The sequence below is a fragment of the Aphelocoma coerulescens genome, chromosome 24 (assembly GCF_041296385.1).
Source record: "Aphelocoma coerulescens isolate FSJ_1873_10779 chromosome 24, UR_Acoe_1.0, whole genome shotgun sequence".
In the NCBI taxonomy this organism is placed as follows: Eukaryota; Metazoa; Chordata; class Aves; order Passeriformes; family Corvidae; genus Aphelocoma; species Aphelocoma coerulescens.
Genome location: NC_091037.1, coordinates 2,323,433 through 2,581,422, shown reverse-complemented (window position 1 = coordinate 2,581,422; position 257,990 = coordinate 2,323,433). Strand labels below are relative to the sequence as shown.

General features: G+C 51.3%; 5 protein-coding genes and 1 long non-coding RNA gene across 9 annotated transcripts; 1 reads left to right on the top strand and 5 right to left on the bottom strand.

The window, feature by feature from the left end:
- Window positions 1–4,617: 4,617 nt before the first annotated feature.
- LOC138098273 (TLC domain-containing protein 5-like) lies at window positions 4,618–9,349 on the bottom strand. Its single transcript, XM_068994719.1, is given in 4 exon segments — window positions 4,618–6,472; window positions 6,847–7,051; window positions 9,159–9,277; window positions 9,280–9,349. Coding segments are annotated over 4 exon segments (933 nt in total). The 3' UTR covers window positions 4,618–5,933.
- Window positions 9,350–12,329: 2,980 nt separating this feature from the next.
- TLCD5 (TLC domain containing 5) lies at window positions 12,330–15,503 on the bottom strand. Of its 2 annotated transcripts, none has more exons than XM_068994720.1 (3): window positions 15,431–15,503; window positions 14,872–15,068; window positions 12,330–14,288 (listed from the first exon to the last, which is right to left on the bottom strand). In XM_068994720.1, exons 2-3 carry the CDS (start codon window positions 15,065–15,067, stop codon window positions 13,786–13,788), a joined length of 699 nt encoding a protein of 232 aa, XP_068850821.1. In that variant the 5' UTR covers window position 15,068; window positions 15,431–15,503; the 3' UTR covers window positions 12,330–13,785. The 2 variants fall into 2 exon arrangements, with proteins under 2 accessions (XP_068850821.1, XP_068850823.1); XM_068994722.1 differs by having other exon boundaries at window positions 14,872–15,071; window positions 15,431–15,500.
- A 2,417-nt stretch (window positions 15,504–17,920) lies between these two features.
- On the bottom strand, window positions 17,921–54,312 carry POU2F3 (POU class 2 homeobox 3). The gene is made up of 14 exons (XM_068994875.1): window positions 54,235–54,312; window positions 53,289–53,342; window positions 52,594–52,662; window positions 42,094–42,128; window positions 29,332–29,436; window positions 28,248–28,350; window positions 25,337–25,419; window positions 25,029–25,211; window positions 24,334–24,475; window positions 23,205–23,341; window positions 21,702–21,863; window positions 20,568–20,634; window positions 19,990–20,122; window positions 17,921–18,587 (listed from the first exon to the last, which is right to left on the bottom strand). Exons 1-14 carry the CDS (start codon window positions 54,248–54,250, stop codon window positions 18,548–18,550), a joined length of 1,329 nt encoding a protein of 442 aa, XP_068850976.1. The 5' UTR covers window positions 54,251–54,312; the 3' UTR covers window positions 17,921–18,547.
- Window positions 54,313–60,611: 6,299 nt separating this feature from the next.
- Window positions 60,612–70,166, bottom strand: OAF (out at first homolog). Its single transcript, XM_068994658.1, is given in 6 exon segments — window positions 60,612–62,124; window positions 62,746–62,926; window positions 63,406–63,540; window positions 69,771–70,011; window positions 70,013–70,077; window positions 70,079–70,166. Coding segments are annotated over 6 exon segments (960 nt in total). The 5' UTR covers window positions 70,142–70,166; the 3' UTR covers window positions 60,612–61,849.
- A 29,984-nt stretch (window positions 70,167–100,150) lies between these two features.
- On the top strand, window positions 100,151–121,258 carry TRIM29 (tripartite motif containing 29). The gene is made up of 10 exons (XM_068994828.1): window positions 100,151–100,630; window positions 100,667–101,005; window positions 108,074–108,169; window positions 109,323–109,556; window positions 109,883–110,081; window positions 113,088–113,090; window positions 113,146–113,229; window positions 116,484–116,574; window positions 118,616–118,694; window positions 121,136–121,258. The coding sequence occupies exons 1-10, from the start codon at window positions 100,151–100,153 to the stop codon at window positions 121,196–121,198; spliced, it is 1,668 nt and encodes a 555-aa protein (XP_068850929.1). The 3' UTR covers window positions 121,199–121,258.
- LOC138098336 (uncharacterized) lies at window positions 112,125–234,249 on the bottom strand. 3 transcript variants are annotated; one of them, XR_011146593.1, is made up of 4 exons: window positions 234,089–234,249; window positions 149,615–149,712; window positions 122,974–123,142; window positions 112,125–112,205 (listed from the first exon to the last, which is right to left on the bottom strand). It is a non-coding gene; the product is annotated as an uncharacterized lncRNA (long non-coding RNA). The 3 variants fall into 3 exon arrangements; XR_011146592.1 differs by lacking the exon at window positions 112,125–112,205 and adding an exon at window positions 119,344–119,519; XR_011146591.1 differs by lacking the exons at window positions 112,125–112,205; window positions 122,974–123,142 and adding an exon at window positions 134,168–137,387.
- Between the last annotated feature and the right edge of the window lie 23,741 nt (window positions 234,250–257,990).

Genomic DNA, 257,990 nt, shown 5'->3' with positions numbered 1-257,990 from the left:
AGAGGGGAAGCGTGGGATGAAATCATTTTCTACATGATACTTCACATATATACGCGGGACACTTATACTTCCTTTTTTGGTTTCCTTTTGGGGAAAATAGAGGCTTGGGAGGAAAAAAAAAAAGTGTGGGAGTGCAAGACAAGCAGCCACGTCTGCCTTTCCTTCTGCAGCTGTGTGCAATACAGTCATCAGTGGTGATGAAGTGACTGGATGCCTCCATATAGCTATATTTATTTATTATATATCTCTTTATTGCATCTTCTGTGCAATAAATCCCTCCCTGCTTTTAACTTTGGGAACATCGAGTACTGTGCCTGGAGAGGGGAAAGCTCCTGGGAGATCTGATTCATGGCAGGCCCAGCATTTGCATATTAGGCCTCAATGCTTTTTTATTACTTTAATTATATTTTATTGTGCATGACAACATAACGAGAACAATTAGCTGGAGGAAATCCTAAGACATAGATTCTGAAACTGTGACTGCTTCTCTTTTCTGCAAATGCTGATTTTTTTTATTTTTTTTTTGTGGGAGCTGCATACTTAGATTAAGACAGATGCCTGTTTATGATAATTCTGGTTTACAACCTGAAATATGGGGTGGGGAAATCAATACACAATTATACTGTTCCAATTAAAATAGATTTTTTTTTTTTTTTGGTAGCTCTGAAGTTGTTACTTGACCTGAATTTACACACAGAACCCTCCCATGGCGTGGGGGGTTGGAGCAAGATGACCTTTAAGGTCTTTTCCAACCCAAACCTAATTTCTCTAATTAACCTCATCAATCTGTTTTTCAGTCCAGAGCACAGCTAAGCAGGACCCTAAAGTGGAGAAGGTTAATTCCTGTAAAACTTATTATTTTGCCTTAAAATAAAGGTCAAATCCTTGGCGGTGCCTTATAGGGGCTCCTGTAAAATCAAATTCATAGAGGAAGTGTTTATCGAGGATCCTTTGGCCAAATCCCCCTTTCCCAGCCTCGCACCGAGGAGCTGTTGCCATCTGCTGGGAAAGCCTCGAATGGCTCTTCTAACCTGAGCTCCCGGCCAGGTAAAAGGTGAGGAATTTGGAAAAAGGAGCATTTCCAAGCGCTTTAGGATCGTGGAGCTCTGGAATGCTCCGAGGGGGTTTGCACCGCTGTGGGCTCAGCATAAACAGAGATAAAAATCAGCAAAAGGTGATGCTTCAAGATTTTAAGCGTGGATAAATTTCAGAAAAATTTCAGTTTGTGTTTGAGATGGGATAATCAGCTGAGTTTTACTGAGCTCCACCACAAAAAATCAAATACAGAATCTTTTGCTCCTTAAAAGTGATCAATTTAAAGCCAGCGATAAAATGCCCCGGTATTTTGAACTGTTGTTTACACTCACCATAAAATGCTCAGCCAGCTCCTGGTTTTCTGCTGCTTTTGGAAGCCAACAGCCAAACCTTTACACCTTGCACAGCTGGAGGGGAAAAGCAAAGGGGAAACGATTCCAAGTTCATTTCCCAAATGCGCCTAGAAATTTGTGACTCCTGAAAAACAGAGAGGACCTAATCCCAGAAAACACAAACAAATTTGTGCTGTGCTCCACATTTCTGTGCAATTTCACAGCCTTTTTGCACCTCACACCTTAAAATGGGCACCAGATTCTCTCTCTACCCTTGTCCTGCACCCTGGAAATGCACCCAGGGTTGGGCTGTGCTTTTAGGCCACTTGTGACACAATGCTTTGCTGATTTTGAGACACAGAGAGCCTAATCTATCAGAGCTTCTACACTGACAGCTTATTACAGTCCCTAAACCTGGATAATCCACGAGGCAGTCAGCATTTTTATAGCACTAAGCTTTCTTTCCATATCAGCAGAATTAAAGCAGCAACCTTTGTAAGGACAGATGAAGCTGCTGGACATTGTGCTCTGAGTTTCCTTCTATTTCTCCATCCTCTGATTAAAAAGAAAGAGGTACTTGTCACCAGAGTAAAATCTGAAGAAATGGAGAACAGAATTTCTCTCGACATTTGAGGATTGTGGCACTGAACACATCTTGCTTAACCTTCTGACACAACGCACAGCTCAAACAACACAACACGAGCACTGCTGAAAAGCTGCTGTTACTGCTTTACAAAAGCTTTCTCCTTGTACCTCAAGCTGTTCTATTCCTCCTTAAAATAATTTTCTAAAGATCCCTTATTTTGCCAACCTACCCGCTGCCAAACTGCCCCTGGAACTTGAGGCAGACAGGGCATTGATTTCTTTGGACATGGAGACCCTGTGGTATCGATGTAATAGCATTTCAAAGACTTAAAATGCTGCTTTCACATCAGTGCCTGGACTATTGCTGCAAGGGAATAAAGCCTTGACTATTAAAAAATTGCAATTTTTTCAAGTACAAATAAGGAGTTCAGCTACAAAGAGAGGGCAGACGACTGAAAGAGGAGGTTAATTTTACAAAGCTCGACTGCAGGGCCAGCAGGAGAAGCAAAAGACAGGCAGCAAGGTTGCCTGTAAAGAAATAATAGGATGATAAAAAATGAAATTAATTGGGTGTAGAGGGGGAGATGTCACTTTTTTACAGACAAAACACATCTGACCACTGACAATGCCAGATTTTGTCATTCCTGAAGAAACCTGGGAGACACTTGCAGCTCTAAAGCAAAGCTTCAGAACTCTGCTGTACTTTCTTCCCTGCTTCTGGAACTACCTCAGAGGTTCAACAAAGTCCCAGCACAAATTCTTGCAGGCCCTGAGACCCCTCCACCCCCAGGCTGGGCTCTGTAAACAGAACAACATCTCCAGAGGGCTCAGTGCTGCTCAGCAGCTGCTCCCCAGCCCCCTGGAGGATTTTAAGATGGATTTAAGGGTTACGTGCAAACAACTAAATTGGCTTAACTATTTATAGAAGCCAAGACTTTTAGCATGCTGGATCTCTGGCCATCAGCAAGCAGAGTGGCTGTTTACCAACACACCACCACAGGGCTTTCCTAGGCAATAATATTAATTTATGATTGAGACGAGCTCACAGTGTGGAAAAACACAGGAGAACTTTCTCCCTTGGCATCCAGGGCATGGAAAACAAAGGGAACATTTTTGCTCCATCCTACTGAATCACTGAATCTTTTAGGTTGGAAAAAGCCCTCCAAAACCATCAAGTGCAACCTTTGACTTAAGAGCAGCACCCAAAGAGAGAAAACCCATTCCTCATATAATTAAATAATCTTTATTTTTATAAAACATAATACAAAGCATCTACACCATTCACTGGTGGAACATTAGTTGCTATTACACAGTAATCCAGACACAAGTTATTATTTCACACTAGTTCTGCAGTTTCCTCTCACAGTTTGCCCTAGCCACTATGGACTAGCCTGAGGACAGGTCCCACCCTGTGCTCCACAGCTTGGAATTTGTACTTCTGGGCCTGTGATTCTATGCTGGAGCCCACTCACTGGGCTATGAGGCCTTGCTCTACCTCATAAAGCCATTCCAAATTGCCCTTTTGTTTTCTTGTTTACTTTCTAAAGCCTCAGAACTGAGCAGTGCTCTCCTTCTTCCAACCAAGTTTCCCCTCAGTTCAGAAAAGGGGACCACTCAACCACTCTATTTCAAAATACCTTCAAACAGGTGTTTCACAGATACTGCAGTCACTGCCATCCTCATCCACCTGGGCAGGGAAGGGCTGTAACCCCCTAAAGCTGCACCCAGCCCTCAGCAAAGGTCAGACCCCAAAACCACCAGGGCTGCTTTGGAAACTCTTCATGGTGGGCAGGTCAGCAGCTCACCAGAAATGACCAGCCTGTTTTCACCTCCATTTCTCCAGGACTTGCCGCTGAAAGCCCTCACTCCCTGCTCAGGCTGGTGGTTGAGACTCTTTTGGCTCCAGATTCCTTGCAATCCTGACCAGGGAGAACCCACCAGACACCTTTTCCTCATCTTGGGGGTCCTTGTGAAGAAGCAGCAGCACAGCTGATCTCTACCTGCATGTCCCGCTCACTCCCTTTGACCCTGCCCTTAAGCACCTTTGCAAAACACCTCCACTGCTGCTTTTGGGATGCTGGGAAGTGCCACATTCAGGTGACAAAGCACTGCTGATGGCTCATAGCGGGAAGTGCTTCACTCAAAGCAACTTTTGTACAGCACAGCGTGACACAAACCACCGAGAATTCCTCAAAGGTGGCTTGGTGCTAAATGGAAACACCCCACGAGGTAGGTTAGACTGCACCCACTTCCCAAAGTGGGTTAAGTTGAGGCAAAAAGGCTCCTGGATGTGCTCAACAGAGCAGCAGAGCTGGGAGAAAGACCCAGCAAGCCCCAACCAGCCCTTCTTGTCTCCTTTCAAGGCTTGGTCGTGCTGATTGAGTCAAGTTTCCTTTCCAGGACTAACTCATCAGCTGGCTCTGCTCATCTGAAGGGGTTTTTTGGGGGTTCTTCAGGTCTTTGGCTGCAGCAGGCAAGGCTCTAGCAGAAGGGGTACCTGAGCTGCACTGGAGGCTCAAAGGAGATGCTCAAAATCACAGCAACAACAAAGGAACAGCTTAAGAACATGCAGTGAAATAAACTCCAGAAGCTGCCAGCTGGGCATGGTTTTTCCCTGCAAATGGGAATAAAGAGAAGTAATGCTTATTTTTTTCTCCCAGTCAGGTTTGTTTTTTTTTTTTTGCTTAAAAACGACCAGATTCTGGGCCTCTCATTTCTTTAATTACTAAGCTGTGAAATAAATCTCTCTGACCCTCTAAATGTTCACTTTTAAAAAGTGACTCAGACCCAGTCAGAGGGAAATCAGAGCCCAGGGGTCAAAGCATCAATTCAGATGAAGGAGAGCCAAGGTCAGTCTGTGGCTTCCACTGGGCAGATCTGGAGCTGGGCAACCAGAAATCCCAATTTGGATTTGGGGCACAGCTGAGGGAATTTTGGGGTTCTGCAGGCAAAATCAGGGCTTGGCTGATCAGCAAGAAAACCCCTGACTGGCAAGCCCTGATGGGGCTTCTCAAAATGGAGCATGCTGGTCACCCAAGGATCTAAAAGCAGTGTTTGTAGGGGAGTTTTAACAGTCAAGGATGAAGAGGGAAAAATCAGGAAAAACTTTCCCTTCTGGGGCTGTGTCTTTGGGTGTGTTCACAGAGCACCTAGTCCTGTACGGCGCCAGTGCTGATTAGAGCTTCTGGACACTACAGAAAAATAAGTTATCAATATATGTTAATAAATAAGTTATTAAAAGGAGTTAGAAAGGGTAGGAAACAACAACCTACCTAAAATACTGATTTTTCTAGAGTCTCACTCTAGCTCAACCACCAAAGTCGTTTCTCCCAAGGGAAACACAGGGATAATGAACCAAGTGCAGATAACAACCATCACTTTGCATTATATAGCACCTCTCAAGTAAAAATCTGAAAGTGCATAACAGATGGATCGGCTCCATCACCCCCAAGTCACAGAGGGGGAATTAGGCACAGAGTCAGAGTTGTGTGACTTGCCCAAGGTCACACAACGAGATGGTGGAAGAGACAGGAATCCCAGCTTGGATGCAACCCTAGAACATGCTTCTTCCTACCAGCATAAAGAGTCACTCTAGCTGCCTAGACTGCACAGGACACTGGACATGGAGACCTAGTGTACCTCCTCCTCTCTTCCAAGATCCTGAAGGAGTTGGCTACAGACATCACTATTTACACCTGCACTGCTGGACTAGTCATGTTTAGTCTATAAAATTAGCCCTTCTTTCACTCATCGTTCAGGCTGTGCTTACGTACGCCCCGAGCCAGCCTCTGCCAGGCCAAACACTGCAGATCCAGTGAATCCGTGGCATAGCTCCATGAATTTCAGTGGAGTTACGCCAGGGATAAATTTGGCTCCAGAATTGCTAACGTGCGTTGGCTCCTCTCCCGACAGTGGCATTTCAGGCACGATCCCCCTCCTTGCCAGCCCGTGAACTCGAGGAAGTCTTTGCTCAGCGTCCACTCAGTGGCTTTTGAGGTGCCCGTTGGTTTTCAAGCCCAGCTCGCGGCTCCTGCGGCTCCTCCAGGCCTGGTACTTCCTCATGCTCTTCCTCCGGGCGAAGCGGCAGATGCTCACCATGAACGCCCAGGACACCACGTACATGATGACCCCGCCCAGCTTGATGTACCAGCGGGGCCTGGGCGAGGCCAGCTCGCAGTACATCAGCCAGGCGCCCACCCCGATGCGCACGCCGGTGAAGAGCACCACGAAGAGGAAATCCACCACGTCCCCCGTGAAGGTGTGGTAGCGGCCCAGCTCCTTGAGGAACCAGCGGGCCTGCAGCAGCGGGTTGGTGATCTCGCTGCCAAAGATGACGGCGTTGACGTCCGCGGCCGACTCGCCCAGGGCCAAGGAGGCGGCGATGCCCACGATGCTCACCAGGTGGTGGGCCAGCATCAGGGCACCCTCCGTCTGGAAGTACACGCACCAACACAGGTCGAAGATGAAGTAGCCCAAGCTAAGGCACAGCCCATGCACCTGAAGGGTTGTGTTGGGTGTCCCTGAAACAGAAAAAGAGCTTTAAAGCGTGGGGGGCACCGAGCGGGATGTGAGACAGGGAAGGGTTATTCACCTGCAGTGTTGGCTCGCGCTGGTGACAGCTCAGCCACAGAAGTCCCCCAAGTCACAATACCACAGTTGTTAGCCCAGCAGCTGCACACACGTAATGGCTGCACAAAGGGTCACACGCTCTGCCAAAGTGCAGCTGGGGAGGGGCATTACACCAGCAAATGCAGTGCCAGGCTCTCCATTCCTCTGGGGCTTTCCACCACAAAGCGGCTCAGATATCACTGCAACCATCATCCCTCAAGCGAGCTGGGGACTGAGGCGTAGGAGAACCCCTGGGGGAGGTGGGATCACCGATTTCCTCACTCACCTGGGTGACTCAGGGGCCAGGGGCCATCGATGAAGCCAATGTATGCAGACAGACAGGTGGCAAGGATGCCGTGGGTCAGCGTGACCAGCCTGCAGCTCCACTCGATGTTGCGGTGCCTGTAGCGGTGGCAGAACCACTTGTAGAGGCAGAACCAGGCCAGAAGGCTGCAGGCTGCACGAAGGGGCAGCGGGAACAGCATCCTGTCCTGGGAACAGCAGGACAGAAGGGATCAGAAAGACAAAGTGAGCAGGAGGTCGAGCCTGTGGCGGTGTCAGCACAACCCAGCACGGCTTTGCTCCGTAACCATCCCAGCCCTGAGTGGACAGAGCTGCTTCCTGATGGGGCTGCTTGCTCCTGACAGATTTTTCTCTGCAGAGGAACTGTGTGAAAAGCACTTTGCTCTCCTTTCTGCCGACTTCATTTCATCCTTACTGGCACCAAAACCTCCAAATCTTTTGGATGCAAAAGAGTAAGAATCTATGACCATAAAGATTTTTTTTCAGCAGTATTTCTTTCATGCATCTTCCCTCACACACTCTGCAATAATCTCTCAAACAAGCAAAAGATAAACTGCCAGAACAAAACTGAAGCACATAAACACTTGTGGGTGTTGCTCAAACCCTCCAAATACACATTACTCTATTCTACCCCTCGTTCATATAATGCCTTCCCATGAAATGTGTGTCTGACTCCTCCTGAGCTGTCAGGGAAGTGCAGCAAAGAAGTTGAGTCAGGCTTTGGGATACAGGAGTTTCCAGTTGTGCAAGAGCCAAAGCACCACTGGTACCTGCTGCCCAACGCTGGCCCCACTCCCAGGGCTGGGGAGCACCAGAGGGACCTCACGGGATGAGGAGTCACAGCTGCAAAGCCCAACCTTCCTGTTTGGCCTGTTGGAGCATTCCCAGGAATGACTGGAGGCTGGGTAAACAAAACCATTATGTTTTAATGGGCCTTGGGAACATGGGGAGATGAAATAGGGATGGGATTAACTGCTCTGAGCGGGAATTTCCATTCACATCCCTGGTGCTCGAGGTCCACGCTCAGGGCAAATAAGGGAAGGAGAATTCTGATGTGGCAGAAGGGATTGACCAGCTGGGGAAGGCTGATGGAAAGAAGAGGAATGAGTTTTAAAAGTATTGACGTGTTTTCCACACTTGCTCATGAAAAAGATGTTTCTCCATACCCTGGAAAAAAATCACAGACTATCCTGAGCTGGGACCCACAGGGATCACCCAGTGCAGCCCCTGGCCCTGCACAGACACCCCAACAATCCTCCCCTGTGCCTCAGAGCGCTGTCCAAACGCTCCTGGAGCTCTGGCAGCCTCGGGCCATGCCCATTCCCTGGGGAGCCTGGGCAGTGCCCAGCACCCTCTGGGGGAAGAACCTTTCCCTGAAATCCAGCCTAAACCTCCCTGACCCAGCTCCAGCCGTTCCCTCAGGAAGAAAGCAGGGAGCTTTCTTCCAATTGCACATCAAAAATCAACATTTAATGGCTTTAACTCAAAGAGGGTAAGTATATATTAGATACTGGGAAGGAATCCTTCCCTGTGAGGGTGGGGAGGCCCTGGCACAGGTTGCCCAGAGCAGCTGTGGCTGCCCCTGGATCCCTGGAAGTGTCCAAGGCCAGGCTGGAGCAACCTGGGATAGTGGAAGGTGTCCCTGCCCATGGCAGGGAGTGGAACAAGATAATCTTTAAGGTTCCTTCCAGCCCAAACCATCCTGTGATTTGTCTTCAGCATACACAATATATGCACACTAGAAAGGCCAGTATCATTTAAAGACCAGCAATAATTATAGAACAATAAATAACAATTCTATATAATATACATATAAAAACTAAAAAATAAATAAAATATAATCATATATGAAAGTATGTATTTCCCGATATATTATTTTATATTATTGCATATAATATATGCAATATATCTGTTATACATAAAAGATATTATAATTTGTATCACCCGTAGCAATGAGGCCCTGAATGAAAGCAGCCTCTACAATAAACACACGTGCCTAAAAACCCGGCGCAGAACAGCCCGAAAGCGATTAAAAACCAGAGAGGCACCTCCAGCCAAGCACCGGTATCCCGTTATCCACATTTTTTTTTAGTCCAAACGGGAAAATGGAGGAGCTCACGGACCGCCCCAACAGCGCGAACCGCAGCCCCGGGGCACCGCCTGCGCCGCGCCCGCCCCATCCTCCGCATCCCGCGGGATGCAGCGGCCCCCGTGCCCACCCCACTGTCCCTCCCGCATCCCCCGGGGACGGGGACAGGGACGGGGACGGGGACAGGACCCTTCCCCAGCACCCACCTGCCGGGCTGCGCTGCCGGGGCCGCCCCGGAACACGGAGCGAGCGGCGGCCGAGGGGCACCTGGCGGCCGGGAGGAGGGACGGCAGCGATGGGGATGAGGAGGAGGAGGAGGAGGAGGAGATGGAGGAGGGAATAGGGCGGCAGGATGGTGGGAAGGGCGACCCGCAGCCGCCGCGGCCTCGCAGCGCATCCCTGGGAAGCCGCCCCGCTCCAGAGCATCCCTGCCCTCCTTGTTGCGTCATGGAACGCCCGGAATTCCAAAGGATGCGCAAGGATCGTGAGCCAGCTCCTGGCCCTGCACAGACCCCCCCAACAATCCCGCCCTGTGCCTGAGAGCGTTGTCCAAACGTTCCTGGAGCTCTGGCAGCCTTGGGGCCGTGACCATTCCCTGGGGAGCCTGGGCAGTGCCCCACCACCCTCTTTTCCTAATATCCAACCTAAATCTCTCCTGGCACAGCTCCAGCCATTCCTTCAGGTCCTGTCCCTGGTCATCAAACAGCAGAGATTGGTGCTGCCCCTGTGAGGAAGCTCCAGACCCCAAATAGCCTCCTCCAGGTGGAACCAACCAAGTGCCCTCAGCCACTCCTCGTATGGCCCCCCAGACCCTTCAGCCCGACTCCCAGACCCGGTCGTGTCCCCACAGGGCACACAGAGCATCGCTGTAGCCCGGGGACACAGAAATCAGTCCCACACCCACCCCCGCTCCAATCAGCCCGCGCGTGCCGCAGAGATAACAGGCACAAAGCACACCCGGGGTTTGCTCTCCTCACGGCCAGGCAGTGCCTGATGAGTACAGACCCTTCTGCAGAGCTTCAGAGCTGTGCCAGTGCAGCAGCAGGTCCAAGGTGACATCCCCCGAGGAGCTTTGTCAGCTGCAGCAGGCTGGGAGAGCTCACACCCTGTCCTGGACATCCCCTCCATCCCCGCTTAGGCACCAGTTACGAAGCCCAGCAATTTCTTCTCTCTGCAGGCATTCAGCGCTGCCCATTCTCTCCGCATCCCAAATTCAGGGTTTAAGCAGGACACCTAAAGCAGATACAAAAGTTCCTCCACCTTTCATAAGTTACAGTCAAAACAACCTCTCACACCCAAAATCGTGGGTTTGGTTTTTTTCCTTCATCCCGTCAAGTTTTACCTTTTGAAATGCAGGCGTTGGGAGTGGCTTGACTTGCTTCTTACAGCGCTTCTAATTAGTGCTTTCAGCTGGGTATTCAACAAGATACAGATCTTACTTTTCCAGTTCAGGCCAGGTACAGGTTCCTGCTGCTACAAAACGCTCATCCTCCTGCTATTTCAGCACGTCCTCATGAGCATTAACAGTGCATTTGCTCCTCTGACAAATCTGAGGTCTCATCCTGCTTCCCTCCACCTTTTCTGGCCCTCCAGTAGCATCAGTAACACCTGAGAGGGAGCTGGTTTAATATCTAGCTTAGGTCAAAGAAAAGCATGGACAGACAGAGCATTATAGGGCTGATGTTTCCACAGTAGGAGCACGTTTAGATGCAACATGAGGAAAAAAGTCTTGGCTGTGAGGGTGGTGAGGGGCTGGGATGCAATTCCCAGAGAAGCTGTGGCTGCCCTGGGAGCGTCCAAGAGCAGGTTGTGGAGCAACCTGGGATAGTGGCAGGGGGTTTGGAATAAGATGAGGTCATCTTTAAGGTCCCTTCCAACCCAAGCCACTCAGGGATTCTATGAGCAGCCAGGAAGAAAAACAGAGATGTTCACAAAAGAGCCCTGAAAGCCCTAACAAGGCACAGACCATTTAATGCAGGAGGTGCAACACAGAGAAGTTGTAGGTTGGCTTTTTCTCTAGCACAGACTTTGCACGGTGAGGTGCAAGGTGGCAAGTGAAATCATCTCCCTGTGGATTGTACCAGAAGTGAGGTGCAGTTTATACACCAATTTTCCTGTTTGCTTTGTGCAGAGTCAGTCATTTCAATGGGCTCTGCTGCACCGGCTCGTTGGGCCTGCAGATGAACAGAGTTCAGCAAAACAGCTCAGGGCAGGAACCTCTGCAAACAGTTGTTTGCACACTGCTGCCTCATTTAGTACAGCCACAGCCTCCCCCAGCTGCACATCCTTTCCTCTGATCTCCTGGACCTGTTCTAACCAGAGCTCACAGCACTGAAAAGCATCACAGAATGTATTTATTATCTTACCCACACTGGGAAACTCCTTGTCCACAGTTAAACTGGGAATAAACACAAACTGGAAACCTGGGAGTTCAACAGGCCGATGCTAAAACCCAGTTTTTGTGACTGTAAAAGCCCTCAAGGATATTTGACAGATGAAAAGCAGGCACCTGCACTAAAAATCACATTCTTTGAAATAAGAAATACAGTGGGATAGTGGAGCTGGATGATTTTCTAGGATCAGATTAGAGGGTTTAGCACTAAAGCTCTGCTTGGGTGAGATGTGGCACATGAGCACCCGAGGGCACTTATTTTGCATCAAACCTCCCCAGGTAACTCTGGTTGCACAGAAGCCACCTGGCTGTGCTGGGATATTGTCCCAATACTGTCCCTCAGCTGAAGGAAGAGCTTTTCCTTGCTGGAAGCCAACCCAGGCTCTCCTCCACTCCAGACAGCAGAGTCCTGGCCCATTAGGAGCAGGTTCCCAGCCAGAAACAGCCACTCAGCAGTGACTTCAGGACATCTTATAACCCCCAAGATGTTCTCATGCTTTTGATCACTTCTCCAAAAAGAACATAGCCAAGTCACCCTGCAACCCTTCTGAACTGGTCATTGCCCCAGTGAAACCCAACACCAGAGAGGCAGAGAAAAAATAAAAGCCCCTTGGGATGTAGGAGACCATGGCCAGAATTTAAGTTATTCTTGTGCCCACCGAGAGCAAACCAAACCACCAAACTCAGTTTGGTGGCTCTTAAGCTCCCTGCAGCACTGGCTCATTGGCAAGGCAGGTTGTGGGTGCATTGCTCACAAACCTGAGCTTCAGCTGACCCTCACCTGCCCTTCACAGCTCCAGCCTGACCTCCAGAGCTCCTGGCTCAGCCTGGGCTCTTTTCCTCATCCCCTCTCTCCTTCCTGAACTGCACAAAGGGAAAGAGCCAGTGACTCGGCATCCTCAGCCTTCCCTCAAGCCCCTTTGCCTCAGCCCTCGTTCCAGCTGCCTCCTCAAGACCCAGAACAAAAGAACATCACAGCCATCGGTTCTTTTTCAAAAGAGAACATGACTTTATTAGAAGTCCCTTCACTCAGAGGAGTTTTTGGAAGAGCACAGTGACCCGGGCAGGTGCCCACACCTCAGGAGGCCACTCTGGCTCCTGCTTTCCTAAAAATACTGGCCCAGGAACTTGCCTGGGTTCACAGCTGCAATGTTTTCAGTGGATGTGTCAAAAGTGAGGTTACTTCAGGTCATTTTCTAATCTCTGCAGACACCTTGAGGAGCCCCAGCCAAAGGCTGATATCTGCTCTGAACAGAGCCAAAGTCAGTGAGATAAGGGGAGTGGAGGAGCTGCATCCACACTGCTCCCCCTCCCTCACCCCTGCATTTGCTTCTCAGCTCTCAGTGAGGCTTTTAGAGGAAACTAAATCTGAACTGTGGCCTTAAACAGAGGGAAATTCACATTAAAACCCCAGGGAAAATGTCAGAACACGATTCTGAGAGGTAAAGAAAATGAGAGAACTGTTCCATGCTCCGAGGCCTGCTGGCGTGGAGCAGATGTCACACCGAGATCTGCCTAAACATTACTGGCACCCCTGGAAATTGTCACATATTTGACTCAGTAGCCAAGAATTCAGCTTAAGTGGCTTGTAAATGAGCCAACCCCAGGACAGGAAGAGCATCCAGAGGGGCTCTTTGCTATCCTCCCTCTCCCACAAAAAGCCTGATTACTCATCTTAAGCAATCCAAGTCTAGGCCAACACCTGCTCGTGGAGTTTATTGGCACAAGTCTGATTCCTGACTCTTGTTTGTGAGGACCTGAGTCAGTCCCAGAGAAATCATTCTGCTCTGAGATCAGCACCTGCCCCAATGCCAGTATTAAAAAAAAGAAAAGGAAATGTATCATTAAAAACCACGAGGTAAAACACTGCCTCCCCTTGAGTACCATCACTTCACACTCAAGGACAGCTCCACTACACTCCTGCAAGCACTTCAGTCGTGTTCAGAGGATTTCACTCGAGTACTTAGCCAAGCACATTGTCCAAATCCAGGATTAAGGAGAGCGAGGCTCAGGAAACCTTTGCCAGGTCACTCCCCTTACCCAGCCCCACTGCAGGAAAATGGCGTTTTTCATATTTGATTTTCTCTACACTGTCAAATAACTGTACCTTGAAAATGAGGACAGAACACACAGACTGGGCAATTATTGGTTGCAGACTGATCAGGTCTGGCATTGCCACCCTCCTCGAGGCTGTACCATTGCTGGAGAAGTCAGGGAATCAGCGTCAGCTTCCTCAGGTTTCCGCTCAAATCCCTCTTCTCTCAGCTTTTCCATGTTCCTAGCGCTGATCCATCTCCTTCAGGGGCAGCAGAAAGTCAATTCCTTGTCATTTTCAGGAGTTCTTTTCACAGGAACAAGCTCCAGCAGCCAGGCCCCAAACCCAGGGGATTGTCCTCCACAACCCATTAACGAACAGCCAGGAAGTTTCCACAGGTGCATTCCTACTCCTGGAAAGATTGCGTGTCCAGGGAAGGAGGTTTTTTCCACACTTTCCTCCTTACAAAGCGACAAATCTCAACCATGAACCCCAAGGACACCACGTACATGGCCAGGCCCCCAGCCTTGAGGAGCCAGATTGGCTTAGGGGATGTCACCATCCCATACATGATCCATGCTCCTGCCCCGATCCGCAGCACCAGGAAGAGGAGCACGAAGAGGAAATCCACCACTTTTCCCAGGGCGGTGTGGTAAGAGCCCATTTCCCGCAGGAACCAGCGGGTCTGGAGCAGGGGGTTGGTGATTTCACTGACAAACACCACAGCGTTCACTTCCGTGGCAGATTTGCCCAGCCCCAGCACCAGGATCATGCCACAGATGCTCAGGGTGTGGTGCAGCAGCATCAGGTCCCCCTCTGTCTGGAAGTACAGGCACCAGCCCAGGTCAAAGATGAAGTAGCCCAAGGTCAGGGACAGCACGTGGATCTGGAGAGGGGTGTTTGGTGAACCTGGAATGGAAGGTGTGCATAAGCCTGGGGTCGTATTAAAGATATTTTTCTACTTTATAGACCAGTACAGGTCCAATATGCTTCTCTCCTCCTAAACTTCCAGCCTTATCCTATAGGCCAAGTGCCAGGAATTAAGGATATTTGGTTCTGCTTCCCCTTCACACCCCAGCCTGCCCCGCTGCTGCTTCTGGCCTTTTAGAAAAGCCAGGCCTCCATCAGCAGCACTATCTGAGATTTAACAATAGAAACCAGCCACCAAAACCCTGTAGCCAAATGTCAGGAGTTACTACACCCTTCACGATGTGAAAGCACTTTGTTCTCCGTGCATTGCTACGCCTGATGCTGCAATAAACTCAAGCTGCCAACCTGAAAGCTTCCAATTTGTACACGGATAAACAAACAAACAAAAAAAAAAAAAAAAAAAAAAAGAACAAAAGGATGAACAGTGAGAAGCGATGGAAAAAGAAGCAGCAGAATTAAACAAAATTTTGCCCCCAACACACACCTGGAAGAGGAGAGGAAATCAGCCCCTCCCTCCACCTGTGACAGCCACAGGTGAGCACAGGTGAGACTCTGCACATACCTGCGTGGGTCAGAGGCCAGGGGCCATCCAGGAACACGACGTAGCCAGAGAGGCAGGTGACAATGAGCCCGTGCAGGAGGGTGACCAGGCGGCAGCTCCACTTGTAGGAACGCTGCCTGTTCCAGTGGCAGAAGCAGCCGTACAGACACAGCCAGGTGACAAAGCTGCAGGTCACCTCCAGGACGATGGGAACCATCCTGCTGGACACGGAGGGACAGCGTGAGGAGGGCAGCAGCCCCCTCAGCAAGCCATGTTCATCCACACCATCCTCCGTGTCCACCCCAGCACATCCATGGAAAACCCCGGCAGCGGGGAAAGCCCCACAAACCGAAACGAGCAAAACAAGCCTCGTCCCGCCGCCCGTGAGCACCGCGCCCTCCCGAGCCCCCTCAGCACCATGTCCAGATACCCAAATCCCGAAGGGAAAACCACAATCCCAACCCTCCCGCTGCCAAAGCCTCTCTGCCCCCGGGAACCAGGACTCGTGGAGGGACCGGCCCCCAGCTCGGCACGGGGGTTGGGGGTGTCCCCGATACCCTGAGCGCCCCCAAATCCTCACCCCGCTCCGGCACCGACCCCGCTCCGGCTCTGCGTGCCCAGGACGGGACCTGCGCCCGGCTGGGGCTGCCCGGGCGGGGAGGCGGTGCCGCCGCTCCCGGAGCTTTTTTATCGTCCCTGCCCTGCCCCGCCCCGCCCGGCCCGGCCCGGCCCCCGCGGGATCCCCCGGGGATGCTCCGCTGCTCGCTCAGCCCCGCTTTACCTGCCCCGGAGGCGGCCAGGGATGCGCGGAGCGGAGCTGCGAGCCCCGGGGCAGGGCCGGAGCCGGGGCAGGGAACAGGGAACAGGGAACGGGGAACGGGGCGGGGGAGCGGGGACGGGCGGGTGGTGCCTCCGCCCAGCCTCGGCTCACCCGGCTGGAGCCGCCCCGGAGAGCGCCCAGACTCTGTTTTGGCGGAGTGTTTTCCATTCTGGTGATGGAGAATAAAGTTGCATCAGGCAAGAGTGGAGGTGCTGTTGTCCTTTTTTTTTTTCTTTTATTCTTTTTTCCATTTATTTTTTTTTTCCCCCCGAGTGTCCTGGAGTTCTCTTTCGATCTTTCAACCAGGTGCGGGCACAGGGACCACCTTTGTGCTGTCCTGTGCTGGTGGCAGGGAGGGGAGGCTGAGACAGGAGTCAGAGAGCTCGGGATAGGCTGGGTCCGGGGCTGGGAGTGGTGCTGGACACTCGGGGCTCAGGGAGATGTGACACAGAACGTGCAGAACAGGATGAGTGAGCCAGGAGCTGAGCTGGGGCCAAGTTCAGGGCTAGGAGTGAGTAACCAGGACAGGGCTGTGCTTCCTCCAAGCCCTGGCAGCCACCTCGGTGTCAGCACTGTGTCACTCCTGACTCAATTTACTTCAAAATCTGAGATTGTGGCCCCCAAACAACGCAGATTTTCCCTACAGACGGAGCTCTGCACTGGGAGTGAAACCACCGAGAGCATGAGAGCCCTTCTCAGTGGTGCCCAGGTCTGCCTTGTGTGTGCTGCACTCCACAGGAGGCTCCTCTGAGTTAGACATTCAAATATCCTTTTAATTGGATCATAGATTATAGGTTGCTCTTATATTTGAGCTAAAACTTGCTGGGTTTTGTCTCCTTTCCTGCTCTGAGAAAGGGCATCCCACTACAGTTTGAGCACTAATCCCTGCTGGCATCTGCAAATCTGAGCCTGAATTGAAGCTAGGATATTAAATTGGACTGTTAGGATCCATGTAATTCTACCAGAGCTGTAAATCCCAAGGCTGTGAGCATCAGGAATGATGAAGGAACTTGGTGGCATCATTTGGATGATGATGCCACTGAGAAATGTTCAAAATCTCCCTTCAGGCCACAGGGAAACCTGGGAAGGAGAAGGAATATTCTCCCAGCTTGCACTCACTCTCCTCACAGGGGGAAATCAGAGGAGGAAACAAATGAATGAACAATAAAAGAAATTAAATAATAACAGCAAATTGTTAGTTTTGAAGCTCTCCCCAGCCTTGCTTCAACTTGGGCACTGCTAAATACCAATTTATGGGGTATCCCTGCTGGTCTGCAGCTGGAATTGCCACAGCAGCTCTCCTTGGAGAAGAGCAGGGACAGAGAGCACAGAGTGGTTCAGGCACAGGAGCTGCTCTGGTGACAGCTCAGCTTGTTCAGGAGGTCACCGAGTTCTCACACGGAGCAATTGCTCCCTGCATTGTTTCTCTGTGGCTGTGGGAGGTGACTCTTGGTCCTGGAAAGCTGGGATTTCCTGCTCTGTTTACTTTTAATCCCTTAGATGCTCTCCTGCGATGCTGGAAGCGTTCCTGGACGGCAGGGGAATGGAGCTCTTTCCCTTCCAACTGGAGCTTTTTGTGGAGCAAACAAACTGCTGGTGTTTGTTTTCCCACTCAGGGCCGGTTTATCAATAAATCCCAGGGATTTGTCGTTGTGTTTATAAACTTTGTGGAGAAGATGAACCCTCAGGACGTGTTTGCACAACACCAGGCACAGCTCGGCCATGATCTCAGCAGAAATATCAATGTGCAGGTGCCATTATTCAGCTTTTAAGTCATTGGTGATTTCCCTCCCAGCTTCCAGAAACACTATTCCAAAGTTTCTGCAGGTGGATTCCTGAGACCCCAGAAGTTCTTGTCAGTTAACAGCCAGATTTGGATTTAATGTATATTCTCAAGGCTCTAAGAGTATATGGAGGTACAGTAAATTGTAAATAGATTATTGGAAATAACTTGATTTAATGTTATTTGTGGTGTCTTTTGAGCAAGAGGCTCACAAACCTCTGCAAGTCTGGACCAAGTCACCTGACTCTGAAGGAAAAATCCAAATTACTGCTCAGCTCCCAAGAGCAGGAATTACTGGGTAAAATGTGCAGGCAACGGTTATGAAGACAATCAGTGCTCACTCATCCTCATCCCACCAAATCAGCACAAATCTCATTTGTGTTCATGGAGTCAGAATTTCCCCCAAGGTTTAGAGCAATAACAAGACCTGGACACAAGTTTTGCAAAAGACAGGTTTTTTTGGTTGGTTGGTTGGTTGGTTGGTTGGTATTTTTTAAAGGAAAAAATAAGAAGGCTCTAAAATACTTAATTAAAAAAAAAAAAAAAAAAGGAAGGGGAAAAAAAACAAAAAGCACCTTTAGAAAGGGAGCAGGAGGCGCAAAGCAAGTGGATCGGGAGCCTGGGGAAAACCAAGGCTCCCACCCAGCCACGGGGCTGCGGTGAAATGAACTCAAACCTCGGCTCAGTTTGGGGGCTGTGCGTGACAGGAAGAGCAGGAGGGACCCTCCTTCCTTTTGGGAAGCTCTGGAACGGGACGGGGACAGAGAGAGAGGAGAGTCCTGACACGAGAATCCCGCCCGGGAGGATGCGGAGCTGCAAGCAGAGGAGCCATGCGAGGACAGCAAAGCAGGGGCTCGCCCCGGAGCCGGGCACGGGGGGACAGTGGCACTGTGGGGGCTGAGGGGAAGGGGGACAATGTCACTGTGGGGCTGGGGGGCCTCGGGGAAGGGCTGGGCTGCAGTTTGAGTCCCTGCACAGCCCCGCTGCTGGGGGGCCCTGGCGCGAGGCTGCGGTGGAAGGCACTGGAAGGCCCCGAGCATCGTTGGTCCACGGCCCGGTGGCAGAGCTGCTCTCGCCCTGGCGGAGGAGGCGTCTCAGTGGAGGTAGGTGGGTTGGTTCCATCGGTACCAGGATCTGTTTGCAACACGGAAAAAAACCAGCAGTTTCACCTCGGAGGAAAAGTCAGCCCCGATTCCTTCGCAGCCCTGCTGGGGCTCAGCCCGTGCTGCAGGTTGATGGCAGGCAGTGAGCGCTGGGCACTGCGAGTGGATAAATCACATCCTTCTGCTCCTTTCACAGCCCCTGTGCAGTGTGCTGCCTCCCGGGGACACTGATCACCCACATCTGGGCCTCTCATGGATATTCCCATTCATGTTCCAGTGTGGAAGCACCATTCCCATACCCAGGGCCATGGAAAGAAATCAGAATTTGTATTGCATCATAGCAACCCCCCCTTGTTTCTAAACAAGATCTTCCTCATTTCAGCTGCTACCTGGCCTTTTTCTTTTTAAATAACAGGAGATTTTGTTGGGAAAAAAGTTTTGTTTCATGTTAATGTTTCCATTAAAACCAGAGATGATAAAAGTGTTTCAGTTCGAGGTAAATGAGGAGTGGGGGAAGCCAGAAAGCAGAAATAGTTTCTCTCTTTTTTTTGTGTGTCAGAACATTTTGAAAAAAAACTTATTTTAGTATTAAAACAAAAAAAAAGAAATATTTTTCAAGAAATGTTCCCTGATCTTTTCCAGTCCCTGCTTCTATAACAAAACCTCACTCCAAGCAACAAATTCTGTGTTGCAGGGACAGCATAGAGGGAGGGGGATTCATGGCACAGAGTGACCCAAGAGCTGTGGGTAAACCCCTCTGCTCTGGTGCCTCCCTAACTCAGCATCCTCGAGGTGATCCAGCAGAAATCACAAGTGCAGAGAGCCCCCAGGGAAACAGCCAGCAGGGCTTGGAGCCCTCTTGTCTGGTTTAATGCTTTTGCTGCCTCTAAAGGCAGGGTGGAGGGGAAAAAATAATCCTTGTTGTGCCACTGTGGAAGAGTTGCTCACAGCAGAGCTCTCTGGGTGGCACTGCAGGAGAGAAAACTGGCTGTGGGTGGGTTATCCAAGCAGGAACAGCAGAATAAACCTGCCCCTGCTTCCTTCACACAGGAGTCAGGTGAGGACAGTGTTTCTAATCACTTTGGGGCTGGTTTTTTCAATTTTTTTTTTAACCCAGCACAGTTTTTCAGGCAAAACTTGATTGACTATTCATTTTCAAGCAGAAAAACAGCCACATCCCAAGAATCATGGAATACCCTGAGCTGGAAGGGACCCACCAGGATCATCAAATCCAACTTCTGTCCCTGCACAGGACACCCCAGCAATCCCCACCCTGTCCCTGAGACGTTACACTTGAAGCTTCCCACAAGAACACCCCACATTGCTGGGATCTCGAAAAGCTTTCCCGTTCTTCCTGAAGATCCCACTGCTTTCCCCACAACCCCCCGATGCCCTGGGTTGGTTTTGTGAGCTGTGGGGCCCCCCTGCCTTACCCTGAAGAGTTGAAGCCAGAGGAATTCATGGCAGCTTTGGAGTTGCTCTGGGCTGTGCCAGGGCTGCTGGCATGGAGGGCGCTGCCAGGGGACGAGGGCCTGCTGGAGTTCCCTGGGGAGCACGAGGATGTCACTGCGTGGGAGAGAGCAGAGTGCGCCTGGGCTCTCCTCTTCCTGCCCAAACATTCCCACCCCATCCCTGTGCCCATCCCGTGGCTCCTCTGATTCACTGGGGAAGGTGGGGGACCCCAGGAATGTTCCCTGTTCCTATATCTGGGAATCTCACGTCTCCACGGAGATCCGACCCTGACCCACCCTTTGTTTGGCTCCCAGTTACGCCTGGCTCCCAAACCTAAACACCCCAGGCCAGGGTTATCCTGGAAATGCTCTTTTGCCCAGTGTTTTCCATGTTTTTATGCCACCCAACAGAAAGACTCGGCTGTTCTTAGCCCAGCTGTGTGGGGGCTCTTTCCCTGGCCAAAGCCAGGGGTCTGATGAAGATTATCCTGACCCAGAAATGGAGGAGTCAGGGATAACCGGGCAGAGGAAGGAGGGAAGGGAGGTTTCCCAAGGCTCACCAGTCCCAGGCATGGTGCTGTGCACTGGATTGACGGAGAGGGGCCCCAAGGACCCTGAGGTAGAGACCTAGGCAGGAACAGAGGCAGGCAGTGAGCACTTGGCACTGTGAGCAGATAAATCACATCCTTCTGCTCCTTTCACAGCCCCTGTGCAGTGTGCTGCCTCCCAGGGACACTGATCACCCACATCGGGGCCTCTCATGGATATTCCCATTCATGTTCCAGTGTGGAAGCACCATTCCCATATCCAGGGCCACGGAAAGAAATCAGAATTTGTATTGCACGTGCCTGGCACTCTCCACATCCATCTAAACTTATGGATCAGCTATGGAAAAGCCTGAAATGATCAAATTTTCTGGAAGCCCCAAGATCCACTCAGATGTCTCAGAGCGGGTGTCCTCAGCCTGGAATTTCCCAGCTGCCTCTGCTTTAGGGCACAAATAATCCCAATCTCCTTTAGGGCAGTTTAATTCTCAGGTGACAATTGGCAGTTTGGGAGCTGCAACCCAAATTAGCCTGGGGCACTGATTCCTGAAGGCAGTGCTTTGTTCAGGGGAGGGCACAGCAGTCACAGGGGGATTCCTCACCCAGGCTCCTGCTGTGGCAACCCAAGCCTTTGTTTTGGTGCCCAAACGGATTGGGCAACCAGCAACCAAACTTTACGTGATGTTTTCCTGCCTTCTGATGGATAATTCCAAAAGCCAGGAGATTTCAAGATAAAATCTTGCTGGTGAACACAGACCCTGCCTCCCACTCCTGTGCTGCAGCACTGAGGAGGTTCCTGCCACTTTTAAATGGCAAAGGCACCGGGCAACTCGTAAATGAACCAGCAGAAATGCAGCTAAATTGATAAGAGTGTGTGTAATCCTCATCCTCCATTAACTTTGGAGAGATTTTCTTTATCAATCTCTGGAGGAAAAGCTTTGGGATAGCATCCTGATTTGAATACATTATCCTACAATTAAACTAATCAATTCCTCCTAGGAAATTTGTATTTTCTTTCTACTGTGTTCAATAGATAGAATTATCACTTAATTAACTGTTATAATTGAGTTGATTGTTTTCAGTCGATAAAATAATAATGAATGTTCTGGAGGAGATTCCATTCAGGGGGCTGAATCCCAAGTGCCTCACCAGTCTGGAGTTGTAGATGGGGGATTTGATGGGGGATGGCATCGGGCAGCTGATCCGCTTTTCCTTCTGGCGCCGGTTGCAGAACCAGACCCGAACCACCTCCTTTTCCATGGAGAGCTGCTCTGCTATCAAGGAGATCTCCTCTGAGCTGGGCTTGGGGTTCTGCTGAGAGAGGCAGGAGGTTAAAAAAGCCCCAAAGAGCACAAGGAGAGCTCTGAGCTGGGCTTGGGGCTCTGCTGAGAGAGGCAGGAGGTTAAAAAAGCCCCAAAGAGCACAAGGAGAGCTCTGAGCTGGGCTTGGGGCTCTGCTGAGAGAGGCAGGAGGTTAAAAAAGCCCCAAAGAGCACAAGGAGAGCTCTGAGCTGGGCTTGGGGTTCTGCTGAGAGAGGCAGGAGGTTAAAAAAGCCCCAAAGAGCACGAGGAGAGCTCTGAGCTGGGCTTGGGGTTCTGCTGAGAGAGGCAGGAGGTTAAAAAAGCCCCAAAGAGCTTCAGTGGCTGCTGGGAGGACAAGGGTGGGGTTGGCTGCGAGCTGGGGAGGGGACAGAGGGTAAATATTTGGGTGAGAGATTATGTTCTGTGAACCAGAAAGTGCCTCTGGTTCCACATCAGCTCTCCCGGAGTCGGGGCGGGGCTGAGTCACAGCCTCTGACCCTGTCATTGCACAAATCACCGCCCTCTTCGAGCTGAACAGCCCCAAAATCAGTGCTGGGGTCACCTAAACCTGGTGGCCTTGGCACTGTCCAAGCCACTGCCTCTCTCTGCCCCCAGCCCTCATTTAGAGAGGGAAATAACAGAACCCACTCTGCCTCCCGAGTCATTTATTTTCATTCCTTTTAGCTCTGTGGGGTTTGCTCGGAGCTGAAGCTCAAAAATATCAAAGATATCTGGCACAGAGGTGCCAAGATAATGTTCCCATTACAGAGAATGGCTTCTATCAGCTAAAAAGGAGCTGCCAAAATGAGCTGATGAGGGCTGGGCAAGTTTTGATATGAGGGAGAAACCAAGAGAAAACAAGCTCAGAAACAACTTTGATTTGAGAAATTTCCAAAGCTCAGTTTAGCCCTGCTGATTAAAGATCTGCTTGGGTTCTGTAGTGAATTTTCTTGAAATTCTTGGAGCTTAAAAAGTAGAAGGGCTCCACTTCTGAATGGGCTCAGCAAAAATACTTGGAGCAACAAGTTCTGGGGTCTCACAAGAGCTGCTGTCATCAGAGCTCCTGTGACACATCTGCAACTCAAAAAGAAAAGAGCTGGGTGCAGAGATCAGCTTTGGCCCAAATGTGGTGCTAAAATTGTAATTCCCTTAAAACAACATTCAACAAGGAAATAACTGGGAATTTTGTTGGGTTTAACTCTTTACCTGTTGCCCCTTCAAGCATTTTCTAACCTGCTATCAAATTAAAGCCCCAAAGCAACCTCTTTTCTGGAGGGGATTCAGTGCTCCAGCCTTGCAAATGCCAAGCTCAGGGAGAGTTCCCAACAGATGGAAAGATTTTCCCCCTCACATCTTGAAATCTCTTCTCCAGCGTGGAGCGGATGTTGGTCTCGATGCTGGTCCTCTTCTTCCTTTTCCGTCCAAACATCTCATTCACGGAGGGGTAGGAATTGGGGGTGCTCATGGAAGAATCCAAAGGAGCAGATTCTGGGGGAAGAGGGAGGGAAAAAGAGATTTGCAAGAAGGTAATGAGTTATTTTCATTCCCAGTTGCATTTTGTGGGACAAAGGTGCCTCCTAAAATAGATAAATTGTTCCCACATTGCGGATCCTCCCTCTGATGAGGATTAAAATTGCTCCAAATCCATCGATGAGCTTGTCCAAATCAGGGAAGGAATAGGAGTGCTGATATTTTAACCCACACACCATCTTTCCTTTGTGAGCCTGATTTCCAGCCTGCTCTGGTAGGGCCCAGGGCTGTTCCAAGGAGTTCATTGCACCCAGATGAAGATGTTGACCAAACCCTTTGGCTCAGGGTGGCCGAGATGTGATAAATGGCTCAGACATCCTGAAGGGCTGGGTGAAGCACGAGGCTGGTGTGAGGTCAGCACAGGACACCACCCCAAATCCTGCTGCCCCTGGGAATTCCCCTCTCAGTGATATCTTCCTTTTCCAGTTACCCCTCCTGGGCTGATCCCTGAGTGTGGATACAAAAATGCTGCTAGCGAGGATTTTCTTGCTGTTTTCTAAGTCCATGAGAGACTTTTCTCTCTCACAGAAGAGGTAGCACAGTTCTGTAAACAACCAAGCCATCTGCAACCTTGAAAAGTCTTGTTTATGGTACAGTAGGAAAATATTTTGACAATGGATGTTTTAGGATTTTAGCCAATCACCCCCAAGGGGTGGCTGGCCCTTTGTCCAATTAGACTATGAAGAAAAAAGTCTATAAAAGAGTTTGTAAAATAATTAAATAAATCAATCTTGCTGCACAATTCCTGCCTGCTGGATCTTCTCTCCTCCTCCTCCCTATGGCTGTGGGACACGGTGATGTACCCTAGGAACCAGGCCTGTGGTAATACCTGAGCACCTCAGCAGCTCCTTCCCTCCTTTTGCACCTCACACAGGGAGGGGCTGAACAGATTTGAGGTTCCTGGATGGATCCTCTCCTGCTGGTGGCACTTCTGCCTTGATGTCACCTACCTGCATCACTGAGCCACTTCTCCAGCAGTGGCTTGAGCTTGCACATGTTCTTGAAGCTCAGGTTGAGAGCCTCGAAGCGGGAGATCGTGGTCTGGCTGAAGTCGTTGCCGTAGAGCTTCCCCATGGCCAGGCCAACGTCACCCTGCCAGGGGACACCCAAATCCCAGTGTGAGCACAGGGAAACCCCTCACAGCTGCCACAGCCCCGCTCCCAAGCACAGAATGGACCGGGCTGGGAAAGCCTTTGAGGTCATCGAGTCCAACCTACGACCTAACACCCCCTCATCAACTAAACCACGGCACTGAGTGCCACGTCCAGGCTTTTTTAAAACACATATAGGGCACAGGAACTCCACCACCTCCCTGGGCAGGTCATTCCAGTGCCTAATCACTCTTCCAGTGAAGAATTTCTTCCGGATGTCCAGCCTCAACTTCCCCCCAGGCTGCTTCCAGGATAGCTTCAGCCTTGTTCCCATGACCTGCCTGCCAGGGAGACGGGATTTTTTCCCCACAGCAATCTGCCCCACACCCCTTAATATTGGAGAAGGTGCAGGTATTGAGGTGATGAGGTGTTAGGAATGGTTTTTCTCTTTGTGTATTTGGAAAGGGATGCCGCAAAAAACCCCAAATTTACCTAATCCAGCCTTTCTGGAGGAAAGGCTCTGCCCTAAACTCCTCCCAAGCCCTCCCTCTCACCTGTGTGAACCCCAGCTTGATCCTCCTTTGTTTGAAAGTCTTGGCGAACTTCTCCAGCTCCTCCAGGTCGCTGGGCTCCTCAGAAGCCCCTGCTGGGGTCAGGTGCTTTGCCACTTGCAAGTGCTGGGGGACGTCCAGGTGGGGTTCGACCGAGGAGCCGGGGAGGCCAGAGCGCCCCACAGCCTGCCCAGACACCCCAAAAGAGATGCTCAGAGTCACGAAAATAGAAAACCACCCCGTTTTCTGTGCCACTTGCCCTCCCTAAAGCAGCAGCAGGGAGTTCACCACGCTCTCAGGTGTGCTGTTACCTGGGAGGCCAGGCTGGGTCCGGGCTGGGAGAGGAGGAGGCTGCCCTGCTGCTGAGGGAACGAGAGGAGGTTTGGCTGCAAAGCTGAGGAGAAAAAAGAGACACACGGCTGCTCAGTGAACATCCCCAGGAAAGCTCGGAGGGGGAAGCTCCCTAAGTTATTTCTTGCCCAAAATACAAGAATTTCAGCCATTAGGGAAGTGTCGGGCTCTGAGCTGGATTATGAGGAAGAAAAGGTTCTTCCCGTGGCTTTTTAGCCTGCAAGGGATTATTACAATAATGATGGAAGTGAAGTATCTCATTTGCTGATCCCTGAGTGTCACTCATCGTGCTCAGGCATTTTAGAGATCTCTAACCTTGATTTTAGGTGCCAAGCAGCAGAGAATTCCCTACACCCTCCATGGGGATCCTTCCCAGTGCTTAATCATCGTAGCTCTTAGAAAAATGGACATCTTATTTCCAATATAAGCTCTTCTGACTCCGACTTTCAGCCACTTGATCTTGTTAAAAAACCCCTGACCCTCCAGTTAATCTCGTGAGCCCTCCCACTCTGCTCTCTGTTCTACATTTCATTTTCAAGTGTCATTTGGAAGCCATCTGACCCTTCTCTTCCTACCCCACTGTATTTCAAACAAATTGAATTTCTTTCAGAACGTAGGAGCTGACACGAAATGATGAAAGGGAAAAAGAAGGGAAATCCATAAACCCAACAAAAACTGGGATTTATGGAGACTGTGTAATTGTTTAGTTGACAAACTGCCAAGTGCAAGCCTATATCTCGTAGAGGGAATGTCCTACAGGATCAGGTTGTGTAGTTCCCTAGAAATTTAGTTGGTATCAAGTCCATTGTGAGTGAAACCTAAAGAATTTAGTGAGGATTTATAACCTTGCCCAGAGCACTCAATATATTTAATTGATTATAACTGCCAATTACAGGGAAGTCCATAGAAATTTATGGACTTCTGCTAATAAAAGGGAAAACAGATAATCTCCAGAATCAATCACTCACTCTCTCTCTCTTTCTGCCTTTTCTTATTTAATTTAGATCTGATGTGCACTGTCCCATTTATTTACTTAGGCTGGGGTTGGAATAAGCCTTCCCTAACGCTGGAACAACTCAGAATTTCAAATCCAGGCTGGTAATGAGGTGCACATTTTTACCAGTGCAGGTAATTAATCACTGCAGTGGCTTTGCCTTGGGACATGGCAGCTGCTCTGTCATTTGGAGTCTTTAAAATCATGATGGAACACCTTTGTGAGAGCTCAGCTCTGGCTCTGAGGGAAATGAAGGGCTGGATTCAGGAATCGCCGGTCTGGCAGCTGAGATGAAGATTTCAGCAGCGATATTTTGACTGACAGGATTCCCAAAATCTCTGTGGCTGCTCATTGCCACCTTTACAGAGCTCCCCCACCCCGACTCAGGTGTGCCAGGATTAGGGCTGCACAGGGAACGGGGGAATCAGAGCTGGGAATTTATCTGAGAGCTTCAAAACACAACCCCAACCAAAATTCACATCCCTCTTGGAAAGGGGCAGCCCCCAGCCAAGCCCCTTTGGCCACAAAATCCATGTATGGAGCCACGGTCTGAAATCAGGAGACACCCAGGGCATTCCCTGATGGCCCCAGGGGCAATTCTGGAATATTTTCTGCCTTTCTGCAGGAGGGAGAAAACTCCACTCGTACAAAACAACAAATTCCACAGAGCCAACCTGAGCCTTCCCTTTCACTCCCCACTGGCTCTGTGTGCACGTGGCAAAGGATCACTAAAACCTGGCAATCACCCATGCAAATGGAAGTGTTCCTGCACAAAAATCCAGCTCCTGGCCAGAATATCCAGTCCTGGTCAAGCCTGGAACTGGAAGGGGTGACAACCAAACATAGCTGCCAAAAAAAGTCAGTGAACAGAGAAATTCTCATCTAAAAAAGGCAGCGAGTTCTGCTTTGCAGTAAAAGATGCTTATTATTCATGAGTAAAAGCAGGCAGTGAGGAATAGATTGTCCTGACCCTATTTCAAACAAACTAATTCAAAATTATTTGTAAATAGACATCAAGTACCTTTATCCATCACTCAGCAGCATCTGGCAGAGAGCAGATTTATATATTTGTCAGGAAGAAATAAATTCCCCACTTGCTTTTGGAGTGTGCGAAGCAGTGGGTTCAAGCTGCAGAGATTTAAGGTTATAATCCTGAATTCCAGTTCATGTGGAGGGAGCTCTGGGCTGGGATAAATCCAGAACACAAGCAAAGCATGCAAGTCCCCTTGGATCTGCCAGGCTATGGATTAAAGCAGCAGAAAACATTCTCCATCCTCATCCCTGGGGCGGGAGAAATGCTGTAAAAATACTGGAGGTGAAACCAGAAATACAGGGACTTTCTCAAGCACTGAGCGAGCCCTCAGCGCTTTCCTGGAGCTGATTTCTCCGTGTTTCAGGAGCAGTGAGACCTTTCCTGCCCTATGGAACATCCAAACCTCTCGCTCTCCTCCCACAGCTGCTCCTGGCTAAGTTGGACCTGTTCTGCTGCCAGCGCTGTCCTCCAGCTCCTTCCCTGGATTTACCCTCCCTCCAAGCGATCAGCCCGGCCTCTGATCAGCTTTCTGGAATTAATGAGGAGCGGGAGGGAGCCCGGGTGGGCTGGCCCTGCTCCCCAAGGAGCAGCTCCTTCTCTGTTTCGCTGGAAAAGCGGGCGCTGTCCCGAATTCCAGGCTGGGATCCGTGCCTGGCTGCCCGGGCTGGCCCCAAGGTGGCACTCGTGGAGCGCACAAGGCGCCGGTGCCAGCAGCATCTCCAGCCCGGGATGCTTCCACGTGGGTCTGGGATCATCCCCGGTCTGGGAACAGGCAGCATCACGCTGGGAAAACCCGACATCCACGAGAAATGAGGTGTTCCCTGAATATTTATCTATTTCTTACCTTGTTGTCCTGCCTGAGACTGGGACAGAAGGAACTGGGGGACTGACTGCATGTGCCCAGGGAGCAACACCAGCTGCTGCAGGGTGTGGAGGGAGCTCATGTCCTACAGAAAACAGCAAAGGGAACAAGAAAACTCAAGGATTTCTGCTCCTCACAAATCCACGCTGCATGGGGGTAATCTGGGGGGCTGGAGAGCTGCAGGTCCAAAAGTTTCAGGGGTAGGAGAAGAATTCGGTGCATACAGAGACAACCCCGTGGAGAACTGTCTGCTTTGCCCTGGAAAAGGTAACTCTTGATGAAGACATTTTTGAGGCAATCAAACTCTGGTTGTTGGAACAGTGAAACCTCTTGGATTTCAATTTCTTCCAAAGTATTTCCAGAGTGAACTGCCTAAAATCACCCAGCAAATTGCAGCAGGCTGTCGACACCAGCTCACCAACACTGTTTCCCACAGGACTGTTCTGAAGACTGGGGGAAATTGAAGAATCCCTAAATTGTATAGTGCATCTGAATACCCCAGGAAAGAACGAGGGAAGGGCTTACTGAGCATCTGTGTGGCCGCCTGGCATCCAGCTCCCACTAGAATTTAACAAGAGTTCAGTGCTAAACTCCAATTTTTTTTACCTTAGGGAAAAACCAATTCCCTCAAGGAATGAATTTCTTCCCTGGTGTAAATCAATTTGAGGCAACAACAGGCTCAGATTAGGAGTTAATCTGGTCTAGAATCCTATCTCCAACAACGGCATTAACCAGACATTCCTGAAGGAGGAAGAGCAGGGCAAACATTCTCAAACACTTCCCCACGATGTTGTCTCAGCCTCCAGTTATTTCCAGTCCGAGGGATTTCCTGACCAGGAGTGGTTTCCCTGCTTAGCAAACCCTCAGAGGAAATCCAGCACATGTCCACGAGGAAATCCACGAGGAAAAGCCGAGGAGGAAGATGAGGATTCACTTTTCCAATTCAGTGTTCCTCACCCCCTAGGGCTCCTTTTGCCCCTGGCCAAAGGAACTCGGGGAGGGGGTGAGGAGCAGCCTCTTTTCCTGATGTGCAGATCCCGGCTCCCTGGGCAGCCAGGGCACTCACCCCTGCGATTTGGCTCCCTGGCATCATGGATGATCCCTGCACGAGGTGACCCGACCGAGGGGGGATGGCAGATTGCAGGGAGTCGCTGAGGTCCTCGGTTTTAATCTGCAAAAGAGCAAAGGAATTGTAGGATTAGAGAGCAGAGAGGAGGGATGAGCAGGAGGAGTGGGCAGCTGGGATCCAAGGGGCTGCAAGAGGCTCCTCTCAGGGAATTTTCACCGTTTCCATCGCTGCAAATCATGGTCATCCACACTCCTGCTCTCCACTGGATCCCAGGGACAGCTCTCCTGCTCTGCCAAGCCCAGGGCAGGCTGGCACTTTGCTCCATTGAAACACTTCAGGAAAAAAACCAATTTCAAGCAGCTTTTCAAGGTTTAAAGCCTTTTGTGGAGTTTTAATGAAGACACAGAGCAGTTCCCCTTTCCAGATCACCACTCAGGCCCCGATGGCAGGGCTGGCCATGGAAAACCTCTTATTTTTCCCTGCAGGAAAGAGAGAATGGTCCAAGGGGATGGGAAAGGAAAGGTCCTGGAGTAAAAGACCTCAAAAAGGCAGAGCAATCTCCCAGACGTGAAAATGCAGCACTCCAGGCACCAAATGCTTTTGTGCCATTTCTACCAAAAAGCAACAAGAAATTGTGAGCAAAATCTCCCTCCTCAGTTACAAGCTGTGGAAAAAGAACTGGAAAACTTCCCAGGTGTCCAGTGGTCTTTTGGAGCTACTTTAATGTCCAAGCAAAGTTCTTGTCCACCAGAAAATAATGATTTTTAAATCCACATTCGTAGAGAAAAACGCACCCCAGGAGCAGAACTGAATCCTTGTTTCTGGTTTATTCCACAGTCTCCATGTCCATTTCTAACACTGCTGCTACATTTTTAAAAATTAATTTATTTTTAAAAAATTAATAATAATCTCTTCCAATTATTGTGGTAGCTGAAATCGTTTGGTAGTGCTGACTGGGACAGGAGGAAGGGGAGGATTTTTGGAAGTTTTTAGGTTAATTCCTGAAAGTTGGGTGAGGAGTGCCCATGCACGGGGACAGGTAAATCAGACAGAGCTCTCCTCCAAGAGAAGACTGAAGCAAACATTTCCTCAGCATGAGAACACCCTGAACAAGGATTATTCCTCATCACAGCAAGAAGAGCCTCTAATTCCCAAAAACTGGAAAAACCAGGAGGACTCTACAAAGGACAGGGCTTGAAACCCCTGAAGATTCACCCTGACTCCTGGACTGAGCATCCCCAGGTCCCATCAGACCCCACAAAACCCCCCCACCCCCTTCCAAACCCCACATCCCCCCAAAGACGAAGAGGGTCTTTGTCCCACTGATGGGGCCTTGAGGCCCTGCAACCTCCTGCCAGCAGAGGGGGACAAGAAATCCGCTCTAAAAACAACATCCCAAGTGGATATTTTGGGGCTGAAGGAGCTTTTCTGCCCATTTGAGCAACGCGAAGAAATACGTGGAACAATTCCGGTTGGAAGAGACCTCTACAATCATCGAGTCCGAGCTCTGAAGGATCTCCACGAGAGGAGAAAAGGGGGAAACGGGATCACAAGAGGCTCAACAGCTCCAGAACAGGGAGCTGCAACATTCCCCTGTGCATTTTGGAAGGTGCTGCACGGAGGGAAGGTGATTACAACACCCCCTCTCATTACAGCTCCAGCTCTGGACACCGCCGAAACTCGTTTTGCAATAATCCCAGCTCCTTGCAACAAGAGGTAGACATGCTATGAATTCCAGCTCTTTCCTACCTTTCAGGTTGGCATGATCATCCCTCTTAGCCTGGCAGGGAAGGAAAAAAAAAAAAAAAAAAACAACAAAAAAAATCAGGTGGAAAGATCTTCTTGATCGCTATCGACAGCGATAAGTCACTAGATGTCAGGCAAAAAGGGTCAGGAGGACACCCCGTTACCCCTGAGCCATCCAGTCCTTGCAGGCACGTGGATTTAGGGACGTTCTTTGCATTAAAAAGAATCCGTCGGCGCCAAAAAAGAAAAAGATTCAATTATTGAAAAAAAAAAAAAAAAAAGAAAAGAAATTAACGTTTGTCTGCTTCATCCAAGGCGGAGCAGTCCCAAAAAACATCGAGTTTTCCACGTCTCAGAGAGCCGGGCTCTGGGTGCTGCCTGAGCCGTGATCCCGATGGGAGTGGGGTGTTGAAGAGGCACGAGCCATTTCCAAACTGAAATCAATTTTTGCAGCTGCCAAGCGGGACGAGCTGGCGGCGCTCCAGGGAGAAAGGGGTGTGTAGCCGCATCCCGGCATGGCTCGATGTGAGAACGGGAGGTGGGTTTGGCAGAGGACCGGTTCCCGATTTAAAAACAACAACATCTCCCACTGCTCCTTCCCCCGGCCCTGGAATTCTCTGGCTCCCTCCTGCGCAGTGGGCGGGAACCTGGGGTTGTTCTTGACAAATCCTTCTCCCTCCGCACCTATTTCCATTGGGTTTAGGCTCAAATTTACCTCGCCCTCCTCTTCCTCTCCCCGACAGGCCTGCAGCTGGCTAATTGTTCATTAGCAGGAGTTCGGGCTCTATCCAAAACTTTGGGGATGGTTTATGCAAATCCCGCTGCTTCTTTTTTTTTTTTTCCCTGGCTAAACCGGCAATATTGCCAAGTGTACATTAAAAAACCAAACCCGAAAAACCCCAAAAAACCACACACATTGTGGGCGAGGCCACTCAATATCATGAGACTCCCTTAAAATAATGTAAATTTCGAATTAATAAAACGAGGGGAGGAGTTGCCTCCTCCTTTCCCAGTGCATCTGCCTAAGATTTGCAGAAAATCCCTGCAAATATGGGAAGACTTTTCCTTGAGGAACCAAACCAAAAAAAAAAGGATTGAAATGATGAAATCCTCACAGAATCAGCTCGTGTGGGTATTTGATGGGAGCTCTGCTGAAACGTTGCAAGTGAGCAACAGTAATTTGGGTAAAAATTACAGGAGCAGGTCCCACTGGGATTGCTCAGGATCTTGGTTTGATAGGATCATCATGGATGGGGAAAAGGGAACGAGAAGCCACGGAGAGACTTTGTTCCCATGGAATTTTGCTTGGAAAAATAGCATTGTTTAAGGAAAGCAACCTGGTCTGGTGGAAGCTTCATTGCCCATGGCAAGGGGTTGGAACGGGATGATCCTTCAGCAACCTTCCAACCCAAACCATTCCATGGAAAAACGAGCAGGGAAGAGAGCAGAAGCTGCAAATCCCCACGGCTGAGGTGAGGCGTGGGGGCTCTTGGCTGTGAATCTCCAGCACCTTCCTCCCCTGGGGCCCAAGGGGGGGGCCCGGGGCAGGGCTGGGAGCAGGTAACGGCAGCTGGAGGCCCGGGAGCTGCTCTGGGCCAGGGCAGCAATCACACTTGCAAATCTCAAGTGGATGTTTGGATGTTTTCACAGCCTTGAAACAGGGTCAGCCCCCGAGCAAGCCGAGTGAAAAACACAGGAAGGGGTGACTGGGTGGAAAAGAGAGAGTCCCTTCCGCAGTTGGCTTGAACATCTGCAAGGATGGATGGGTTCTTACCTATCTCTGGCCTAAACACGACAACAAAAAGCAAAACAAACGAAGAAACACACTGAGGGTGATGGAAAATGATCAAAGCTCTGGAGCCTGCTTGCGTAACTGATTTGTGGAAGGTGTTTCATAAACATTTCATAAGAAGGAGAATTATGAAGAAAACATCTCCCAACCTGCCTGCAATTACTGCACAAACTCTTCCTTACCAGTAGGAAGAAGGGGAGAGGAAAAAAAAAAAAAAAAAAGAAAAAAAAAGGTACAACTGTTTTGTAACTGATCTGTGAACTTCTGGCAAACGCTCGGCTCGTGAAAACATCCTGCAGACATCTTGCAGAGCCCTGGAAAGGCGGGAAGCTGGGAAGATTCACCTGAGCAGCTCTGCTTGCTGCTGTTCCCTTCAGATGCACCAGTGCTGGGCTCCACGCACTGATGGTTGGATCCCACTGGCTGGGCTGGAGCACTCTGTGGGTAATCCCAGTTTAGGGATAAACTCAATGTTTTCCCCATCTATCAGACCCCAAAGCAGCCCCAAAGTCCTCCTTGGCACGTGACACACGCAGTGCTCCATCATCCTCCTCGTTCAGCCACCAATTCAGAGCCTCCAATCCTCTCCCCAAATCCAAGTCTGGATCTCTCCTGTCCAAGCCCTGCCAATCCTTGCAGCCCTGCCAGCCCTCTCCAGCACCAGTTATCGGGCACGAACCGTGTTAGTGGGAGATGGAAGACAGCCCTATTTGTTGGGAAGCTCCTCTTTAGACAGTGACCTCTTTGAAACACGTTTATCTGCCTCCACATCGGGCTTATCTCACGGTCAGAACCGAGTTTAAGAGTTTGACTCACTCCCAGCCCTCCAGAGCAGAGGGAAGAGGAGGATCAGGTGCACACAGAGGGTCTGGAGCACCTGGCCCTCGCTGAAAAGGAACAGCACAACTCTGAGTCACCCCAAAACGCTCTCCAGCACAGCAGGGCTGCCTCAAGCTGCCCCAAATACCTTTGCCTCAAGCCCAGGGAGGAAGCTTTAAGATGGAAATGGGTATTAAGCCAGATCCAAGGCTCTTGCAGCTCCCTGAGCCTTCCCACCTTCCCATGGCGTAAGTGCTCCGCCGTGAGTTACCCGTGCACGTGGGCCCCATAAAATAAAAAAACACTAATAATAAATTATGGCAATAATAATAATAATAATAATAATAATGGGGTTGCAATTACTATTTCCACATGTACCGTCCTGCACGTACAGCAGGGCTTAGCAGACACCTGGAAAGAAGGCAAAAAACCTTAATGTCAATGCCACGATGTTCACCCCGTAACATTTATATCCCACCGAAGGCTGGGAAGTTTTGGAAGCTGTCAGCGTGACAGGAAGGAATTCAGCGTGGGATTAAGTCCCTAACAGGCTGTGTCCTAAAACTCAGCCATGGAAAATTCAAATGCAGTCCCTAACCTCAGCACACCTGCATCACCCTACAGGAGGCCTTTGAGGTTATTAATTGAGGTCTGATCCGATAGGGTTTATCCTCAGCTTCGGCTTGGGGTGTTAATGGTAGTGCTGGAGTCAAAGTAGAGGTGGGAAGTCAAAACTTTAGGAGCAACCAAGCTGCGTGCCTGACAGGAGAAAACAAACAGAACCACACACAGCTTTTGTGGGCTCTCTGATACAGCTCTTCCCCGGAATTTTTTGCTTCCAAACAAACAGGGAAGAGAGAGACGTCCCCCCTCGCTGTGCTGAACCTCAAATGATCCCCTGTGGCACAGCAGGCTTCCAAAGCAGGGGCTGGGCAAGGGAGAGGAGACCCAAACCAGAGGTGGGGAGAGCACCTGCCCTGCCTGGCCACGCTCACAGCGACACCTGCTCAGGTGGGAGCGTCCTGGCCAGGGCTGCTCCCACAGCCTGGGGGGCAGAGAGGCTGGGGAGCGCTCTCGGGAGGGGACCTGTGCTCAGGGGGCACAGAGCTGCTGGAAAGATACTGGAAAAGCAACTTGCAGCACCTTCCCTCTTGCTGGTGGCACTGAGGCACGCGGTGCCTTCCCTGCCAAGGCCTGTGGGCATCCCAAACTGGGAGCATTTCAACAGCGGCCGGGGGAAGATGCCATTTTCTTGGTCAGAGCGGCCAGAACCTCCAATCAAAGCATGGAAAATGCTTTTACCCCCATCAAAGCTGGGATTTCTCCTCTGTCTCCCTCTCAGGGCTCTCCCTGCCCCTTCCTCAGCCCCTGCCCCAACCTTCCCATGGGTTGCAGCTCTGCTTCCTGCACCTCTTTCTCTCTCTCCATTTCACTTGCCCAACTCCCAAACTTCTCCAGAACTCCACCTCTGCCTACACCTCCGTGCTTATCTGCTCTGCTCTCACCCTGGGCTGCATCCCTGCCCCTTTCCTTATCACCCTGATTTCACACACACCACTCCATGGCTTCTCCCCTGCCCTCCTGCAAGCTCACACAGGTCCCCTGGAGCCCAAGCATGTTCCTGTTCCACTCCAAAGTTGCCTTATAGGGATTTTCTGGGCCTGCATGAAAAATGTCCTTTTTTTTTGTTTTGTTTTCCATGGATCCCTTGCCCATGGGGAGGAATCTCTGTTTGTTCAGGACTCTCTGTGCCTTCTGGCAGTGACAAATCCAAACACCTGGCACTGCATGGATATCCCTGGATTAGTCATCCGTGGGGAGAGTGTCCACACAGCCCAGGTAGCCCTGGAGAGGTAACTTCCCACCACATCCCACGTTTAGGAGGAATTAACTCAGAATCAGACAGCTCCCGTGGCTGGGGCTGGCTCCATCCCAGCTCCACGGGCCTCTCCCGTTGGTCCCTGGCACTTTTGGCAGCGGCTGCCACGCCCCAGGGAACTGGGACAGGACAAGAGCAGCTGGAGGGATTGCATTAAACACAGCGAGCAGCGTGATTAAAGAGAAAGGGAGAGCGCAGCAGATGGGAGAGCATCACAGGGGGGTCATTTTGGGTGAGGGGATGAAGCCCACGGGTGGGGGGAGCTCCGAGCCAGCTCTCTGCTCCCAACCTGTGCGAATTCCACGGGCTGGGGAAGCAGGCAGGAGGGTTCCCTGCTGGATAAACCCACTGATCCCACACGGAGCGGATCAGCACCTCTGGGGAGGGAGAAAGTGCCCTCTGATGTCCAAAATTAGAGGCCTTGCTTGGAACCCATCGCCTTCCCCTCCGTGTGCTGGGACTTGCCCTCGTGCAGGACGGGTGCAGGGCCCCACCCTGGCTGGGTGGTGCAGGGTTTGGGGTGAATCCTTGGAGCTCGGCACATGAAAGGCCTTCAAGGACTCGGAGTCCTCTCCTCATTAGTGGTGACTCTGGGAGAGTCACATCCAGGCACAGCACTCTGTGCCACTCAGCCCTCAAAGAGGTGCTGGGCCACCTGGATTGTGGCTGGCCAGTGACAGCTGTGCCTTGGGCTGAGTTTCTGTTGTGGAAAACGAGTTCTGTGACCCTTCAGACAGATCTGTGAAACTGGGGCTTGTCCCTTGTGAGCACAGAAAGCGTTTCCCAAAGGATGAGCAGGGAATTTGCACAAAGATCTCTGTCTCTCGCTCTCAGACAGGTTTGAAACAGCTGTACAAGGTATTTTGCCAAGGCAACAGGTGTAGGAATCACCTTATAAATGAAGTTTGCTCCTTAAAAGCTGGAGAGCAGGAGTTTGGGAACGGACTGCAGCTGGATGCTAAGGAACAGATAAAATCCAGCCAACTCTGGGTTGTCGTCAACAAATTAATTCAGTGGTTTCAGGTCCACCTCTCGAGAAAACCAATTAAAAAGGCCAAATCCTTGCTCCTAATTGCATCCCCCTTTCCCTCACAAGTTCCCCTGGCCTGTTTTGGAGCTCATTCCCAGCAAGCTCATCCAAGGTGCCAGAACAAACCCAGCCTGAAGAAGGAGTTCCTCTGCATATCTGTCCTAAGCAAAGCAGGGCCACATTTAGGCACAGAGGACTTTCCCTGGAGCCAGGGCTTTCTCTGATGCTTTCCCAAAGGGCTGCATTTCAATGAGGAACCTGCACACAAACAAATTTATGCAATCAGCCTGTCCCTAGGACAGAGCAGGGAGACTTCAAAAGGGAAAGGCCAAGGCAGAGCTGAGCTTAGATCCAGTGTCAGGTGAGGCAGATACAAGGCCAGCCCTGATTTCCAGCCAGGGGAGGCTCAAGAGATGAAAAGCAGATGCAAGAGTTAGGCTGATCCCCTGGGGCAACGGGGAGAAGAGAGAGTGAAATCTGAATTGATCCCCAGAGGGGAGAAGGAAGCAGGATGTGAACCTCCCCTTGAGAGGAGGGCAGAAGAGGACTGGGATGGAAATCTGGAGGGCAGACTGAAACCTGAGCTACCCACGGGGAAAAGCCAAGCAGGAACAGAAATGACATCCAGGGAGCACATGAGATCAGGGGAGGTGGGAACACGGAGTGCAATGAAAAGCGATGAGAGAGATCCCCGGGGGGAGGGAAGCCCTGGTGGAGCGAAATTAAAAGTGCAGGGAGTTTTGCATCCCAGATATTAATAACAAACTACCCAGCGAGTTAGGCCCTTCTCTCCACCTTCAAAAGGATGGAGGGGAGGAAGAACTGGTCTGTGGTTGAGCACAAGACTATGAATCAGAGGATGGGAGTCCGTAACCCAGCTCTGCCAGGGAGCAGGCCCCTGGATTCCAATCCACCCCAATGTCCAGGGGCAACCGTCCCACGAAGCATCCCCTGATCCCAGCTGCAATCACAGAGCTCAGCATCTTTGGGAAAAGCCAGGGAGGCAGGCTGGGTCTGCAAGACAGGGCTGAACACCTCCCCGCCTTCCAGAGGCACCAAGGGATGCTAAATCCATTAGCAGAGCGCCTTCAGACGCGTGGGTGGAACCAAACAAGGTCAGGGTGTTTGTTGGTGGCACCCAAAAGGAGCCACCAGGGATTTCACATCTCAGGGGCAGTTTGTCCGCTTTGAATTTCTCACATCATGTGCCTACAGGACATCAGCTGTGGAGCCCTGAGATAACTCGCCCTGCTACCTCAAAGCAACTGCTGGAAATCCCACATCAACCTCAGAAATTAAAGTTTCTTTGGGCAAGGATGGTCAGATATGAACAGAGCAGGGAAAGGACTTGGACAAGGAGGTCCTGAGGGAAGGGAACCCCTCCAGCACCTCTTGCAGGGCACAGGATCCTTCACTTGGGTTTAGAAAGGAGGAATTTTCCAAGAGATCCAGCTGAAAAGGCTTTCTAGGAAGTCTGTTGGAAATCTATGTCCTTGCTACATCCCCTGGCTGGTGTAAACCAAAGAAAGCAAAGAATAGGAATAAAGAACCAGCAGTAAAACTGAAGCTGGGCCCAGCTCAGGCACCTCCGTGCCTGCTTGTCTTAAACACTGTCGGATCTCCCAGCCAGATCCCCTTCGGATTGATGTGATTAATGATAATGACAGGTTTGATAAACAAATGACAGCCTGTCTTGCAAGGGTCAGCCTTTTGCTGGAATGAAGAGTGCCTGGCACATTTGGATAGGGAGCAGAGGCAGATCCTGCCCAGCCTTTCCACAAAAACCTGTCAGCTTCTTTTCAAGAGGGGCGTTTTTTCCCCTCCCAGCTCTGGAGAGCAGGGAGGGCTTGGAGAGGAGCTCTCATTCCCCTCTCTGGAGGAAGAGCTGATCCTGCATTCCTCCCTGGCACTCAGGACCAGCAGATGACAGAGTCCTGCCATCACATCCCTGCTGGAAAAGCACTCCTGGCTTCAGCAGCTGTGTGTTCTCCTCCTCCTCCAGCTGTGGATGGATGCACATCACCGTGAGCTGGGCCACAACCCTCACACCACTCACACAAGCCCTGGCACCTCCCAGAACCATCAGCCCTCCATCCAAGTGTGTCTTCCAGCAGGCAGCACTATCCCAGGGCTTAGCTCCAGACACCTGGCTCTCCACAAACAAACAATCTGGTATTTCCTAAAGGCTGAGAGGGGAATTAAACCACCCCAGACCCGGCGAGACCGCAGCACCTGGGCAGCATCACCGCATGGCAGCCAGGAAAAGCTGTTCCAGCACTCTCAGCCCTTGGCCTGGTCCCATTTGAGGCAAACTGGCCTTGAATTTTGCCAGGCAAGGAAAGAGTCACTCAGATCTGTCCCTGCCATGCTCTGGCCACAATCCCAACCCATCAGAGGCAGATGTCCCTGTGCAGGCTGCCAGCACCGAAGGTGAAAGTTTATTACTGTGCCTTTGCATTTCCCTCGCCATAAACAGGAAACAACCAGCATCAGACTCACTAAATAAAAAAGCCAAACCAGATAGGCAAGGCTGAAGATGCTGCTTTTTCCATCCCCACCCTTTTCCCTCTTATTCACATACAAATTACTGTTGCATCCAGGTGGGAGGAGAGTTTGAAGAGGGGAGGGAAAGGTGGGGGGGGAGAAGAAATGTTTGCCAAATAGGCTGAGGGATCAGAAGGAGCTTTCTCATAAAGCACAGGGCTGACCCACAAACTGCTAGAAAACCTCAAACTCCGCAAGAGTTTCCCTCCTCCCCGTTTGCAGGGTGCGAGCAGCCCCGGCAGGGAATTGGGAGGCAGGGAAGGGGTCTAACCAGGTCACTCCACCCTTCCCATCCCGCCTGGAGCGCAGCAGGGGAGGGAGGGAAGCAGACCTGAAATGTAGGCCATCTACAAAGGCTGGGGGAGAGGCTTCAACGATGTGAGATTTATGATCTTGAAAGTGATTAGAGCCCAGCACTCCAAATAAAGGCAAAGAGAGCTCCTGCAGTCAGTTTGGAGTTGGGTTTCAAACCATCCTGCCCTGGCTTCGGTTTGAAAACTTGAATTGCAGGCTAACGAAAAAGAAGAAGAAGAAAAAAATAAGCCACCCAAAACCAACCTCAAACCCCAAACCAAATTAAAAAACCCACCAACCTCCACCCCTAATGAAAGAGCTCAGCACCTGATTTTACATGAAAACTCTTTGATATTTCCAGCTCTCCTCTCTTCCTTTTTTCTCGTCATTTGAAATCTATTTGCAGAATTGAGGATGAATTCACCAACAGCTGAGGTCAACCCTAAACGTGAGTGTGGAGCCTGTGTGTGCTCGGGCTCCTGCTCATTTAAGAGAATAATTTAAAATAATAATTGTTCTTTTAAATAACAATACTTTCGAATAGTAATTATTATTTTAAATAATAATGATTTAAAATCACTCTACCCATGGCCTTGGGAGGGCCAAGAGAGGGAGACAAAGAGCCATTTGCACAGGGCTGTGTCCACTCAGGGACTGTTCCATCCCATCTCTGACATCCCTGCAAACCCCTTTGGTGGACTCTGGGGAATCAGAGCAGAGTAGAAATAAAATAAAACAATAAAATGAGCTCGTTCACAGCCTTTGGCTTTTTAAACCCTGCTAAATGCCCAGCTAAGTTGGCTATTCAGCTACACAGACGAGCTGGAATAAATGAGTTGGATTTTGTGGTGGAAGGAGGAAAATAAAAGTGGAAATGCTGCAAAAAAAAAAAAAAATTCATAAAACCACAATTTCTTTTTAGGAGGAGGATATTTCTACTGCCTGCAAGCCTGGCTGCCCCCACAGCTTGCCCAGCATCACTCAGAGGGATACAGAGGACAGTGGGTCAGATCAGCAGTGGGTGTAGATCAGCATTGCTCCATCACCTCTCCTCGATTAACCCCAGCCCCAACGCCTTTGTGGTGTTGCCATAGGAGAAGTCTGCAGCGTGGAACGACCTCGTGCTCATTTCTATCTGCAGGGAATTTCCTTTTATCACCCCTGGTGAGAAGATTGGATTCTTCTCCGGGCGTGTGGAGAGCGAGCCCGTGCTCTGGGCTCTGCAGTGCTCAGAGCTGGAGACACAGGGCTTTTTGTTTGCAGCTGGGATTCCAAAACCCTGGAAGATGGCTGAGCGTGTTAAGACACCTTGGATAGGAAGGGGAGACCCACCCAGAGCCGGAGCAGCCAAAGCAAACAAACAAACAGCAGCCTGGCTGACATTTGTCAAGGCGAGAGCCACCAAGGGGAGCTTGAAGGACAAAAACAGCCATGTGGAGAAGGTGCAGCTGCCCTGTGCTGCTGGGAGGGAGCCTTTGGAAGGGGTTGGAGCACTTGAGTTTGGGGAATGCACACTGGAAGTGTTGGCTGCTGTGCCAACATCTGCCTCAAGCCTGTCCATGATGGAGCCCCAGCCCCTTCTGCATTCCTGGCTGCAGCTCCCATCCCTGGAATCCTGCAGCAGGGCAGTGTTTGGCTCTCCAGGCTTCTCTTCTCCTTTCCGGGGCTCAGCCCAGCTCTGCTGGCCACAAGAGGCCTCAGCTCTGGGCTCAGAGAGCATTTTCCTACAATCCCAGAATGGTTTGGGCTGGAAGGAACCTTAAAGCCCATCCCATTCCACCCCCTGCCATGAGCAGGGACACCTTCCACCATCCCAGAGTGCTCCAAGTCTCGTCCAACCTGGCCCTGGACACTTCCAGGGATCCAGGGGCAGCCACAGCTGCTCTGGGCAACCTGTGCCTCACCACCCTGCCAGCAGAACTCCTGTGTCTGCAGAGATCCAGGACCTCCAGAGGGCTGTCACCTCCTGATACGGCCCTCAGGGATTTTTAGAGCCACACAGGAAGATCTGCAGGCACTGAGAGAGCCAGGGAATGCTTTTATCTGGACAAAGCTGGGGGAGAAGCGCACACCCAGCAGGGACAACGGCCCTTCAGCTGCTCTTTTGCAACTGGGGTTTGCTTCCCCATATTTTTATCTGCTGTCCCTTTCTCTGCTTCCTTGCAAACAGGAACTCGACCTGGGCACCCCAAGACCTCAAACCACCTCCCCTTTAGTGCTGGCTGAACACTCCTGTGAGTCAGCCCCGTGCCTTTGTCCCTGCACACCCCGGTGCTGTCAGTGCCAGTGTCACAGCACTGCGGCTTTGGGGCAGATTCGCACCCTTGCCACCATAACCGAGGTGCTTCTTTGTTCTTAAATAATGATAGAAAAAAATTCAAAAGCCAGAAAACCCCTCAAGCAAATGGTCATTCAAAGAAACTCTGTAATTAGCTGAACTTCTATGAATTAGGAAGAGGGAAAGCAGAGGTGTAATCTGTCATTTATCCCACAAAGGGAACTGGGAAGGAGTTCTGTGGTCAGTTTAATGGCAGCTTCTGACCTAACAGTTTTTATCTCTTAGCAGGAGCTGCCTGGGCCTCAGAATGATGAGCAATTAAAAAACAGCCATTCCAGAAAGGAGGAGAATACCTGGGAACCCAGGGAGCCTCTTACCTGCCTGTTAAAGTCCAGCCCATTCTGTTCATTCCCTACAACAAAACAAAGAGAAAAACATCTCAGTATTAACGACAATCAGCACTGGTGGGAGCTTTCCAGAACTTGGAACACACATAACCAAAAGCCTGGCCCTGGGAGAGCAAGGAGAGGAGGAGGAAGGCGCAGCAGTGGAAGGATGAAGGCAGCTTCTGCAGCGTTTAGGTGGTGCCAGCCTTTGCCGAGCGATAAGAAGTGTTCCTGCCTGGGAGATACCTGGCCAAGGGTGGGGGAAATCTCGCTGAGTGCAAGGGAGATTCCAGCAGAGGTGAGCTGGAGGACATCACAAATCTCCAGGGAAATCCAGGGCTCCCTGTGGGAAAGGCCAGCAAACAGGTGGCCAGGGCTGCTCACCCGGGATCTTCAGGAACCCGCGTGGCACCGGGTAATTACGGGATATCTGAGGGAACACAGGGTGCCGTGGGGTTGTGCTCAAGAGGCGTCTCCTTGATTCCAAAAGAGATTGGCAGGCACAGGGGGAAAAATCAGACAGGTTTCAGCCTGAAGGTACCGCACAGGCCCTCACTCATTCCCCTTTGATGATAAACATCCCCCCCCCTCCATCACACCTGCCAAATTCATCAAGAACATCACAGAGCAAAGGTTGTGCTCTCCACACATCTGAATGCTTTAAGGGATTCCACGAAGCTCTTGAGCTGCAGAGGCAACCCCAAGACACCCCTTCCCCCTTTGCAACACATTCCCCAAGCCATTCCCTGCCAGTCCAGCCGAGTTGGTGATGAACCGCCTGGAATTGTTCACATCCCACCGGCACAAGCCCCTAGGCCTCCTCCTCCTCCTGCTGGTTTTTCCAGGATACCTTTCCCCACGAAGCAGAGCCCGTGGCCTGTGATCAGATCAAGCTCCAACACATCGTGTTTTCCAGCAGTTCAGGGCTCCTGCAAGGAGCTGGGAAGAGCTTGGGAGAGGCTGTGCAGGCAGGAGGGCAAATCCAGCCCTCCCGTGGACCTTCCTCAACTGAACAAGCCTTTACCCTATCCCAGCACACATTTTTCCATGCACAGAGTATTCCCAGGTGAATCAGCCTGGATCCTGAGGGGGAGTGTGCTTGGTACAATTATCCACGGATGGCAAAACATTGGAGAGTCAGGGATAACAGAGCTTCGTGGCTGCTCTCTGCTGTCTAGAAACAGCCCTGGAGATTTAATCTGTGACATTTGAAAAGCACTGACTGTGGAGATGGAGCTGTGGGACTGTGCTGTGGAGCAGTGCCACAGCAGAACGAGCTGCTGCCCCCTCAGTTTGAGATCTCCTCGCTATCTGCACCCCAGCCAGCTCTGAGCCATCCCCCAGTTCTGAAATCTCCTCTGTGTCCTCACTACCTGCAACCCCAGCCAGCTCTGAGATGTCCCCCCAGTTCTGAAATCTCCTCTGTGTCCTCACTACCTGCAACCCCAGCCAGCTCTGAGATGTCCCCCCAGTTCTGAAATCTCCTCTGTGTCCTCACTATCTGCACCCCAGCCAGCTCTGAGCCCTCTCCCCCAGCCTGGCTGCAATCCTGCCCTGCTCCTGCCTTGCTCCCGACCTGCTTCTCCCACCTCTCAGCCCTTTATCTCCTTTCCCCGTGTAATTCCCTACTCTGCTCCAACCCCCTCTGCTCCCTGTCCAGCTCTCTCCAGCTGCTCCCACCCCGGGATTTGGGCTCATTCATTGCGTTCCAGCCCCGTTCCAAAAGCCAAGGAGAGCAGATCCAGCGATGGGAATGCTGATAGCATTAATGGATGATCACAATCAGCATCCACACACCTGAGCAGGACCGCGTGCGCATCTCCAAGGCCTGCAGTTTCTACCTTTGAAACCCCCACGGGGTGTGGGGGGGTGTTTGATGCGATCTGGAGGCAGCAGCTGAAGGGAAGCACAGCCAGGAGGGAAGGAGGAAATAAAAGTTCCCAGCTGCTAAAATAGAACAGGAAGGAAAAGGTAATCTCCTGGTTTCTTGGAAACAGGAGTTTCACTCACGTTCGGGCGCAGCGTGGTGATGAGGCAAGATTCAAAGAGCTGGAGGGGAATCCCTGGGTCCCAGAGACAATGGCTGAGTCACCACCATTCACCCCAAAACTTGGAACCCGAGAGGCGCAGCTGGAACGGAGCTTCCCTGCACAGGCCCTCATCCTCCAGCACAGCCTTCTCCCTCCTCTTCCCAGCTCTTGCTTTTCCCTCCCTCCACAAGCACGTGCAGCTGACACTCTTTGACCTTTTCTCGTCCCTTCCTCTCCTACAAAGTCAGACACAGCATCCCCCATCCAGCAGAGCAGCAGGGGGGACTTGGGAGCACGAAGGGCAGGAATCCTGTGCCAGCTGAGCACACTGCAGATATTCCTGGAGCCTGGCACTGGCTGGGGTGCCTAAGTCTGAGGGAACTGCCCCGGGCTGTCTGGGCAGACAGAAGGAGCAATAGGCACCTCCAGAGGCCATTCCTGCACCTATCTGAGCCGCCCATCTCCGCTGGGATGAATGGCCCTCTGGAGATGACTATTCCTCCTGACTGACTCCAAAGGGACCCAGGGGCAACCAGTTCAGCCTTAGATGTCCAAGAGGGAGAGATTTAAAACTGGGAGGGGTGATTTCTGCTCCCAGTGGTTATGTAAATGGGAGCTGGATACACAAATCTCTGCAGGACCAACGAGTGTTTGGGCACAGATTTATTTGCAAAAAGATCTGGCCCTTTTTTTTTGTCTGTTTCAGTGAATGTAAAATTCAAGTGATTGCAGCTGTGGGCCAAGGATTGGGTGTGATAGGGATAACAACTCTCCTCTTCCAGTTGAATCTGTAACTTTCCTACAAATGCTTTATAAAAATAGCCTCAGTTTCCTCCCAGTTTCTGTCAACATCAGGGTTCGCACTGCAGCAGTCATTTCTCTCCTTAAAGGAATGAGCTGTTCAAACAATCTGCACTTAAGATTTAATCTTTTCTAGCTCCAGGAGATAAAAAGAAAGAAAAGTGTAAGTGGCAGCAGATTCTCTCTCCTGCTGCAAACTGCCAGAACTCCACTCATTTTAATGGCGCTTCAGCCCAGCCAACAACTTGATTTCTGCTGCACGAGCCAGACACAATGGGATCCAGAACCTCCGGAATCTGCTAGATCAGTCCTCCCCTTCCTTAAATTCCACGAGGCTGGGGAAGCCCTGAGATTTCAATGGGGAAAGGCTGCTGGGAGCCCCTACAATTCCCAGCAGCTTGCCCATAACCAAGGCTTCGCCCTGCTGTTCCTGGGTCTTGGGGCTGGGGGAAGAGGCAGTGATAAGCTCAGCTGGCTCCCCGAGCCCGGCAGCCCAGGGTTGTGCTGCTCTCCTTGGTTCACCTGGCAGCTGTTTTGCATAGCCCTGGCATCAGATCTGGTGCGAGTTTGCCTGGGGAGGTTTCTCTGGGGATGGGAGCAGCACAGCAGTTCCGGGCAGCTTCCCCCCACCCGCGGCCGTTCCCCCCCTGGAAAACCCAAGGCGAGGGATCCATCAGGACCAGAGCTGCAGAGCCAGTCCGGCCCCGGAGGATAAAAGCACCCTAATGGTGAGAAAAGGAAAATCAGGGTGGCCTTCATCTTCACACAGGCAGCCAGGGGCAGGTGTCACCTCCAGGGAGTGACACTTCTCACCCGGCCACACCAACAGGGCCGTGCCAGCCTTGTCCCCACTCCCAGCCAGCTCCACGCTCTGAGGGGACAGGGGGATGAGGAGGTGATTCCAGCCTTCAGCAGGTGTTGGGGAATTCCCACAGGGAATCAGTTTGCTGCTGCACATTTGGGAGGGAAATGGGGAACAGCTGAAGGGCGCTGGGGGAACGATGCCAGGCAGACACCAGGCAGGGGGTTCGGCTGCCGGGGCTGAGATGTCTGAAATTTTGAGGTGCCTAACCAGAAGCCAATTGCTCCAGGCTCCCTTTGCAGCCATGCAGAGGAAGCAGGCGCTTCCAGAGGGCAATTCCTCTCGCCCCCGAGATAGATGGCACAGGGATGAATCACCCTCTGGAGATCCCTGTTTCCATCAGGGTCTGCCTGGGGTGAGCAGGTCAGGCTCCAGCCTCAGAGGATCAAATATCTAAAATTCAGATTAATCTCACCTATCCTGGAGATTTTAGCACTCCAGCTGACGGAGCACAATGCCACGGGAGGCTGGCAGAGCAGACTGGGTGCAGGGTGCCTTTCAAGGGGCATTTCTGATAAATTCCCTCGTTCAAATCCCTCACCTCAAAGAAGGTGTGAAATGAAGAGATTGCCCAAGTGCTGGTAGAGAAAAGAGTGGCAATTACTGTAACTATAACCAGTACTTGTCCCTCGAGCTGGAAATGAAGCCAAATGCTCACCTCCACTGAAGGAATAAGCAAACCAAGATATCCAGCACCAAACACTCCTCAGGATTTCCACTGACTTTGGAAATTCAGGCAGAAACCAAGGCACAGCCCTCGTGCTGCTGTTCCCAGCAGCCACACCAGCAACTTCTCCAGAGCCAACAGGAAACCCTGGCTGCTGGGAGCTCACTTAAATCACCTTTTCCTCACGGAGTGGCCACCCCTGATTCCCTCCAGCTGCTCCCACCAGCACTGGGGAGCAGGAGCTGCAGCTGAGCAGGCACCAGTCAATTCCCTGGATTCCCACATGCCCTGCTGGGATGCTTGATGCTCCCAAGGCACCTAAAAAGTGCTTTTTTAAAGTGTGAGCAGGAGAGGGGTTTGAGGCAGCCAGGTAGGGTTGCAGTTTGAATCTCAACTCTTTGCTCCAAAGACACAAAACCCCCAAACCACCGGAGCATCTCCATGGGAAAGCCAAGGCTGGCGAGCAAAAGTGAATCCTGTGCTGACTCAGACAAGCTCCAGACTCCAGGGGAAGCTTTCACTGAACACTCAAGTGCTTCACTGGGCTGGAAACCCCCGGGTTATAAAAATGCCTTCCCTGTGTCAGCAGTGCCTCAGAGAAATCCCATCCCCGGGTCCCTCTGCAGCCCCTTCATGTGGGGCAGGGAGAGGGGGAGAGCAGGACAGCGAGTGTGGGAGACTCAGGCACCTTCCAGAAGGAAACCCGAGGGCAGCAGTTGTTCCCACGGAAAACATTTCACCTGCAGGTGCTGGGAGAGGGCAAGTCTCTTCTCCGAGACCAGAGGCAAGAGGCAGATCAGACCAGCTCTTCCTTTGCCCCTCTAATTCAAGTCAAACCAGCCTTTTGTTCCCCTTTCCCCTCCCCATCCTTTTTTATCCTCTTCCATAATGGGATGTTTAAGAAAAAAAAATAAAATAACCCAACCTCAAACCCTAATCACCTTCATTTGAATTTCAAATATCCCCCTCCTGGCCTCCCCCACGCCCCAACTGACTCGGAGCTGGGAATATGGAAATTTCTCCTGCTTGCCTTAAATGTGGCTGTGCTATGAAAATCATCAGCCTTATGCAAATCCCGAGCAGCCCCAATTGCCATGGCAACCAGCTGTTTCCAGCCCAACTGCTGCAGCTTTCATTTACCCGGGACTTGTCCTGGGGCTGTGCATGGCTGCAGGGGGAAGAGACGAGAGAAATCCTGGAGGCTTTGAGGAAAGTTTCACGAGGGAGAGCCAGCCTTGGGGAGCAAAGGCGTAGCCCAGCGCTGAGCTCAGCGTGGGGCCGGGAGAGGCCAAGTTTCCTCAAAAGACTTTGGCCTGGCAAGCTGCTTCCAGCCCGAGCTGAGGAGGGAACAACAAAAGGCAGAAGGGGAAAAAAAGCTCCCAGAAAAAAAAACCAAGCTGGGAGGCAGCACGGGCTGAGCACCCCCCAGGCCACTCTGCCATCCCTTACCTGTGCTGGGTCCTTCCACCTGAGGTAGGAGCTGACACAGAGGCTGGAACCTCCAAACCTTATCCCAACGGGATCCATCACCTTCCAAAGAGACCCTACCCCACGGGAATACCACAAGCAGCCGCCTTCCCAGAGCCCGGCAGAGGTCAGGGCTCCGTCCTGCCCATCCCTGGGCAGAGCAGCAGCTGCAGACAGCTCACACCCTGCAAAAAGGTGCCAGAAGAGAGCAGGACTCTCACCTGCGAGCTGGGGAATGAAGAGAGGCTTAATTCAGTTTGTGGCGGAGGCAGACTGGGGCAAAGTCTCTGATTTTCCATCTGCCCTGACCCGGATTTCATGCAAAATGCGCTGGCACTGGGAGGGGATTTGGCTGCGGTGGAAGTTTTGGTGTCCAGTTTCAGAGCTGCCCTCGCTCTCTGCTGCACTGCCAGGGGACCTGAGGGGTGCAGGATCCATCCACAGGGATGGATGTCACAGCAGGGTCTCCTCAGAAGGGACACTCAGGAGCAGATGCATCACAGCCCCTCGGTGCTTGATTTTCTGCAGGTTTAAGGGAAAGGGTCCTTCTTACTGCCAGAGAGAAGATTCCTGCTTCAGTGCTCTCTCCAGGGGAGACTGAGGGCAGAGCTCATCACTGCCTGCAGCTCCAACCTCTGCTCCGTGACCCAGGGAACGGCTGGAGCTGGGTCAGGGGAGGTTTGGGCTGGAGAGCAGGGAAAAGTTCTTTCCCCAGAGGGTGCTGGGCACTGCCCAGGCTCCCCAGGGAATGGGCACGGCCCCGAGGCTGCCAGAGCTCCAGGAGTGTTTGGGCAGCGCTGCCAGGGATGCCCAGGGTGGGGTTGTTGGGGTGTCTGTGCAGGGCCAGGGGTTGGACTAGATGATCCTGTGGGTCCCTCCCAGCTCGGGAATATTCTGCGATCCTGAAGCACTCCGACAAGTCACCCAAGCTACGAGGGCGAGGTAACCCTGCTCCCATGGCCACCAAGAGCCCAGAGCTCCACCACGCTCCTGTCCCCATCGCTGCCCCTCCAGCTCCCAGGCTCAGCCGATCCCCCAGCCCAGCAGCCACCCCAGCCCTGCCCATAGGGCCGCGGGGCCGTCCCATATGGCACCCCACATCCCCCCCAGAGCCGGGGTGCCCGGCACACCCCACCCCGGGCTGCTGGCAGGCCGGGCAGCTCCCTGGGTTCCAGGGTGGGGAGCGAAGATGCTCGGGGCGCCTGCAGCTATCCAGTTCCCCGTGGTTGTGTTTGAAGCGCTTCCCTATCGCCCTTTGTGTAAAAGCTTTGGCTTCCCCCCCATCGCCTCAACAGATGGAATCAAAGGGAAGTAGCTCTGCTTGGTGTAACCTGTTTTGATGGGGGAGATAAGCGGGGAACAAGTGTCTGACACAAACAAACAGACAGACAGGGGCAAGTCCCACCTCAGCGTTCTGTTGCATCAGATACCGAGGGCTTAGATAAACCACAAGAAGGGGGAGATCTCTGCCCCGCGGCTGCAGGACCAGGGGCGACACTCGGCAGTGCCAAGCCCCCACAGTTCCCATCAAAAAAATCAACGCGGAGCTTGCTGGCATGGCTTTCATCAGTTTGAAAAAGATGAAAAGAGCTCCGAGCCAAGCAGAAAACTCGCTGCTCGTCATTACCCCCCATGGAGGCTCGCCTGGGAGCCCAGCCCCGATGCCAAGGCTTGGGATCACGCAGGAAAAGGGGAGAAGGGCCCGAAAAGCAGAGGGATAACCTCTGATCGGGCTGCCCCACATCCCCGGGGTGATGGGGAAGGCAAAGCAACCCTGGTGGGAGCAACTGGTGCCTGCTCCCCCTCACGCACGTGATAAAATAATGCAGGGTTAAAGGAAGGATTAAGATTCGCAGGGCTGGGCAGTGATATCCCTTAGAAATTATATATATATATTTTAACAACAGTTTGAAAAATGGCATAATTTCACTGTAACCGGTAGGTTTGGGCTCAAGAACCCACGGGTTTCTGGAGAATATGTATTTTTAAAAGCCCTGAAATATTTTCTATGAAATTGATGTGGATGAAAGGAAATGAAAAAAAAAAACAACACTGAACTTTCCCAACCTCCTACGAAAGGCAAACGATTTTAACAATTTTCTCGAAGAAGAAAACCCCCCACAATTATTTCAAACGCTTTCAAAGTAAAACAATGCCCCAAATTACCCCTTTTTTTTCCCCCCTTCTAAGCCTGGAATTGGCGGGGATATGAAAGGATGAGATTATGCTTCTGCTCCTGACACTTCCCATCAGATCTTTAAGCATCAGTTTTAGATCAAGGGCTTGGTTTACAAAAGCATTTTGGCACTTAATTCCCTTCTTTTTTTTTTTTTTTTTTTAATTCTTCTTGGAACCAGCCCGCATCTTTTGGTGATGAAAACCCTTTGGATACCTGCACCTAGAAGGATTTCTCGGTCTACTATCGTTAATTTCTCGGTCTAATATCGTTAATTTAGGGGGACGAGGTTCCTGGGGAGCCGTGCGGGTTGGCCTAATCCCGTAGGAAATGGGAAATTCAATTAATGACTCATCACAAAAGTGCCTTTTCCCACATGAAGCGGGTAACCAAAACACGCCGCTATTAGGAGCTGCAGTAAATATTCCTCTAACAATGCTTGCAAAGCAGCACAAAAACTTCCCGGGAAGCTCGGCACAAAGAGAGCTTTGTTGTTTATAAACAGAATGGGCTGAAAGAGGGGAGAAAACAACGCGGGGAAGGCGCGGAGAGGGTTTGGGTGAAGTACCCGGAGCTGCACCTTGGACAGGTGAGGGAGGGGCTGATCCCACCCTCCGAGGCTCCCACAAGGTGTCCCCAAAGGGTGACACCCCTCGGGAGGGGCTGTGGCTGCTGCTGGAGATCCCCCCCGAGAAGCTCCCGACCCTCTGCAGTTCTGCCCTGCCTGAAGAACCCGAACAGACCCCAAAAAAATCACCGGGACAGCCTCAGGAAAAAAAAAGCGATTTAAACAGGTTCTTTGTGGCACTCTTTGCAGGTGAAGGCGATTTACTCGTCCTGATTTCCCTGCTTGATTTGAAGGCTCCGAGGGCGCAGCCACCGCTGCCGAGAACAATTTTGTTATTTTCAAACAAATTGACTTCGCTGCTCTGCTTTCTTTTCTCAATTACCACTAAAAAGAGGTGCTGCAGCTCGCGCTAATGGCTGTCTGGGATGCTTAAGTTGAGGGAAAAAACCCGTATTTATCCAACCAAATGTGCTGCCAGCTTCTGGTTTAGCACTTCTGACTCCAACAGCAGAGCCTCCCACTACCTTTAATAGCAGCCAATACCAGGATGAAATCCCAGTTTCCCTAATCTTGATTAATCCTGCCACCCATCAATGAGTGCCAAATATTCCAGGGGGCTCCAGTTCCCATTTTAAGGCCCTGTAACAGCTACCAGGGTTTTTGTGAAGAGCTTGGGGAGTTGGGGATGCGATTGTTGCTCGTTTATCCCAAACCCCAGCTTGGGGTGATTTGAGAGCCCCGAGCAGGAGCTGAGCTGGCCAAAGTCAATCAGAGTTCATGGATGTGAATAGAACCAGATTTTATCTCTATTTTAGATCATGTCAAATAACCCATCTTAACAGCCAAGAGCACAGAGAATTTCTAAATCAAGGGGTGGGGTTAGTCCCTTTAAAACCTGGAGTTCTCTTGCTTACCCAAAATCTCATTTTTTTTCTAAGTTATCTCAAGTATTATGAGAGAAAGAGGAAAATCATTCCATGCAGTTTTCACCTGCTCTTACACACCCCCCTGGCCCAGGCTTAGGGCTCTTCATTACTCAGAGAATATTCAATTCTTCTACATTTTCTCCACCAGTTTTTGTTTGGAAAAGTGTTGATTTCTAAGCCTGTAGCACAGCTTTTAATCATCTTAATTTGCTGTACCTAGTGGGTGCTAAAATGATTCCTCATTGTTGCCCATTTGCCTAAAAAGGGATGTGACCATGGCCCTTTGGGAAATTACAGGCTCAGGCCTTGTATTCAAATCTCACTTCAGGCAGCCCGAAAACACAAACCTGATTTCTCTGGTGCCTGTCACACCTCGAGGTGGGTGAAGCTGGCAGAAATCCCTGCTCACACCAGCACTGTCGCCTTCAAAGGATCACCCTGTGCCTCAGCTTTCCCAACCCAAGGAATATTGGGGCTCCCCGGAGGAGCTGGAGCCTGCACGGTGTCAGGTGTGAGGGGAGAAACCCAATCATGCCTCGCAATCCCAACTGGATTTGATTATTCCCAAAGTCCCTCCCATTTCTCTCACACACAGAGCCCAAAAAAGGCTCTTTTCCCTAAGGAACAGCTCCTGGCAGAGCCCCACAGAGCTGCCTGTGCTCAGCTCAGCGCTCCAGCGCTGCTCCAAAGCCATTCCTGCCCTGGCAAAGGCGCGAGCGAATGAATTTCCACCTCAAACCCACTGAGGACATCTCAGGGAGGCACTCAGGGATTCGCTGCTCTCACAGAGAAGGGATCTTGCATTGCTGATCAAGATACCAACGCAATCCTAGCCCAGAGCACATTCCTGATCAACTCCCAGGCTGGAAGAGCAGCAACAGGAGCCGAGTGAAGCGCGGGGAGAAACTTCCAGCACCCACATTCCCCTTTTCGTCTTTCTTTTTCTTTTCTTTGCCCTCCCTCTCGTGCCCCTGCCACCCCAGGCCCTCCTTACCTGGCTCCACCTGGTCAGGTTCGTGCCGGGTGTCTGTGGAATCTGCCGCATCCCCGCTCATCTTGATCTCTGCAAAAGGAGGCACAACTGATTTTAATAACAGGTCACAGTCCCAGGCAACAGGCACATGTGGCTTCCACTAAACAGCACAAATGAATGTGTGTAATTATAATAAACCATCAGACTTTCAAATTTCTGATTCCTCAACATACAGGCACTAGAATATTCATCAGCTCTGAGGATGCACTTTCCCTCCTGTTGCTCTTTGCAGCCCCCCCCTCACTCCTGTCCCCCCTCCCCACTTTGCTGCGGGGTTTTCACCCTTCACAGCCCTCCTCACCCACAGGAGGAGGGGTGGATTCAGCACTGGGAGCCCCCCAGCCCTGGTCAGGCTTCCCAAAGCTGCTGTGGTGGTCTGGCTGTGACACCATCCTCCCACACCTGGATTGATGGGGATCCCTCCAGCTTTCTCCCAGATCCTTTCCTTGTCCTTCAAGATGGCTCAAACTCGAGTTTGAGTTTCTCCCACTGCCCCAATTTGCCCATTATTTATCCTCTTTTCTGTCACGTGCAGGTGCTCACACCCCTCACAAGCCACCCAGAAGCTGCCTTGGCCCCGAAGTGTTGTCCCCAACCCATCCAGCTCCTGCATATTCCCTCCCATTCTCACCCACGCCAACAAATTTGTCATTTACCCTTGAAGTGATGACTGCCACCACACCCGGGGCCACTTTCTCCTTCGGGGACAGCTGCAAGAAGAGGTGGGAATGGTCAACTTCACACCGGGCTGCTCATCCCCTCCTCAACAGAGGCCAAGGACACAGCAGTGGGAGGAGGGGGGGACATCGATTCAAATTCAGATGGACACCCCCTCAGCTTTTCCACCCTTTCCCTGGGAATTTTAACTGTTTCCAGACTAGTTGAAGCGGGGGGGGGGGGGGGGGGGGGGGATAAAAAGAAAAATTAAAAGATATTTCTTTTTTCTAAAGACCCGAGTGATTTGCATGTGCTTCCTGCAGCCAATCCCGGCCACAGACTCTTCCCATTTGCATCAGGGAATAACAACAGCGGCGAAGCTGGGCCAGTGTTTGCTGTGGTTTTGCCGGGGTAGGGAAGGCAGGTGGAAGCCACCTAAAAGCATCATGCAAACCCTTTTCCTCTTCCCCATATCCACCTTTTGTTATTCCCAAACGGATGAGAGCAGCCCCGCTGGATTTTTCTCCCCGTTTCCCTCTGCTGCTCACACCAGAACAGGCAGGGCTTTGTGTGTGTGTGTGTGTGTGTGCAGGTTTCCTTCTCCCGCATTCAAAGTTCCCGTGTGCAAACGGCAGATAATCTGCTTTTTTGGCCAAGATTTCATAGCTTTGATCAAGTTAAAAGTCTGAAACTTTCTCCAGCAAATGAATAAAGGTGGAAAAAAAAAAAAAAAATCAGGATTTTATACCAGAGCGCAGAAACTTTCACATACTTCAGAAACTTCCTTCCCTTAAAGTATATTAAGGAGTGGGGGTGGGGGGGGGGGGGGAAGGAGGGAGAAAAGAGTTGTGGGATTTTTTTTTCCCTTCAAATAAACCCTCTGCAATTAAGACATGAACGTTTAGTGGGGCTTCTAAGCATTTCTACTGCAGGAAGAGTAATTACCATCAGCTATAAACATCTTCTTGTCTTGTACCACTGCCAAGGGACCCTAACTTAGGCAATCTACAAAGCACAAAGTTTTGCTGGCTGCCAAAAAGTATTAAAAAAAAAAAAAGGCAAGTTCTCATAAAATAGAGGGAGAGAAAAAAAAATCTAAAAGCCTGCAGAAGTTTGGTGCTTGCCTTGGTGAGAAAGGCTGAAAGCTTGTAAAAAATATAAAATTAAGGAAAGAAAAGATCTAATTCCCAAGAGAGCAAGAGCTGGAACAGTTCAGAGAGAGCTGAGGAAGGGAAGACACAGCAGCAGAGCATGAAAAGCTCTGTCCCTCCTGCAGGAGTGACCCCCACACCCCTTTGCCATTAAAAACTGGGGTGGGTGGGGAGGGAAGGAGGAATTGCTGCTGCAACTCGATTGCATATCACATGTCATCCATCAGGTAAACCCCCTCCTCCTGGAGCCAGGAGATAAGGAAATGCCCTGGGATTCCCATGCACAGGAATTTTATTTTCAGCGAGATTCAAATCCCCCCTGTAAACGTGCCCAGGTTATTACAGTTTGAATATCTTGTGGGGGAAAATAAAAGAAAAAGTAAACAGGAAGAAAAGGAAAACTCTGCCTGCTCATCTGGGAGGTTTGAGGCAGCTTTTGTATCCCTGTGGACAAGAGCACAGCACCAGCACCCTCCAAGGGATCCTTGGGAACAAGGAGCAGACACACAGAGCAATTCCTTTCTAACCTAAGTGCAGCCAACACCTCTTTATGGACACTCAAGACCCTTCCACTAAAACCAGAGCGATGCAAATCCAGATGTGGCCCCTGCTCCATCCTCAAAACCACCTTCAGACAGGGCAGGCTGTGAGTCCAGCTCCCTTCCCCAGCTTTGCCAGCTTAGCAATACACACAGGATAATCAGGCTTGGAAAAATAAAACCTCTCTGGGAAAAATAACCTGGCTTAGGACTGCCTAACTCCTAACCACAGCCCTATTAGGAGCCGCCACTGCGGCCTGGGCCATATTAAAAATGTGCTGCTCTGCCCCAGCTCCCAAACAGAGCTGGGGTAGGGGCAGGCTGGGTGGTTCAGCCAGACCAAAGGAGCTCTGCCAGTGCAGACACTTCTCTGGGGATATATCTGCATCTCTATTTTAGCCGAAACAAATGGTGTCAGCAAATAAAGCGTTTCCCAAGCCCTCGTTCCCGGTAGCTGTTCGGGCACGGGCGAAGGGTGAACCAGCCTGGTGGCTTTAAAAGTGGAATCCGAATGTGGAGGAGGGGGAGCTCGGCTTGGCCGGGAGCATCACCTGGAGTTTTCTGGACTTGAGGTGCCTGAGTCCCTCTGGAGGCTGCAGGGAGGTGAAATATCCAAAATGCCTGGGGAGGGGGTGGTGGCACCCACCGGGGAAGTGTCTCGGCAGGGAGGAGGTGTGTGGAGCCTGGGCAGCCCCCCGGGGGCTGTGTCTTCTCCTAAAATCATTAAAGTTGGAAAAGACCTCCAAGATAAAAACTGGGGTTAAAACTGAGCAGCACAGCTCTGCAAGCAGCTTGTTACAGGGGGGCCTCAAAACTGTGAAGAGACCCCAAAATGGAACTGCTTTTGTACAGGGGGGAAAAACCCCTCCCACCTGTGCTGGGCTCCTTTCCCTGCAAAAAGACTCCTTGAAGCTCCGGCCTTTCTGACAGCACGGGGGATGCTTTGGGGGAGTGGAAGCTCCACATGCGCCCACAGCTCCAAATCCAGCCTGGGAGCGATGCCACCAGCTCTGACAGAGGGCACGGTATCGATCTGGGGAATCTTCTCATGAAGAAAGAGTCGCCCACAAGCCCGGCAGATGGGTGGATGGGTGGATTGGAGCCTGCGGGGGACGCGTCCCCAAGAGACACCAACACAAGCACACCCAGCGCAGGTGCTCCGACCAGTCGGGCTCACACCCCGAGCCAAGACCACGAGCCTCCCTCCTTGGCAGCCTCTCTTCGTGGCCAGGGCTCCCCAGCCCACTCAGGCTGGCCACAGAGGCATCCCAGAGCCGTGGAGAGGTTGGGACACGGCCGTGGAGCAAAGGTTTTGGCCACCTCTGCCATGGCACTGACACGGGGTTAGGTGGTGGCATTGTTGCACCTTGCCCTGCAGGCCTGTCTGCGAGCCCAGGGGCAGGCAGGGCTTGTGGTGGGGCTACCAGCCCTGGGCACAGACCCCCAGGTGTCCCCTGAACAGCAGGACTCCCACAGGGATATCCCAGGGAATGAGCCCGGCGTAGACTGAAGGATGCATCCTCCCCTCCCCTCCAACCCGGGGCCAGCAGAGCGTTCTGTGCCGCACAAAGCCCAGGACAAAAGTCACTAACGGGGCACGTGGCTCCTGTATCCCAAAATCCCGCTGCCTGCCCCTGCCAGGATGGGGCTATCGGGGTCTGGCTGCCACCACGCTGCTCCCACTCCAGCGTCACCCTCAGCTCCGTGTGCCCAGGGATGTGTCCTGCCCCTGGGACTGAGCTGGGGCAGCTCTGTCAGGGTGAGCCGGGGCTCAGCACAGCTCCAGGGGGTTGACAGGGATTGCTCTGGTTCCCAGCTCACTGCAGGGTGGGGGGCTGCTCAGAGGGGATGTGAGAGCTGAGCTGCACCCTGGGTCAGACCCCCTGGAAGGAGTTCTCGAGTATCCCTGTTCATTCATTCCTGGCTCAACCCAGCCTCCCTCAGCTCCCTCCTCATTCATTTCTCCCTCCTTTTCCCTCTTTGCCGTGAACTTTTCTCCTTTCAGCCCGTGTCCCATCTCTCTCACACACACCCCTCCCTCCACCCTTCCCGCATCCCTCCGTGGATTTCTCCCTTCTCCCTCCTCCCAGCTTCACCCCAATGACAGGACGCACAGGGCAGCCACTAAATTCTCATTTTCCAGGCACCCAAGAGCCCTCTGTGCTGCTCCCTGACCCCGCCGGGCTGGCAGCGGGAGCGCTGCTCCCACACTGTGGGCATGGCTTGGCAGCCCCCTAAACAGATCAGGGCAGCATCCATCCCCTGCAGGAATGCGGGCACTTCACCAGGCGCCCCAGCGGGAGAAAAGAGGAGGCAAAGCAGCGAGGAAAGGTCACGGGAATCACAGCAACCCCATTTCCTGCCCGAGCCCACGGTCCCGGCTCCGCTGTGCGCTCCGGTGCCCTTTACCTGCGTGCACGGACTCCAGGTTCACCATCCTGCCGGCGGGGGGAAATCCGCGGTGTGCCCAGCCTCCTGCCGTCAGCCCCAGGTTGCCAGGGGCTGCCAGTTTGCCCTCCCTCCTCTGCCACCCGCTGCCTCTCGAAGCGGCCGTGGGTCCGCTGCCGAAGGGACCTAGAGCTCCATTGCCTGTTGCCATGCAGGGCCAGGTGAGCATGCGGAGCGGTGCCACGCCTCGCCCCACCTCCGGCTCCCTCGGGTGCCCTGACACCCAGCAGCTTGGCGTCAGGCCCATGCAAACGCTGCCATTTGCATATTAGTAACTCGGGAATGGATGAGTCCCTGCAGCGCTGCCAGGCTGCGGGGTGGGGTGGGAAGGAGGGCAGGAAGGAAGGCGCTCGCTGCGCTCCGCCCGCCCCCTCGGCCGCGCACGGGCACCGGCAGCACCTGCCCCAAAGCCCCGCTGTCCCCCCTTTCGGCCCTGCGCACCTCAGAGAGGCCGAGGCACCCAGCCGGGCCGGGCAGCACCCTGAGGGAAGGTGTTGGAGTGAAGGGACAGCCCTTTTGGGCCACTCTGATAACGCCGGCGAGCCACGGGAGCAGCCTGTGGCGTTGGGACTGTGTCCTCGCAGTCTGGGCTGAACCTCGATGCTGCGTGAAACAGCACGAGAAGGGAAGTTAAAAGCAGAAAAGAAGCCAGTTTTGGCTGGAGAGAAAGAGCAGGGTTAGGACTGGCACATGGAGACCCCGCTCTCCCGACATGTGCGCTGTAGGGTCCATCTGTGTCCCCTGAGGAGAGAAGTGGCAGCCAGCCTCTTCCTCCTCCTCCTCCCTGCTGTTTCAAGGATTTACCAACTTCCAGGGAGCCCAGGCAAGAAAAAAAATCCCCTAACGCTGGCTTCTTCTGCAGAAAGCAGCCAGAGGCCAGAGCCTCAGCCCATGCTCCGTGCTGTGACAGGGACCGAGCCACCCCGACAGCTGCTCCCTGTCCCTGCCATGTGCCACCCTGGTGACCCCGGCACCCCTCGGGACACCCGTGTGACAGGGCCGAGCTCCAGCCCTGCTGAAAGCGTTAACGCTCAATTAGTAGCTGCCAGGTACGAGCTATCACACATTCATCTCTCCCTGGGTAATTCACGTTCCAGGGCTCTCGGCTTTCCCACATGCCGCTCTCCCTCCCTGGAAAGACAGGTTTCTCCGAAGGGATGGGTGGGCGGGCAGGATCTCCAGCCTCACCTCCAACCCAGTCCGGAGCGCTGGGGCTGGAGCTGCCCGCGGCATGGTCAGGGAGGACATCCCCGAGAGACGGGAGGAGAGGGCGGATGAGCTCAACGAAACGCTAGCAAGGAAAACGTGGAGGGAAGCTGGGGGTTCCCGAGTCAGACTGACATTTATTTCCAGGGCAGGGGAGATTTCTGCCTCCAGGAAGCAGCGAGGTGGCACGGGGTGCTTGGCACGGCAGCTCCCGTGGAGCTCCTGGAGGGGCTGGACTGGTGCCACCGAGCCCCAGCCCGCCCAGCCACTCAGGCCCTGAGCCCCGGGGCGTTCCTGGGCAGCTGCCGCCCTCTTTTACCGTGTTTTTCTCTGGGTTTTCCCCATCCTGAAGGCTGACGTGATCGTGTGTCTTCCATGCGTCAAACAGGAATTTATGTGCTGGTGGCTCCCAGCCAGCTTGAAAGGCTGGGGACCACGGGAGCTCTCCTTCCCCCACGTCGGAGAACCTTTTGTTCACCAAGCAGGAGTTTCTCTTCTCTCGCTGCTCTTCCTGGCGCTTTTCCCGTGCTCCAGAGCCGAGCAGGAAAGCGGCTCTGCCGGGTGGCATCTCCAGCCGGACAGGAATCCCGGGCATCCTCTGGGCAGGGATGCTGTCCCGGCCACGGGCAGGGCACCAGTGCCCTCTCCTGGCCCCAAACACAGCTGGGAGTGACTTTTTCTCGCTATTATTTCGTGCTCAACGAAACAGCGGGGGAAATTGAATATTTAGGTGGTTTTCTCCCCGAACAGCTGTGGCAGCCGAGCCCATCCCCCTGGGTGCCCTGAGCTTCGGTGATGGGCAGGAGAGAACACACCCTCCTAATGAAAAATAGGGGATGGATCACAGCATCCCCACTTCTTTCTGCTGTGGAAATGGGATTATCGGGCAGGGCAGGACTGGGTTTACTCTGTTCACTGCTGCAATCACTCCCAGACACCATCAAAGGCGCTGCTCTTTCTTGTCCCTGGGGTCATCCGTGACCTGTCCGCTCTCCTCCTCGCTGCAGGCACCGTGTTCCTCCTCTCCTGCTGCCAGTGTTCGTTCCCCTCTTGGAGGGAGATAAGCTCTGCAGACAGCACCTGGTTTATGGGATACGGCCTGGGGACGGGTCCTGGACGCACAAACCGCAGGGAAACATTAAAAACCCGCCCCCTCCCCCACGTTCTCTTCCAGCAGGGCTGGGGACACCCTGCGATCCTGCACGGACCGGCTGGACCACGAGCATCCCTGTCCCGACATCCCGACATCCCGACACCCGGCCGGGCGCAGCCGCGCTCCGCCAGCACCCACTGCTGGAAGCCGGGGAACTGCACCGGCTCCCGGGCATCCCAGAGCCCCAGAATTACAAAATCAAGCCCACGGAGGCTCTCTGGGATGGGTCCCGACGCTCCCAGAGCGAGCCCGTGTCCATCCCAACATCCCTGCGCCCGCGGCAGCCGAGAGAGCGGAGAACGAACCCCCGTGCCCAGGAAAGGGTGAGCTGCTGGTGGGCGAGACGGAGGAAGGCTGGGAGTCCTCGCCCCATCCCTGCATTCCCCACACTAGAGGGAATCAGAGCTCCACATTTCTCCCTCCAGCAGCCAGCGGGAGCTCTGGGCTGGCCCAAAGTGCCGCCCTCATCAGCTGGAGCTGCAGAGGAATTCACCGGGAATGTTTACGGGACCCAGAGAAGCCTCGTGGGGCCACTCAGCGAGAGGAGCGACCCCAGGAGCTGCTTCTGCCGATGGGTTTGTCCACCAGAGCTGGAGCTCAGAGCTCCCACGACTGCTCGGGGTGAGCCAAACCTGTCTCCCTAAGGAGGATCCCAAAGGATGGTGTGTTTGAGGTGCAGCATCACACTGCTGAGTCAAAAATCCCTGGGTGTTCTCCCCCAGCCCATGGCTCTTCACCAGGTGCAGGTTTGAGACTTACCCATAAAGGAACAAGTCTTAATTCATGCACAGAGCATCATGCACAGAGACATCTTTAGGCCAAGGATGCTTTTAAAAATCAGTTTATTTTACCTTACAAATGATAAATAATTTGTTTGTTTGTTTTTTAAAAATCATTTCAAGTGTGTTTTACTTCATGTTCCAATATTAAAATACCTTTCCCTTCTCCCCCCACCCCCCTAAGTGATCAATACAAAAATAATTGTGACCAAATCCTCTTTTTTTCTTTCTTTCTCAGAAATTCCTGTATTTTAGGCAAAAAGGCACATTGTGAAGACTTTTCACCAGGAGGCACAGGGGTTCCTAAAGACCCCAAGAGCTTCTCTCCCCTCTGTGCTTGTTCTAATCTGAGTGGAAGAGGACACAGGGCCAGGCAGCACTTCCAGTGCTTTTTGTCTGATCCCTCCAGGAATATTGCAGGGCCAAGGACAGCTTCAGTGCCATCCCCGTTTAACATTTGGGCACAGCAAAGCAGTACAGTTATTGAAGAGCTTCTTGTGGATAGCTGGCAGAGCACGACATCAAACTGGACGTGGGTGTAGAATCCTTTCTTCAAAACCCACCCGGGATCCTCCTCTCCCCTTGGGGCCATGGGGCTGTGGTGGTAGTCACGCGTCTCTGGATGTTTTCTTTCTTAGTGGAAGAGTCACAAGACCAACACAAAAAGTTGGGCCTTCACTAGTCTAAATAGGGATTAATTAAAGCCCTAATTACCAGCCCTTTGGGGGCACAAGATGCTGGGCTATATCCCCTCGTTGTATTTCTATGCACAAGGGGATATAACAGCCAGTCAGGCACTAGGAAAAGCTACAGGCAGGCTCTTGCTTTGGGTGGGCTTCAAACCTTCCTTGTTCAGGGCGTGTGGACCCAAAAGTCAGCTGTTTTCCCGTTGTTGTGTCACCAGGAGGTGGTGAAGGCAGCGAAGGGGGTTCTTCATGGCAGAGATGTTTGGCAAGCCAGATCAGCGAGATCCTTTCTCTGCCTGCCCTACCCGCTGAGCTCGAGGCTGGGAGCTGCCCCTTTGAGCTCCAGAGCAGGGCAGCACACCCCTTTCCCCGTGCTTCACCCCAAAACCCGCATCTGCTGCTCCAGAGAAGCCGGAGCATCACCACCCAGCGAGCTGAGCCTGCTCATCACAGCACGAGGCAGCGCCAGGTGGGGAGGGAGTCACAGGAGAGGCACACACACAGAGCACAAGGCACCACTGTGAACAGCATTCCTTCTTCGGAGCAGCCAGCTCCTTGCTGGGGCAGACGAGCTGCCCCTGCAGAGTCCAGCCTGGCTCTAAGTTTCCTCATCCCAGAGGCAGAGCTGCTTTTGAGGCACGTAGTAGTCGAAGGTGTAGCCCTTCTGGCAGCTGCGGATGCCGCACTTGTAGGAGGACACCTTGCCGCCGGCGTCGCGGCTCTTGCAGTACTTGAGCATGCAGGGGTACCACTCGATGCTCAGCGAGTAGCTGCAGATGCACGGCTTCCAGCGGTCCGGGCACAGCCGGCAGCGCTGCAGCTCCGGCACGTCCGAGCCCTGCGGCAGCACCTCGAACATGGAGCCGTCCACCCCTGCAGGAGCAAGCACAGACATCGCTCAGGACAGAAGAAAATCGAAGGTGAGAGCCACCAAAGGCATCCCCACACAGCCCCCCTGGCTGAGGAGGAGGTTGGATAGAGCGTTTTCAGGGGTTGTTGGGACTTAAATTGGAATGGGAGCCACGGGAGAACAAAAGACCCTGAGGAAGGCAAGGTCTGGCAGGTCCGAGCTCTGCGGCAGCACCTGGAACAGACAGCTCAGGGTGCTGCCATGAGGTACAGAGGAGAGAGCCACCAAAGTCTCTCTGCACAGCCCCCAGGTTAAGGAGGAGGTTGGACAGAGCATTTCCAAGGATTTAAATCTGAATAGGAACCACAGGAGAACAAAAGAGCCCGGGGAAAGTAAGCCAGAAGACACAAAACCAACGTATTTCCACTGGGTGGTGGAGCAGGTGAAAGGTTACCTCTAAAATCCCAAATTAGGTTCACTCGGGGAGCACCAGCAGGAGGAGTGAGATCTGCTAACACACAGGCTGCTGCAGGGTGACACACGTGCCTCAGAGCCAAAACAACCCGTGCTGATCCCCAGAAAGCTGGCAGGAGCCATCGCAGCACCGTGCCAGCTCACTGACAGCGAAAGCCACGGGAACTCACCTTTCTCCAGCCAGAACTTGACATCTTCCTCCCGGGTGTAAATGGCCTCCTTGGCCTCCGCGCAGACGTTGTGGATGTGGGAGCTCAGCTGGGCTCCCTTGCTGAAGTTCACAGCCACGTCCATGCTGAGATGCTCCAAACCTCGCACCTCCTCCGCCTGCCGCACTGTCCGGGGGTTTTTCTGCAGAGGAAATAACCAAAAACTTCAATGCTGGGTGCATCTTGTTCCACTGTGAGGTGGTGCCAACATCAGATGTGAGAACGGATGTGCACCTGATCCTGCCTGGGTGAGAGGCACTTTAAAAACCTGTTGGTGCTGCAACCACGATGTTTTACTGCTGCCTGTGGTGGTTTCTCCATGTTTTGTCTCCAGACCAGTACTCTTTTGTCCTGATCAGTACTGTTTTGTCTCCAGATCAGTACTGGCTCCACCAGAGCAGGGATTTTCATGGCCACTCACCCACCCCTGACACAAACGAGGCTCGACTAAACCTCGAGTGCTTTACTAGAACAGGATCAATACCACTGAAGAACTCAGTTTAATACCAAATCCCTCAAGCAGGAGGGGTGGTCAGAGGTGGGTCTAAGATGCCTGGGAAGGGCACCCAGGTGGGATAACTCTGAGAATTCCTGGCTGGATGGGAGGATGGAGCCCCGTACCTGCCGCAGCTTGGCCATGGACTCGCTGGGGATGATCTCGTTGCGGTGGAGCCGGGTCACAAAGCAGAGGGCCTGGAACTGGCTCTGGCCCCTCTCCAGCTCCCCGAGGATTAAGGCACGGAAAATCTTCACCTCCTGAGAGAGAGAGGAATAACAAGAGTGAGAGCTGCAAACCTTTGGCATCAGTGAGGCGAACTGAGGGGTCAGGGTCAAAGAGAAAGGCTCCAGCCAAAAAACAAAGCCAAAGGTCTCATGCTTGTGCTACCTGAGCACAGGGGTTGTTCCCAGCTCCAATCCCACCCCAAAGCCTGCAGCAGAATCCCCGGTGTCTGTAGAGCACGAAGGGTTTGCACAACCCCGCTGTGGCAAGGACAAATTGCTGCCAGGTCACATCCCACCTCCAGCAGGGTTTCTGTCCTTTCCCAAGAAGGGAAGCAAACTCCAAGGAGCCTCGTCTGGTTTTGTTGAGCAAGTATCACACAGCCATTATGTTCATGCCTTACTGAGTAAGCAGCCCCAAATTTCCTCTGTAGCCTTCCCTCCCTTGCTTCTTGACAGGTGGCATCCTGGAGAAAAAGTTACTCATCCCTGAATGTGTGGAACAGAAGTGAAAATCAAATTGTTAAAGGCAGAAGGAGCCGTTATGATCAGCTGCAGCTGACTTCCTCTTCTGTCCAGGTCACTAATTTTATCATTTCACATGACATGGGCTGCAGTCCTTTCCAGAACCAGCCTGGAAATCAGTCATAGTTACTTCACGTGGAGCCACAGAATTCCTGGGTCAACAGCAGAGACTCCCCGTGTCCTGCTCTGGCATCAAACCCTGATTTCCCTGCAGGGATCAATTCCTCTGGCTCTGGCTTCAGGGGCATCCGTGCCCTCTGTAGGAATCTGCCATCCCTTGGTGCCAGCCCATCCCACTCCAAGGGCTAAGCAGGACTGCAACAGGGAGAGCAATCCGTGCCTTTGGCAGCTCCTGCAGCCATCCCTCCCCACAGAGAGACAGATACTGGTGAGAGAGCAGCAGGCAGAGCTGTGCCAGCTGCTCGGATCCCTCTCCTCCTGAGCTGTTCCTGCTGGACGCCTCATTGGCCTCTCCCAGCCTCTCTCTGCACCAGAAGGGAGCATTTCTCTTTTCCAGCTGAGCTTTCCAGCTCACAGAGCCCACTCTTTACTCCCTGCCTTTTCTCCATGCCCAGGAGAGCAACGGGAATGCCACTCAGTGCACATCTGGACAGCTGCAAGGACAGCATTTCCACCCCCAGGATTGCAGAAATCATTCTTGCTGGTGCAATTGTTGACTGCACAGCGAAGAGGAGGCTTGAGAAGAAAGAGATACCAAAAATTCCTGTGAAATTGCTATGGAATCGTTACTTTTTTTGAGAGATTTAATGGGGAGATGTCCCACTGAGACACTGGAACAACCCACGTTCCCCATCCACATTTAGTCCAGCTGCCTTCCAGCTTCCAGCTGGGAGCCCCCACGGCGTGCAGGGCCCATGGATGAGCAGACTAAAACCAGGAGCTGACTCTGGCATATTCCTCAGCTGCGGATTCGATTCTAATTCCCTTTGAACAGTCTGGGAAAAGCAAGCAGGGATAGCCACGTTTTGCATTCAGGCCGAAAACCTCCACAGGCAGGAGATTAAAAACAGTGCAGCACTTCCCAGGTTGGAGGCAATTTCTGTAAAATGAGAACGTGCTGAGCAGCTGATTAATCCTCCTGATCCGTCTATTTAAGAATTAGCCTTCAGCCAGCCGACTCTTTCCTCCTCAGGGCTGATGCAGACGAGGAATTCACAACTCCCTCTGCCTGAACTCCAGGTGCCACGGATTTCCAGAGCATTTGTTGACACCAAGGGAGATGCACTGGGACAGGCAGGAATGGGCTGGGTTGCCAGCATAGAAACAGCCAAAAAGCAGCTTAAAAAAGCTGCTTTCTCAAGGGTCTGGCTCCTGTGGCACGAGTTGTTCTGAGGGGAGAAATCCCACCTTTACCTGGCTCTGAGCAAAGCCAAAGTGGACCTTGCAGTGACCACTCTGTCCTGAGCAAAATCAGTCCCTTCTTTTCCCTGCTCTGTCCCAAATCCTTGCTCGGCTTTGGCACAGCTCTCCCTGCAGCCTCAGGTGGAGCAAGAACCAAACCATGCTGCTTCAAAACGATGCCACAGGGAAAGAGCCACCAAAGCTTCTCCCCCTCGGAGAGCACCTTCCCCTCCCCAGCCTCCTCACCTTTTCCCAGCAGGAAAAGCAGTGAATCAGTGCCAAGGTGGGTACCCAGCCAAGGCAGCAAACAGCACCTTTAGCTCTGGGTTCCTGCAGAACTTCCCAGCAGGGAACAAGTCCCAGCAGAGCGGAGCAGAGCGGGGACTCTCCGGGTGAACTCAGGGCGGGGGCGCGGGGAATCCTCGGCCCTGAGTGGGTGCAGTGACAGCTGCTGCTGGGGTTTGGGTGTCAAACACTCGGTGGAACAGGGAACAAGCAGCCCTGCAGCAAGGCCACAGCAGCTCCTCAAGGCAGCACGGAAATCAGTGCTCCCGGCTCCCAAAATCCCAGGGTGGCCTGTCCCTACCAAAGGGAGGAGCAGGGAAATCATCAACTCCTTCCCTCCTCACCCTGTCCTCAGCCAGGGGCTGTCATCTGGGGCTGAGAGCAGCTCAACCCCCCTGCCTGGGGTTTATTCCAGCTGGGATTCACAAGCCTGTGTGGTCCAGCTCCCAGCCCAGCAACGATTCCACGTCGAGTGGAGCAAACCAGTTCCCAGGGAAATAAATCATTTCAGTGCCTTCCGCCCTGCAACCCATTCAGCTTTGCTGCCAAATTTCTCTCCCCCAAGGACATCAGTGCTGCTGTGAGGACCCACTTCTGTCTTTGCAGTGGCACAGGCAGAGGGGATGTGCTGCTGGGGCCGTGGGGTGACAGCAGCACTGCTGGGCCCCATTCTGCACGCTGTCAGCAGCCTTTGCCCCAGGGAACAGGCACAGCCACCACAGTTCCATGTGTTTGCACAGCACAGGGAACTTGGTGTTGCATCCACACCGGGGGTCCAGCCAGCTGAGCTACCCTGAATGGGAGGGGATTATGGTTTTTAACCCCTCTCTCTCTGGAAATGGCTGGAATGAAGTTTGGTGTCTTGTATTAAGGGATCTATAAAGGCACATCAAGGATGTGCTGGGGGGGGGGGGAAGCACATTTTCAGAGCAATAAGGTTCTAGAAGTCAGAGTAACAAACACCAGGGTGTTTTAATGAGCCCTCCCACAGGGTCCTGAATGTTCAGAGAAGAATCTGCTTTCCAAATCACACAGATAAAATCTGTGGTCAGATGTTTTCCTGTGTCACCTGGTGATTTGTCACCTAACACGTGGCCCCTGGCATGAGGAAATTCTGAAACCAGCACCCCAAAACATCACACAACAGCTTTATCAACAAGAACTCCAAAAGACTGGCAGTGTGAGGGTTAAAACACTCCCTTCTGTTTCCAACCCCAACTTTTCCAGCAATCAAAAGGGAAGAGAAACTTTTCCAGATCTTTGTCCTGACCTCGAAATAAACCCACTTTGTTCTCAGTGTTTAACAACTGGCAACATCTCTCAAATCAGACACAACATTCAGGGTTGCCGAGCCCCCTCATTAGTTTTTGCAGTGCATTTTGTGCCTGACCACAGAAAAAGAAATGTTCTCGTTCTCCTCTCTCAAACTTCAAGAAAAGAAAGGGTCGCTCCTGCTCTGCCCAGAAAACACCGAGTCCCAGTTCGAACTCGCACTGACCACTCTGTGCTGCTCCAAACAGGAAAAATAACCTGGTGTGCTCTGAGGACACGGCTCCTCCAGGTTCAGCTCTGGAGGGCAGGCAGGGGTGGAAGAGCAGTGAAAATCCCAGCCCTGTGGAAGCCCCAGGCACTGCTCAAGTCCCACCAGTGTCAGAGCAGAGCAATGAACAATGATCTCATTTAGCTCCTTTCTTCTCCAGCCCCTGGTCTGGCAACCACAAATTGCCAGCAGAGGAAAAAAATAATTAAAAAATAGCAAATAAACCCCTGACTTTGGATGAACCCCCTGCAGTTTAAGCCAGAGGAGTGGAAAAATCGTTTGTGGAAAAACCCCAGCATCCTGGCCAGAGCATGACCACACCATCAGGCTCAAGGGCAGCAGATCAACAACCCAGCTGCTTCTGGGAACACTCAGCTCCCCACGACCTTCAGTGCAGGGGAGAAGTTGTGTAATTTCAGCCAGAGCAGCACCGGGGCAGAACAGGGAACTGTCTGGGTGCAGCTGCAGCAGGTCAGAGGGGGAAGCCCGGCCAGGCTGCTGCCTGCTCACACATTACTCACCACACCACAAAGCCAGCTCCTCGCTCCTTTATGTTTCCCTGGCTTTTCCCAGCTATTTTCCAGCAAAGCCATGGAGCAGGGAGAGTCAGGCCCTGGCTGCTCTAAAACTGAGGATCAGGAATGCACTTCTGCAAGTTGGATGCTTGCAGAGCCCTCCAGGGAGCATCGCTTCCAGCAGGGGCTGAGCAGCTCAGGATTTAACCTCTGGACTCCAGACACCTCCAGAGAACCCCAACCCAGAAGACACACAGCTCTAATAAGGGTGGGAGGGAGAGAAGAACTAACACACACTCAGTTGAGTTTGTGGCTGAGCTCTGAGCTCTCAAGAAGAGCTGAAGCAAGTGAGAAATGCTGAAAAAATCACCAGCTCAGCACAGCAGCAGTCCCCAGGTCACTCCCCAGGTTCCCAAAGGACCTACCTAAAGGATCTGTAGTGAGTTTGGACCTCCCTCGCGTGGGAATGTGCAAGTTTGCAATCCGCAGGCTTCCGAGCCCTTCCTCCCTCCCCTCACTTCCCTGCTGTGCCATGGCTTGCAATTATTGAATATTTTCTCTAATAGGAGTCACAGGGCTGCTTCCCTGCACATGTGCTGGAGTATTTGGAGCATGCCACCACTTCCAAAATCACCACGGCTTCCGCCGGCACCTCAGAGAGGAAAAGGGACATCCAAAGGAGACTGAGACTGAAAGGGGAAGAGGCACCAGAACAACCCCTGGCAAAAGGCTCCAAGGTTCACAGCAGGCTGGGACACACCACCTTCCTATCTCCTGGGTCTGGGCTTCCTCCTGCTGCAAAGCAAAGTCCACCTGAGCAAACAGGCGGGATGGGGAATGAGATAACACAGCCGTGCCACCCCGGGCAAACTGCTCTTCCCTGGGCAGCGGGAAGTTCCCCACATCCAGCCAGGCTCGGCATCTCCATGCCCATGGGACGTGTGGGATTTGGGGCTTCAGCTCAGCAGCATCAGCTCCCTGCACTCCGGGCTGGGAGCAGAGGGAGCCGTACAGCAGGGCTGTTGTCAGCCCCACTGATAGCTGTCAGTCAAACACGTCCCACACCACACACCAGCCCCCAAAGACGGCAGGAGCCCACCTAAGGAATTAACTGTACCCCATGGCACCATGGAGAGAGATATCCCAGGGCTACAGCAGAGCGTGGACAGCCCCACACCGGAGCCAGGGACCCCAGATCTCCCCAGCCCAGCCTCTCCTGCCCTGCCCCCGCTCCGTGCCTGGCTGTGCTGAGCCTGCCACGCGAAACTGGGCAGAACCGTGCAAAATTGTGCTGCTCACAACTCAGCAAGGAGCATCAGAGCTGCTGGGCTCAGCTGGGAAACTGCTGCCCGTCCTTTCCCCGCTCAGCTGGGAAACTGCTACCTGGGATCTTTCACCAGCTATTTCCAGCGTGGAGGCAGCCCGGGTCACAGCAGTGACACCGGCGGGGACAGCAAGGCTGGTCACCTGTCCTGGAGCTGTGCGGGAGAGCCCAAACAAAGCCCCCGACGGTGCGAGAGCATGGACGGACTGTGTTTCCCTGCGCATTTCGAGGGAATTCCGTGCCTCTGAAACAGTTCTGGCTCCTGGAGCCCCAGACAAGATTTTCCAGGTTCCGAGTTGGGATGGACTCGGATCTGGAAGGAGGACGGGAAGGATCGCCATCCCCAGCGCTCATCCCACAAAAAGCACTCACGGAGCGCACAAAAAGCCAGGGACGCGACCCTCCCGCGAGGTGCCAGGGGCCAGCGCTGCCATCCCGCAGCCTGTGCCCTCCTCCAGCCCCGCCGGCACTCACCGCGGGACCCCGCGGCACCCGGGGATGCTCTCCCCGTCCCGTTCTTATCCGAAATCCCCGCGGATGCTCTCCCCCGCTCTGTACCGGTCTGAACTCCCCGGAGATGCTCTCCTCACTCCCTCCCCACCCGAACTCCCCGGAGATGCTCTCCCCGCTCGATCCCTGCCCGAACCCCCCGGCGATGCTCTCCCCACTCCCTCCCCACCCGAACCCCCCGGCGATGCTCTCCCCCGCCCCGTACCTGTCTGAAATCCGCCGTGAGCGTGACCAGGGCGCCGTCGGCCGCCCGCAGCTCCAGGCTGACGCAGTCGGCCCCGCTGTCGGCCTGCAGGCTCTCCTCCGTCACCTGCCCGCCGGGCAGCCGCACCCGCACCCGCAGCTCTGCCCGCGCCGCGGGGCCGGGCAGCGGGGCCAGCGCCAGCCACAGCAGCGCGGGCAGCGCCGGCAGCCGCGGCCGCGGGCCGCGCATCCCCCCGCGCCCCGGGCTCAGGGCAGGGCGCGCATGGGGCGGGGGGCGCGGGCGGAGCGCGGAAGGCGGCGGGGGAAGGCGGCCCCGCCGCGCCCCCGGCCCCGCGGGGGTGGCTCGGCGCGCCGCCCGCTCGCCCGGCTCATCCAGCGCCCGCTCGCTGCCTCCTCCCCGCGCGGGCTCTGCCCTCGCCCCCCGCCCGTCACTTCCCCCCTGGACCCGGGACGGCCCCGCCGAGCAGCGCCCGCCCCGTCGTTAAAGGGACAGCGCCGGGGCCGAGGGGGAGCGGCGAGCGGCGGCCGAGCCCTGGCTGCGCACGGGGATCCGTGGTCCAGAGCCCCGACACCCCGGACCCATCGTCCTGAACGCCGACCCCGCACACGCGGATCCATCATCCACAGCCCCGCACAGGCGGGTCCGCCGTCCAGAGCCCCGGTCCCGCACACGCGGATCCATCTCCCGCAGCCCCGGCTGCCAGCTGGGAGCACGGAGACAGGCTCTGCTCCTGCCCGCTCCTGGCTCTCCCGCATTCCCGCTGCGTTTTTCGCCCTGGGTCCCCAGCTGGCTACAAAGGAGGGCATGGTTCAAGCAAAGCCCAGCTCAAATCATGGGGTCACAGAATGGTTTGGGTTGGAAGGGGCCTTAAAGTTCACCCAAAGTTCCACCCCCACCTTAAGGACACCTTCCACTAGTCCAGGTTGTTCAGAGCTCCATCCATCCCAGCCTTGAACACCTCCAGGGATGGGGCAGCCACAATTAAATACACCCAGAGTTTTCTGAACGCGTTCTTGCTGCAAATCGAACGATACTGATGAGATTGCTCAGGCTCCCAGTGCCACAGCTCTGGTGTGAGCATCCCTGCCCCTGAGGATGTAACTGGGACACCTTCCAAGCCTGTCTCCCAGGCATGAGGGACCTGTGTCACTTCAGAGCCTGCAGCTCACCCTCCAAACGCTCCCAATCTGCCCTTCACCCTCCCGGCTCTGTGATCATTTCCAGATGGGCAGATGCTGCTGAAGGGCCCCTTTGATTTCAAAGGGTCTCCCCTGCAAACACAAAGGTCACTGTGGCAGCAGGATCAGGGCCTCGGAGAAAGAGCTTTGCGAGGAGGAGCACAGAAATAAACAGAAACAACCATTTAAAGCCACGCTTCCAGGCAGGGAGATCACTCTTGTCCAAATAGTGCTTTTTGAGTGACCTCACACAAGCTTTAACCCTACATTTTCACAGCTTCCCTCAAGCAAAATTGGCTCCTTGAAACGCTTTTCAGGACAATAGCGGTGCTAAAAATAAGAGAAGGGAAAGTTAAGAAGTGCAAACGAGGGAGGAAAGCAATGGCTCAGCTCGGGTACAAAAAGAGAGGGAGGGACCACAAGGTAGGAACGAACAGAAAGATCCTCCTGACAAAAGCTGCAGAGGACACGGCCCCGCTCACACAGTGAATTTATTCAGAAGAGATTATGCAAAAACCAGGAGGATCTCAGCAGGGGCTGGAGGGAAGAGCGCCATGAGGCCAGCGGGCACAAACAACCCTTAGAGGAATTCCAGTCCGAAGGGTTCTTCTCATCCCAAACCTGGAATCCACATCCCTGTGGCACTGGGGGCACTCAGGTTTTATCGGAGCCGCTGGATCCTGGGGTGTGAGAGGTGATCCGGGGCTGTGCCTCGCTGTGCTGCCGCAGCAAAGCTGCCTTGGCGTACGTGGTGTTATTTTCCTCCTGGGAGCTCCTAGAGCAGAGGAAATCAGCAGTTTGGCGCAGGGAGCTCTTCCCGAGGCTCAGCAGATTGCCAGGGATGCTGGAGTCCTCCTGGAGACTGCAACTCTGACCTGGGAACGGTGGGTTTGATCCCAGTCCCAGAAATGAATGGACGCACAGATAAACACTGGAAGGGGATTAAAAACGCTGGCAGAGTTAAAGAGCAAGGAGCTGTCTGGGAGAGAGCAGGGAGCAGAAAAGCAATCAGGGAGCACAGGAGGGGCAGCGTTGCTGGGATGTGCAAGGGGCTGGAAGCTGCCAAGGGACGGAGTGGTCAGCAGGTGACACTGAACAGAATTCCTGAAGAGCGAGTGCAGCTCCAAGACTTTGGGACAGGTCTGAGAGGCCAAACCAGTGCCTTACTGGTGTCAGTCAGCCTTTCTACCTTTGCTGTTTGCTGCTGTGGGGCAGCTGCATGGATGGAACCTTTCCTGAACCGCAGGGAAGGTGAAACATTCCCCGCAGCTCAGTGTGCCCCTTGCAGGATCAGTCTGACTGAAAGCCAGTGATCTGGGCCAGGATTACCTGGTATGTGAGCACATTGCAGCCTTTTACTGGGAGAAAACTTCCATCAAAATACCTCAGCCACGACTGAGAAGGAGGTCAAGGGGAACAAAAAGTGCTGCTAAAATCCTGGCTGAGCTTTGCTGTGAAGTTCCAGTGCATGGGAGCGGGGAACTGCATCTGGCACAGGGCTTGCCTTGGTGCCTCTGTCATCCCTGGGGAAAACCACGCGGATTTGGCCAAGCTGCAAATCCTCACGGCCTCTTCCTCACCTCAGAACTTTGTTTACAGAAGCTCTGTGTCACGCTGGCACCTTGGAAAACCACAAAGGGATCAATGCCCGCTCAGACTGGACTCAAAGACTCGCTCGGAGCCCTGGCAAGCGAGGGAAAAACAGAGCAGAGGGTGGGAGAAGTGCTGCAGCATCCACACAAAGCTCTGCTTGCAAAAGCCTTCCCTGCATGCAGATTTTCCAGGCAAACCAAAATGTTTGTAGCCACCTCGTCCTCACCACTTGCCACCCACTTGCTGTCCTGTGAATGCTGCCAGGGGTGAAGCAGAAATTCCTGCACCAGCTTCTCCTTTCACCCATCCCAGGAATGCACCTGACCTGTGTGGTGTTGTACCCCTCCTCCCCCCAGAACATAAAATAAAATAAAATAAAATAAAATAAAATAAAATAAAATAAAATAAAATAAAATAAAATAAAATAAAATAAAATAAAATAAAATAAAATAAAATAAAATAAAATAAAATATCATCCTTTCCCCTCTTAACCCAAATCTCTTTTACGCAGTCAGGATGCCCAGCTTCCTGAGCAAAGGAGCTTTTAAGAGCAGGGAAAGTCAAGGCCCTTTCCCTTTGCTGTTTCACTCCAAAGGGAGTAATCAGCCCATACTCCAGAGGCCATTAACATCCAGAGTTTCCCTTCCCATGCAGGAGAGAGCAATAATTACTGCTACTTTCTCATCAGCTTACAGTAAAGCTCTGTGGCCACTTTGCTTATTATGAGCATGAAACCAAAGGATCCCAACCACCACAACAGCACATCAAAGAGGGACGATGTTTGTTGGGAACCAGCTGCTTATTCTGAGAAATAATCTGGGCAATTCTGGGCTGGAGGAGGCTGAAAAATGGGGAAGAGCATCTTGCTGGGAGCTGCTCTGCTGCCAGAGACCTTTGGAGGGGCAAAAAACCCTCTCCCATGCCCTGTTTGGGGTGGCTGGAGGGGGACCTCAGGCAGGTGCAGCCCCACAGCTCTGCCAGCTCTCAGCTGCTCTCAGTCCCACACAGCTCTGCTGTGGCTCCCCTCAGAGTGCTGAATCAACAACCACAGCCCGAGAAGCTCCAGGCCCTCCAAACTGCCTCTGCTTCTTCAAAAAGGCCTCTTTGCCATCCCAAGTCGCCTTTGCCTCGGCAGAAATGGAGAGAAATTCAGTGCAGGAGCTCCCCTGGTCTCAGGGAAAGGACCCAGCCGGGCAGGAGCTCTGAGCCATACCCCAACAGCAACAACGAGCCCTAAATGTCCAGCCTAAACCCTCCCCCTGCGAGGTGATTAATTAGGCTGTGTCTAATGAGCTGTGCACAGCACCCTGGCTTGGTCAGGGCATGGAGGAGATGGAGGGAGCAGCACCAAAGCTGCTGCACCCACCGGGGTTGTCAGTGCCAGAGGTTTGACACCAGGTTCTGCTCACTCAGAACAGACCAGCAGTGCCCACAAACTTGGGAAGCAGCAAGCTCCTGGCCCTGCTGGAGCTGGGAAGCAGGATGGAGCTGGATGGAGGGGTTTTGCCTGTGGATCACCACAGTTTATTCCCCTGCCCCGGCCCCAGCAGGTTTATTTCCCTGCCTGCACTGAGGAGAGCTCGGGGCACGCTCGGAGCTCCTTCCAGCACTCTGGAACTGCTTGCACAGCTGGAGTTCAGGGCAGGAATGGGAAGCCCTGAAGAGGGAGGAAACCCAGACTTTCGGTTGTGCTCTGCAAACCCCACGCAGCAGTTGTCCAGATCAGCCCAAAAGATCTGAAGTCTTCCAAATTAAAATCCACCAAGAACAAGCCTTTGCTGCCTGCTCAGTGCCTGAGTTCCTCATTTTGTTTACTCTGGTGTTAATCCCAACTCAAGTTGGTGTAACTGAGGTCAGGGGTCAGACCCAAACTCTTTAATCTCCCATCCTTCATTTCTCGTGCCAAACTACTTTTAAAGCTACACGAAAGAATCATCAGTGCTTTTTGAAGGATTCAATCAGGGCAAGCATTTTGGGGAGCTGAACACACAAAACCCAGCTATTTCCTATTGTTCCCAGCACTACAGAACTAAAAGAGCTCAGGGAGAGTTAATTGGATTTTTTTTCACTCTCCTGGTCCCCCAACTTGTAGACTAAATCCCAGCTATTATCAGGAATATTACTACCAAGGACCTATGGCTTGATCTGAAGCTCTGGGAAAGGATTTGTGTTGTGGCGTTCAGTGGAGATCTGACTGTTGCAGAAAGGAATCAGGCTTCGAGTCATTTCTCATTAATTAAAAGTGATTCAGCATCCCTTCGGAGTGTTCCCTGCTGCCCCTCCTCAATGCCCTCCTTTCCTTGACAATTACATAAACCAAGCTTCTGAATGGGGGTGAAAAACAGCTTTAGTGGCTTAGAAGAATGCCCAGCATCTTCTGGCTCTGACCTGGTTACCACCCTATTCTCTGTCCTGGGCAATTAAGGGGCTGAGCAGTGCAGCAGCCTGGGTGTAATTAAGAGAGCAGGCCCCGGTGGCAGAGCACTGGGAAGTTGATTGAGTGCTCTAAAGCTGCTGCAGATGCTTGTCCAGAGATGTTATCCTGATTAGATGCAGGTTAATTGGGATTCCACGCTCACCCATGCAGCTGCAGGGAGGCTGGGAAGGGCAGAAGGAGAGCAGTGGGAGAGGTTCTTGGGGTGTGCAGGAGGGGTTCTGTCCCTTCTCTCCTGGATAAATTAATGAAAGGGACTCAAGAGCACGAGCCTGGCGTAACCTGGTTCAGGTGGAAGAGGGAAGTGCCACAAAATAACAATTCTGAAGCCACAATCCAGGTGAGGATCCTTCACAGGGTTCCTGAAGCCTGAGAGAGCAATCCTGAACTGTGGGAGCTGCTGGAGATCACCCAGCCAAAACTGGGCTGCCCTGCCTTGGAAAGGCCATGAGAGCTGGAAGGATCATGTGGAAGGGTCTGGGCTGCCAGGAGACACTTCAGAGTTTGCACTGATGGTGTGAACTTGGGAATTACTAGGAAATTATTGGAAAAATCTCCCTCATGGCCAGCACTGCTCCTTACAAAAGTAAAAGCTCCTCTGTGGGGCAGAGCAAGGGCTGTGGATGCCTCCTGTGGCGCTGGAGGTTTGGGCAGGTGCCCCTTTTGGTCCCCTGTCCTCTGCTGGGGGCAGAAGTTGTACCTGACGAGTCAAATTCCCATTCCTTTTGTGTTGAAGTCAGGCTTGGTGCTCCTTATTTCCTCCTGCTCCGGCCCTTTTGTGTCCCGCTCACACAGCCCCGCTCCTTCCCTCAACATCTGGATTCAACTACCCAGCAGCAGGATCTCTGCAGCACATTCCTCCCCTCCCTCCTGCCTCGTGTCCTGCTCACAGAGGGAACAGACACAAAGAGGGGGAGGCTGGAGAGAGAAAAAGGAGGACAGGGCAGGAGGAAGGCATTGGGAGGTGGAATAATTTCTTCTTTTCCTTTCCCGAACTCAGATCTTGGCCTGTGTGGCTCCCAAATGCTGCAGAAACACAGGAATCCCATTAAAACCCACTGAAAAAAGTCTTCTGAAGCTGCCCCCATCCCTGGAAGTTTTCAAAGCCGGGGTTTGGAGCAGCCTGATTTAGTGGAAATGTCCCTGCTGATGGGACAAAATGAGTTTTAAGGTCCCTTCCAACCCAAACCATGCTGGGATCCTGTGCAATCCCTCAGTGGCAGAGGGAAAACCTTCCAACCATTTCCAGGGATGGAAAGGATGTGGAATGCTCTGCAGGTACCTCTCACAGCCCAGCCTCTGGGCCACAGCTGGGGAAGTGGGAATCTGCTACTGTCCCTGGGCACACGGAAGGCTCCGTGCTGTATTTTGGGAATGAAGCAATCCAGGAGGTCAATGTTGATTAAAGTCCATCAACTCACGCCCTCGGCGTGTTTGGAGATAAAAACGGGCAAGGTCTGGGAGCAGCGACTGCTCTGAGCCCTGGATCCCACATTCCCATGAAAGCAGCCGAATATCCTGCTGGGAACATCTGAAATAACAGCCCCCAGGGACAGCTGGGATGGAGGGAAGGAGCTTTCATGTCTCTTCCAAGCCAAACCATTCCATGAATAAAAGCAGTGCCTCTCCAAGAGTCCCTCCACTTCTGAGGAATCCAGGCAGGGAGATGTCCTGCACCGCAGCGCTGCTGCTGCTGGCTGGGGAGAGGTTAATTTAAACCATCACAGTTTAGGCTGGAATGATTCCTGGGGAATTTAGGGGGGAGAAAAACCCCCAAGTGGTGAGTTTTTAATTGGGAGGCTGACCAAAGACCAGATAAAGCAACGCCAGTGTGGAGTTAATATCCTTTAAAACAAAAAGGGTGTGAATTTTCCATGCAAGGCAAGCCCGGTGTAACAGATATTATAAATCTCAGCGAAGCCCTCAAATTCTAAAAGGATATAAATCTAATTAAAGTGATATAAATCTAACAGGAGAAATACACTGTAAATCCAGCCAAAATGATACCCATCTAAGGAAAGCAATGCAAATGCACCAGAAACATCATAAATAAAATCAAAGCAATATAGAAGATGTAACGGAAGCAATCTGAACCCTAAATCAAGTGCTATAAATACAGCAGGAAGATCTAAAACTAATTAAAGTGATTTATAAAATGGACATTTCGAGAAGAATCGCGGCCCACAGAAGAGGAGAGGAGCTGGAGAGGGGGACCAGGAGAGGTTTATGAGCAATAAAACCACAAAGAATCGCCCAAGGTTAATGAGGTGCCGTGCTCCAGCTGCAAAGAGGGTCAGGGAAGCTCCTCTTCCCCACAACGCTGAATCCCATTTTATTCTGACCCACATTTCCCAGGGCAAGGCAGCAAAATGGGGATGGTTTCATGGGGTAAATGGTGAAAATCATGCCAGGGGAACCACAGAATTTTCCAGCCCAAGGTCTTGGGAGTTCTGGGGGATCCTCAGCCCAGCAGGAATTCGTGGGAGCTCAGGAGAACTCAGCCAGCACAGCCCTGACATTTCCCTCCCCCCCCACCCACTCATTCCCGACCCAAATTTTCCTGGGTACAGTGAAGCAACAAAAAGAAAATGAAGGATTTGGGGATTTTCTGCACCCCCCTGTTCACCTGCTGTGTTTAAAGGCAGAACTGTCCCAAATCTGCTGTGTTTGCAGACTGACACAGTGGGGACTATTTTTGCCTTAAACTGGAAAAATCCCATTTGTAGTTTCCATTTTCCTCCACTTGCACATAAAATAAGTTCCTAAAGGTCTTTCTTTTTTTCCACTTAAATGATGGAATAATTGACCTAATCCAGCCACAATCCAAACAATCATAATCAATAATGCTGTTTGTCTTTGGGGAAAAAAAGCCCAATCAATTCCAGAAAATAACCAGATCTGCTCAAAATTCTGGCTGCCTTTAGCGAAAAGAAAGTATTTTCATTCTGAATAATAAAACACCCTCAGTTCAGCTTTACAATTGTGCTTTTCCCTTCCAATCTTCCTCCAAAGTGCCATATGTTTTATACTTGCAATTCCAACATTTTCTCGTGCTTGAAAGTCATTTGGCATTTGAGCATCTGCAGTGGCCTGGATTTCATTTCTTTTTCCAGAGCAAAGGAAAAGACCTATTTTGTGGAAATTCACTGGGAAGCAGCAACCCCCTCCCCAAAGCCCCAACCCCAACAATTTATGTTCGAAAATCAGCCTGGAGGAAAATGCAAGTATTTTTCTGGCAGATTTAGCTGGAAATATTTCCTGTGTGTCCTGGGTTGAGGTTTATTCTATTACCACCCTCATGAGCTGTGGAAATCAGGTGGGGCAGTGTTTCCTTGCCTCCTCCCCCCAGACTATCTCGCTGTTAATGGCCCATCATTGTCCTGCCCATGACTCAGAGATAACTCCCTCCGGACTCTCTTTTGTTGATGACTCCCAGATAACTCCCTCCGGACTATCTTCTGTTAATGAGCCTAATCAACACTTGGCCTCATGACTCATTACCCCATTGTGAGATGCTCCACCCAGAGGGAGGAACCAAGCATCCCATCGTGGATATAATCTGGGACTCTGAACACCAGAGACAACCTTCCCACTGGATTTCCAGAGGACAGGAGCTGCACAGCCACCACTGGACTTTCTGAGGAAGAGCAGACCCCTTTTAGTACAGGATCACCATTTCAGAGGATTGCAGCCACCATTCCACCAGACTGCTACCACTACCCTGCCTGACAGGGACTCAGGTTGTATCTTGACTCTGTCAGTGTTTTCTTTTACTTTCTTTTCCTTTTCTTTAATTTCCATTAAATTGTTATTCTGACTTGGTGCCTCTCACTGCTTTGTTTTCAAACTAGTACACTGTGCTTTCCTGAAACACTAAGGCAGGATTCAGCAGCCACTGAGACAAACAGCTTTAAAAAAAACCCAACCCCGAGTTAATCAAAATGTCAATTTAGTTTATTTATGGATCTGGGGACAGCATTTGTGTCAATGGGGTCTTAAAACCCATTGGAAATTGGTTTGTAAATGATATTATATTAATTATATTATTTTCTTCTCATCAGGTCACGGGGATCAGCTTGAAGCAAACAGCTGGAGATGACCAGGACACAGTCACCACTTTTGCCATCCCGTCTCTGATTTAAGGTTCCTCCAGCCAAACCTCCCAGAACCCATTTCCTGGAATCGAGGACGTGGGCAGACCATCAGCATCCCCTAAATCCCAGCCTGATTCAAGCTGGAAGGAATGAGATGGGACAGTTGGAATGAATGAGTGAGCTGGAAATTGGGAAATAGGTGACTAAGGGCTGTTTCACACCAGCTCCAGACTGCCACTTGAGTGCCTCCTGCTTTTCCTGGGCTCTCAGTTGTGTGAGAACAGCAAAAAGCCTCTGTTCTGATGGAATAAATCATCTTGGGATTGTCCTCCTGGGACAGATTTTACACCAGAGGAGGGTTTGACCTCTGCAGCCCCGGAATGAGATACAGGAAAGTGTCCCTGCAGGCACAGCGGGTTGGATCTGGCTCTGGGGATCCACCCAGGGCAAACACGGGCGGGATCAGCCCCGGGACTGAGCAGGGATTCCCTGGCAGGATGTTCCCCCTGCTGCTCTCTGCTGAGTGGCCGCACTCACGCTGCAGGCAGACACTGAGCTCCCTGTGCTGTGCAGCCAGCGAACAGGAGCCCTGGGGGCACGGAACTCGCTCCGAGCTGGCACCAAAGCCTCGCTGGTGGCTGCGGGAGGACAAGGGCTGCCCACAACAGCCTGGGGCACAGGGAGAGCAGCTCGGGGCCAGGGCATGGTGCAGCTTCTCCTCAAGAACAGCTCTGGACTAACACTGGATGGAAATCCTTGCTGGGTGATGCCAGTGAGCCATCAAATTTGGGATGAGGGAATAAATTCCCTCCTGTGCCCATTCCTGCAGTCCCTGCTGCTCCTCCCAAACCCAGTGCTCCTGCTCCCAAACCCTGCTCCTGTTCCCAAACCTTCCTGCAGCCTCCAAACCCTTCTGCTGCAATCCCAAACCCTGCTGCAATCCCAAACCCTTCTGAAATTCCCAAATCCTCCTGCAGCCCCCAAACCCTGCTGTAATTCCCAAACCCTTCTGTAACTCCCAAAACCTACTGCAGCCCCCAAACCCTTCTCCAGCTCCCAAATCCTGCTGTAATCCCAAAACCTACTGCAGCTCCCAAACCTTTCTGTAACTCCCAAACATTTCTGTAACTCCCAAACCTTTCTGTAACTCCCAAACCTTTCTGTAACTCCCAAACCTTTCTGCAGCTCCCAAGCCCTGCTGCAGCTCCCCGGTGACGGTATCCTGACGCGTGGCTCCTGGAATGAGCCCACCCTCCCTCATCTCTCTCTTCCCAGATCAAGGTTGATGTCCCCACAGGCAGCGAGATGGAGGCAGGCCAAGGGACAATCTGTTCCTCATTGAGGTCATCCTGCAGTTTGCTGCTGATGTGGCGTTTGGGGGATGGAGCAAAGCAGAATCAAATAAATAATCCCTTCCTTGCCTGGCCCCGGCCCCCCAGATAAAGCAGGAGGAGCACGAGGCCACCAAAGGAAACCAAACTCTTCCAGGTGACCCTTTACTCTGCTGCCACACCAGTGGGGAAAAACCACAGCAGCTCCCCAGATGGTCACAGTACCAGAATTTACAGGAATATTTTTCATATCTCCAGTCGGTCTTTCCAAAGGTTTTTTCTGTTTGTTTGGTTGGGTTTTTTTGTCTCTCTCAGGGGCTTCCCCCAGCCCTGCTCTCCAAGCTCTCCCTGCTCCCCTGCAGCCCAGCCGAGCTGCTGTGTCACTTTAATGACCCATCTCAAAGTGCAGCTGCCGAGCTCAGGCATTTTGTCGGGTTCTGGTGAAAAATCACAGCTGTCTGAGAGCTTCCGGTTGCTCGGCCTCCCCTCACTCGCCCTCCCCCCTTTAAGGAGGTGGGAAAGGCAGGAATGCAAAAGCTGAGAAGCCTCCAGAGCTGGGAATATTTTTCTTCCCTCTGGCCCAGCTTCTGCCTTCCCTTTCTGTGGCAGGTGAGTGAAATCAGTAGCACCTTTTGAGAAGCCACCCCAAAAATGGAGCCTCAAATCCCAGAGCTCCCAAGCCTCCCTCATGAAAGACCTAAACTCTGACTTTCAAATACTCCAAAGGCTGGAGAGGTTTGGCTCGAGCAGTGACTCTGGATGTGTCTTTCTGCAGAGTAAAACCAGTGGGCTCCACTACCAGACAGTGACTCAGGGAAGCAGAAAAAGCGTGAAAGGAGACAGCAAGGGGGCACAGGAGCTGGAATCAGACTGAGCTGCCAGTGGGAAACCTCTTTTGTGTGCCCAAAGCACCAGGGCAGGAGCTCACGGATTGATTAAGGACAAACCAGGATGCTCCTGCTTGTGGCTGCGCTGCCAACCACTGCAGACTTGGAGCTGGAGGTGCCAGGCTGGAGAGGATCCCTCCTGCTGCTGGTGGGTGAGGAATTTCCTCTTGGCCCTAAGGAAATCTGCAGCCCAGGATTAATTGAGCGGCGCCTTGCGCTGCAGGAGAAATCACATCACATTCCTGTCACAGCTCGTGGGCCAGGAGTGCCAGAGAACACGAATTCCTGGCTGGGATGGAGCCACAGAAAGGTCAGAGCACTCCAGTCTGTATCAGCAAGGAAAGAGATCCCTTTTGCTGCAGATAAGAGGCATTAAGCACAGCGGGAGGGAGGCAGGGCCTGGGGCACCGGGCTTTGCTTGCTCAGGAGCAGAGGCAGGAGGGAAAATGCTCCTGAGGCTCATGGAAGAGAAATCTCCCTTTCCCTCCTTCCCACGGACACTCCTGAATCTGCCTCTGGGACAAGCTGCGATTCCCTGGCCCTGCCCAAAAGCTGCTCCCCATGGAAAACGCCAGCCCAGCCCCCCCAGGAGATGAGGAAGGGATGACCCCCACCGTCCAGGAGGTGAGGAAGGATTGACCCCCACTGTCCAGGAGGTGAGGAAGGATTGACCCCCACTGTCCAGCTCCAGGACACTGCCCCAGCAGTCCCCGAGTCAGGATTTGGGCGGTGTGGTGGCTGCTCCGTGCCTGGTGTGCTCATCACAGCCCAGGATGGGGCTGGGGGAGGTTGGAAGGGGATGGATTCCTGTTCCCTGGCACGGAAGGCTCTGGCCAGCCCTGCCGAGGCAGGGAAAGGCCAGCCAGGCTCTGATTCCCTCAGCCCAACCCTGGAACCACGGGTAGGACGGGAGCCACTTCACCCCTTCTCCTCTCCCTGTAACCTCAGCTGGAGCCCTTCCCCAGCACCACGTGGAGAACATGGCTCCGTTTCAAGGGACAAAGTGCAGGAGTTTCTCATTAACAGGGAAAGAAAAGTGCCTGCTGGGATCCAGCTGTGGCAGCTCCCTTGGAGGAGGGAGGAAAAGCGCTGAGGGAGAAGAAAGAGGTGGAAAAGGAAATCAAACCTGCACAGTGCCTCACACTCAGAGCCCAGAGCTCTGAGCCTCATGGTGTTGTCTCTGCACTCCTTTCCTTGAGGACCCTGCTGGACCCTCACTGATCCCAGTGTGTCCTGCTCCCCAAATCTTTTGGGGGATCACAGCTGGACCAGCCTTGACCTCAGTGTAACCCCCAGCAAAACCTCTCTGCGCATGAAACATCCACTGGGGCTTCCCAGGCACCCCGAGCCCACCCCAGGATGCTGGGAGTGGGGAGCAGGGGGGGCACTGCCTTCCCAGGGCATTTAGGAGCAGAGCAAAGGATGAAGAGGAGCAGCCCTGCGCTGTTTACATCACCCCCAAACAGAAGAAGCCGAGCTGCGATTCCCCCAGGCAGCTCCCAAAGAATTTACCCGACATTCCAAGAAAAAGGCCTCTTTTTTCTTTTATTTTTTTTTTTTTCCCACCTACGGAGTTGGCTGCAAAAGCAGCCTCTCGCTCCACAAGAGGAAAAAACCCATATTGTTGGGGAGAGCCCACTCCTGCCAAACAGCCCGACCCACGTGGGCCAGGGCAGGGAGCAGGAGTGGCACAGGGAGGGAATAAAGTGGCTCTTTATTCGGTGGCCAGGCTGGACGGGGCTGGGGGTGATGCACAGGCAGCAGAACTGGAAAGGTCAAGTTTCATAATAGCCCAAAGAGAGGGATCTCCCTTCTGGGGGAGCTGGAGGAGGAGAATCTGAGCAGCCAACAGGCAGATGGTCCCTGGGAGCATGGGAGAGCCTCCGTGGGCAGCAGCACATTGCCAAGCCACGGAGGTGAAGGAGCAGACAGAGTTGGAAGTGGGGATGGCTGTGGGAGAAATGAGGGGAAAGAAGGGAAAATGGTGAGTTTGGATGCAGCAGGAGCACTCCCTTTCCTTCCACTGCGCCGGAGAAACCCAGTCCAAAGGGAAACTGTTCATTTGGGATTGTTGATGGCAGAGGGAAATCTGCTTTGCTTTCACCCCACCACACACCCCCTCGCTGGCACTTGGTGCAGAAATCTCCTCTAACCTGGGCAGGGACCTGCCAGCATCTGCCACCCCTCGGGAGTTCCAGGCAGCAGAAGCATCCCTGCCTTGCCCTGTGCTGTCCCGCAGCAGGGGCTGGTGCTGCTGGCCGGGGTGCTCTGCCCATCCCTGCCCACCTCCTGCTGGAACCTCGTGCTGAGGGTGAAGGGCAGGTTGCAAAGAGACAAAGCCCTGATCCCATTGCCATGGAGATGTTAATTCAAGCCGAGTTCAAAGGAAATTGTTCCAGCTAAAGCTAACAAGCCTGGCAGGAAAGCCCTGCTGTCAGTTGAAAGGGGCCAGCTCCTCGTAAAAGGGGGAAAGGAGGTGGGGTCAGAAAGAGGGGCCCCTGCTCGGAACACGAGCTCCAAACGGGCCCGGAGCTGCTCCCTTGGAGCAGAGCCTCCCCCGGCAGCACCGGCACAGCAGCAGAGGATGCCAGGCAGCATTCCCAGCTCCTGCCCTGCTGCTGCCATGCGGCACTCGAGGCACCGGGGCAGGACAGAGAAGGGCAGGACACAGAAGGGCAGGACAGAGAAGGGCAGGACAGAGAAGGGCAGGACACAGAAGGGCAGGACAGAGAAGGGCAGGACAGAGAAGGGCAGGACAGCCCTCAGCCGGCACTGCAGCCACCCGCGGCTCATGGAAGTGTTGCGTTCGGTGTAATGATTAATCCTGGCAGGGCAGGCGCCTTGGCTGCTATAAAAGGCTGGGTTCTGTTGTGCTGTTTGGACACTGCTTCGTCTCTCAGAGCTGGGGAGGACATTCCCAGCCCCTCAGAGGTTGGCTGGCACTGCCCTGGGGTCCAGCTGATGTTGCTGGAGGGTGCACAGGTCCATACGGAGCACCTGGAGAGAAGGCAGGGGTGCTCTCCCTGCAAAACCCCCTGAGGAGGGAGGCAGGGAAGGCAGAGACCACGGCCTGGGGTGGACAGGAGAGAGTGCAGAGCTGCAAGGTCAGGAAACAGCTCTGACAGGGATGATGAAAGCAAACGGCTGCCAACCCCCTCCCCTGCCCCACAGGATCACTTTGAACACCTCCCCTGAGCCGGAGCAGGAGCAGACCTGCTCAGTGCAAGACTTGGGAAGGCATGAGCAGCACAGCTTAGAGCCAGAGACATGAACTGTGGTTTTAAATAAAAGAAAGAACAAAAACCCCTAAGTCAGGACAGGCTCTTCCAACTGAGCTAGGAGATCTTCCCATCTGCTGCTCCAGTGCCAAGAGGAGAACTGGTGCTGGAGCGGAACTGCTGCCTGCCAGCCAGGGCAGCGAGAGGAGCTTTGATCTGGAGCAGGCAGCGCTGGAGAAAGCCCTGCCTGCCAAAGACTGACCCTGAGGGAGTCCTGGGCAGTCCCTGGCCACTGCTGGACACCGAGGTGCCTCCGGGAAGCTGCGAGCAGCACAGCTCCCCTGCCATTCCCCCTTTCCCTCCTTTCCATCCCTGCAGCCCCTTTGGCTCGGCCGTGCTGCCAGGGCCGTGGTGGGGAGCAGCAGCGAGCGCTGACAGCCAGGCCCTGCCACGGCTCCCACATCCCGCTGGCCCAGCACGGCTTGGGCCCTCTCCCACCTCCTCCTTTGCTTTCATCCTCCCCAGCTTCCAGGCTGGAGCTCAGGGATGCAGCTGCTGCAGAAAAAGGAGATTTTTGCAGCGGGGAGATTTCTCACAAATCGGGGCAAAAATGCTTTCTCTCTCCTTGAATTTTTTTCTCCCCTTCTTTCCCTTTTCCTGCCACCTCTCCCAGAGCCATTCCCTTGCCAGCTGGCTCCTCTCCCCCTGTGTCACTTCAGGGGCTCCCTCCTGGAGCAGCCCTGACTTTTGGCCTCCTCAGCGACAACGTGCCTGAGCAGGAGGAGAGAAAAGTAAGGAAAAGGGGAAGGCCAGGCTCGGGTTTCTCGCTGTGTGTGTGCAGGGAAGCAGAGCAGACCTGGATATGCTGGGTTTGGGAATAACAGCTGGACACGGGAATCTCTGTGGCCCTGTAATCTCAGAGTTGGGGTCACAGCTCACCCATGGCCATGTGGAAGGAGTACACGGAAACAGGGCTCGGATCTGCTGGAGTAATCTCAGGGTAAATCATATCACAGCTGCCTTCCTCAAAATAGAGAGGTTTTGTTCCTGCCGCCCAAGGCTTTATCTACAAGTTAAATTCTTTTAGAAGAGAAAAACAACCAGTCAGAAAAACAACCTAGGCGGCCACAGTTAATCTTGTTTCCCATTTATCTGTAATCTTTGCGCTTCTGCCCTGAAAAATTTGCTCTGACTGTGAGGGTGGGGAGGCCCTGGCACAGGGTGCCCAGAAAAGCTGTGGCTGCCCCTGGATCCCTGGGAGTGTCCAAGGCCAGGTTGGAGCATCCTGGGATAGTGGAAGGTGTCCCTGCCCATGGCAGGGGGTGGGATGAGATGGTTTTTAAGGTCCCTTCCAACCCAAACCATTCCTGGATTTTGTGACATCCTGCTGAGGAGTGAGGCAGCATTTCTGTATTAATTTACTATCATTTCTCCCATCTCTATCCCCTTTTTCAGTTGTGGGTCCTGAATTAGGTGCTCTGACCCCGTGATAAAGCTGAGATGTTGAAAACCCTGCTGAAGGAGCCGTGGTTTCCCCCACTCTCCAGAACCAGAGGGAAGAAGGTTTTTCCCTAAATCCTCCTCCCCAGAGAGCGAGCTCTGAGTTTTGCCTCTACCAGGAACTTGGCAATTTCCCTTTGGGACCTCTGCCTCCACTTGCCCCACACTCAGCCCTTTTCCCACTGATGATTAAACCCTTCTGAGGCAATCCTTAGACTCATCCCTACCCCTTCTGATTGCAGAACATCATCCCTCCTCCATTTCCCTTTTTGTTCTGCACCCAAAGAACTTGGGCCCGGGTATTTCAACGCCTCTTTCAAGGTTACTCAGCCCAGCTCTTGACAGCTGATTCCTCCACACACCGACCTCTGCTCTCCCTGCTGCTGTGGCCTGTTTCTCCATCCCTTGCAGGCATTCTGATGACTCTTAGCATCCTTTTGAGGTGGATATTCATCCAGCTGGAACTGGAAACCTCCCTTGGAAGGTGTCCTCTCAAACGTTTTGAACTCTGCTTGGTTTTTTTGGGTTTTTTTTTAGAAAAATTGCAATCGCTCCTCTGAGCTCCCGAGTCCAATTTTCATTCCTGTGGATTTCTCTCCACCAACGAGGGCTTGCCTGTTTGAAATCGAGGATCTCGTCTGCAGGCTTTGTTTGCCTCTCCATTTCATTGTAATTGAATCAGCAGTTAATCTCTGAATCCGAGGTTGCTTTCTTAGCACGGTGCCCTCAATGCTTATCAAACCCCAGGACAGAGCAATGCCTTTCCTCACTGGTTCAGTGAACACTGGTGAGGAAATTCATCTCTATCCCAGGCCAGGATATATTCCCTGCTGATATTCATGTCATTGATTTTCAGGCTAAATAAGAGGCTCCCTTCCTAAGAACACATTTTCTCAGGCTGTGTCAGGTGAATCATTTTGCAGGATTCTCTTTCCACGTCCCAGTTTGACCCTGGGAACTCACAGAACCCCCCTGACAACGCCAAGACCAGCCCAGATTTCCTTCTCTACTGATCTTAAGCCTTATAGATTCTTTTTACAGCATGTCAGGACTTGGAGGATTCTCACTCTAAAGCTCCGTATTGCCCCTTTTACTGCACATCCCTTCAGGGAGTTGTAATTATTTCAGATCTGGTCTCAGAGTGCTCCTGCACTTCATCAGAGAGCTGTAACACATCCTCTGAGAGCTGGGCAGGCTGCAAATGGTGAGGAAATGCAGTTCCCTGAACTAGGGAGCTGCTGAAACCAGGATTCAGCCCAGAATGGACAAGGCTTTACTACCTTTTCTCTCACTTCTAATCTCTCCAGCTTCAAAAAAACCCAGAGTTAAACCCCAAGACTGCAGTTAAATTTTCCTCTCAGTCACCATTCAGCAACCACTGGATAAATGCAAAGAGCTGGTGTGGACACAGGGCGAGAGTGCAAAGCATCCTGTGCTCGTTTTAATGTGTGCCAGGGCTCGTGGGGTGATACAGAATCATCTCCAGCACCATAACATCCCTGCATGAAACCAAAACAACCAACATTCAACACCCAGGGCATTTTCTCCCGCTTTATATTTGAGTTCCTGTCTAAAACTCTTCCCTTTCTCCTCCTGATGCTTCTCCCTGAGCTGTAAAGCTTTTCCCCAGCCTGCCCGGGTGGGCATCAGGCCAGGGGGATGGTGTTTGCTGAGCTCAGCTCTGGCTGCTGTCAGGAGCAGCCTGGCAGGCTGCACACACGGTTTGGGGCCATATGTGGTGTTATTTACACGGGGAAAGGAAGGGAAAATGAATCTTTGTGAAATAGGAGCTGAGAGGGAAGGGGGAGTGGGTTGGGATCTGAGCAGACACCCCAGCCCACGGGAGGAATGAGCACAGAGGGAGCTCAGGCAGGAGGTGAGGGGCTGCAGCACAGCCTGGTGATGGAGAAGGGCTTGGACAGGCTCCTGGAATCGCTGCTACCAGCTGGGAGACTAATTTAGTTTCTGTTCTTTCCCCCTTCTCCCTCTTTCTCTCTCTGAATAGGGGAGGAAGGCAGCCAAGGGCTCTGCTCCAGCCAGGCTGGGTCACTCAGAGGAGGAGGAAACACCAGGGAGAGCTGGAAGAGCTTCCTCAGGCTGAGTTAAACGCTGAAGAAGAGCACTTGAAATCCCTGACAGGTTCTGGCCTGTCTCCAGCATTACCTGGTGTGGAGTGCAGCAGCCCAGGGACTGCTCAAAACCCCTCAGCAGTGGCAGGGAATGAATGAAAGAAGAAAGAAAACAGGAGCTGAGGACGTTGAGTGCTCTGTCATCTCCTCCTCTGCTCTCTGGCTGGTGCCCAGCAGCAGCTCCACGACTTTGTGATCCCAGCACAACCAGCCATTCCCCACTCAGCCCTGCCACTCTGGATGAGAGCTGCCGTGCCGCTGGAGGTGCCATCCTCTGGAATAAGACATCAACCCGCCTGCCTGACAGCCTGGAGTGTAAAAAAAACCCTCCCCCGGCAGCTCCTGCCAGCCTTATCTCCCTCCCTCAGCCAAATTCCAGGTGAGAAGCTGAACAAAGCAGCCGTGATGAGCTGCCAGGATTTTAATGAGCAGTTCCCACAGACACCTTCCTGTGATGAAACTCGGCCGAGCAGGTGCACGGTGAGCTCGGAGCTCTGTTTGCTCCTCGCTTGTTCAAACAGCAGCGGGTACAGCAATCCTCCCTCTCAACCATCACTCAAGCGGGGAAGTGGCTTTGTTCGGCAAGGAAATTGTCGTGGAGAGCGCTTTGTGCGGGATGTTTACACGGTGCTTCTGAGGGGATAATGAGCGTGCTGATAAGATAGCGCAGGATCCGGGGATTTCAGCCGGGAGGGAATATGGGCATGGGGAGTGCTGGGTGTGCTCTGCAGGCTGGTTGGGAAATGCCCTCCCGGCACCCTGCAGGGGTAACACCGTTCCCTCCCGGGCTCTCCTCTCAGGCCTCGTAGGGAGAAGGTCTTCCCAGGACAGAAAAACAGAACGAGGAGAGCTGGGATTTCCAGGATTTCACCGCCGGGATGGAACCTGGGGTGTTTTCCCTGCTGTAAACCCAACGGATCCCTTCCCAGCACCCGGGGCATTCCAGCGGGGAGGAGGAGAGGAAAGGGGATTATCAGAGCCCCAGGGAGCCCCGGTACTGCTGGGAAGGAATCCTGAGGGCGCTGACCCTGCCGGGGACCTGCAGGATGGGCATGGAGCAGGGGAGCAGCACATGGAGAACGAACCTGGGGCAGCACAGGCTCCCCAGGGCTGGCTGCACTGCAATCCCAGTGGATTTACCCTTTCCCAAAGCACGGAGAAGCCAGCAGGATTACACCCAGTGGAACACACCAGGGATGGACCCATCCCTACAGCTCCAGGCGTCCACCTTCCCACCAAAAACATGGAATTGTGATCACAGCCCCTGCCCCTGCTCAGCGCCAGGGACCCGCTCCCATCCCAAGGTGGAGTGGGACTGACCCGCCGTGTCCTGGAGGGATTTTTCCAACACTCGCAGATTTTTGGGGCCCCTGACACCCGTGTGTGGGCCACGGAGGACACCTAGTGGCTGGCAGCCCGTGCGGGGTGTCCTGCCCCACAGCACCTCCTCTGCTGGGCACAGCTCTCCGGCTTCTCCATCTCTGCATCCCCATCTCCTCTCTCCAAGTCCTTTTCTGCTCTCCCATCTCCTTTGTCCATCTCCTTTGTCCATCCTCATCTCCCCTCTCCCATCCCCTCTCTCCATCCTCATCTCCCCTCTCCCATCCCCTTTCTCCATCTCCACTTCCCCTCTCCGTCCTCATCTCCCCTCTCTGTGTCCCTTTCTGCTCTCCATCTCCTCTCTCCATCTTCATCCTCCTTTTCCTTCTCCATCCCCGTATCCCCTCTCCATCTTCATCCTCATTTTTCCTCTCCATCCCCATATCCCCTCTCCATCCCCCATGCTCACACAGAAGCCCCAGATCCCAGGAGATCCACATGGCCGGGACAATGGGTGTCCTTGTTCCATACCTGTTGCACCCTCCCAGCCAAGCCCTGGCCCCAGCAGGATGTGTGGGGGATCCCTGGAATGCTCCATGGGGTGGGAATATGGATGCAGACAGTCAGCAAGGAGGAAGCAGCAGCTCCTTTGTGCTCCCAAGCTGGTGCAGGGCACGGGGATGGGCAGGATAAGGGGAGCTGGGATGGGCCAGAGGATGCTGGGGGGGCCTGGCAGAGGTGGCACAGGGAAGGAGGAATTTGGGTGCTCAGCAGGGCTGCACAACCAGCCTGGGGGCCTGGGTGGATGCTCAGAGGGTCCTGCTCTGGGAGAAAAGTCACTAAGAGTGCCCTGGGAGGGACATCCCCACTCGTGGTTCACTTTCCCTCGCTGCACGGGCAGGATGTGAGCACTGAGTGCAGGAAAATCCGAGCACCAAAGCCTCAGGTGAGAGATGTGAGACCCTTCCAGCAATGCCCACCATCCCTGGGTGCCAACGTGTCCCTGTGCCCGGGGACTGCCCCAGGGAGCCCCGAGGGCACGGGAAGCCCCGGGAATGTGGGGCCAGGCCATTCCCTGCTCCAAGAGGGAGCTGCAGCTTCCTCTCCCAACCTTCCAAACTTCCTCCACCCCTTGGCTCCCCTCCCTGGGTGCCAGCCAGCCCCAGGACGCCACACGAGGCTGGGACTTGGTGGAGCCTCCAACTGGGATGCAATTAATGTAATAAAGCCCAGCCAGCAGAGCAGGCCGGGCTCTGAGCGGAGCAGGGCTCCCTGCCTTGCCCGAGCTCCGGGTGCTCCGTGCCCGTGCACAGCAAGCAGCATCCCTTCCTCGCTCCCTGGCACTCCTGAGGAGCTGCCTGGGAATCTGCCCTGCGATTTTCCCCCTCTTTCCCAACAGTGCCACCTACGAGGAGGCCGGATCCTGCCGGAGGAGCGGGCTCTGCTGGGAGCAGCGTGGTGGGGAGGCAATGCAGGAGCTTCTGGGCCCTCTGGGCACTTCCCAAAGTGCAGCTGCACGGGAGTTCTCCAGCCTCAGTGCCACCCTGGCGTGCAGGGCCAGCAGGTGACAGTGTGGGCCATGCCAGGCTGTGGGCTGTGCCTGTGCTGCTGCTGGCAGTGCCCAGCCTGCTCCCCGCACCTTGTTCTGGGCACTTTGCTCCCCACACAGAGCTCTCCAGAGAGAGCTGGCACACAGCAAATCCTGCCCGGGAGGGGTTGGGGAGAGGCTGGACAGGCAGGGATGGATGGGCAGGGATGGACGGGCAGGGATGGATGGGCAGGGATGGATGGACAGGGATGGACGGGCAGGGATGGACAGGCAGGGATGGACGGGCAGGGATGGACTGGCAGGGATGGACTGGCAGGGATAGATGGACAGGGATGGACGGGCAGGGATGGACTGGCAGGGATGGATGGACAGGGATGGACTGGCAGGGATGGACGGGCAGGGATGGACTGGCAGGGATGGACTGGCAGGGATGGATGGGCAGGGATGGATGGGCAGGGATGGATGGGCAGGGATGGATGGGCGGGCAGGGATGGATAGGCAGGGATGCAGCGGGACATCACTGCTGTGCCACCCAGCACCTCACTGTCTGCCCTGACTTCGAGTCAGGTCCTGCTGGGGATGTTCCCTGAGCTGGAGAACATTCAGAGGTTTGTTTTGCTAGGTGGGAAGCGCTTTCTCTGCCACCAGAGCAGGTAGGAATGAGGCAAAGAGGCCTCAGGCTGTTGACAGGGGGGTGGAGGCCATGAGGGGACTTTGGGGTGCAGGTGACACTCTGGCCTGTCCAGAGCAGCGAGGATGGAGCACCTGGAGAGAGGCAGGAGCAGGATGAGAGGTGCAGTCCCTGCCATCCCACAGCGGGTTGGGAGCAGACACAAACAGGTGCTGAAGGAGGGCCCACGATGAGCTCAGTGCCACTGACGTCAGGGCCGCCGTGCTCAGCCTGTCCCCAGCTCCTTTCCAAGGCAAACATCAGACATTTTCCATCAGGCGCTGCTTCCCTCCAATGCCAAATCTCACTCCCATTCCTGCAAGCCAGGGCTGGTGTCCACATGCTCCCAGTGAATTACAGATCCCTTCCCAAGCCTCCAACACCGAGTAGCCCTGGCAGGAGCAGATAAGGGAGCTGGGAAGAGGAGCTGTGTCAAGCACTACCTGATCCCGTTTCCATCTAAATTCCAGCCTCCAAAACACCCTCTCTGTGCTGCTGCCTGGAGAAGAGCAGCCTTGCTGGCCTTGCCTGCAGCCTGCTGATCCTGCTGGATTTGCCTGGAAAAGGGGATGGCATGACACACACACACACACACAGAGTTGTTTCCCAGGAGCTGCCACCACCCTAAACCCAAAGGGTGGGATTGGGCTGCAGAGGGATAATGCTGACCCAGGACTGCAAGCCCAGGCAAGGCAGCTCGGTGCTGCTGCTGCTGAGTCAGAGTGGTGGATGCAAAACCCTCCCCGAGGTCTGGTCCTGACCCTCCACCTGCCTTGGCTCCTGCCACGTTATCCTGAGTTTTTTGCCATGAGTAAGGCAGCTTCAGGCCCCAGGTTCACGCTCCTATCTAGATTTGGTATTTATATTTTTATTTATCTCCCAGAATTGCTCTGGATTTTTTCCACTCCTTTTCCCAGTGTTTTCCCTCTTCCTGCTCTCTCCCCCTTCGCCCCTGTCTCGTATTTCTCTCGTTGGCCTGTTTTTTCATTCTGTATTTACAGTGGGAAGGGAGAGGGGAGTAAATCCAGAACCACACGTGCAGGCACACACACGGGCTGGATATTTGTCTTGCTCAGTCACAGGGTGAATAAGTGTCCTTGTTCCAACATGTTTTCCCATTTCACTTCCCAGGGGCTTTTCAGAGCCAGAATTCCTCCGCACAGCCACACACCAGGAGCTCACATTCCTTTGCTGTGCATGGTGGCCTCACTCCTCAGGATTTCCCCCCCTTTTCCTGATTTCCAGGAACCCAACAATGACACAGAGCCCACCCAAAGCCTGCCTGCAGGGCAGCTGGAGCACCCCGGGTGCTGAGCTGGCTCCAGAGCAGGGCCACAGCCTCTGCTGGAGGTTTCTGTGCAGGGCAGGAGCCACGGGAGCAGGATTTCCTGTGCTGGGGTTCTCCCACATCCGTGGGATTGCTCAGCCCTGCTGCCTGGGCTGGGTGATGCCTCCCATCCCTCTGAGCCTTCTCAGGAGTCAGATCCCACTCGAGGCTTTTCCAAAGAGGTGAAGGAACATTTGGGGGGCACCCACCACATGTGCTTAGAGCAATGAAGACACCAGCCAAAAAAATCTCAGAGCTGACCCCAAATCCATGATCCTGCCAACATCCCCAGCTCCTCCTGGGCACAGGGAAGCACTGCCTCCTCCTCAGCCTGGCCTGTGCTCTGTCCCTGCCGCTGTGCCAGGCTGCCCAGTGACCCTGGGTGGCTCGGGAGGGACAGAGCCCCAGTTTCTGTCCCCAGGGCAGGCCAGGGCAGGGAGTGCTCCGTGCACAGCTCTCTTGCTGGACCACGGCCTGCAGGGATGCTTGGCTTGGAATTGCCAAATCCCGAGGATTTCAGAGGATTTCACAGGAGACTCTGTTAACCTCTGGCTGGCCTTTTCCTTCTTTCCCTGGCAGGCCTTGTCCTGCTGCTCTTTCTCCTGCTGTTTCCCCACTTTCTCTCCAGGCTGGGCTCTGTGAGTCACACAAATCCCACCGGCTCCGCTGGCTGGAGCTCCCTGACCTCAGCAGGGAACTGCACTTGGGTCTTGGGGAGGCAGAGGCTGCACTGAGAGGGAAATTGGGAACAGCAGAGATGCCTGGAGAGGCAGGCAGGGAACCATGAAGGGAAGGGAGAACCTTCAGAAAGAGCCTAAGTGACGATGTTCCTTCTAACCACTTCTGACCATGCAGAGCTTCTTCCAGCTCCATCCTCACACAGCTTCCGGATATCTGCGCTTGTCAAGTCCCTCCCATCACTAAGTGGTGCCCTCAACCCTTTCCCATCCCACAGCACCTCACCCCCACTCCAGGACCCCAGCAGGACGAGCTGGAGCAGCACAACTCTTCAGAGGGAGCAAAGCTGTCCCTGTGCCCTGCTCCAGATGTGCCCTGCTCCAGATGTGCCCTGCTCCAGATGTGCCCTGCGAGCCTTTCCCACCTGCCAACACACTGGAACTGTATCTCACAGATCAGGAAAAGAAGCTCTAGGGGGAAAATCAACTTTTTGAGCAGTGGGACAGGGACCAAAAGGTCTCTGTTTTGGGGTTTCCAGTCTCTGGATTTCTGGGAAGCCAATGTTTCCCAGCTTGGGCAGGCTGCAGTTTCCTGAGGCACAAGATGGAGCTGGCATTCCCCAGCTCTGCAGAGTTGGACACAGGGAATTTCTTGCTGGGATGCAAATCCAGAGAGAACTAAACTAACAAAGGGGTTCCTGCTGCTGAGGGCAAAAGCAAATTATGCTGGAAGTTATAATTTCAGATTAAAAAGAGCTTCCTCAAAGGAGATCCTGGGGGCCACAGACCCTTGATAGCAGCTACACCTCAGGACCAAACCTTTTTGTGGAAGTACAACCTCTTGCAGCCACCCAGATCTCAATGCAGTCAGTTGTGCCAGCTGCAGGGTAAATAAAGAATAAATAAACAATAAAGAGAGCAGAATGTTTTATAAGACTTCTACAGCCTCCCAAAAGCATAAGATTATATCAACTATCAATTTCACGTAAATAATCTCTTTCTCTGGCAGCTTGCTTTGCTCCCAAAGATCCCAGGGCACTTTAAACAGGCTGGAGCAGAGCAGAATCTCCATCTCCCAAGTTTGGATGAGGAACCACCCATGAAATCCCAGCTCCAGAGTCACTGAGGCTGAAAACTGCCAATGCCCACAGTCCCAAGAAGCCAAAGCAGATGGCAAGAAATCTCCAGTGGTCCTTTTCCAGTCCAGCTAAGGAATAACCCTTCCTGATCCCAGATTTGGAGCTGGCATTTTAGTGCTGAGCAGACACCTGCGAGGTGCAGCCAGCTCCACCCAACTTCCCCCTCTCCCCTGGGCCAATCTCCAGTGAAAAGGAGGTGGAAAAGAAAACAAAAACTCAAACCCAATGACACAGAAACCAAGTTAATCATCAAAGTGTGGGGGGGGCCCTCAGCAGGCAAGCAGCAGGAGCCTTGAAACACAGCTTTAATTAATTAATTATAAACAACAGGAACATGGTGCAACAAGCCCTGTGAGCACGTTGAAGGCATGCGGGATCCTCTGCACAGTTATGCAACGTGTTGGTGGCTGCAGAACCCTGGATTCTGGGGTCCAAGGCTGCTCCAAAGCCTGGCCTGTGCTCCTGTGGTGCCCCCCGAATTCCCAGCCTGTGTTTTTTGAATGAGCAAATTCACCCTTTTTGATCTGACGCTGGCCTTTAACTCCGACTCCCCTCTGTCTGTCCTCTAATTTAATGCTGAGCTGTCGCTTTTCCCTTCAGCCTTTCCAGACTCAGCACAAGCCCTGCACAGGGCTTGTCCCCCAGGCTGCACAAATCCTCTGTGCTGTCACACCCCTGTCCCTGCTGCAGTGCCTCGCCCTGCTCCTGCACGCTCACCCGGTATCGCTCTTACACAACGGGGCACTCATGTCCTGCCTGCGACTTCTGCCAACAATTAGGGCTCCCCGTGGTCCTGCTCATAGCCTGCAGGCCTGGTTTAAGCCTTGGGAAGGGTGCTTGGCCTGGGTGGTACCCATGAGAAGCTCCTTGGATGCTCACAACACCTTACAAGTCCAAGTCTTGGTGTAGGAAGCCAAATCCTGACCGGGACTTGACCAGAACAGAACCAAATTCATCCCCCAAATTACTGAATCCTGCTGGTTCAGGTTTCCTTCCCTTCATCCCCTAATCTAAGACACACAGACGATGGTAACATCATTGCAAACATCTGAGCTTCGCCTTATGCTCTATAAATTTAGTCTATCTCATCTAAACTGAGTCTGTCTCATCTAAGTTGAGTCTGTCTCATCTAAACTCAGCCTGGGGAAGAGAAGGCTCCAGGGAGACCTCACTGGGGCTTTGCAGTATTAAGGAGGTTTATAAAAAGTAGGGAGAGGGACTTTTTACATGGACAGGTAACAATAGGACAATGGTTTTACACTAAAAGAGGTTGGAATAGGTGTTTGGATGGAATTCCTCCCTGTGAGGGTGGAGAGATCCTGGCACAGGCTGCCCAGAGCAGCTGTGGCTGCCCCATCCCTGGAAGTGTCCAAGGCCAGGTTGCAGGAACCTGGGATAGTGGAAGGTGTCCCTGAACGTGGCAGGGGTGGAACAAGATGGGAATTAAGGTCCCTTCCACCCCAAACCATGAAATCACAGCCCAGAGTCTCTGCAGAGCTGCCCTCTCTTCCAGGAGAGCCCCACCGACCCACACCTGGATGTGCTGCTGATCCCTGTGAGAGCAGCACGAAGCCCTGAACTCGTTCTGCCAGCTCTGCTGTCACCCTGGGAACTGCTTTTGTGCCCTGGCATTGCCCAATGGTCCCCACACGGCTGCTGGAGCGATCTGTGAGCTCTCCCACAGCAGAACCACCCTGGCTGCACCTCGGCGTCACATTTTCTGGGCCGGGGATTTATTCCATGTAAAGGTGGAAGAAATGAGAAAGGGCTGGAAATATGCAGGAGGTGCAAGGCACCGTGGATTAGTGGGCAGAGCACGGAGCAGGCAATTCCCGGGCAGGCTCCCTGCTCCTGCTTGGCTCGGAGTTGTGAGAACCAGGGCCAGTGAATCACGGGCGGGTTGAGCTAACTCTCCCTGACTCCCCATGACTTCATCACTCGCTGCTGTTTGAAAACCTGCTCTGGAGCCTGTCTAAAGGAGTGCCCCGGGGTTGGCTTAACTGTTTCTGTTCTATTTAGTTTGAAGTGGACCCAGTTTCTTTCACTTTTTCATCCTGGGGAGATTGGTTTTCCAGGCACCAGCCATGTGCAGCGATATTGCAGAGTGGAAATGCTTTGGTACCAGCAGTAAAACACCCAAACTTCCTGGTAGAGTGACAAAAAGATGAAGTTCTAAACAAGAACAGCAGCATCAGGAGGTATTAATAGAAAAGAGCAAGGATTGAGAGGGGTCCCGATCATGAGAAGTAAGAGGATGCAAAAGATGAAAAATAAGAGAATGCAAGAGATAAAAAATAAGAGAAAGCAAAAAGGCTGCACAGCGATTTTAGGGGGGGAAAACACTTCCATTTTGCTGAAAAAATCTGCCAGCTCCCCAGTGCATGCCTCAGTTTCCCTAATTGCTGTGTGGGGTTACCAGCCCAGACCTATTTTGCAAAGGTGTTGTCAGGTTTAATTTGCAAACCTTTGAAAAGCTCTGCCGAGTCCTAGAGATGAAAGGCCCTGCAGATGCCACCCGTGGGTGTGTGCTCTGAGTCACAGGCACAGCCAGGGACCCGAGTGCTGGGACAGCACCCAGCAGGGGACACTTGTCCTGTGCAGGGACCAAAAATCCCAGGGGATGCTCCTACAAAAACGAACTCATGCTGGAAACAGCAGGAGCCACCCTCTGGGAGGGGCAAAGATAAGGAGATGTCCAGGCTGGGCTGTGTTTTGGCTCCTAAATTGCCTGGAAAATGTGTGTGTGTGCACAAACTGGCACCTGGAATGTGAGGTCCCCAACACAAAGAGGACATGGAAGTGTTGGAGCAGGTCTGGAGGAGGCCACGAGGTTGATAAGGGGGCTGGAGACAGGCTGAGAGTGGGGAATGTTCAGGCTGGAGAGGAGAACGTTGTGTGGACACCTCACAGCACCTGCCAGCGTCTGAAGGGAAGCTGGAGAGGGACTCTGGATCAGGAAATGTCACGGCATGATGGGTTCAAACTGGAAGAGGGGAAATTTGGGTTGGATATTAGGAAGGAATTGTTCCCTGGGAGGGTGGGCAGGCCCTGGCACAGGGTGCCCAGAGCAGCTGGGGCTGCCCCTGGATCCCTGGAAGTGCCCAAGGCCAGGCTGGACATTGGGGCTTGGAGCAGCCTGGGACAGTGGAAGTTGTCCCTGCCCATGGCACAGGTTTGGAACTGAAAGGGCTTTAAGGTCCCTTCCAACCCATCCTGTGATTCTGGGATTTCCTCTGGATTTGCATCAGTTAAACCAAAATCTAAAAATTCAACCCTTAACCTTTCATCTGCTTTACCTGCACCAAAATCTTATCAAAGCATCAGGAAAACAAACCAAGGCCACCTTCATCCAAGCCAGACCTCTTCCTAGGGATGTTTTTTGTTCCTCAAGGATTAACCTTGGCTGGAAAAGCTCTGCTGAGTCTCTCGGTACACGTGAGAACAGAAGCCTCCACCCTGCAGGATTTTTAATTACTTGGAGACTTACAGGACTGTTGATGTTCTAAAGAACAGCTCAGCCCAGCAAGCCAGGGGGAAAGAAATGCATTTATGTCAGTCAAATTTTTCTTTTATGAAATCGGCTCTTAAAAAACGGCATTGCCCTTTCCTGCGCCAGGGAATGAATTCTGACTCATGAAAGGCTGTGGGCTTATTAATAAAAAATTATTAATGAAAGAAATGCCCTTTCCCAACAACTATTATCCAAAAAATGCAGAATGCTGAGGCATTTTTCATAAAGAGAGAGTGGTAAAGACAGGCAGGCAGCGAGAGGGGCTGGATCTATGAGCCAGGGGCCCAGGAAACAAATTTCACTTTGCTTTTCTCTCATTTTGCATAGACAAGACCTTTAGAAGCTGTGTCTGTAACTCATGCTCTCCTCTCCTATCACATCCAGAATTTATGCTGTCCCTGCTTTGCCTCTGTTTCCTCCACACCTCAAAAAAAGCTGGAAAATGCAGACCTGGATTTGTACTCAAATCCCTTCCAACAAGGGGTTCCTGGTGGATGTTTAAGGAGATTTTTTTATGGGTAAAAATCACCTTCTCTAGCAGCGGCACCAGGGCGTTCTGAGAAAACTCAATTAAGCACAAATCTCTGGCGTGGTTAATTTGCACCCTGGACATTCCTCTCAGAGAAATCTCTCTGAAATTCCGAGTATAATCCGATGTGATGTGAGAGGAAGATCAACCTCATTCTTTAGAAGTCGCTAGATTCCACCGGTGCTTTTAAAAAGCTTTTCTCTCCTGAAATCTTCAGTGATTCCAACAGGTGAACATTTCCCAGGAGTTCAGCTGCTGGAGACAGATCTATTTTTAAAACTTCTTCACTTCTTTTCTCTGGCAAGAGACGTTCTGACCATCTAAGCTGCAAAATGGTTCCTCTTCCAGGTGTGCTCCAGTTCCGAGGACATTTATGGGAAGAGCTACGTAGGATACACCTAAACCTTTATCTCAGAGCACACAGTGGGGTTTTATTTTACCACTCATCTTTCAGAGATTCCGTGGCCTGTGAGAAAAGCAGGCCCAGCCAATTTTTGCCTGTTCTGATCCGTGGCTGGGTTATTTCCAGGTCTAGATGGACAGACCTTGCACAAACCCAAAATAAAATCAAAATAAAGATAATAGGGCCATTTAAACCCAGTATTAACCATGCATTTCTCCTCCCTCCTGAATGCAGCAAGCCCTTGGGGGAGCCTGGCTGAAGAATGCTTTATTCTAGGCGTTCGTTTTAATTACAACCCTAATTATTTTGGTGCATTGCTATGACCCAGTTAACAAACCCACCTTGGGCATCTCGTGGTCTCCCCGACCCTGCCCATCTCTGCAAGGAGGGGAACCTCAGCTGCTGGCCAAATTATTTTTGAAACAAGCGGTGGAACTGGTTGCTACATCTTAATGAAAATGACTTTTCTTTCTTTTTTTTTTTTCTTTCTTTTTTTTTTTTTTTTTTTTTCCAAGGAGCCATTTCTATGTATATAAACAGCCCTTCCTCCCCAACCTGGTTAGACAAGAATGTTCCTGGGTGTGGACTGCCTTGTATAATTAACTGCACAGCTGGAGCTTCTGATCCCTCCACGTCTGCTCCTTCCTTTCCTCCTTTCTTCCCCCCTGCATCCACCTCGGCGCGGTCCGGGCGCGCTGCTCCTCCTCGCAGGAGCTGCGGGTGCGTCACTCGGGCAGAAGGGTTCCTGCATTCCAGAGCCATTCCAGAGCCATTCCAGAGCCATTCCTCGCTGAGACTGACGACCAGGTAGAGCCTGCCTGCCTTGGAGGGGGCTGAGAGACGGGAGCTGGAGCAGAGAGTGAGCAGAGAAGCCATTGACCCTGTTGAGACATGGAAACGGGGAGCGCAGCCAGGACAAACGGCACCGCCAGCAAGCCCGAGGACGTGAAGAGCCCAACTGCCCCCAAAAAAGAAGAGGAAGCCAAGAAGGCCACGAGCCCTGGCGGAGGCGAGAAAGAAGCTATAAAAGGCACGGGCGGTGCTGCATTGGAGACGGGGCAAATCAAGAGCTCCCTCTTCTCTGGGAGTGACTGGAAGAGGCCCATCATTCAGTTTGTGGAGTCATCCGACGAGAAGAGGTCAACCTACTTCAGCATGGACTCAGCAGACTCCAAGAAGATGCAGTTCGCCAGCGGCCAGATCGGAGACATGAGGAGACCGGCCCTGTCCTTCCCGGAGAAGGGCGACCTCAGGAAGTCCCTCTTCTCCTTGGATTCCAAAAAGAGCTTCCTGCCCGCTGACGGGGAAGGGAGGAAATCCTTGTTCTCTGCAGGGCAGATGGGGGACCTGAAGAAATCTTCCCTGCCTCTGGTGGAGACGGGCGACCTGAGAAGACCCTTCAACAAGGCCGACAGAGCCGCCGGCTCCCGGCCCCGCGTGAAGCTCGAGGATGTTCTCTGCGACTCCTGCATCGACAACAAGCAGAAGGCTGTGAAGTCCTGCCTGGTGTGCCAGGCTTCCTTCTGCGAGCTGCACCTCAAGCCCCACCTGGAGGGAGCGGCTTTCCGGGACCACCAGCTCCTGGACCCCATCAGGGACTTCGAAGCCAGAAAATGCCCTGTGCACGGGAAGACCATGGAGCTGTTCTGCCAGACAGACCAGATGTGCATCTGCTACCTCTGCATGTTCCAGGAGCACAAGAACCACAGCACGGTGACAGTGGAGATCGAGAAGGCAGGGAAAGAGGTAATTTGATTCTCCTTTTCTTCCTTCTGTTCCCAGCAGTCTGCAGATCCCAGGGTCACACCGCAGCCTTTGCTCCCCAGCCTGCGATCTCCCCTCAGATCATGGCTGGGATGGAATCCCGGGATGCAGTGGTGGTGGATGGGAAGTGTTGAGTGGAGAACTGATATTGCCTGCGTGCTGTTGCCATGGGGTTGTTGTTCTCCCAGTCCTGGCTGGAGCAGCACAGCACTGGATTTAGGGATGGACAACCTGGTTTGCAGCACACCTGACTTTCAGCAGAAGCTGAATCAAAGCCCAAAATGTTAAGTTTTTAAAAACTATTCTTGAGTTTTGATGGTGTTTGTGGGGTGTTACCCACAGAAAGGTGGGCATTGCTCAGGGGCAGGACCTCCACAACACAAGTTGTCAAACCAGTGGCTGCTAAAGTTCCTCATGGGCACTAATAACTATTGAAAATTGCTATCTCAGCTCCTTAGAGTGAGATCAGGTTTTGGATTTTTTTTTTCTTTTCTGTTGAGCCACACCTACGAAAAGAGTCTTTTGAAGCTCAGATGGGAAAAAAAACCCCAAACCCTGGTGGCAAGCACAAAAGCTGATCATTTCCCCTGCAGTGTTACTGCAGCAGCTTTAGAGGATGGACATCCAGGGAGATTCCACTAATGAAATGTCTTTCAGCTTTGTTTGCCTAAAGCCTCTTGTTGTTTGCTTTCTGGGTGGATGAGGAGATTTCACTTGTTCTAGCAAAAATCAGGGGCTCACCACGTTTGTTGCTGCATCCCCTGTGGTAAAAGTGGGACCTGGCCTAGAAACAGGACAGGAGGGATGGCAGAAAGGAGACCTGTAAAATAATAATTATATAAAACAATGTGCCTGGAGTCACACAGTCAGAACCTGGAAGGGCACTAAGACGTCCTAAACCCCAAACCAGGGCTGTGATGTGGTGACCAGGCAAACACAGGTTCCTGCTGCGAGAAATTCTTGAGTTCCCTTCATGGGAAGAACAATTTTACTCTTTCTAGGGAGCTGGGAAGATTCATCTCATCAGCCTGAAAGAGCATCTTGTGTAGAGCTTATCTCTGTCTTCTCTGGTCTTTCCTTGCCGTGTCATCTCCAGCTTGCAGCCTCGCTGAAACCAGACAAAGCCTCTTCCATGTCTCAGCCAGCCTTTCCCAGCTTCCTGCAGGGCTTGTTTGTTCCGTAATTGCCTGTCCTCGTGGTTTTGATGTCAGCCCTGAACACTGCAGAGCTCTAACATAAAGCTGTGTCTGGTGTCTGCCGGGGTGTCCAGTTCCTGCCCTGCAATGAGGGGAACAGCTGCTTCCTGAGGAAGCAAAGCTGCTCAGATCCTTCCCCCTGTGGCTGGATACACCTCCAGCACCTTGATTGTAAAGAGGCGACCGTGGATGAGCAGAGAACTGTGATTCAATTGGTGTTTGATGTGTTTGATTCCTCTCTCAGAGTCCTTAGGTCCTCCTGCACTGGCTCTGCCGCTGCTCAGCCTCAAGGAGTTAGGATTTATCAACATGAATCATGCACATGTGCAAGTTTCTCCTGACAACGAGTTTGATCTTGTTGTAACTCGAGCGAGCATTCACTCAGACAAAAACAATTAGCACGAAAGCTGTTGCCTACAAATGTTTGTTCCCACCCCTGATTTATTCACCAGAGGTGGAGCCTCAGCAAGAACCACAAAGAGCAATGAATATTTCCAAGCCCCTGGTGTGTAACACCTCTCCTTATCAAATCAGCCAGCTGGAATGTGACCACAAATCGGGAGAGTGGCTGGTGCTGGTGCCCTTTTGGAAGGGATAAGCAACAACCCCACGCCAGGTCACCCCTATCCCTGCCCTGTTTTCCCAGCTTGGCATCCCAGCAGCTCCAGAGTAGCTTTAAAACCTCCAAATTCATTCTGCCACCGGCGTGGTGACCAGAATAAAGCTGTGTCCAGCCAGAGCCTTTCACACAGTGCTGGATGTCCAGGACTTATCTGCGAGGATTTCCTTGTCCCTGGCTGCTGTGTGACTCCAGAACTGGAGGGGTTCCAGAACTGGAGGGGGTTCCAGAACTGGAGGGGGTTCCAGAACTGGAGAGGGTTCCAGAACTGGAGAGAGTTCCAGAACTGGAGGGAGTTCCAGAACTGGAGAGGGTTCCAGAACTGGAGAGAGTTCCAGAACTGGAGAGGGTTCCAGAACTGGAGAGGGTTCCAGAACTGGTGGTTGTTTTGCTGCCCTGCCAGCCTGGGCGCTCAGTGATCTGGTGGCACAAAACTGTCACAGAATAAGCTGGGTTTAGGTCCATCTGCCCTTGAGTTCTGCAGGATTAATGCAGCTTGGAGCCTCTTTCAGGAGCCTGTCTTTGCTGTAGGCCTGTAGGGAAGAGAGGAGCTGTGCTTTGGAGCTGGGAAAGACCCTTCAGTGGAATTAGGAAACCCTGCTTGTCTCATGGAGCAGACAGAGACGGTGCAGCCCAGCAGAAGAGGAATGCAAACAAGCCAGAACACAGACACCTATAGTTAGGCCTGATATCTCTGTCTCAGACAGAGAACACAGCAGCATCTTCCACTTTTCAGGAGCCTGGGGTGAGAGTCACTCACCCCCTGTTCCTGCTGAGCAGACTCAAGTGAAAGGCACAGGGACTCAGACAGAGACATTTGTCCTGACTTCCCACCCTGTGCTATTTGCGTATTTTACCCAGCAAACCTTTAATGCTCTCCCCAGATCCACTTTGCATTCGTTTCCTGCTGCAGATTTAAAGGAAAAGTAACAGTTTGCAGCAGAACCAGTATAAAAAACAGCCAGGGAAAGGGCTGTGAGGCTGGGTAATAACCACTGACACTTGAAAAGTGAGAATTCTCCACAGCAGCTTGTACATCCAATAAAACCCTTGATTTATCAGCAGAGCCAGAGCCCCCCTTGGAGCCAGCATCCTTCCTTCTGGAAGGGGATCCTTCATCCCAAACCTGTTTTACAGGCCTGCTCTCCAAAGGAGACAACTTCACCTCTGCCTGCCAGTCCCAGAGCTGTAAACAACCTGGCACTACCTTCCAGCACCAGCCTCGGTGCTCAGCGTGTCAGGCCAGCTCTGCTGAAGAACTCTTTGATTTGGGCTTTTTTCTGTAGTTATTTATCTTTTAAAGCAAAGTTTGCTGTGGGTACAGGGAGGTGCTGTGCAGGAAGGGGAGCTGGGTGTTCCTCCTTCCCACAGAGCAGCTTTGAAAAGGGGGGGTGGGATTTCACAAAGGCTGAGCCAGGCTTTGAAGAAACAAAGGCGGATCCAGAGGGGTTCCCATCTCTGCATCACTTTCACTGAGCAGAGAACAAACAAAATAAAACCTTGGAAGGGTTTTGGGGCCTTTCTCGCTGGCGCAGCACGAGGCTCTGAGATTTTATCTGCACCAGCTGTGGTTGCTCTGTGGCCATAGCTCAGAATAGATGCTCTTTCCCCAGAGTTACCTGCAGGAAGGGCACTCTTCTCCCAGCTGGAAATCTAGGAAGTGACTGTGATTGGAGCAAAATCACCTGTTTGCCCAAATTCTGCATTAATCCTCTACACTGAGGGCAGAATCCAGGGAAAATCCACTTGTTTGCAAGCAAGGAGTTCCCTCCAAGCTGTGCAGGGAGCCTCAGCTCCTGCAGTGACATTTTTGCAGGGTGCTGGCAGAGTCTCCAGAGGTTTTAGCCCTCTGACACCACAGAAACTGAGATGGGGGAAATGTCATTTTAAACCCAGCAGAAATAATGTCTCAAACAACTCCCTGACTTTTCAGCCATGGCACCCACATGGACAACGAGCTGGAACAGCACTTCTCCAGCTCCGTGATTTCCTTGGGATGCTGCTGGCAGGTTCATTAGCAGAGCTCTCTCTCCCAGGCTGGGGACACTGGGGTGTTCCCAGAGCAGTAAGGGCATGATGCTGCTTGTGCTGCTGCTGCCTTGCACAAACCACTTGCATCATCGTGCAAGGCTCATCATCTGCAGGTCCTCCACAGCACCAGGGCTGGGCTCAGCTGTGCGTGTTTGGATGGACGCTCTGAACTTTCACTGAAGCCTCTGAACTGCCCTAATTAACTGAGGCTCTAATAGGGGATCCAATCTTAGCTTGAAGGTTCTCAGTGCCTGCATTTCTCAACCAGCTGTGCTCAAAAATTGTCTGCATCTGGATTTCCTCCCACTGTTCCTGTTATTTCTGCTCTGGAGGGACCTCCACGATGGGGGGTGTTGCTGTTTTATCTCTCATTGGGATTTTCTGAACCCCACATCTTCCAATGGATTTGTTCTGGGTGGTCCATCAAGGATTTTTCACCCTGAAAAATCTGAGAAATATGAACGCAGATAGGAGTTTCCTCTTAGGGAATGAAGTTGAGGCACCGCCTGTCCCTAATACCGGTCACCCCCCCCACTGTAAATGCCTATTTGTGATACACATGGACAGCTAAAGCAACCTTCCAGACAAAAAAAAAGGTCTTAAAACCATCAGGAAATCACCTCCTGAACCCCTTGATGTTGTGCTCCACCTCCAGAGCACCCTCCCTGAACCCTGCTGCCCATGCCACCAGTTTCTCCACTATTCCAGAGTCTCCCCACACCTCTCTTTAACATTTCTTTTCCATGTTTAAGGTGGTTTTTTGTAGTATTTTAAAAATGTTTTGCAGTACCACACACTCACACCTCCCTTCACCTCCCGTGCCCTCGCTGCAGCCTGTGCTGGTGTTTCCCCTTTGCCAAACCCGGCTGAGTGTGGGATTTGCATCCTGGCTCTTGGGACCATCTCTGTAATTCTCATTTGCAAGTCAGAAATCTTGCTCCAAATTGCTGAGTGGCTCTGCTCTTAAATGCTTGTTCCACCCCACACCAGAAGCACCCAAACCACCTTTTGGGGGATGTTTGAACTGCTGAGAGTCAGGATCACTTCTACAAATCATAGTTCCCAAAATTCCTTGGAGACCCATCTTAATTAAAAAGGACTAGAAAAGCATAGTTATCACCACCTTCCAGCCATCACCTGATTTTTTTTTTCCTGTCATTTTCTCTGCAAATCCTTTGAGTTTGGGAGTGTCTGCATGGCTGTGAAAGTTCTGCTCTTCCCCAAAAATTCCTTCCAGTCTTTCTCTGTAGGGTTTCACTCACGTTCCTATAAGGATGTCCTGATTTTTGGGGATGAGGAGGGAAATAATTGCTCTGGAGATGAGCTTTTTACTTTGCAAACAAATAATTCCACCTGGATGCAGCTCTGTGGCTCAGGGAAACAACTGGAATTTGGGTGTCATTTCTCACATTGGCTAATGCAGTGCAATGGATAAATGGATCTAAAATATTTTTATCTCATTGCCTTTCCCTGCTGTGCAGAGTCTTGATACACAGGACATCTCCCACTGCACGTGGGAATGGAAACCAGCAGGAATTCCTCCAAGTCACTGTCTTGAAAATGTGAAAATGACGGGATCAAGCTCCTGTCTTTGTTCTTTTGATCAGTAGCAGAACAAATTTTCTCATCTGGAATCCAGTGTGGGTTCCCTGGTGAACCTGTGCCACAAAATCCTTTCCTGTGAAATCCTGAACCCCTGGAGAGGGTGAGAATCAGCTCATGGCAGCCTTTAGGCCACTACTGAGGGTGTGTGGATAATATTTAGACAGCCAATGCTCTCCCAACTCCTAAAAACAATTTGAAGATGCAGCTTTTGTGGCACTGAGACACCTCTGAGCACACTTCCCTTTTTTCTTCCCACTTTCCTTGTGTTTTATAAGGCAACAAAACCACCACCCAATCGTTCTCCCTCCATAAATAGGGATTTTCTAAATTGGAGCAGCTGGGGTTGGTGCTCTCAGAGCAGCTGTGCTGGATTCCAGCTCCAGAGGGTGTTCAGACACTTGTCTGGCATCAGGACAAGAGCTCCTGTCTGGGCTGGTTCACAGCTTCTTCCCTGCTCTTCATTTCGAGTGGAGAACTGAAAACTTTTAAACTCCTGAGGGCAGCTCTGATCAATAAGCACCCACATTTTCATGTTGCATTACGTTCTTGGACGGACAGCTGGAGTGTGAGAGTGGATTTATCCACCCACGCCTCTAACTGTCCGCCTGAATTGAAGTGGTTTGGGTGAATCCTACAATTTTCCTAAAGATCCCCCACGAACAGCGGGTTTTGAGGACTCTCCTAACATGACAGAACACAGGGAATTTCTGCCAGCTCCACAGGTCCTCAACAGCTCTGGGCTGGGTGTCCCACAGCCAGATGGCCTCCAGCCACGGCTGTGACCAACCTGCACACCCGTGAAATGCAGAAATGCACCAACAAAGGCATCTCTGGGGCAGGGATGGTCAATGGCAACGACCTGGAGTTAACGGGGCAAGGCTCTGCCAGCATCCAGGTCCTGGCCTGATCCAGGGAAACAATGATCTGGGGAAACGGTGCATGGCTGCCCAACCTCCATGGCTCCACTGCCACAAATTCCTGCACAGGTCCCTGCTCCGAGCTTCTCTGGGAAGCCACTGCACAACGAAATGCAAATGAATGCCAGCGAAGTTGCTGAGCTCAGCCCAGCAGGCTCTGACTACACCTCTTCCCTCCTCCTTTTGTGGCTTTTTTTTTTTTTTTTAAATTTTTTTTCCAAGCATTCCCCTGCTCCATCGCTACATGAAAGCTCTCAATTCAGAGCAAATTAATCCACAATCCTGTCTAAACAGAATTCCTGCCGGAGGCATCATCCTCTTGTTGCAACACTCGTCAAACGTCATTCCGTAATTACATGAAAACTGTTATTGCTGCACAGGCACACCCTGGGCTGGGCCCTGCTCTGCACACACAGCTGAATTTTGAAACAGCTCCCTTCCCCTGCAGCTCATGACTCCCATGTGATTAAAAGCAGCACCCTGACAGCCTGGGAGGTGGGTGCTGCTGCTTTGCTGAGGGAGCTGACTGTGCTGGGATGCTGCCCGCTGGCAGTGCCAGCAGCCTGGACCTCCCCGCTGCTGCTGCTGTTGAGCGCAGCAGGGCAGGCTCGGGGCTGTTTGAAGTGGGCCACCCTCAGCCCCAGCTCACCAGGGTCCCTCTCTTCTCCTCTCCTCCCCACAGGCCGAGCTGTCGCTGCAGAAGGAGCAGCTGCAGCTGAAGATCATCGAGGTGGAAGATGAGGTGGACAAGTGGCAGAAGGAGAGGGACCGCATCAAGGTGTGTTTGAGATGTTAAATTCACCTCTTCCTCCTGTAATCACCAATTTCTTTTCTCCTTCTCCTCCTTTCCTCAGGACATCCAGCTCTTCCTCACTCCATCCTTCCCTGGCCTCTATCTCATCCCTATCCCAAACTCCAAGCCAAATCTTGGAAACAACAACTCCCACTGAAGGCGTCTTGCGACATTCCCTGCGGGGAGATCAAGCCCAGTTACAAAACCAAGGCACCTCCCTGCTCCGGCTCCTTTTTTAGGTCCTTTATGGCCCTTCCATCACCAGTAGCCAGGCAGATTTAGAAAAAAAAAATCCACAAATAACCTGAAAAAGGGCTCTGGGTTGCCCAAACTGAGATAAGACAGCAGGAGCAGATGAAGTTACCCCAACAAACATCTTATTTATGGTGGAACAGCTTCTTTCCATGCCAAGAGAAGGCTCCTTTATAATTCTTACACCCTGGTGAGGGTTGGAATGGAGTCATGGTATTATTTTTTTCCTTTATAGCCTAACTGAATAAAGCAGTGAAAGCACAAGTTGGAGACACCCCAGCAAATTTGCATAATATTAATAGGCAAAGCCATTCTTCTCCCTTTTATGTGGTGCAAGCACACTGGCTCACCAGCTCTGCTTTTCATCTGCTTTATTATTACTGTTATTATTATTATTATTACTGGAAACCTGACCTAGAAATGTTGACTCTCAATACAGCTACATCCCCAGTCCTCCTGAGGAATGTTTCAGAGGCACCTCGAGGTCAGGCCTGTAAAAAGTGTTTCAGCACCTTTCATCCTTTGAAATGGTGGGAATTTGGTCCTCAAATTGTCCAGGAGCCAGAACCATGATTTAGGAGGCTACAGAGTGTTTTTAAATATCACCTGTGAGTGCATGAATGAAATAAGAGATATGCTCTTACCCCTGGGAAGGCAGTGTCCCCTTTGGATTGCATCCATGTGATCATTGCAGGAACAGGTATTGCTTCTCTTGGCACAGCTTTCCTGCAGCCAAGACTTGCATACCTGGAGTTTCCATAACCTAAAAGCTGAATCCTTGGATTTATCCCCCTCTGTGTCCCTCTAGTAGCAAAGAACTCTGTGAAATCTTAATATTTTCTTTCTCTTTCCTGCTGCCTCCTCTGTCTGTCCCTTCCCCATCCAGAACTACACCACCAACGAGAAAGCCACGGTGGACCAGCACTTCAAGGAGCTGATCCGTGACCTGGAGAGGCAGAGGGATGAGGTGAAGGCTGCCCTGGACCAGCGAGAGAAGATCGCCTCGGAGAACGTGAAAGAAATCGTGGATGAGCTGGAGGAGAGGGCGAAGCTGCTGCGCGAGGACAAGGAGAACAGGGAGCAGATCCACCAGATCAGCGACTCCGTGCTCTTCCTGCAGGTGACAGAGACCTCATTTTCCTTTCCTTTGTCCCCACGAGGACAGGGTTTGTCCCAAAGACAACCCCAAGTAAGTGTGAGATGCGTGAACCTTCCCCAGCTCACTGCACATCCGTGTCAGGGGTTCACCTGGATGTTTGGAGCTGTCTGTGCTCTGGGGGGTGAGGAATGAGCTTGGACATGCCATGGCTGCAAACCATGGGCGGAACATTTTCCTGCCCATCTTCACTGCTTTCCTTTGCACCTTTGGAGTCTAACAACTACCAGCTCTCTAGGATCTATCCTCTTATGCTCCTCATTAACCCCTGATCCCTCTTTTTTTGGCAGGAATTTGGGGCTCTGATGAGGAATTACGTGCCCCCTCCATCCCTCCCAACCTACAGCGTGCTGCTGGAAGGGGAGAGCATGAGCCCATCCATGGGGCTGCTCAGGGATGATCTCCTCAATGTCTGCATGAGGCACGTGGAGAAGATCTGCAAGGCAGACCTGGGCCGCAACTTCATCGAGAGGAACCACATGGAGAACGGTAAAATATCCCAAATATTCCCCTTCCCTCCCTCCCTGCAAGGTCAGGGGAGATGAGGGTGATGAGGATGATGAGCACTCCTGGTGAAGAAGAAAGTCAGCAAAGACCTGGGGGAAAAGTGGGAGTAACACCACCTGCAGCTGGAATGAATTCTGGAATATGGGAGTCATTAGAATATGAATTCTGGAATATGGGAGTCATTAGAATATGAATTCTGGAATATCAGAGTTATCCTGCCACTCCTGTGTGGGGATGGAATCAGTAGAACTGCCAGGGAATTCAAGTATCTCATGTAGGGGACCAAACTGGCCCCAGTTCCCTGGTTCATGTTAGGGTTTCATGTTTAGGATTTAATGGGTTCTGCCAGCTCCTGTGTGGGCTCAAGAACAGCCTCCCTTCCCTCCTGCCCTGTGCCACTCTGCCTGGGCCAGGCTCCAGCGAGCCCCTGGAAGTTTAGCAAGACATTTTCCACATGGGAAACCCCACAGATCTGCTGAGGCAGCTCAGTGCAGGGAGAAGGCAGTGGCAGAAGGGTGAATGTGGGATGGCGAGTCTGAAATCCTATTTGTACACTCGGTTAGCACATGTGGGGTGCTGCTGTGACATCAGATATTACAACTGCAGGGTTTCAGCCTCTGCTTGCCTGGCTGGAACATGAAATACCCTGCAACCACCTGTCACTGAAAAGGAAGTATTTGAAAATCTAATTTTCCAAGTCAAAAGGGCTCCATTTGGGTGTTAAGCTACAACCTAAACTGGAAAAACTCTGATCATACTCCCTGTTCCACTTGGGAGAGCTTTCCTGCCTGCCCTGACCCAGGATGTCCAAGGCATCCCCACACCTGAGTGATGTTTAAGGCGATCTTTAAGGTGAATGCAGAGGTCACAGCCAACACCACAGCACCAAAATTAATCTTTCAAGTTTATAACCCACTTCCTCCCAATTAGCCGTGAATAAAGGCCTTGTCTTGCATCAGGCTCACACCTAAGATTAGGCCAGGGCACCACGATGGGGCTCTGCTGTCTGCACTTCCCAGCTCTCCCACAAGCAGCCTTGTAACCCTGGGCAGGTTGCTTAATCCCAGGGATGGGAATGAGTGCTTATCTCACCTGGCTGCTGGGAGGATGTAATCTATCAGTCATTGAGGAACCCCAGGAAGCAGGACAGCAGCGGGTGATGCGAGGAGAAATGGCACCCTGCTCTTCCAGGGGGATGTGGGAGCCAGAAAGGTGCAGGAATAAACTCAAGGCCAGTTCAGACAACACAAGCAGCTGAGGAACTGTGCTGCAAATCTGCAAATTGCTGTTAATTCACTCAAATTCACAGTGTTTAGTGGCCATCCCTCCTGTATCTACACCTTACACTGCCCAGTGCCACCATTCTCCATCAGACAGGAATTAGATGGACCAGATCCTTCTGGACCAACCTTTCAGGAAGGTCAGGGGTCCCACTCCAAGTGCTCAGGATGCACAGCTAGAGGCAGGTTTTAAAGCTCTCCTGCCCTTAAAGTAGCACCAGAAATTGAACCTTACTTATATTCCAACACTGCACCATTCCCATTTAAATTCTCAACACTCCATGTGCTCCAGATTTACTGACAATAACTTGACATTAATAGGTGTCAAAAAAATTTGACAATAACTTAATATGAATAGATGACAAACAAATCCAAAAATCACTTTCTGCGCATTTTCCTTCCATTGTTCACCTGAAGCTGTGCAGAATTTCCATCTGCTTGGATGGGTTTTGCCCTGAACCATTTTCCTCAGACATCCTTATAACCCAACAAGGTTCTGCAGCTGCTCAGTCCTAGTAGCTCAAGATAAAGCCTGATTACTTCTTGATTATTTTAATTGGGGTCTCTTCCATGCTGTTGATGCCAGAAGCCCTGATTGTTATTTGAAATCCGTGGAATTCAAGTGCCAAAACCATTTTTAACTCCTGCTCTGCAGAAACCTGGGTGCTTCCAGGAGCTTTAGCAGGGACACAGCTTGGAGTGTGCCTAATGCAAAGTTGGGAACAGGTGGGAAATGTTATTTATGGCGAGTCCCAGGAGCTTCAGAGCTCTCCCTTCTCCAAGCCACGGTGACAGATGAAAGAGGGCAGCACTCTGCATCCACTGGCTGCAAGGGAATTAAATCCATTAAGGAACTGTGGAGTTATTAACTTGGACTCCCCTTGAGTCACTGCAACAAATTCATTTGCAGCTGGCTTGATCTTCTACTGTAAAACACTTCCCAGGAAGAAATCTTCTATTAATGGAATGAAACCTGCCTAATAGCAGACTCCAAAGGGAATCCACGTCCTTTCAGTTGTCATAACAGGTGCCTACGTGGCGAGGAGACAAATAATCAGGGAGCATTTAGGGAGCTTAAATAGCACCGGAATAAATGGGAGAAATAAAAGAAAAGTTTGTTCAGTGACTTGAGAATCAAAGAGTGGAGCTATTTAAACATGAAAACCGAATTTACTTCCTTGCAGAGAACAATAGGTTTACAGAGGCCTTCAAAGAAAGTGTTTTTATGAGCAAGTGTAGTGCTGAAGCCTCATTTCCTGTGAATCAGTGTCAGAAATCCAAACCCAGGCTGTGTAGGAGTAAGTTTGATCCGTGAAACCTGAACCAACCACCCTTGTCCAAGAGTTTAGAGCTGCTTGCAACACAGCTTTAGCATCTTCCACTAAAAACTGGAGAAGCCAAGCCATTTAACCCTCCCAGAACTGATTTCTGCAGCTTTAAATAGCAGCAGTTCTCGATCAGCCAGCCCTGTGCTCAGGTTAAACACACAAAAGGAGCCAAACTCAAACTTCTGAAGGCATTTTCAGCCACACAACAGTATTTTGGTAAGAAAACGCCTCAACCCTCAGGGCTCACTATGGATTTTAGGAGATCCTGTGTCTGCTGAGAGGTTGAATCCTTCAGCTGGGCTCCGCCTCTGAGGGAACCTTTTATGTTCGACTCTGGGCAGCTCCAGAGCTGCTTTAGCTCCCAGCCAAAGATCCCACAGGGGGTTTAAAGACCACCAGAGTGCCTCCCCCAGCTCACGCCCTGCTCTGCTTCTCCAGGGGACCACCGGTTCATGATGAACAACTACGAGTGGAACCAGCCTGACAACCTGAAGAGATTTTCCATGTTCCTGTCTCCCAAAGGTAGGGCACCCCAGAGGTGGGCAGGCTCCCTTCCAGCTCAGGAAAGGAACTTCACTGATGATGTATCCCAAAATTTCCCCTCCCTCACACTTCCAGATCCAGCCCTCTGCACTTCTTCTCTCCAGCTTACAGAGCTTTGACAAGGTTTTGCCTCAAACAAGGCAGAAAAGGTTCTCAGCTTTATGGGGAAGAGCTGGAGTGACTGAACGCTGTCCAGGAGTAAATATAGAGGAGTTTTAACAGGGGTTACCAGGATAAAATCAGAGTTTTTCTCCACCCAGAGCTCACCTCTCTGTGCTATCAAGTGAAAGCTGCACTAAGCATTAAGATTTTACTTTCACCACCAAACATAATTTTCCCTTCTAGGGAAAGGACAGAAGAAGTGAGGAATGTGTCCTAATAAAAGGCAGGAGTCCGGAGTTCCTCTCTGAGCTCTGACAGCAAGAGCCCTGGTGATTTGTTATATCCCACGTGTTGCACGGCCACTGCAGGATGAGCTTTTGGAGTGAACCAGTGTTTCCAACACATTCAGCTCTAAAATCCCAGCTGTCATTCCTAAACTGGCATCCAGAGTGAGAAGCTGAGAGCGCTGAAAGCCCAGGCAAGGCAAGGAACAAAAGAGCAGGAAGGGCGGCACGGAACAAGGAACCACATTTCAGCCCTGCCCAGGTTTGCCAGGTGTCTCCAGCTCCCGTTCTGCAGACAGAGGGTGGGCAGGGACGTGCCAGCAGCGAGCAGGGACGTGCCAGCAGTGAGCAGGGACACTCCCTGCAGGCACATTCCTGCCCTGTGCTGGGGTTTCCTGGGGATAACCCAGACCCCGACACTGAGCCCTTTGTCGGGATTGCCACTGTGCCCTTCTCCCGTGCCCTCAGCCCACACCTGGCAGCCCTGAGGATGTTGTTTGGAGCAGGGCTGACATTCCCGTTTCAGTGCCAGCAGGACTTGAGCAGGGCTCTTCCCAGCTTCAGGGGCAGAGGGGCATTTTTTTAGAGTTGGGTTTGTTTTGCTGCTCAGCTGCCTCGGGGTTTCCAGGCCCTGTGCTGCCAGGGAAATCCTGCTCAGACCACAGACTCAGCCCTGCACCCAAAACTTCCCAGCCCCGGGGGAAGTTTGAAAATCGTTTCTAAAACTGCACAAGCTGAGCCTGTCTCTACCCAAAATGTGGAGCTTTCAGGTGGAAACGGCCCCGAAGGCATTTAAAGAGCGTGGCAGGGGTGTGGTGGGAGGAACACTGGGCAATATCATCCCACGTGTGTCTGGGACGGAGATGCTTCCCAGCCTGGCAAAAAGGAAGGGAAAAAAGAAGGGAAAAGCCATTTTGGCAGTGCCACAGCATGGTCGGTGCTCTCATGAGTGCCTGAACCTCCCTCTGCTGCTCTCTGGAGCTGCTGACACCTGGGAGAAGAGGCTCCTGCTGGGATCCAGCATCCCAACCTCCTGAAGATCCAGGAGGGATCTGCAGGCACTGCCAGATCCAGGTAGTGATGAGTGTCCAGAGCAGAGTGAGGGCTGTACAACAATTCCCCTCTTCCTGCAATGCATTTCTGACTGTCCAAACACTGAGGGATTGTTCATCCCACCTCCACATCCGCGTTTTCCTGGAAACACAGACAATGCTGCCTTCCAAATTACTCATTCTGTGTTTTCTGTCAACAAAGTGACTTTGGCCAAAACAACCGAGCTCGTGATCGCACACAGAGCCTGTGCTGATGAACAGACCCCAGCAGGGTCAGGGCTCAGGGGTGACAGGCAGGATCCAGCTGCTGGAACCACACTGGTGGGGATTTGGGGAGCAGGATGAATCAGTAGGCAAGGCAGGAGATGCGACCCATTTAGCTTGCAGGCTGGCTAGCCAAGGATTACCTGATGAATAATGCAACGTCCCCATCATCATTTCACTCTCTGGAGCTCTCTGCACCCTGTCCCTGTGTCAGCGAAGTCCAGCAGTGCAGCTGATTGCATCTTTGCTAAGGAATCCCATAAATGGGAGGAAAAAGCGAGGACCACCCTTGGCATTGTGTAACAGGCTCGGAATCCTTCAGTATCTCGTGGCAGTTTTGCTGCACACCCTTTTTCTGGTGAGGCTGGGTCACTGCAGATTCTGCCCCAGGCCACAGTGGAAAGTCTGTTTGCTGGACTGAGGAATGCCCTGTGCTAATTACAGCAGCCCAAACTGAGGAACTGCTTGGATTCCAGCTGAATTTGTAAGGTTTTCAGCCCTGCATAAATTCAAGAAGACTTCCACTGCTCTTGTTGTTAAAGACAGTGTCATAACGAGTGGCTTCACACTGAAAGAGAGGAGGCTTAGACGGGATATTGGGAAGAATTTCTTCCTGTGAGGGTGGTGAGGCCCTGCCCCAGAGCAGCTGTGGCTGCCCCATGATCCCTGGCAGTGTCCTTGGCCAGGTTGGATGGGGCTTGGAGCCACCTGGGATAGTGGAAGGTGTCCCTGGCTGTGGCAGGGGGTGGAATTAGATGGTTTTTAAGGTCCCTTCCAACCCAAACCATTCTATGATCCCACATTTGCTTGCAGGGATGACAGGATGGGGAGAGGGGAGATACAAAATGTTTCAAATGCTGCCTCAAAGACAGAGGAACAATCTGTTCAACTGCTCCACGCTCCTTTCTGTCCTCTCCCACTAAGCTTTCTTCTCCTGATGTGTCAAACAGTTTGGCCAAAGCCAGGAGGAAGTTGGAAAAAATCATCTTGAAAGTCTTTGAATGAAGAGTAGAAGGGACTCGGGCACAAAGAGAGAGAATTGTGTAAACAGAAACACATCTTAAATAGAGAAGCAGCCCACAGGATGGCAGCAGAGCCGCTCCAAGAATCCATCTTCTTTTTGCTTTCCCAGTGCCTCCCAAAAGGGCTACAGCAGCACCAGTCTGTCGTGGTGGCACCCTGGGGCACACGCCTGGCACAGGGCAGAGGGATGTTCCTGTCCTGGTGTCTCTGCAGCTCTGAACCCAAACCTCTGCCTGCAGATCTCTCATGTTGAGTAGCCAAACCTGAGCTGGCAAATTACTGCAGCTCTGTGGCACTAAGAGCTCTGCTCACTGCAGGAGAAGCCTATTCCCCATTCCCTAACACCCAGGGATAAACCCCAGGTTCTCCTCTGCTCCCTGGGCCCAGATTTCTGCTTTGGGGCTGCTCCCAACTCGGTGGGGACCTTTTCCTAGAGCAATGCCAGGTACAGGCCTCTGGGCCAGCTCATCAGGAGCCAACTGCTGAACTGGATGCTCTTGTTTTACAGCCAATTTCAACCCACGGTCATGGGAATTTTCCTCCTTCCAAGCGACTGAGGAAACACTTGGTACGGGTAATTCCGCCTTCAGTTTGAGAGGATCTAACCCCCCGTGCCACAGCTTTCTGCCTGACTAACCCACCTTTCCTGCTGCCCTCTCGGCTGCCCTGGCACCTGCCAGTCCCAGAGCCAGCTCCTGGCTGGGCTATCAGCACTGTGTGCACTCACCCGAGCCCAGGCTCTCCGTGCTGTGCTCACAGGAGGGAAAGCCATCCCTGCTTCCCGTTGTTCGCACAGAGAAAGGAGGTGGAAAACACAGGAGCCAGTTTGCAAAGATCCCCAGATCCTGAACCATCATTCAGAACGCTCTCGAGGTTGTGGCAGAGCCAGGAGGAGACTCCAAATACTCTCAGAAGCATAAGGTGCTTCTCTCCATCACACCTTTTACCAATAAGTTCTCAAAGACACAGCCTGGCCCGTGTTCATGCCTTTTCTTCCCAGATCCCCATCTTCCTTTCCCTTTATTTTCCTCCTTTGCCTCGTTCCTGCAAGGTCCAGCCTTTCCCTTCACGCTGGTAGCAGCCACGGCCACCCTGCCTGGGGGAGCTCTGGTGACTCAGGGCCACACCTCGGCCCTCCCTGCTTTCCATGCCACAGGCAGGGCTGCGTCCCTCTCATCTCTCAGATTCCTTCTGGCAGCCAGGGCCTGACCCCGAGGAGGCCAGGAGGGGAAGCGTTGCTTTAATGTCAGTGGGGTTTGAATGAAGCCTCCACTGCCAGGAGGCAAGGGCAGCGCTGGAGTCGTCCCTGCTGCCTCTGGAGGTGCAGGAGCTGCTGCTCCGCGGGCACACCTGCACTTGGGGCTCTCAGGAGAAAGGCTCTTCCCTGCCTGGAGCACTGGGATCGCTCCCACCCACACACAGCTGCCTGCTCCCACCTGCCTTTTCTCCCTGAGAGAAAAGGGACAGGGCTGTCCCTGCCCACGCCCCCCGAGCCAGGTGAAGGCAGCGCCGCAGGTGTGTTTGGCAATGCCCCCCTGCAGCCCCCTGGAATAACACAACCTCTTCTATCTTCCAGTAGGCAATGGCACTAAGCTGCCTTTTCAGTTCTCCTCGGTGGGACAGAATCCGCCCGGTGACTTCAGCAAACAGTCTGATGGGAGCCTCTTCACTAAGACCGGTACTAGGAACTGAGTATTCCCCTTCCTCCTGCCCTTTCCGAGGTGACAAGCCCCCTAATCCTGCTCTGGCTTCCCGGAGCACTCCCACACCTTGGCCTGACTGCCAATCTCCCAGGCACCTGCACACGAGCGACTCTGCTGAACCAGGGTGACAAGGAGTGTTAAAAAATATTACAAAGTTTTGTTTAGTGAGCAGGTGAAGCGATTTAAAATTCTGTTTGAAATGGGATAAATTTTAGATGATTTTCGAGGAAGACACCATGGCCATTCGCCCCTCTAGCTTTGTCACTGAAAAACAACCCAAACAGCACAACCTTTAAAAAAAAAATATTCAGGAGCTGCCTGTCCTCCTTCACCTGAACCAAACCCCCCGTTCGCCATCTCATCGTCCTCTCGGCACTACCCACGGGTAAAAGGGCGCCAGAGGTGGAATCCAAGAGCACCAGAACCTGCCAAGCAGAGTCAGGTCTGATTAACTGGAGATGGTGGGGCAGGGCCATGGTGTGATGCCCTGACACTGGCTGTGACCCAGCAGGGCTGCTGGCACCTGTGGGGCAGAGCAGAGCTGGGGGCTGGAAGGGCTTAGGGCTTATCAAGCTGCCAGAGGAGCTGCAGAACCCCAGGCTCAGCTCTTTGCACTAATTAAACAGCCTGTGGTGCTCTCTGCAAGAGTCACAATGCTGACTTTGGGACTCGGCCTGAATTTAATTGGTCTGATTGCATTCCACCTCTCTGCATTCCTCAGACATTTTAATTAGCCAGCCCTTCTTTCCTGCCTTTTCCTGCCTGGTTGGATGGTGGAAGAGGCACCGTCTGTCGGCTGCATTTCCATGTTGAGCAATGCAATACTAATGAGGTGGCACTTCCAGTCCTGCTGCTGGTCCTGGCGCTGGCCAGGGGACACGGGGGTGGTGGTGGCAGGGGCTGCTCTGTAACTGGCTGTGTTTTGTGTTGTCACAGCCTACCCCTCCATAGTGAGGCACCAGTCTGCAAAGGTGACGCCACAGACGTGGAAATCCTCCTCGAAGCAGTCTGTATTGGTAAGAAAAAGCTCTGGGGGGGGAGAGATTCAGCCTGTTCCAGGGAGGCTTCAGACACAGGGATGGGTCCTTTGGAGGTGGGGAAATAAAGGCTTCAATCCTATTCAGGATGCAGATTAACCCCCCCAGTTTCCACAGCTCTGGGGTGTGGGAATAATCAGTGCTGCAGAATTGATGTTTGGAGAAGGTTTTGGTCTTTAAATGTGATGCAGAAGATAGGAACTGTGCAAATCCTGTAAAATGATACTGAGAGGACTTTTCCTGCCTGCAGGTGTGCTCTCAACACCCACTCTGTGTCACTCTGTGACATCCAGAATGTGTAAATGACACCAAAGACAACCACATAAAAGCGCCTTGCTGGTCATGCCCTGCAGTGGGCAAATGCAGGATCAAAGATGAGGGGTCAGGCTGTGATCAGAAATCATCACAGCATCTCCGAGCCACTCGTTTTACACTGATCGTTGTCAGAGGCCCAGGCCAGGGATGTTTTAGGGCTTGTAGTCTCAAATACACAACCAGGGAATGCATTGCCTCAGGAGCACCAAGTTAATCTGGTTTTATTCACACCACGCTGTGTTAAGGCCTTGCATGATCTGAATTAAGATTGTCGAGCTTTTGCCCGCACAGATGAAATCTTACGTATGTTTTTTTAAATTTCTGATTGCACATTTGTGGGAGATTATTTACTGTTCCATGGAAATGAGACCTGCAAGGAGCAGAGGGTCAGGAACTGAGAGCATTCCCACACTGAGGGAAACACACAACAGGTAGAGAGCGGCTGCAGCTGGATCTGCTCCATTTTCCAGGCTCCCCAGGAGGTGAATCCTGTGGAAGGGATGTTCCTTGGCAGATTCTTTCAGGAAATCCAGCCTCGAGCCTTTGAAGGTGCTGCAGCAAAGCAGCAAAATTCTGCCGTCCCTTCTGCCTTGGGTTTGACCCTCTAAAACATCATCACCCACATCCACTGTGTGTTCCCAGGGATTTTTCCTTAATCCCCACAGAGAAAATCTGGGTAACTGCTCCCACCATTGCCTCCCTGTCTCCCTTCCCCTGCCATGCACACATCTGTAATGACCATTTTCTTTTTATAGCCAATATTCACCACACAGCCCTGAACCCAACAACTGAGCTGATAAATAGGAGCATTTAAAAGCACCAAAATAGAAATACACACTCCAGGCTGCAGGATCTCTGCAGGAGCTTTTATGGTCTATTGGGCCAATAATCTGGCTTTTAAAATAGCCTTAAATGTGTATTTAAGTAATATACATTCTAAAAGGTCTGTAAATACGAATTTTCACAAAGGATTGTGCTGTTTAAGGAGGAAGGTCTTTTTCATGCCCAGGGAGCTCTTTCAAATGAAGCCCCCCCTCTTTCATATCTTAATTATGTTGGAAATTAAAGCCATAGAATGAAAAGAATCTCGACAAAAGGGAACGTGGAGCAGGAGGTGTTGAGCGCTGAGCAGGGAGATGGGCTGGGTTTGCTCTGCCCGTGCTTCCTGCTGTTCCTAATATTAAATAGGGCTGCACTAAACGGGGCCAGAACATTCCTGTGGGCCCTCTCCCACCTTCTGCACGTGAGAACAAACCCAACACACACTGGACATTAAAAACCCCCTCTTTTCCTGATTTCCATGGTCACTCCTTCAGTGGTGGGAGGATATTCCCACCCAGGCTGCAGCCAGTGATCCCGGCAAAGAAACTGGCTGCTGTTTTTGCACCACGAGGCTGCACAACACAACCTTGCCACGTGTTGCTCCTTGAAATGGGGCAGGTCAGAGTGAAATTCCAGGGGCAGGTCCTGATGGGATGAGGTTCACTCAGGGACTGCAGCAAACGGAGCTGGAGAGGCAGAAAATACCAATTCCTGTTGGTTCTGCCCCACCTCTCCATTTATATTTCTGTTTACACAAACACTGGGTGCTGCAGCGCACGGAGGCACCAACCAACGCTGCCCCACTGTGTGGGAATTGCCACGCACAAGAGTTTGGGGTTTGCCAGCCAGAGAGCACAAATAAACCCCACACAACTTGCATAACTGTGCGTGGCTTCCAGTGTGACAGCTCCCCTGAGCTGTCAGGTTAGTGAGCAATTAAAACACACTGACAGAGGCATAAAAATAAAGGTGACATTCCCCTTCTCCCTAAAAAAGCCCTCTCATCAAGCCGTGAGTCACAGTCTGAGGTTTTCCATGAGGCATCGTTTGGCTCGGCAGCAGGGGCCATGCAAAGCACGTGTGTAAATCAAAAAAAGCCCAAAGTTGTTTGCATTTGATGGCTCCAGCACCTCCAGGAGGGGAAGGAGGCCGTGCTGCTGTCCAGGAGGAGAAGCTGGAGGTGCTGGGGCAGGAATTTGTAAGATATGGATGGAAGGGTGAGGTGTAGGAGGTCAGGAAGAGGAGGGGGGCTCCAACTGACGTGCCCCAAATTCTCCTTGCAGTCACATTACCGCCCCTTTTACGTCAACAAAGGCAACGGAGCCACCTCCAACGAGGCGCCCTGAGGATTCCGGGAGAGCTGGCAGCGCTCGGAGTGGAGACTCAGCTGCGGATTTTCATGGATGTACCCGCTACTCTCTTAACCTTACTGCTCTAATCTCTGCCCGGGACAGGGGAGGTGCGCGAGGGAATTGCCTTTCCCTGAGGAAACCAGGACTTTTCCCCAAATCACCCGCTCGCCTTGAGAGCTCCGCAGGCCTTAACAGCGTAACCCCGTCCTCTGCTGTCCCCTCCTTGTCCCCTCTCTGTCCCCAGCTGCTCTGCCCCTCCTGGGAATTGTGGATGCTTGGGTGGCACCCCCTGCTAGGCAGCTGTCCCCCTGTCCCCAGAGCTGTTAAATCCTGGTGAAGGCCCCAAGCTGGCCGTTCCCAAAGCTCTTCCCAGCACGGAGAGGTCCCAGGCTTGAGCTCTTCCCGTGCCTCTCCACCCTGGGGACACCCAGCTCCCGCTGGGATCAGATCCCCTGGTGGCATCAGGCGTCCCCAGGGTCCTCCAGCAGCTCAGCTCTGCTCCTCACCTGCCAAAGAGCTCCAGCAGGATCTTCCCAGAGCTGCTGGAGGAGGCCAGGGAGGCTTTCCAGCCCATTAAAGTGCCCCTCCGGCCACCTTTTCAAATTAAAAAATAAAAAGCAAATCCATCCTAGTAACAGAAGATTGATTAGATGCCATAGGTGGTGGGTGCTTTTCTGGTTTGTGGTGGTTTTTCTTAATTCCCCTAAACCCAAATTGATCTGCATTCTGTAGTTCAGCTATTTTATATTTCTTTCCCTGCAGTGGGCAATGAGAATTACTGCCGCAGCTTTTTGCTCAGGATCATATTTTTGTATTTGTCCCCTGGACAGATGAATCACATCCAGGGCTGGATAACCATTCCATGATCTCCCTGAGGTGATTTTCCCTCTCCCTGGACAAGCTGAGGGGTTCAGTCCATGCCACGTAGGGCAGTCAGGGGGAGAAATGGGATAAAAACCCTTAAATGGTGAAAACCAAGACCTAACAGCTCCTTTCCATGGTTTGCTCTATTCAGGCAGTTTTGGAATGGCTTTCCCCCCACTTTTTCCTGCTTGCAGCACCTTGCTGAGGGAGATCCCACCTGAAAATTCCTTCCTGGCTCATCCCTTCGCAAAGATACTCACGGCTTTGTAACCCAACACCTCACCCCAAACTCCTGGGCCTGAACGTCTGTTGCTCCAGAGAACTTGAAATGTCACTTTATAATGAGGGTTTTTCTCCCCATAAAGACCAGAGGGGGAAGGGGCTGGCGTGGTAGGGCAGGATGTGACAAAAGGGATGTGCAAAAAGGGATGGAATTGCTGGGAAAAGCACTGAGGGCTCTGAGTATGTGTGTGAAAGGATAAAACCAGCCCCCTCCGGGTCTCACTGTTTGTTTTGCCCCTGAGCAGGTCCAGTAAAACCTTCCACCACCTCCTTCCCATACTCCAAAATGTGGGCATGACCCTTCCTCCTCCTCCTCCAAAGCCTGGATGTTAAAATCCCCCCGTCCCTCCCTGCCCTGAGGAAGGCTGGGTGGTGCCAGCCGGGACCTGCCTGAGGACACCACTGTCCCCTTCCTCCCGCTGTCCCCTGCCCTCTCCGCACCCCCACAGCCTCTTTGCTCCCCTTCCCCTCCCCAGGGGCCTTCCCAGCCCTTGCACACACGAATTCCCACAAGGAATGGAGCTGCTCCCCATTTGCCTCAGCCCTGGAGGACGCCCGGCCCCCGCTGGTGCCCCCCAGCCCCTTTTCCCCCTGGGATGGGGCACATCCCAGCCCTGTGGTACCTCTGCTTCCCGGGGGGGGGGCTTCCAGCGAGCCTTTGAGGTGTGCAGGAACTGTTTTGATCGTGTCTTGGTCAGCAAAGCAAGAGGGGTTCCACCACCTCCTCCTGCTCCTCAGGCAGGGCATGGCCATGATGGTGATGTAAACGAGGCCCCTCACGTGTGCACCACGCTGCAGAAATAAAGGAGAAAGCTCCATGTCTGACCAAAACCAACGGGGTAAGCTCTGTCCTTGGCGTCTCTGTGCTCTCAGTGAGGTTGAGTCTCTCCAAATTATCCTTTATGTGAGCAGCAGGCTTGGAGAACCCATCTTCCCACCTCTGTTTCACTGCTTTTTGGGTGTTTAAGGGCAGAGGAAATTCCCACATCCTTGAGGGCCAGAAGCTGATGGATGCATTTCCAGTGCAACAGCCTGAAAATACCCACTTAGCTCAGTTCCCAAGCGCTGGTGCCACAAAAGTCCTTCCCTGCAAGGGCATTTCTGAAAAACCCCTCAGCCTGTGCCAGAGTTAAACCTCAGTAGCTCCCACTGGAGGAAAGCACTTGTTCCTGTATTCACTGGCCAAAATGAGACTGTTTTGCCCCAGCCCAGAGCTGGATCTCCTCAAGAGATTGATTCTGGGCACCACTGGGACCCTCCACCCACTTGAGCCCTTCTGGGGACTTCTGGTTCTGCTCAGTTCAAAGGTCTTGTGTCCATCACAGCGTCTCCTTCCTCTGAGGGAGAGACAAAACCCCTGTGGGGTGCTAAAGATGCAGATTCAAGGCCAAAACCAAGGAGATGTAGCACTGACAGCTGGTTAAAAGAGCAACTGTGCATCCCTCTGTGTGGACAAGGGTTATTCACATCCCCAGACAGACAAAAGCAGGAGGATTTCCAGAGGATTCCTGGCATGTTTCTACTCCCAGGCACTAAACACCAGCTATTTTTCCCCAGACATCACCAACACTCAACCTGAAGAGCCAGGATCCCACCAATTCACCGAGGAGCCAGTAAATCCTTCTTGTTTACCCCACAAGGGAGTTGGCAGAGGAGAGAGCTCAGCTCTTTCCCATCAATTCCACTCATTGCCTCCATTACTGTTATTACTGTGATTAAAAAGCAATCACAGAGAAATCTTCTTCCTGTCCTGGAACTGCTGCAGAACGTCTCAGTTCCACCACAGGAGCAGGAGGAGAGCGAGTTACGAGCACTCCCTGCGCTCCTGGGCTCGGTGACACCAGGAAATGGTGATGGAGCTCCTGGCCTGGGCAGTGAGCAGGGCTGGAATGGAGTAATGAACCTTTTTGATGCAGGGGGGTTGGATTAAATGGGCTTTAAAGGGTCCCTCCCAACCCAAATTATTCCGTGATTGCCTAAGGAGCAGCAATGAGGGGTCTCTCCCTGGTCCAGCCAGCAGCTGTGAGGGTGTAGGGGATGCTTGGACACCCAAAGGAGCTGTCAGAGCAAGGCTCAGGGACATCCACAGGGTGACTCGGAGTGAAACCAGCGGCTGTGGCAGCTCTGTGGTGGGGCTGGGTCACGGAATCTCAGCATGGTTTGGGTTGGAATGGGCCTTAAAGGTCATCCCGTTCCAAGCCCTGCCGTGGACAGGGAAGGCAGCTGCTAGGCTGGGTTACTCGAGGCAGGAGGTGGCTCTGTGGACAGTCCCAGGATGGATCCAGGGGACAGGAGGTGGCTCGGGGCCAGTCCATGGGTCAGTCCCGGGGGCATGAGGGTCTCAGGGCTGGTCGCAGGGTGGATCCCAGTGCAAGAGGCAGCTCAGGACTGGTCCCAGGGACAATCCCGGGGGAGGTGGTGGCTCCCGGGACAATCCCAGGAGGGATCCCAGGGCAGGAGGTGACTTGGGGCTGGTCCCAGGGACAATCCCGGGGGAGATGGTGACTCCCGGGACAATCCCGGGAGGGATCCCAGGGCAGGAGGTGACTTGGGGCTGGTCCCAGGGACAATCCCGGGGGAGATGGTGACTCCCGGGACAATCCCGGGAGGGATCCCGGGGCAGGAGGTGGCTTGGGGCCGGTCCTAGGGATAATCCCCGGGGAGGTGGCGGCTCCCGGGACAATCCCAGGAGGGATCCCGGGGCAGGAGGTGGCTTGGGGCCGGTCCTAGGGATAATCCCCGGGGAGGTGGCGGCTCCCGGGACAATCCCAGGAGGGATCCCGGGGCAGGGGCAGCTGCCGGGGCCGGTCCCAGGTCGCTCCTGCCGGCAGGTGTCAGCGCTCCGCCGCGCTGCATTCCTGCCGGGACCGGCACCTGGAATTCACCCCGCTGGCACCGCATCCATCGCTTCTTACCCCCAAACCCACCGAATCCCGACTGTGACAGCCGGCACAGCGAGCCTGTGCTCAATCCTGCTGCCACATCCATCACCCCGGGCTTCCTAACCGGAACGATGCCAAGGAAAATCCCACTAACCTGGGCACAGACCCTCTGCCCGGGTGTAAATACCCTGCAATATCCAGCTAAGGATCAAGGCAGCCACTTCCAAAACATTTTGCTCTCATAATCCATTCAGCTCACTCAACCACTTGACTTCAGTCACCAGAGCAACGCAGGCCACTGTTTTATCTTTGTACATATTAACTATAAAGTTTTAAAATGAGCAGTGCTTCAGAGGCATAAACAAGAATTACAAAATCTAATTGCTTGTGAACCTTTAAATTCTTGCAATATTTTATAATGACATAAATTTGCCACTCTCTTGCACAAAGATAACACGGAGATAAAGTGTTTGAATTTGCTAATTAGCAAACATAAAACACGGGGACGAGGTCTTAATGAAACTATTGGGATGTTCAATCAAAGGCTATGATAGCTCCTGAATTTTCATTGCCAGGACTCAGATCTTGAGGCTTTTAGCTCTTCAGGCTACAGACCTGGATAAAGCTCCTTACAGGTTAATATTTCCCTTAACCTGGAAAAAGCAGCCCAGCATTTAAGCCAGATAAAACACGCATGGGTAGTTGTGATAATTAATTTGCACATTTTAGTGCTTCTAAACTAATAATCTTACACTCTCCCTCAGCCACGTAGCCAGTCCTGGAGTAGTAAAGCTCCTTATATATGAAGCAATGAAGGGTGAATGTTCTGTCCTTTCCGTTTGTTTTTATTGGGTCTTCAGTGTTTTGTAAATAAGAGTTTTAACATTGTAAATGTGAGTTTTCAACACTTCCTCCCTGAGAAGTCAGGCAGCATCAGGACACAGAGGCATGGACCAACAGGAGCAGCTTCCCTGGCACTGCTGACCCTGAACCCCATGCTCTGGGATGGGTTTTGGGGAGGATTTAAAGCAGATTCTGTCAAACTCTGCCTCAGAGTGTTTGTTTACCCTGTCAGAACCTGGTCCCAGTCAATCTTCCCGTGGCTGGCACCCCAAACCTGGTTCAGTCTGGCCTTGATGAGCTCTAGGAAGAACTTGACAAGTCCAAGATGCCCCCAAATCCTGCTGAAGCTGGGCTAAACGGACCCACAGATCCCAAGCTTTGCTTGGGTTTGCTTTGCTGCCGTTGGAGCTGCTCATCACCCCCTGCATCAGCTCATGCTGATTTATTCAGTATCTCAGGGCCAGAGTTGGTTGTAGGGTCTCTGGAGCTCAGGCACCACAGCACAGCTGTGTGGGCTTGCAGGGACACTCCCAGAAGGTCTTTTGTGGGATCCTTGGCCCCAAACCCCTGGCAGGAGTGCTGGCACTCGGGATCCAGCCCTGCCTCCCTCTGCTCCAGCAGCCTGACAAACCCCATGCCCTTTTCCCTGCTTTGGCTGCTGTCAGGAGCAGGAAAGCTCCTTAGCAGGGGAACCTCTGAAGGCCACAGCCTGCCCCTGCGTGCTCTGCACGTGGAGCTTCCTTCAAAGGGAAGCTTCACTTCCCATTTTCTCCTCCTGCTCGGGTCCTCCAGGGGACGGCAGCTCCACAGCCACACTCTCCCTCCTGCTTATGGATTCTGCGAGTACTTTCCCGTTGCAAATCCTGGAGGATTTAATATCCACTCTGTAATCCACTGGCACCAACAGGCATTATCTAACTAAACCTTAAATTGAAAATGCTCGTCTTTTCATTCTCCCCAAGCCGTGCTGAAAAGGACGGGCTCGCCGAGTCCCGTGTAATTTAGTCTCACTCTAATTAAAATCCACCAGGCAGCTCTGCCTGCTGTGACACTCAGCTGGCTGGTGCCACGCGTGGCACAGGCGTGGCAGGACCTGTGTGGAGCTGAGTCTCCAGCCTGACTCTGCTTTATCAGACCTGCCCCAATCCCATCTCCCCATGTGCTGAATTCTGTGCTTTATTTTGCTCTGGTCAGTCAATTTTTGGCTCTGTTTTGGCCAAAGATTGTCACTGAGGGTGTCCAACTCTTTGTCCCAACCCACTGCCAGACCTCAGCACCAGTGAGCAGCAAGGAACTTTTTCAGAGTCCTGTTTGGCTCCCTGAGGGATGGGAACTGAGCAGTGTCCTCAGAACCTCCCTCCACCCAGGCCTCAGGTGGCAACAACCTGGCTGGGCTAGAAAATTCACTGCTGGGCTTGCAGAGGTGAGCACTCAGCAATATTTATGATTTCCTGCTTTATTAGGGGGGAAAAGAAAGGTCTCAGCCCCAGTCAAGCCTGGTTTACACATGGCTGGGGCAATCAACCCCCACTGCCACCCTGCAATGGAAAAGGGGAACATTTTGGGGGGAAAAAATCAGTGAGGAGGTGCAGGAACAGAGGCAGAGGGGAGGCAGAGCACGGCCAGCTGGCTGAGGAGCCCATCTGACAGGAGCAGCTGCTCCATGAACACCCCAGATGTGGGGACACTGCCTTTGGGGCCAGCTCTTTCCTCACACCCCCCTCAGTGAGCACTTGGCTCATGGCCCCAGTTAATGCCACTTTTAGCACTTTTAAATCACGTTAACCACACACCTGGGGTGGCTGCCCATCAGCAGAACAGCTCAGCATCAGCATCTCTACTGAACTGATTTTCCCAGCCCCCCCAGCAAACGTGAATCCCCATTTTACAGCCGCAGGGGTCACAAACACGGAGAAGGTGAGGTTTTCTTGAGGAAAAGGAGTTTGGAGCAAGGCCATGAGGAGAGGAATATTTTCCAAGGATTGGGCAGCCACAGCTTCTCTGGGCAGCCTGTGCCAGGGACTCCTCACCCTCACAGGAAAGGTTTCTTTTTTTCTAATATCTAGTCCAAAATATCTCTCTATTCTGGTAACCTTGGCCTATACAAAATATAGTAAATAATTCTAATATTTTATGTGTGGATGCTGCTGAGAGGAGATGGAATAACACACACGATGAAAGGAGCAGAGGAACCTAAAAAGAATAATGTATTTTCTGAAAAAAAAAAAAAAGTATGAGAAAATGAAAATTGTCCCTGCTGAAACACTTATTATTTGATATACTTAGAAGAAAAATAATTTCAGGGAGAAGTAATGACTGAATATTCCCAAATCCATTTGCTTCTGCTTAAAGAACAGCTGCACTGCAAGGAGAGGGAAATAATCAAGAACAAAAATCTCATCCCGGCATCCTCTCATGTTCAGTAGGCATGAGGGACTCCTGCCCTTCATAACTAACACAATAACTTTGTATTTCCATTACCCAGAGAAATTATTAATCCTTGTTTGAACCTCTCTGCATGCCCCAATTCCATCACTTGTGAGGCAGCGAGTTTGACTGAAATACAGAGAATTAAATAAAGGACAGAGGGCTGGCTTGGACTGATGAAATATGAGAACAAGGCTGGAGATCTGGAGGTGTCCAAGGCAAGGATGGATCAAGTTTAGTGGGAGGTTTCTCATTTATCTGAGCCAGAAGAGCAGTTCTGGGTTACTCCAGGATAAAACTCCCTCTGCCACCCCAGGATCAAACTCCTCAGCCTGCAACAAACCCCAAGATTTTCCACCCTGAACCTGCCTGAACTCTGCTGAGCTGCTTCCCAGTGTCTCCTAAAGACACCTGTGCACCTCAAAGGAGCATCCTTCATTCTCCAGAGGGTGATGTCTGATAACACCTGGTTTAAAACCAAAGAATCCCAGAAAACCTCCGAGATTCCCGTGGCACTTTAGAGGCCCTAATGGGAGATGGATTTGCCCTCGGAAGGAGCGATGAACAATTCCCTCCTCTGAGGCTGGATGAGAAGAGCAGTGAGCAGATGTTGAGGGACTTTGTGGAGAGCGCAGAACCCCAGAACAGAAGTGAAGCTCCTGCATCTCCTCCTCTAAAGGGCTGCCAGTGCTAAGCACCAGTAAACTTGATTAGATTAACTAAACCAGCAAAGGCACTGCTAAACAAACCCCAGTCAGCATAATTATGGCCAGTTCGTGGCTTCTGGATGGAACCCCCTTCTAATTCCATGAATATTCACTGGAAGGAATTACGCCCCAGAGAAAACACGGTCATGGGGCAGAAGTTTCCAGCTGGAAGGATGTTATTGTCCTTTTCTTTTCCCTTACAGTGGTGCTTGAGGGACGCAGTGCAGCTGCTGAGCATTTTCCTGTCTGGAAGGAGGTCCCTGGTGGGCTGCAAAGCCCGAGCTGGAGCTCCAGCAGTGCAGAAGCACTTTGGTGCAAGGGTCTGCTTGCTCTTTAAAGGTAACTCCGAGTCTGCGCTTCCCCACAGAAGGGAAAGATGCTTTCTATTTAAAGCAGATGGGCTCAGGGAAGGGGATGAAAGGAGATCATGGCAGGAAAGGTTCTGGGAGACGTTAGGATTTGAGAGCGGAGATGGGCTGGCACGTGGTAGACAAGGAATTACAGAGGGCAATTTGGGCTAAGAACTGCTCTGACCCATCTTAAATCAGTCCTTCAGAGCCTCCCCTGAGGGCCCACAGCAATTTCCTTCAGCTGCTGCTCAAAGGCCAGACTCTCCTCCAGGCAGCTGCTTTTCCACAGGTTGTTCTGGTGATCTGAGCTGGCAATTACATTACCAGTAAGCCCAGTTGCCTTTCTTTCTGCCAATCAGAGCATCACAAACTCTGTTTCCCACCACAGAACACAAGTTCCTGCCCGGGGCTGTGGTTTCAGCAGCTTTTAAAGCTCTGAGTCCCACATGAACCTGCTGCAATGTCCAGATCCCCAGGCAGAAGGGACATTCATCGCCTCCTGTCTGTCATTCCTTGCTCCATTTTCCACAGGCAGCACTCATTAAACTCTTCTTGCCAGGCATTTCTAGTTCTACTCATTAAAAAAAAAAAAACCACCAAAAGGAGCAGCTGGTCTCGCGGCTTGTTCCCTGCAGCGTGGATCCTCGTTGGATCTATCCACATTTTACACCTCTCAGACACTAACCATCGCTCCATGTTGATCTCCAGGTGCTCAGAGATCACACTGCTGAGCATCTCTGACACCTTTTTTAATTCCCCCCTCACATTCCTCTTAATTGAGCGATGCTCACCTGCCCTCCCCCTTTCCAGCACGTTTGGAAAACAAAGCCACTGCTTTGATTTGCATGTCAATTTTTCCCCCCCCTTTCCTAAGAGACCATGGAGATAAACCTCCCAGTCCCAGCAGCAAATCAAGAAATCCTGCAGTACAAATAACTAAAAATATTTTTTACAATAGTCGTCCCAGTATTTACATATTTGCTCCCAGTCTCCCCATCTAATTAGGCTCTGAATCCCATATTCACTTTTGCTGGCAGAGAGCTCCATTGTTTCCCTGTTTTGGGGCTGTGGCTGACTGGAGGGCTGTGGAATAATCCCATTTATGCCTCTGGGGGAGGATAAGGCAAAAACCAAAGAAAATTGAATGCTCCAGTGAGAGTTTGCAAAGGCTGAGGATGGCCCAGGTAATATGAATTCAGTTTATACCACAGAGCATCCATGGGTTTGAATGTGGGGCAAAGACCAACCACCTGAGTGAATTAACTTCTGAATTTGAGACTGGAGATCTTTGTTTGAAGATCTTTTGCAAAAGAGCCAGGGACTAGGAAATAACAATGGTACAGCAGGAGGAATTCCTGGGCACTGAAATCGAAACCACCCCTGGCAAAGATCTGGGGATGCAAGAGGAGAACATCAGACAAATGACAACAACAGAGGCTGGAGGAGTTTTTCCAGCAGGTTCTGCAGGGACCTGGATTATCCACACACGGAGAGCTGGAGCCACGTGTGGGACAGAGCCAAGGGGAGGAGGCTCAGCTCCTCCAGGAGATCTCCCCTGGGTTCGTGCAGCTTTGGCTGGACTGGAGCAAACGTGGCTGGGATAAAGGATGGGCTGGCACAGGAGCCAGAGCTGCCCAGGAGGAGCAGCCTTGGAATATCCATCCCAGTATTGCTGTCAGGCTCAGTGCTGTGGCACCTTGTCACAGAAAGGAATTAAACCCCTATTTTTTCATGTGAAATGACTTTGGGTTTGACTAAGGGCGAAGGGGAAGGGGAGGGAAGAAGCTGTGAGAAGACAGCAGGAAAAGGAAACCATCTGAAAAGAAGTGGATTGGGAAATTTTATCCCCATTGCCTCTGTTTCCCTCCACGTGGAAGGAGGAAAACATCTCCCTCTGAGGGAGAGGAGCAGGCCTGGCTCAGCAGGGTGTGCAAAACCTCTCTGCCATTCTTACACCAGGACATGTGGGATTAACTGAGCCTTTATCAGGTGCTCTGCCACCTTTTGAAATTCCCTCTTCACCCACAGCAGGGCCAAGAGCCACCAGTGGGGCTGAGATTTGTGCTGCTGGCACAGAGATCCCATCCTGGCATTTTACTGTCCCAGAAATAAACTTAAACTTAGGATTTATCTGCTCTTGGTTAATGCCTCAGAAAAGCAGCCAAGAAAGAGCCCTGCTGTGCTGTGGGCTGGCCCAAGGGGAGCTGGGAGCTAAAGGCAGCTAAAAAACCAAGAAATCCTGGCTCCTGAGCCTTGCCCTATTTGTTTTGTGAAATTTGGAACCCAAATGACTTCGATTTTTGAAGTAAGAGATGCTCCAGGGACGTGCATTGGCTCAAGAGACCACAAAGCAGTTCCAGCTTGGAATCACTGCTGGGCACGAGAGGTTTGGGCTGCACTGACCCACACCTGGAATTTGGTGATCTCTGCCAAAAGAATTGGTCAGAAAACTCTCAGCAGTGGGGAGACTGTGCTGGGCAGAGAAATCCTCTCTGTTGCTGCTTTCCTACTGATTTAAATGTCACTTTCTGCCCCTCAAGTCTCTCTGAATTATTCTGGCCCTCACCAAGGAGGGATGGGATGATCCTTGCTCAATCTTTGCTACCTTTTCTCTGTGCTGGGAATTCTACTCCCAATTATCCACCTTGTCTCCATAAATTGGGATCTCGCTGACCCCTAAACAAGGAAAAAAACTTCCATAATATAGGAACCCTTGTGTATTTTGGGACTGTGGGAGCTTCAAGGAACACAGAGTCGTGAAATCCTGACCTCCTCTCCCACCGAGGGGGATTGTAAAGGAGACAGCAGCATTAATTATTGATCCCAAATGGAATTAATAACGAAGGAACATTTACTACAGCTGATAAAATGTTCAGTGCCAGATCCTTATCCCCGGGTCAGCAGCAGCAACAAGACAACAGTGACAAACAAGATGTGAATCCTTGTTTTTCCCGAAGGAGAAAAAATCCGGGAGCTGCTGAGGACACAGAGTGAGTTTCCATGGGGAAACCAAAGTTAGGATCAGGAAAGGCTGCACAGGCCTGCTGCTGCTGCTGGGACAATCATCCCCATGTCCTGTGGGGTGGGATTTGGGATTTGGGGGTGTGCTTTGCTGAGCTTCCAGGAGGAGCTGGCTCTCTCCCCTCACCATGGAATTTGAACAGCAAAAACCTCTTGGAATATCATCACAATTCAAGGTTTCACTGATTTTCTCCCTTTTGAGGTTAAGATGGTTCCTTGTGTAGAGAATTAGGGAATTTAGCTTGGAGGCAGAGCTGCTTCCCAAGGCAAAGCCTCTCCCAAGGCTCCCCTCGCTCTGGACATCTCTGACAACGACACCATTTCCCCCTTTTTCCTGGTGTGCACTCCCATAGACATTGCCAGGGTGCATAAATCTACACAAATTAGCAGCCCCCCCATATTAGGAAAGCTCTAATCAGCAGGAATAAAACCAGATTAAAGATAAAGGACTTGCAGCAAGTCGGTGCCATTCCGTGAAGTCTGCTGGAGTTACACCTGGTGGCAGAGCACAAAGATTCTCCCCCTGCCTCAGGGTGTTTTATGACCTACTTGCATTTATTTGCACCCCCAAACTCACCTGCATTATGAATTATGGCAAAGGGAGGGGGTATTTTTCTCCTTCTCCCATCAAAGTTGATTGTGATCGGTCATTAGCTCCCATAAATAATCAGGGATGGTGCTGAGACGCAGAATAAATCCACCCAAATCATGCTAACGAGCAGGATTTGGGAAAAGTTTAACCAGAGTTATGATAGGGAGTCACAATCAGCAAAAATAAAAAGCTGGATTTTAAAGGTTCTGTCATCACAAATCTCCTTTTGTCCATTCTTTCTCCCTGTCTGTCCCCCAGCAAACACCAGTGACCGAACCCAGTGGGATGGGGAAAACACCAGAAATCCAAGTGCACTCCCAAACAATTCCCCTGCTCACAAAGCCTCAGATTTTGAGGCCGTTTTTCTGCCTCTCCCATGCTGTCAGCTCCTCTGCCAGGGCTCATTTGCTACCTGAGACTCATTGGCAGGTTCCTTCCTGAGGGAGTTTAATGGAGCAGGGATGCAGGAGCACGATGAGGGGAGAGGAGCTGGAAATTCTCGGTATTTCCCAGCACTATCAAGGAAAATATTTCCTTCCTCCAATCCTTCACGCACTGCTGGGGTGATCCTGTGCCAGCTCCCAACTTTCTGAATCCCATTCCAGATAATTCCCAGCTCTCCTGGCCAAACTGGCCCTGCTATTCCTTATCCCAGTCCATCAAATCTCCCTGAAACTGCCCACCCTACCTGTCCTCACTTCACTTTTCCTCTGGGACTGCTTTTCCCTCCCTTCTCCAGCACAGAAACCATGGAGAGCACCACTGGAGGGCCCACAAGTTGTTTGAAGGAGTCTCTCCTATATTTGCCACCCCCTGGAGTTAAAATATAATGAGCTCTATAAATAATAAATAAATCACCGATTCTTTTTCATGTCTTTGGAAAGGCTATTCTCTAAGGCTACACAGCTTTTAGAATTTTTAATGGCAGCGCAAGGCAGGGCGAGCCAGGGAGTTTTTCTTTTTGATTTTAAAGATAAACACACGATTCATGGAGGTGAAGCTTTAAGAAAAGCCAAAAATAAATAAAAAGAAAGAAAAAAAAAAAAAAAAAAAAGAACTCAAGGAAATCTGATGAAATCATCTTTTTTTCGGTAGGGAAAAGTGGACTAAGTTTTCCTTGGAACCTCCTAAGTGAAAGCATTTCCTCCCACCAGACAAACACATCAAGCTTTTTTAATGCATCTACACATGGTGAGTTGAACAACTCCTCTACAGCGCTTGCAAGGATGAGCTCAGTGTCTGACACATCCCCAAAACGGGAGACACCAAATGGGGAAGAGGGGACTGAGCTGTGCTTATTTATTTGGGATTTTTTTTTTTTTTTTTGGTGTTGGGACAGCTCTGATTGTCCTTCAGGTCATCCAGCTCAACGCAGAGACCAAAACCATACAAATCCCCCCAAATCTGAGATGAATACATCAGGAAAATTCAACCCAAACATCCTTGATAGAAACTACCACAGCTGAGTTGAGGAAGAGCAAAAAAAAACCAAAACCCAACATCACCCCCCAGGTCCTGTGTCAGCAAATCCTTCCCTGCCTTCTTCCTTCCTCCTGAGGCATTTTCCAACGCTGAGGAGAGAATTCCCTGTGGAATGGGAGCTCCAGGGGGGGATGAGGATGTGCTGGAATTTACACCCAGCAGGGATGCAGGAAAGGGGGCAAAGGGATGGGAATCAGTTTGCACAGAGCTTGATATTTCCTTGATGTTTCCTTGATGTTTCCTTGATGTTTCCTTGATGTTTCTCTGCTTCCTTCTCTCCCCCAGAGAAAATCCCAAACCAGCAGCCCTGAGGGGTTTCTGTAGGAAAACATCCCCAAACTATTCAGCTACCCCTGGTCCGGCAGAGCTTCATTTTGCTTCTGTTTTCCCAGGAATTGGAGCAGATCCTCCAGAACTGAATCAGTGGAATCAATATGATTGGGCCCACGAGAGGATGTCAGCCACGGTTAAGCAGCCCGGCCAAAGGCAGCCAGTGACGGAACAAAAACAAGGGCAGGGATTATTTCTGGATTTGTTTTGTTCTTCTGTCGTTCCCTATCTGTTTACCCCCATGAAAAATAGAAATGGAACAGAATTCTTGGGCATTACCAAGGAAAAACAGTTTTTAGTTGAGCCTAAAGAGTAGAGAGAGAGACCTTGGCTAAAATCTCTCCTCTCCAGGCAGTTGGAAACACATCCTGAAGTTATGACCCAAGTAAGGGGTACCCAAGTTTCCTGTCAGTCAGGGTTTGGCTGCCTAATTACCTGTCTAATTACCTGGATATTGCCTGTCTAATTACCTAATTGCCTGTGCCACTCTGGCAAGAGAGCTGCTACTGGGCTGGATGGTGTGGGCAACAATTTTCCTGTCCCAGGAAGTCCTTTCCACATGGAAATCACAAACCAGAATCACTTCACTTGAATCTCTGCTCTTGAAGAGGCTCAAAACCAACACAGGACAAGCAGAGCACCTGAGACCTCCAAAACACTTCCCCACAAAACCCTAATTAAGTGATCTTTTTCTACTGCTCCCACGGCCATACCTGCATGAGAACTGGGATATTTCTGAGTCTATATTTGTGGGATGAGTCATTTCCTGCCAATTTGGGAAAACCTGGGCTTTGCTTTGAAGGCGGGGAGGTTTTCTTTCTGCAGAACGAGGAGCTGGCAGGGAGGGGGGGATTTGTCTCCAATCGAGCTGTGTCTGCATTTTGGGTTGCCAGGCAGGTTCTTCCAGAGCAATCACGGCTCTGGGAGCAGCTGAGCAAACTTTGGGGAAAGTCCTGTTTTTTGGAGGTCAGCATCTCCTCCTCTGCACCAGCAGCCCCCTTAATTTCACTTCAAATCTCCCATTACTGCTCTAAAAGCTCCGAGATGCTCCCCAGAGGCCATACAAGAAAATAGGAATTGAAGGAAGATTAAAATGCTGATCTAGGGCTGCTAATGCCCCTCAGGAGTTACACGAACATCCACTTGGAACGGGGCCCATCTGGGTAACAGCAAGAATTGTTCAGGAACAAACTCTGAAGGTTACTGAACACACCAGCTTCCTCTAGATCTCGTATTTTCTTTCCTTTCACCCCCTTCCCTGGCCTGGAGACCGCTTTACATCTCTGGCAGTGATCACAGGGCTTCAGGCAGGTGAAAGGAACCCTGGATTTGGGGATTTTATGAGCCACTGATGGGCTGGGAGAGCTCTGGATGCTCTTGGGGGACTGGTGCAGTCCCCTCACCTCCCTGAATCTATCAGCGAAGGATGATGTGAGGAATTCCATACCACTTTTAAGAAGGGTTGGACTGAAACGGTGCAGAGACAGGGAGAGCTCATGAGGAGAGCAGGAGAATTGGGTTTTCTCCTCAAAAAGCATCAAAAATAAAGGACAAGGCTCAGCTGTGCCAGTGGAGGTGCCCACAGCAGCGCCTCTGCCATGGAGAGGACCTTGGGAGCACCTAAATGAGCCCTGGCCGGATTTGATCTCACGCCAGGTGAGCCCAGCAGCCCTCCCAGGACAGCTCTGCTCTGCAGGCATCACCTCCACCTGCACCCTGCTCATGCCAGCAGCTGCCTGCTCCGGGTTCCGTGCCCCTGTGTCCACCCAGATCCCTGCCCTGGGGGCTGGGAAAACAAAGATGTTGTTTCTCATTTATTTCTGTGCTGCTGGAACCCTGGCAGAGGTTGAGCAGCACTGGATCTGCAGGTTCCAGAGGGGCTGTGAGGATCCCCTTCCAGGAGCCCTGTTTTCACTGCAGTTTTAATTACAGATGAAAACCGAGTGTTGGTGTGAAGTTGGTCCCCCAGCCGAGCTGACAGGAGCAGCTGTTTTGGTTTACTCATTTCCTATCCTCCCTTTACCTCTTGGCTGCCGAGTTACTGATGTCTCTTCCAAAGACGCAGCGCTGCCAAGCCCTCCGATGCTTTATTTTATCATTTGTGGGGTGTTTTGGAGCTTTCTTAGAGTCCAGAGAAGCACCCTGCAAGTGTGCACGAAGCCAAATCCTTGTTTCCCTTCACGGCTGTCCTGAAAACACCTTTGCAGAAGAAACCAGTGAAGCAGCAGCTTTTCCTGGAGCTGCATCTGTGGCCCATCATGATAAACTACCCCAGCTCCTCGCCTCGTCTCTGTCTGTGCTCACTCTCTGTCTCCTGGCACATTTAATTTCAACTGTCTGAGGGAAAGGACCATCCTTCTCCAGAGTCCTTATTCCGCTCAGCACCACAGGGATTGACTGCACCTGAAGCTCCGAAACAAAAAGTGAAATAATTATCTCACAGCAGCAGTCCCATTATTACAACATCAGCAGCTCCAGTGGTGCTGGGCTATAAATGAGCCCCAAATCTCTGGATTCCGATTTCTCCCCCCTCTTCTTTCTCTCTCTTTTTTTTTTTAATTCCCTGCCTCATCAGAGCTCGGAGTGCACTTTGGGGGCTACTCCACATTTCAAGGCTGCTTTAGCACTTTAGCTGCTTGTGACAAAGGGAGAGGACACGTGAACAACTAAGGAAGAAGTTCCTAATGACTGAGGGGCTCTCGCAAATCCTTCATGGGAGCTCCTGAGGAATCCGAGAGGATGTCCTGGGTATGGAAGCAGGAACAGCTGACTTCACACAGAGCTATGAGGACTGAGGGGATGAGAAGGGGATGTGGGTCCTGGGGCATCCTTGGTGATTCACAAAACCTCTCCACCTTCAGCTTTTTGGTGACAGGAGAGCGGGTGATGCCCCTAAATCTCTCATTCCTCTGGGATGGTAAAGGAGGGATGGGCAGGGAAGCCTTTCCCAGGATTCAGAAAGGGATGGAGACCTCTCCCCTGTGCCAGGGCTCCCTGGCAGATGCCAAGTGAGCTCCGGCAGGGCACAGGCAGGCGGGGGGAGCAGCAGCCGAGGCTCCTGCAGAGCCCCTGCCACCTCCGGAGGAACCCGTCCCACCCTGCGGGAGCCGCGCTGGGATTTGTGCTGGCAGGGGCTCTGCAACATTTCCCTTCGATGACCTTTGCTTTCTAAATATTTCAATGCCGCTGTTAACCCCGAAACTCGAGACGTGCAGGCGGCTGCCGCCCTCCCCGCCGTGCCCAGCCCCGCATCCAGCACAGCTCCCAGATTTTCCCGGCTCCTCCATCACTCCAGGGACCAATTCCCCCTTCCCTCCCTCTGCATCCCGCGGTGCTGCCGGCTCGGGAGCACAGCAGGCGAGGAGCAAGGAGGGAAGTCAAGGTCAAGGCAGGCGGAGCTGCAGGAATCCCTAAATTCCTTAATCATTCCTTAATAACCGCAGATATGCAAGTGCCACTGGTTTCACGCTGCATCCTGACAAGTGACTGCTAATAAATGCGAGATTCATGGGATTGCCCAACAATTTTCCTGCTCTTTCTGTGACTTAGAACATTTTTTGCATATCCTTGATCCGTTTTGCTCACTTTCCTCAGGCTGGAATCCCAGAGGGAATTTCCAATTTTCTTTCAAAATCACAACATCATAATTCTGTCACGGAGGTTTCAACAGGGGAGCAACGCAACGGACCTTAAAATATTTCAGAATCCAGTTCCAGGACTGGGGCAGGAGGCTGAGGGAGAAGCTTTGAGACCCCAAAATTGATAAGGAAAAGACCCTTGTGTAGTGGATTCAGGGAACAAGACATTATGGGATCACCAGGAAACAAAGCCTCCTGGAGACTCTGGATGACACGAGCAGGGTTTTGCTGGTGGCTTGTGGCAGTAAGATCACATTCTTAGTTGCTCCAAGATTAAAGTGAAAGTAAAATCAGGTTTCTGCACTGTGTATTTATAATACATATATTCTGTGTAGAGAATATATCTATGTGTTTATATTTGTATATTTTATATTTATATTTGTGTATACGCTATATATTCTACACAGACAGAGTCTATAAAATATAAATTCTATAAAATCTATGTTCTACAAAAGCCTGGGAGCCTGGGCTTGCTCACACATCAGTGGGCACTGGGGAGGGGACAGGTGACATTATTCCCTTTTGGCTCCATGCAGGAAATGACTCTGATTCCAGAGGAATTCCTGGAACACTGGAGCAGATCTCAGGCACCTGTGCAAGCTCTGATTCAAGGTTTTTGACCCAGCACGGATTGGTTGGCGTGAGCAGGGCAGGGTCCTGGGGAGGTGCCACATTCCTGGCACGTTCCAGGCCTACGGAATCCCAGATGGAACAGGAGCTGAGCGGGCCAAGCTCAGCCCAACAATCCCAGGGAAATATTTCCCTTTTCTTCTCCCCTTCTCCACGTGAAGAGCTCCAAACTGGCCTCAGCTGGGTGCACAGGGAGCTGATTGATGCAATCAGCTCGTGTGTAATTAGTGACCAAAGCAGGCTGCTGGTGGCCCCTGGGATCTAATAACCACCCATGGATCAAATCCAAGATTTTCACACCCTGTATTTATAGTCCTGCCCGTGGCTGGGTGATTAAGAGCCATGAATGGCCCTCCAAGCTCTGTTTTGCTGCTCTCCGAGGCCTTTTGAGGGCACGCCAAGAGCTGATTGCTCACTTCCCTGTTTGGATCAGAAAGGCCACACAAAACTGTAGCAACTGCTCCTTAAATCCACCCTGCAATTCCCACTCTTCATTTATCCCACTTTGCTTTATGTTTTCGTGGTGTGGACAAGAGTTTCATTTGCTGATGCCACGGGAATCGATACATAATGATAAATTCTCTGTGGCTCCCAATCTTTTATCTGAATTACTGCATCGATCCTTGGGAAAAATGAATTGCAAATAAAAATACAAGACAATTAAATGCTGCGCCAATTAGCACTAAGCCTCAAGGAAAAAATGACTTAGCTATAAAAGGGAGAGCTCAGTAAACTGCTTTTATTCCTACTTTTTTGGGGAGGATATCAATCCTGATGTTAGGGAGAAGAAATGTTTTCCCTGCGAGGTGTTTTCCCCAGGAGGAAACACTTCCAGTTACCCACTGGTGACCTCCTGTCCATCATCTGGAGCCATTTCTTTTGGGAATAAATAGATTGTTCTGGTAGACCAGTGGCTGGATCCTCCTGTGGTTGTTTTCTCTGGGAAGATCCCCAGGCTTGAACGCCAATTATCTTATCAAAAATCTGGAATAACCCCATTGACTTCAATGGGAATGGGGAAATTTGGGATAAATTCCTTCAGGGGGTCCATCCAGCCTGGGATGTGCATCCAGAACAGGATGTTTTAGTTTCAATTAGAAGTTTTATTTTATTCTGAAACAAAACCCCACTGGGAGCAGCACAAGAGAACAGGGAGCACTTGGAATTCTGTTTGGAGTTTGTGTGACAAGAACAGCCCTACCAAAAAAAACCCCAAAGCCCCAAACCACTTCAAATTGGTTCCATAAATCTCTTATCATTAAGGATTTATGGATGTGGACAGGGAAGAGAAAGAGAAAATTGGATTTAATACTTGGAAATAGGAACAAGGCATCCACCAAAGGTAGAGAATATCCTCAAGTCAGCTCTTGCATGAAAAGATCCAGCCTTACAGCTAAAAGAACCTCTGCCAGAAAAGAATGAGTAATTACAATAAACTGAAGCCCAATTAAAGACCATTTAAAGCATTTTTGCCTTTTTCAAGTTCAGTACCAGCAAGACCCAGCCTCAGTTTGGGTTGTCAGGTGAGCATTCCCCAACACATCCACTACAAAAACAGCCAATATTGCTTCATAGAATCATGGGATGGTGTGGGGCTGGAAGAAACTTAAAATTTCATCCAGTTTCAGCCCTTCCACTATTCCAGGTTGCTCCAACCTGCCCTTGGACACTTCCAGGGATGGAGCAGCCACAGCTTCTCTTGGCAACCTGTGCCAGGGCCTCCCCACCCTTCTACTGAAATATTTCTTCCCAATATCCCACCTAAATCTAATTCCTCCAGTGCTATTTAGTAGCAGAACAGGCTCCCCAGATGAGGCTCCTTTTATGCTGGAAATGTTGTGTTCACGTGGGGAGATAAATGCTGCTCAAAAGGCCCTGTGATCTCAACTGGAATTAAGCACGACTGGGACAAGTAACAAACAAATGCAGGCAATGAAAGGAAATGGATAAAAGCTCTTGAGATAAGAAGTGTCCAGAGAATATTCCTGTTGGTTTGGTTTCTTTTTAAAGAATTGCAGTAAATTGATTGCTTAGAAAAAGTGTCTTTGACACCGTTTTAAGCAGAGCCATCGCTGGGAAACCAAATCTGAGCTTGATAATCACAAAGATTTATACAGGAAATGATTTATGCTCATCCAATCAGGGATTTAAAACATGCCACAGACAAGAATCAAAGCTGCTCCAAATACTCTTCCCAGACACCCATAAGTGACAAGCTTTAGGCCAAGATTTATCAGGAGAAACTCTTTTTTGGAATATCTTGTTGCCAACACACACGTCTGAGAAAGCTGCAATCACAGAGTATTCACAGAAAGCAAAGTGTGTGAAACTGCCACTAAAAAATTCATTTCCAATCAAGTGAATGAGCAGCTGAATGAGGCCTGTTTTCCATTTGAAAATGTCATTCACTCCGAATCAAATGATGTTGTGAAATTGTGCTAATTTTGACCAGAGGGGGATAAAAGAATATTGACAATGATGAGGTGTTCTGCTTTGGCAGTTTTGGAATAATCTCGCTGCTGTTGCTTTGGGAGATGATTTAAATTGCAATTTATCACGTGAGAGGTTACAAACAGCAACGCTGAGGCAAACCTGTTCCATTTTGAAAGCTGACCAAGTTTCACCTAAAAACAGTCGAGGGTTTGTTTTTTTTTTTTATCTGCTCCTGTTAAATCACTGCTCATAAAAACCTCCTCGCGTCTGAGCTAAATGTATGCATGAACCCATCTGCTGGGTCCTTTTTTAGCTGAGGGGAGCTGACATGGGCTGAGACCTGCAAAAAGTCATCTGCAGGATGAGCAGCTCCTCACCAGAGCTGGCTGCAGGGGGTAATCCATCCTGGGAGGGCTCCTCAAAGGGATTTTGCTTTGAAAATCCAAATATTTTGGGACACAGCTCCCCTTCCTCCTCTCCGCTTTGAAATGCTGAGAGGAATTCTTTGTGTGTTTGCCTCGCTTGTGCTGGGCTGTTCCTCCTTTCTACAGCCTTTAACCTACAAAATGTGATATTTACACTACAAAACATGATATTTTTCCCAACCTAAATAGCCAATGTGGCCAAAAGCTTCAGTGAAACGGGAAGAGACTGACTTTAGAATTAAATAACTGCAGCTGGGAATCCCACTCACCCATTTTTCCCTTTTCCCCCCCTCATTTCTGAGCTTCTCCCTCCCCTTCTCCTGCCCTGAGGATGCACAGCCCCTTCGAAAGGTTTTGACAGAGGTCCCTGACAAAAACCCTTTGAAAAACGACAAAAATGTAAAGCCCTGCTGAGGCAGACATGATGTGGAAAGGGCAGAGCTGGAGCAGAACCAGCTCAGAACAGATTCCCCCAGCAGAGATTGGGGCTGGTCCCTCCCAGGCTGGAGCAACAGGACTCTGAATTCATCCCCTGGGGCCAGGAGAAGGGAAAAGTCTGTGCCTGGTGACTTTTCCTGTCTCTGATGCATCTGTGGCCACCCAAAAGTTCCCGTGGCATCGTGTTGTCTGTCTGGGAGGTGTCACAGTGGCAGGAAATGTTCCCAAAGGGGTTTGCCAGGCCATGAACTCCAAAGGGAAAACCTCTGGTGCCCTGAACATCCCAGTTAAAAGGTGGAGGTGTGAGGAGATGTGTCCTGGGTGTCCCCCTCTTTGTGACAACACCTTCAACCTCGCAGAGATAAGAAGGGAACAGGGTTGTTTTTAGCAAAGGGAGTAGAAAAATCTCGGTTCTGCAGCGCTGTGGGGTTGGGAGAATGAGGAAACAGAAAAACGGAGCTGAATTTTGCAAAAGTGAGGCAAAACCTCGCCATTCATCGAGCAAATCCTGCGCCGGGAGGGTGCTGAGTGCTGGAATGTCTGTGAGGGGGGTCCTGGGGAGGGGTTGGGATGGCTGGGATGAGCAGCAGCAATCCAGCAAAGGGACAGAAGGAAGGAGCCACACAAAGGTGTGAATTCAGCCCACACAGCCCCACCACGTCCTGCTCATTTCCTCCCAAAATAGGCTCTGAACGCTGTGAATCACCCAATTCCCAATTTAATTCACAAAGTTATTCAAGGAAGAACAACAGAGGAACATCTGTGCTGGTGAGATGTACCGGGACCCAGATATTGAATGTGGTTTTAGTGCAAATTAAACTTTTTTCCCCTTCCTCGTTGACAAGGATCTCCAAACAGCAGAGTGGAAGGAAATAAAAGCATTTAGCAACACCTCAGTGGTTGTTTTTTCCCAGCCAGCTGCTCAAGCAGGGTTTGGATCTGCCCAGAGGTTACAGCTGACTGGCTGTGCTAATGTCATCTCCAAAAAAACCTTAAAGCAGCTCGTCTGGAAAAGACAAACATCCATTTATCCCTCTGCTGGTGTCATGGAACGGCCTGGCTTGGAAGGGATTTTCTTGTTCCACCCCCTGCCATGGGCAGGGACACCTTCCACTATCCCAGGGTGCTCCAACCTGGCCTTGGACACTTCCAGGGGTGGGGCATCCTTTGGGAAATCCATTCTGGAGCCTCGCCACCCTCACGGGGAAGGATCTCTTCCCAATATCCCATCTAAAAACTCCAGTTTGGACGATGGGACTGAGGATGGGTGAGGGAAGACTTCCTCCCTCCATGAGGGAAGGCTGGCTGTGGCTTTAGGGATTCTCCTGGGTTCCAGATCCCATCCTGGCAGCTCCTCAGGGTAAGGCCCTCCCTGCTGCCCAGGATCTCTGCGCTGAAGAACCACTTTGTGGCAACAATGCCTTGACAAACTCCCTGACAAAGGACAGGAATTCGCATCCAGCAGCTGGATTTCCACAGGGTTTCCTGGGATTTGACTCAGACAAAGTGCTGGGGAGGGCACTTGGAGTCGCTGCTTCTCTGCATGGGCTCATTAATTAAGGGCTCGTCTGAAAGCATCCCACGGCTCTCTCCCGTGGTGCCCAGGCTGTTCAGAGCTGCTGCTGCTCTTCAGGGCTCTTCCTGAACTCCCAGAGCCAGGAGCAGCTGCTCCCACCGGAGCTGGGATGTGGGAGAGCAGCTCCAGCAGCTCGTGGTGCTGCAGCAAATCTGCTTTTTTCACTGACATCACTCCCCTCTGATTGATCAAACAGCTCCAGCTCTGTGCACTGCGGGGTTTTTTGGGAATGTTTGGTTCGTTCAGTGGCTGAGTCATGCCGGGTAGAGGCAGCTCTGGTGCTGGGGATGGGGAGGAATAAGGGGGAGGCAAAAATATCCCCTTAAAAAGAGCATTTCAGGCCAAAAAGCGTAATTTTCCATGATCATGTTACATTTAGGATTATATACTGAGGTAAAAGTAAGTCCCTAAGTACCAGGCTGGGGCATTTACAGCCCGGGGTTGGAGCTATAGATCCCCAGAGCAAGGCAAATCTTCATCTGCCACAATTCCAGGCACAAAATCTGCACGCTCCTGGACTTTCCTCTCAGCGTTGCTCTTTTTTCCAAAGCTCTCTCATGCAATGCCACAAAAATCAGACCTTTTGATGCAATTTTGGGATGGTCAGGGATCTCTCCCTTCCCTCCTACAGCAGGGATGCAATTTTTTACTGCTTTCCCCCCGCTTTCTGCAGCAAACCCAAAAGCAGCCGTGGTGTCACCTGGGTGGGACCTTCAGGCATCAGGGGCTTGGACATTCCTGCTCTCAACTTCTTTCCCTCTTGTCCTTAGCAAGACATTTCCAGTTATCCAGCATTTCCCTCCTCTCTCCCCTCCAAACCTATCACACAGATGCTGCTGGGAGTGGATTCCTAAAAAAAAAACCCACCAAAAACCCAGCTCCTTCATTTTTCTGAAGCTCAGAGCTTAATTAAGCTCGTTCTGCACCTGTCTTGATGACATGTGAAGGAAATTAATGGGACCAGCAGCCATTCCAGACTTCCCCATGGCCTGTGGGAGCTTCCAATTACTTCCAGGATTGGGCTATGTCAGGGAGGAGAATAAAGGACTTTGATTATTGACCCTACTGTGCTGGGGGATGGCAAGAAAGTGGAGATTTGGCTGCACCACACGATCAGCACAGGGACCCGATGGCAGCACTTGGAGAGGGACATGGCAAAGGCTGTCAGGAGCAGAGAAATTCCCAGTGTGGAGCCTTCCAAAAAATCACAGGTGTAAAACGAGCCAAAGCAGAGCTGCAGAAGTTCAGAGGAGAGCTGGTGATGCAAAACCCAGCCCTAAAATAGAGCACCTGAGCAGCTCAGCCACACCTGTCCAGGTAAAACTCCTGAATTCCCTCCCCTTGGCTTTAATCCCACACAAATCCACTGACTCTGGTGGGTGCACGACCTTGAGGGTGAGAGAGATGATGTGCAAGAAGGAACATAAGAAGTCGGTATTTTTTTCATCAAAGATGTTTTCCTCCAGTAAAACCCTCTTTCATCCACGTAAGAAAAGAATGGAGATGAAAAATAAAAGAAGGAGCTTTGTCACTCTGGATTTTTATGGGATATTTGGGGAAGTTTTACAGGAAGTGTTTGGCTTCTGATGAATCAACCCCAAAACAGAGAGGACTTGTCACATCCCTGTTGCCGTGGTGCCCGCCGGGTGGCTATCTCGGGGGTTGGGTGGCTAGCTCGGGGGTTGGGTGGCTAGCTCAGGAGCCAGGTGGCTAGCTCAGGGCCTGGCACTGGGCAATAGCCATGCCGGCCACAGCAGTAATGCCTTTTCCTGGTCTTAAAATCAAGAGTCAGACAGGGTTAGAAGGGGAAAAGGGATTTTACCTTGGGATTTATTTTAAGGATCCTTAGGTGCACACGTCCAGGTCATGTGCATCGAGATGTACCCTGCTGAGTCTCTGTGTCCCCCCCCCCCCAACATTGGGTATATCATTATAGGTGTTACTAATTAGCAGATCTATCAAAGGTTCCCCAATGAGAGGCTCAAGTGAGCCCCCCTCCCCAAGGAACCTTCCCCTGGATGGTTCTATCTTGGTTTACAGAATGTGTTCTGGAGAGGACCTTGGGCTCTGGGGCACACTGATCCCTGGCTACGAAGCTTCTAAAATGTTGAGTCTCTCAGCTTGACAAACAAGTCCAAGAATGGAGGCAAAAAGCACTGGGAATACAGAAGTTGTTAAAAAAGGTATAACAAGAAAAGGCAAAAATCTTCATGGCATCAGTAGCAGAGGACGGGTGCCAAGGGAAAGAGGGAGGCTAAGCGGGGTCCAGGCAAGGGTCGCTTTAGCCACTGATGGAAAAGGCACGAGGAGAGAAGAAGCAACGAGGGACCCTTCTCAGGGGGACAGGAACGGGTTTATCGAAGCCCGCCAGAGAAGGGCCGAGAAGCGCCGAGAAAACGCGTCTGGCAGGGGATTTTCTACCCCACTGCTCAGGGCGGAGCAATCACGGAACATCCAAGAACAGAACAGAACAGACACGGGGCGTTACATAGACGGGGATTTATACAACTTAACCCACGGGGAGAGAGCTGGGCGGAGAGGGTGAGCAATGGCCGAGTGGGGCGGTGACCAGGGGAGGGGAGGGCAGTGACCAGGGGAGGGGAGGGCGGTGACCAGGGGAGGGGAGGGCGGTGACCAGGGGAGGGGGCGCGGCGGCCACTGCAGAGGCGCCGGCTGTCACGTCTTTCCCACCTTGGCCACCAAACTTCCCTGTCAAGCAGCCTGAGGGGGCCGTGTCGTGGCGGGCGGCTGTCTTAGGGCTCCTGGGCCTCATAAGAATTAAACCACTGGGCCTTTTGTCCAGCGAGGCCCAGGACACCCTGGCAACACCCCGTGAAGGCAGCTCTGTGTTCCTGTTCCCCTGCAGGGCAGCAGCTCTGGAGGGAAGGCCCTGGCTCTGTGTTCCTGTTCCCCTGCAGGGCAGCAGCTCTGGAGGGAAGGCCCTGGCTCCCACCCCTGCCTCTGTCGTGCCTCACATTCCCAGGGCTGTCACAGCTCCCAGCGGGGCTGCGTGGGCTGGGCCATATGGAGCCATCGAGGGAGATACCAAACACCCGTTGGAGCTGCATTTAGCAGGACTCAGCCTTTTCTTTCTCCTCTCCCTGCCCCAGCTATTTCCCGGTGTCAGCTCATGATATCCCTGGAGCACAGGGCAGTTAAAACCAAAACCAAGACCAAGACCAAGACTAAAGCTCTGTGGTTGTCATCCATCTGCACCAGGAAGGCAACTTCATCCTGCACATGCGAAGCGTCGCAACCCCAAGCCTTGTGCCTTTAATTATCGTTATTATCTCCGAATGTGGCCACCACCTCCTCTCAAAGCTCTGAAGGAAGGTGTGGGTGAGACCTTTTCCCGTTTTCCCAAATCCCAGGATGGTTCGGGTGGGAAGGGACCTCAAAGTTCATCTCATTCCAACCCCCCTGCTGTGATCAGGGACCCCTTCCGCAAAACCAGGATTCTCCACACTCTATCCACGAACACTTCCAGGGATGAGGCAAATTCCTCACTGCAAGAAAACAGATCCCACTTCTGCATATCTCAGTGCCCAGTTTCTCCTTTCCCTCCTGGAGCAAATATCAAATTTCTCAATTTTTTGTGCTGGTTTTGGCTGGAATGGAGTTGATTTTCTCCCAGCACACGGAGCTGGAGGAAGAAGAAGACAACACGGGGGATGTTCAGAGCCCACCCTGGGGATGGCTGAACACCTGATGATGGAATGTGGAGAGCGAATTCCCTGTTTTCCTTTGCTTGCCTGGCTTTTGCTGTACCTATTAAACGTCTTTATCTCATCCCACGAGTTTTCTCACCTCTCCTCCTCCACTTCTCTCCCCCATCCCACCCTGGGGGACGAGCTGGGTTTCTGCCTGGGGTTAAACCACGACGCGTTTTTGGAGCCACATAAAAACAATGAGGGCTGAGAGGGTTTGTAGGTGGTTGTGACATGTGAAGGACAATTTCACTCAATCCTCCAGCTGAATTACGGCTCTTTGGGTAATTAGCAGCAGATATTTTTAACCAGATTGGTCCCTCCAGCTGAGGGCAATTCTGAGGTTGAAATCAGTCCTGTACAAGCATTATATTAATTTCAGAGATCTTTGTCTCTGTGGACAAAAGCCCCACTGTCTTCCTGTGAGTGTTGTGATGATAAGAACATTAATATTAGATAATTATGGCTTTGAAAGATTAAATGAAAAACGCTGGTGAGGAGGAAAAGGCACCGTGTTAAATAAAACTGCTGCCTGTGTAGGCTGCTAGCACTCCTCTGGTGACAGATCCAGACTGAAACAATCAAAGCAAAGAGAAGGGAGAGGTGGTTTCTGTCCAAAGAGACAGAGGTGCAGCTCTGGGGCAGGAGAACAGATTTAATCACGTGGAAAAGGCATTTCATGGATCCCCAGAAAACGTTCAGCCCCTTTTTACAATGCTGCTCATCCCTAGAGCTTCTTGTCTTTGCAGGGCACGCTCAGGGTTTTGGTTTGCACGAGACAAACAAACTTCCTCTGAAGGATCTCGGGGTGTCGGGGGGAACATCTGTGATAGGGACAACTCCAGAGAATCAGAATATCCTGAGTGGGAGGGACCCACAAGAATCATGGAATCCAACTCCTGGCCCTGCGCAGACACCCCAAAATCCCACCCTGTGCTTGGGAGCATTGTCCAAATGCTCCTCCTGGAGCTCTGACAGCCTCGGGGCTGTGACCATTCCCTGGGGAAAGAGACTTTTCCTGATATCCAACCTAATCCTCCCCTGACACAGCTCCATTCTCCCTTGAGTCCTGCCCCTGGTCACGGGACACAGGGACGGGTGGGGAACCCTTGAAACCAGAGCCCAACACTGAATTTGAGATGAAGCATCTGAAACTACAAGCAAGAGCCAAAATAATCCCCAGAGCTGTGGGGATGGAAGAAGGATGGGTGAGGGAAGGATGAGGAGCTGGCACTGGATGAAGCTGAGAGGCAGGAAGGACAACTGGCCCATCATCACACCAAAGAGCAGGAGCACAGCCCTGCCCACAGCTCCTCTGCACACCCAGAGCCTGGCAAAGGGAGAGCAGAGCTTAAAAAATAAAAATAATAATAATAAAAAAAAAAAAAAAAGCCAGGAAGCAAATCCCTGACCATTCCAGGAGCGTTGCTTTAAGTACCCTACATCCCCCTTTCCCTCCTGGCCAAACTGGCACCGCTGCCTTGGATGGCTCCAAACCCCACAGTGAGGCCCCAGCACCCCAAGTATCCCTGACATCGTCGTGTTCTTCCCTTAGAATCTCAGATTTGTTCAAGATTGTCACCTGGCAGCCCCTGGATATGCCCCAGCTCGGTAGAAATCTCCAAAGAGGCACAGGCCAACCTGGCCACGCCTGTGTCCTCTGCCAGCACAGGGCAGAATTTTAATTGCCAGCCCAGCCCCATTCCAGAGCCACGTTTTCCTCTTCCTCCCTCTTTTTTTTTTGGCTTACTCCGATGGAATTTTATGAATATAAAAACCTTACCAGTGTGCAATAAGCAGAATCCTCTTATAGCAAATCTGACAGGCACTGAAGGTATCTTAATGGATGCATTATTTCAAACGTTGCCTTCTGTTTGAGAGCTGGCAAGCAGGGGGAAGCATAATTAGAGGGTGCTGGGGACATTGTGCAGCTGCCCTTCCTTCCCACCTCCCCTATCCAGATTATTTCCCCTCTGTGACCTTTATAATCTTGCTCTGATCTGGATCTGAGCGAAAATTTGTGACTCTTTGATGAGCGAGGTGAAAAAGTTTGTGTGCGCTAAATTCATTTTCTTCTCCTTTAAAAAAAAAAAGTTCTTAAATAAGGCTCAACCAAATCCTTTAAGCCAGTTGCTTTTATCTATTTTTATATGGAATTTAAGGATTTGTGTCTTTTTTTTCCCCACCTCCCTGTCAGTTCCTTTTGGATTGAATTACATCGGGAGCCGGGAGTTGCAGCGTTCACTGGAGCTGTAGTAAAACTCCAAAGTCACAGAAGCTGCGACGATTTCAGTGGGTGAGGATGCAAAATTTTCCTTCACCCTCCTCATCATTAATATTTCAATGCACATTTGGCTGCCAGGCTGGTGAGAGGCTGCATTTTTCCAGCCAGGAATGCCCAGGGTACCAGGCTACCCATGGTCACTGAAGGAATGGCTGACCATGCTGGATGGAGAAAATTGTGTTTGCAGCTGATTTTGGAGCTTCTTGGCTTGGGCAAAGCTCCTCACAACCCTCCCTTGAGGAACATTATGTCAACAGATCCTCATCAAGCCCCTAATTATTATAATTAAGGCAGGATGATGTGGAGTTAACAAGCATGGTGCCTGCGCTGGAGAAGCCACTTCCTTCTCCTTCGTCCCGCTCGCCTGCTCCCCACAGCAGCCCCCAGACAGATCCCTGTCCCTGCTCTCCCCAGCAGGGATTCAACAGCTGGGATGCTTCCCAAGGGAGGGGGATTGCCAAGTTATCCCAGCTGGATTCCTAAGTTATCCCAGCTCCTGCAGCGTTTCATGGAAATAAATCAGGAGGTGTCAGAGAAAAATTCTGAAATGCAGAGCAAAGAAACACTCCTGAGCCCGGGCACTTTGCAAAGTTGACAGGATGAGTTCTGGATCCCAGATCCCATCGCCCTGACAAGCCCCTGTCGATTCTGATAGCACAGACAGGGTCCTGATCTCACACACACACACACTGATCTCCATTATCCCTCTCCCTCCTTGCTTTTGCTGCTCCCTCGGGAGGCACAATCCCATTTCACCATCCCTCTCTCTCTGCAGGGGCTGGTGCTTCATCAGCAGCCTCCAGAGGGGGAGGGAAGCCACTCAGCTCCAGGACTGAGACACAGCCATTCCCAGTGTCAGTCCTGCTCGCTCTGCACCTTCCTGTGCTCCTGAAGCAAGTCTGGGAGTGACCTATTTCCACATGGGATGTGTGCCTGGGAGCTGATGGAGAATTATGGGGAGGTTTGGGGTGGAAGGGACCTTAAAAACCATCTAATTCCACTTCCCATGGGCAGGGACACCTTCCACTATTCCAGGTTGCTCCAACCTGGCCTTGGACCCTTGCAGGGGTGGGGCAGCCACAGTTTCCCAGAGCCTCGCCACCCTCTGAGCAAAGAATTTCCTCCTAAAATCCGATCTAAACCTGAGCAAAGCTTTCAGCTAGAAAGCAAACCTGACTGCTGAGCAAAGCAGGGCCCCATTTGGGATCTGCCATCAGCCTGCAGCGAGGCCAGGCCTGAGGATCTGTCACCCACACTCGGAAATGCAGGGAGGTGAAAGAACAGATCCAGAAACACCACTTCATCCTCGTTCTCGAGATTTCAATAAGGAAGTGGCAGCTAAGACAGGTAAAATGATGATAATTCTCCTTTTCTTTAGTTCTTTCCCCATCCCTCCCCTCCCCCCCCCCAAAAAAAAGGCTGAAAGAAAAAAGAAGAAAAATCTCAAAGCTAAACAAAAAGCACCTTTTCTCCATTAAGCTTATTGATGGTCTCAGCAGGCCAGAGCAAGATCAAAGAGAGAGAGGAAAAAGCTGCAGCTAATTAAAGAAACAACTGAAGATGAGACAATATCAGAAAAGAAGACAAAAGCCTGACAGAGATGGGGATAAAGCCAACCCCAGATCACAGAGGGCAAAGCCACCAGCATCCAGGAGGCTGCAGGGAGCAAACAGCCTCTGCCACACTGGGATGAGAACAAAATCTCAGCCTAAACCCTGTCCTAAGGTCAAGCTAAACCCTAGATCCTGAATCCTGTGCCAGGAAAAGCGTGGCTGCAGCGTGGAGCTAGCAGGGAATGTGACAATTCCAGATCCAAAGGGCTGATCCAGTGCTCACCAGTAGCACAGGTTCAGCCTCCCCAGATCTCAGAGCTGCTTTATCCATCCCTGCTTTGGGGTCAGGCATTTTCAGGGCGGTTTGGGATGTGCCAGGAGAACGCCATTGCAAGGGAATTGTGGTTTTATGGCCGCTTGTTTAAGGTTCGAGTCTTTCAGAGGTGCTGAACAGCTCCTGCCACACCTGAGAAAAGCAGGACAAGGAACATTCTGTCCCAGCGGAGTTCTGGGTGCTGTCTGAGGGCCACCACAACAAGATCAGGATGGGGGCACGGCTGTTCCAAGGTGTCTGGAACTCCTGGCTATTGGCAAACACCGGCACATCCCTCTTGAAATAAATCCATCTCGCACGCAGCTGCTCTCACACATGGATAAACCAGCACAAATGCTCAGATAAATTCAAATTAGGGGAAAGGCTTTATTGACATGACAGGCACCACAGGCACTGCCAAAACACGAGAGGAGAAACCTGTCAGGGGGAGATAGGATTCAGCAGCCAAGCTGAACGTGCAGCCCTTCACCTGCCGTGGGAATGGGGGGAAAAACAGCAGAAAAAGGGGAAAAGCAACCCTGAATCCCCAGCTGTGCCAGGGTGAGCTGGGGCAGAGTCCTGCTCTCCTCATCCCTGGCACCCACCGAGTATCCCGTGCCAAGAGCACCTTTCCTTCTCGTCAGCACGTTCTGGAATGTTCTCTCATCCCTCCAGCACATCCCTCCCTTCCCTGAGGGGTGTTTGCTCCCCGATTATCATCGCACATTCCTGTCTCCTCTTGCTGCCTCTGCAGCCAGAGCCTCTCCACGCCTTGGCAGAGCTGCTGCAAACAGGGCACCGGTGGGTTCTGCACCTCTGGCAGGTCTGCACCCAGCTGAGAGCAACGTTTTGGGAGGATTAAGGTGCTCCAGGTTGTGAGAGGTGTGGGTGGGAACAGCTGGGAAGGGTCCAGCAGCTCAGGAGTGAATCATCCAGGAATGGGATGGAGTTTTCCTCCAGGCTGTGAGGGTGCAGCTGATGGAATTGTGGTCGGGAAGGAATCCTCCCCCAGGGGACCTTGGCGAGGGAAAGGAGGACAAAAGCTGGAATTCAGGGAATGTGCTGCTGCTCACCTTTATGGAAACATTCCCCCAGAACAGTGCTCAAGTCCCTACAAACACCAGGCCTGAGGGGGCTCTGTGCTGCCTCTTGGCCTCGTGAGCTCCAGGAGATCTGGGATTCAGCTCCATTCCTAACACGGATGTGCAGAGGAACCCTGAGGATGCCTTTGCTGACCCCTCCAGCTCCACAACAACATGAAAATCCCTGGGTTGGGTCAGGCTGTGAGGCCACTGAGCCATTTTTTCATCCCAAAATGCGATGCCAGCAAATACCAGGGAACTGAACGTGTAAATAATTATTCCATGGGTTGTGGAGAGCAGGGAGCAGCGATGCCAACAGACTTCATTTTCTGCATCCCCAGCTAAAAGCCAAAGTGTAAGAGATCCAAGTGAACCTTGCTGCCTGCTGCACGCACTCTGACCCCCTGTTCTTCATCACCAGGACCTTGGTGCTTGCAGGGAAATGCAAGCTGATATTTTAAAAAAGCTTTAGCTAAAGCATTAAAACAAAACCCCTTTCAATCCCAAACATCCCCAGGAGCTGCCTCCACAGGTGACTGCCAAGGAGACAAGGCTTGGTTTGCATAAAACCATCAGCTCTGCAAATAAACCCAGGTGTTTATGAGGTGGATTTCCCCACCTCCCCAAATTTGCTGTGCATGTCCCTCAGTGAACGTTCAGCCCATGGACGGTGAGGGGGTTCCTCAGCCCTCACCCCACTCTCCAGGCTGTGTTAAACACACACCTCACACCCTGCACTTCCCAGGGTGGAGCGTGGCAGCCGCTTGGAACAGCACCCAAGGACAGATGAAAGGGGCCAGGCCAGGGAGGGAAGGAGAGCACAGCATCCATCTGAAAGCACAGACAAAGTTTTAATTAGGTGTCGAGATGCAATTACTCATCCTGGAGCTGTGCCAGCCAGTATCTGAGCGGAAGGGCTCAGCCTGGGTGGACGAGAGGGTTGGGGACCTTTGGTTACCTCCGTGAGGACGCTCGGCTGTCCTGCCCAAGGACAAGGGACAGCCTGCAGGGCGAGCAGGGGACATCCACCCTGCAGGACACCACCAGGACAAAGGACAGGGCAGCTCTGATGGAGCAGCACAGGAATCCACTGATCTGTGTCCAGCACGGTGGGGAGAATCAAGGGACAGAGTGCAAACCCCATTCCATCCCCAAGCACAAAATGCTGAAGTATTTTGGGTCAAATTTTGGATTTTAACGTTCTGGTATCCTGGTTCTCCCAAGAAAACTTCCAGCTCCCTCTGCTCCCTGACTCCCTGTACGATGACAGGTACCTGTCAGCTCTTCCACTACACTCCTACAGAGCAGCAGGATATTGGGAAAGCTTTCCTTAATCCGACAGAGAGGACTCCCCATCCCTGGAAATGTGCAAGGCCAGGTTGGACAGGGCTTGGAGCAGCCTGGTCTCATGGAAGGTGTCCCTGCCACAGTCCTTAAGGTCCCTTCCAACCCAAACCAGTCGGGGATTCTGATTCTGTCCCAATTTCAGCTCAGCACAGCAGCACAAGGGGAGCGTTTGATGTTGCAGGGAACAATATCCACTTCTGTCTGCCCTGTTAAGGTAGAATTGAAATGAAATTCAAGATAAAAATCCCAGGATCCAGCCAGGCAGCCCACCTCCATTCCCATGGGAAGGTTTGAGTTAGAGGAGCTTGTGTTGCCTCGGCTGATTGCAATTACACCAAGCGCTGTCTGGCTGGAAATAAAATGAAATTGCAACAGAGTTCCAGCTTTAATTGAAATTTCCTGGGATCTGTTATTACACGGCAGTGATTGTTCTGCGGCACTAATGAGCCTTTGCTCAGATGATTATCCAAGTGTCTCTCCAGTCACTATTTCATTATTGTATTATTAATGATCAGATAGGATTGTCACAGCTGAGACGAAACCTGAACATCAGACAGAGGACACAGACACTGCCTCGACACATCCCCTGCACTGCTGCTGCACCAGCACTACATGAATACCAATTTTGGGGGGGGGCAGGGGGGAGAAGGATTTTATATTTATTGGCACTCTGCTCTGTTATTCTGTAGGAATTCTGCCAGCCTGATGATATTTTGAGTCCAGCTGGGAAGGCTGGTGCTCTCCAGACTTTGTCTTTTGAGTCTTTTCTTATTTCTTGGTTTGCTCGTTGAAGGCTGAGGATTTTTATTCGGTCATTCAGCAAAACAAGGGCTGTCAGCTTCCCGTTCTCTTATGGATATCAAGAGCCTCCGAGATTCCCCCTGATTGTCTGAGTTTCCTGGCCTGGATTAATCACTGATTAATCACTCATTTAATATTTAGGAGATGCTTCCCCAGCCCACATTCTGCTGCTTGGCAGGAATTCAGACCCCTCTCTCCTTCCCCAGAGTGCCCTGTGTGCAGCCAGGCCGGATCCTGGGAGCTCTGCTCTCAGAATGAGGCCAGGCCAGCACCGGGAGCTGCTCGTTTTGGGGAGATTCCCAGGATTTGGCAGGGCAGACAAAGACCTGGCTCGGTGCAGCCCCAGATGCTTTGGGAAGCAGCTTTCCCCTGCCTCCAGGAGTGGATTTGTAGGGAGAGACGCTGCTGGAAGGACACGGTGACATCTGGGCTGTGTCACCACTTGGAGGTGCTTCCGACTTCCCCCTCTCCCACTGCTGGATCTCTGGTGGACATGAAGCAAAGGAGTGACCCATGAGCTCTGCAGGGTCTCCCCATCTCCAAACCCCACAAAACAAACAGCCATCATTCCCAGAAAAGCCCTCGAGCAGGGGAAGGTAAGCCCTGGAAGTGTCCCAGAAGTGGCTGGACAGGGCTTGGAGCAGCCTGGGATAGTGGGAGCTGTCCCTGCCCGTGGAACTGGATGAGCTTTAGAGTCCCTTCCAACCCCAACCATTCCAGGACTCTGTGAAAACCTCACAAAGACACCGAAAAAGGGATCTTTTCCTATGCCTGGAATGCCTGTTTCGCATTCCAAGAGGGATAAACCTCACCCAGCTCTCCCTGCTCCTCATCCTTGACTGAGCAGCCAGAACACCCCCAGCAGCACTGCCTGTGTCCCTGGGCTGATGTAAATCCCTAAAATTCCCAATCCTTTCCACTTCTGGCCACAATCCAAGACTTCTGCTTTTGCTGGGTTGTACTGTTTTGGAATTTTTTTCTCCCTAATTTCACAGGCTGCTTTTTGCTGGGCAAATTCACTTCTCTATTCCAGCGGCTTCAGATGGAAAAAGGGAGCAAAAGTTCAGTGCTGAAGCTGGGTGACATTTCAGTTTCCTTGTGAAATGTATCCAAAACCAGAAAAGGAACAGTTTGAAACCAGCGGGAAGCAACTACAAAAATCCGGGTGAGTTGAGGGAACGCTTGCAGTCAGCAGAAGAATCTGTAAAAAATTCAGAACTGCCAAACCTTTATTTATTTTTGTCGCTGCAATTACTTTTAATTCCTTTTCTTAATTTTTTAATTTTTTTTTTGGTCCTGCTGCTCCTACTTAAGCCAAATGTGGTGTTAACCCATGAGTGAAAGATTACAGCTCCCTTGGGGCTGCCTGAGTGCTTCAGCCTCTATTAATTTTTTATTGGGGCTTTGCTGCCCAAGATCCTGAGCATGCATTGATAATTGGACCAAAAAAAAAAAAAAAAAAAAAAGCTGATTTCCATAATATTTGGATTTATTAGAAAGAAATATTCCAATATTTGGATAACCTTCTCCACCCAGGAAGTTTTGCTGTCTTTGTGGAGGAAAATCCACTGGGGAGGTGCTTGGTATTGTTCTTAGTGCTGGGAAGAGACGATCTAAATGTCCAGGAATAATTTCCTTAAAATCCTAGCAGAGACTCTCGCTCTTCTTTCCCTTCCTGTCTCACAATCACACCACACACCATTAGATCATCATGGCCTATCAATTTGTCAGATTCCAGCAATTTCTTCCTTTAAGGCTCTGAGATGAGAAGCCACTAAAAAGGCCTAAAACTGGGGGAAAAATCATTTCGCAAAAACAATTGCTCCATTTGGATGTCAAAACACACAATATTCTCCTCCGTGGAAAGAACATTTTCTAAAAATTCACATCCCCCTCAGCAGCAATCATTTCCCCCCGTGATTTTGGCACTTTATGCTCGTGGATATCTTTCCCAGGAGTGACAGAAGAGCTTTAATTTCTGTTGTTTTATTTCTGAGAGGCTCCACCTTAAATCCTCGCCCATTTCAGAGCATTCCTGTACATTTATTTAATCTGCATATGCACACAAGTACACACACACACACACACACACACGTAACTGGGAGCTGGCTGAGATTGGAAAGGGAGATTTCAGCAGCTCCTGCTTTCCCAGCTTCCCAAGAAATCCTGGGATGCATCAAAAGAGGAGTGACCAGCAGGTTGAGGGAGGTGATTCTCCCCCTCCACTCTGGTGCCACCCTGGAGAGGAAAAGGCTCCAAGGAGACCTCAGAGCCCATTCCAGAGCCTTAAGGGGCTCCAAGAGGGCTGCAGAGGGACTTGGGAAAAGGGATGGAGTGACAAGACAAGAGGGAATGGCCCTAAAATGAAGGAGAATTTGTTTAGATTGGAAATTAGGAAGGAGTTCTTTGAGGATGAGGAGGCCCTGGCACAGGGTGCCCAGAGAAGCTGTGGCTGCCCCTGGATCCCTGGAAGCGTCCAAGGCCAGGCTGGACGGGGCTTGGAGCACCCTGGGCTAGTGGAAGGTGTCCCTGCCACGGCAGGAGGTGGAATGAGATGAGTTTTGAGGTCCCTTCCACCCCAAACCATGCTGGGATTCTGTGATTCCAAGCCTGGATGCTGCCAGCAGCTCCTGAGCTGTCTCTAGGCTCGGATCTGGGTTCCCAAATCTCTCCCTGTTGAGCTGCAGGGCAGTGGCTGCTGTGCCCAGGAGCTGTGGGATTCTCTCGGCACAAAATGAAGATGTGATGAGGACACAACACTGTATTAAATCCTGGCCCAGGCTGACTCCCGGGGGGAGGAGAGCAGCCCTGATCCATGACTTCAGCTAAATGTGCTTTCTCCAAGTTCTCCAGGCTATTCCCTGCATCCCCAGGCCATTAGCAAGCCTTGCTGGCAGGTCAGGGAAGACAAAAAGGTCCCTGTAGCTCCCATCTGCCCCAGCAGAAAGGATGAGCTGATTATGTTCTACATTCAATCTCCAGAAAGAATCAATCTGTAATTAAGAGACTCCTCTCCCACCCCTCTGTCAGGTTTTTGCCTCTTCTCTCCTTCCATCCCCCACCAAACCTTCCAGCATGAAGTCAATTTAATGAGATCTCTCAGTAACAAATGACCAGTTTGTAATAATTATATTTTCTTCTGCAATTGCTGTAGCAATGATTTAAAGCAGAGAAGGCTCCAATTTATTAAGCATCAAATTTTCTGTGCTGAACTTTTAACTACGGAAAGAGCCTGGAGACTGAGGCAGCTCTCCTCCCCCACTCAGGGTTTTGCCTTGGCCCTGAAATATTGATGGTTTGGAGATCAAGATTTGACTCCTTGATGAAAATAAATGAATCCTGTATCAGGCAGAGCCCAGCTGCACGTCCCACCCTTTCATCAAGGCTCACGGCGAGGAGAGAGGGGTAAGGAGTGGTGCAGAGAACAACAAACCCATCCTGACCTGGTCCATATTTTCCCAGTTAATATTTGCAGATGAAGGTTTAATTGCTGCATCCCTCACAGGCTATCAGGGGACATCCCGAGCCATGGGGGGCTCAGATCCTCAGCTGGGGCTGACAGGGATGCTGAGAACACGACATTCGTCCTGAAAAACATCAAACCTGTGGCTCCTAAACCTTGGAAAACCCAAATCCTGCTTCACCTGTGCTCTCGTGTGTTTGCAGCTCTTAATTTGACTTAATCTGGGGGGAAAAACCTTGAAGGGGAGGATTTATTTCCCTCAGGACACAGCTCTGCTCTGCAAGGACCTCCACACTGACAACATTCCCTGTCCACTGCTGGTTCATGATCGTGGCTTTCCCTCAGGCTTTCCACCCAGCCATTAAAATTAAACTCTTACATGTCCAAAATCTCCTCAAATTATCTTTTTTTTTTTCACCAGCCTGCCACCTGGACTTGAGAGAGAACATCTGGGGGAGGCTTGGAACAACATCCCAGCTTTAATCCTTCATTGGAAACTCACTTTACCGGCTTTGATAAAGCACAACTCTCAAGTTCTGCACTCATTTCTACTCCAGAAAGAGGCCTCAGCTACTTGAGTTATTTAAAGCTCAGGAAGAAGTGAGAGTTCAAACTTTTTTCAACTATTGCACTGTCTCAGCAGCTTCCTAATTAGTGGAAGTTTCATCCCATTCTGTACCTGGAGAGCAGCAGAGAGGATCCTGCCTGGAGTTTTGTCTGGTTAGACGGGAAGGTCCCGAGGGCCAGGTTTCATTCGGAGTTCCCCCAAATTTCCTGTGCAGTCAGGGCCCTCCTGGGACTGCTGCAATCCATAATTAATAAAGGAAGAAGAGGATACAGGGAGCTAAACTTTGAGATCCCTGTGGGAAAGATGCAAGGCAGGATCGAAACAGGGAGGCGATTATGGAGAGGAGTGAAACCAGAACCTGAGGATGAAACCTGGAGCTGCACCTTCCTCCTTGATTTAAAATGCAAAGATTTGGTAGGTGGGGGAATAAGAAACATCTTAAAAAAACAAACAAACAAACAAAAAAACCCAATCCCCTCCAAAAAAGAAACCCCAAAGGCTGCAGCATCCTGAGACCTTCCAGAAAAATTCCCGGCCGGATTGCAAAGTTCCCAGAAGGTTGGAAGGAACCATAAAGATCATTTAGCTCAAATCTGACTCCGTTGTAATTTGGAGTCAGTTTGGAAACGGCCTCAGGCTGTGCCAGGGGAGGTTCAGGTTGGGCACCAGCAGGAATTTCTGCATGGAAAGGGTTGTCCAGCTATCCCAGTGGATGCCATGGAAAGCCATGGGGTAATTCCAGCCCAACAGGGCCATCTTTGCTAAAAACGAGGGTTTTCCAAGAGTTTGGTTTCCTTTGCAGAGATATCCATGGCAGCTGCTCCTTCCCATCTTTTCCTGCCTCCCAAGGTGGAGGGAATGGGTGCAAAGGGTGGAATTGTTTCCTCAGAACAAAGTGGGGAGACAGAACAAGCCCTGCTCACGGGGGAAGGGATTATTTTAACGAGATTTCATTCTATTCCATGAAAGATGATGAAAACTCGCCCTGTGATGCTGCTGACAGGGAGGGGCTGCCAAGTTTGGCCTGTGGGATCCATGGAAAAACAGCTTTTCCACACCTCCCGGAGACAGAGGAGATATGGAAGAGGGAAGCACAGATGAAAGGAGCTGGTTAAATTGGCACAATTCGATTTTTTTTTTCCTCTCTGATTAATACCAGTGAAAGACACGGCCAGGAGTTTTAACCTGCACATTGTTTACCCAGGGCTGTGGAAATCCAGCTTCCTTTCAGAGCACACCAACCTCCAGCGAGCCTAAAAAGCCTGTTAATTTAATTAATTATCCCTGGTAAATGGGCCCCTGAGGGCTCCCAGAGGTAAAATGCATCTTGGCAAGGAAACAACAGAGCTGACAGGAGCATCTGCCTTGCAGAGAATTACAGTGCCCACCTCGAGATGTTAAACAGAGCAGCAGCCAGGTGTCCCTGCTCCTTCCCCGAGTGCTTCCCGTGGCAAAAACGCTGAAACTTCCACTTTTCGGCAGCTCTGTGTGCATTCACATGGGTCACACATGCAAAAATCAGGTTTTATGTGTCTACCCTGGAAATTTCTGCACACAGCCGCCTCCTGCTCTGGCAGGTTTGAGCTAAGACAATCAATTTTTTGCTTTTTAATGAGATAAACGCAGTCACATCCAGGGAAAGGGACTTAGGGTTCATCCAGCAGTTGTCGAGAGCTGAGGGATAAAAGTGATGCCTTGGTTTAGCCAATTTGGGGGGAATCACCAGGCAGCTGAGTGGAGTAAATCAGGTGAATCCCAGCCTCTTCAGGGCAGCTTTGCCAATATTTGGGAGCTGAAGATGGAGCTCAGAAGCCCTTGGCAAGGTCATTTTACACATTCTCTGCAGAGATCTTGTCTCCTTTACCTGGAGAAAGGTGTCACAGGTACCCTCAAGGCTCTATTTTATTGCTCTTGCTCACACCCCAGTCACACTTTGCTCATCTAAATTTAAATTATTTTTTACCTCTGACAGAAGAGGACACAAAATTGCCCAACAGTGCAAACATTTTAACAACTCCTGGTTCTCTGTTATCCCTTAAAGGCCTCAAAAACTTCCCCTGACCTCAGTCTTGCTGTCGTTTGAGCTTTTCTCATTAATAATTTTGTATTTTTTAGCACCAACACCTCCATGGCTGCAGTGGAGCTTCCACTTTAGCAAGCCAGGAGCCCAACTGCAAATGACTGATTATCCCCAGCTTAACAAGCAAGAGGACAAACAATAAAAGAGCAAGGATAATGCATCATGAAATGTACTTTGTTCATTTATTTGACAACTGCAGTTTAGTTGTAATTAATTATGATAATTCTTCATGGCACACCAGTTAATGTTCTGTAGGGTAATTTGTTCAAGTCTCAGGAACACCAGGCCTGCCCTGCAGCCTCGTGCTGCTGAATTTTGACTGTGTAGGGAAAAAAAAATCTGCTGTTTTGGGGGTGAGCACAGAGGACACACTGTGGAAGGAGGGTAAAAATTAAAAATTGCCCTGGGAAATCCATCAGGGTTACAGGGACAGGGGGGCTGGCAGCTCTGTGTTTGATATTTAAATTAAACGTTTTGCACAGTCTCTGTTGCTGTAAAGCCAACATGAAGCCACTGACACCAGCAGATCTCTGCTGCCACTGCTCGTGCTCCTGTCACGCATTTCAAACCCAAGAGCTGTGCAATTAGTGCCCAAATCTGACTCCTGGGCAAAGCCCAAGGGCTCTGCTGGCAGCATTTTGCTCTGTGCTCACAGAGTCATCAGTTTGGAAGAGACCTTCAAGACCATCCAGTCCAGCCCTCAACGCAGCCCCACCATCATCAGCTCCAAACCACATCCCCCGGTGACTCCAGCTCCTGGAGTCCAGCAACTCCTGGGCAACTTATTTTAATGCCTGACCACACTTCCAACAAAAAATATTTTTCTACTCTTTAATTTGAGCCTGCCCTGGGTCAGTCCAAGGCCATTTCCTCTCATCCTCTCACTTGAGTGGTGCAGGAGAGGCCAACTCACTCCAAGCTGCTCTCTGGGAGTTGTAGAAAGTCTCCCCTGAGCCTCCTCTTCTCCAGATTAAACTTCTCCAATTCCCAGATGTTTTCTAGACCATTCACCAGCTCCATTCCTGGTTTTGGACACGGCCCAGCCCCTCGATGTCCTTCTGGAATTGAGGGGCCCAAAACCGAGCACAGCACTGGAGGAACAAATCTCTCCCATCCCCACTGGGCACTTTCTGAGCTTCCCCAGAGCTGAGCTGCAAACCCTGCTGCTGCCTGCGCTGTGCCCCCTCAGGAGCACCCTGCCCTGCCCAAAATCCCCGAGTGCCAGCTGGGAGCATCCCAGGGACAGCGTGGGGCAGCTCCTTCCTGCCTGCAGCACCAGGGAGAGCCGAGCTGTGCCAGCTCTCGGCTCCAGCCGCCTCCCCAGCCCCTTATTTGGGCAGAAAATAAATATTTGGTGACATTATTTCCCCCCTGCGCACGGGTTCAGGTCTCGGTGGAAGCCTGGAGGTGCTGGTGTAGGACAAACAATAAATAATCCTGGCTGTTGGAGCAGGAGCAGTGCTGGAGACAGCTCTGGTGCTTTTACACATTTATCCTCCAGGCCTGCACAGCAGAGGCTGGAATTGGATCGGCTCCACTCCATGGATTGCTTTCCTTGTTAAACCTGGCCTAGCCAGCCCTGGCCTGGCTGTCACAGAGGTTCTGTCCCAACGTGCACGGGGCTCTGGACACATTCCAGCTATGCCAGATCCACTCCTTCCCACCTCGATTGCTTTCTTCCCCCTCTTCTCTCTCAGGGAGGGGGTCAAACACCTCTTCCCTCCATCCCCTTCCTGTGTTAATTCCTAAATTTCGCTCAACCATCCAAGGAAAAACAGCTTCACCTCAAGGATGTGCTATCAGAGACACTCGATCACCCTGAATTCCCTGAATCAGTCCTTGGGAGAGGGGAGGAAATAACCTTAATAACCTTTAAAGAACAGCGTGAGACCAGCTCTGGGGATTGCTCCAGACAAGCCTCCAGCCTCGGGAAATTCTCCGTTGTCAAATTCTGCCTGAGGGTCAAAAACCTCCTGAGAGCAAAGTTCTCCCTGGAGCCCCAGCCTGGCCCTGCCCAGCCACAGATTGTGGCTGTTTCCCTTGGTTCCTGCAGACACTTTTTGAATTTTATCCTTGCACCACTCATGGAAAGAAAGGCATTGTCCAAAGGAAAGGGAAAAAAATATATATCTGAGGCAGGGCTGCCCTCAGAAAATGGGAATTAACTGCAGGGCAAAGAGAAATGGGAGGGATTTGCTGAGCAGTCAGTTCAGGATCCTTCTGTTTAATTATCAAATTCTTTAATGACCCTTCTAATAAGTGCAGAAGCCTGGGTGAATCTTTCAGAGAGTTGCTGTGGATTACACAGAGACCTGAGGAGAAATCCTCTGCTCACAAAGCTGTGGGAGACCCAGGACAGCTCCACATGCCACGAGACCTCCAAAAATCCAACCCAAATGCACTCTGTGGTGCCTGCAGTGAAACACCAGCTGGGATTTTTAGGATTTCTGCAGGAAGCAGGGTCCTGTCTCAGACTCTGCTGCAGTTTTGGAGTGACCTCAATGGGCCCCCGATGTTCTTCCCCATCAGTACAACTCCTTTGCTCCACTTCTCGCCCAAATTTTCTGAAGGTCCCTCATGGTGAACCTGGGGAGCCTTAAGCAGTTCCCAAACCACAATTAATAATAAATAGAACCAGATTTTGGCACAGCAGAGTTATCAGGCTTCAGGAGGGATAACAATATCCAAATTATCAGGTGAAAGGTTTCTGGAAAAGCAATTAGATAATAAGAGGCCTGTGCCAGAGTCATCAAAGACTTTTCATGCTGGGCTAGAAAATCAGGACCCAAGAATGAATGGGATAGGATTAAATAAAAGAAATGTTCCAACCTCCTCACCAGCTCCTGCGTGGAGCTGGAGCTTTACAGAGCTTTGAAAAAGCAATCACGGCGTTTTGTTTCAAAATTTCCTTCATTCCTCTCAGATTTTGGAATAAAAGCAGGAAATAGAAGTCACCTCAGTCCACCTTCTACCCCCCAAGAATTTCAGCTTTATTGCATTTTCCAGGAATTTATCAGAAGAAAAATCAGAAAGCAGAAAGGTGGAAGAGGCCACCAGAGGATTTTCCTATGAAAAGCACTGGAAAATTCTAAGAAAAAGCATGGAAAAGTGTCACTCAGAATAAAGTTGTGCAGGCTGGGGATAGATGAGAGAGCACAGGATAAATCCTACATGGTCTGGAAGGCAAGGACCAAGGCATCAACACTCAGTGCCTACCCAGATCTCCCGAAAATAATGCAAATTTTAAAAGAAAAACCAGAAAAATACAGACAAAAGCATTGCCTCCCTTCCTGTGCCACCTGGAGCTGTTCTGATTCCTCCTCTGCCTCCCTCCCCTCACAACCTAAGGATTGATTTGGGGTTAAAGTAGAGATTTTTGGCTGGTTTGGGAAAAGGGATGAGCTGTGCAGAGAGCCAGACAGGTCTGTAAGTGATCCCTGCTCAGACTGGGGCGGGTAGGGCAGAGTTAATCCTTCCTTGCTGGATCCAGGAGGAGATTCCTGGACAGAGGAGGCTTCTGCAGCAGCATAACCAGACCTTTTTACAGCTTAATTTGTGCAGAACTTTCCATTTTTGACAGGGCAAAATCCTGAGACATCTCGAACTCAGCCAGAATTAACCGAGTCGCTCCACCACGGCTTTCACCGCTTCAAGGCGATTCCCCGGCATCTCTTAGTACAGCCTAAAGAAAATCCGAACAACCACACCAAGCCATCCCCAAACTTCCCAGTAATGGGAAGCAGGGGGAGAACTGCACAAGGATCACGTGCAGGGCAGCACCAGAGCTGAGACCCAACTGCCCCAGCCAAGCCCAGAACGTGAGCGAGAGCCCGGTTTAATTTTGCATTTGACTCTGCCACCGTCTCTCTTTTGATTTCCCAAGCACCTGTGCTGATTGATATCAAAGTTATTGCACTGCTGACATTCAAACCAAGCAATTCCAGTGGCTGGAATAAACCCTGGAAAAAAGGAAGGTGGTGGGGTCAGCTCTCTGCCAGGTCCAGGCTCTTCTGCTGTTTACATTCACCCAGGGCAGAGCTGAACGTGGGGAGAGCACACAGGAAATGTCAGCTCTGCTCACAGATTTTCTATTAAAGATAAGAGCTGAATATTTATCTTTCCTTACAGGCTCTGAGCTCCACAGGTCCGTTAGCTCAGGGCAGGGATGTTTGGCTGCAGGGAATAAGGAATGCCATGGTTTTAGGATCCCAACCCTTTCGGGTGCATCTCTCCTCCCCCTCCCTTGACTTAAAATTCTCCAGATCTGAGAATCAAAGGCAAGAAGAAGAATCAATGGATTTTCTTCGAGCTTGAAAGGGAAAAAAACCCCAAGTAATTCAACAAATATTACTTCAAATAAGGGTTTCATAAAACTAGTTGTGCTCTTCCTTTCTTCTTTTAAATTGTTCCTTCTCCCCTCTCCCCCTGCTTCCCTTCTGACAGCTCCCTGATAACAGATTCCCTCCGCTGCCAGGCACTTTTTATAATGTTTCATTCATGGCACTGCAAACCCCAGGGTCCCTCTGTACCTCCTGCACTTTCTCTCCTCTTTCCACTTGTTCCAGGAGCAAAGATTGTCACAATCCCCTGGGAATGCCTCTCCACACGCCCCGTGTTCCTGCAGCGCTTGGGTTTCCTAACCCCGCAAACCCTCCAGTGAAAGCTCCCTCAGTGACAGCACAAAGAGAGAGAAGATCCGGATTAGTGCAGAGGATCAATAACCTTTTGCTCCAAGATGTGTTTCCTGACCCAGCTGGGGTCACTCTGCTTGTGCTGGGCACCACCAGCATCACAGAAATTCCTGAGGATCCCTCCAGGATCCCCCAAAACCCCATGATGGATGTGCAGACCCAGGACAGCAGCAGCTCCAAAGCTCCACAGCAGAAAAACCTCATGTTTAAGCTCAGGCAACCCAAGGGATTTGAGCACTCAAGTGGCAGATTAATCCCAATCAGAACTGATCCGAGATGAGAAGATAACCACACATTTACTCTGTTGGCAAACAGCGCCTTCTTTTCAGCCCCGACCTCCGTAAAACCCTTTCCCTTTGTTGTGCAATCACAGCCTGAAGCACAAATCGAGGAGAGGCTCCAGGTGAGCCCGTATTTTCTCCAGGAGTTTGCACACACTGTGTTTTCCACGTTCGCTTTGTTTGCCAGAATTAGAAGTGAAAGCTGGAGCAGCACGGTGGGAGACACTCCCCCAGCTGGAATTCCATCCCCTTTTCCTTGGGATTCCTTCCCAGCAGGGTAACTCTGGGGGCTGGTAACACATTAGGAGCCATCACATCTCGCACAGCTTTTGCTGTTCAAGCTCCTTGTTTCTGTGGCTTCGTTGTGGCAACGATTTAAAGCCGAGCAGGAGGGGGGAAATCTTTGTGGTGGGGATGCTGCTGCCTGGCTGGGCTGGTTTTACCTCCAGTTTCAGCGAAAAGGAGAAAGAAATGTCCTTTCTAAATAATTCCAAGTCCACCATCAGGCTTGGAAGCTGGGACTAGAGAGATGCTGGTTGGTTGATTGTGGGAGATCTCCAGCAAGGAGGAGAGAGAGGGAGGGTTGGGTTTAGCCTGCTAATCCTGACTTCCAGGCTCAGCTCCCAGAACCCACCGAGATATTTCAGCCAGGAACTTTGAACCACCCCTTTGAAAGGATTAAACTTCTCAGTAGGAATATGGCACTTTAAATGCCTCCAAAAATCCCTGGGAGTGTCCAAGGCCAGGTTGGACAGGACTTGGAGCACCCTGGGATAGTGGAAGGTGTCCCTGCCCATGAAAGGGGGTGGAACAGGATGGGATTTAAGGTCCTTTCCAATCCAACCATTCCTGGATTCCGTTTTCAAGGGTCAGAGTTCAAAGCCAGAGGAGATCTCAGAGATTTGGATTCCTCAGGCTGCAGTCAGAGTGCTCAGACAGCACAAACTGCCCAAACCCAGCCTGGCACTCTGGCTCCCATCAGGAAAATTGGGATAACAGAACCCACCTGCTTTACTGGGGTGGAGGGAGAAGAAAGACATTAAAGATTCAGTGATTCTCCCCTAAATACATTGCAGAGAAGAAAACCAGAACTCTCCGGTCTTACAGACAGAATCTAACAGGGAAAATCTGACTTCCAGCTATTCCCACACCCAGGAAGATGGGACACTTGTTACAATGATAAACCTTAATCCCTGCACAAAGGAGAAGGGAAAACAGGGAGATAAAAATGGGATGAAATGCTGGACTTGGAGTTTGGACTGAACACAGCATTTCTGGAAAAAACAAACTTCCTGCCTGGCTGACCGTGGGGTGGTAAATCAGTGCCTGATTCAGGACTGAACAGAAAGGGAATAACATTCCAAGCTGGACCAGCAGGGAACATATTCTGGAGGCTGGAATGAGCAGCTTGCTATGGCTAATTAATGGGTAATCAGAGCTAGAGCAGTAATTTTTGGAGTGGTGACCAATTTCCCCAGCACAGGTTTCCCCTGGGGTATCTCCTGCTCGCTTTGGGTGGTTCCTGATTTGAGGTTTTTCACTTTAACAAAGTAAAAGCTTCAACTTGGAAAAATTATCTGAAATAGCATCGAGGGCCCAGTGTGTGGTTGGTGGCTGCAGAGGAAAATAAATTTTAAAAAAGGAAAGTCCATTCAGGCTCAAATCCAGCTTGGAATGGGCTTCAGAGGAACCATTGGAAGCTTAACTACCTAAAACCCCCTCTTGTCCCCTTTCTGGCAGAGCACACGGTGACAGCTGTGACTCCTGAGCAGCATTCCATGCCCAGAGAGGCACAGCCTGGAATAATCCATAATTTAAGTGCAAAAAACCATTTTAAAGGATGCACACGAAATAAACCAGCGCCAAAGTGGTGGCTGGGGAAACAAATAAACCAAGGCAGGCAATTTGATGTGGTTCCAGAAAGTTGTTCCCCACCAAGAGGGACTCCACTGCCTGAACGAGATATGGAAGCAAGGCTGGAAAAATGCTTCCTGAGAGCTGTCCAGCCATGTGCTCCAGCTGAAATGCTGCTCTCCAACAGACAGGGCTCCTGGAGAGGCGTTTTTAGCCTCCTGATGATGCTCAGATACGCTGGGGCAGGTGGCCGCCCTCCAGAACAGCCCTGGACATGATTCCACACCCCAGGTGAGGAATGGCTTTTGAGATGTGGAGACTGGGAGCTGGAAATTCCTGCTTAATGCAGATGGTAACAGTCAGCTGGAGCTGAACTCCAGGGATTTCTTTGGTAAATGGAGGGAAAAAGCTGGAGAAGGAGCAGAACCAGTCTCCACCTTTGCTCTGAAACCACCCTGAACTTGGCAGAAGACTGGGATTTGCTTTGAGTGCTGTGCAAATCTCGAGTTTGACAGAGAAGCAGAATGAGCTCAGTTAATAAATGCAGGAGCTGATGGGCAGCAGCAGTTGGTCCTTGTGCTGCTTTCCTGACGTGCCCGGGATAAAACACTTTGCATTCACCGCCCCTCCTGCTCTGAACGCTCCAGTGCCCCATCCAGCTCAGCTCAGCCTCATCTCCAGCCTCAAAATGTGGTCCTGTAGAGCATCTGAGAGGCACAGCATGAGAAATACCAATGTTTGGTGTCTGCAGCAGCCTGGAGCTGCCCCTGATCACAGCAAAACTCCGAGCACATCGAGTGGCTCCGCTCCAAGCTGGCACGGCACGAGGCACCAGGATTTCTCAGACAGGCACATGAGGGCTGGGGAATTTTAATATCTTCTTCCCCTTACAAGTAATTTCCAGTGTTTATGCTCTGTGGAGCTCCTTAGGAGTGTCAGAGCAGAACAAATGTCATTTTTAATGGACTTGCTAAATCATAAAAACCATTTGGAAAATTGCATCTGATTAAAACATGAAAACGTTCCATTATTCACAGGCCGATCGCAGCAGCTCCCAGCCGTGGCAGGAGTGGGCTGCAGGGAAATCTTGGCCCACAGGACTTTCTGCCCCAGGAACTAAAAGCAATCTTCTGATCTGCTCCTGCCGAGAGCAGAGGAGTTCTCCTGGAGCGAGGGAACAAAGCTCAGCATCCATCATTGCATCCTTAATTCTTGTGGGGACCCAGGAAAAGACACGACAATGTGCATTACAGTGCACAGCTCCTGCACTGTCACGGGCAATATTCAAATCCTCCCCAGATGGGGATCACAGCTCCCTCTGGGAGAAGGCCAGCCCAGAATCTCTCATTTCTGAGGTGGTTGTCACTAAGAATTTTCCATTATTTGTCCCAATTCACCCAAAAAATGCCTCTTGCTGTGTGGAAGGGGAGCGAAAATGGAAAGTTCTGTTCCATACAACGAAGCAGATGTGGCAATAGAGCACAAATTACAGAGAGGGGCTGCTCTGGAGAGCAAACAGCGCTAAAGCAGAAAGGATCCCCATCAAAACGATGCTGTTCTCCCAGCCTTAGTTCTGCCTCTGCTCTCTAGATGGTGATGCAGAGTAATTAAGCTCTGGTTTACCGAGCATGTAACCTTTGGTAACTGAATATTCTGAGAAGTGACAGCAGATGATTTAGCCAGACATGCCACAGCAAGGTAGCTGCCTACACCCTGCATGTCAAACAAAGCATCAATCAAACCTGCTCTGCTAAGTTGTTATTTCATTTTCAGGGGATCTGGGGAGCGTGTTCCTTCCCAAAGGCTTTTCTTTTTTTCCCTCATTATTACTTGTTTTTACTTGAACTAAATAATGCAGCTTTGGAGGAAGATGTGAGTAGGGAGGCAACATTATTTTTGGAGAAGCAAAACCACGCCATTCAAACCATTTCGCTTGAAAAGGATCCAAACTTTCCCTGGCTCCAAAGAGCAGCCTGAGCCCTGAACCCAGTGGGGTTTCCATGGCAGAGCTGATGTCTGCACTGAGCCTGAGCTCCCCAGAGCTGCTGATTTCCCTGCTGGGGGCTGTCACACCCTGCCCTGACCACGTTAGCAGCTCCAGATCCAGGGCTGTGACAGGAAATGCAGGATTGTTCACTGCACTGATTGATGCTCACAATAAGGCAGAAAAGAGATGTTTTAGTGCCTCCAATTCCCTGCATTCAATAAGAAACAAGCCCTGATCCAGTGGAAATATCTCCTACAGAGAAATTCACCTGCAGCACCTCACCTGGTGAGGATTTACCCAGAGCCAAAGGTTCTTGCACGGATAAATTCATTAAGGCAAAGGTGCTCTGACATCCTTGGATGGAACTGTGGAGCGAAAATCAGACTCTCAGTGTTGCTGCAGCACTTTCAAACAGCTTCAGAGAGACGCTGAAGTTCAGCTCAGACAAATTTCCTCCCCCTGTGCAGCACGGTTCTCATGCAAAGGTTAATAACTCCTGATATGTTCTGTGAACTCAGCATTTCTCCAGAATTTCAGCTTGATGTACTGCCCTTTTCACCAGGAACACATTTCTCCCTGCCTGCCTTCCTCCTGCTAATCAGTTTTATCAACACAGCCCCAGGTGAGGAATGGCTTTCAAGATGTGGAGACTGGGAGCTGGAAATTCCTGCTTAATGCAAATGATAACAGTCAGCTGCAGCCTATTAATAAGCTCCAAAAACCCAGAACCACAGCTGAGGCAAACCCAAAACCAACGTCAATTTACACCAGAACACAGCCTGGCCTTGCAAGTGTATAAATCTCAGTGCTCTTTAAAAAACAAAGCATTAAATCATTTTACCCCAGAGATGAGAATATCAATTCTATTGCTCCATCTCCTTCCCCACAGGCGCTGATTTGTGCTTCCCCTATTTCATCCCAGGCTTTTTGAGCACGGGGGAAAAATTCAGAGAGGGAAATGGGGAAAGCTGTGAAGTGCTGAGGGAATCCAGATTCCCGTGCTCATCCCAGCATAGCCCAAATGCCACTCAGCATCCTGGAAAGCCAATCCCTTCCAGCCTCAGGGCTCCCTCAGCAGCGCTGGAGGTGCTCATTTTCACAGCCAAGCTGCCTGACAAGGGCTCAGCAAGGCTGCAAGGAGATCCCTGTGTCTGCTGGCCAGCCTGAAAAATGCCAGTGAAACATCCAATCTTCTGCATTCCCTGCAAGGAGTAACTCCAAGAGAATAAAGGGCTTTATGCTGTCGTGCAGTTCTGCAGGCAGCACACTTAATCCTTTGCTCCTGCCCAACCAACAGCTTATTTTGGATTTATAGCTGGTTTGGGGTAAAAAAGAAGCAAAACAAAAAGGGCAATCCAAGCTCATTTTGAGACATTTTTCCTGCTGGATTGGGACAAAAAGGTCTCAAAACTTGTTCAGCAAAAAGTCACTGAGGAGCTTTGGCTTCGTGACAGACAAATGTTGTTTTGTAGGGATTCATGTGTCCAGTTCCAGGTCTGCACCTGATTCCAGCATCCCAGCACTGATTTGTGTTCCCTCTTCCAAGCAGCATTTGGCTGCTTGTCACCCTGGATAAGCTGAGTTGAGAGTGCTGGGAACAGTCTCCTGCCCAAAGAACCCTGGAAAAAGGGATGCTCTGCTCCCCGAAAGGTTTTGCAGCAGAAATATTTGATATTAATGCTCCTCTCTCCCACAGAACGTTTCTCCTGCTGGGACCTGGAGTGATCAACATCCTCAAACCTTGTTTAGAGCATGCAGAAGGGATTGGCTGAAGGTCAGGCTCGGTCTCAGGGGAGGACCAGGATTAGACCAGCTGAAAATAGCTCTGAAAAACGCTCTGCCTCCTTCCTGCTTTTTCATCCCCCTTCCCGGGACCTGCAGCGGGAAGGGCAACTCTTCTGTGCAATAAAATCATCGATAAAATAAATGATAAAAGTGATAAAATGCCTTTCTGGACCTTTCTTTCTGTTCCAAGAGGTGCAGACACCCCCAGGTGAGTGACAGGGACAGACAATTCTCCCAACCCAAGCATGCCAGGAGCAACTTTAACTGGACAGGACTGGGGGCAAGTTCCTCCCATGCAGTAAAATGACTCAAAATAATCAGATAAAAAAACAATTGCATCCTAGAATCAAGAAGGAGCTATAGAAAGGCTCATTTTCATCAACTTCTCCAGGTTTTAATTAAGAATGGGGGTACTCAAGTGCATCTTTATGACACCTTTCCCCAGGGAGGATGGGCAGCCAGCACCCCCTCTTCAAGGTGTATTATTATTATTATTATTATTATTATTATTATTATTATTATTATTATTATTATCATCCACACTCCTTTCTGTAATGGGACACCCCCAAGTGAGCCCTGCCAATAAACCTTTAGTGAAAGAAATGAAGGAACCTCCACGAATATCCCAAAAATAACACTCAGCCAAGGCCAGGCCTGCTGCAGACAGAGGTGACAACACAACTTAGAGGACAATAATCCTAATTTTCCTCTCCTGTATTCATTCAATAAGATTTACAAGCCAGTGGCTTTCCAGCTCGTTAGTGGGGATCAACTTTGACCAAAATGGGAAAAAAATCGAGGGTTTCTAAAGAAACAAGAAATTAATTACATGACAAACTACACAGGAGAAGGCACCAGCAGTTTTCCTTTTAACTTCCTGCCCTTTCTTCCCCCACAACTCGGGTTAATTTTGAGCCAGAGCGTTTCAAAGCTCCATTCTCCTGCAGGAAAGCCTGATGGAAACTAATTGATGTGAGAGAAATCCAAGCACGAAGGGGAAAATGCCTTTCTCCCTTATCTATTATTCACACTTCGTGGCGAGAGAACCTCAAAACGTGTGGATGAACTTCCCGTTCCTCTTGTTAGCAGAAAGTCACCAAATTCTTGCTCTGGAGATGCATTTTTTTTCCCCCCTAAATAGCAAGAAGCCACGGAGAAAGAAAAAAAGGGATGTGGAAAGTGTCAAAGGTTTCTTCAGGCTGGGAAAGTTGGGGCTGTTCAGGCTGGAAAGGGGAATTTGTGTGGAGACCTCAGAGCACCTCCCAGGATCTGAAAGGGATGTGAGGAAGGTGGGGAGAGAATGTGGATGAGGATCTGGACAAGGAGAATGGCTTAAAGTGACAGAGAGCAGGTTTAGATTGGATTTTGGGAAGAAAATGAGGGGGTGAGGCCCTGGCACAGGCTGCCCAGAGCAGCTGTGGCTGCCCCTGGATCCCTGGAAGTGTCCAAGGCCAGCTTGGAGCACCTTGGGATGGTGGGAGGTGTCCCTGCCCATGGCAGAGGTTGGAACTGGATCTTTAAAGTCCCTCCCAACCCAAACCATCCTGACATTCCATAGTAACCAGCTAAAAGGAATAAATCTGGAGGTCACAGGGAAGGAGGATCTCATCTCCAGTGTCCCTGACACAAAAAGCATTTCCTAGAAATCTCCATCCAGGCTCATGCAGCTTCCTCACAGCACTGAAGGGTCCAAGCTTTGGATACAAAACCAAGCTTTGGATGCAAAACCAAGCTTTGGATGCAAAACCAAGCTTTGGAAGGAAAACCAAGCTTTGGATGCAAAACCAAGCTTTGGAAGGAAAACACTGACACATTTTGGGGCTCAGGGAGAAATGCTGAGCAACAGCTCTGTGCCCTCTTCCCATTTCCTTCCCTCCATATGAAAAAGCTGGTTTGGTTTTTTTTTTTCCCTCTTCAGACTGTGGCACAAACCCCAGCCAAAACCAGCTGTAAATGTCCCCAACCTGCCAAAATCCTGGCTGCAGAGCTGGGAAGTGGGAAAGTGAGAGAGGAGCTGTGCTGGAAAGCCTCAGTAGAAAGCCCAGCTGATAAACAGCGAGGAGCAGGGAAAGCTGTGCTCGCTCCTCCCAGCCCTGTTTGTGCTAACGAAGGCTGGGTAATGAATTCCTGTGCAGTGGCCTCCTTTCCTGGGAAATTATTCAGGCAAGCAGGTGCAGCTTGAAGGAATATTTATCTTCTTCTGGCTGGGAGGCTCTTCAGAGCCCAGCAGGCACCAGTTGCCTGTGGGGACATCCCTGGAGGTGTCCCAAATGTGGCGGGGGAGGTTGGATTTGCTCAGGATCTGTCCCAATCCATGCCAACACCAAAATCCAGCATCCCTATAACCCATAAAACCTTGTTGGTCTCCATGGGGTTCATTTTATCACTTCGAAAAGCCTATTTCTAAATTGCTTGCAGGTCATCAGGACTCGATTATTTTGGAGGTCTTTTCCAATCTTAACGATTCCATGAAGCCCTAAGCTGGTGGATTTGGGAATCTGGGTGCCACTGGCTTTGTGTGGGGATCCAGGGCTCTCTCCCACCACCTCAGCTCCTCTGCCCTGCCCCTGCTGGCAGCTAAAAAAATCCCAGTTTTTGTTTCCCAGAGGCTCAGGCTCAAACTCAGCACTTGTCATCTCAGCTCTTTGGTGGATAAATGCTCTCCCTGCCACTCTCAGCTGTCACAGGGATTTGTATCTGCCTTCATTACAGCCCTCCCAGCCACGGGGTAATTAAATCCGATGTTGCTATAAGTCTCACTGAGCAAAGGAAAATTCAACAGATTAATCAGAATAACTTTCAGAAAGGCTTCTAAAAATATTCTAAATAGACCAGAAAAGCAGATGAGTGGCATTCTCATTTATTACTGAGCCAGGCTCTGGATACAACAATCAATTGGGTTGATAGATAACGCAGCATCCTCTGCCTCTCCTCTTTCATTCTAGGAGCTCTCATTCAGAGCCAGATCAAGACACAATTCTCTCTATTATTGTCTCTCTCACCCACTGGAGCTTATTCTGGGCTGTGTGCTCGGCATTCTCTCCAGGGGCGTGCTGTTGTCATGACTCTGAATTAGGTTTTTCCCTTCTCGTTGTCCCCATCCTGCAATAATGGGGTTTTTTGGAGCACATGTGTCCCTCAGATCCTGCTCAATCCTGTCCTTCCAGCAGCCTGGGAGGATTCTGCTGCCGCTTTCAGGGCCATCATGATGTCATTGCAGACATGAAATAGGAAATTCCCAGATGGTTCTCAAGGCTTTTTTTGGGGTTGTTTTTTTTTTTTTTGTGTTTTTTTTTTTTTTTTTTTTTTTTGCACAAGCCTGGGCTGGCTTTCCATGATTCATAATCTGATATTTGCAAAGCAGTTCTTTAAACCCTCTCAGCATCGCTCCCGGCCACTTCAGCCCTGGTAGAACCGATGGCCTTTCTCCATCGGCTCAAATTCACCCTGGCTGTTTTTAAGGATAACTTCCCAGGTTTTTTTTTTTTGGCCAGCTGATGTTCTGACTTTATTGTTTCCTGCCTGTCACAGGGGCACGAGTCTGACTGGGCAAAACCTCCAGCTCATTTACGTCAAGAACTGAAGCAGCCACTCGTCACGTGCAGCTGGGCCAAGCGAGCTGTGGCAGTGGGGATGGAAATATTCCCACTGGAGCAGCCAGAGAGCTCAGATCCAGGGAAACGTCCCTGCTGAGATCAGTGTCACTTCAGCTGCTACTGAGAACATGTATTATAAATATCTCATGCAATAAAATGAGGCTTTGCTTCTCGTGGTGGAAGTGACCTTGCAAAGGCAGGAGGGGATGATGGAACTCTCTGTGCCTGTGAATTCCTGCTCCAAGTCAAAAACATTAATTCCTGAGGAAATCCAGGTGTTGTTTGCCGAGTTTAGGGCAGTTCTGCAAAGCTGCTGCCACCCTGCACCCTCTCCAAACCTGCTCCTGCATTCCCTTCCCATGGAAAATCTGGGTCTGATCAGCACCGACAGCAGCCAGCTCACACCTGGACAGGAATTCAGAGCTCCTGACTCTTCCTGTGGCTGCCACACAACCTCTGGGAGGGCAAATCTTCCCAAAATTAAGAAATAAACTGGGGCAAGGTCCAGAGGAACCCAGTCTGCAGCAGATTGATCAGGTGCATCCTGATCAGGTGCACCCAGAGAGCAGGGGAAGGTGAGCTGGGCACTGCGCCTGCCAGCTGGAAATTACCTGGGGAAAGAGGGAGGCAGCACTGGAGGAAGGAGAGGATATTAAAAACACAGCCTCATGTTTCAATGCCAAAATTATTAGGAAAGCAAAGGAGATAGGCTGGAAAGCAGCACAATCCCTCTCAGTCACTGGATGCTGCTCCACTGGGGCAGACCAGAGGGGCCAAGGTTGAGGGAGCTGCCGTTCATCATTTTTGATTTAGTGCTGCCCAGACAAGAGGAACTCGCATGATCCATGGGCTGTATATTCTCCTATTGATCTCCCAGACTTGCTTTGCTAAACTTGCCATCCATCACCCCCCAGCCCTGCTCAGATTCCCCCGAGAGGCAGCTGAAGAGGAGCCACTGTCCTGTCCTGTCCCCTGGGCCGAGGGCCAAATGCTGGTGGCAGCCAAGGACTGGGGCTGAGCCACTGCCTGGGTGATGGATTGGCAGCAATTCCAGGTACTCCTGTCTGGAACAGCCTAGGAGAAGTTGTGCTCCCAGTCCCACACAAACTGATGGGGAGAGAGGCAGAATTCACCTCTGGCTCGTGCTCTGCTCACCCCACACCTCGTCCCACTCCCACTGAATTTAACTCGAAAAAACTCCCTCCTCCCAAAGTAGAGCTCTGAGCTTTCGTTCCAGCTTGGCCACAGCCTCAACATCAGGTTTTTAGGGATATTTCACTCCAATTCCACCACACTCTGCTCCTATCCCTGACTCCAGTCCTTTGCCAAGGTATGTCCGAGTGGGGAACACAAGGAATGAGAAGACAGCTGGTGAAACAAATGCAAATCCCTGTCTACACCTCCTTAATCTGTTTTCTCCTCTATTATCCCTGCCAGCAAGGACTATTTCTGGCCTGGACTGGCCTGGCTGGGGAGTGCTGAGTGGGCAGAGGGAGGCTCATGGTGCAGGCAGCAATAAAATCTAAAAGCGTGGTTGAGCTGGTGCAGATTTTGAGCTAAAGAGTCAGGTTTTTGTGACTGTAAAATAATTTCTTAACTCTCAGAGGGTGGGACGAGACTTAATACCGAGGACAGACTGATGGCCATCACTTGGGAGCTTTTTGCACGTTCACCAGAACAACTGAAATTCTCTTTGCTAAAGAATTTGTAGCAGCTCCCACAGCTCCCCTTCACTGCCAGCTTCTCCTCTAGGCTATGGGAAGAGGGAGGGCTTTTTTAGGATCACAGAGGGCTTTTTTAGGATCACAGAGGGCTTTGGGCTGGAAGGGATGTCAAGAACATCCCATCCCACTCCCTGCCATGGGCAGGGACAGCTCCCACTCTCCCAGGGTGCTCCAGCCTGGCCTTGGACACATCCAGGGTTGGGGCAGCCACAACTTCTCTGTTCCACTACAGAATGGAGTGATCTAAATATCCTTCACAAACCCCAAAGTTATTTCTCTGTGGCCTCTTCCCAAGCAAGAACAACCCCAGCCCAAACTCAAGAAAACCAGAGGCAGCTTTGCCCCAAACAAGGACTAAGATAGAAAACATCAACAAATCATTTCAGGATTCATCTCCCACCCGCCCCAGCCATCATTTCCTTCTGCTGGGATCTGCAAAACGTCTCACGAAGGCACTGATGGGTCTGACAGCCCCGAATCCATCACCTGAGTTCTTCCAGCAGCTCAGGAAGGGTCTGTGCAGAAATCAGAACCCCTCACAAAGCCTCTACCCCACCCCTCTCCTGTAAGGGATGCACATGGGAAGAACACAAAGCTTTATTCCTTTTCTCCCTTTCTCGTGTTCCAGGTGTAAAAAAAAAGAAGCCAGGGATGAAGGGGACGTGTGGGTTAAGAGGAATCTCTCTGTGAGAGAGACAGAGAAAGGAGAAGTGAAATCAGACATTATCAGATCATCTCCAGTTGCCCCCCCAGTGCAAGGAAGAGCCCCACTGGGAGGCTCTAAATGGCCTAAACACTCAAAAAGGTGTCTTTAAAAGGCTCTAAAGGCTCCAAAGGAGAAGTGCTGGCTGGGGGAGGGAGAAATGGCACAGCCTCACAGGTGCCAGGCCAGGAAATCTCAAAGTTCAGGGGAAAGCTGAAGGTGGGTTCTGAGAAAAAGGTGCTTAGACAACCCCACAGAGTGAGCGTGTTCTGCTCCTCTGTAGGAGGGGGAAACAACCTCCAGCAAAGCCTCCCGTGTGCAGCAGGGATCCCAAATATTCCCCCTGGAGCTGAGGAGGACAAAAAGAAGATGCTGCAATAGCCCAGGAGCACGTGGTGGGCTCAGCATAAAAGCACACCCAGGGCACAGCCAGAAATAACCTTGTTCAGGGGAAAAGCCATGAGAGAAATGTTAAATTTAGAAGAAAAAAGACCTGTTTACCTATTACCAAGCAGCCCCACTATTAACCAATTACTGAGAGGCAGCTCAGAGCAGCAGCTTGGCCATTAGAGTTGAGTATTCCAGGGCCTGCTAATGGGAGATAAATTCATGTCTGGAAAATTGGATGCAATTAGAGCCATTTTAGCAAGAGTTCACAACAGAGCTGACCTTTGCTTTCCCATGCAGGGGGCCAGCAGAGAGATGATGTTGGATATTATTTTATTTGTTGTGGGAAGAAGAAAGCTTTTGTGTTGGCAAGGACCAGAACAACCCAGCTCGGCAGAGGAAAACACGTTGGGAACTGGGGTCAGAGATTGATCTGGGGGTTAAAATCTCTAAATCTGAGCCTCATCTTTGCTGTCAGCCCAATGTGACAGTGACTTTGCCTCTGTGTGGCTGGTTTCAGCCACCTTTAAGGCTCAGCTGACTCAAAAATCCCTCGTAGCTCCCAAATTTACCCCAATTTCTGTTGGCACCTTCCACTGAGAACCCACCCTGAGCAGCCTGGTGGGAAACCAGATCATTCCAGTGAGGAAATTCCTTTTTCAGGAAAACTATTAGGGGTCTTTTTCCATGTCAGAGTGGCCCTTAACATCTAAAATTGTTTAACAGTTCTGCTGGGGTGACTTCAACCACCACAGCCACGAAGAAGAACCTTTGTCTGCTGCTGGTCAGGACTGGGTGGACATCAAAACCATCTCTCCTTGCATTTTCATGCCTCAATATCTATTTTTATTTTGCCTGTGCTGCTTTGAGCATGCAGCAGTGCTCCTCAGCCCTGCTTCTAACCCCGGGGTCTGCAGCTACCAGGCAAAACTCTTGCAAAGTCTGGCATCGTGGGCTTAATACCCAAAGAGCTTATTTTAAACACAGACTGATGGCTTTTCTCCTAGATAATGATGATTGATTCTGTTTTCCATCCTTTGTCAAGGCTCAGCACATGCCTGGAATTTTAACTACTCCTTCTTCTGATACTTCCATGCATCCATCTGTTCCTCTGGATCTCTCTCAGCCGCCTGCTTTAAATAATGAACTTTGCTACGCTCAGAACGATCTATTAATAAATAACAATCTCGGAGATTACACAAGCCAATTAATAGTGGAGCAGCATCAGGGGCTGGGGTGAGGGATGCTGCTGGGGAGGGGAGGCTGGGAGGGGGGTGGAGCTGGCAGTCCTCGAGCTCAGAGGGTTTGTGGGACCCTCCACGAGGGCTGGGGGCAAAGTTGTGCAAATAAACAAACTCCAGGCACGCCAAGGAGGGAGCAGGGCTCTGTTAATTCCGACATGCCCCAAGACAAAGCTGAGGTTTTGTCTGCAGCTCAGAGGGGAAGCCCAGCTCCCTCAACACCATGCAGGAGTTCTGCTGCTTTAACCTGCTCGAGTGGAGCTCAAAGTTCTACATCTGCTCTGTGCTTCTTCCTCTCAACCCCTCAACTTCAGCTCCCATTTGCTCTGCTTCAGCAAATCCCAGATCCCAGAGTTTGAGGCTTCGTCACTCTGTTGGGTGACACCCAGCACGGACAATGACAAATGGGAGCAGCAGGAGCTGCAGGTGACACACTGGGCACGTTTTGCCTCCCCCACTCATCAGCTCCACGGCCAGGGCCGAGCTCCTGCTCAACAGGAAGGGACAGGAGCCTCCGTGGAGTGCCTGAGCCCATCCATGCTCCTGGGAATGGAGCAGCCTGAGCTAAACACAGACAGGAGTTGGGATTTCAAGGCATCTCTGGTGTCCTCCGTGAGGCAGCTCCTGCCCTTCTCTCCTGCTCTTGCAGCAGGCAGCAATTTGGCACTCAGGAATTAAAGAGGGGAGGTGGAATGTGGGAGATGTCGGCAAAAGCGAGCAGGTCAGAGCTGCAGGGTGCACCAGGTCAGAAAATGGTGCTGTGATACTCCAGCCTGCTTTGAAACCCTCAGTGAACTTCATTTTTTTAGGGATGAGCAGCTGACAGGTCTCTGTGCCCAGCAGAGCAGGGACATGGAGCATCCCTGTGGCCCAAAAGGCGGCTCTCAGGGCTGGCCCATGTCGGGGTCCCTCCCCCCCGACAGTCCCACTCTCCAGCACAGTTCCCTGCACTGCTGGGCATTTAGGAGCGGTCTAAACCCTTGCCTGAGCCACACTGAGCTCCACTGACTGCTGAGCACACACTCAGCTGAAGGCTCTGCCAATATCTTCATTTACTGCGTTTGCCATCTCCTTTGTTCCTCCTATTTTTGGTCTTCACTCTCCTGTCCTCTCCTCCTTTCCCTTCCATTTCTCAGCCCAGCTCCTGTGGGGTTTTTTTTCCCCCCTCATTTCTCCTCCTCCCTGCCCTTCATAATGACTTCATCTGGCAGGCAGCGTGTCAAGCCAGAGAGTCGAACACGGAGCTTTCCTGAGCTCCAGATCCATCTGAAGCTTCCTCCCAGATGCAGCTCTCAAGCCCCAGATTCAATTTCCCTCTGACATAACAACAGAACGACTCTCGGTTTGTCATAGGTAAATTACTCACAAGGCTGGTGTCAGGAGAGGGGGGGGGAAAGGGAAAAGAGACAAGAGCAGGATTCAAAAGAAGGTGTGAGTGTGACACGCGACAGCAGAATAACAATAGAGACCAGTGGGTGACATCGATCACAGCTGACAAACAGGGACAAAGCCAGCTCTGGATCAAACACAAGAATTATTTACCTCTTCTTCCCTCAGCCCTTGAGCCATGCGACCTCATTCTGAGCATTTCTGTGTCTTGCAGAGGACACATAAAGTCTAAATAACTCTCAGATTGATAAATATTGTGTCTGACTGAGCTTAGGAGGGTGGTTTTTGATTCTTTTTCACAAGACACCATTCACAGGGATGCCCTGAGCTGGGAGAAAGGTTGGGATGAGCACACAGAGCACGCCTGGCTCGCGAGCAGGCAGGACATGGCAAGCTCTCAGGCTGGCAGTAAAATTGAAAGCATTCACATCAAAAAAAGGACAAGTGGCAATTCAACAAGAACTCCTCTGTCTTCACAGCCTGGCCTTTCATTCCTGTCTGCACCCAGAGCAATGAGCTGGGGCTGTAACTGCAGGACAGCAGTGCTGACTACAAAACACTCAATATTTGTCGTTGAACACCATTTCTACCTGGTTTTGGTTTTTTTTCTTCCCTGCCTGCCTGCCCTGGTGTTCCATCATCCAGCAGGGATGTGTGTCAGGCACTGCCCATTGTCACCTGGATGTCACCGTGCCACAGGGGGGACTCAGGGGGCGGCAAGAAGGGGAATTCTCCTGAGCAGGAGCCATCTGAGCCTTCACAGCCCATCTCCCTCCTCATCCACCAAGCTCCTGGCAATGAAGCAGCCTGAGCTAAACACGAGGCAGGATTTGGGTTTTCTGATGCCCTCCGTGAGGCGGCTCCTGCCCTTCTCTCCTGCTCTTCCAGCAGGCAGCAGAAACTGGCACGTGGGGGTTAAATACAGGAGGTGGAACACGGGAGACCTCAGCAAAAGACACCCGAGAGAGCAGTTCAGAGCTGCAGGGTGCACCAGGACAGAAAATGGTGCTCTCTATTTTGAAACCCTCAATGAACTTCATCTTTTAGGGATGAGCAGCTGACAGGACGCTCCCAAACCCCAGGAACCCCAACATTTCTCATGGGTGCTTCTAAGGGAGAGAATTCAGTGAAAACTTTCATCTGGATAAATATTGGCTGTAGAATGACGCCCCTAAACCCCAAAACCAGGACAGAGGGGCCCTGGAGTTTATAAATACCAGGAGGAAGGGAAGTCCAGAGCAGAGTCACCTGCAGAGCTTTAAGTCCCAGCCTCAGAGACACTGAACTTCACAGCAAAGCCAGGCTTTATTTGCCTATTGACAGAAGGAAGGGCTTTGTTAGTCTTTCTAACCCACCCTGAGACTGTAAAGGTCTCTCTAATCTGCCAAAGGCAGAACAAAAACTGGCGGCTTAAAGCTGAAGCAATCCAGGCTGGAAGGAAGACATGATTTATTTTGGTGGGTTTTTTTTTTCCCCAGAAAAGAATATGGATTGTGTCCCTCAGTGCCTTCAGTCCAAACTGCCCATCTCCATCCTAAACAGCCACAAAAAGTAATGAAAACAAACCCACAACTCTTCCTCGGAGAAAATGACGATGATGAGCATTATCACTCTTTTCCCTGCCCAGCTCTGCAGAAGGCCGAAGCACCTGACACTAACGTCCTTTTTCCCTCTAAAAATCTGCAGAAAATGTCACTGATTTTTAGATCCCCCACTGGTTTGGCTCAGGAGCAGCTTGGAAATAAGCCAGGGTAGGAGATTTGAGATATCAAAAAAAGAGCATCCCGTAACAAGCACAGCCTGCAGAAGTCTGAGTGGTTACTGAGACATTCCTGGCCAAAAACTGGGCTGATTTCAGGTCTGCCTCTTTCCCTAACTCCCAGTTCCACACTCCTGGCCTCACCCACTGAAATATTTTTCTGTCCCAAACCTGTTTTGATGCCCTGCAGGAGCTGGGGGCACCTCCCACCCCTGGGATGGGCACAGTCACCTGGCAGAAGTGTTTCAGCACCAGAACAGAGCCGGGTTTCTCAAAGCTGCTTTGACACCTCAACAGATAAAATCCATTTCCTCTTTCAAAGGAAGCTGAGGGATGTCGTAAACTCTGCCACAAGAAAATTAAATGGCTTTTCCACCAATAATAACGAGGTGAACTGGCAAAGAAGAACTTTCAATTTAAGGGCACTTCTTTTTTTTTTGATTGCCTCTTCCAGCACAGCCCTCCCTGGGCAGTGATTCTTCCTCCATCTCTGCTGATGGTCCCACATCCCTGGACAAATCCTTTCTCCTCAGTTTTGTCTGGAGCTCCCAGGGAGGGTTACACAGCCTGGCTCAGTCCAGCTGAACATTAACTGAGGTGGAGCATTAGGAAGCACTAAATAATAGGAGAGAAGCTCTGGAACTGTCCAGAGCACTCCACCCCTCAGCCTGGAGATCCCTGCAAACCCAGACTCCCGGAACCTGTTGGAAACTCAGATTTTCTGAAAGGCAGAGGCTGGGCTGACTTTGAAATCACCTTTTCCCAAGCACTGCACGAACACCCCGCTCCTCTGCTCCCCTTCCAGGAGGTGCCAAAGCCCCTCGGCAGAACCGAGGGAACTTTCCACAGCAAAAAGCTGGGAGACCTCTCCTCCCTCCTCCTTTTTCCCCATGCCATGAATAACATCAGCCATTGACCTTTTCAAACAGGGTACTTGCTGTAAAATACGAGTTCCAGTCCCCAGCAGTGCCAATGGAGGAAGGAAGGGGCTGGGGAGAAGCCTCATCCTGCAGGCACGGCAGGGAAAGGGCTCTGTGCTTGTATCAACCCACCAGGAGGTTTTATGACTCTGTCTCTGGCATTTAAAATTAATACACTTATTAAGAGAGAGATTGGTTTACAGCATAATGGCTTTTTAACAAGGTGAATGCCACCAACCCCTGCCTCAGAGGAGAAAAAGGGGGGAAAAAATGGGTTTGGAGGGGCAGTTGTGCCTCTTGAAGAGATCAGCAGTGACAGAGGAGCTGTAAGGACCAGCTGCAGCCCCAGGGAGGAGTGGGGTTTAATTTCTGATGCTGCTGCATTATTCACCCCCTGACTGCAGAGCAGAGGAGCAGGGCAGGTTCAGCCCCCGAGGTGTTCCCATCACGGTGTGGTGCCATCCTGGGCAGGGACAGCACCAGGGCTGGGCAGCTCTGTGCTCATCCGGGCTCCCAGCCCCTCTGCCCTGCCCTTGCTGCCTTGGCTGTCCTAAAAATGTGCCCAAAACTGGCACTTCCTTGTCTGAGCCGTTCCCACCTCGTGCTCCAGAGCTCATCCCTGGAGCGCCAGCCCAGAGGAGGAGCTGGCACTGAGTTAATTCACTGCTTTATTGCCTCATTTAACCAGATGGTTTTTGAATTTTTTTTTTTGTTTTCTATAAACCAGCCAAACAAGCAGTAAGGGACACCAGTTTTGCCACTGGCTGGGCAGCTGCTGGGACATTCTTTGCAGAGCCACCAGGCTGATTTCTGCTAGCACAATTCACATCAACACCCCTAAAAACAGCCATGGATGGTGATGCTTCTTCCAGAGGCTGCAGAGGTGCCAATATTCTGAATTAAGAAGTCTCAGGGAGCTGAGTTCTCTCCTTGCTTACACTGCTTTAGACTAGGATTAGCTTTGCAGGATGATTTCCACCAGGGTGTGATTAAATCCCTTGTTATGAAGAGAGACTCTGAGCATCAGGCAGCATTTATTTGGCGAGCAGAGCTACAGAACAGTTAAAACAATGCACAGCAGGACAGCAAGGCCAATCTCTGGCAAAACACTGAGCTCCCCAACCCTGGGATCTTAATTCCAGAAGCACTGGATGCTTTTAGCCATGATTTGTTGGACGGTGGCCACCTCAGCAGGCAGTTTGCCTGGTGCTGTAACAATAACTGCATTATTTGCAACATCACAGATCTTTACCTCACCTGCAGCCCAGCCCAGCAGAGGACATGGATCATCAGCTCAGTCATTACTGAAGGTATTGAGTAGCTGAGGACCGAAATAATCCATCCCTGGGGAAGCTGCTTTGAACACCCTCCTCCAGGGGTGCTGGTCCTTGCACGGCTCTGCTCCCGAGCCTCTCCTCCACCTCACGCTCACCCCGTTAATTCCACCTCAGGAACACTTTCTTTAATCACAATGCCAGCTGAGCCCAAGCCCTGAGAGGATGATCAGGACGTGCTTCCAGCACTGCTTCCCAGAGCAGGCAGATGTGCCCACCCTTGGGAACTCCAGCAGCTCTGTGTGATGAGACCCACCCGAGGACGCTCCGCTGACTCACGCCCCGTTTATCTTCATCCCACTTTGCCCTACCAGATCAGCCCCTCTGTGTGACGCAGCTTTGACCTCACACTGCTGCTCCCCACACCTGCCTTGGCCTTTTTGTGCCTTGCTTTGAGCCTTGCAGATCTCGGGAGGCCCTGGCAGAGCGATGGAGGGCGAGGGCTGCCCAGGGGTTTCACCTTCAGCTGCGGGGCCATGCGGGCACGTGCCAGGCTCACTTCCCTCTCCTTCCCCAAAGCCTCATCTGCTAATGCAGCTCCCAGACAGCAGCACTGGCCCGGAGCCAGGGCTGAGCAAGGGCACCGTGAGCTCACGTCTGTCTGCAGCCACCCAGGGACGGGCTCCCGCTAAGGGCAATGAATTTAAATCAACACCTCCGTTCCTGAGAGGTCTCAGTGCCTTCATTTTGGGAGCAGAGTAGGGTCATGGACTCCCAGGATGGTTTGGGGTGGAGGGGACCTTAAAGCTCGTCCATTTCTACTCCCTGCCATGGGCAGGGATGCCTTCCACTATCCCAGGGTGCTCCAAGCCCTCTCCAACAGAGCTGGACATCAGGTATTGCCTTCAAAGGACAGGAAATTCTCCCTTTGGGGATCTTTTAGGTGCTCTGACACACAAAACCCTGTACAAAACCATCAGCACTGAGATAATCCACAGCTGGTGACACAAATATCCTTCCAATCAAGAACCAAACAATTTTTCTGCTTTTTGTCCCAGAAAATTTGTGGAAGAGGATGAACCTAACAACTTAGCTGTGCATTAGGGGTGAAGGAAGGTGCTTTTATTCCAGATTTCTCAAGTCTGCGTTGCTGTTGCTCCTTCCTAAAATGGAAACCCCGTGGAGAAGCAGCACCCAGACAAACCTGGAGAGGTTTTATTTCCTTGGCAGGGAAACTTCTCCCTTAGACGAGCGTGACCAAGGGGTTAAATTCAGCATAATCAGACAAAAGTGGGACTCTTCACCTGTCTGAAGTTAAATATGCAGGTGCCAACACTTCAGGAGACGTCAGCGATTCCCGATTTTCCTTCCTCCTGCCCTGCCTCCCAAACTCTGCTGAGCACTGAGGCGTGAGGGACTGGCAGTGCCCGAAAACAGCAGAGCACAGCACCTCTCTGCTCTACAGGCAGCAGCCACTCCGGGCTGCTTTGCCAGGAGAGGGAATAAATAAGCTCTGAGTGACAGAGTTTTTAACAACAAAATCATTCCACGGACAGAGTGTGTAATGAGTTCCAGTCAGAGCAAGTTATGGAGGAATAATTTTCTAGTACCTGGAGCTAGCAACCACTTCATGGGTGCTTTTTATTCCTGGGTTGTAAATTGATTTTATACATCATTTATCAATGGAGGCCTGGCTTTATAATGGGGATATTTTAATATTTATGCCTCTCCACCCGCATGCTCAGCAAACAAATGGGAACAATAGGACATGGCTGGTGTTACAAGTCCCTGGGATGTCTCCCCCTGTTCCCAGGTAAGGGTGATGGAGGTCTGCAAGTGACAGATAAACCCGGGGAAATTTGATTATGGGATGCATAGAGAACAACTCCTGTGTTACTGGAGAGGATTAAAGAAGTGCTGAGGGCTGAAGTTTTGTGTTGCATTTCCATATATCGGCTTTGTGGGGCAAAGGAATCCTCCGAGGGACACACGTGAGTCCATGAGATCCATGGCAGGTCTGGGGAGTGTGGATGGATCCTGGTCCTTGGGGCACTGAGGGGATGCGATCCAGCACCTTGGGCTGTTGGATTGCAATGATTCCCCCAGATCATGCCAAAAAAAAAACCCACCTGAACCCACACAACACAAACCTCACATCATCCCCTAATTCAGCAAAGGCTGTGCCTCCTGTGCTGTGGGCAGAATTGTTCTGCAGCTGGGGAAGGATGGGCAGCAAATCGTCCTTGCAGCACCCCAAAACGCTGCCCTGTCCTCGCTCACCCCTCTCTAACTCATTTTCAACGTTTCACCTGCTAGGGAGCAGCTATCCTGAGTGTTTCCCCAAAAACACCCCATTCCATACCCCTGTTTATTTCCATCAGCTCTGTAAATAAAACCCCTGACGAGGCCCTTCCCTCGTGCTGGGGCTCTCAGCTCTATTGCACAGCACTCACCCAGGGCGCCTGCAGCAAGATCTGGTGCTAAACCCCACAGCTCCGGGGACGGGACATTAATATTCAGCAGAGAAACTGGGAAAACACATTTACTCCCTACTCACAGCTAAAGCGTTCTTCAGGCAGCTACTTAATCTGTGGTCACCGTGCTGTTTACTCCCAGAAGGGAGATGAATGCTCAGAGCTCTCAAGCCGGTTCAGTTGCAAAAAAAACCCCCACGCTTAATTTAGGCTTAATTCGTGCTGGTGTAAATCAGAACCACACGCACAGGGTGGGAACGAACCCTGCGTGCTTTGGGGTGAGGATGCACCTCTGCAGGGCCATAAACGGAGAGAGTTACACTCCCACTGCACTAATTATCGCCCCATTAATGATGCTGATGAGGCAGACTCATTGTTTACCCGTGCAGGTACAATCAGGCAGCGCCACAACCCCGGCCAACAACAGCAAGGCAGGAGCAGCTAAACCACAACGCCTCTGTCTTCCTTCCTCCACGCTCCAGCTATCACAGGTAACACTAATCACAGGTAATATTAAATCATGTTTTGTTTGCTGCCTCACTTCCCTCTGCACCTTTCCAGCTCCTCAACTCGGCCTTGGGAAGACAAAAGCAGGAGAGGAATGAGGTGCAGGAGGCAGAAATAAAACCCCCAAATATTTCTGCTTTGTAGTGGGAGGAGGTCTCCAGGATCCCGAGGCTCTGCCTGTTTAGGAGAGCACCAAAAGTCCTTCTCATTCTTTCTTTTTTTTTTTTTTTTTTTTTTTTCCTCCATTCTCCCTCCCTTGCAGCATGAGGAAAAACTAATTTCACACCCTTCCCCGAAGAAACCGACCACCAGAGCCCTGAGCTGTGACTCCCTCGCCTTCCACACCGTTCCTGCAGCAGGAGGCATTCACAGGGATAACTCGGTGAGGAAACCCGCAGCTGGAAGAGGAGCTGCATGGAGATCCTGCCTATTCCTTCCCCATTTATCCCTCTCGGTGCAGATCCTGCTTTGCCAAGAGAAAGGATGGAAAAGCCGGTATGGAATTCAGCCCATCGAGGCAACAGTTAAACACACACAAACACTCCCTGCGAGGGGGATTTCACAGAGGACAAGCACAGGGGAAGGCAACGTCAAGATAATCCCGAACATCCACGTCGTTCCTTGTACATTCAAACCGGCGAGGAGCCCCTTAGAGGGGAAAAAAGAGGTTTCCAGTCTTTAAAAATTGCTTTGTCAAGCAAGAAGGGCTCCTCGCCCTCCCCACGGTGGCTTCCAAGGACACTCCACAGAGTTATTCAGCATGAGAGCCCCCGAGCTGATCGGCCCTGACACATCAGTTTTGTCCTAGCCGGCCACAGGCCAGCGTCCTGGCGGAGCTGCAGCCCCTGGCAGCGTCGGGAAGGAAATGTTGGAGTCACAGCGATGCCCTGAGCGCCGCTGGCCCGACAAATGTCACAGTGATGCAGCTGAAACCCTGCAGAGCCGGGCAGGGGATGAGCTGCCACAGCCCTGTCCCTCCCAGGGCCCGCAGAGTTTATTCAGAGGGACTTATTTAACTATTCCATTTAAATAAAAGCTCCGGTGTCAGCTGAGGAAACTGGACTTGAAACCCAATCCTTCCACTGCCCATCCCCTTCAGCAGCAGGGCTGACACGGGAATTGAGGTCAAGTTTGTTTTCAAATACGGGGACAGAGCTGTGAGGGGCTGGGCTCAGGGGCTGCGCCAGCACAGCTGTGTGACAGGCAGCTCCAGGACTGATGTCTCACCAGGTCAGGCCATGTGCTTGATGCTTCCTCAGAGAAAAATGAGATGTAAAGCACCAGGAGGAGAGCAGGAGGTCTGGGCTTAGTTTCCTGCAAGAGCCCAGCTCAGTAATTTCATCCTCCTTGGCCCATGAAAAGAAAAATCAGCACCGCTCTTCACAACCCCCTCTCCATCCTCTCCCTTCCTTCCTATTCCCAAGCACCACATCGCAGTCCTGGGCTCAAATCCATCCTTCAGCACCCCTGGCCAAGCACTCAGCCCCGTGCCAATGACCCAGCTCTGCTCCTCAGGGCCCAGACTGGTGTTAAACTGAGCTCTAATCTCGAGTCCCCAGTCTCGAGTCCCCACTGTCCTTTGGTAATCCCTCAGTTCCCATTAAACTCCTGCTCATCCCAGACCACACCTTGAGGCTGCAGGCTCTGTGGGCAGCACCCAAATCCCTTCTCCTATGAACGGGCTCTTATTTGGAAGGTAAATTGTTCAATTAACATAGAAACAACAAAGAAACCGTCCAATAAATACATAAATATTCAGTCCTGAACACCCTGGAGAAGGGAGCACAGACAAGTGGCAGATCCCTGCGCATTTTTTAGTGGCTCAATTTCTTTTTTTTTTTTTTTTTTTGCTACCACCTTCCCCTTCTGAGGCTGAGGTTTAGAAGGATGCACAGAGCAAAATAGGTCCTGATAACTCCCTGCTGGCAGGGCAGGGGGTCCTCCCCCTCCTGGCTGTGCCTGTCACTTGTGATCCACTTGGACATGGAAACAGTTTTGCTCCTGGATGGAAAACAGCCCCTCTGCCTTGAAAGATCAGCCCAGCCTCCTGCTGATGCATTTGTAACCTGTCACTCCATCCTCCCGGCGTGTCACTCACGGCTGGAAGTGCCTCCTGCTGCTGGGGCTGTGGGAAGGAGAGGGGATCCAAGAGGGGATCCGAGAGGGGATCCCAGCACCTCTGTGCCCACATCGGAGCCAGGGTGGGGTTTTGTCCTAGTTTGTGTTCTATTGTCACCTTCACAAGCTGTTAAAGCAGGTGGGGCTCGTTATCTCCTACGGTGACTCATCCCTGATAACACCCTCAGGTGTTATCTCTGTTTAAGGGGCAATCAAGGACCCACGAGTCACGTGGTGGGTCCTTGATTGGGCCAAGCATTCCCACCTGGATAGAATCTGGGGTTTGGAACAGCATGAGCAGCCCTGACCCACTGGATTCCCAGAGGACAAGAGCTACCACTGGGCCTTCAGATGAAGACCAGACCGTAACAGGGTGGTGGTAGCAGTCCAGATGAAGTGGGGTCCTGTCAAAGCAGTGATCCTGTCAAAGGCTGCTGTTCCAAACCCCAGATTATATCCAGGTGGGAATGCTTGGCCCCCTCCCCCCGGTGGAGCCTCTCACAATGGGATGATGTCATTCCACAAGTCACGTGGTGGGTCCTTGATTGCCCATTAAACAGAGATAACACCTGAGGGTGTTATCAGGGATGAGTCACCGTAGGAGATAACGAGCCCTGATTTAACAGCTTGTGAAGGTGATAATAGGACACAAACTGTTGGTTACATCTTACATTATAACCTAGGACAAGAGTCCCTGTACAGTATTAAAGGACTCAGATATCCCCTTCCTTCCCTCTCTCTTTGCCAGGAAACTTTTGGGAGCAGAAACAACTGAAATTCAAAACCCTTATTAAAATGTAATTTTTGGTCGTATCGGTTTTGGTGGTATCATTTTAACAACGTTCACTCCCAAGCAGCATCCTCTGCTTTCGAGGCTGTCAGCACTTCTGGTGAGTGGCTGTGCTAAAAGACAGCTGAGGAACCGGGGTACAGTGAATTCCTGGTGCCAGTGGAACAGCATTTTAGGCTAAATTAAAGGAATAACATTTGGTTTTGTTGTTGAAATAGCTGGGATGGATGTAGAAATGTAAGTCTGTGCATGCATTTTAAAGTATTCCCATTCCATACGCCAGAAAAATCCAGTTTTTTCCTGAATCCATTCTGTACTCTGGGGAAAATCCAGCCCGGGTTTTCCCTCCAGCCAAATCCATTCCGTACACCAGGGGGAAATCCAGTCCGGGTTTTGCCTCCAACCAAATCCACTCCATACTCCGGGAGAAATCCAGTCCGGGTTTTACCCTCCCATAGCCGAATCCATTCCGTACTCTGGGGGAAATCCAGTCCGGGTTTTACCCTCCCATAGCCGAATCCATTCCGTACTCCGGGGGAAATCCAGTCCGGGTTTTACCCTCCCATAGCCGAATCCATTCCGTACTCCGGGGGAAATCCAGTCCGGGTTTTACCCTCCCATAGCCGAATCCATTCCGTACTCCAGGGGAAATCCAGTCCGGGTTTTCCCACCCTCCGGAGTACCCTAACCCGTGCCGTACTCGGGAAGAAAGTAATTTTACTTTAAAAATTTAAGTATTTTTAACCTAATTGTAACCTAGGACAGCTTTGGAAAAGGAGCAGACTCTCCTCCCCAGCTTGGCTAATTTTTGACAGAAATAATAATAATAATAATAATAATAATAATAATAATAATAATAATAATAATAATAATAAATCAATAATATCTAACACTTCCCGTCGCTGAGCTGTGAGTTTGAACCACTTTGCAAATTCCACAGGACCGGAGGGAAGTCCCCAGCTGTTCGTGTGACAGCAGCACTGCACAGCTGTGCTGTTCTGCAGAAACTCCTTGTGCAAAGCTCTAAAAAACAACCCCTGCCCCACAACGCCGGAATTTTATCCACCACCCAATATCAAAGCACGGGACTTCAGGGACAGTGGGGCTGTTCAGGGGTCTCCATTTCCCTTCTAAGAGCAGCAGCTTGCAGGTCAGCTCTGAAATTACCCCCAAATAAGCCAGTTAATTGGTATTAAAGCCACTCCCTTTACACCTGGTGGCCTTTTTCTGTCCCAGCAGCTCAGGGGTGGGAGGGCTCCGCAGCTGAATTAGGAATTAGCGCCTCTGGAGCAGGAGCTGCCCTGGGGGGCAACACATTCCAGATCCTAAACGGCCAAAAAATCCCCTTTTCCATCACAAGAACAAAACCACTCCCGGGGTGGCACCTGGCCAAATGACACCGATTTTAGAGCCCTTTGGTGCTGCGCCGAATGTCAGCCAGGAAATTCCCCGGGAGCTCCCAGAGCGTGTCTGGGGCTGGGAAGAGAATCCCTGAGAGCCTCATCCCACAGCCCCTCAGGAAAGAAACCAGCTTCAACTTTGTGCTCATTGATTGTGGTTTCTCCCAACACCAAATATTCACTTTTCACCCAATCCCCTTATCTCTGTCTTTTTTTTTTTTTTTTTTTTCCCCGCCTTTTTCCTCCTCGAACTGAGCTGCCAGGAATGATTTTTCTCGGCTCATTAACGCATTTCCATTCGGAGGAGAAGAAAGTAGCCTTGGCTGGAGAATTGCTTCACCTTTCTGAGCCCTGAGAGCTCCCATTCTGCTGTTCCCACAGCTAAAAAACTTCCCCCAGGGGAGGTGGGAGCTACAGGTAGGGAAAGGGGGTTTGTTGTGCACTGGGGATTCCTCCCCTGCCCCAAAATTCACCCAGGTTTTTCATCCCATCGGGTGTTAACACAACAGCCTCAACAACACCTTCTGAGCGACTTTTTATTGCCAAGTCAGAACTGAGAAGTGGCGTTGGGACATAAAATCTCAGTTTTAAATACTACACACGAAGCAGGATTCCTGTTTTGGAGAATAAAGGGAGAGAATAAAGATTTTCTCTGGTGTCACAGCCACGTCCCCTCCCTGAACCTGCCTTTTCCCTCTAAAGCCTCTTCCTGATGGGGTATCAGGACAGCACTTTGGGAACCTTGCAGTGGTTATTTGCATGTTTTCCTTTCTCTGTATTGCAGGGAAATCTCAAAGGCAGCTCCCCCCCAATCCCATTTTTGAAGGATAACATGGATCAATTTTAGTCCTTCTCAAGAGCTGCTTTTCTCTGGGATGGAAGGTTGGAATTACCACGTCTGACTTCCCTACGGCACCAGACTGTGGGGATGGAAGGAGATGCCTCTCCCTGTTCCCTCAGATCCCTGATTCCTGCTCTTCTCCAGAGAACAATGATAAAATGCACTCATTACCTCCACTTCAGCGCAGGGAAAATGAGGGGAAAGTGGTTGTTTATTAGATGTCGAGAAATACCAAAACCCTTTTAACTTGTGCTCTAAGAGAAAGGAAAAAGGTAAAAAGGTAATTTTCCAGGAAGCTCCTGTCACTGTTTGAAAAGAGAGAGTAAAAAAGACTGCTTTTATTACCTGCTTTATTTATGGTTACTCAATAATGACACAGACAAGTACATTACTGGCTCAGCCACTTCCCTGCTGCTGCCTTTGTAAAGACAAAAGAGCAATCAAGCGTGGGTCTGTTTGCTAAAAGCCGAGCTCCAGAGTCAACCAACAGCGGTTTTCCTTGGAAAAAAATGAGGCATAGTGCGGATTTCATGGAGATTTCCCTGATCCTGGACCTTAGGACAGCGGGGTTTTGGGAGACGGGTCAAGCAAGGAGGAGAAATGGAAGAGAGAAATGAGTTTTAGAGGATTTCCTATGTGTTCGTGGGATATTGATCATTTTTAAGCTGTCAAAGGAGAGCATCTGGCCAAGATGGGATTCAGAGGTGGTTCTGCAGTGCTGCCACCCACCAACAGCAGGGAGCTGCTTTGGTTTAGGGTGGAATTCTCTGGAGCCAGGTGGGCTCAGAAGAGTTGTTCCCAAATGTGGTGGACAAGCTCATTCCTCAGCACAGCAAAGTACCAGAGACAGAGGGGGAAAAAAAGATAAAATATTGGATTTGAGTCCAGGCTAGATTGAGGACATTTCAGCATCAGGCTGAGTGGTCACTTCCCAGAGCAGAACAAAGCCAGCTGAAATATTGCAGGAGATCAGCCGTGGGAAGGGTTTGGGGATCCAGGGAAGTTGGTGTGGATTTAATACCTCAGTCTCTGCTTCCTGCTCTCATTGAAACGAGACTTGAAAGAAGGGAACAGCCACCCTGTCCCTTGTCACAGTCCTCTCCTTCTGTACTATTTCCTCTTTATTTTCCTATTTAAAACCAAAGCAAATCAACTCAGATATTACAGAGCCTGTCCAGCTGGTGCCACAGGAGCACATCTGTCCAGCCAGGAATGCCACCTTGGGAGAGATGGGACATGGAAGAGGAAGGTGAAATTCCTTCCTGACCCCCTGGAGAAGCCTGAGCTGTGGCATTTGGCCTGGAGACACTTAGATAAACCCAGAGGGATTTGTTGGGTGTTTGATAGGGTTTTTTTGATCTCCCTGTACACTGGCACAAAGTTTTCTTGCTACGAGGCACAGGCAGCTCTTAATTAAGTGGCTTAAGCGTGTGGTTATTTGTCCTGCACACAAAAATCTCCAGATCCAGCTTGGATCACCAGGGCACTGCTGACTTTCAAGAGCAGGCACTTAAAGAGATTGGAGGTCTTTACTTGGGGCTGTTTAAGGTGAGTTAACAATCCATCCCCCGAACACCGCAGCAGGCAAGCAGAGGAGCGATGCAGCCATTAAAACCTGCTCCTGATAACTCAGAGCACACTCAGAGCCATCCCAAACACGCTGCTACAAGGCAGAGCATGAATTAGCTATTAACCCATCCCAGAGCAGGGGCTGCAGCTGGGAGAAAGGAAATAAATGTGGAGGGAAATAAATGTGGAGGGAAATAAATGTGGAGGGAGCATCAGGATCTCTGTCCAGAAGCTTTGTTTCCACTTTTCCCCTTCAGCAATCTTTACAAGGGTTCTCAGCACAGCTGCCCTGCACCTCTGTGGCCCCTGCAGCTCCCTCAGGAGGAAAATCAGGTTTGTCTGGCAGGTATTTGAGACAGGAGCCCAAGAGGCTGCCTGTGCAGGGGCCACCTGGGCCACGCCTCGCTCCCCCCACAATCTGCTCGGCCCTCGTTTACTCGAGCACAGCCAGAGCCGAGCTGTTTGCTCCCTGCTCACATCTCACCTGGCCTGACACAGCTCGGGGGAGGGCAGGGGAGCAGCCTCCAGCTGCACATGGCCGGGCACAGGCAGGGCTGGAAGCTGGGATACAGGGAATGGAAGGGGTGTGTTTGCACAGGGGTCTCTTCCCAGAGGGGAAAAACCCCAAACAAACCTATCCAGTGGGATTATTGGTACATGGATAACTCTCTGTATTGATCCTCCAGTGCAGCTGAGCAGGGAGGGCAAGCAGCTTTAGTCTGGCTCCAGAATAAACTAAGTCCATCATGGCATTTATCAAGGGACAACGGCGAGTTCCTCCTAAAGAAACCCCTGTTTGTGTGACTCTGGCAGGTTTGGATCACCATGAGCAGGATTTTGCACCCCCCAGGACAGGGATCGTGGGGCGTGTGCACACAGAGCACAGCACAGCCAAGAACTGGTGAGGAACACAGCTCTGGGCTGTAGACACTCCATCGCCTCAGAGGAAAACCAGCACCAGGCAAGCTCTGCTCCTCATTTTTCCCCAAATTAATAAAAATTCCTTTTCCCTGCTCTGCACCTCTGCATGGCTCTCACATTGCCACCCCTCATTTCTGGGAGCAGCTCCTGGCACAGTGGCATCCTGACCCCTGCCAGGGACTGGAATATGAATGCACAGAAAACGGTGGCAGGGCCACAGATTCCCCGTCCCCGCTGCCATTCCCCACCCTCTGATAGCTGCAGCAGCGGCAGGAGATGATGCATGGAAGAAAAAGCTGCACAGGGAGGGAGGCAAAATCACCTGCCAGGTGTTACATCACTCCTCTGGCTCGTGGCAGTTGTGGCATTCAGCAGCTGAGAGCTCATGGCTGTGACAGATGAAAGGATGTGCAGGGACCCAGCTGAGAGACGATGTCAGGACAGGAGAGATCTGAGAGCAGGAGCCAGGCAGGGAGGTGGAAATCCTGAGCAGGAGCGCTCAGAACTGTCTAAAACATAAAGCTCTACGTGCATGGGGACAGGAACAGCCTCTGCACGCACATCTGGCTGAGAATGCAGCAGAAATTCCAGGGCAGGGGGAAGAATTCCAGCCCCGAGCAAGCTGCCTCGATCAGAAAAACCCCGATAAAGGGCTGAGGGAGAGGGTGAAAGGGAGAAAAAGCCCCCCAGAGCACCGCAGCCCCATCAGTCTCTGCCACAAAGAGCCGCACTGGGCACTAAGGAGTTTGCTGGGAGATGTTTTCCCTCTGCTGATTGATGGCGTTTTCCAGGCTGTTATTAACTGGACTTCACCACTTTGGGGTGATCTATGGAGCAGCAGCAGCTTTAAAGCATTTGGCACTGCAGCCATGGATTATAGGAAGGAGTAAAAAAATTGAAGCAGTTCCTCAGAGCATCCCCCCCATCCGTCAAGGTGTGCACAGGGGCTGCAGGTGCTGGGGGGAGGGAGGAAGGGCAGCTGGATGCTGCAAGGCATCACTTCCCTGAAAAATGAGCCCTCTCCAATTGGTTTCCAGGAGCCCCAGCTGCTCACAGGAGCGAGGAATGGGGTGACCACCCTCAAAAAGGAGAAGAGGAAGAGGAGAGGGGTGATGGAAGGAGAAGCAGAGGTTTTCAGGATAAAGGAGCTGGAGGAGGAGCCTGCTCAGGGCAGGCTGGTTTGGAGTGTGAGGGTGGAGGAGGGTTTGGGTCGAAGGCAGCAATCCCTGCACTGCAGCAAATGGCCAATCCTCTCGTGTTTGGAAGTGGCTGTGGAGCCTGAACCATCTAATCCAGCATTCCAAAGGCAGGGAAGGCACAGGGGTGCTTCCACCCCCCATAATTAAGCGTTGAATCAGAAGCGAGCAGAGCACAAAGCGGGGATGGAGAAAGCACAGAACAAGGTTGAAATATTTCCCTGAGCCAGCACTTTGTTCTGAAAACACACAGAGCTGTGACCTGCAATCACAACAGCGATTTTGAATATCAATTAATCTTCCTTTCAGCAGTTCTCACTTCGGGGTTGTGATCTACAATTCAAGATTTTCTTCTGCTGCACCCAGAATTTACTTTGGCATCCAGGAGCAAAGATCCAGCCCCACCCCAGCTCAGCCTGCTGGGGATTGCTAATCCTGAATCCACACACAAAATTCCCTCCTTGTCTTTCCCCCCCAGCTGAAGCAATTTGCCCAACTTTAGCACTAATCTATGAATCATCTCAGTCAACTTGAAAGTGGCCTCCCATAATATTTATTTGTCCAATATCCATCCACTCAGCACTGTCTTGTCGCACTTTCAGGGGTCTAATTAAATCACAGCCTGAATTGGAAAAAGCCATTCTTGCAGCAGGGCTGAGCTGACCTCCTCAACTCATTTATCCACTGATAACCCTCGTCTGGAAGCACTCAGCCCCCCTGAGGGAAAAGCTACTTCACATCCCATTGATCCCCTGCTTTTCCCTGACTTCTCAAGCAGCTCTTATTTTTATTCACTGATCAGAATTACTTGACCAGCCACCAAAAAAAAAAAAACCCAAACCCAGCTCCTCATCCACATCTCCCAGGGAGCCAAAGCTGTGAGAAATCCTGAGAGGGACCACGAAGCCAGGGCAGCCCAGGGGGGTTTATGAAAGGTGACAGCTCTTGCTGTTGGACAGCATTTGAAAATGTGAGTAATCATCAAGGTGTCGTTTGTGCTGTGCCTCTGATCAAAGCACTGGACAGAAAAACATCGAGTTTTGCAGCGGAACAGAGGTGCTGGAGAAGCCCCAGCACGGGGCTGAGCCCTCAGCAGCCCCAGCTGCCAGCAGGGATTTAACTGTTTATGACCTCCTGTTCCTGCGAGCCCTTAAAGCAAACAAACAACAGCTGCTTCCCCTCCTCTGCAGCACCAGCAGGACCTGGGCTGTTCCTTATTAATTCTGCTTGGCATTCTTATCACAGGGGTACAAAATCCTGCTCCCAGACCTTGTGGTAGGTGCTTAACACTCCCACAACAAGCAGGTGCTGCTGGAGCAAGGCTCTTACAGCCTCAGCGCGCTTGTGGAGGGATGCAGTTCATCTGCAAAGCTTCACACAGCCAAAAGGAGTCCAGGCAGAAGGAAATTCAACAGCCCTGCCCAGGTAGGTGAAGTGAGATGGAGAAACACTTCCCACTCCCACATATCCATCTCCCAGGTTCCCTGCAAAGAGCACAGAGCTCCTTCCACGCTGGTGTCACTCAGTCCTGCGTTCCCCTGGCGTGGGACAGCACATCCCAAAAACCCCTGTGGTGGCACAAAGGGCTAAGGGTACAAAGAAGGTGTAGAAGAGCCCCAAAAATCAGATTTTCAGCAGTTGTGGTTATCCAGGGAAGAGGCACAGGCACCCTCAGTAGCTCATCCAAGTGTTATCCCTAAGCCAAGGTGCGTCTCCCACTGGGATGCAGCACCTGATTTCCATGGGCTGCTCTGGAAATGTCATCCTCAGCCACTGTGAAATGAAAAGGCCAAAGGAGAATTCCAGGAGCCCGAGGATCACCGAGAGCAGAGGGAGCCGCTGCTGCCAGAGGATATTGCCCTGAGAGGAGCAGCACAATCCATCCCACAGGAGCAATAAGCCTCTCACAGGGTTCTCCTGCCCACTCGTCCATCCATCCATCGATTCCTCCTCCTGAGGAAAACGGGAGGGTTTCTGTGTTCTGCCCAAAGACACCTGCCCTGCTCCACTCTGCTCGGTCAGAAGCTGGGAATATTTAATCAGGGATTGGCTGGGGCTGCTCCACCGGCCCTGTGCCTGCTGGGGAAGGAGCTGGGTGGATCAGGTGGCAAAGGGGGCAAAAATAAAAATCCTGAGTGGTGCTGAGCCGAAAGGAAATGTGTCCCTTGCACAAGAGCTCATTGGTCTGGGGATGCCAGAGCCTCTCCTCATCCTCATCATGCTCCAGCTCTGTCCCTGTCTGAGCCTCCTGGGCAGCCCTGAGCAGGACAGCCCTGGAAAATCTGCCTCAGTTTTCCTGCCAAGTCAGTTCAGGCAGGAAAAGCCCTTTGGAGCTGAGCTCCTGCTGCTGTGGTGCCCATGCAGGGACAGCGGGAGGAACAGAAGGGACATTTTCGACTGGGTGGCTTCTTGTAAATCATGTGACACACAAGCATCCCCCTCCAGGGTGACAGATGTCCCTCTGGAAGGAGGAGACAAAATCTTTGGTGAACCCCCTTGTCCTTGGCTCCCTCCCTCCCCACAGAGAAGTTCATCTTTGTCCCTGCAGCATCACGTCCGTCCTGTCCTGTCCTCTCCCCACAGCCCCACCTGGGGAAGTTTCTCCACCACTTTCTTCCCAACTCAGTTAGAAAAGTCCTGGGGATGTTCAGCGTCCTGCCACAGCCCTCAGCCAAAGCCTCTTCTAAAGAGGCCTTCCCCCTGCTCAGCTGATTCACCTGCAGGAGCAGAAATAGTTGGCAACAGGAAAAAAAACCTCTTATACAAAGCATTTTCCTTACACTGGGAGAGGCACCTTCCCTGTGCCGTGGTGGCTTCTGAGTGTCCTTTCCCCACCAGAGCACATCAAAAACGTGCAGAAAAAACCCAGATTCCTTCCTCCTGGATTTTGCTGGACCTCAACACTTCTGAATTTGCACATCCTGGACCATCCCCTCCATATTTCCTTATTTACATGATATTATTCCAAGAGTTTAAAGTTGGGTCAAGGAGCCAGGTGGAAAGACAAGCCATTCCTCTGTGCCAAAGGGTATTTTTGTGCTCCAGAGCTCAGCAGAGGGTCGCAGGCATGGATCATAGCTGAGACAGGCACAGGAAAATGGGAGCACGGCAAGAACTAAAATTCTGGTTGGATACTGCACCACAATTCAAAGGGAAAAAAAAATATAGCTATTTCCCAACACTGGGAGCATGGTTCCCCACATGACAGAGAGCAGAACAAAAGAGAAAATGTGGGAAAAGCTGCCTGTTAAAAGAAGAAATTTTTTTCTCCCCCTTCCTCTAAGCCTTTACAGAGTCATGCAAGTTGACTTTATCTGCTGCAAATCCCCCTTTCTGTTGTCAGGCCTTGGGAAGTCAAAGTCCTTAATTCTCCTGCACACAAGAATTGTAGGGTGGGTAATATCTGCTTCAGCCTGCCCGGAATGAATCCCATCCCCATCCCCCCCAGGCCATTGATTCCAGCCTAAACCCGGCCTTGTTTCCTGTCAGCTCAGCCTCACACCTCTTATCTGCCCCAGCACTTTTATCTCTGATGTCCTTCCTTGTTGCCTCTGAACCCCCTCGGTTCTGCCACATCATGAAAGGATTTGGGGGTTTGGCATCTGCTCCTCCACCAGCCTCCCCTGACAGGATTCCTCTTCGCAGGAATCTGCCCCGGGATGGCGACAGCCAAATATTAGGACGGAAAACATGAAATTCTTTTCTTTTTTTATGCTCTTTGTGGATGGCTTTGCTGTCAGACTCACCGCAGCTGCACGTTCCCCTGGGCACCGCTCTTTGCTGGCAGCCTGGGGCTGAGATCTGAGATCCCAAAATCCTGCTGAGGCTCAGCTGTGCTGCACGGCTCCAAGGGCATTTTGTGCTCCCACAGCAGGGATGTGCCTGCAGGAGCAGAGCTCAAGGGCACTGGCACCACCGGGGCTGTACGTGAAGGCTGAGGCTTTGCAAAGCTCAGCTTTGCCACTGCTGGAGCTGGGCTTTGCCCCAGGGATGAATTACAAGTCCCCAGCTCTCGGGGACAGCTCATTCGGTGCCAGGGGAATGCAGCCATCACAGCTGACAAAGCAGCAGCCTCTGTCTGGAGCAGCAGCACCTTCCCCAGGTACAACCTGACTTCGTTGTGCTGCCCCAAGCAACGCAAAACCCTGTTAGGAATCTGTAGGGTGAAAGGAAAGGACAACCCAAAGCCACCGAAGTGACACCACAGCTCTGCACGTCCTCACCAACACCCTGAGGTGGCTCTTGCCTTGGACAGGGACGGAGCACTGAGGGAAAACCTGCACATTTCTGCTCCCAGGCTGCTCTTGCAGCAGCTGAACCGGAGGTTTAGGTAAAATTAACCTGAGGAAAACAGCAGGAACAGAGCCCGCCATTAACGCAGCGTGGTGCTGATCAGGGCAGGGAGAGCAGCCCGGCTGCTGCCCTGATTACCCACGGGGTTGGGGGGTTTCAGAGGATGAAAACAAGCCCCGGGAAGCAATGCAGGGTCAGTGATTATCATTAAACTCAGCCCCACAGAGCTTCGGCAGACACAGCCCCACTCTGAGCTCTGCATTGTGTACGGCCCCATCCCTGCGTACTCTTCGTGAGCTCTCTCCATTTCAGCCACATTTTGGAGCTAAAACCTCTCCTCAGCAGCCCTGGCCTAAACAATAGAATCCATCAGCTTTTCCAGATGCTGAAAATCCCTTCTCCAATGAACTTTTATCCGAGTGTCCCCTCTCCCTGCACCCCAAACCGCAGCTTCTTTTCAGCGCCCCGTTTGTTTGTCTGCCCTTCAGAGCTCCGGCTGAGCCCAGCCCTGCTCTCAGTCCTGTGCTGGTGCCTCTGCTCGGATGCAGAGCTGAAGCTGCCGACAAATGCCAGGCACTGCCCTTGGGAGCAGCACTCTGCAGCTGGAGGAAGGGACAAACCCCACCTGTGTGGCTCAGGGTGGGCAGCAGGGTGCCAGCATCCCCTTTGCAGGTGCCCAGCAGCCGCTGCAGGGTGGCATTTCCTCAGCAGGTCACTGCAGGTGGGACTGGGCTCTCGCAGTCCCTTTTTCTTTTGCACCTCGTGCTGCCCCCCAGCCAGCTGGCCCCTGGGTTTGTGCCCCCAGCACACAAAATCCAAAAGCACTTTCACCTCCCGGGCGCTGAGCGCGTTCCCCGCACTATCCCACACTTCAAATCGCCAGGAAAAATCCCTTCCAGCTCCTTCAGCTCCACGTTTTCCGTGCCTGCTTGTTTGCAGCGCCCCAGCAGAGCCCCCTCTCACCTCCCAGTGCTGAGGGTTGGCTGAGGACAGCCCAGGTGAAGCGGCCAAGCCCTTCCCTCTGCTCACCTCGCAGCTATTTAAAGGTGTGGGATTTAAAGTTTGAAGTTCCTAATAATACATCCCTGTGCTCTGTGCTGAGCCCTGGCAGCTCCTGCCTCGTCCTCCAAAGGCAGAGTGGGGACGTGGTGACAGATGCTGCTGACTCACACTGGGGCTGGTGCTGTAGGGACGCTTGGTTCCCACTCCAGAGGGGCCAAAATCAGGCGATTTATGCAAAAATCCAAGAATTGATGAGGCAAACGAGTGTTTCAGTTCTTCCAGCCACTTCTGGAGTCACTTTCCAGCACTCCTTCCCCTCTAGTTTCTTTTAAATTTTAAACTGCAATATAAAGCTGAGAAGGTCAGCTCGTTCTTTACAGGCATAAATTAGGCTCATTATTTGTTAAAAAGTTGGACTCGGAAAGAAAATGTGAATTTGCTGACAAAAATAAAAACATTAATGAGATCCAAGAATTATTAACTAGTCTGGGAAGGAGAGAAAAGGGAATTTAGGAGTGTTAATTAAAGAAAACGGGCTCCAGTGCAGGAAGTGGGGACACTCGATGATGCTCAGAGGGGACCAATGCTCATGGCTTGGGGTTTTTTCCTGAGGTTGTGGAACTGGGGGAGGATTTGATCAATTATTTGTGTGTGTGTGGTGCAGCTGATGGTGTGGAAAGTTGGCATGTGGAAGCTCCATGCACTGGGGCAAAGGAGAAGATTTTGAAGGGAATATTTGGGCCTGAAGAGGAAGGACAGAAGGCACCACTATTCCAGATTATTCTGTACTGGCCTGTATCAGTTCTGCTTTGCTTCCCTGGATATTTTCTATGCCCAGAGCAGCAAATTTCTATCTTAGTCTCCCCAAATAGGGAAGAAAAATAATTCCTTTCCCAAACCAGGCAAATTCCCAGAACGTTCCAGTGTTCTCTTGGCCCAAATCAATGCAGGCATCCCCCCTGAAAACTCCCTGCTCTTGTCCCCCAGTGCTGCCTCCACCACCTCTCCTTTCCCCACCTGCCTCCTCCTGTGCCCTCTCCCTCCCATCTCCTCAGTAAATCTGAGTGGACTGAAGCATTAAACACAAACCCTTCCCTTAAAGCCCCTCCCATGATTAAAGGACAGGCAGAGTAATTCCACAGCTGTTCCAAACCCATAAAGGTTAAGTTTAACACCAGGGAGATGAGATTTCACCTCGCTGCAGCTGTCACTCAGAGCTGGGCCAGGGAAGCACTCACAAGAAACCCTCCATGGTCTTTCCCCTGCCAGGACCCAGGGCACATTCCACAGCCTGGATCACACCTAGGTGAGGACTGGGGCTGGATTTCCCATCCCTGGAATTGCTCAAGGCGAGCTTGGAGCAGCCTGGCATAGTGGGAGGTGTCCCTGCCCATGGAACTGAGTGAGGTTTAAGGCACCTTCCAACCCAAACCGTTTTAGGGTTCTGTGAACTGGAAGAGGACCCCAGTCAACAGGCACAGAAAGTTCTTTTTTCACTGGGATAAAAGCCAGAGGCGCCTCATTTGGGGTTTTTAGCTGGCACTGCCTTTGTTGACTGCTGGATTTAGAAGTGCTTCCTGTTTTACAACAGCAGCTCTCCCCCTTGCTCATCCCCCCCACCCATCCCAAAGCTCTGCAGCATCTCTGTCTGCCTGAGCCAGTCCATTCCTTCCTGGAAATCACTCAGCCATCCACAGAGCCTGGATACAGCCTGCCTTGGAGCTCCAAATCACTGCAGCTCCTCTCCTGCTGCATCACCAACGCAGTGGGAACGTGCCCAAGCCAGCAAAAAATAAATCCTGACCAGAGACGTTGCTGTATCCAAAATTTGGTGCCAGCAAGGATGAGAGAACAAACAGAAAAAGCAAAGCTTGACCCCCCCCAAAGGCAACAGCACCAGAATCAGCTGGGTGAAGGTGCTGACTCTGCTGGAATCCAAAAGGGAAAGGAGGGAAATCAGTGGATCGGGGTGGGAGGGATTCCAGCTCCACCCTAAAAGCCGAGTTCTGCAAGACCTGTCCCTGTGCTAATGCAGAACTTGGGGCAGCTGCTGTTTGAGGAGGAAACCCAATTTTACTTCCACAAAACTCCTTTTCAAGCTTCTCCCAGCCCCTGACTCCAAATAAGCTGCTTCTTGGGAAGTGTTTGAAGGGTGAATTTGGGATTCATTCCAGGCAGCTGAAAGAGTCCTTGAAACACCCTTGGCACCATGGGAGATGTGGAGCATGAGAGCAGCTCCTTGAAAACTTGAGCTCCATATTTTTGGAACCTGAGAGAGGAAACCTTTACTTTCCCTTGGGATTAGAGAGGACAGGCTGAGGGAAGTCATCAGGTGCTGAGGAGCAAAATTTTCCGTACTGGCAGAAACAACCAGAGGGTTAAAAATGCCATAGGGACACCAGAGAATTGTGCTTGTATCTCCATCAAATTCCCCCTGTGGCTATGACAAGTCATCCCACTGGTAAAAATACAGAATAACCCTATTTTCCCCTCACTGTTGCTCATCTCAGTGAGACTTCCCAACACAGAAAATGCCCATTACACAGACAGCACCTAAAATTAAGAGTTTGCTGCTCTCAGAGGGAGCAGGACCTTCAGACTCTTGGGAGGAGCTGCTCAGCCGAGGGTTTTGAGCTGCTGTGAGTGCCCCAGATAGGAGAGAGATGTTTTTAATACCCCTAAGAGATGGGTGAATCGAACATGGGGTTGCCTGCAAAGTGCGGAGCAGCAGCAGATAAGCTCAGCCCTTTTCCTCTAAAGGATAAAAAATTTGCTGTTCTCAGTCTCAGCCTCCCCTGGTGACCACCACCAAGGTGTAAACTCAAACCAGACCCATCCCTGAATTTCCCCCCTTGATCCTGGCCTGCCTCTGGAGCTCTGGTACTGGGAATTCCATGCTGAGGCTGCAGCTCACCTGCCTTCAGCAAACCAGCTCCGCTGCCAGCTGGATAAAATTCCCCCACCCTTCCACAGAAACTCCTCCAAAGCTCCCCTGGCAACTCATTCCCCCACCAGGCACTATTTCCCAGCTGATCAGAGCTGACTCCAGTGCCTCTGCAGTCAGCCCAGAAGAAGCAGGGAAAGCCACAAAAGTCCATGAGATATTGGGAAGCGCTCAAGCCCTGACGTTTTCAGGCTGGTTTGGGCACGAGCCTCATTTGCCATCATCCACCCTCTCCGCCCAGCAGCTCTGCTTGAAGGCTCAGACAGCCTCACAAGCAGGTGGAGAGAAAATAACCTTTCCCCAGGGAAATTTTCTTCCTGACCCTGATTAATTAGAAGCTGCCTGGTGCCCTGGAGCACGGAGATGAACACCAGAGGAGGAAAGCAAAGGCAGACAAAAGGGTGCCCAGGGGAAGCAGCAGGTACCTGCCAGCTGACAAACTGTGGCTTCAAGTGTAAACCAGCCTGCAAGGGGATCTAAAAGCAGTTTAAAGTGCAGTTTCCTGCCATAAAAGCAAGACACTTTCCTCCCTGGGAATCACAGAGGGTCTCCTGGGCTGAGTTTCATTTCCTCTGTAATGAAAATTAATCGTAGTGGTAAAAGACTGAGGCAAGGAGCAGCTCCAGCTTCCTCCCACCCCACAGCTCTGTGCCTGCCGCTCCACTGCGCATCTGCACCGTTCCCTGGAATAAAAACCCAGGCAGTGGCTACATTTTAATTATGTCAGGAACACGTTTGCAGCCAATATCCCCCTTGGAATGCCCACAATCACCATTTAAGAACAAGGTCAATTTGCTGGCTGTGACACAGGGACTGCAAGGCTCCAATATCACTGATTTCCACCACGTGTTCCCTTCCAGATAAAGAACTTCTCTCCCCTGGGCCTGATCCTCTCTCCTCTGTCAGGATGGCAAAGATTCCTGGTAAAACCAAACCAAAAAACAGGGAAAACTTGCAGATTTTTCCGTAAGAGTGATCAGAAAATGCCTCTCTGGGAAATGGCAGGACTTCACAGCAAAAGCTTTTTGGATTTAGGCTCCAAAATCTGCATAGTTGTACAAGGCCTGGAATTTTTCCCAGACTAGGACACGAGGTTAGAATGGAAAAAGGAGAAAAATAGAAAGAGGATTAATAAACAAAGTATGGGAATATCAGATATAGGAAAGGACCTGTGCAAGAGACTTCCAGGCAAGGGCAGCTCCTGTCCCCTGCACTGGGGAGGCTTTGTAAGATAAAACCTGATTTTCATTGCATGAGGCCTGAAGTTTCTTTACTGAGATCATGCAACTGCTGGGAGTGACAGGAAGAGATTCAAACATGGGATGAGGAAAGGAAAATGTAGTTTGCGAAGAGCAGCAGCCAAACAGGTGAAGTCAGAAGAGAAAATGGATCCAAATTTTAGCTTTAGACCCCAAAAGGGCTGGAGTGATCTGCAATCCAAACGTGGAATAGGATGTCCCAAATCAGCTGCCTGCTCAGCAGAGGGATATAAATCCCAGTTTCTCACCCATTCTCCTCATGGTCCGTGCTGGTAATTCCACACTTATGGAAGGGGCAGAGCCAGCACAGGTATTTCCCTTCCCAGATGCATTTCCAGGCTCAAACCATCACAGAATCCATGGTTTCTAACAGGTTCCTTCCCCAGGATGACAGCGTCAGCAGTCAGAGGAACCAGAGCCACAACTCCAGCGCTAAAACTCACTCACTCTTTATTTAATTTAATATTCATCAGCGATCCCAGCAGGGGAGCTCAAAAATCCTCCACTCCTAAATCAAAACACTGCATAAAAGCCAATCTCAGTTATTTGGTAGAAATAAAGTGACCTTCAGAAGTGCAGTTGCCACATTCCAGAAATCTCCCAGGAATTACTCCCCTGGACCCAAAAACCTCACAGCGCTGCCTGGCACAGGCAGAAAATCCAGCTGGGACAATGAAAGCATCCCATGAATTATAATCCAAACCCTGATACTCCTGGAAAAGGAGGTTTGAAGATGAGTTGGCTGAGAAAGAGGTGGAAATGGGTCTAAAATCAGTATTCATTGAAGAGTTCAGATGAATTAAGGACCTGAACACCCACAAATAAATCAATTTAGCTGAGAACATTGTCCTTCCTAGAATTACACCTGATCCAAAATCATCTCAAGGCTTGAGACAGAAAATTTTCAGATTTCTGCAGAAATTCTTTGCTGCAGATCTGCTTCTGACTGGTTTTCAGCCTGAAAATTCTGCAGCACTGCTGATTTTTTTTCAAGTGGAAGACTCCTAAATTGAGCTTTCCAGTTGTGTTGAAGCTCCTCAACTATGCCAGCCCTGAGATTTACAGCTCGCCATGGCCTCTAAATCCAGAGGCTGCCTGGAATTTCGTGTCAGGGAAGAGAGGAGGCATCTGCTGGAGAGGCCTGAGGGACACCTGGGTACCTGGCTGCTCTCCCCAGAGCATCAGATGCTGCAGCAGAGAGGGAAGGGCCATAAATCCCTGGAATGCTGAGTCACAAGCAGCTGATTCCATAGGGAACCCGCAGCTCTGGCAAAGGGCAGACAGCCCTGACTGGCAGTGACCTTGCTGTCCCCAGCCCTCTCATCCTGCTGGCCACGGCAGCAGAAGAAAAATCCACGCTAAAAGCAAATTTTGGGACAGAACTGCTGGATCTGCTCACTCAGCACTGCAACAACCCATCCTGTGCAGGATTCCAGGGGACAAGGTCGGTGAAGCACTCGGGGGACAATCCTGGAGCTGGTGTGGCCTCTTTGATTGTTCCCAGCCAAAAACCCTCCCGTGCTGAGGGGAATTCGGCGCTGGTGGACAATGGCAATGCTCCAAAGGCAGGGACAAAGGTTGGCACCTCTGTTTGGCCAACACAGCTCCAGCTTTTCCACAGAGACCATCGGCAATCCCTTCCCCAGAGCCCCTCTCTGCTGGAATATTGCAGGGAAGAGTCGCTCCAGGAGAATCCTGTTCACACCCAGCCACTCTTTAGGGCTCAATCTGGCAAAAAAGCAGCTGGCTGTGACTGTGCAGGGAGCAGACACCCAGTGCAGGGGGTGAAAGCTCCATTTTGAGGTAGAACAGATCACAGAGAACTCAGGAGAAGGTGGGCAGGAGGCAGAGGAACCAATCTCATCCCGATACCCACATCCTTACGATGCTGCAGAGGTAACAAAGTTATCACATCTGAAACACCTCTAAGCAGGATGCTTGGAAAAGAAACGGGGCTAAAGCTGGGTTGGCCTCGACTGTTTCCTCTCCCTTAATCCTGCAGGATGGAAATGTCTCTTCTACCTGGCCTAACCTGGCTCCCAGCCTTACAATAAAGCACCAACTTCAAGTTCTCTGTATCTTTCTTTGGCAAAGCTCCTGCCTATTCCTGCTGCCCACAGCAATCACCTCTCGTTCCTTAGAAAGGAAAATAAATGCTGAATTTAATCTAATTATATCATTAGGCATAGATTCTACACCCACCCCCCCAGCTTCTACAGCCATCATGGTATTCCCTGGAATCCTGTCAGCCCCAGGATGTGGTGTGGGAAGGTCAGCCCAGATTATAACCACGATGAAGGAGAAGTGATACCAAGTGAAGAATCACAGAATCATAAAGTAGTCTGAGTTTAAAGGGACCTTAAAGCCCATTTTGTCCCATCCCTAAGGACACTTTCCACTGTCCCAGGTGGCTCCAAGCCCCATCCAACCTTCCCTTGGACATTTCCAGGGATGAGGCAGTCCCAGTTTCTCTGGACAAGTCCGCAATCATTTTACTTTGCAGGAAAATTCTCCACCTCCTCCCCATCTTTCCCTGTGTTTCAGGCCATTAAATCCCAACCCAATCCCCTTTCAGCAGAACCTGCTCAGTACCCCTGGCTCTTCCCTCCATTCCCCAGCACCCAGATCAGGTTTTTCCCACGCAACCCTCCACTTTTCCATGCCTTGGGGCTGCTCCTCCGAGCCCAGCAGCACGACAGGAGTTAAGCTGATCAGCAGCAGAGGAGCAGCTCCAGGGCCCGGTTTGCAGCCATCCATCAGCACCATCTCCATGAGCACTGTCAGGCTGCGAATGGAAGGCGAGGCGCTGTGAAACAATCCTGTCTGAAGGTTTTTAGCACTCCTTACAAATTGCCGCGGTGAATAACTTGTTGCCTGTATTTATCCCTTTTCAAATTGTCTCTTAGCTACACTCATCCATCTTCATTCCTCCCCGCCTGCTCCCGACACTCTCGGCTGCTGCCTCATTATTTTACATTTGTGCGCTGCCACTTGGCTCAGGCACACGGAGCAGCCCTGGGAGGACAGAGCCATCGCTGGGGCCACGCCACCGGGGGTTTTCGTGGCCTTTCACACATTCCCCCTCATCCCCTGCGTTTGTGAAGCACCAAAGCCTTGGCACCGGGACACCTGGGCCCCAGCCAGAACAACATCCCTGGAAAGCAGAGCCCCTGCTCCCAGAGGTTTCACAGACCAGGAGAGGCTTCACTCAGACACAGCAGAGCCCCTGCTCCCTAAAATCCAGAGGTTTCACAGGGCAGGAGAGGCTTCACTCAGACACAGCAGAGCCCCTGCTCCCTAAAATCCAGAGGTTTCACAGGGCAGGAGAAGCTTCACTCAGACACAGCAGAGCCCCTGCTCCCTAAAATCCAGAGGTTTCACAGGGCAGGAGAGGCTTCACTCAGACACAGCAGAGCCCCTGCTCCCTAAAATCCAGAGGTTTCACAGGGCAGGAGAGGCTTCACTCAGACACAGCAGAGCCCCTGCTCCCTAAAATCCCGAGGTTTCACAGGGCAGGAGAGGCTTCACTGCGAGCCTTCTGCAGTGACAGACTCGGAGATGTCCGAGATCTCAGCGAGGCTCGGTTTGGCCTTGCACAGCAGAGCCAGCTCGGTGTGACAGCGGTGACAACTCCACTGCTGAAGCCCTCAGCGCCCTCATTCTCCCGTGCCAGTGGCACCAGGCACATGACAGATATTCCAGCAGTCCTGCGTGGAGGCTGGAGCGGCACCCACAGCCCGTTTCAGCAGGAAATTGCAAATCAGAGCTGTCACTGGGGAACAGACACCACACCCGGAGGAGCCTCGGGTCCGGCTCTGCTCCATCACCAGACATGCAGCTGGTGAAAGTGCCTCCACCGGATTTTTATTCCAGCTTTCCCACTGCTCCCTCTCTCAGGAATGCTGTCTTCCATCCTCAAACCCCATCCACCAAGCACACACCTTCGCCCCCAGCCTCTCTCACAGGACTCCACAGCTGTCCTGCTCATTTTAAACCCCTCTAAATTAAATATATTTTGCTTCTCCCGTGCTCCAGCTTTTTCCTCTCTCCTTCATATGCCAGCCTCAAATGTATTCCCCAGCCCACACCTCCAAAGCACCGCTCTCCCTAATTTGTACTCTGTGCTGCCTCGCTTTTATTTGCCTCTGAAAAGCCTTCAAGTGGCAGTGTTTGTGTGAAAGATGCTATCCAAAATAAACTTATATTGTGCCATAAATCCCAGCCAAAGCACAGCTAAGATAGGTGCAAAATTACAGGCTCCAAGGAGGTGGTTTTGAGAGCTCCTGCTTTTATGTGGGAGGGAAAGAACCATTCCCCTCCACAACAGCCCTCGCTGGGGAAAAGCGTGGCTTGGATGATTCGAGTGGTCAGGCTCTCAGGGCTCATCTCTTCAAATCCATAACTCCAAAGGTTGGGTTTTGTTAAAAACACTCACAAATCAAGTCCCCAAAGCCCTGGAGAACCTGTGGATCTGTCCCAAGAGAGATCCCAGACAAAACAGCAGAGAAATGCTTTGGTCAAATGCAGGGTTTGAATCAGTGGCAGGAGTGGGACAGAGCCAGGAGCTCTGAAATTTGTGCTGGAGGAAAACCAGGGAGAAATTGAAGCAGATCCTGTCTAGGTGTAAATGGGAAGGATGAAACCACAAGCAGAGAAACGTTTTCCAGCAGGCACAGCTTTGAGGGAGAGCCCAAAGGCAGGAGGGGAAGAGAACAAAGAACCTGAAGGGCTTTGTTGGGCATTTTCCAGCAAAGGGATGGCTCAGGGCTCTGCCCTGTGCCCTCCTCTCTCCTCTGCAGCCACTCCCAATTTCCAGTTCCTGGATGACCACAGGCACCCAGCCTTCACTGCTTTCCTCTCTGATTTCATCAGGGGCAGCATCCCCTCAGATCCCATCCGTGGAGGGAGCACTCCTCAGTTCCACCTCATAATTCTCCTCACCAAGACAATCTTGGCTCTCCAATTCAAGCTGTTGAACACCCGAGCTCGGTGCCCTGAGCATCTCCACCATCTCTGGGTGCCACTGGGCCAAAATCTCTCAGCATCAACACCCCAGGCTCTCCTCCCCAAGGCCTCCTGCATTTGGAACCACCTTTCCACGCAGGATATTCCCCAAACTGCAAAGCTGGGCTGTGATGGAAGGATTATCCAGCCGGACGCTTATTTTTATTAGCGTTAATTCTCTTTATCCATTGCTAATTTCCCTTTTGCCATGCGCCTGTCAGGAATCCAGGGCTCAGCAACCCAGCAGAGCAGTCTGAGCACACATCAGCCTTCAGAAACAGCACCCCAGTGGGATGGGGCTTGCTGGCAGAGCTGCCAAGCAACGCTGATCTGCTGTGATGTGCCTCGGGAGACTCCTTTTTCCACCTCTAATTCCCTGTTTGCTCCCCAAAACCTCCCCCTGCAAGTCCTGCTCCCTCTCCATGGCATCATTATTATTCCATAGGAGCCACATCAGCCCCCTTTGGAAAAATCTCAGATCCTCACGTTGGGGAAGGATTTGCTCTGAGAGCCTCCACAATTCGGGGGCGTAAAAAGGGGTTGGGACCTGCTGAGTCCCCAGAGCAACACAGGAGGAGGGGAGGATTTGCCCTCTGGGAATTCCCAAGTTTCCAGCTCAGGATTTATACTCCCAGCCATCCTTCTTGCCAGCAGGGGAAGCAGGAGCATCAGCATTTCCCATCCCTCTGGAGGCAGGAACAGCCACGGGAAATAATCCCAGGGAGGGAAAATAAAAGGTCGCAAAGGGACCTTCCCAGAGACAGGCAGAGCTCATCCCCCTGGATTCCTGTCCCTGGTCACTCCTAATTTAAAGCCTGAATTCCTCCTAAAAGAGGTTTAACATGGAAAAAGAGAGCGCTGGAGTTTGGGCTCTGTGCAAAATCATTTTTTTAATGTGCCAGCCAAAACTGAAGCACCTAAAGTTGCTTTTTCATGCCTATTTTTTTCCCCTGTTGAAAATCATTAATCCAACTTGCCAAAGCTCAGGAATTGTTTTACTCAACTGCAGTTATATTCCTTATTCTAAATTATATTCCAAGTTATATCAGGGGATAATATTCAACCTTCCCCCCACCCTTATATCAGGTGTAATTGTGAGAGTAGAATTACATCAGGTATTTCCAACTCTTCACCAAAAAAGGGATAAAGCACCCAAAATTCTTCAGTGTGGAGATCCTGGGAGGAAATCCAGAATCCTGAACATCTCTCTGCATCCACAGCTGGGACAGGAATCATCCAGAGCAAAAAAAAAAAAAATAAAAAAGCCAAACCAACCCCCAAACTAAAACCCTAAAAGGAAACTATTCTTCCTAGGTTAGGGATAAAACACTTCCTAAACCCATCAGAGCTCACACCTTTATTCCAAATTTTTTTTAAAATGCAGTATTTTTGTCATTATTCATCATAAGACCCAGAGAAATTACATAACCATGGGGAGGAAAAACATTTGACCAAGCTGAGTTTGTTTTTTGATCTTGTCTAGGAATTCTGCCCTGGGCCATCATTTGGGTGATGCTGGGATTTTGGGGGTGGTTTATTTATTTTTTTTTTTAGGTTCTTCCTCTCTTCCCATAATTCCATTAATTTTAATTAGTTTTCCCTTGTCATCAAGCAGGAATACCCTGAAAACCAGGATTCCTTTATAGCAGAAACCACCGAGACAAGGTAACTCCAACTAAATAGAGGAAAAACCCCAACAAGGACATCAAAATAGGGAAGTCATTAAAATTTACAGCTGTTGAATAAACACTCACTGGGTGCTGCTGATTTCTTTTGCCTTCCTCAAATCCATTTCTGAATGATCATCAACATCTGGCAGGCAGAGGAGGAGAAATGCTGCACGTGGGGAGGGGTTTAAGGATAATTTTTCGGGGGGGAAATTCATTACAAGGGAGGGTTTGGAGTTATATTTTTATTTTCCAGCGTGGAGCTGGAGGAAAAACCACCCCCAAAATTCCTAAGTAACCTCTGTAAACTTGCGATGTGCCAGGTACAAAGGACGGGAAAGGTGAAGTTTTCTGACAGAAATACAAAATATCACCAGAAAATAAATTACTTCAGGACACCCAGCAGTGTGCAATCCAAGGAAACGAGCAACCGAATTTTAATTACATGAACAAAAAAGGATATTTTGAACTACGTGCAAGAAAATAAAGTGCACTGCTGGTGACACGGGGAGAAATAAGTTCTTTCCTTGTTCCCTAGCAGCTTAAAAGCTGTCAATTAGCAAATCCCTATGCAAATGTGCTGCAACTTGACAGGCAGAGCCCCACAACAGTGATAACACCACGGGAAAAAATGCATCAAACCCCACAGTATTTACAGGAAGCAGCGACACCAGGTAAATATTTTCATGTGCTGTAAACTGCATAGGTTTAAAGTGTTCTCAGCATTGCTTTTAATGCGATTTTTTTGCGTGGAGCAACGTGGGGAAAAAAGGCGCCGTGCAAATAAATTGCTAAAAAAAGGTGAAAAATGGGAGGTTTAGACAACAGAGTGTCAGACAAGAGCGTGCTGAGTCGATAAATTGTGCTCTCAGAGGCAGAATTCGCTTGCTCTTTAGCAAAAGTTGGGATCTGTTCACTCTCTGATATTGTGGTCACTTCCCAGAGCACTAAATCAAGGCTGGGACTTGTTAATCCCAGCTCTTTGCTGACAGAGCAGAGCTCAGCCCCAGCCAAAAAGCACCAGATGGGCACAGGGGGAGATCCTGAGCACAGCAAAGCGAGAGGGAACAGTTTGGTGCTCACTTGCAGAGTTTGTGCTTGGCTTTACTGGCTTTCAATTGTTGTCCTGGGGAGGAAGAAAAGAGAAGGAGAAAAATTTCCCTGGCACGTGGAGCTGGGTGGTAACTCGCCCCCTAAAAAACCCAGGGAGGTAAAGAGATGCAGCAGTGAAAAACATTTATGGGCAACAAGATTGGGTGCTCCTAAAAGCCACAGTGACCCCAGGTGTGGGGCTCTTCCCTCTTTTCCATACAGGCACTGCCACTGGGTTTGGGGACCTTGCAGCCAAGGGATGCAGAGAGAAGAGCTGGGATCACATCAGGGTGGTCTAAAACTTCACGTGGGTCTATGAAACTTCAGGGGGGTCTAACAACATGCTCAGGATGGCCTAAAATCCTCACTTCAGGCTGGCCTAAAATCCTCACATCAGGTCAGTCTAAACCCCCACATCAGGGCAGTCCAAAATGCTCAACACAGCACTTCACCCACACAGGCATGCCCCAGGAAAAGAGGTTGGACTTTTTGGGGCAAGACAGTGCCCTTTTATCCTCTGGAGAGGCCTCACCCTGCCCTTGAGAGAAAAAGCTGCTGGAAAGAGGGCTCAGTTGATTGCCTGCCTCAGTAGCCACCAAGCTCTTCCTAAAATTCACTCGTAGGGAGGGATCAAACCCAAGCAGGGAGTGACACACCCCAGCCAGGCGCTTCCCTGGGTAACAATTCCAGCAGAACAGCTGGAATCATCGAACCCCCGCTCAGGTAACACAACAGGCACCTCTGAAAATGCTCCTTCCCTTCAGGTACTTTTTGTTGTTGCATCATTTTGCAAGGGCAGGAGGAAATCTGATGGAAAGTGAGCCTTGATACTGAAGTATTTTGATTCCCTCTTTATTTGCTGTTGAGGCAGAAGAGGCTTTAGTTGGGCTTTTTGTTTTTCCCAGACAAAATTGGTGTTATGTTTCCTATAGGAAACATGTCACAAAAGTTTTGCTGCTGCTGCAGGAAGGTTTTCCATGAGCACACAGAGGGCCCTAAAAACAGGAGAGCAAAGCAATTCCCTGCAAGTCAGACTCAATCTCCATCCACCTCGTGCCTCATTAGAAGAGAGGAGGTTCTGTGCCTGGCCCAGGGTTTTATAGCAGCTCTCAATTACCCTGTGTACACTTTAAACACTTCCCCAATTACCTGGGCCACCTCTCCCCCATCACAGCCCCACAGTCCACATAGGGCTGGGTAGTCCTTCCCCAAACAGCAATCCAGGGAATGACAGCAGCCTGCTGGGCAAGGAGAAGGTGGGTTTTTACTCCCTAATAAAACATCACCCCCTTCCCAAGCCCAGCTTTCCCTGGATGTGGATCTCCCACCAGCTCACTAATGATTATTATCCCTTCTAGCAGTGAGTGGGAAGACTCCAGCTTGATTCTGCAGGGATATTTATTACCCTGGCTGCCCTTTGATCCTGTTTAGTCTAATTGAGCCTGGCACACGGCTCAGGGCTGCTGATGGATCCGCCCCATAAAGGATCTTTGCAGACAGATGGAAGTTCCACGATTGCCTCCTTTTCCCTGCTATTAGAGGAGCTGGGCTCCTTCCTTTGACTCACAATTTAATTACCAGGCACATGGAAATGTCGGGAGCACTGAAGCCAAGGCCCTTGCACGCATTTCAGTGCTCGTTCCTGTGTCTTTGAGCCATCCTTGTGTCCTTTTTAAAGGCTCAACTCCTAAAAGAGCCCCTTCAACATCACCCAGAAATGGAGATCCCTGGTGAGATGGAGCTGCGCTGAGTTTGGGGGGGTTCAGTGGAAGCAGCCAGCAAAATTCCCACTCCCCCAGGGCAAGGACAGAGGCTGATCCCCCTTTTCCCGAGCCCGATCTCCCTTTTCCCGAGCCCAGCAGCTCGTTCAGAGTGCCCCAGCCCTCAGCAGCTCTGTTAGCCCGGCCGATGGTCCCCTCATAGCTGGAGGTCCTCACACCTCATCAGCTCCTCGCCAGAGCATTTATCCCATAACAGCTCTCCCAAATGTCAGGCACCCGCGAAAAACCGAGAGGCTTCAGCTCCTGCCTGGGTTTTAAATATCAAGATGCCATTAGCCGCTCTCGGTGCCCTCCAGGGAGCGAAATGAGAGGACAATGGCAATTCCTGGGCTCTCTGTGGCTTCCTTCTCTCCAGTTCCCCGTGGGGATAACGATGCTGCTTCTCCAGACCCCCCACTCCCTAAAGCAAGCCCTGGATTCGAGGCATACGAGAGCAGGAAGAGATGGATAAAGGGAGTTTTCCAGCCATTATTCATCCCAAAATAAGCTGCACATCAGGGATGGCTCGGACTCAAACAGTTCCTGGCTGGTTTAGGTGCTCCTGGTGCACGGGGAAGGTGACTCCCAAACACCTCCTTCACTCACAGGGACAGCATTTCCCAATAATTTTACAGAAATTACCCAACAGAGAAGGAAATGCCCCCAGTCCGAGGGGAACCTGACAGGCAGCAACAGCCCCTCCTAAAGGGAGTCCATTAAAATAATCCCCACTGCACCTCACCCTCTCCTGCTCCCTCATTATCCAGCATTTCCTTGTTTTCCTTCCCTGTTTTCAAATGGAAATAAATATTCAAACGGAAATAAATGGAATAAAACAAACCTGAGAGGGGAAACAAACCCAAAGGGAATGGGGGAAGGGGAGGATGGAGAGGTGACATTCATTCTCCCCCTCCCCGCCAAAAGAGACACCTGACAATTCCTGCTGCTGAGTGTGTGACAGTCGCATTCAGAGGGATAATTGACTCCCTGTCAATTAGACAGGGAAATCAGATCGAAGTTAAAGTAAGATTTCTATTTTAAAAAATAGAAAAAATTAAAATGAACGGAGAATGGAAGGAAATGAAACGTGTACAGAGTGGTCCAAAGCACTCTTGGCCTGGCTGAGGGGTGTCCTAGAGGGGGAGAGGATGGAGAGGGAATCACTTGGAATCACTTCAGTGCTCCCACAGACCTGGAGAAATTACATTGAACATTAAAAGCTTCATCTTTAGGTCAAGACAGATGCCTGAACACCTGGAGACATCCCAAGCAACACGGGGATGGAAAGGCTGCTCTCACTTCGCTGCTCAGGACACAGAAATCTGTCACCATGTCCCCTTCCCCCTCCTTTCAAAGGCTGGTGAACTGGGAAATTCACCTTTTAGGGCAAAATTCAGGAGGAAAGTTCCCATTTTCTTTGCCTGGCACAGGGCTTGTGTGTTCCAAGCAGCACCCTCACATCCCTGCACTCTGATCCCAGCACTCCCAACAGCCAAGTCACCACTGGTATTTCCCCCTTTTAGACTTTTGTTGCTTTTCCTTGCTTTTTCCTCCTGTTTTTTTCTCTCCTTCAGGGAAAAAAAAATAAAAAATCTCTCCCTTTGCTTTCCTTCCCCTCCAACAGAACCCTGCACTTCTCTGTTCCCTTCCTCAATTTCCACTCTCTGTTTTGCAGAGTCCAATTCAATTTAAACCAAATTACCTCACTGGTGCCACTGAAGCACAGGGCTTGCAGGAGCCATGGGGAGCGTGTTCAACCCCACGTTATGGAAAAAATATTTAAGGGAACGAACGCTCCAGCAAATGGAATCAATACTTTCCACGTGAGGAATGACCAGGGACGGAAGGAAAGGAGCTGGAGTCAAGCACAAGTGCACAGCTGCTCAAAATTCAGAGTTGATAACGTGTTAGGACATCAGCAGCAGCATTCCAAGTGCCCCGATTCCTGCAGCAGCCTTTCCCAAATGGAGGATCCCTCGTTATTTCAGGGATTCTGGGCTGGGAGCTGGAGCTGTTTCCTTCGGAGCTCTTCGTGGCTGTGCTGCTGCCAATAAATCCTCACATCTCTGTCACTTCTGAGTCACGTCTCAGATGGGGCTGAGGGTGGGGAGAGGCATTTTTAGCCCCAAAGGGGGAGTGTGTCTGCGGCCGGTTTTAGCAGGTGGCCTCGAATGACATCTGATTCCAAAGGTTTTGCCTTGTTTGTGTTAATTTTCTCTATTAAGAATTATTAATTACTACACCGGGGCAAGGAAGCCTCAGCTAGAACAAGCAGATCCTTAATCACACTCCTTAAAATCTGTGCAATTCCCCCCTTCCTGAAGGAGTCAGGAGTTTTCCCTCTCCTCAAACTCATTTTTCAAAAACCATTTTTCCCTCGTCACAGAGCCAGCCCAGCAAAGCTTTGCCTGGTGCACTTCAGAGAGGCACCTTGAAGCCAAGAGTTTGCTGTGGGAGCTGTGGCACCAAAAGCCAAGCTTAAAACTCAGACCCAGCCACCAAAAGCAAGGTTTTAAAAGCTAAAGGAGAAAGGAATCACCCACCAGTTACACAAAAAAATCAGCAAAATATACCTGAATAAATTTACAAATTCACATTAAACAGCATTTAACGTGTGGATAAATTAATTATGAAAAGCAGGAGATGGTTAAATCATAATTTTTTGGTATTCTCAAGTAACAAGTGATAGGATGAGGGGGGGAAAAAGGCCTCAAGGTGCACCAGGGGAGGTTTAGGCTGGATTTTAGGGACAATTTTCTTCACCAGAAAGGTTGCCCAGCCCTGGCACAGGGGATTTAACAGATCCCAGAGGGATTTAACAGCGCTGTGGATGTGGCACTTGGATTAGTGGTGGTCATGGCTGTATTAGGTTTATGGCTGGACTCAATATTAAAGAACCTTTCCGACCTAAGGGATGATTCTATTCCATGAAGTCGCTGTAAACAGATTTGCAGACTTCTGGATTCCAGATTAATTCACTCAGGGTACGGTGGTGGCTTCTCTGGAGTGGACTACAGGGAACAGAGCCACCTTCCCCAACAGGAATTCTAATTTTTTCCTACTCTTTTCCCTCCCCTAACCCACTTCCCCTGCTTCCCCCCAGGCCAGGCCCACTGCAGTGCTCCATGTCCCCTCTGGGCTGGGGACAGCTGCCAGGCAGCTCCCTGTCTTCCTCCTCCCTTGCTGGATTATCACCCCCTTGTTCTGACAACTCCTGGGTGCTCCAAAAATCCCAATACAGACAAAAAAAAAAAAAAAAAAGAAAAGAAATTCCATTTTCTCCTTGGAAGCAATCAGCCAGAGTGGGCTCCACTCACTGCAGAGATTAAGAAGCCTCAATAATAATTTGATTTTTAGCACAGAACGTGTCAGTGGTGCCTCCCTGCCACCCCTGGCTCAGCCCTACGGCCCTCCTGGAGATGGCACAGCTTTTAAAGGCACCTCCAATACCAGATGAGGAATATTATGATTATTCCAGATGAGAAACATTATTCTCATCATCCCAGATAAATCACATTAAACCCCTGGCAGAGCACCACGTGCACTGAGTCTGTACCCCCACAGCTGAGCAAGAAGCTACAAACACTCATTGATAACGTTTGTCAAAACAAAGAACAACAAAATAACGGTGCTGAATACAGCCTGTGCTCAATTCTGAGTGTTAAATTACAGTCCAGGGCCTGGTTTAGGCAGGTAGTGAGGATCCAGCTGCTGACAGGGGTGGATTAATCATTACTGATGGGGATGGTTATCTCCTTTTCTGCTTTACGTGTCCTTAACAGCACAAAATGCTTGGGAAATAATTTGCTATTTCATCATCATTGATTGCTTTCCTCCAAAACATTATTCCTCGGAGCCATCCCCGCGTGGGACTCTTCACCTGGAGACCTTTCCTCTCTGACCAGCCTGGGAGACCTGGCAGTGCCTTTTCCACACATCTCTAAAGCAGCTGCTGCCTGCACTTCCCTCTGTTTGCTTTCCATGGCTCTTCCCCCACGAGCCTGCAATTAAAAATTAATTTCGGCGCATGCTGCAAACAAAGCGGGGCCAGGAAAGGCCTCCAGGGGAGTTATGGATGATGCTTTTAGCTCAAACAGCACCTCCCAGGCCGGGTTTAACAGATCCATCCCTCAGCATCTGCCTGGGGGCTGCAGGAGGCAGGGAGGGGTCACAGACTCAGCGCTGGAGCTTTGCCAACAATCCTCACCCCTTGCCCCCGGTGACAGGGATCACCTGCACCAGCTGGGCTGAGGGGAGGGCAGGGAACATCCCAGTGCTCAGGGAAGCGCAGATTTCCAGGAATAGCCACCCTCCCTCATCAGCACAGCCAGGAAACTGCTCCAAAAAGGGACAAATATTGAGCTTTTCTGACAATTCCATGAACTAAACAGCAACAGAGATGCTTTTACTTCCCGGATCCAGAAGGTTTTGCTTCTCTCCTGCTACAAATACACACTTTCCAGGATATCTGGCAGCAATCTGGAGGGAATAAGACTTCCCAAGGATATTTTGCAACTTCCACTTAAGCTCAGTCTGTCTTTATATTCACTGTCATCTAAACTGTGAATATATTATATTTCCCCCCCCCCCAACTTTCCAATTTTATCCTCTCCCATCAGTGTGCCATCCCCGGGATGGGAGCTGGGGGATTTTTTAAATTTATTTCTTTCTTAGGCAGGAACTTCACCCTAATGTGTTATAATACAAAACATAACAGCCATTACTGGCTTGGGTGGCAAAGTTAATATTTCATTTTCAGGTGTTTTACATCCTGATGGCTTCCCACGAACATCCGAGGCAATTCCCACATATTTCACTGGGAAATGTAATGGGCTGGAAAGACATTCCTGAGTTCTGCTTTCAGCTGAGGCACAGATGCAACAGGGAACCTGCAAAAATGCAGTGGTGCTGCCTATTTTGGGGCAGCATTCCAGAGATTTATTTACGATACAATAACATTTATCAGGGAGACAACAGAAGATTTTCTTCCCTTTTGTTCGCTTCCCCACACAAATGAGAGAGAAAGGAATGGCTGCACTTCCACCCAGAGCCAATCTTTAAGTCAGTGGTGTGGAAAATTGCATTGATACTTCCTCAGTCAAATGATCAACTTTATTGAACAGCAGCAAGAGCTGCACATTTGCATGAGGCTTTTAAAAAGCAATCTTCATCTCCTCTCCCTGAGAAGTAAAACAGGAACCACAACAATTTTATCTGGATGTTCTCCAAGGAGTTAATTGGAGGCCAATTTATTGGGGAGGGGGGTGCAGAGGAAAACTTATTGACCAAGGGCTCCGGGGATGTGAAACTGGAGGCAACTCGAGCTGAGCACGCTTTGGAGGAGGGGATTCCATGGTTTCCAGGTCTGGGGGGTGTGGTGTGGTCCTTTCAAAGCTGCCAAACGGAACTAAACTCCCACTGATGGGACTCATGGGACTGAGGCAGGTGTGAGTAACTCGGATTGCTGTGATGAGCTCACTGCTTGGGGCAGGCAGGGTCCCTCTAACTGAGAAAATCAATGGGAAATGGGATTTCCAATTCATCACGGAAAAGAAATAGAATCTAGGAAATTAATCACATCATGGGACAGTCTAAAAGCAGTTTTATTGCCAATATTTCTTCGCTGGCAGCAGAAGATCTCATCCCTTATCACAAACTGTCTGGGCCCTTTAGAGGCCGAACAAGTTCCTTGTGGCAGCACTGAAACCCAGCCCTGTTCTCCTGCATTTACTCCATGTTCCCCAGCAGGGTTTGCACACACTTCTGCCCTCTCAAGCCTCTCTATTAATGCTGTACATTCAGACTTCAAGAGTTATTTATTTACAGATAATTCCACCTTCCCATCCTCTAAGCTTTAAATTCACCCTAATTAATATCCTTACACTGGCAGGCTTTGCCCTTCGCTTTTAAATTAAAAGAAAACTCCAGAACCACTCCAGAACAGCTTTTTTTTTCCTTATCCCCACAGGGTTCTCCACTCAGGTAATCCTTTAAAAAAAAAAAAAATCACATGGCTTTGGCAATGCCTAAGCCCCAAAACGTTCCCTTTCCTTCCATGGATTTTACAGGCTCAAAGGGATTTCTTCTGCCTGTGCCAGTCCATTCACACTTCAAAACGACACCTTTGGGCATCTGAAGTTTGTCAGGCTGGTTTCCAGGAGCCCTGGGACCATGCAAGCCTCATATTCTGTGTTAGATCTCATCTGCCTGGAACATTGTGGACAGAGACAAATCCTCTTGATGTAAAGGGGGAAAGCGAGAGCGTCTAGAAAGGCACAGCACTGGCAGGGCTTGCATTTTGACTCATCCCTGAGGGGCTCCAAGATGAGCAAGGAACAGCAGCCAGAGGCAGCTCAGCCCAGGGAAGGGTGACAAATAATCCACTGGTCACAGCAATCCGCTAAATTGGCATTTCCCAGTTCCCTCTTCAGAGGGACAGCAGCCACACCGCACATTCCAGCATGAAAATTGTTCTTGTTTCGAGCCTGACAGGGCTACATCCCCCTCCTGCCCCTTCCTGCCTGCCTCAGTGGTTTAATTATTCATACAGGGGAGCTCCAGCACTCCAATTCATCTCTGGGATTCTTTTCCTCCCAGTTCAGGCAAGTTCTGCCTGCGCTGTTCATTAAAGTATTGATCATTGCACTCAGCACCTCAGCCCAGGACAGCCAGGCCCGGCTCTCCTGCTCTGCCCGCAGAGCCAGAGGCACCGGGCACCTCCAGCAGGGAGGTTTTTAATGCCCTCACAGCCTGGTCCTTTCTCCATCCCTCTCCCCCCTACACAGAGCTGTGCTCCCACAGCCTCTCAGAGCCCTCCTGGCCAGGACTCCTTCAGCCAGTGCTGAGCAAAGGAATAAAATCTCCTCAGCACATCCCTGGGGTTTTTCCTGCTCAGGGTACTCAGTCCAGCCTCTCCCAGCTGCAGAATTCCTGCGTTTGCTCTGGCAGAGAGAGCCAGATCCTCACTGAGCACGCAGAGCACGAGCAGGCGCTGCTGCAGAGCACCCACGCTGTGTCTGCAAGGGCATCACAGCTGGTTCGTGAAGGAGAGAAAACCCTCAGGGCTCAAAATCCTCTGGGATTTTGGGATCTGGGAACTTGGGATCAATGGCAGAGATCCATGCAAAGCACACAGGAGGATAATTCAGGTAACCTTGCCCTGCGCCACCTCCCCACGGCGTGACCTGGCACATCCCTGGGCCCTCTGTGCGAGTCAGGAGCAGACTTGTGCAGAGGAAAAAAGAGAAAATAAGCAGAGGAAAAAAGAGAAAATAAGCAGAGGACTGCTGCTTTCAGCACCTGAAGGTCTGCAAATACAGCTTTTGATTCAGCAAGGGGAGGATAAAACGGGATCAAGTTTGGGCAGAACTCACCCTGAAGGTTTAAGGAGGTACAGAAGAGGGAAAGCAAGGGAGGAACAGCCAAAAAGGCAACCACCAGCCCTGCCCTAAAATGAACATAAAGCCAACAAGGAACTGCTCAGATTCACCAGTGAGGGGCTGAGCTGGGCAGCTGCACACCCCAAACAGCCCCGTCCCCGTTCCTCCAGCAGCAGTGACCCCACACTCCCTCCTCCCCCGCTGCAAGGAGGTTTTCCGAGCCCTACGAGGCCGGCACTCATGGAGCCACTGGTTCCACATTCATTAAGGGCTGTTTGATCCGGCAGCCCCGGGACTCTGCAGCCTCGGCACTCGCTGCCTGTGATGTCTGACACGAGAGGAAGGCATCGGGCCCTGCAGCTGCCCGGGGCTGGGAGATGCTGGGGAGGGAAGGACACGCTGAGCTGTAAAAACCCGAGGACAGCAAGTTATGATCATAATTTAGCTTAAAGCAGCAGGAGGAAGAACGTCTCAGGCAGCTATTTTTGACACCAAGGATTTTGACAAGGATGTCTCTTGCCCTTCCTGAGCTGCCTTTGTGCCTGTTCTGTTCTCTAAGGAGAATTTAAAGGTGAGCTATAAAACGGGGAGAAAGAAAAGAAGTCTGTGCTGCCCTAAAAAGCTCCAACAGGCACCAGTGATGAGGGGAGCTGCACACCCGCCTCCCACCCGAGCCCTGAGCTGCATTTGCAGCTTGCTGAGGTGCAGGGAATACTCGTGGGACAGTATCTCACTTGTTGAGCATCTCTGATTCTGATGCTGAGAGCAGCAAAGGGGTCAAAAAAGCTGCAACACCTCCGGCTGTAAGGAGACAAAGCTGGTGTTTTGCTGCCCTGAAAAGCTTCCAGAGTTCCCTCCTGACCGCCAGGGGCTAAAAATCCAGATTAACCCACACCCCCCAAGCGTTTTGGTCATTGCTCAACATCAGAAGGCAGGAGAGCCCTCAAGTGCTTTTCAGGTTGCCCCCCAGTTTGCTTTTCACAGTTGTCTGAAAGGAATCCCTCCCTGTGCCAGGCCCCTGCATGGCAAATCCCCCCTTTTGCCAGCTGCACTCAGAATTCTTGGCTTCAAAGCAATCTCAATGCACTATATTAAAAAATTGTCATCAAGGAAAACCCTCAGACCTGGGGGCACAGTGAATTCATAACATCAGTGACAATTTCTTATTTCTTCAGTCTCTCATCTCGGGCTGTGTTGCCCACAGGGCTGACATCAGGTCTCTGGTGTGTACATATATTTTCATTTAATCACTGCTGAAAAACAGCAAGGCTTTTCACACACTTTTAATGAAAACCACTCATCCTGGTGGCCAGCCAGGCACTATCTCTTCATCTCCCCTTGCCTTCAAGGGCAGGGGAGTGCAGTGCCAGGATTCTGGGAAAGCTGAGCCAGTCAGTGCCTTCTCACCTGGGGAGGAGTACAGGTAATGCCCCAAGAGCATCACAAAACATCCAAACCTCGTGGGAAATCCTGCTCTTGAGGCAGCACAGAGAAAGAACTCTATCCATGCTCCCGGGATGTGGATGGAGAGAGCAGAACATGCTCGGGGGTGGTCACGGGGACTCCAGCCCTGCCAGCTGACCCCACAAGATGACCCCTTATTTTTAGATATTTTATCCAGGTCTGTTCACCCCTCACCACTCAGGACAAGGCAAAATCCCTGCACTTCCCAAAATGTCCCAGAGTAGCTTTCTGGTGCCTGATGCCTGTTGAACTCCGCACTGGATTTTGGCAGGAGCTGATTCCCATTTCCCACATCCCAGCGGAAGTTCCATCCAGACACCTCCTCCTGCAAGGAGTCTGCCCCTCTCAGCACTGCCTGAGGAGGTCCCTGTGCATGCAAACACCCTTTAAATATAAAATAAATATACATAAAATCACCTTCAGTAGGAGCACACACATGCCAGAGCATGTCTCCTACCTCAACGATATACATATATATAAAAGATACACAAAGCCCCATTCATATCATGAACAACCACACTCAGAGCACCCTGAACAAAAAGGAAAAAAACCTCAAAGCCTCGTGGAAAGTTTGTACAGACAGCACAACTCCCTGGCTGGCTGCAGCATCCTCCAGATCCTCACCCAGGAGACAATCCCAGCCAGCAGATCTTGCTGAATCCAAACACCTGGCCCTGCAGGGAGCTTGCTGGATACAAAAAAAAAAACCCTAAAAATACGAAAGTTTTGCTCTTTATCTTTCAGGATGGAGTTAAAAAGAGGGATACATGCCCAGGCCAGCAAAGAAAAAGTGAAAAGCCTCATTATTGGTATTTTTTTAGGACCTATATTTCCTACCTGGCTGCTCTGGCTGGAGTAAATATCCAGGCACCAGCTGCCCTGAGGGGCTTTGAACAAGCAGCCAGAGCAGCAGGATAATTGGGGTTGGTTTGTGGGAGGAATGGAACAATGCAGACATCACAGAGGAAGTTCTGGGGCAAGGATGGAATTTTTACCAACCCCAGAGGTGAAATTGTTAAACCGAGGGGCCCTTTTTATGCCCCCTCCTCTGCTCTATTGGAGTTCTGGCACCTGGAAAAGGATGCAGATACCAGGAAACACAATTTGAGAGCACACAGTGGTGGGAGTCAGCAATTCCTCTCTGGAAAAGCAGGAGCAAAGCACTTGGGTAACCAGACAAGCGTATCTCACCACATTAGCTAATTCTTCAAGGCTACTGTGAAGCTCCCTTGAGCAGTCAGGCTCCAAGCCACTGCTCAAAACCAATCCTTTCAAGCTTCAGCTGCCTGAAAACAGGCATGGAAGAGCAGCTTGGAAGCAGGAACAAGCCCAGGGATTCACATCACCTGGGTGCAGCCTGCCCTGGTGGGCAGGGAAGAGAAACCCTCTGCAGGGATGATTTCCAGAACCTGTCCGAGGGGGAAAGGACCAGAAACAAGAGGTATAAAGCAAGCAAGGGCCATTGGGAACTGGAGAGCTTCAAGATGGAAATCAAGGTCCCTTGAGCTGCCAAGGCTGAGGTGAAATCCATAAATCCAGGTTCCCCCTGAGGGAGGTGCCAGCTGTGCAGCCCAGGGGAAGAGCAGGACACTGGTGACTGTGGCTGTGCTGGTCACTCATTCCCAGCCCTGCTTGGCCAAATCCTGGCTCCCAGCTGTCCCAGTGATGCCAAGAAAGGGAGAAAGGCTTTCCCTGCCATAAACCCCCACTCCCATTCCCCCAGTGCCACCATGGGGTCAGCAGGAGGAGCATCCCAGGAGAGATTGTCACAGTCCCATCCCTCCTGGCACAGGATTTCACTCCCAACAAAGAACAAAACAAAGAAATTTGAGATTTCCCTGATCTCTGAGCATTGATTTATCTGACCATAATTGTGAGGGTAATTGCATTGAAATTATTAAGCCTCCAACTAAGACTTGGACCACTGAGCATCAGCTCAGCCAAATCATTTTTACTTCTGTCCAGCTCCTGTGTGCCATCACCTCATTTGCTAAAGTAAATGATCAGAAGTTTAGCAGCTCTGCAGAAGGTTTTAAGGACATTCCCTTGACCAAAGGGCAGCCCTGGAGCCAGGAAAACAACAAAAAAAAAGTCCTGAGATTAAAACACTGTTACCCCCCACCCAAATATTTTACAGCTTCATGCCTGACAGAAATGACTAAAAAAGCCTGGAATGTCCTTCCAAGTGACACAGCAGGAGACAGGGAAAGCAGCAGGGACGTGAGCCAAACACTGACCAAATGCTTCCACTTTGTGTCAGGAAACAAAAATAAGTGTTGACAAATAAAAGCACAAGAGCTGGGCTGGGCAAGAGAGCCTTCAATGTTTCCCTGGCTGGTTTTTGCTTTCTAATGTTGACACATGCAAAAAAACCCAACCAACCAACAACAAAAAAAAATCCTTCCTGCTGTGCCTGGTTCTGGGAACACATCCCAGAGCCCCTGGAAGGTGCCAGCCCTTCCAGCAGGCGTTTGGCTGTCACCAGGCACCAGCAGGGACACTGGGGACAAGGCAGAGGGCTCTGCAGGGTCACTCTGACACCTCGAAGAGCCTTTTCCCACAGCTGTCCTGGCAGCAGGCAGGGCTGGAACAGGACAAGGGAGGGTCCCCTGTCCTGCTCTGGCTGGGGACAGGGTGACCTCGCTGTGCCCGGGGGCAGTCAGCCCCTCTGCCCCGAATTTGGCTCAGCTGTGGCACAATCAGGAGCAAAAAGAGCTGAACTCCCCCTCACCAGGAGGAAAAACCCCTGAGAATGACAACAAACCTGCCTGCAGCCCTGCCTGAGCTGTGATGACAGGACACAAAAATCAGTCCTTTTCCCCCCAAGCCTCTCCACTCTGGGTGCACACCATGCCAAGAAGTGGCCCCCATGCCCCAGCAGGGCTGATTTTCCCATTTTCCAGTATTCTCTTCCCCCTTTGTGTTATTCTGCAGAGTCACAGCAGATGGATCCATATTCTGCTCAGAGACAACTCACTAAAATGTCCAAAACCCAGGAGAAGGTGTTAATTTGAGCACATTATCCAGGCTGGCTCCTCAGTTAACCAAGAGAAGGAGGTGAGGAGCAATCCCCACCCCAAGGCAAACTCAGGTCAGGCAGCAGAACTTTCCTCCTCTGTTCTTTCCCTTCTCATCCAGGCGAGCAGACCAGGGCTAAGCAGAGGCGCTGCCTCCCTCGTGCAGTGGGGTGAAACCCACCAAACCTCCACCCAAAACGTTCATTTAGACAACGAGTTTGGACAACTCAGGTCCTCAGGAACAAGGGCTGCCCCTCACCTTGCAGAGCTGAGGGGGGAGGGTTTAGAATCTCTGTCTAGCAAAGCCCTCTAGACTGAGATTGCTTTTGGCTGGGAGCGCAGTGAAACATTTGCAGAACCACCACAACCACCCCGAGCTGCCATCTGACTCTGTCTGGGCGATCTGCTGCAGAGCTCCCTTCCCCTTCTGCAACTCTCCAAGAGAACAATCCCAAGTGGGAGGGCTGCAAGGGAAATGTTCTGGCTTCCAGCGAGCCTGGGCTGGGACAGCAAAAGAGGAAGAGGATGAGCAGCAGCTCTTTCCTCCTCAGAGCTGGCTCCAGCTCAGTCTGAGAGAAGAGTTTGTGGGGCTACTGAAGATTTAAACCACCAAGAATAAAATCGTGGACACGAAAATCAGTCCTGGGTGTGTGGTGTGATGGGCTTTGCCATTTAAGGGCTTTCCTTTCAGGGGGAAGAAGGTTCAGCCATCCCATTCCACAGGTAATTCCATGCTTTATAAGCATAATGACATCCTGCAGCCTCTCCCTCCGCACAGGATCTCTCTGAGCACCCAAAGACATGCAACCCCAACCCCTGACCCCTCCTGGGCTGTGCTAAACACGGCTGGAGTGGTTAATGGAGCAGAAGTTATGGATACAGACACTGCTTATGTAAGGCTCATTTCTTGAGGAAACTCGGCTAAAAACAGCACTGAGAAGCTGTGTCGTCTTCCACATGCGCCGAGGTTAAATCAACCCTGCTATAAAACATCCCAGAGAGCTGCTGAAACCCCATCTCCTTCCCCAGGTTCAGCACCACAACAGCCCCTGCGCCTTTTCAGACCTCATCTGGAAACATCTGGAGCAGAGAAACAATTCCCTCACGCCTCCCAAAGGACACTGCGACAGCAGGTTTTCATTCCAGGATAAAAACCCTCTCCAAAGTAATTAGCATTCTTCCAAAGTGGAGTAATTACTCTCCAGTGAAGTCACTTGTGTTCCAGAGGAGTGTGGCCGTGCTATTCCGGAATGTTTCCGGCTGAACAGCTTATTCTGCAGGAGCTGCTTGTCAGCCCCGTGAATGACAAGCAGCTCATTTCCCCTCGTGGAGGGAGGGCAAATCAAATTAGGAAACCAGGGTTCTTCAGGAGATGTTGGAACCATCCACCAGTTTCAAGGAAAATCCATTTTTTTTGCCATTTTATAACCGCTGGCAGGAACTCAAGGAGAAAGGTCAAATTCTTTCCCTGCCCCTAAAGACAAGGCAACAACTGGGCCCAGCTCAGAGGGCACCCAGAGGGAAGAGGATTTTTATGAACTCTCCAACCATGCCCAGAGCCTCAGAAGAGCAGAATTTTACGAGGCACCAGAGAGTCCAACATAAATCATGGGGCTGAAGGAAAGCTGGCTGTGACTCCTGCAGCTCCTGGAACTGCTTGTTCTCCAATAAAAGGACACAAAAGACAACTCATTTCTGAATACACAACGATGTGTATGCTCCTGGTGCAGAACAGCCACGCCACAGGCTCCCAAGAGGTGGGACAGCACCTCCCTGCCAAAAAAAAACCCCAAACCAGTGAAGGCAGAAGGGCTAACAGAGACCAGAAATGGCCTGGGATGATGGGCTGGGCATGTGCTGAGACATCCTGATCTATCTTTGGAGTTCCTTAGCATATTTGCTCTGCTGATTTGCATAGGCAAATATAAACTATGCTCTCAAAAAATTGCTCAAGCAGAGTCAGGAGCAAATTAAACACTCAGGCTGAGGGGAGAGAGAGGGAGAGGGAGCGAGAGAAAGTTGTAGCTCTCGTGTGCTCTGTTTCCTGGAGCTGATCTGACTTAAAGCAGAGAGACTTGCAAACATCGAGTACTGGGGGAAAACATGACAGGAGAGCCGTGCCAGGCTCGGGAAGGAGACGCACGAGCCGTTTATTCCTGCATATTTTCCCAGCTCATGTGGAAAGCTGCAGCTGTCAGCACTGACAGCGACTGCAAATCGCTGCTCAAGGCATAAAACCAGACCCAGAGCTTCCCGGGACAAGGGATTCGACTGCTTTCCAAGCAGGGAGAAGAAACTGCTTTGGTGCCAGCCCCAGAGGGCACGAGCAGATCCCACTGGGAAGCACTTTTTGTTCCCAAAGCCAGCTGGGGAAAGGTTGGTGACAGTAGCAGGTCCCTTCCCCAGCCAAAGCAAAGAACTCTGCCATGAAAAGCAAACACTTTGTGGCTCTGACACACAGGTATGGACTTAGCCTGACTTTTAGAGTCCTGATTTTTGCCATCCTGCCCCAGCAGGATGTGGGAATTCAATTGTTCAGTGGAATTCTGGTGAACAAAACCTCACCTCGGGCTCTGTATCAACACCCAGCACGTCCAGGAGATGGATGGGAGGCTTAGGAAATCCAAGCCTCAAAGAAAGGCAATTTCATCTGACCTTTGCCAGCCCAGGGAAGAGTTTTCTGAGCTGGAGATAGAGCAGATTTCTCTTATGTAAAAGGTTGTTCTGAGAAGAGAAGAGGGTAATTATCCTTCAGGCCATGGGAGGCAGGGCAGGGGGAAACAGGGTGAAGCTGCAGTTGAAGAGATGGGGAAAGAGAGGTTTAAATTTCTTCTTAGGATAAACTTTTAATGCTGAGGGTAAATAACAGACTGCTGAGTGCATGGGAGCCACGCTGGAGATGGATTTTAGGGGCTTCCATCACAGTTAGTGTGCTACAATCAGAAGGAGAAGGGATTAGGGGATGGATTAGATGATCCCCAAGTCTTACCAGCCCCACTTTTCCTTGACCAAACCTCTCCTGTGAGCTCAAGATGGGAGAAAAGGTAGAAAAGTAGAAAAGCTGACAGTGCTGACTCCTCCTTCCCCTGCAGAGGAACCCTGAAACCTCAGGAGCCCCGAAAAGGAGCTGCCTTAATACACTGCAAAAACCAAATTTCCTTTTGGTCTTCCCTCATCCACCCAGACAACACAAACATAAATGACATCTGCCTAAAAAGAACCTGCACGATGATCCCATACAAAAAATATCCATCTGAGCTTCACAAGGCTGGAAGTTTTTGTCACTGAGCCCTCCCAGACACTTGGCTGTGATCAAGCAGTCCCAAAACCCCCCTCTGAGGCAGACCCAAACCCAAATTCCTTCTTTTAAGCTCACCATGAGCTTTTCACTGGGAGTTTCCAGCCAAGATATCCATGGAGGCTTCATCAGTGACAGCAGGGAACTACAGGAGACAACCCAGGACCTCTCCTGATGTAATTTTGGCTTTACTCAGCAATTTCCCCTTCCTCACGCTGCCCCAGGGCTGGAGTGACATCCCACCGGTCTCACACAGCCTCTGCCACCCCAGCACCAGGAAAAGCAGCTCCAGCTGCTGAGGTGGAACCCCAAAGCAAGGTTTGTCCCTGGATTTACAGCTCCCAGCTGGATGTGGCTCAGCGGGGATGGTTGGGAGCTCCAAGGGCACCTGCAGCCACAGCCAGGCTGGGGAAAACACTGAATTAGGCTGGAACTTGTGGTAAGTTGGGGTCCCTCCCCAGCAGGGATTTTTCCAGCAGTTTTACATCCTGACCCTTCCCAAAGCTGCCTCTACTCCTATCCCATAACAAGGGAAAAAAAAATACCCTCTGGGAAAAAAATAAAAACTGGTTTGCCTGGGGGAAGTTGGGCACATCCAGTGACAAAACCGAGAAAAGATCCCAACAATTCACTGCCTCTCACCTCTGATCTGCTGAACAATTCTTGCCAGGCCAAGGAGCATCTCGGGCACGTTTTGGAAGGAATTAGTGGGGAATCCTGGAGCTGAGGCTCCCGGTGAACAGCACAAAGGATTCTCAAGCACTTACAGAGGAGCAGAGTGAGGAATCCTTTTTGTTCTGGGCATGTAGCATTAGGAAACCTGTCAGCTTCCATTTCCCTTGATGACTTGGGTAAATTTCTCTGTCTTTTTGCCTGTTCCTGCTTTTCTTTCCTTTCTTTTATTGGTTTTTTTTTCCCCCCCCCAAGAAGCAGTTAACAGAAAAACGAGAAACAAGAACTGCATTGTCAGGCAGAAACACACACATGTAATGAATTGTAAGCTGCTTGACCCTTCCTGGGTATTGATTCTGCTCTTTAAGCATGGACTGCTTTGCAGGAGCTGATAAAAGGCAAGAAAAGAGAACTGCCAAATAAAAATTGAACCCAGGATTTTCTTATTTTGAGCTTAAGCTTGTCACTGGCAGAGCTGCCTGAAACACCATAATACACTGCAATTTCTTCACTCTCCCCAAACACCATTTTCTGTGTGCATGAGAAACTTGCCTGCTTTCATTTATCACACTTTTTTATCATCAGGAAAAATGTAAATAATTGAGACCGTGAGCAAAAAAAAAAAAAACACCCTCAGCGTTCTAAAAAAGAAAGCTCAAAAAAAGAAGAAAAAAATGTTTAGCTTTCTGGGATCCCATCTCCCATCAAAACCTTAAAGATGCTCATGAAATATTTTCACACACCAAAGAAGCATTTTTATGAGGAGACATATTTTGTGGAGGGGAAAAAAAAAATTTGCATTTCTCCAACAGCTGCAGTAAATCCTCATCTCGCAGGGATGCTGAGAGAGGAACACTAAGCTTTAAAAGCAGTTTCAGAAACACATCTTCAGCTGGCATAAATCAACTTTTTTCCACCGAAACAACAGCTTTTGAACCCAAATGCTGCTCCAGAAAGGAGCTCCAGGTGACCATTTGGCTCTCTAATTTTGCTGCAATAAGGGCATTTTATAAGGGAAGTTTTAGTTTCCTAGCTTAAAGCAAGCAGCGTTTTAATGACCCTGGATAAACCCAGGGCTCACACTTAAACCTTTCAACCTTTTCATCAGCTCTTCCCGAGGATTCCGAATGATTTGGAGCAGGTAAAGAAGCGTCCCCGGAACCCCCGGCGCCCTTTGATGGACGGGTTTGCATCGCAGGAGCAGCAGCAATAAAGGACAAGTACTCAAAGAAAAACCTTTCCAGGGAATTTCCGACACACAGACGCATCATTTCCCCCCCCAAACCATCAAGCCAGGCAAAACCCCCCCCAAAATGCTCTTTAAATCTCTTTTAGCAGAGTGGGGAAACAATGAACCATCGATTGCTGGAGCTCCAGAAGCCGCCTTCTCCCGAGGAGATTTTCAGCTTTTTGCTCTGCTGTGGGTGGCAGTTCCCCCCCCCCCCCGCTTTTTTTTTAGCAAATACTCATTTTTAACTAATCTTTGTTAAATCAGCCTATCTAGAAGTGTATCTCGATATAGCCAGGCTATCTAGAGGTGCAAAATGCTTTTTAACAACTCACATCCACCCACCAAAACCACGGCTCTCTTTACTCATCCTCCACAGAACGCGACTGCAAACGGCCTCACACAAGGACAAAACTCCCAATTTTAGCAAATCCAGCCCAGTTCCAGGGCAGGACGTGGCGTTTCGCTCCGTAATTAGGGACACCACCCAAATTTCCCTGAGAAGACCCCAAAAAATGAGGCGCTAATGGAGATCTCCGGCCCAGGCAAGGTCAGAGAGCATCGGGTGTAAAAGGGCAGGACACAGGACCGGGAACTGGGGAAAAAGCTTGGGAATGCTTCTGGCTACACAGAGCGACTCATAGGGAATACCAGAACTCCTTTTTTTTACGTTTTACACCCAACAAAAGCCATCGATTTCTTCCCGGCCCTTCCCCACGACAGCCTGGCTGCTTCCCACACCTCCCAAAAAAAGCTGCTGAGCCACGCTCCGGGACACCCTCAGTGCCCTGCAGCCGTCTGACCTTCCCGAGGAGCACAGGGACAGGCTGCAAATGCCAAATCAACAGATGGGCACTGCTGGATGGATTTTAGCAGCTCCCCTCGATGCTCCTTAGGCCTCCTGTGGCTCAGCCTGGGTAAAATTAACTCATCCACTGCTGAAAAATCCAGGGAGGGGTGCAGGGAGGCGCAGACTTGGAGTTTTCCCTAATTTTCTTTGTCCTTTCCTCAACACAGCCCCTAAACACACTGAAAGCATTTTTAAAAACCCCTCAATAAACAGCCCGAGAGAGAGAAAAGCGCTGTGTCGACACTTCTGGGCTGAGAGGAGGAGGAGGCAGCAGAGCTGGAAATGAATTACGGAGCAGCTGCTGTCTCACTGACAGATATCCCTGCTCTTTAAAACACACTCATCTCCCCCAGAGAGGTTCTCCCTCCTTCCCCTGGCACTCCAGGCTGGAGGGAGGAGCACAAAAAGCAGCAACAGAAAGTTTTCCTACCTTATTCTGCAGCTCTCAGGTCAAGGAAGGCAGAGCAGAGGGGAAAATCACCTGGCCCCTACAGCCCCAGCAAGAAGCAGCCACAAACTGAAAATGTACCCAAAAAAATACCACAAACAAACAAACAAAAAAAAAAAAACAACAGAAAGCACCAGCTCAAGCAGAACATGCCAAAAGCTAGGCAGGGACTCGAGCTGCTCAATAAATCTCCTGCAGAGGTGGTGCCCCAGGTGATGGGGATTTGGGGACGTTTGGCTTTAGTGGAAACACCTGGGGAAAGAATTGCTGCCACCTGGGGAAAGAACGCCCAAAACATGGTGTGGTTACAGCCAAAACCACCTGCTCCAATGCCAAGCAAGGTCTAGAGGGCTGGTAGCAGCTGCAGGTGATTTTTAATGGATTGAATCAATTTATAGTGAGGATGGGAGAAAACATATTGCTAAGGAAAAGTCTGAGGAGAAAACTTCAAACTTAATTGTGCCAGTTGATGGGATCAGCTGCATGGCCAAGGAGTGCCTGCATTGCTTTCACCTGGAGCTCCCTGAACCAATCCTGCTGCCTGTGATCCTCCAGAATTCCCAAATCCCTGCCCAGTTCCCTCTGACAGCACACCGGTGATGTTCTGATGGGTTTCTGTGTTTAGGGCTGGCAGAAGTTCCTGTTTCCCAGCGCATTTATGTTTGCAAAGTGGATAAAGTTTCCTTGCTTGGATGAGCAGAGAAGATCCCTCTTTGCCAAGCTGATTCCCACACATCCCTGGGGATCGGCCACAATTATTATCGAAATTGCACTGTGATGCAAACGCTCAAGCACTTGAAATTTCCCATCTGTTAATACCCATTAAAAAGACTTGAAATTCCTTGATTCCAACCAAAAATACCTGGGAAGATATGGGCTCGGGTAAAAAAAGTGAGTTGGGCTGGCTGAAATCCTGAATTACAGCTTCAAAACTGGCCCCTAGACCTGAGCCTCAGCTGAGCTTCAGCCCTTGCCCAGCTTTTGATCAGGAGAGAGGGAGAGAAGAGCCTCAAGGCCTAAAAACCAGTGGTGGGGGAATCAAGGGAAAAGCTTTATGCTGATCACATGGAAAATAACATCAAAGCCCGAACAATAAAGTGAATTTATTAAATTGGGCTCCCAAAAAAAGAAGTTTATTTGAAAATCAATCGGTATTGAACCTCCATAACAAAGAAATCATAAACTGCTGGCAGAGTAATGAACTTGGGCTGACCTCAGCTGCTCCTCCAGAGAGACTGGAGGCACCAGGCAGCACAGACAGCCCCTCACCTGCTCAATTCGTAACACAGGCTCTGTAACTGAGCCCAGAATCTCCCCAGCCCAGCAGCAAACTTCCCTCCAAGCCATCAAATTCAGGAATCACCATGCCAGGCCATTTTCCATCAGCAGCACATCACTGGTTGAGGACACAGTGGCTGTTTGAAAGCAGGAAATGGCATAAATCTGAAATTCTCTTGCAGACAGAGGATGCCATGCTCCTAATTTGTGGAGTCCACCAGCTTTGGGGACTTTTTCCAGGCTGGAGTTTGCACATTGGGATCTACACTGGATCCAAACTAAAACACAGCCCACAATGGAGCAGTCTGGAAGAGCACTTTTCATCTTTTTTAATTGTTATTTTAATTTCCCCTTCGCTGAATCCTCAGAATTTTCTCCAGGAACAGCAAATTTACTTCTACTGATGATGAATTTGTTTTCCCCAAACACCCAGAAATGCTCAGTTAAGCTCCAGGGGTTTGTGGATGCTGGGAGGTGTCACCAAATTCCAGCAGAAAAAAATAAATACTGGAGACAAAAAAAGTGGTTTTCTGAGACTTGTGGGAACATGAGACCTCAGGGTGAGGTCTCTGTGAGGAAGTGGGACAATAAAGTGATTAGAGGAGCCCAGCAGACCCACACAGAGCAGGCTGAACACACCTTGCTCCTCTCAAAAGCCAAGCTGAGCTTCTCTAAAAAAATCCAACCAGCAGCAAAATTCTCCCTTTGAGCCCCCTCTTTATTTGTAATTAGGAGAACATTTTGTGTCCCAGTAGGCCCAGCACATCTGGAGACGAGCAGGGGCAGCTCTGCTCCTGTTTTTTATTGTTTGTTTGCCAGGGAAGGCGCTGGGGAGAGGGGGAGGCCATGGCACAGCTCAGGCCGCGGCGCTGGCATCTCCGTGGCCTGTGGAAGGACGGAGGGCAGCAGCAGGCACAAGAAAAACCCTCATTGCATTTACATTTCCACCACCAGACTTCAAAGTCCTGCTGGATCACGAGGGCTCCTCTGCAGCACGCAAAGAGCAGGATGATTAAAGCTCGCAGGAGCAGCGATGGAGAGGCAGCAGCCAGGCCGCTCTCCCCTCCTGAGGGAGCCGTGCTTATCCTGCCGAGTTTTACACCTGCTCCTCGAATAAAGAGATTTTGGGGCTCGCTGCGTTTGTATGGAAACCACGTCGTGTGTGGGAGGGCCTCCGAGGCCGAGCAGGGAAGGTGCAGCCTCATGTCCGGGTTAATAAGTGACCCCGCGGCGGGAGATGGAGGATGAATTTGGGGAGGGAAAGCTCCCGTGGGTGTTCACAGGGGAACACTGAGCTGAGGGGGAGAGGCCAAAGGACCGTGGTGGTGAGAGCCAGCACTGCCCAGCGGTGCTGCGAGGATTTATTCCAGCTGGAGACGGAATCCTCTGGCTGGTGGGGACCAGGGAAACCCACAGGGCTCTGCCAGCAGGGCTCTGCCAGCCCCCAGTTGTACCAGGCATGGAAGGACATTCCTGCTGCTCATCTCTCACCTGCCCGCCCCTCTGAGCACCCCGTGCACCCCTGGGTGCCTGCGCAGCCCCTGAACACGCGGGTTAGAATGTAGACAAACCCCCCGATATTATCTGTACAAAGCAGCCGCGCTCTGAGCTACCCCCACCACACTGCTACAGCCACCAAAACATCCCCAGAGTGTCCAAAACCCCACAGAGGACACCTGAATGTCACCTGAAGAGGGTGTCACCCAAAGGCACAGACTCTGTCTGGCCCCTTCAGCACCCAGAGGAAGCAGCGCCTCACTAAAACTTAATCAGTCTTATCAGGGAAATGGATCAGAACTTGGATAATGGCTCTCCCCAGACTCAGGAGCGAGATATTTTACAGGACTGATTTGGAAATGGCCCTAATGATATAATTAAGGGATCAAGAACAAGTTAAGCTGGACTTAAATAGCTCTGGAGCACTATCAGATGCATTAAGGCACAAAATAATTCTGCATTGCGGCATCGTTGGGAGGTTCTGGCACAGAGGGCTGGGTTCTGCCTTGTCTGTGTTTTAAAACAGGTTGAAATTCCCCCAACCAGGGAGTTCCCTGTTATTTTACACCTTGCCAGGACCTCCACAAGTCACTGCCACCGTGGTTTTAGTGCCTACAAAGCTTTCACCTCCATTTACAGGCCCCACAAATCCACCAGCACAAGCGTGGAGCCAGTGTGGCAAATTAAAGCCTGATATTAGTGAGCTTTACTTTTCTTAATCCCTCTCCAAGACCCTTTAAAAGGACCACAGGCACGAAAGTCTGGGTTTAAACCCATCCTGGAATTTTTCAGACTGCACCAAGCAGAGCAAGAGTTAAATCACCCCATAAGGATAAAACGTTTTGTGTGGGGAACGTGGTAAAATTGTTCAAAACAGATGAGCAGTATCAGCTGCCTTCACCTGTGGGGTGCTGGAATTTAAGGAAACTGGGATTAAACCTCAACATTTGAGGCATTCCAAATTCCTCATCCCACTTTGCTCATCCCCAAAGCTCCTCCCTCCAACAGCAGTTGAAGACCCAGCATTTGAAGACCTGAGTGATTTAGACATCGCCCCAATTTTTTATCTTTCTGATTCCTGAGCATAACTCACATCCTGATTGAGGAGCGGATCAGATCTCACATTATTTGTATTTTTTTCCCTGATTGAGGGCACGTTTGTGGTGAAAGGAGCACTGTATATTTTATTTACAATGCCATGCCTGGCTTTGAGATTGCCCAAACCCGGTGATAAATTCCTGCTTTGTTCTCCTCACAGCATTTTCCTGCCTCTTTAGTGGGAGCTTTATGACTTTTTTTTGCTGCAATATGAATTCGCCAGCCTATATATATGTATTCTTTTAATAATAAATACAATGTTTACAAGAATAAAACCTCTATTCCAGACAGAAATATGTGCCTGCATGTACATGGCAGTGCCAGAGGCTCCGAACTCTTCCCAGGGGTGAGAACCAGCAGCTCCAGGAGGGCTGCAGGAATAAAAGCTGCCCTTTGGAGCTCACCTGGGAGCAGGTTTTGCTCTTAAAACACTGCCCAGGAGGAGCAGCGGGGCACAGACAGGTCTCAAACACAAGGCTGGATGCATTAAAGCTTTTCTTGAGCTCTGAACTAAGTTTCCTTCCCAGTTTTGGTGCAGTTGAGAGGAGGTTTTTTCCCAATTTTGGTGTCAGATAAAATTCCAGTGGAAAGGGGGTTTAAGGTGCTGTGTTTTCACCATAAAGGACACAACCTGCTCAGGAATTTTGGTGCTCAGGTGACCCAGAAGCAGAGAACTGTGGGTTTTAATACCCTTGTGACTGCTAAGCTCAGTTCTAACCCAGCTACCAGGAGTTTAATCACCAACCCCACACTGCAGATGGACAAATTTGCTGCACATCTCCTTAAAGAAATGTGGATTTTGTCTTTGGAACAGCAGAGACAAATCTGTGATGCTCTGGGAAATGACACCAGAGAGGCTCTGGAGGGGCTGTAGCCAACGCTCAGAACGAATGGATCACTGTTTAATGATAACACTCAGCTCTTGGAGAGGTCTGAGGCTTCAGAGAGCTGTGCAAGCAGCAGCTCATTAATCCAGCCCAAATCCCAGGCTGGTATTATGGAGTTGTCCCTCTCCTTACACACTGCTCAGGAGAGGACAGCCACTAATTGTCCCCACGGTCACAGTGAGGGGGTGCAGAGGGTGCTGAAAGGGGAAGAAGCACATCACACCAATGTGAGTGCCACCATGCACAAAAAGAGAAGTTTAGACTTCTGGGATCATTATTGGAGCTAATGATTCATCCCCTTCCAGCAATCCAAGGGGTTACTATGATTATTACCCTGATTTTCACAGGAAAAGGAAGATGAGCCTGGGGAGGGGTTTTGTAGAGGAGCAAACAGACCCCAGGGGTCATTCCTGTGCTGGTGAGCAGCAGGACGGCGCTGGGAGGGCAGCTGGAGTTGTTCCCTGAGGTCTGGATGGGGACAGGACTGTGCAGGATTCCCTGCCCTCGCGAATATTTAACCAGGCTGGGTGTGGAACCGCGGCTGTCCAGGTGATAATGGAGCTAAATCCTCCTCAAACACCCCTCTGCAAAGGCCATTTGTCTGATCCGGGCGTGCAGGTTAATCTGGAGCAGCGGACACAGAGCCAGGCAAGGCTGCCGGGTGCTCAGGAGCTGGGATCCAGCTGGGAACAGCATCCCCGGCACTGCTGAGCCCTGTCTGGAGCAGTGAAGCAGAGCAGGAGCACAAAGCCCATCCCCAGGGGCCGGGAGAGGCACAGCCCCCGCGGCTGCTGGCACTGGGGCACAGCTGCTGTCCCTGCAGGGCACACGCCTGGCCCAGGGGCACGGCAGGAATGGGGTCCCTGCTCCAGCCTGGCCGTGGCAGAGCCACTGGAAGCACCAGGGAGGAAGAAACAAAAGTGTTTTCACTCGCTTGGTGAGGCTGGCTTGTGGGTCAGTGGCCAGGCAGTTTGTGTCTGTTCTGCCACTGGCACCATTTTCACCATTTTGTCACCATTTTCCACTGTTCTCCTCTGGTTTGTGGTTTTGTATAAGCTCTGGAAGGTCACAGGTGTCCCCTGGAGGGCTGTGGGAGGCCCCTGCACCGGGGTTTGTCACTGGTGGGCTCACGTGGCTCCCTTCTGCTGGCACAGGTGGTTTGGGGTCACCCTGGGGAACAGAGGGACCTGTGCCTGCCAGGTACAGAGCTCAGGGGGCTGTTCCCTGTGCTGAAACCCAGCCAGGCTGCAGCTGCGACCCCCAGAGCACACAAAACCTCAAATACTTCTGTCACAGAGGGATTTCCAGCTCGTCCCTTCCCTGGACCAGCCCAAAGCATTTCCATCCTCAGCCAGGAAATGCCAGGCCGGGCACATCTGAGCTCTCCTGAGTCATCATGGATTTCTCCAGATCCCTCGCTGTGCAGTTCTACGGATCAAAAACCCCAAAGCCTCTTCTTTTTACCGTGTGGTTTGTGATTATTCAGTTGGGGGTCACAGTAAATCTAATTAATCCTCCAGCTCCCAGGGCATTTTGCCATCAGCAACTCAGCACAGGGGAGGGGAGCAAAATTATTCCTTTTCTTTGTGCCTGGTCCTGCCAGAAATATCACAGCACTGAACGGGATCAATGGGAATGTGCTGCTACACTTCCTTAATGCTTTATTACAGGCACCAGGGTCCTGCTAAACAGCATAATAAAATATCAATAAAGACTGTTTGCTGTAAAGGCTCCTTCTGCTGCTGCAGCTTCCCCACCTCGAGCAGGATTTCTGCAGCTCGGGATGGCTCGGCGTAGCCAGGGGCTGCTCTGGGATGCAGGGAAGGATGGGAATGGGGAGATGAGTGAATGGATGGATGAATGGATGGACTCACAGGCACAGGGGCGTGGGTTTTCAGAGGCTGGAGAGAAAAAATGTCATCACCAGAGGAACACTGATGGCCACGAAAATTGCTCTGCTTTCAGCCTCCAGCAGAAAGCAAAACCCCAAAGGGTTCATTGAAAGCAAGACGGATCCCCTCACTCAACAACATCCCAGAGAAAGAGAAACACAGCAGCACTTTCAATCCAAGTCCGAAACTTGGGTTTTGGGGACTGTAGGTACGAAGGGAAGGGTGGTGAATACACGTTCAGGAGTAGGAAAAAATATTAAAAGGCCCACATGAATCATTGTGATTAAGCCTAGATAAAAATGGGTTTTGATGATTGATGAAAAGCCACAGGATTTTCATTTTGGGGAAAAAAAAGGCTCTTCCCTCAGAGCAGGAAACCCTCTCTCCATCCTGCTCTCCTACCTGCTCCAGTTCTGATACCATCTTTTCTTTAGTGCCTCTGATGAGAGTACCTGAGCAAGGCTGCTCAGCTGAGAGCCAGCTGGGCGTGTGATGCTGCAGGTACAACACAGATCTCCTTGTTCATGAGCAGCCAGGGCTCTGCCCCAGCCTTTGGCTGAGCCAGGGCTCCCTGCAGCCGGAATCTCAGCCAGCCTGTGCCTGAAAAATCTCTGCTGACCACGCTCTGTCCTCCAGCTTCCCCTGGGGCTTTGGCAGAGCACCTGATAGAGATGTCTCGGCGTGTCTGACACGGAGCTATTATGCTGTTTACAAGAGATCTGTCACAGACAAGTGCCTTCTGCACAGGAGCCATTTCCTCCCCAGGCAGGGAGCAGAGGACGTCCCAAATTAGCTCCTGAGGATGGAGTCATTCCAACAGCCCCAGCCACAAACTCAGCCATGGAGCTGCGTCCCTTAGCGAGTTTGGCTTGTGACCTGTAAAGTGCCTCTCCTTTCTGCTCCCCTTCCTCCTTTGTTTGGCTTCCGTGTCTTGCAGTTTATCCAATAATCCAGCTGGAGAGAGGGCGAAATTTGGAGGGGAGGGGCATGGGATGGCAAGGCTGAGAAATACCTGCTGGGAATGCTTTGGAAATCTCCCAGAAGTGGGAATACATCATTATGGAGAGGACTGTTAACATGGAACGAGCAGACAGGAGCCTGATGGAGCGGCTGCAGTGCCAGCTTGCAGGTCTGTGGGCAGAGCCCAGGAACTTTGGATGCCCAGATTCCCACAGAACCCTTTCCCTGATCCCTTCATTCCAGAGGAGCAGCTATCCTCCGGGAATTAGGGTCTTCCACGGGCTCTCTCTGCCAGAGTGCTGCAGAGCAGAGCAAGGTGCACACAGAAGGGGCTGGGGGAGGCACAGAGTGGCGAAGGGTTCATTTCTCTAATCATAAATCCAGCCTCCCGTAAATTCAATTCGGTGATGCTGCGCCTGTGACGTCAGTAAATCACAGCCATAAAGAAGGGGAGGCAGGAGCAGCGTGCGCAGGGAATGTCAATGCCTCGGGGAGGCAGGGCCATCGCTCACCCCCTGTGCCTGCTCCGCTCAGCAGGACGGGCAGCGCCGGGGGCTGCGGGGATGCTCCTGGATCCCACCGGCTTCACCCAAGGAAGCATCTCCTTGGAACTCGGCTGAACGGGTTCGGTGGAGGACACCTTGCATCGCCAGCAGGTCTCTCTCTCTTTCTCTCCGTAGAAGCTGATGTTCCTCTTGTTTTCCTGGCCAGGTTTTCCCCTGAGGAAGAGCACTGGACACTGCTGTGCCTGGGGGTGTAGCTGTACAGATGCTGCCGGGCTGTCCCTGTTCCTAACAGGGCAATTCCTGACACTCCCACTGAAGGTGCTCCTGCTCCATACGTTCCAAAGTCCCTCCAGATCCCTCCAGGTGGGAAAGGACTGCAGGGTCATTGAGAGGCCTGACACCTGTGAGGTTCCCACAGACAGCAGGAGCTCTGCCTCTCAGGGCACTGAACACTCCCTGCTCTGTTCCCAGGGCTGAACTCACCCTGCCCGGCTCTGCCCACACCACTGCTCCTCCAAAAGCAGATCCCAGCCAGCTTCCCCACCCAGGTGACCTTCTCCAGGGCCACCTCCCCGTGGCCAGGGCGCTGCCTGGCCATCACATGTGTGGCTCTTGGCCGCACAACGTGACGCTGACCTGAGCTCGCCTCCCGCGCCGGCTGCTCTGCGGGGCTGAGGCCAAGCCAGCAGCGCTTCGTGACAGCCCTGCAGGGAATCCTGACAGCAGGGAGAGCCTGCCCTGCCCTCTGTGCCCACAGCACCCCCTCTCTGAGTGCCCACTTTGGGGAGTGGCCCCTGTGCGTGGCCGTGCTGCTCCCCTGTGCCCTCCTTTGCGGTCCCCTGCGCTGTCACGGCGCCTCGGCCCCGCAGAAAGTGAAGCTAATGCTGTGTGACATCGCACTCCCAGCACATCACACACCCCAGACAGCACCAGCTGAGGCTGCTCCCTGCTTCCCAGCCTGGAAACTTCCAGCACCAGACACCTTTGTCTCGCTGCAAAGAGCTTTCCCAGCGGTGCAGGGGTTTCGTGAGGCAGCTGAAATCAGCCTGTCACAGCCATTGCCGCCTGCTCTTTCCCCCCAGAGCAGGGTGACTAACACAGCTGCAGGTCAGGTCACAGGCTGATGCCTGCTCTGATCCAACCAAACCAGGAGTGGCAATGTTAGAGGAAATTCAGGACTGCCAGGAGCACACGGTCTCCACTGCTTCCCCCTTGGCTGTGCGTGGCAAAAGCCATCAATGAGGTCTGTGAGCAAGGGAGCAGGCTAAAAGATTCTGCCCTGCCCTCCTGCTTCCATAGAAAAACTCATTTCAGCCCTGCAGGCTTCCTGTAGCTGTCTCCATCCCTCCTCTGTGCACAGAAACACGGAGTCACAGCCAGGCAGGGGCCGTTTCTATTTGCAGCCAGCCCTGCGCTCCAGCCACTCACTGATAAAATGCCCCTCACCCAGAAACAACAGAGCAGCTTCTAAAAAAACCCTGCCCGCCCTCCACCTCCAAACCAGGTTTCCTGGCTGATTGACAGCTTGGGAAAGTTCCTAATTATGTCCCCTGGACACTTCGGAGCCGACCCACCCCAGAGCGTGATTTGATGGCTCAGCGGCTGGATGGCCTCGTTTGTACTGATTTATATTACACAGCCAGCTCCAGCCTCATCAGCCTGGCCTGACCTAGATTTTCTTCTTGCATAGGTCAATAAAAACACAGCAAACAGAGCTAATCAGACACTGAGGATGCACAGTTAATCCAGGCTGGCCCGAACTTAACAGGAGCACGGCAAACTCTGCTGTCAGAGAAAGGAGAGGATGAATCTTTCCCTAAACAGTCAAAGGGAATGGTAAAAAGAACACGCTGTTTCCAGGACAGATAATGCATGAAGGGTTTTTTTCTCTCTCTCAGCTTGCTCCCCTCTTGGTCCATCTGCCTCTGGTGGATGCTGCACGAGCCTCCTTCCCCTGGAAGCAGCGAGTGTTGGTCCCTTCTCCGCGCCGAGTTTATAAGCAATCACCAAAAGGGCATGAAGTCAGAGAAAAAGCAAATGAAAAAAATGTGTGCAGCTGCCTCGGGAGTGTCCAAATAAACCCTGGGTAAATGCCAGGCTGCCTTAGTCACTGCGTGGAGCGGGACGGGGCTCCTTTCAACTGTGCAGTGAGCGGAGCTGCGGCCACATCCGCCGGCTGGACGTGCCACGACCGTGGGCAGGGCCCAGGCAGAGCTGGGCTGGCACAGGGACACCCAGTGCCTCCGAGGGCACACACGTGTCCCCCGCTGTCACCCCCACACCGGGGCCATTGGAGCCAGCGCTGAGTTTTGAGTGAGTCAGGCGTGCCGTGTCCGGGCTCTGCGGTGACACACGGCTGCGAGGGTGACACAGAGCTGGCAGTGACACAGCCACTCCTCCTCAGAGGTGACGTCTGTGCTCAGACAGCCCCGTCACCGCGCTTGTCACCCGCGTTGTGGGGTGTGCAAGGAGCCAGCAGGGACCCCTGGCTGTGCTTGAACGTTGTGTCCCTCTCTGATCCCTCTGGGCAATGTTCTCTGTGCGGATGGGTTTCCCTGGATTGTCACACTCCGGCCACCCTCACAGCTGGCCTGGGCACTCCTCTTCTGGAAATAACAGGGATGTGTTATCCAGACCATACAGACCATGGGAGTAACAGGGATGTGTTATTCAGACCACGTAACACAACTAAAATGCGCCCAGCGCACCCTTGTACAATAACACACAGTCTACAACCTCCTGAAAGGCTCTCCCTGAACATTTCCAGCACCTTTCCCTCCCCAAAGCAGCCAAAATCTACCACTACCAACAGACCACACCTGTCAGAGTGCTCCAGCCTTTCCCCTCCGGGATTTAAATGCTCTTATCCCTCTTTTTTCCTGGCTCTTATTCATGCCGGGAGTGAAGGAGCCCAGCCTTGAGTGACAACCTAACGAGGGCATCTCACATCAATGTGCTGATGTCACCTCTGCCTGCTGATGATCACCACTGACAGTGGAACCTCACAGAGCTCAGGGCTGGCTCAGCTTAGGGCTGAGGTCAAGTGCGCATTTCCCTGGGAAAATTAATATTTGCTTTCTCCTTGCAAAGCGGGCAGGAGCTGGTGCCTTTCCCAGAGAATGTCCCCTCTCAGGGACAGCCCAGCCTCCCTCCTGCAGCCACGGCTGCCATCCCCACCCAGGCGCTGCGGCTGCAGCGCTGCAGGCACTTGGAAGCAGCCTCAGAAGGGCAGGCAACGGGGCCAAGGTCACCCCGACCCACGCTGGCACTCGAGTGAGAGCAGTCAGTGGCACTCCCAGGAGAATCAAAGCTGGCACTGACATGCCAGCAGTGATGAGGTCTCCACTCCTGGACAGAGCTCTGATGCTCAAACTGACCTCAAACCACCCTGGGAGAGAACATTGATTCCTGCAGGCAGCTGAGCCCCCGAAAAGGGAACTGCATGAGGGGAGATACGGGGGGAAAAGCAGGGCTGGTGTGGGGTGGGCAGAGGCTGAGCTGGCCCACGAGGGGCTGTGGGGCAGTGTGGCTGGCTTTGAGTGAGTCACAGGGCAGAGCAGAGAGGGGTGGAAGGGCTCAGCTGCACGTTGTCCTGAGCCTGGACTCGTGGGGACAGAACCATTCGCCGTGGGGACAGCCCTCACCTGGCACCAGACCTTCACGGGACGAGCAGCAGCTCTGCCTGCCCGTGCACTGGCTGCTCCCTCAGGAGATGCTCCCGTGTTGGAGGAGGGAGAACGGCAGCTGCCCAAAGCTGTTCCCGGGCAATCAGCCCCGAGAGAAGGCCGGGATGGCTGCGCTGCATCCCCGCCTCACGGTGCCCTTGCCAGGGCAGGGGAAGGAGCAGGAGATGAATGCACAGAAATGCAGTGTGTGTGTGTGTGCAGGAGCTCCCACCGGGCAGGATCCAGGGAAACTGCAGCTCTGAGGCCTGCCCTTGGCTTCTTTGGGAAGAGCTGGGCACTCTCAGAGTCCCGGACCCCAGGGAGGGAGTTGTGCAATCCCAGCTGCGTGCAGGGACACGGCTTTCTCCAAAGAACCGTTTATTCAAAAGATTACAGCGTTTAATCTCGGCTTGGTAAAGCGAGGTTTATCAGCCAGGCTGTGCTCCTAAGGCAGCTGACGCACAGGTGGGATATGCCCATGCAGAAAAGCTACAGTGGAGCAGAGTTTAAGGTCACCGGCGATACCTGCAGCTCATTTTCCCCCATGGGAAAGCAGAGCAGGGCCAGGCACGGTGGCTCCCAGAGCCGAGTGACACCGCCGGGCCATGCCAGCACCCAGAGAGACCTGCCCTCCTCTCCTGCCCCGGGAAAACCCTGCTCGGGGCGGGCTCCAGCGAGGAATCAGCGTTCGCAGAGCCAACTCCTCCTGCTGCCTGCTGGCCCTCCCCGCATCCCCGCTCCGCAGCGCCGTCCCCGCGTCTCGGGTGCCGGAGCATCAGCGTAATGTGATGTGACACCTTCCCCCACACTTTGTTATAAATATCGTGTTTCACTGTAACTGTGTCTGACACCCCCTTGGAGGCATTTTCTCATGCTCCCAGCCGGGGTGCGGGCACGTGCGGAGCGGCCCCGCGGCGGGGATGCGGTGCCCACCATCCTCTGCCCAGGCCCGCCATCCCCTGTCCTTGCCCACCATCCTCTGCCCAGGCCCACCATCCCCTCTCCTTGCCCACCATCCCCTCCCTTTGCCCACCATCCTCTGCCCAGGCCCACCATCCCCTCTCCTTGCCCACCATCCCCTCCCTTTGCCCACCATCCCCTGCCCAGGCCCACCATCCCCTCTCAGCCCCCACCATCCCCTCTCCTTGCCCACCATCTCCTCCCCTTGCCCACCATCCCCTCTCCTTGCCCACCATCCCCTCCCCTTGCCCACCATCCCCTCTCAGCCCCCACCATCCCCTCCCCGCCCCCACCATCCCCTCTCAGCCCCCACTATCCCCTCTCCTTGCCCACCATCTCCTCTCCTTGCCCACCATCCCCTCCCCTTGCCCACCATCCCCTCTCCTTGCCCACCATCCCCTCCCCGTGCCCACCATCCCCTGCCCACCCCCGGCACCAGCCGCGGTATCGGTGGCACCGGGACGGGGTGTTTCGGGTTCGCCTGCAGCGATCCAGCCCGGCTCTCCAAAAAACAATGCTGCTGGAGCACGGATCGCTCCCTTTCTTCCTGCCAGAGCACAGGATGAGGGTTTAGGGCTCCCCAGGCCGGCGGCTGATGTTTACTGCTGTGTGACCCCCGTGCCCCCCAGTTCCCGGCCCCCCGTGCCAGCCAGGCGCGCCTGTAGTTATCGGAAATGCCACTAGATGTCTGTCAGGGGCCTGAGCATCGGCTGCTGGGGACAGCCTGGCCAGCGGGGGGACAGCCATGGGCTACGAGCTGTGCCCGTGTCGGTGTCAGTGTCCCCGTCAGGATTTCTGACATCTTTTGGACCCGGGGGACAAACCTTGATTTGCCATTTCACCGACTCAAGGAATGGGTTGGGTGGGGTTGGGTTGGGAGAGAGCTTCAAGATGATTTTGTTCCACCCCCTGCCATGGGCAGCGACACCTTCCACTATCCTGGGTTGCTCCAAGCTCTGTCCAGCCTGGATCTGAACACCTCTGGGGCATCCCGAACTTTTCTGGGCATTCATAAGAGGACAGCACGCAAACACGAACCTCTTCATTCCCTGGCTGGGCTCTCTTTCCTGCAAGGCACAGCAATCCCATTGGGATCCCGTGGCTCTGCTTCTGGAATTGCCCACGGCTCTGGGAGCAGAGGCCAAGCCTTGGATCTGCTGCCCAAAACCCATCACTGAGGCTCCTTCCAGGCAAAGGGCAGCTGCAGCTTTATGGCTTCACCCCTTGGGTATCTCTCTGCAGCAGATGCAGGGAAATCACCGGCGCTGCTGCGAGGCAATTACTGCTCGAGCTGCTTGAGAAATGCCAGTTCTTTTTTCAGAGGAAATTTGGGATGGAAATCATCTCTTTTTGTGTTTTGGGGAATTTGAGTTTCTTTGGTGCTCAAAAGAAAAGGATGGCAAACGTGCTTTTCTTAATACTGTTGATGCAAAAACACATTAAATAAGCACAAGGATAAAAAGAGGAGAATGTATTTTTGCGCATAAAAGAGAGTATTTTACATATTTTACAATCTTTTTTAAAATCTACAACCAATTTTTTTTTTTCTATTATAAAGGTATTTATCTTGCTCTGCAATAGAGTTTGAAAAAAATAACACTAACCAGCTTTAGGTCCAGGTCTCTCCTGCAGAGGTCAGGATAGCACCGGAGCCTCTGCCTTCAGGGCTGTCCCTCTCCATGGCTGCACAGCGCAACTCCAGACCAAAGGAATGGTGACAGTAATGGAGCAGAAAAGCAAATTTCTTTCCCTTTTGCTTCACAGCTGACGGCCCAGCATGGGACCAAAGAGGAAACCCTGCTAAAACCTCCCAGAGAGGAGCTGGCTGAGGGCTGGCTGGGAGAAAAAGGCAAAAGGCAGTCAAAAAGTAATGGAGAGGACAGAAGGGAGAGACAGAGAGAGATTCTTGGCTCCCAGGATGTGGGGATGTGAGGAGCACAAAGCGTTTGGAAAGGCTCAGAAGTTGTGTCTGAAATGCTCCCCTGGCTGATGTGTCGAGGAGCTTCCGATCGCCTTTCAAAAGCTCCCCTTCCCCGCGCCGCCTTTGTAATGTGTGGCTGTTTCTAATTATCTGTAAATGTTAAATGTTCTCTAATTCAATCAGAACAACTTGTTCACAGATGGCAAACCCTTCATCTGCTTTCGGCGGAGTCTCTGCCTCTAGAGCCATTGATCTCTCTTCCTTCCCGGAGAGGCTGGCTGGAGACGCGCAGGAGAGGGAAGGGGAGTTCAGGGTACAGGGACAACTCCGGGTCTCTCCCTTCTCCCTGGCAGCTCTCGCACCATCCTCTGCTCCCGTGTGACCCCTTCTCTCTCCTGGGCAGGGCACTGCAACCACGAGGCTGGCAGAGGAATGGGATGAGGCATGAGGGATGCGGGATGAAGGATGAAGGATGAGGGATGAAGGATGAAGGATGAGGGATTCCTCCTCTCCCCGCTGCCGTGGTGCTGCCGGTCTCATTCCCATCCTGCCACAGGTGCCCGGGGTGTTATCCTGGATCCCGACGCAGTTCTGTCACAGGCTGGCACCTCACCTTCCCCTTCCTGCCCGCCGCTGTCACCACCACGCCAGCTCCTGTCACGCCCGTGCCCCGCTGACGCTGATCTCCCCGGACTCCGCGTTTCTCCTCTCGTTTTCTGCCGGTGAGTGGCACATGCCAACACTCTGTCCCTCCTCATTCCCTGCTGCTGGCACGTCCATCCCCCTCAGCCACAGTGCCTGTCCCCTTGCTGCTGTCCAGGTTTGATGGTTGGGGCAGCGAAGTCCTGCCCAGCGCCCAGGAGTGGCTGTGACAGCGATCCTAAATCAGGTGTCCCCACTCATGACACTAAATTCTGTGATTTACGCCAGGGGCACGGGGACAAAGGAGGGGGTGGCGAGGTTTTCTCCTCAGACCCAAGGGAAGCTCTTTGCTGCTGATTCCTAATGATTTATTGAAGCATCCACTCTTCCTCCCAGACCCAGAAAAGGGTCTCGCCTTTGATCAACCAGTGACTCACCATCTGCAGCCGAGGTGATTTACGACAAGCGCGAGCTATTTCTGTGCATGGAAGGGGAGAAAAATAGGCCTCCTCATCACCGGGAGGGTGGGAAGGGTGGAAAACAAGCCACCCACGGGATGTGAGGCTGGCTGGGCTGCTCTGCTCCCCACGGCAAAGGCGCTGCTGGAAGGGGCGGTGAGGGGGAGACGCTGACGTCTCACACAGATGGCTCCACGCCAGGATGGGAATAGAACAGCTCCTGTGATGCTCTGCATGTCGGATCCAGGGCTGGGAGAGGGGCTCTGTCACCCGTGGGGAGAGAGAGGGGTGCAGGCCCAGCATCGACAGATCCTGAGCATCATTCCAGGCCTGAACCTGCTCTTTTCCATGCCCATCATCCCCTCCCTCACGGCAAAGCCACAGTCTAATCGCTTCCAGATCAGGGAAAAACTGCATTTTTTGGAAGAGTTTTTCTTTTGAAGACACAAAATTGAAACCCTGTAAGACCCTTGTACTTTTTCCGTGACATGCCTAAAAGCTGAAGCATCACCTCAGGTTGTTCCCAACTCCCTGACTCAAATTTCCTTTTTTTTTTTAGCTGAAAGACCACCCCTTTCCAGGGAAGGAAGATGTCTGGTTGCTCAGGATGTCAGCAGATTCGCAGCTAACATTCAGCCACTGTGCAGAGCTGCTGCTCCATGTCCTCCAACAACTGGCTGAGGAGAAGCAAAGTCATTAAAGTGTGTGTTATATTGGCTGGAAAAATCCTTGGGAAGGAGCTCCACGCAGAGCCCCAGTGGGCAGAGTGCTCGGCTGCTCAGGAGCAGTGATTAGGGAGAGTTTGTTAATGAAGCAGTTTTCAGTGACTGAAGGCAAGTGGAGAGAGAGGAGAGAGAGCAGAGTGTTCATCAAATGCTCCCCTGTGGGCCTGCTGCAGCTGATCTTCCGTGCCCATAAATCAGCTCCGTTCTCCCAGCTTTTATCAGCTGAGGATCTGGCCCAGGGGATGTGGGAATCCCTGGAGGCCACAGCACCATCCCATCCCCATAAAACGCTCAGCTCTGCCCACTGCAGCTCCTAAAGCCCTTTGCAGACCTCCAAAGCTGCTTCAGAGCCAGAAAAGGCTTTGCTGACTTTTCCAAACCTGCCTTTTCTTCCTACAATCCCTTTAAATGAGGGGGATCCCCCGAGGCAGAGCAGAGGGACCCTGAGCAAAGCCCAGCCAGCCCTGCTGTTCTGATCTCACTGGGCCCTGCTGCTCTGTAATGAAAATCAGCATCATCCCGTGGAAAGCAGCGCAACACGACCAATTTACTCTGTCTGGGGCTCTGTTCCCAGCTCCCTGGGCCGTGTTTTGCCCTGTGGGAGAGATGAAAGGCCGGATCAGTGCTCTTAAAAGACCTAACACGGATTTTGCCAGTGTTTATAGGAGGATTGCACCCAAAACACACCAAAATATCTTTTCTGTTCCCTTTTCCCTTTTCTAACCTGTCATCCTCCCCCCCACCTCATTCCTTTCCCTTTGTGCAATGGGTTTGCACAGCCACACGGGAAATTCCCATTTCCTGCAGCAGATTCCCAAATTTCCAGGTGTGATTTTCTCCCGTTTCCCTCAGTGATGGGCAACAGGAAGAAGAGTTCAGGGGAGTTTGTTAGCCCAAAAGCAAGACCAGGACAAGCCCTTCCCCCCAAAATAACTCCCATCAGGTGATGAGAGACATTCCAGAGCGCTTCAGAGCACTCCCCAGGGGATCCAGGCCCCCCAGAGCACAGCTTTCCGTGGCTTTCTGGAACTGCCAGCCTTTGTCTCCTGCCTTATCCATATCTAATCTCCGTGCTCGTGCTGAATCAGCTGTGACAAGAGGAAATCGGATTTGCTGGGTGTTGCTGTGACCCAGGTTTGGGAGAGGCATCTCTCCTTCACAGAGGGGAAACTGGGACATCCAGTTTCTGGCAAAGTCGGGAGAGGAGACCCCCCCGGTGCCAGGCGGTGCTCAGGCACAGCAGAGAGATTGCAATCACATCCTAACCAGCCCTTCCTTCCTCCTGCCCTTCAGGCACCAGTTCCTCAGTCTGGCAGGTCCTCCTAAATCCCTGCAGTGAGCAGGGAAAATGAGGCGTTTTCCCAGCCCTTCATCAATCACTGCCCACCCATCCCTGCTCATCCCCAGGATAAAGCCCATTTAGCCAAGCCCCTTCCCATCCAGCCCTTCATCACCAGGGATCAATATCCTATATTGACTAAGCAGGGCCTGGCCATTAACGAGTTCATTTTCCATCACTTAGATGCAGATGGATTCCCTCAGGAGCCCCGGGGTCACCAAAGTTTCATTAACAGAGGCTGTAAAAGTATTTAAATACATTTGAAAGAATCACTTGACAAATGGAGTGAGCCCACAGCCCTGCTCCTCTCAGGTTATCTGGAAAGAGAAAAGAGACTTTTGCTGCCCACAGAAGGACAAAAAGCCCTTAACAGCTTGTCCCTGCCATTATCCATCTCCCACACTTCACCTCCACACAGGTCCAATTTCCCCATAATGCTCCAGATGGAAACCAGTTACTCATTTATCTCAGCTCTGGGTTAAATGACTGAAGGGGTTTTGGCCTCCAAACTTCCCATGTTTGGTGGTAAATTGAGGCAGGAGATGGTGAAGGCTCAGCCCAAATCTGGAGAGGTAGAAGAGATATCACAGAGGCATTGGGAGATCTGAATTCTTGTCCCAGTTGTTCATATCAGGGTAAAATAAAATGTAACCGAGCCCAACCTGGCCCTGAACGCAGAAAATTCCGGGGGAAAAAAGGTGTCAAAAATGCAGGCTGAACTCAGGGGTCTCTTCCTGCTGCTAAAAGTTTCCTCTTTGCCACAAACCTGTAGAAAACATTGAATTTTACCACCACCAAACTCTGTGTAGATGCTGGCTTAGCTGACCCCCATGAAAAAGGGGTTTGGGACCCAGAAACGTCACCAAATCCACCCAAAACCTCATGGAAAACGCAGCCCTGCAGACAGTTTCCACTGTGAGCTCAGTTTGTGTCAGAGAGCTGGAGCCACACATTTGAAAAATTTGCAAGCAGAAATTTAATGTGACATTTTTTGTCCCCGCTCGCCAAGAGATGACTCATTAAAGTCACTTTACAGCCCTTCGTGGGTGCCTGGGGTGGCAGGGGCTCGTGGCACATGGAAACAGAGTCACACTTAGGAGGGAGGACAAATAAAATTGGCTCCCCAAAATCCAAAGCCTGCATGAATCCCTTCTGCTCACAGGAAGGCTCTAAAGTACCATTGATCCACTGGTTTTTTTTCCAGTATTTTTTCCCATCACAAATAAACCCAAACAGCAAATAGGAACTAGGAGCAGAGCCTGTTTCTTTGGCTGCCTGAAAGTATGGGGAGTCTTGCCATGAGGACGAGTGCTCATCCTCACTGCCAGGCCAGCAGCTCTCCCAGGGAGATGGGCAAAGCCTTTGGAAAGGTCTCCTGAGTTCCTAGGTGACCTCCTCCCTCCAGCATCTGCAGAAGAAGGCAGAAACTCATGGATGGAGGAGAATTGTCCCACAATGAGCCAGGAGGAGGGAACTGGCCCATGAGGAGGGGTTTGTCCTCTGGGACAGAGCAGTCACCTCATCCCGCTGCCCCTGTGCAGCCACTCCAGGCTGACAGAAACATTCCCCTTGGAGCCCCTCCAAATTCCCATTGCTAACTCCTCAGACTGCAGCAAAATCCCTCTGAATAGACATCAGGCAGGCCCAGTTGGCATTTACAAAACAGGCTGGGAGGGGGATTACTCTGGGCTCACCCTGCATTGTTCGGAGTAAAACCCCTTCCCGTTCTGGGCTGGTGGAGGAACGTGCACAGCAAACCTCCACAGGAGATCCAGGGATGCAGACAAGGTAAACTCAGCCTTTAGCATTCACATCTCTGTTTATCAAGCATTAAAGCTGACAGCCTCGGGGATGATAAATCAGCACCTCTGGGAGGTGCTGATTCCTGTGTCCCGCTCGGATGCTGCCCACCTGGCCTGGCAGATGGGGGCAGAGGGCCCTGGTTTTTTTGGGACAGCCAGAAATTATTGACATGGCTGGAAGCAGGAGAGATAAGAGATAATCTTTGCTGAGGCAGGAACAATGGCAAATTCCTGTGCCTGAGGCTGCTCCGTGTTCACAGCAGTGATTGTGCTCAAGCCATTCCAGGACTACACCAAAAATTCCTGGCTCTGGCATTGGAGTTGCTGCAGAATTACACTTTGACATGGATCTGGTCTAGCTTCAAGGACTCCAGAGGGTGACAGTGGCTTCACCCTGCTGATGGCAACGTGCCCCTCACATTTGGGATGGCTGCAGGAGCACAGCTCCCAGTTCACAGCAGCTCTGCTGCCACAGCAACAAATTCACCCTCTCTTGCCACCACCGTGACAGCCTGCAAATGAGACAGGCCCTCAAACCTCCCCTGTGACCCAGAGATCAGGCCCCAAAGAGCTTATGCAGGAAGAGAAGCCTGTTTGTCCAACCACTAAAAGCAAAGGGCTTATTTCCACTTGTAAACTTGTAGCAAGCCCTGATCCCGATTCAAATCCGAAGCAGAGCGTGTCAGTGAATTTCCAGGGCAGGAGAAATCCTCTCTGCGACTTCTCCCTCATGGATGGCTGCACAGCAGCTCCTAACGCCCTCCGTCAGGAGGCTGCTCCGAGAGCTGGTTTGGGACTCTGTGTCCTGCCTTCCTTGCCACGCATGGGCATTGCCAAGGCCCTGGGGATGGCAGGGCACAGTGCTGTTCAATAATAAATGCCATTTTCTAATACAGGAACTGCTGGCTCTGAACGAGCTGTGCCTGTGCCTCGGTTCAGATCTCGGAGCTGAGAGAGAATTCCCCTTGCCGGACCTCATCAGCAACGCCCTTTGAAGTGTTTCTGCTGATTTCATTCTTTATTTCTCCTCTGTTTTCCCTTTCCCTGTGCCACAGGGTCCCTGTGGGTGCTGTGCCTCCTCTCCTGCCTGGCTCTGGCCCTCCGTGGACACGCACACACCGTCCCCAGTGCTCTGTGTGCATGTAAGAGAGGCCATTTAATCCCTTCTTCCATATCAGCTCCTTCAGGGAAGAAAACAGCTCCTTCTCTGAGGCATTTCACGGCTTTGATGAAGGAATTACCCTCTGCTGATGGGAACAGGCTGACACAGAGCCCACACAAAGCAGTCGAGTGCCCAGCACTGCTGGCCAAACCTCGGGGCAGTGGTCTGAGCAGGACATGGTTGCTGTTTGCATCACTCTTATCCGTGCAAGACCCCAAATTCCGGCCCAAATTCCTCCCCCAGCATGTGGCTGGCTGGATTGAAAGCCGCTCACTCCAGCCCTTGTAGGGCATTTCCAAACCCTGGGTCCTCCCAAGCCCACCAGCCTTGCCATTCCAGCCGCTTTCCACTGGAAATCCGTAGCAGAACTCATCCTGCTTCCTGCGAGGCTGGGATTCCTAATCTCCCCGGGCTTCTTTTCTCCATGTATAACGAGGATTACGGTTTAATTCCTGCCTCACAAGGGGGTGCTGTGGGGATTGCCAGGGTTAAGGCACTCAGACAGCTCCGCAGCGAGGCTCTTACAAACCCTTCCGCAGAGGGGCTCAGAAAACCCCCACTGCCGCTCGCAGCTCTCATCAGCTCCCATTAACTGGGAGGCAATTTTCTCCTCCAGCTTAAAACTTAAATTCCTCCTCCAGCTGCTGGCGCTATCCAGAGAACAGCAGGGCAGGAGCGGCTCTCAGTGCTGAATTGCCTTTTAAAATAGGGTGGTGCACGGAGGTCTGAGGGAGCGTGAGCTGGCTGCGCAGTGCCTATGTGGTGTCTATGTGTGACTTCATGTGGGAGGCTGTACCAGGAGGGCTCAGAAGTGAAGCCAAGCACGGAATCGGCTCAGGAAGCCCTTTGCACCTCTGATCCCCCATTGTTGGCCGCGCCGCAGACGCATCGTGTGTGTTTACAGATGAAAAAGCAAAAATAAAACTGATGCCGGCTTTAAAATTCCGTTGAGCACAGCCTTCTGCACTGATTCCAAATGTTTATAAACACAGGAGTTAATGTAATCAGCACTGCAGCAAATACACACCAGGTACACAGCGGAGACGGGAGTGTCAAACGCGCTCCATGCTCGGAGTGACAGCTCTCTGCTGTGGGCTCTGCAGCAAACAAAAGCAGCTGAAAAACCCCACCGAGGAATGCTTTCAAGAGCAATCCCTTCCCCCCTCCTCCTCCCCTCCTTCCAAGACTTTCTGCTAGTCATAACTGTAAAAAACTCCTAAAGGTGTCCATTCCCACTGAGCCTTTCAAGTGGCAGGGAGCCACTGGGAAGAGGCCACTGCTTGGGAGGACACTGAGGGAATTCCTGACTCCCCTGAGGGCCATCCATCAGCCCAGCCCTGTTCTTGTGCTCATTCCACAGCAGACAGGAGCCGCTTTAGAAAGATTTGGACAAGCCTGACTCCAGGAACGGTTCCACCCTGGGAAAGGATGTGCATCAGCTCGCCGGGGAAGATCCCATCCAGAGGAGTTGTGCCAGTGCAGAACCCTCACCAACCCCATCCCAACTCCTGCCTGCTGCCAAAAGACCACGTTTTCCAGTGGGAAGGGTTTGGGGAGGTCCCACTCCAGCAGGTTGCTGAGGAGACGTTACCTCACACAGCAGCATCAGCAGGAAACCCCGGTGCCGGCGGAACAGCCGAAATGCTGGGCGGACAAAACACTGCAAGCCTGTTGGTTTTGCTTTTTTCTTTTTTTTTTCCCAGCCAAATGTTGTTTCATGCTCTAATGGCAATTTTCAGGAACCATATTGGCGTGACAACTTATGTGTCAGCCAAGTTCCTGCACCGCTTCCAGTGTCTGTGCCTAAACCAGATTTCACAGGGGTGCACAGGAAGGGCTTTGGATCTCTGTTTTGGTGGCTACTTGCCACCTAAAATGAGACTTTTACCAGCCCTAAAACCCAAGAGAGGGTAAATACTGCAGTATTAGAAATTATTTTCATGGGAGAGCGGGACCCTGAAATCCCCTGCCCCAATATTGCAGGCACCACATTCAGGGCTCCTCCTCCACATCCCTGGCTGGGATGAGCTTCAGGAACACACTGCTGCGAGGGGTAGAACAGGGAAGTAAAAAATGGGCTAAACCAGCCAACCCAGCAAAGCAGAAGGCAGCTCCTGCAGCCCCTCAGAGGACATGCACACAGCGACCTCCCCAAATAAAAAAAAAAAAAAAAGGATGATGCAATTAAATATGTTACATATTATGATCGTTCTCCCCTAGAAATAACAAAAAACTGCCAAACCAAAGCATTCTGCTCCTGCCTCTCCTGCTCATGCACAAGCTCCCTTGGGCTTCACGGAAATTTTGGACTCACAAAACGCTGCAGAACAGGGGCCCCATGGCACCGTGTAATAAATCTTAGAAGTTAACAGCCAGAACTGTGCCAAATGTGATGGGTTTTGCTTTGTGCAGGATCATGAAAATAATACATTCTGGCTCAGTAAGTCAGGCCTGATGCACCAGGGCTAATGGTCCACTGCTGCTGCTGCTGCTGCTGCTGCTAAATGGATTTACATTTTTGTCTCACATGGTTGAGGTCTGTGATTTGGGAGGCCAAGGCCCCAAGGCTCTATCAAATCTCCCCGGGTTCTTGAAGGGAAATGCGAATTTCCCCCAGAGCTGAAATGTCACCTGAAATGCAGGAAGCTTGAAGGAGGAGTGTTGAGGTGCGGCTGCCCCACAGATCTCAGGGACATCAAGAAACAGGAGAAGGGGGAATGTAACACTGGCAATAACGTAAGGTGAAACATTGTTCATGTGGGGAACTCCATGGTAACTCCGAGACACCTGCCCAGGGGAGCAGTGTCTCATGGGACCTATCTCTTTAATGGAGCTGGGAAAGGAAATAATGAGATTTTATGGATTAAAACTGAAATTAGACAGATAAACACTCCACGGGCAGGAAAACCAACCAGCAACAAGGATGCTGGGAACTCCCCATAGCCTGCCTGTCCACAAAGACAGGGGTTGCACTCCTAAGCTCAGGTCTGCAGCTTCACAGAGGAGGCAGGAGGCAGAAACCATCAGTTCAGCAGCTCCACAGGCAGGATGTCCAAAGGAATCCCAGCGGCCTCACAGTCTGCGAATCTATT

Coding starts and splice junctions, on each gene's coding strand:
- TLCD5 (XM_068994720.1), bottom strand. CDS start 15,067: ATGGTTCCCATCGTCCTGGAGGTGACCTGCAGCTTTGTCACCTGGCTG. Junction 14,289..14,871: donor CTGGCCTCTGACCCACGCAG/GTATGTGCAGAG, acceptor CTTCCATTCCAG/GTTCACCAAACACCCCTCTC.
- POU2F3 (XM_068994875.1), bottom strand. Junction 25,420..28,247: donor GTCTCAGGCAGGACAACAAG/GTAAGAAATAGA, acceptor TTTTCTCCTCAG/CTTTGCAGCCAAACCTCCTC. Junction 25,212..25,336: donor GACCCAGCCTGGCCTCCCAG/GTAACAGCACAC, acceptor GTGTCTGGGCAG/GCTGTGGGGCGCTCTGGCCT.
- TRIM29 (XM_068994828.1), top strand. CDS start 100,151: ATGGAAACGGGGAGCGCAGCCAGGACAAACGGCACCGCCAGCAAGCCC. Junction 116,575..118,615: donor TCCGCCTTCAGTTTGAGAGG/ATCTAACCCCCC, acceptor TGTTGTCACAGC/CTACCCCTCCATAGTGAGGC. Junction 118,695..121,135: donor CCTCGAAGCAGTCTGTATTG/GTAAGAAAAAGC, acceptor TTCTCCTTGCAG/TCACATTACCGCCCCTTTTA.